General features: G+C 41.9%; 3 protein-coding genes across 3 annotated transcripts; 2 read left to right on the top strand and 1 right to left on the bottom strand.

Moving 5' to 3' along the window:
• The first annotated feature begins 97,114 nt into the window (after positions 1-97,114).
• cemip (cell migration inducing hyaluronidase 1) lies at positions 97,115-244,568 on the top strand. The gene is made up of 28 exons (XM_083995386.1): positions 97,115-97,300; positions 112,305-112,442; positions 115,590-115,728; positions 120,585-120,821; positions 124,066-124,245; positions 135,597-135,667; positions 137,125-137,220; positions 140,895-141,016; positions 151,270-151,417; positions 164,634-164,825; positions 171,508-171,677; positions 179,361-179,570; positions 181,431-181,636; positions 197,360-197,429; positions 198,712-198,840; positions 214,472-214,557; positions 216,199-216,330; positions 217,777-217,812; positions 221,512-221,667; positions 225,711-225,891; positions 226,031-226,246; positions 227,477-227,688; positions 232,439-232,624; positions 237,332-237,536; positions 239,346-239,432; positions 241,531-241,688; positions 242,532-242,632; positions 244,225-244,568. The coding sequence occupies exons 1-28, from the start codon at positions 97,183-97,185 to the stop codon at positions 244,350-244,352; spliced, it is 4,110 nt and encodes a 1,369-aa protein (XP_083851512.1). The 5' UTR covers positions 97,115-97,182; the 3' UTR covers positions 244,353-244,568.
• A 5,263-nt stretch (positions 244,569-249,831) lies between these two features.
• Positions 249,832-255,572, bottom strand: mesd (mesoderm development LRP chaperone; the record flags this gene model as incomplete). Its single annotated transcript, XM_083994864.1, has 3 exons — positions 249,832-250,595; positions 254,194-254,426; positions 255,414-255,572. 3 exons carry the CDS (start codon positions 255,570-255,572, stop codon positions 250,325-250,327), a joined length of 663 nt encoding a protein of 220 aa, XP_083850990.1. The 3' UTR covers positions 249,832-250,324.
• Positions 255,573-259,646: 4,074 nt separating this feature from the next.
• Positions 259,647-262,871, top strand: tlnrd1 (talin rod domain containing 1). Its single transcript, XM_083994491.1, has one exon. It carries the CDS (start codon positions 261,400-261,402, stop codon positions 262,462-262,464), a length of 1,065 nt encoding a protein of 354 aa, XP_083850617.1. The 5' UTR covers positions 259,647-261,399; the 3' UTR covers positions 262,465-262,871.
• Positions 262,872-288,358: the final 25,487 nt, after the last annotated feature.

Here is a 288,358-nt window from a genome sequence, read left to right as displayed (position 1 = left end):
TCTGCCACTCGGCTACAGAGAGCACACTGCTTTCAAGACTGTTGTCATTCATTGTAATGTGATGATGTGCTGCAAACTGGTATGAGTAATCAAGGAGATAACAAACACCTGTAACCAATTGAAGGCGGTGGAGGAGAGCAGAATTCAACATAACATAACAAGAGTTCTTCCCTTGGATTCGAACCAGTGACCTTGGGGTTGGGAAGCAGCCACCCTAACCCCTACACTACAGTGGAGTTGTGGTGAAGAGAGGTTGAGACTTTGATGAATGTGAGATTTTTCAATGATTCTTAAAATAAAGAGAAATTTGTATAAATTAGCCACACCAAGCAAGAAGAGGAGTTTTTTGTGACCTGTGACTATTTTTTGGTGAATTAAAATGAATTAAAAAGCACTTAACAGCAAGTTACAAAGTTGAGCTCCTTCTCCTGCTGATGTGAAAAAAATACATTGAGCTGAATGAGAGCAGAGAGCTCCCTGGCTGCATTTAAAAAATATTTAAAATTATTATCTAAGTCTCTTTGCATTTCTGACCAGAATTTTAGCCAGAAGACAAGTGTGGCTACAAAACTGGAGAAAATAATTTGTCTAGAGTTTAATTTGTGGCCGTGCTGACAGTTTAGCCAGAAAAACTCTAGAATGTTTTTCTGCCTCTCTCCACTCTGACACCACTCTGGCTCTGCTCGTTAGACGCAATACACACCCATTATAAAGCTGAAAAAAATCAGAAAAAGTTAAATATTTTAAAAAGTATAAAGAGTTAAAAAGAGAAAAGTAATGCCAATAAAGTCCAGAAAAAGCTGCACGTTTTGATATATGAATTGTTGAAATAGCACAAAGTATGAAGGACTAGAAGAAGACCGTAAAAAGGCGGAAGAAAATGGCCAAACAGAAGAACAATAGTGTGACTGCTCAGCAGTCACACTAAATACTCATAGGTGTGGTGTGGCACGTTGTCGGTGTGCGAGGTAAGCGAATGCATGATTGACCAACAAAAAGCCGGTGTGAAGGCAGCGGTGCAGCATGTGTCTGATGTTCAGTCAAGTGGAAATACAACAACATAGCTTCAGAGGCTCTTTGTGACACATTGTGTCTTACACTTGCATCATGGACGTCTCCAGGCATTTAGCTGTTGGTTTAGGTCAGGAGGTGATAAATGACTTCCTGTCCTTTCACAAAAACTGCAATGTTGACATGAGATGATATGAAAGAAATGCATGAATAGAAAGAGTTGAGTCCCTATGATGTTTATAGTTTCTATAGCCTACACTGTAAGAAATGTCCGTAGAAATTACGGTAAAAAACTGTCAAATAGCAACAGTAAAATACCGTCAAATCAAAAATAGTATATCACTGTAGTAAATACACTGAATTACCGTAAATCAAGATACAGTAAATAACTTTAAATTTTACGGTCTTACTAAGTAGAAAATATGGAATTTTACTGTGAATGTTGTAAAAAGTTCGCAAAATTCACGGTAAAATACCATAATGTCACAAGCGTGTAATTACCGTAAAATTGACGGTATCATTCTGTCTGAATTACAGATTTTGCTGGTGTTTACGTTTAAATTTACGGTACACAACCATTAAATCATACCATCATTTCTATAGAAAGTAGAATGTTAAAAAGTATGGTATCAGGACAGGCTGTGGTCACGTGGGCATTGTTCGGGTCGATGTGAAGCACTTAATGCAATAGAAAAACTACATGTTGTCAAAACAGAATTAAGATAAGATTAAGATACTAAGTCAAAATAACATGTAATAGCCTATATGTAACATATATTTCAGAATAAATGTGCAAAAGAGTTTAGACATAAATATATATTTTTTTAAAATACAAACATCTCTATTGTACAAACATGTAGTCTCCATAACATACCTACACACAGTAAAAAAAAAAAAAAAAGAAAAAAGGAAAAAAAGAAGAAGCTTGAGTCAGCTCTGGCTTGGGTGACCTACAGGTGACCCAGCAGTAACCATAGTAACCCATTTGTTGGGTCAACGGTTGGTTTGCTGCGCGCCACCAAGATCCGTTATTTTTGGCCGGAGCGCCGTTACAACCTGGTTACAACCAAGCTGCTCTGTTGTCAGCCAAAGACGACATAAGTAAAGTGGATTAATTTTATGTTTGATGGAAATGCCCCAGCTTCAGTCTGCAAAAAAGTCTGACTGCTTCAGCAACTAGTGTCGGTGGATCGGACTGGACTTTCTCAGGTTGGATCGATACCAACTGTCCGTGGAAAAGCTACAGATGAACTGTAAGTATTTAAAAATGAGCATGGTTTGTGTTACTTTGGCCGTTTAGCACATGAGCTAGGCTAACGCTAACGATGGCTAGGCTAACGCTAACGACCGTTATGCTAATACAGCTAACGGTCTATTGTTATGCTAATAACGATAACGGTCGTTATGCTAACGATAACGGTGGATCGTTAAGCTAATAACGCTGACTAAGCATGAGACTAGCGTGAGAGACAGGACCTGAGAGTAACCAGAGTTTTTGTGTTTTCTAATCAGAGTAAAGTATGTGGAAGCTAACGTTAGCACATGGAGATAGACGGTCTGAAGAGGAGCCTTGCTCTCATGGAGGTGCAGAAGTTCCTAAGGGAGGCCAACATCATTACTGTTAAGGTAAAGTTATGTGTTACTGTGTTTGTGTGGAAGAGGGAAAATACACCAGCCTAAAACTGCCTTGTTCAGATATCCATGTAGCTACTTCTGTCCATTATCATTATTACTGAAGTGTTACATGAGTTCATTTTGTGTTCAACATATACTATATTTGTACAGAACCATCCCATCCTTAGTTGTACACATTTTTAACACTACAAAATCATTTTACCTTCTCCTCAGCATGGTGCAGCTGGAGAATGCAAGGCAGCCTACTTTGCAGGAATGTGGCATGGCCAGTACATCTTCAGCGTTACCAACACTCAGCTTCAGTGAGTACATTTAAATTGATAGGCTTCTGAACTGGTGCTGCCATTAGCCTAAATGTTTTTGTTTCTTCATACCTGTCAAATATTTACATGGCCACATCAATAATTATGTCTCCCATTTATGTCTACTACCCTATTATCTGGAGTTCCTTAAGGATAAATCCTCGGAACTATCCTTAAAAAAAACATCAAAATCACTGATTTAATGTCAAATCCAAAGGATTGTGTGTTTTCAGCTGTAGCCTCCACAGTTTCTCCCTCAATCTCTCTCAATCTATTAGATCTGCTAAATCTGTTAACTGTTTTAAGCGCCTCCTGAAATCATATTTATTGGTTGGCCTTTCTATTAGATTTTTTAAACCTACTCTTCATTCACCATTTTTTTTTTTCTGTTCCAACTTCTTTTATTAATGTTTTGTTTGTTGTTGTTGTTGCTGCAGGAAGCACTTTGCAACAGTGTGCTATATAATAATAATTATCATTATCATTAACAATGTTTTCTTTGTTGTCTTTCTTTGTCTGGTTGCAGAGAGGTTCATGCCAGTCCACAGTAAACACCTGATTGAAGACTGCTGGTGAATTTTCAAGCAGGAATGATGACAACACCTGCCCAAAGTTTCTTCAACATTGTACCATGTCTGTATGAGATTCTGTCCCACCTGTCTTCAGTCAAGTCTGGACCCAATGACTCAAACACCAGTCTTGTCAAGGCTAATTAGAGGTAAGCAATGGTTTATGTCAGTGTAGCAAATGAGTAGATGCAAGCACAACTCAAACTTCACTCAATCGATCTCCCACAAATGCACGGTGCCAACAGCTTCATACAAACATACAGTAGAAAAAAAATCAGTATTACGGACAGGATTCAGGATTTTGGCTGCAATTCGACAAGGGTGAAACAAATACTGATGATCATTTAGTCCTGAAAAGTGACAGTTTCTACCTTTTACACTAATACAATAACATAAATGAAATACTCCTGATGACCTGCAAAACTATATTCCAGAGTGCTGGTTTCATTCTATGTATAGCTCATTGGAGCTCAGTTTAACAACAGAAGGCTGAATTTATCTCTGTAGGCACCATGCTCAGGCACTGCATCAATCTAACCTTTGCTTTGTTTCTGTTTTCTGGCTGCAGAGAGGATCATGCCAGTCTACAGTGGACACCAAATGGACAATATATGAGTCTTCAAGCAGAACTGGTGACTGCTGGATGCTTTAAGTTCCAGTTTCTTGAACACCATGTATATGTTAAGAGCCCTCTTCAGCCAAGTCTGGACTCAGTGACTCATTAGTGTTGATCAACACAGGGCAAGTGGCTCCTTTTTTCATTATGTTTATTTCTTCTATCATGGACTATCCTTCTTCATATGTATGGACACACACTGTCTTTTCAAGATGTCAACACTGCCTTGTGAGTATACTGGACAAGTTCTGTTTTTCACAGAGAATGTCTATATGCAAAGAGAGGTTCTTAAAGTTTATCAATTATAGTCTGTACTTTGGTTTACAATGGGCTTAAAGGACAATTCCAGGCGAATTCAACTCGGGGGTGTATTTTCCTATCATTTTAGGTCTAGAAGAAGGAATCTGAAGATTTTCAGTTTAATCGCTCCCGTTTTGCAGTAGTTGCGTCTGTTCCCGCATCGCCACGGCAGCGATGAATGGGAGTGGATGTAAGTTCCGCTGTTTAGGCTGTTTCCATCCCTCAAAGCCGCAAATTTTTCCCACAGACAGCGTCAGATGGCTACTCAAACATGCACCGAGAAGTTTATTTAAGCAAGCAAGCCGACATGTTTGTAAAACTAGATCTAATTCAAAGTCTCCCGGAGTCTCGCGCGAGACCCAGTTGCCGTGCTCGGTGTGTTCAGGTGCAGTAGGAAAGCTACAGTTTGTGTCATAAACACAGGAATATCAACTCTTTACTCGCTTCAAGTAAAAAAAAACTTCTCAGCGCATGTTTGAGTAGCCACCTGACGCTGTCTGTGGAAAAAAATGTACACTTGAAGCAAGTCAAGAGTTGGTATTCCTGTGTTTATGACACAAACGATAGCTCCAACTGCACCTGAATACACCAGCACTGCAACTTCGGGCTCGCGCAAGACTCTGGGAGACTTTGAATTAGATCTAGTTTTACAAACATGTCGGCTTGCTTGAAGTAAATAAACTTCTCGGTGCATGTTTGAGTCTCCATCTTACGCTGTCAGTGGAAAAAAATTGCGGCTTTGAGGGATGGAAACAGCCTAAACAGCGGAACTTACATCCACTCCCATTCATTGCTGCCGTGGCGATGCGGGGACAGACGCAACTACCGCAAAACAGGAGCAATTAAACTGAAAATCTTAAGATTCCTTCTTTTAGACCTAAAATGATAGGAAAATACACCCCCGAGTTGAATTCGCCTGGAATTGTCCTTTAATTGGTTATTTCCTTAATAATTTACCATTTGCATTTTCTGACTGTAAAATCTATGCCAACAAACTGTAATTCCATTATGTGTTGTACCGTATTTTTTACGGTGAAATTCTGGCAACCACAGCTGCCAGTATTTTACCGTGAATTTTGCAATAAAATACCGTACTATATCTTACAGTTTTACCGTGTTTTTTCACTGATGGACTGTAATTAGGTTTACAGTATATCCGTTATTTTTAAAAGAATTTACCGTAAACAGGTTTATATTATAACTGTTATTTTTACAGCAAATTACCGTAAACAAATAACAGTTCTCTACTGTGAAATTTACGGTTGCCAAAACAGCATACCGTAATGTGTAATACATTGTGACCGTATTTTCTACGGTAAAATTCTGGCAACCACAGCTGCCAGTATTTTACCGTAAATTCTACGGAATTTTTTTTACAGTGTACAAATGTTGAATACAAATGCACTCTGCTTGGTCTCCATGATGACCTCTAACTGGATACATTTAAAATCATATTATGGAAATATCACTTTTGGAAGGCTCTTTAACATATATTTAGGTGTTTGTCTTGCCTTTTTGACAAAAAAAATCTGTAATGTTCAGGCTCCCTAGGTTGAAATCCATGTGGTTTTACAAGCTGTTCCCACAGTTTTCTAGCAATGATGTAACTAGTATTTGAATTTGCATAATACCACCCCTACCTGGTACCAGTAGAAGTGGTGGGGCGGGGCAAGCAGTGGCTCATTTGGATTTAAAGGGGCAGGGACATCGAAGCATGTCACAGACATGTCTTTAAAGTCCCCATCCCGCGACCCTTTTTGGTTATTTTAAAACCAGCAGCTCATTAGCAATGCACCTCTGGAGAGTGGGCGGAGACATTTAAAGGAGACAATATGTCTCCTTTAAATGATGCTGCAGCAAGGAATTGTGGGACATCACTTCTCCTCTCCTTTCCTAAAGGAAGCTCCATTGTTTCCTCTGCTGAAGGAGATCAGAGAGGAAGCAGTGAAGCTCCTGGACCAGCTCTGATCGTGATGCTGCTCTGATACTTCACCTCACTTCACTCACTTTGAACTTTCCTCAGATTAAAAACATTTTTCAACCACAGCCCTGGTTTAAGGTTCAAATTAGAATTCAGCTCAGTTGGTGTTGGATTTATTGGTGCAGCTGGAGTTCAGGGTGAGGAGCTACAGCTGCATCATGTCATCATGTGGAGATTTTTAAGATCTCAGTAAAAACTACAGTGTGTGTCAGAGTGTGTGGATGTAAACAGGCTGCATGAGGAGCAGTCTTTGTCATGAGGTTAGTTTCCCCTTGAATTCAGAATTTTGTCTTGCTGCACACAGGCAGGGCTTCAGTCAAAATAGCGGGATTATTATTGAGGCGTCTCTTTGAAGTGTCGCCCCGAAACACACGTTGACGGATCCAAACATTCGCCCGAGCGTTCCCTGCTGAAAAACTAAATGTGGCTAAAGACTGCAGACTTTCAGCGGGGGCATTAGCATTTGTGGATAGCGGGAATGACGCCTCAGACATTTGACAGTAATCCACTGAAGGAGGAGAAGAGCGTACGATTTTCCCTTCACGCCCGTGTGGTAGATTATAATTACGTTTCTCTTTGTCTGGAGGAGATATTTCCTCATGGACGGTCAAAGGATAATGGTCATCTGAGCATCGGGGCCGCTTTATAAAAGGTTTTAGTCAATAGAGTGATGCAGCCAGATGGAGGCGTCGACTCCTCCAGCTCGTAATTCATCCTGATGTCAAATCAATGGCTTCAGTGATGTATACGCAGGCTGGCATTCATGGATCTGTGTGCAACCTAATGTGTATGTGTTTGTTGATAATATTATAGAAGCTGCCTGTAATCGTGTTGTGTGTGTGCAGGGCCGTTGTTTAGGGGAGAAAGGTAATGATAATTCTAGGGGCCCAGCGCTCAGTAGGTAGTATTCAATTGGATGAATGAGAATATCCATAGACAAAGTATAGGCTAAATAAAAAATTATAATACGTAGCCTAAGAAAAAAAAAAGGTGGAAAAGTCAGGGGGGTAGGGGGCCCACTTTAGTATTCTTTCAGGGGGCCCAGAATTCCTAGCAACGGCCCTGTGTGTGTGTGTGTGTGTGTGTGTGTGTGTGTGTGTGTGTGTGTGTGAACAGAGTAGGTGTGTGTCTGCAAATTAGTCAGCTGCATTCGACGATGGAGCCGCTCCTCCAGGTCCTCACGGCCCCTGGCTGAACACCGGAGGAGAGGGGGGGAGAAGCTGTTTGTGCCAATAGCCTCAAATTAGAGGCTCATTATCGAGGCAGAAACGAAATTGTCAGTTATTCATCCCCCTCTGCAGAAAGAAGGAAAGAGGCTTGTATTTATCTCTAATTCCTGAATATTAAATAATATTTTTAGTCAGGCTCACCCCCCCCCCCCCCCCTCCCCAACATTTTGTGATGTGCTCCCATTTCCCTTCGTTAATTGAATCCCGCCGATCTTAATTAATTCAGTTTAATGTACATTTCTACAGAGCTAATTGCGTCAGTGCGACAACAGAGCAGCACGTTCACTCATTACCTCTGAATTCAGTGTTGCTGCCGTCAGTGAACTCAACACTTCAAGTCTTCCAGTGGTTCAAAAAAAATAAAAAATAAAAATAAAAAAAGCTCTAATCCATCAACTGTGAGTATCAATTAATTAATTATGAGTTTTCTATTATTTGAGACAATATTCAGTAACAATTTAATCCCTCTCTCTTTTCTCTCTCCATCCAAATTTCATCTTGTCGGAGCTCAGCTGCAGCTCCAGGCGGAACATGACGGTTACTTACACAGGAAATTTTCAATAATAAAACAAATCCTCATCTCCCAGCCTGGTCTCGCTCCCCCCACCCACATCCTGTGAGGTATTTCTGTCCACGGCCTGTATCACCGCGCAGAAAAATGCCCAAATTCAATTCAATTCCAATTCAATACAACTTTATTTTATCCCATGGGCAATTCAGTTTGCAGCTATACCCAGTCCAATAAACACATTCATTCATTCATTCAGTCCATAACACATTCATTCCAGCATGTACATTTCAGTTTTACAACTCCAGATATGCATCGAGTTAAAGTTGAATGTCAAGTGTCAGAACAGAACAGCAGTGATCATAATAGAAATAGTAACAAATAATTAATTAGCTTAGATATTTTTTTTTTTAAATCAGACAACTCATTTGAAAAAAATAAATAAATAAAAGAATGAAGTGACAACTGTCCAGGTTTAAAAACTAAAAAGACTTGGAGGATCAAACCATCAACCCTCTGATTAGTGGACACTCTGCTCTGCCCACTGAGCCACAGCCGGTCTGCATGGTATATACATATAAAATACTCACTGCACTTCACTCAGGAATGCAGCTGAAATATGCAAATGTGAAATTTTTGGAATCAGAAAGCAGGCTTCAAATGCGTGCATCTTAATGAATTCAGAACCTTGTTTTTTTTTTTATATACCCAGTCCTATTCTCAGCTCTTCTTGCCTCTGTGTTATACAGACATAATACACCTCAGCCAAGGTCTAGTGTTAGTCGCAGCGGTAGTTAATTTTCCTATATTCAAAAATCGCATCCCGCTGCTGAAACTCAACGTGAAGTTTTGAATATAAGACTTATTTGACGTGTGTGACAGAGGGTGCATGTGTTGGGTTGTTAATCCTGACACAATCTAATGTTTCATCTGTCACGGTTCAGCCTCTCAGGAATCTTTGAGCCCGCTGAGAATAATTTAGAGGTGAATTACCTGCTTTTTTTTTCATCTGACACTTTGAATAAGGTTCTGAAAGACAAAGAACTGGCATTTCTTCTCAACCATTACTTATCCTGCTGAGGGGCCATGAGGGCTGACGGGTATCCCAGCATGCATATGGCAAGAGGAGGGGTAGCTACAGTTGTTTGACGCAAGTTTTTCGTCAAACAACTTAGACACAGGCTATTTATTAAGAAGAAGAATGTTTTCTTCTGGTTGCACCTGGGGAATGTCTCACGTGTCTAGAGGTGGCTTCTCACCGACTGATAGACAGGTCAGAGCTGATACAGCTTAAATATGGTAAGTCGTGACTGCAGTATGATCATTAACTCTGTCTGCAGCAGTAAAACTGAGAGCAGACTCTCTTTTGTGTTAATGAAAGTAAACTGAGTTATGGGGAAAAAACTGAAGTAGATCTTTGTTAACGTTGTGAAGTGAACTGTGAAATGAATTGCACTGACACACACATCTTAGTTTAACTGTTTGCTAATTGCTGTAATTGAGCTTAATAATGATTTTCTGAGTCAATCATCGGAGTTGTTTTGTATTTTTTATATTTTGAAAAGATTCAAACAATTCCCACATCATTACTTTCTTAACACACTAATTATACAATTAATTCACTCATGAATCCATAACTCTGACTGGAAAACCCTCTTTAGTCTTTTATCAAGAGGAAATCCTCTATCTTCAAAAGATGTTAAGAGGTCAGTGAGTTTTCCATAAGGTTTTTCATCCTGCTCTCCAATTCACCTGTTGGAACAGCTGCAGTATAAGCAAAGATGTATGTCAAGCCATTTTAACATTTAAAAGCCAGACTGGATATGAGTTGCAGATATCTGTAATTCAGTTTTGCCCAGTCAAAAAGAACATTTCAGATATCCGCAACTACATTCTTCCTAGGACCTCACCTTTGCCATTCATGTGTACAGTATGAGGTTTGTCATTACAGATTTCTACAATTCAGTTGCAGATATCCGCTATGTGAATTACGGATATTTGTAACTGAATTACGACTAGTACTAATACCAGTTTGAGATATCTACAATTTGATTCTGACTAGTCATAATTCCAGTTCAAGATATCTTTAATTCACCTCAATTAAAGATGTCTACATGTCCCTTTTCAGGTATCTTAAATTAAGTGTTGACTAGGCAAAATGACATTGTTGTTGTAGTAGTAGCAGTAGTAGTAGTAGTTGTGGATATCTGAAATGTTCTTTTTGAATTACTTGAATGAAAAATCCAACTATTCAAAATTTAATTACGACTAGTCAGAAAGACGTTATTGATATCTACAATGTTAATTCTGGATAGTCAAACTTAGCTTTTATGTTAAATCCGCTTGCCATAAAGATGAGCTAAGATAAGGTAAACTAAACTAAGATAAGATAAGCTAAGATAAGATAAGATAAGATAAGATAAGATAAGATAAGATAAGATAAGATCAGATCAGATAAAACAAGCTTACAGTCCCTTGTTCTCTTCCTGAGGTATGGTGTTGACCCGTTTTCATTTGTGTTTGGTTTTCATGAAATCACTGTGACCTTTGACCTCTGAAATCTTATCAGTTCATCTTGAGATTTCCACAAGGATTGGATAGGTGTGACGTCACAGTGACATGTTGTCAGTGGGTTGTCAGCTTATATGGTTTCTGTGTGTCTTTAGGGTGATGGACCAAGATATAGTGATGAGACTGAAGATAAATGATTGCCAACAAGCCACAGCAGTGATGGTTTACACTGTTATCACACCAAATGGTTGAAAGTTGCCGAGTTAAGTCAAGTATTCAGTTTGTCTGTGATCACTGGGATGTGTGTGAAGCCTCACCGCGGGCTTCTCCGAGTGAATTAGAGCACCATTCACCCCGAGAGCGTCTCAATTTGAAACCTCTGAAACAATCGTTGTGATTTACAAGCTCTTCCAAACACACCACAGGATCAATTATGCATGGGCGCTCAATGAGCCAATTAAGAGTCCCAAATCTCTCCCTAATGGAAACAATTTGTTAGTTCAAAAAGTTCAAAATTCATCCCCGTGTTTCTCCCTGCTGCAGGAAAGACCACGGCCCTGCAGTTGATGCTAATTCTCTGTGCTAGGCTGCCAGTGGGAGGGCGGGCATGTATTAGCATGAAGGAGAGTCTTTTTGATGCACTTGTTAAATACCCTGCCGTCTTTTGATTCACTAGAACCATTCCAAGGAAATTAAACTGAATAAATGCCACCCAGCATGGGAGGGTATGGCTGTGTGTGTAGCTGCTGGTTTCACCTTCATGTCTTCAGTCTGGTGAGCTGATACCTGAGCATCCACATGGACCATAAACTAAAGTCACCAAGCGACACAGACGCTGTGTGTAGGAAAGGTCAGCCGCCTGTGCTTTCTTAGGAAATTAGGAAAATTCTGATCCAGTAACACCTGCAGAGCCGCGCACCTGTTCTTCAACTCGGTGGTGTCATTTTCTACGGCGGCTGACAGCGACGCGCTCAACAAGCTCATCAGGAAAACTGCTTCTTCTGTACCCGGGTAGTGGAGCTGGAGTCATTAGTGCAGCAGTCAGAGAGGAGGAAGCCGAGGAAGCTGCAGCGATAATAACATCAGAGTCACTTTCATCCTCGTTCCACATTAGTGCAAATGAAGATCCAGATGTTTAAATATCTGGTTTTCACACTCAGTTCACTAAATATAGATCTTTTTTTATATATCCACATGTCTTGTGTTGTTGTAATCTGGAGCGACCTGACAGAAGAGTTTCCTTCAGGATTACTGGAGCTCTGTGATGCTCGAAGCAGGTGGCAGGTGTGTTTATAGAGTCAGGAAAAGGGGTGAAAGTTGGTGAGTTCACCCAGGTGATGCACAATATCGTGATGACGGTATGACTTGCAATAAATAAGCTAATATTCAGGTGTGCATTTTGTTTTTTTAAAGGGACAACGAGGAGTTTTGGAAAAGCGAAGTGTTTTCACACTACATTTATGAGCCTCCGCGCACCGTGAAATTATTTGACCGGCGCAAGACAGACTCATGTTTTCATTCATCAAGAATTAAAGTCAGAGGTTCAGAGACGATCACATACCGTCGTAGTTCCGACCATAAACGGCGATTCAGCTGCGTTATTCTCATGACTCGCCACAAAACTGAAAGTAAAGAAACACTGGTCGGCTCGACCAGCATCTCCGCCACCACTAATAATAACAAAATAACAATAGAGACAAAACGATATATTTATCAAAAATGGGCCCATTAACAAGTGGTAACGTAGATTCATCCACATTAACGTGAGACTTTTTTATAACCAAATAGAAACTCCTCGCTGTCCCTTTAAGTATATTTTTGGGCCTTTTTGCCTTTAACTGACAGGTTGGTTGAGAGAGACAGGAAATGGGGAAGCAGAGAGAGGGGGAATGACACGCAGCAAAGGTTCCACCCGATGCACTCCTGCTCAACCCACTGAGCTAAACGGCGTCCCTTCAGGTGTGCATATTAACCAAACAGTTCCTGTCTTTCTGAAAACGACTCAGTAGTTGCAGTACATACACCAGGCCTGTAGTAGCGCTGTAACACCAACTCAAAACACTGTAAATCGACTGAACACGTGAAGTCGTGCCAGAACAAATATGCTGATTGAATGCCGCTTGGACGCGCTTCAGAAGTCCACCATTGTCATCGTTGTTACGTTACGTCTAGCGGTGTAGCTCAGGTTATATGAGGTGTAAATAAAACATACTCATCGCATTTCAGGCATTTGCAATGTGTTTATCGTGTATGTTGATATCACCATGTGGATGAAAATAAGATTAATCTGTCAGCCCTAGTTCACATCAATGCTGAAAACATCAGACAGACAGATGTTGGTGTTTTGTTTTGTATTGGCCACTGTATAAAAGGGCTTATGGGGGATTATATTTTGCATTACAAGTTCTGTCAAATTTTATGTTTAAATATGTAAATGAGGCAATATTTAATTAAATATGCGCTAATTTGCATACATTTCCAGAACCAAAATCTGAACAATAGATAAAGCTCCTTTCAAAATTCTTGTTTTATTTTGTTGAGAAATTAGACTCAGAAGTTTTTACAGAGGGGATTTTGAAGAAATTTACCAATCAAAGAGACAAAATGAAGTAAAAATAACCTCCTTAATGTGGATTGTCTACCATTTCTTTCCACTTTTCTGAAAGAATACATGTTAAGGAAGAAAAATAGCCCAAAATCTCAAAATTGATCCGTGCATGTGTTTTTGCCTGTAGTGTCTCACCTTATGTTGTGAAACAAGCAGCTTTTGCAACCCTTTCTTAAGGTATAGCACCCCCAAATGAAACATCCCTGCAGATGTGTAAGATGTAGCAGTTTGAAGGACAACATGGTGCTGTCTTGATCTCCTCAAACATCTACCAGGAGTCTGACCTGCGATTGTAGCCGTGATGCAGGTCTGTGTTCACCTCCACTAACATGTAATAGGGTCAACAACACTATGTAATCTGTACACGGTATTCTTAGACGTGATCGTCAGTTGCTCCAACGCAAACGCACACACACATGTAGAGCTGGCACACATCAAACAGAGGACCTGTGTGAAGCGTCTACTTAAAACCTCTGCCTCTGTAATTACACATGCGCAGCAGATGAAGCCATCAATCATGTGGTAGGTGCAGGGAGCCTTAGCAGACTCCTCCTGTAGCTATTAGCCGTAGCGCACATGTGCAGCGTGACTGCCAGAGAGGAGAGCGACCGTGCCAGAGCAGTGAGGAGAAGCAGCGCAGTTATTCTGCTAATTTCTCCCATATGTCTCCAGTTGTAAATGCTCTGTGACTGGGACAGATGTGTTGGAACTGGTCCTGATGTTTGGCAGCTGAGTAATTGCATCCATACAAACTGTATGTGATGATCCAGCTATCGACTGTATCTGCCTGCTGCTGGGTTGAGCTGTGACTCTGCCATCAGCTGGTTTAACCTTTGGATCGTTGGGTTGAAGAGTTTGAATTCCTGTTATTTATGGCCCTGTCAATATGGAACTGTGACAGAACACATGGAGCCCTGATGCCACTTTTTTACAGTTTACTATAGTTCAATTTTGTATGGAGTTATTTGTAGGATAACAAACCATGACCGGGTCATGGTTTGTCTCATTGTTCCATTCTCACACTGCTTTGTACTGGGGCTGCAACTAATGACTATTCTGATAGCTAGCTAACAACTAATCAGATGATAAATCATACAGTTACTAAATAGCTCTATTTAGCTAAAAAGAAAAAAAAAAGAAAAAACATTTAAATTTAGCTTGAGGTTGTTTTAGGCATGTGGTAAATACAATCATTATACACCAATGGAAAAATATGTCTTTTTTAGGCTACTACAAAAGATAAATAAAGATAAATTAAAATTATGATTATGATTATCATGTCATCTTTGGTTCAGGGCTAGATCAGTAGCAAAAACAGAAAAAATACAGAGGCACTCATCTTGAGGAAAAAATGTATGCCTTATTTAATTATGGGTAGAACATAGTGCAAACAAGCACTTTGACACATTTCAGCTGGGAGCCCAAATTAGAATATGTATATAATCCATTTAGGAAGGAATCTGATTCAAATCACTGACTGTCCACACTGTTTTTAGCAAGTGTCCAAATCAGATTTGGCTCTGCTCAGACTGGGCCACATTATTGACCGATCTGACAGGTTGCTGTAGCAACGACGTCAGAGCGGAGTCGTCATCCAGCGCGTGTATTGTGTGACGTCATATAATTGCGACAGCGACAACAACAACAACAACAACAACAACGGGGCCATCCATGAGCCGTCTCCCCACAGATTAATGAGGCATTCTGTTTCGTCCTTTGTCTAAGGACGGATGTTTTCAACGTCTTCCATTGCTGCTCCGTTCCGTTGATATCACTCCACAACTTGAAATAGGCGGGTGTGACGTCACGGACAGTCAGAACCGATCTGAGTGTTTGGAGCTGTTCAGACTGAGACGCATCTGTCCAAATGCTACCTCCTGAAGGTGGTTTCGATCCTGTTTGCAAAAATCGGATTTCATGTGATTTGTGACTGTTCAGACTTCAAAAGGGCCATCCAGTTCCAATCTGGATTGGCTAAAAATCAGATTTTGGCTGGCAGTCTGAACATGGCCTTAAAACCAGTAAGGGGCCGTGTCCACCAAATGCGGTTTTAGCACTCGCAGCGCCCTCGACTTTACTTTTGGAGCGCACTCCCTCTCTCTCTCTGGATTCTGTCGCACCGTATTAAAAGTTGAACAGATTTCAACTTGAAGCGCTCAAAGCTACTTCCTGCATAAAGGTTGTGGTCCTGTGACTCCTGAGGTCAACTTGCAGGTTAACTTTATCTTCAGTGCATAGAGAGTAGAACCCAAATGGACCCGTGAAAATTGGACCCGGAGCCAATAGCCCCAAGCTATTATTGTAAATATGAGTTCCGAACCCGAACTGAACCCTTAAAAACCGTGGACCCGAAATGCCCGAGTTGCTTTATGATTTAATACAAGTTGTCTAGCGTTAAATAAGACTTGTTTTTATTACTACTTTCTGTTTCTTACCTAAACGTAGTCTTCTTCTACCTGGTTCCGGCTGCGGCCGCTGCCAGCCCCCCCGGCCATAACGTGATGTAAACAGAAATAAATCCACGTCGTCATTTTCTTGTTTAGATGGTCATGTACTGTAATCCTTCTTCTTAGCCATTGCTAACGCCAATCCACCGGTCATTTCCTCTTGTTTAATTAACGTTATAGTTTTGGAGTTTCCATGTGCTTTGCGGAGCATAACGTTACCGCGGTAACAACACGCTACGGCAACTCGATTGTTTAACTATTTTGAACCATTAACCATAACGTTACGTTAATAAACAAACTTTTTAACTGCCCCAAGTCCTGACCTACACTCTAACTTTTGCTTGAACTGTCACCTTTGACGTCATCATAAGAGTCGTGTAGTTGTTTTGATCACGTGACATAAGTCACACAGGCAGCTCGCAGCCTCGCATTGGACGGAAGGGGGAGGGCGGGGGTGATTGACAGCTGTGACCGCCAATCGCTGGGTCCTCTCGGGTACTGTAGGACCCGGCCTTTCACAATAAGAGCCCCGAGCCCCAAGACAAACTCTCCCGGTTCCGACCCAGCCCCGGCGTCACTTCTTGTGAATGGACCCAAGACCCGAGCCGGGTCGGGTCGGAACCTCGGGTTTTCGGGTTGGCGGGTTTTTCCGAAGACCTCTAATAGAGAGTGAAATACTCCATGACCTGTAATATTTTTGGATGAGAAGATGTTAAATCGCCCATTGGGCTATATGTCATTCATCTGTTCACTATAACGCCAGTGCAACTCTTAGCAAAGGTCGGTAGAAAGTGAGAGGGCTCACTTCATACTAAAAAACCTTGTTGTTCAGCTCCACAGCTTAAAGAAAGACATGAGGCCAGAGACCACGTCACTGCCTCCGCTCTCTGTGTGATTCCTAACAGCAGAGGATTTACAGTTCCACTAATGGAGCATCATTTTCAAAACACAGAGGCAAAAAGAATGAATGCAATTAAAGGGAGCTTCTGCCCTGCGGGGGCCTCTTAATGAAGAAAAGAGGCTTTGGCTGAGTGTTGACCGCCGGTCCCCTGACTCTTCAACATTTACCTACGGCCTAACAAATGGAGCAGATGAATATTTGTCATCCAGGCCTCATTCATTCTCTCTCTGCTCTGTATATTAACCTGTCTGTTTCCCCATCCAATGACTGGAAGAAGGAGAACAAGAGTGGAGTGTGAGCCCAGGTCTGATTAAAAACAACAGTTGCAGGGAAAACACGGCGGTGAATGGATGAGAGGATCCTCTCTGTGCCGTCTCCCTGAGAAATATCTGTCCTCCGTTGTACTCTGGATTACAGAGTGAGGAGAGGTGAGGTGTCTCCTCAGATAAATGTCGTAGCTGAGGAACATGCATAATGTATGTGACTTTATTTCACTGATGAAAATGAAAGGACGGGGTGTGAATACAGAAAAGCAGTGTGGATCTCTCTCAGCAGTTTGACACTTACAGATTGGACCGTGCTCACTAAACTGTTAGGTGATGGCTCTCTAATGTAAACATGAGCACCACCTATGATTCTACTTCTGTGTTAATGAGAAATAATTCTGATGCAGAGTCGATATTGGATTTGTCGTCAACCTTTCACAACATTATGCTATATTGTGTTTTCTTATTAGGCGGCCTATTACACACTAAAAACAGTTGGGTTAAAAAATAACCCAATTTTAACCCAACTGCTGGTTCAAATAAGGACAAATCCCATTTTTGGGTTATTTTAACCCAACAGGTTGGGTTATTCTTTTTGACCCAACTTTTGGGTTGAATATTCAACCCAAGAGTTGGGTTATGCTAACTACAACATTGAGTTATTTTTACACCCTTAACCCAATGAATAGGTTACTCACTGAAAAATAACCCAATGACTTGAACAACCCAGAAATTGGGTTAAATTCATAGCCTATAACCCTGAAAATGCGTTATATATATACAGTATAACCCAAAAATTTAACCCAACACCAATAACTCAGAAATTGGGTTACAGAGATAACCCAACATTTTTTAGTGTGTAAGGGGCTTCTTCTTCTTCCTAGGAAATCCTACTTCCCATACATGAAAAACCACCGAACATACACCAGCCAGTTCTTGATAAATACATTTTTAATCTTCCTGAAAAAGAATGACAATATTTTGGAGTTCATGAAGTTTGTCTCTCATGGGAACAACTGCAGTCAATGTAACAGTAAACATTAGATTTTTACTTACAGAACAAAACACTTATTGTTGAACACAAATCACCAACATCTCCATGCTGTCAAGATGCAATTTATGTATTTTGAGATTTTTGTCTTGATAACAGATGACATTTTGTACAGTTTTTTCAACTGTGCCTTAACAGCTGCTGTCACCATGGTGACTGGCTTAGTCCATTTGTGAAGCCACACACCAGGCTTCATCTCTGGTCAATTAGCTCAATGCGTTAGTGGATGGTTCTCTGTGTCAGAGGTTGTGAGTTCTATCCTCAGCTAATGCCAAATGGACTTTCTCATGCTAATGTTGTTGGTGTCTTCCTTTTTGTCTCTTCAGAATTGCCTAAATGAGTCTAAAATAGCCTGGCTCTGACCACTGTGAAACAGCTTTAATTTGTTGTTGTGTTTTGGACTTAGCAGCCACCGTAGAGGAGAGACTGATGACAGCAGCACCTTTACCCCCCCCCCCCCCTCCAAAAAAAAGAGAAAACATCTAAATAGAGAAATAAATAAAGTTGTGCAACTCACAGGAGACCCACATTTCTCTTCTTCCTGGTAAACATCCACATCATTCACTCCTGCAGCGGAGCACAGGTGTTGTGTTATTAATTTGCGCCCTCAGAGCTAACCTGAGATAACCTCTCTGACATCATGAGTGTCACAGCAGACAGTTCAGCAATCTGCACCTTTAGCAAGTTCTACAGCCACAACACACAGACAAGTTCCACACAAACACTCATCCCTGTCTGTCTGAGTTGGAAAAAAAAACCCTTTGATGTTTTTAATTCAGGTGATTTGTCAAAGCTTTATTTGCATACACGAGGGCAATTCAAAGCGCTTTACTGAACAATAAATTATAAGACATAATAAACGGCACAGATTTGCAATAAAAGGGCACAGAAAAAAAAGTCCCAAGGAAGAAAAGAAGCTGTCAACATAACCTTCACTGAATCCCTGTCGTACAAAAAAATCTGTCTTTTATGTATTTATCTAGTCCATGTTTACACTGCGCACATAACCTTTACATAAAGTATAAATAAAAGGACAACTCAATGCACCGCAGCGTTTCTTTAGCTGAGAAGCAAATATAGCAAAGCATAACTTAAAGCAGATTGTTACTGATGCAAATGATGAGATTCTTTCAGATGTTACCTCCACAACCTCTATTTATTTACCTAAGAATATGACAGAGCAATCTTAAAAGTCATATCCTCACATATTTCTTTTCATATTCCATTTTCCTCATGTAATAGCAGCAAAATAAAATTATGTATATATTTATCTCTGTTTTTATCTTGATCATATTCTTGATTCTTTTCTTTCTGAGGGAGTAACTTTAACTCAATTTCATTTCCCCTCTGGGGATCAATAAAGTATCGGATTCTGATTCACTGAAACACATGAGGCTGAGTGAGGAGGTAATACTGTATGTATATTATTATGGACAAATAGAAAAACCGTTCCCATGGGGAAAAAAAGCAACATTTAAGACACGGACACCCGAAAGCTTAATGAAATCAGCTCACACCCACACACATGGTTTTATCTGCATGACAGTGTACGATAATATGATATGTCAACCTGATCCCTGCATTCAGCCACCCAGCAGCGGGAAGCTGCTGCCTGCTGGGGATGACAGAGAGGCACAGGACAAACACTGGCAAACACTGTGAAAGGAAAGATTCAGGGTCAACAATACAAACGCTTTGAGGGAAAATAGCGCACAAGCAAGCAAGGCTGACAACACTTCTCTCTTTATTTTTATTTTTTTAAAAGGGGTAGTTCACCCAAAATTGAAATTTCATTATCTACTCCCCCTCATGTGGACTAAGGGCTGGGAGAAGTTTCAGAGTCCTCCGTGGCTTCTCTGAGTTACAGGGGGTCTCGGCGTAGCAGTGCATGTCCATATAACGGTTGCAAATGGATACCAACTGTCTTCGTAACAAAAAGACACACCAAAAAACATCCAAATACCACCATGCTGCTCGTATGTAATGTCCGTCTTGTATTGAAGCCCCGAAATGCAAAATTGTCCCGAAAAAAATTAAATAAGTCTATATTTCAAGCTTGTTTTGTAGTGGAAGCTTCTGGAAGCTCCTCTTCCCAGTTCGTCAAATTTGGACGAACTGGGAAGAGGACGAACCGGGAAGAGGTGCTTCCGTTACAAACAAGCTTGAAATATAGACTTATTTAATTTTTTTCCGGGACAATTTCGCATTTCGGGGCTTCAATACAAGACGGACATTACATACAAGCAGCATGGAGGTATTTGGATGTTTTTTGGTGTGTGTCTTTTTTTTGTTACGAAGACAGTTGGTATCCATTTGCAACCGTTATATGGACATGCACTGCTACGCCGAGACCCCCTGTAACTCAGAGAAGCCACGGAGGACTCTGAAACTTCTCCCAGCCCTTAGTCCACATGAGGGTGAGTAGATAATGAAATTTAAATTTTGAGTGAACTATCCCTTTAAAGGTTGCAAGCCGTACATGCAACCCTTGTGAAGCTGTGTCTACTAGCACATGACATTTTTCCTCCTCTCTGTTGGAGGTAAAAAGTTTTGCAGATAAGTCAGCATGTGGTAGCAGGCCCCGCTCCGCACTGTGTGCAAACCGCCAGCATGTGATGACATGAGCATGCTGCAGCAGCGAGGCTGAGATGACATGCGGTGGTTCAGATTATACCAGAGCTGATGATGAGATGAAACATCTTTTTCCCATCACAGCTGACACCCATGAGTGCAGGGAGGGGGGAGAGGGGGCACGGCCCTAAATGCAGATACCAGAGACGGGGGGTTAATGTAGTTCGCTGATTCATTACACAACAAAATAAGGCAAACATAACAGAGCGTAAGACTGAGTCATTTTGAGAGGAATAAAACACTGCAGGAGTAAAACCAGGAAACATGTGTCATGTGTGATAAGAAGCAGGGTTTTAAAGGAGATCACAGGTTGTTGCAGAGCCGCTGGGCCCTGACCCCTTTTGTTTTTCAGCAGGGGCCCCTGGGACAGACATGAGGGCCTCTGCTCCAGGATCTCAGGGGGAACTAGGACCTGCAAGAAAGACTGTGGAGTTTATTCTAAGGGCGCAATCACACTAGGCAATCGCAACCATGCCCAAGCACATTTGGCCCCTAAAGTCTGGATTATTTGGTTGATGTGTAGTGCTGCCCCCAAATACTCAACCAAAATCTATATGATTGAACTGTGTATGAAAGGCTAGAGGGCTTTTAATTCTAAAGGGATAGTTCAACATTTTGCCAAATTGGCCTATTGCCATAATCCCTATAGTTTTAGCAGTAGGTTCGTTACCTTTAATTGTCGGTGCAAGCTATTTTTAGAACGGCAGAGCAGAGCCGCAAGCTGCTCAGAGCTACGCTACAGAGGCTAATGGGATTTCTTGGTTTCCCTCATCAAGCTCTTCAAATACACAATCTAACAACTCCAAAACGCTCTGGTGGACAAGTTGTGACCTGCACATTCACCACGCTATGAGATAATAACAGAACATTACCAGACAGAGTTGTTTTTGAGACAAATACAGAGACTACTTGCCGAAAAACTGCCACCGATGGGAATGTGCATCAGTGGTTTTGCATGAATTTGCCTCGAAAACAACTCTGTCTCGTAACTTTCCGTTATTATCTCATAGCATAGTGAATGTGCAGGTCATAACTTATCCAACAGAGCGTTTTGGAGTTTTTCTTATTTTTTTACATGGCAGGTCCCTGTGATATCATTGTTGTTAGACAGTTAACTATTATTCAAGTTCATAAACTATTCCGCCAGAGTCTCACACGTCACAGTGTCCGTCCGACGGAGGGGGGTAGGGGAGTGATGATCACGGGCCGCTTCATGAACAACTGGCCCTGGTGTGAGTGCACCCTAAGATGCAGTAGGAGCTGAGAGAGAGGCTATGACAGAAAGTGTCTGAGATGCACAAAGTCTGCGTGTGCTCTCTCTGATTGGACACTCTAAAATCTATCAGTGCATGTGTGTCAGCCCTGTCCACGGTGTCCCCCCACCCACTCTCACCCTGTGTCAGCTACTGGCTCTAGCCTCTCTTTAACCCTGTATGGATTAGTGGTGTACAGATGGGTGTTTTGTGAGGTCACACTGACCTTTGACCTTACTGTAAACCACCAAGGTCTAATGAGTTCATTCTCCAGTGCAAGTTAACATTTGTACTCAATGTGAAGAAAATCCATCAAGGTTGTTACTGAGGAACTGTATTCACAAGGTCAGAACTGAGAAATTCCCTCAAGGATTTCTTTAAAAACCACATAGAGGCACAAAGCTGATAACACATCAAGTCTCAAAGGTAGAATCTGTACTGTAGGTTTGTTCACCGCAGTTTGTAAACACATCCAGACTACACTAGGTAGAAGTAGTAGAAGCCCACAGGCGATGATGAAGCAGGATTTCTTTTGTATAAGTCTATGGCTGCGTCTGAAATCACTCACTACTCACTAGATAGTGACTATGCCATTTTGTAGTGCTGTCTGTGAGAATTAATATATAGTTATATAGGAAGTCGTTTAGTTCAGTTGGTAGAGGCTGTCGTCCGCGGGCCCGTATCGAATCCTGACTCAGGCGGCCCTTTGCTGCATGTCATTCTCTCTGCCACCCTGTTTCCTGTCTCTCTCTACTATCGATTAAAGGCAGAAAACCTCCCAAAATATACTTTTTTGAAATAAATAAATAAATAAAATAAAACATATTCCCTATATAGTTGACTCATATCCCACAATTCAGCGTGAAAAGTAGTGTACAACCATGTATATACCATAATTATTGTGGCCACACATGGCGGAGTAGTAGTAGTAGTAGTAGGAGTATTTTTTTTCATTTTACCATCAAGCTCACTAGTCCTCTATACAGAATTCCCTATATCATGAGTAGGGAGTAGTGAATGAATGAGTGATTTCGGACAATCCCACAGACTCTTTCTTTAATGTACCCATCTGTTGTATTGTAGCCTATATGTAGCCCAACTTAAGGTGGCTGCTCACCTGCCCGTCAGTCTGCAGGTCGACCTGTCATAGGTGCAGAAAGATATTTTGGGATCAGGTGGATGCACTTCAATGCTGTTATGACATGTAACTAAGCATGTATATATGTCAGTATAAAGTATGGATTTTATGCTATTTTCTACTTTGTACTGTTTTTGCTGATACACCAAGTGGTATCAGCAGAAAACACCACTTTCTGAGCCTGTGTGTCATTTTCAGTGCAAGACTCTTACTACTGAAGTGTTTTTATATTGCTCTGTTGAAATTTCAACTCGCATGAAGAAGCTGGATTCTTCCTCTGCCACAGGTTAGATCAGATTGCTGCTGGTCTTGGTTATGTATGTGTGCGTGTGTGTGTGTTGCAACAGGTGCAATAATGAGTGTGTTTTTTTCTTCTGCTTTCTGGTAGAATGGTATCAGCCAACTCAGAGAACTCTCCTCAATCTCTGCAGCTCCAGAGCTTTTCGACATCTCTCAGCTCACTGTTGTGATCTTGTGAGGCCTCAGCTTTTACTGTTATGGTTCAGTCTCTCTGCTCTCACAAACCTGCAGCAGCAGCACCACCACATATGATTCATTACCAGTTTCCCACCTGCCAATTGTGCTTGAAAGAGCCTGTGTGGAAGCTTCCTCAGCAGACTTCACTCATTGTAATGTTTTACTTCAGGGCGAACTGGGACAAATGTATTCCCTATTTCAGAAACGACTTTGTAGCAGGTAGACGGGTGCACATCTGCTTCTCCTGTAATAACAGTTTGAAGGGGAGATTTAAAGATGAGCTAAAGAACATCTCGAAGGGTTTCTTGTAGAAACACCACAAATGAACTTGTGTTTTCCTCTTCCTGTTTGCTGTCAGCAGGTGTCACTGACTGTTAGTGGCCATGCAGCTCTCAGCTCTGTTGACAGCCCTGAGGCGGTGCAGGTTCCCCACCATCTTTTATAGTTGTAACGGCTCATACAAGAAGCCACGGCACAGCGAGTACACGGCGCGCTCTCTGCTCGGGGCTGCGTGTGTCTCATCTTCAGCCGCGCCACTCGTGACGGCGCTTGACAGACAGAGGATGAGAGAGAGAGCTGCACCTGGAGGGAGGTGAGCGACAGATCGGTGATGAGCAGCTCCCTCTCTTCTTCTGCAGAGCTTTCCTCAAGCCAAGCTCTCACGCGGCAAGAGGAGACCGTCGCCGCTACCTTGGGGTTGCAGGGAAGAAGAAAAAAAAATTACAGAGCTTGCAAACAGCGTGTTGCAAGTGATGTAAGGCTCTTTGAGCTCTTGCTCTCAGTGACACGGCTGTGCTTGAGGTTTGAGGGAGATGAATAGCTTTTTCATCTGATGATAACCTTTGAATGTGCTGGAGAATTAACACAGATGCCCAGTGTGTGTGTGTGTGTGTGTGTGTGTTAGTGCAGCATCAGTTGCTGCAATGGACGTGTTTTCAGCTATGACTTTTTTATTTCTGGGATTTGCTGAGTAGGGGTGTACAGCCAGTGGAATATTTGTATTCGAGTTCGGACTCGGGCTTTTGAAGCAGTACTTAAGAACTTTCAGTTTTGGTGGAGTTTGGCGGTGCCAGTGGACCAAAGTGGTGGTGTTTTGCCTGAAGGAAGACCTAATTTCCCATGAGCGCGTAGCGTCGTAAACATCCTCATCTCCCAGTCGCGTGCAACAACTCGGTGCTGACCTGTTGATCTGCCTATTTAGTGATTTTACAATCAGTATCTCCTCGTTCATGGTGTCGAGGGGTGAAGTGGTGTCTGAAAACCTCTGACCTGTTGACTTCAGGCCGGCCTCAGCCCATTACAACGTTTTCAAGGTGTAGTGCGGGAAATATGATCCGCCGTAAACACGGTGTATTTAATTTTGAAAATTAACCGGGTGTTTTTTTTTTTGTTTTATACACGATTTCCTGTCCCGCACGAGCTGCTCTGCGTTGTATTTATGCACCGTGCTCCAGTGTCCGGCAAAAATAGAAGCTCTGCGTGTTTCGGAGGGCTGCCGGGTGTTGGAGCCGGTTGAAGCTACACACACCGACCAGAGAAAAAACGGCTGCCGCTCCGCCGCCGTGCCGAAGTGGAGCTACAGTACAGCCGTTTCGCATCCAGTGGAAAGTTACTCTTCCTCTTTTGTTTTTTAGTCTCCTCAGACAAAACTTTTAATTTCTTTGGTTTTCTTGCTGCTTCTGCCATGATAGCGGTAGGCATTTGCGGTGACTTCCGTCTTTTTAACGAATGGGGAAAGGGGGAAGTGACTTGTGCCATAAAGCAATAAGCACATTTGTAGTTTGGGGTTCCTACCATCCACCTCAAAGCTGTTTAGTGCCAGTGAAGGCGATACAGACCCCCTCAGGCCATGACAGAGGTGTTATTCAACCTGTTGTAAGTTGATGTATATCACAAAATTTCTGAAAATATTATGTGAAGGTTGAAAAGTTACTTAGTGTTGGTTTAAAAAAAAACTTTGGATACATTATTCGTATTCGGGAAGAAAGAGACTTCCGCCGAGCTAGCTGGCTAACTTCCGCTTTAGTTATCAGCTAACTAGAACAGGAATAAAATAATTTAATCATGCTGTTCTTCTAGACTTTCCAAACGTAATCGAATTGAATGGATCAAGTTCTGGTAGTGAAATGAGCCGTTTTGTGGGGTTGTGACACTCAAAAAAATGTATCCACCGTTTTATAGCTGCTTCTTTTCCCGTCAAGGTGCATTAGCGCCACCTACTGTGTGAACCAGAGTCACCTGGTTATGTGCTGTTGCTCCTCTACCATAGGACTGAGCCTGAGCGCTCTCTTCACCAAAACCAATATGTGGCAGTGTCTTGTGCATGGATGTGATTGGCTCAAAACACGTACCAACATGTTTGTTTTTTTTGTTCCATTTTGTTTAAATCTCTTGTAGTTGGCTCAAATTCATGCTCAAAACACACATCCAAATGCTTCTTTGGACAGAAGAACTATTCTGGATCAAAGCATTATTTGTGTTTTTCTGAATAACGTTTTGGGGTTCAGGTACAGTACATCCCTGGGTATCCAGTCATTAGAAGGTCTGTGTTTTGTTGCCTAGCTCCTCAGGCCACTTGTTGAAATGTCCTCCTGAATCTAAAAAAAACATCAGATAGAGGGAAAAGTGCTGAATGAATGAATGTGAATAATAGAGTGGTTAAGACTTGAAAAGGTAATTTACCATTTGCAATGTGGAGACACGGGAATCTAATATGGACCATACAAAACAAGCACATTTCCATTAGAGATAAAAGGTGGATGAAAACATGGGTGCGTTTGAGGAATGTTTGAGAAAGCACTCATGTAGACACAAAAGCAGGATTCCTCGCTGACAGCCAGAGCAGCGGCTGATGAGAGAAGACAAGTGGAGGAACAACATTTATTTTTCTCCTGTAAACAACCAACACATACTGTAGGTCTGGCTGCAGGTGATTATGATTTGCATATGAAACCAGCTTTTTATTGTTTATGGCTGGTTGATGGACAGGAGGCTCTTATTTCAGTCCACATCGCCCACATGCAAATGTAGTATGTGTGCATGGATTGAATATTTGTATGAAACTTCTTAGAAACTGGAACAACTGGGGCACCTTGACTCACCTGGTAGTGCACGCAACACATGGACCTAGTAGCCTACTATGGCACATATAAATCAAATAAATATCATATTGCAACATTTGATATCAAATAAAAAATCATCATAGATATTTTTAATATATGCACAGTTTAACATGTATTTAATATGCTACAAACATACACATACAGTATGTCCAGAGGATGTTTTTATGGTATAGTATTATAAGTGACATTCATGTCAGAGACGGAGGAAACAGTGAAAACAGTGGTGAACACCAAGTCATTCTGAACCCAGATGTAGTGTAGCAGTGAATGGGGGCAAATGATGCACACACACCCTGCCGTGAGCTCTGTATTGTGATAAGCTCTTATCTTCCATGTGTACAGCTCTGCCTCCACAGCCTTTCTAAAGTATATTAATAGTGAGTTGATTATAAAATTTACTCCGGGCAATAAATAATTACTGTCCCAGAACAAGTGGTGCTATTAAAACTGAAAAAAAAAAAAAAATCAATTCAAATCACGAGGCTTAGGGTTGAGGAGGATGTTTATTCAAAATTGTTTGGCCGATGGACAAATCTAATGGACATTTCAGTTTGAAATGTTTCTTCATTTATTTGCCTCCCATGTTCTATATTTACAGTTTTCTGCCTTGAAGCAAATGTATTTGATTGGAAAAGAAAACAGGGTCCAACATGAAGAATTAAAAAGGAGCCATTTTGTTTGCCTGATCATTTATCTTGTCTTGTTGTCCTTGATGGGACATTGTGACTGTTTATCATTCAGTTGGTGCTTTCAGTCCACTCATCATCAGGCAGTGTAATTTAAAGGGGGTTAGACACTGTGATTGTTGGGCTTATATGATCAGACCAGACCAGACTGAAGTGAGTCTGATGATTCAGTGTCAACGGTCAGGAGGTAGACACAGCTGCTGTCTGACCTCAATCTATCTATCTATCTATCTATCTATCTATCTATCTATCTATCTATCTATCTATCTATCTATCTATCTATCTATCTATCTATCTATCTATCTATCTATCTATCTATCTATCTATCTATCTATACATACATACAAGTCAAGAAGTAAAAGAGATTAAAGTGCTTTAGAAGTGAAACTGAAACTGAAAAAAACTGAAGTGGACTCAGAATAATGAAAATAGAAGAAAATAAAAGATGACACAAACACTAAGAGTGATTTACAGTATAAAAAAAAAGTCTGGGCTTTAAGATCAGTTAATAAAACAGAATCCGCCCTTAGACAGGAGTTAATGTTGGTTCTTGATCAGATGAACATGCAGTGTATCAGGCGTGGAGCCCTGCAGCTCTGTGCTCTTGTGGGCAGGTGCACACTTGATAATTTGTACTGTCAACATCAGCCGGAGCCTGAGATCATAGATCATCTTGGAAAGCTGAAATCGTTCTATTATACACACAACGATGCAAGATTCCTCAGCCTCTTCCACAATTATTCACTCCTTTTCTTATGTTTGTGAATTGCAACGTGATGGTGAGGTTCGGGGTTCAGACCCTGGTTCTGTGGACCTTCTGTAGCTATAGGTTCTCCAGCTTCCTCCTGCAGTTCAAACACATACACATGAGACTGGCCGCTCTAAAATGCCTGGAGATGTGAAGCTGGCTGGCGGTAGTCTGGTGAGCTGTCCAGTGTACAAGTGTCAGCTAACTGGCTGTGATGCCCTGCATGTAAGTGGTGCAGTTCTCAGTCTCTTAGTTCTTTTTGGTGAGTTGAATTGAACGCTGAAGTCAAGAACCTGATGCAGGTGTTGTTATTTTGAAGGTGTGTGAAGACACTGTCTGGTGGTGTGTGTTTTCAGTACACAGTCTGTTATTAGGCGTGGGATTCTTCTCACACAGAGGCAGAGGAGACTTTAGAGCTGATTCTGTTAGAGGAGATGGAGGTGAGCAGAAGATGTGAAGCTCATCTGGATGTTCTGGATCGCCTGCTCTGGACTTTTACTGTTCAGCTTTAAACCACACACACTATTTTTTTTTTTTTTTTTTTACACCTCATGGTTTCTCAGCTCCGTATTTGAACCAAATGAAGGATTTTACTGAGTGGACGTCTGGATATGAAGTTCTCAGAGAAACAAGCTGGGTGGGTGTTGGAAGCCTAGCTCTTGTGGTTTGAATCTGCTGGTGTGTGTGTGTATGTGTGTGTTTGCTGTGGAGAGGAGGACTCCTCTGTGGAGAATTCAGCTGCTGCTGCTGCTGAAAAACCTGCTCAGCGTCTGCTTGGCCAGCCACAGAGAAACTATTCAAACAAAGGTCAGCAGCAACCTCAGCTCCCAAACTCTTCACTGACGTCTCTGTCCTCTGCACAGAGTCAGTCAGACACTGGGTGTAAATGTCAAACCGCTCCACTCAGTGTTTTTAGCATTAGAATCACCAGCTCCTCCTGACATCTAGCTGCCAGGAGTGATCTTATAAACCCTTTTTCTATTCATTGAGCCTTAAATCTAATCAAAGCTTTTTGAATAATGTAATTTTGGTCTGCAGTGATAAGATTCTCTCTCCATCATCCTGACGAGGGCTAGGTTGATTACATTGTAGGTTTAACTGGGCGCATGGCGTCAGTCCGACTTCCTATTTCTTGGACTTAATATTTCTCCGACCATACATTTCTATATTTTTGCAACCATTAGTCCGACCTCCCATTTCTCCGACTTAAAGGTATAATACGTAGGAATTCCCCCATATCTGAACGTATTCTTGATGTTGCATTCACGTGAAATGGGGCAGACGTCAGACAGACAACAGACGCTGCATGTAACAGGATAAACAAGCGTCTATGTAAACAAGTGTTCCGCCAGCACGAAGCAAAATGTTGTCATGGTGATGTGGTATTGTTTACCCGACCCACGTTTTACCGTCTTTCTCTGGTGGAGTAAAATGACATCCGGTTGGTTTGCCGACGGCCGTCTGCCTGACTACACCTGAATGCAACACCAGTGCCTCCGTCCTTCCTCACACTACACAGTGGTGACAGTTTTAACAGGCCGAGCCCACAGCTCCGCTGAGTTTCTATGGTTACCTACGGTCACGCTGCCACTGAACGTAAAAAATGGCGATGCAACATGGCCGCCTCGGTTCGGTGAGTCGCCCTTTTGTATTTGTAACGACTTGTAACAACTCATTCTAAGGTACCAGAAAGCTTTCATTTGTATGCGGGTGGGATTCGACTTCAGTGAAATACGTATTTATGAAAGACATATTTGATTTTTGCTAATAGAAAGCTAAATAAGTTACACACTGGGGCTTTAAGTAACCCTAAACCTAAACATAACTCTAAACCTAATCATAGCACTCTAGAATAAATAAGATTAATGGGTGGTTAGAGAAATGGGCGGTTGGACTTTTGGGGTCCGTGCACGAAGTATAATTCAATTGCGTTGTTCACTTCGAACCATGAGAAATGTCATTTTTAGGGGTATTTCCTATTTCATTGACGTAAGACGTACAACGCAATGCAGCGCACCGAAGTGCCCGCTTGTTCCTTTCTCCAACTTGTACAATGAAAATTGAAAAAGGAAGTCGAGAGCCGGAACCAGCCTTCAAAATAAAAGCTCCGCGTTTTGAAGCATGTTGGCTACAGCGCCGGACAATTTAAAAGAAAAAAAAACCCCGAAACGAATTAAATACAAACTCACAACAAATCGCCTAAACGATTATCATTTCATAAATGATATAAAGTGATATTTCGGCTACTTTCCCCACAACTGTCAGGATCCCTGGGGATTTTCACAATAAGGGCACTGGATCGCACTGAGATGCTGTCAACGACGTGAGGTGAGTGAGTCAAACTTTGTTGTGGTTGATGACTTCATCATCACTGCTGCACTCATGAAGTAGGTCACACGTTATGTTGTTTTTAATTTTTTCGACCTAACTTCTCCAACCAGTGTTTAAATTGTTGACCTGTAGCTAACGGTTAGCTCCAGAAGATAATCAACACTAGCAATGCTAATTGTTTACAGGTAAACTAGCTAGCGGTTGTAGCTAATAAACAGCTGTTGGATGCTAACGTAACGTCTTTTGTTATTATCAGCTCTTTAACGCCACCTCATTTGAATATTTTCTTCTCTAAGTCTGTGAGAAATGTCCTCATTTATGGTAGAAGTGAATAAATACGCGTTTTTGATTTATTAAATGCTAGTTGTGTTCACAACTAACTGTGTAACATAACTTATTACCAGCATCATGTTTGTCCACGCAGACTACAAAGCAGTCTAAACTACGTCTAAATGAAATATGAAATGTCATGTGTGTGTCTCTATTTGGCAGATGTGGGTCCACCGTGAGCTGATGCATGAACTCATCCTATGACAGCACCAGGATCAGCTTGAAAACAGCTGGTAAGTTGAGAGTAACCAGTGAGTAGACTCCATCATTTAGACACATTTTTAGGGCATTTTGATCATCACATTTCCACGGACATGACTCCCTGTCATCATTTCATCAATTTATAATGTTTATAGTTTGAATTCAGTGGGGAAGCTTTTAGTCTTCTTCTTTGATGTGGTGCATTTGTGTGGCAGCGTTATAGCGCCACGCCAGCTCCACACAGGCCTGGCACAATACTACAGTGTTTTGAGTCGTGTATACACAGTCTGAAAGACCTCATCATTCCTTACTGTCCTACCAGAGCACTCTGCTCCCAGAATGCAGGTCTGTTAGTGACTTCCAGTATCTCTAAAACAGACTGGGAGGTAGAGCCTTCAGTGACCGGGCTCCTTTACTGTGGAACCAGCTCTCTCCATGGGTCAAAGAGGCAGTCAGACACTCTAACTACATTTAAGTCTAGGCTTAAGACCCTCCTCTATGACAGAGCTTGTAGTTAGAGCTGGTTCAGGTAGCTCTGAACCATTTTATAGCTACACAGCTACAGCATAGGCTTAGACTGCTGGGGGACACATCACTTTACAGGAAGCCCTCTCCTCTCCTCTCTTTTTGTGTTGTCATTTGGCCTTGGTCTTACACCCTCTCTGTGTTTTCCACAGATTTCTCTAGAGCTCCACCTGCAGCGCCTCCTTTCCTCTGCCCCTACACCAACCAGCCTGCCCATCAGTACTCCTGCTCTCCTGTGGATGGAGTGTCACTCACCTCAGATGCTTTTGAAGGAGCTTCAACATGTCTGCTTTCTGAGTCCCAAACTGTACCTACTAAGAATGGCTTTCACAGCGAAACACAGCCTGCTTTCTAGTGCAAAGGATAGTACTAAGACACAGACATGCTGGGTGCTAGGATTTTACAAATGTTGAACAATTAATAAATTAATTTGGAATTTATATTACCTCCAGAACTTCCATTGGCTCACAATTCCTTATCACATTCAGTTCAAAGTCCTTCTCCTCACCTTCAAAGCCCTCCAGAACCAGGCCCCATCCTACCTCACTGACCTTGTTGGACCATCACACCCCTCCCACTGCCTCCGCTCCTCCTCCCAGTACCAAGCACAAAACCTGGGGTTACAAAGCCTTCTCCATCGCTGCCCCCTCCCTTTTCAACTCTCTCCTCAACACATCTGTGACTGTACGGGCTGAAATGCTCTCAAATATTTGCTCAAAACCCACCTTTTCAAACTTGCTGTTTATTTTTAAGTGTAATAAGCTTCTGTGTTTCATTGTTCATGTATTGATCATCTTCTTTGTTGTATTTATTTCATGTATTCTTTTATCTTGTTTGTTTTACTATGTAAAGGTGACTTTGAGTAAATAAATAAATAGAATGTTTTTATTATTTTTATTAATCGGTGACTGACACAGTGCTTCAGACAAGAGGCTCATAAGGTCAGCAGAAACAATCATAGGGTCACACTACCCATCTACTTCAGAGTTGGCACAACAATGCTGTTTGTCAAGTGCAGAAGCATCATTAGAGACTCCTCTCACCTTTTGAACAGCCTCTCCCAACTCCTTCCAACGGGTCAGAGATATTGCAGTTGGAGACGCAGTACTGTAAGACTCAAGTCACAGTATGTAAAGTGTCTGATGACAATAAAGAGAACCTTCACTTTAACCATAACACATTCTAACTTAATTCTTCTGTAGCAAAAGAGTTCGAGACAGGCACCACACAGTTTAAAGCATGACAAGATATCTCATATGTGTGAACAATTGTAAAAAAAAAAAAAAAGAAGTAAGAAATCCAATGCATTTTGAGTGTACAGCAATATGAACAAAGGCTCCCGCACACTGTCTTCACTTGCATAGGTTTATTAAACAACGTTTCGGTCCTGAGACCTTCGTCAGGTTCACAAGGACGGTCTCAGGACCAAATGTTGTTTAATGAACCTATGCAAGTGAAGACAGTGTGCGGGAGCCTTTGTTCATGTTTCTCGACCACACAGGTCTTCTCCGACGCACCTGTCCGTCTGTGCCGGTGTGCATGAGTTTCAGCTCAGCTTTGAGTGTACAGCAATAGAAGTTATAGTTGTAGTAGGGTACATTGATTCATTTTCATATGTAAACACTGCCTTTTAATTTACTGGATGATGATAAGAGAAGAGATGGTTATTCTTTGTCCAGTGCCCAGATGAAACATGCACAGTAGCTCATACTGGTCACAGAAATCAAAGTCATCATAAATCATTGTGGTATTTTTGTTGTTTGTATTCATCAGTGATGGTGTACACAACATGGCCTAATTCTGTCAGTAAAGCAATGCAACAGTTCTTGAAGATGAGATCATTTTACTTGTGCAATTGTCCCCTTTCTTGCCACACTCAAAAGCCTATCATAATGCTAAATGTCTCCAATAATTGGAGGGTGCTATAAAATATCCACTAACCTAAAGAAATGGTGTGTTGTAGGATGGGTACATACTGTTATGAATCATGGATGGTAATTAAATGAAATACATTTACAGTAAATTGATGTATAAATGTATTACAATAAGTGACAAGATGCTAAGAAATCTGAATAATAAGTCTGTTATACAGCCTCTCCAGTGCAGGTCAGTGAGGTTAGGACTGAGCAAAGTTTCATGCTTCATACTGTAGTTGTAAAAAATAAAATGTCAGTACAATGCAGTTAACAAACACATCAGAGTCAGGTTCTGAGTTCCAACTTACAACATTTAATTCATGAACACAATGCATCAAAACAATAGAAAGTAACTCATTTCCAAAAACAAGAAGAAGAAGAAGAAAAAAGAAAGGTTCAGAAAGTTCCCCTGATGACTTGCATCGCTTCTGACAGCCAGGAGGGGTGTGATGGTCCAACAAGGTCAGTGAGGTAGGATGGGGCCTGGTTCTGGAGGGCTTTGAAGGTGAGGAGAAGGACTTTGAACTGAATGTGATAAGGAATTGTGAGCCAATGGAAGTTCTGGAGGTAATATAAATTCCAAATTAATTTATTAATTGTTCAACATTTGTAAAATCCTAGCACCCAGCATGTCTGTGTCTTAGTACTATCCTTTGCACTAGAAAGCAGGCTGTGTTTCGCTGTGAAAGCCATTCTTAGTAGGTACAGTTTGGGACTCAGAAAGCAGACATGTTGAAGCTCCTTCAAAAGCATCTGAGGTGAGTGACACTCCATCCACAGGAGAGCAGGAGTACTGATGGGCAGGCTGGTTGGTGTAGGGGCAGAGGAAAGGAGGCGCTGCAGGTGGAGCTCTAGAGAAATCTGTGGAAAACACAGAGAGGGTGTAAGACCAAGGCCAAATGACAACACAAAAAGAGAGGAGAGGAGAGGGCTTCCTGTAAAGTGATGTGTCCCCCAGCAGTCTAAGCCTATGCTGTAGCTGTGTAGCTATAAAATGGTTCAGAGCTACCTGAACCAGCTCTAACTACAAGCTCTGTCATAGAGGAGGGTCTTAAGCCTAGACTTAAATGTAGTTAGAGTGTCTGACTGCCTCTTTGACCCATGGAGAGAGCTGGTTCCACAGTAAAGGAGCCCGGTCACTGAAGGCTCTACCTCCCAGTCTGTTTTAGAGATACTGGAAGTCACTAACAGACCTGCATTCTGGGAGCAGAGTGCTCTGGTAGGACAGTAAGGAATGATGAGGTCTTTCAGACTGTGTATACACGACTCAAAACACTGTAGTATTGTGCCAGGCCTGTGTGGAGCTGGCGTGGCGCTATAACGCTGCCACACAAATGCACCACATCAAAGAAGAAGACTAAAAGCTTCCCCACTGAATTCAAACTATAAACATTATAAATTGATGAAATGATGACAGGGAGTCATGTCCGTGGAAATGTGATGATCAAAATGCCCTAAAAATGTGTCTAAATGATGGAGTCTACTCACTGGTTACTCTCAACTTACCAGCTGTTTTCAAGCTGATCCTGGTGCTGTCATAGGATGAGTTCATGCATCAGCTCACGGTGGACCCACATCTGCCAAATAGAGACACACACATGACATTTCATATTTCATTTAGACGTAGTTTAGACTGCTTTGTAGTCTGCGTGGACAAACATGATGCTGGTAATAAGTTATGTTACACAGTTAGTTGTGAACACAACTAGCATTTAATAAATCAAAAACGCGTATTTATTCACTTCTACCATAAATGAGGACATTTCTCACAGACTTAGAGAAGAAAATATTCAAATGAGGTGGCGTTAAAGAGCTGATAATAACAAAAGACGTTACGTTAGCATCCAACAGCTGTTTATTAGCTACAACCGCTAGCTAGTTTACCTGTAAACAATTAGCATTGCTAGTGTTGATTATCTTCTGGAGCTAACCGTTAGCTACAGGTCAACAATTTAAACACTGGTTGGAGAAGTTAGGTCGAAAAAATTAAAAACAACATAACGTGTGACCTACTTCATGAGTGCAGCAGTGATGATGAAGTCATCAACCACAACAAAGTTTGACTCACTCACCTCACGTCGTTGACAGCATCTCAGTGCGATCCAGTGCCCTTATTGTGAAAATCCCCAGGGATCCTGACAGTTGTGGGGAAAGTAGCCGAAATATCACTTTATATCATTTATGAAATGATAATCGTTTAGGCGATTTGTTGTGAGTTTGTATTTAATTCGTTTCGGGGGTTTTTTTTCTTTTAAATTGTCCGGCGCTGTAGCCAACATGCTTCAAAACGCGGAGCTTTTATTTTGAAGGCTGGTTCCGGCTCTCGACTTCCTTTTTCAATTTTCATTGTACAAGTTGGAGAAAGGAACAAGCGGGCACTTCGGTGCGCTGCATTGCGTTGTACGTCTTACGTCAATGAAATAGGAAATACCCCTAAAAATGACATTTCTCATGGTTCGAAGTGAACAACGTAATTGAATTATACTTCGTACACGGACCTTTTGGGCGGTCAGACTGACGTATGCTCCCTGGTTTTCTTTTTTTTTTGTGTCATGCCACCATTGTGGCCCATCCCATATGGGATTAATAGACACATTTACTGACAAATGAAAACAGACAGCCCTTCCTGTTGCTATTACCTGCCACACAAGTGTGACGCATAAATAAACAACTTAAGATTACTTTCAGTTCTCATCTGTATATCGCTTTTCGTCTCATTGCCCAGGCCTTTCCAAGAAATAAAGAAAATGCAAATATATATCAACTGAAAAAGATGTTTTAGCTTCTCAGCATCATCCAACCACACAAATTCATTATTTGGATCTCCCTTACTAAACTTATATTGTAGGAATATCCATTTCTTAACTTGATCAGTAATATGATTTGAAGGTTGGAGGAGTTTGAATGACGTCTACTACTTTTTTTTTTAAGGTTGAAGTTCAGTTTTTGGTTCAAACAGAGAGGTATTCGTAAGTAAAACCCTGACTGCTGGTCACCGTGCCTACGACGTGCACTGCCGTCACCGTGGCAACCGGTGTGAGTGCCTTCGGACCGCTGTGATTGTGAGGGACGCTGTTTTCCATCTGAAGGCGTTTCCTGTCAGCAGGAGAACTGGCGGATAGAGTTTGGCTGAAACGGTGGCTGGGGTGTTCAGTTCCTGCAGAGTGTGAGGGGTGGGGGTGGGGGTTGGGGGGGGCATAGAGTGAAAGGGCTGCTGAGAAATGTGCAGTTCACTGCTTTTATGAAGCCTCCTAGGTGGGCCACGGGCCGGTGCACCTCTCCTCAGCGTCCCTGATCTTCTGACTGTGTGGACGGAGAAAATGTGACAAGTGCAATCAAGTGAGTGTTGCCATGCTGGGGAAAGGGCAGTGGTGGAAAAAACTAAAAGAGAAAAATCTTTATAAAGCGATAAAAGTACAGAGGACTTCAGGATCCACCTGCCTGAGGAAGTGATTTGACAAACCGATGTTTTAAATTACCTCCGAAACGTTTACTTTGGATGCAGCGTGTCGGTCGCCACGGAGAAGCAGCTGTGCTTTTCCATCCACCTCCATCATCTTTCTGCACCTTTCTTTTTTCATCTGCGCTGCTTCTTGTCTGAATATTCAATCCGCACCACACACTCGGAGACGACCCTTCCCTGACTGTTCCCCGTCTCCCTCGGCCAGGAAATATTTGGGACACTTCCTTCAGGAATGTTGGAGAATGTTAGGGTTCAACCTGGATACACCGCATCGCTGCCAACATTTGAAAAGAACTGGCTTTGGGCTGCGAACTGAGGACAGTCAGGGTCAAAGGTCAGGGATCGCGACTCACCTGGCGTGTGTTGCCCTCTGCATTGCTGTGACAATAGACACACACACATATCCTTTACTTTAAGTTAAAGTATCGGTAGCAGGAGTCCTATGTTCAAAGTGTCACTTCAAGAAACAGTGCGACATTTTCAGAAATACATAATATCTCCTTATAAGATAAGAAGATCATCATCAGTCTCCTTAGCCCAGCTTAGGATAATAACAATAATGATAATAGTAATCATTTCATCATTTAGCCTTTGGCCTCTCAGGCTGGTTTAAAACACATCATTGTGACTCATAAACATTAAAGGGATAGTTCAACATTTTGGCAAATTGGCCCATTGCCATAATCCCTATAGTCATAGCAGTAGGTTTGTTACCTTTATTTGTCGGTGCAAGTTATTTTTAGAATGGCGGAGCAGAGCCACTAGCTGCTCAGAGCTACGCTATACGGAGGCTAATGAGATTTCTTGGTTTCCCTCATCAAACTCATCAAATACACAATCCAACAACTCCAAAACGCTCTGGTGGACAAGTTGTGACCTGCACATTCACCACGCTATGAGATAATAACAGAACGTTACGAGACAGAGTTGTTTTAGAGGTAAATACAGAGTCTGCTTGATGAAAAACTGTCCCTGAAGGCAACGCACATCAGTGGTTTTGCATGAATTTACCTCTAAAACAACTCGTCTTGTCTCGTAACGTTCCGTTATTATCTCATAGCGTGGTGAATGTGCAGCTCACAACTTGTTCACGACACTGTCTTTGAGTTGTTGGATTGTGTATTTGATGAGTTTGATGAGGGAAACCAAGAAATCCCATGAGCCTCCATAGCATAGCTCTGAGCAGCTCGCGGCTGCTTGCCGCCGTTCTAAAAATAGCTTGCACCGACAATTAAAGGTAATGAACCTACTGCTATGACTATAGGGATTATGGCAATGGGCCAATTCGCCCTTTAAATACATTAACAAGATGATCACAACCTGCACAGTACAACATGAGTGTGAATGATGCTTAGAGGTTCAACAAAGTTATATAATAAGGAATACAGGGGAATGAGTGGAAGAAGGTGAAATAGAAATTTAAAAAAAAAAACCTTTATTATATTATTTTTTTTACATGTGATTTATTCTATCTATATACCTGCCTTTTACTTTATTACCTGTGATATGGTATTACAATACAGTATAGTGTACAATTATCCATGGTTATTGCTTATTGTGCAGGTATGTGCACACACACACACACACACACACACACACACACACAGATACATATAAACTGATGCAAGACAGACTCACAGTAATTGTTATAATGATTTAACTTAGTTTGACAGTTGACGGCTGTGAGTGTGTTGGTGGAGTTCAGAGTTGTGACACCCAGGTGAGTCTGACTGTGTCTCATTTCAAAACACATCTACCAACACCTCTGAAGCTCAGACTCTTACTGTCTATTGTTAATTAAACTGTAATCTGAGACGAGGTTTATTCTTTATTCTTTCCTCAGGTTTATTGAGGGAATTGAAATAATCAGATAATAAAGTCACTGTATCTACAATGTACAGTAGCTGATTTGGTTATCCACAAGTTGTTATTATTATACTTGTAAATAGGGTATATTTTATCTGCATGAGGATCTGACTAACCACTGTTGCATTTGATATGGTAGCAAATTTCCACATTTGGTATTTAGCTTTTAAGGCCTGTATTAGTATTTATCTCACTCCACTGCCTCATTGAGTGTCTTATGTGCTGTATGTACCTGCATGACTTGCACTCACTGATGAAGACATAAGCTGTCTGTAAGTTAAACAAGTGAGAGCTTTTCTTATTTCCTTCATGTCCCTTAGACTCTAAATCTACAAAGCCTATGAAAGCTCATTTGCACTGGGCCTCAAAGTGTTTTTTTTTTCATGTTTATATGCAGAGAGACACAGAGGAAACATCTTTGATGTAGATGAGAACAGTTTGCTAAATCCCTGGATAAAGTGTGGTGTTTATTGCCATCAGCTTTACTGAATGTGTTTTGTGGGAATGACACAGCATAGTCTCATCCAGCACCGAGGAGTCTGCTATATTCAAAGATCCACTTCTCTCTTTTTACATCTTCTCCTCCGTCACCTTTGTTTTTTTCCTCCTCTCGTGGTGTCATATTTGAAAGCTAGGCCAGGTCCGATCCGTCTTCCAAAGAGATGGATTTCTTTATTTGGCTGCGAATGAGACGGTTTTTACGACACGGAATCCATCTCCCACTCTCTGTCAGATCGCGTGGATTTGGCGTGGGATCCCAGTGCTGCTCTCAGAGCCTTTATAGCTGTGATTGAAAATGAGTCTTAAATTGAGGCACTTCGTGTCAGCCCAGAATAAGACGACTGGATGAGCTGCTTCTTCATGTTGTCACTGTCAACCCCACTTCTCTGCTCTGCTTCTGTATCTACTGTCTGTCTCTCACTTCAAGTCCCCGAGTCCTTTTCATTTACATTCTCTTTTCCTCTAGTGGCTCCTTTATTACCCTGAGGTGGACATGAAAATCAATTACATCCACTGCAGAACAATAATAATTAAATAAAACTAAGATTAGCTGGGTCCTAATCTCTATGCTTTTGCTTCTGTGCTGTGTTTCATGTACATATATTCTCAAAGCCCCAAAGCCCCATTCAGATGGGAATTATTTCTTAAGAGGAGTTTGGCTGATTTGAATATTTTTTTAAACTCACTAATTTCCATCCAGTATCAAACCAGTCCTTCCAGAGCTCACTTACAGTGCAAATGAGTAAAATAAGAAAAGATAAATACAAAAAAAAACTGATCTTAACATCACGTTAGCAAAAATGTTGCATTGCTTCATAATTACAATTAGTGGGTGCTAAGAACACTGGTGATATACAGTAGATAGGCTCAGCTATGGTTAATCTAAGTTTCGCTGAACGTAATTAAAACTCCAAGAATGAAGTGCTGCAAACTACATTTTGAAATAAGGACATGATCAGACCTCAGCTCTGCATGGGGAAAAAAAAAAAAAACACAAACTCATATTCATTTAAATCTGACTCAAAAACACATGGTACCCCTGCAGGGGAAAAAAAAGTGTTGACAGTGTGGTTTAAAGCTAATGTTGCCTTGTTTCACATTCATTGCTGAAAGCCAAAAATAAGAAAGTGTAGCCTGTTGGCTGTTTTAAAGAAGAAAATGTCCATGTTATCTTGTGATATGAAATGAGCCAATGAGCACGAGCTTCCCCTGGGTTGCTAGCTGTGTTGCTAGGTTGTAATGAAGCCTCAACCAAAGCGCAACAGTTGGACCACAGCCTGATGTTGATATCACCCACAGCCCTTACTCTAGTGTTCTTCTTCCTCTTCCCCATTGTTGGTTCTTTTTTTTTTCTTATTGTAGTGTTGTTTTAAGCAGTTTTTATGTAAATGGGACAATGGGCGGAAATTGGCATTTTAGCTACAATCCGGCATATTTACATACTTTATGTTCATCAATGTGCACTGTCCCTGCATAGACAAATAAATACAAATACAAAATACCATAGTACCATAGTACTTGGTACCAAAGCTGAGTCAAGTCGAGCCGAGTCGAACTGGTACCATGTAGCTGAAACGCAGCATATTATGGGGACTGACTCACTGTTGGAGCCAGACTCTAGTGGTAAGTTGAGGAACTGCAGCTGTTGGTTCTTCAGCATTGGCCTAATTTTTCAGCCTCAGATGTTGATGCTTTCTGAAACATGTGGGGGCCAAAGCGATTCACACATGCGAGGCGTGATGGAGTCGGATTAATCCAAGAGACAGGCAATGGACACGGATTTTTCTGAGCCAGCAGAACAAAGGGATTATCTTGTGACGGACATCACAATACACATAGCGAGACAAGGTTTGGCCTCCGGGGGTGGTGGTGATGAAAGCTGGTTAAATTCAAACAACAGAGAGGTAAAAGAAATTTCCTGCATTCGGTGGGTCTGCCAGGTCAATATGGCGGCGTCCTTGTCAGCTCTGTCTTGATGTAGCCTAATCAAGGAAAAGAAAGCATCAGAGACCCCCTCAGACACAAAACCACCCTGTAAGAGTGCTTGGAGTGTTTATGTGAGACATGTCCTCTAGAAGAAAGTGATCTCCTTAATGAAACCACTGATGTGCTGCATAATGAGCAGGCGGTCGTGATTGTGAATTATTTGCATGACGTGACCAAAGAGGAGCAGCTCTGTGATGTCCAGTCAAGAACCAGGTGCTTGGGAACTTGGTGATGAGGGTAGCAGCTACTTGAAGGTCCTTGGTTGACTTCCATAATGGGCTCTTTGGCACCTTTTATCTCCACATGCTGTCTGATCTCCACACAGAAATGGAAATGACGGGAATCATTTTGTTATCGCTCCTTTTAGTCTAGACGGATTTCAGAAAAAAGGCCTTCTCTGGCAGCCATTTTGATATGCAAATTAGAAGGTCAAAAACTCACAATTTCGATTGGGTACCAGTTTTTTGGGATTCAGCACCCTTGAAATATGTAAAGTAGGCCGGTTCCCGACTTGTACCCATAAATGCTCCTTACTTTCACTTTTTGGGTACATCCCGTCTAGTCTATTTTGGCAAACTAAAGGTTTGACAGGTGGGCTGGTGAAAGAGCAACACTTAAACTAACACCTACACAGGATGGGTCTCAGCCCATCCAACAGATATGCTCCAGTTTTAAACAGTTGGCATTTCTTCCAGTGTGATATATCTGTAAATGCTGCTCTTCTATGTGCTTGTGGCAGCTGCCTGCTGTCTGGAAATGTTTTCAGTCTTGTTTATTGAAAAAAAAAAGGAAAAAAAAGTGCAGTATGTTTCTTTAAGCAGTTTTCACTGCAGGTTTCAAAGCACTGTTGAGTGCAGTCCTCCCACACCACTGCCACTTATTAAGCAGTAGATTTTTTTGCTGTAGCCATCACTGAGGAGGAGAACAGCTTAACCATGCACATCATCATCTCTGTGACTTATGCTGCCGAGCTCTCTTTTCTATGAAAGAAATAATTTCTTTTATCCATAAACATGAGAGTAAAGGAAAAAAGAAATTTGAAATAGTAAAGTATAACCCCCCCTCCTCCCCTCCAAAATAAAGAAAATATAGGAGGGTTTGGTACAAAAGCAAAATGAAACCAGTGAAAACTCCACCTGATCGATCTTCATGAAAGTCTAATAAGCAGGATGAGCTGCAACGAGTCAATATTAGCAGCCGCCGTCAGAGAGGGACGGAGCTGGGAGAGGATGGGGACGGATCGAGCGAATGTGGGAGGGGAGGACTGAGCAGTCTCCCTCTGTGTCCCCCTCTTCTCTCTCAAAGCATTCAGAGCTGCTGCACAGCAATCCTGCATCACTTTTTGTTTTCTCAGTGTCTACAAGTCTGCACGTCCCCCGTTCTCTTGGACACCATGTCTCCAGAGAGCTTCTTGAAATTTGTGAACCGACTGATGATTGGATTTTGGTGGTGAAATGTCAAAGGCCAGGCTGTGGTGACCTCATAAGAGATATCTTCTTGTGGATCTTGATGGAAAATGTGAGATCAAGGGCAGATGTGAAGGAGAGTTCAAGACCACACTTAGACCTCTAGCTGTCATCCCAATTTTATTATCAATAAGTTCCTTTCCTTTATAGAGAAATAAAGCAAACAGGGCTGAAAAATAAATGAAAAATACAAACACAGAAAGTTGAGCCTTTAAAATGATAATTAAATAGAATTAGGATTATGATACCAATAGTTAATTTTTCTTCTAATACTCTGAATAAACAGGGACATGGAGGTGACTCCAGTTTCATTTGCTCCTTATTTTAAACTGGCAGATCACTGCAAACAATCCGCTTTTCATTAATCAGAAAGGTACATGTTGCTGGTTATTTGAAAGGCAGGAGAAGGAGGGAGTGTTGGTGTGAAGCTTGACTTCCCCCTCTTACCTCCACCTGACTCACCTGTGTGACTCAGGGACTGGGGATAATGGGGAAAATGTTGGTGTTTTTCCCCCCAGAAATTCTTTATTGTAATGCGCTTCCATGCAGCATTGACTGTTAGAATCTGAATTAGATGCGGGATGTGTTGAAAGACACACACACACACACAAAACACACACATAGACAACGCAAGATCCAATATTTCTAGAGTATGCGCTGGTTGAAATATATTTATGTTTTCTTCAGCATGTTGCAGCTTGTAGAGCCTGAGATTAAGCTCTGAATAATGTGATCACCATCATGTTGAAAACTCCTGTAAGTGCTGTGGGAGTGTGTGCCTGAGTGTGTGTGTGTGTGTGTGTGTGTGTGTGTGTGTGTGTGTGTGTGTGTGTGTGTGTGTGTGTGTGTGTGTGTGTGTGTGTGTGTGTGTGTGTGTGTGTGTGTGTGTGTGTGTGTGTGTGTGTGTGTGTGTGTGTGTGTGTTTACCTGGTGGTACAAGTGTCGACAGGTCAGTGAATTGGGGATTAGGCGTGTGAAATGACAACAATGCAGTGGAAGGTATTCAGCCTCCGACTGTATCTCAGTGGCAGGGAGACAGGACACTGGTGTGTGTGTGTGTGTGTGTGTGTGTGTGTGTGTGTGTGTGTGTGTGTGTGTGTGTGTGTGTGTGTGTGTGTGTGTGTGTGTGTGTGTGTGTGTGTGTGTGTGTGTGTGTGTGTGTGTGTGTGTGTGTTTACTGGGCTGAGAGTAAAGCTTGCAGGAGTATAATTACCAGTTTGGGATGGGGGAAATGGTTGTTAAGGAACATCTGGATGGTGGTCCACAGCAGGTGTGTGATGGACGGCTTTACATTCCTGCATAATCCACATATTTTACAGCTTCTCCTCCTCAGACCATTTCTACTGTATTACAAGACCAAAGGTCACAGAGCAGCAGATGGGTACAGTATCATTATGTGCATCAGCATTTCCTACTTGCCTGAGGTGAACACTTAACTTGAGCAGCAACGATGTAACAAGCAGGTAATGTAATAAATGTGCATATATTTCATTTCCACATGTGTATGAAATAAAAACACACGTAATATGAAACATATGAGAAATCAAACCAAGGTCATATATTTACATATATTGTACATTTAGCCCATCAAAAATCTGTTTATGTATGCATGACTTATGTTACATAGAGATCCCTTTTCCCACTTGAAAACATATAAGCATGTAGAATTTTGATGCTTATGTCATAGGCTATAGAAAATAATACAGTATCTATCTTATTCCTAGCCCCCATCAGGTGTGAATTATGGATGCAGCTCCAAGTGCAAACTGGAACTGGCGTAATCCACTTTCTTTGAGCGTTAGAGACATAAAACGTGTGAGACCACCTGTCGCAGCTCAAACAAGACAATATCATAATACTGCTGACGACCAGAAAAAGTGGTCGAAGCTAACTTACAGTAGCATATTTAGCTACTTTCTTAAGTCGGTTGCTTAAAACAGTAACAAGGTAAGTTGTGTTTTGTTAAAAAGGGTGAGACACAAACGTATTTACCTTAAGGCAGGTGTAGAGCCCAGCCAAAGCTAGAGTTGTTTTTGAGGCAAATGTAGAGACTGCTTGCCGAAAAACTGCCTCACATGGGAACGCGCATCAGCGGTTTTGCATGAATTTACCTCGAAAATGTCTCGTAATGTTCTGTTATCATATCATAGCGTGATGAATGTGCAGGTCACAATTTGTCCACCAGAGCGTTTTGGAGTTGTTGGATTGGATTGGTATTTGGGAAACCAAGAAATCCCATTAGCCTCTGTAGCTTAGCTCTGAGCAGCTCCGCCGTTCTAAAAATAGCTTGCACCGACAATTAAAGGTAACAAACCCACTCCTAAAACTATAGGGATTATGGCAATGGGCCAATTTGCCAAAATATTGAACTATCCCTTTAAAGTCCCTCATCACCGAGCCTGTTTTGGTTTCACCGTCAGCTGAAATACAAGCAGCAGGGTGTTCATGTATTGCAGGTCAAGGTAGATCTTGCAGCCACGCTGCTGCCATACTTTGGAAGATAAATGTGGATTGTTCTCATAGTTTTAATAATAATGATGGATTGGTTTTATATAGCGCCTCTCAAGATACCTAAGCTTACCACCACCGGTATGAATGTATGTAGTGTATGGATGAATAATGGTTTGTGTAAAGTGCCTTGGGTATCTTGAAAGGCGCTATATAAGACCAATCCATTATTATTATTAACACTAGCAAAACAATCCACATTTATCTTCCAAATAATCATTTTCAGTGTTTCCACTCTGGGTCCAATAGGACCCCCACCCAGAGACTCAAGTTGTAGTAAACAAACAAAACCCATTATTTATTGTTTATTTTAAACAAAAGGATCTATAACATACGTCTAATGCTATCATTTTATTCATTACAATGCATTTCTCCTCTTTCCTTGATGGGCGGCGCACCCGTTCACTTGACTATATGCACGAGCAAACAGCGCTGCTCTCCCTCTGCCATCTTCAGATGAGGTGATTTTTGAAATACCTCTGCTCACTACCATGGATCAATAACTGATACAGATCAATAACTGGACACCACATGAGTTGCCTCATCTACAGAATGAACTGAGAAAACTTAAAACAGTCTGAAAACGTCCAAATAAACCGCTGCCAGAAACTAAAACCCATAATGGTTTCTATAGCAGCGGATTATTTCTACCTGTTGCCTCCAGACCAGATGATAAAGCAATATGCACAAAAAATATATCTAACTCTTAATGCCAGAGGAATTATGGGATGTTCTTTTCCCATGAAAGAGACAAAGGTGTTTATTTAGTTTACTCTGCTTATGTAAGTATCTTATAAAATATAAAATGCATGATGCTTTTGTATTCTCATTCCCTTTGTGTCCTTGGATTATAGACTGTGCATGGTGACAGGCAGACATAGTGAGTAGCTGGGCTATAGCTAGATCACATGAAACTGTGATACCAAGACAACTGTATTCTGTGTGTGTGTGTGTGTAAGACAGAGAGAGAGAAGGATGGGGAGGGGGTGGCCCAGTTCTGTGAGACCTGAGGATTGCCTCCACAGGTTTGCTTCCCGGCTGAAGAGCTGCTGAGCCCAGCTGGAGGCGCTGGCACAGGTAGATGAGGAGAGAGGGAGACGTGAGCTCGAGGAAACACTGATGCAATATTTATCAACCGCATATAAAATCTGCATGGAAACGTCTCCGTTTGTAACATGCAAGAAGAAATACTAGCCCAGCAAAGCACCCTGCTCCAAAATGAGATGTCCAATAAGAAGCTTTGATGAATGATAGCTAATGCAGCATTAATATGTTAGGTTAGACCAAACCAATGCAAGGCTATTTTCAAGACCATTACTGTATTCAGTGCCAGTCCTCATATTAATCATGTGGCTTGATATTTTCATTATTCCTCAGATAAACTTTTATATAAAACCTAAACAGTATTTAATGTTAAAGTTTGGATTGAACAGAATAAAACGGTACAGAACTAAAAACTAAACTAGCTAAAGTCTCCTCCCACTGTTGACACTGGTGACACCAAGTTTTTCAGGTGGTTACACAAGCAGATACTTTTGTAGAACAATTTGAATTACCATAAAGTTATGGAATTAAATTACATAAACCAAAGTGAGCGTGAGTGAGTGAGTGACGGAGAAAGACAAAAATCTCGAGTCCAGCTCAGCCGAGACTGTGACAAGACCGAGTAAAAGTGTAGTCGATTCCAAGACAAGACCAAGACCCTGAAAATGTGGTCTCAAGACCGGTCTCGAGTACTACGACAATAGATCATACAGAGTATTTCATTTGCTGAGTTCTTAAAATGTGTGGACGTAGCATCATATAGATCATCAGTTATTTTAGCTGGACAAGCTGCAGGGAAGCAGAGGACAGCTTCCAGTACACTGAGCCTCACCTCCGTCCGCTGCGGCAAATAATCTACTTTCAGTCTGGTCTGTAGTCATTTGCTGCTCGTCATATCTTTGCTCTCTCTCTCTCCCAAGATCACAGGCAAAATCTTTCAAAAAAAAAAAACTTCAAAGAGAGGAATGATATTGTTTCTTGTCTAATTTCCTCAATGATCATGTCACAGTAAAACCAGTAAAAATCAAAGCTCAGTTTTTGTCTTTGTGGTTCCTCACAGCTGCACACAGATCATGCACAAACTCCAGGATAAGTCCCACAGACATTCAATTAGAAAGATGGCAGCAGGGTGAACAGGACAGAGAGGGCTCTATACCACACCCGCTCTACTTCTGACTTATATTTCATTTTTGTTTCTTGCGTTTATGAGTGCATGCTGTACAGCACAGACGGTGCACATAAATCACAGCAGGGTATTAATTAAGTTTTACCCGAGGAGTGAGCGTGCTGAATTCAGGTTTACCGGCATTTTACGTGGGTCAGTGAACTGTGCACATGTGCACGTACATATACCCGGGTGAACGTGAGAGATATGTCAGCTGGGAAGGTAACTATGGGTTGTGTGTTTTGTTGGTGTCATTGCTGGAAACTTACAGTGGTCAGAGTATTTTCAGCCAGATATATATACTCCGCTCTAAATCCACTCACACACATAATATACATATATATACATGTACTCTGCCCTGCTAAGCCAGACCGCAGTAACTACGCGAACAGTGAAACTGAGAAAAATGGCTTTAAAGTTTTTTGATTAGCCTTCCAAATGTGTTGTAGGTAGATTAGTGAAAATACACAGATTTGACAGGTTTTCATTAAGTAATATTTATGCAATAAAATATATGACCACATATTTTATATTTGACCCCTAAAAAGCAGATACTGCGCTCTGGTGCCAGGTTTCCTTAAATAAATACACAGGTAATGCTACGGCAAAGTGCAGTAACTACAATGTTGTTGTTTTTTTCCAGCATGCTTCTAGCCTGTCTAGCCTCTACCTGGTCTTTTTACTGAACTTAACAAACTTCTTTCTTCATGGCCTAAGCTCAACCAAAGCATCAGAGCAGAGAAATGTATTTTTTTCTCCCCCATCTGCTGTCAACAGGAGCGGGGGCTGCAGCAGACTCGCGCCCGTGTGGGCTGAGCTCAAGCCGCATACAAGCCGGGTTCAGCCGCGCTGAGCGGAGCGCGGAAGGGGAAAAAAAAGTGTAGCCTACCGGTATTTCTTCTACTCTGTGGGACGGTGGATCATAACGGAGGGGGGGAGAAAGCAATGGGACAGATCTGCCCAGTCCCTGAGCAGCGCACGTTTCACAGACAGGCGCGGGGTTTACATGTAAACAACGTCACCGGTTCAGCACCATGGATAGCTGGGGGGGGTCCGACGGTCCGAGGGTCCGGGGGGTGGGGCGGAGACGGGGGGGGGTCCGATGGTCCGGGAGGGGGGGGGGGGGGGGCCGAGGGTCCGAACAGCGGTGGGGGGGGGGGGCGAACCGGTCCCTGTGCTGGTGCTAACCTGCCGAAGCTAACGTTAGCTAGCTACCGTAACTGGCTAGCGGTGTGTTAGAGCGCAGTAACTACAGGTGGAGTGCAGGCGAAAAGAGGCAGAGTGCAGTAACTGCGCAGTTACTGCGGTTTGGCTCAGTTTTGAACGTGATTTTGTACAGGGAAACAGATACAGAGTGCAGTAACTGTAGTTACTGCGGTTTGGCTTAGTTTCAAGAGTGATTTTGTAGTTACTGCAATTTTTCATACCTCATAAAACTAAAACTGAGCAATATTGACCGCTGAAAATTTTACACAAGATAAAACATTTATTGACAAGTTAAATTTCACAAAAAAATCAATTTCGAATTTTCGGTAGTTACTGCGGTCTGGCTTAGCAGGGCAGTACTGTATATACATATAGCAGCACGTGGGCTTTAAGGCATGAACATGACATTTAGTTAAAATATATGATCTTATATTGATTTTTGTTGTGTATTTGTTCACACTACATGGACTAGTGTGTGTACATACCTGCACAATAAGCAATTAATAACAATAATCATGAATAGAATACATTTACAAGTTGAAAAAAAAAATGTGAGAAAAGGAGGAGTGAAAAGAGTATAATTATTCCAGTACATTCTTGTTATAAATCATACAGAAGTAATTGAGAGAGAACAAGTGTCTTGCTTGAACCTGACATTTAACTTCATTTGCTTTTCTCTCTCTCTCTCTCTGAATTTTCTGTGTTTCACACGGTGAAAGAAACAAAGGCAGAATTGTTGGAAGATTGGACAGGAACGGTTTAATGAAGCACGATTGCCCTCACACCACTGACATTTCACACCAGCACTGTTTCCGTGCGCGCTGTTTTTCTGACCACGACGGCTGCTCCAGGGGCTGATAAAGGCACGGTGCAATCAAAGTTAGCCGGATAGCTTGTGTCTTGGTATTTTCGTGACATTTACTGGCTGAATTATCACATAAACCCTCCATTTCTGTTGTTTCTCTCTCCAACCACATTGTCTTTCATTGGATTTCTTCTCGTTTTATTGGATTTTCCCGTTCCATCTCTTTGTCGCTTCCTCATCACTCAGGGTTTTTTTTCTCTCCCAATTTGCAGAAATATAGATACTGACAAACTAATATCTGGATTACTATATTAATCCATTCATCCACCCATTCCCCCACCAGCTGACAAACCTAATTATCCACCCACATAATGTACCTTCTTACCTACCTACCATCAATCCATAAACACAGCAAGTGAAAACAATAGACATTTCCACTAGACACCATCTGGTGAATAAGTGATGCAAGTATATAAGATAAAGTGTTAATTTAGTTTTAACATTTTGAACTCAAAAATGTATCTGACTCTAAGTTCTTCTATTAGCTTTATGTATTCACTGATTTTTCTGTATTTGTAGCATCAAACAGGTGATTGTGTTGTTTGTTAATCAGTCCAAGTACTTTTTGATCCGACTGTTTATGTGGCAGCAGCAAAAAGAGAAAGAAAGAAAGAAAGAAAGAAAGAAAGAAAGAAAGAAAGAAAGAAAGAAAGAAAGAAAAAGAAATAACTTGTATTTGTAATGGGACATAAAAACGAGAAAACAAGTCCAAGTGTTAGAAATGAGAACAGTTAGTTGTTTTATTTTCTGCTCTTTGGCTGAACAACGTTTTCTTCCTTCTGCCACTTTGGATTTGATCTGGTAAACAAAACTATTAAAAACGTACACAGAGCAAAACTCAATTTTCCAAATGTTCTCAAATTGGTTTTGCTTATTTTTCAGTAGCGAGGCACAGTGTCGTGTTCCCATTATCAGCACATACAACACAATCTGTTGGTGTTAAAGCTGCGTTCTGTTCCACTGCACGGGCTGAGAAAAGCCACGGAGTGCATCACGCATTAATGTCACGGCTTCTCTTTAATGCACAGAAAAACCCTTGTGTGTAATCAGTGGCCTTGTTTTTTCATGTGTAGCGTTGTTTAATAAAAGGCCTGCTGTCAGTGTTGCTTGTTACCAGAGCAACATATTGATTCATATGATCGGAACAACATTAGAACACGTTGAGCCACAACACAAGATGGTAAACCACAGGTAATGAAGGAAGAAGTGACGTCTATCTTTCAGTCTCAGGGGTTTACATGTGTGGGTTCTCCAGCTTCCTCCCACAGCCCAGACACATGTACATTAGACTTTAAAGGGATAGGTCAACATTTTGGCAAACTGGCCCATAGTCATAGCAGTAGGTTCCTTACCTTTATTTGTTGGTGTAAGCTTTTTTTTAGAATGGCCGGCTACGGAGACTCATGGGATATCTTTGTTTCCCTCATCAAACTCATCAAATACACAATCCAACATCTCCAAAACGCTCTGGTGGACAAGTTGTGACCTGCACATTCACCACGCTATGAGATAATAACAGAACGTTACCAGACAGAGTTGTTTTCAAGGCAAATGCAGAGACAGCTGCTGAAAAACTGTCCCTGAAGGCAACGTGCATCAGTTGTTTTGCATGAATTTACCTCTAAGGCCTGGACTACACGAATACGATATATTACTAAACGCACATTTTTCTGTCCAATTGGGCCTCTCAACCACACGAACACAGCAAATTCACCCACATAAACGGAGATATTTTTAAACAGATAAAAAAGTGGAGAAATAAAAAAATATCTGATTGAGTAGATCCGTGTAGCGATGTTAAACAGAGCTGTCGCCTAGCGACAAGCCGTTTGCACATGCATGGAAGCAAAACGGTTGTCAACAATGGTACACTTGTACCGGGCTATCAGTGTTTTCATTTATTTGTGATGAATTACGTCCACCATGAATAGATTTTCTGCCGTTCATTCATGTTCGCATAGCGCTGTTTCTCCGTTATTTTCGTTCTCACACACACAGAGAGAGAGAGAGAGAGAGAGAGAGAGAGAGAGAAGCACGCATGCATGACAGTTGTTCACGGTTTAAAATCTGCCGTTTGACTGCTTCTTCTAGACCATGATTTGACTGCGCTCATAGCGTTTTTCTTTTGTGGTATTTTACAAATTGCTGATCGCCACCACCGGCCGGGCGTGGCATTTCAGGCTTCAGAGGCGATCGTTTTCAGTTTAGCCTCTTCGTATGGACAGAGATATTTCTGTGGTGTGGACAGAGTTTTTTTTTTTAAACGAAGACGAAAATATCCGCTTAAAAAAATATCCATATACGTGTAGTCCAGGCCGAAAACAACTCTGTCTCGTAACGTTCTGTTATTATCTCGTAGCGTGGTGAATGTGCAGGTCACAACTTGTCCACCAGAGCGTTATGGAGTTGTTGTATTGTGTATTTGATAGAGTTTTATGAGGGAAACCAAGAAATCCCATTAGCCTCCGTAGCGTAGCTCTGAGCAGCTCACGGCTCTGCTCTGCCGTTCTAAAAATAGCTTATAAAGGTCAACAACTTATAAAGGTCGACAAATAAAGGTAACAAACCTACTGCTATTTTAATCTATAGTGATTATGGCAATGGGCCAATTTGCCAAAATGTTGAACTATCTCTTTAAAATGTGAATGTGAGTGTGTGAGGTTGTAAGTGTCTGCCCTGTGATAGACTGACATGTGAAGGCTGTACCCCACCCCACCTCTTCCCCACTAATGGATGGGTGGAACATCAGAGACTGAAACAAGCCTCGGGTTTTTCAGTCAGATTAGGAAACCACTGATGCAAATACAAACACTTACAGCCGTGTGTGTATGTGTGTGTATGTATGTGTGGTTTATCAATGGAGCATGTGAGCACAACTCTCACACTCGGTCGTAGCGCGGAGAGAGACGTGCGACTGCTGACTGAGGGAATCGGAGCAGAAAGCGGAGAAAACAACTGGTGCAACACAAAGATACGCGTTAGTCGATCCAGCGCTTATTGAAGCTCAGCCAAACATCACAGTACATTTTCCCTTATACATGCAGTTTTTTTTGTTTTTTTTCTGGAGATACAACTCGTGTCTGTTCTTGTGCCTTTTTGCTTTCTTTTCACTCTCTGTCATAAGGAGTTGTGGTAAATGTCAACTTGAGAGCACAAAGCTGAGAGGACAAATCTGTCATGTAAATACAGAGCGTGGTGAATACACACACACAGGCACAGGGAGGACTGGATCTAAGAACCTGAACCCTGACGCAGAGTACGGATAGACCACAAAGCGTGCTCTTTGGAGACAAAGTGCCCTTTTTCTGGGGTGTAAAAATAAATCAAATCAATTCCTGTTTGCAGAGAGCCGCGGCCTGGCTGCCTGATCTATGAAACCTTATTCAAACATTCAACAGGTTTGGAGGTTGGTGTTCCCCAGTGATGCGACAAGTTACTTTGAAGCGAGACGGTCCTAAAAAAACAAAACAAGTAGGCCTTTTGTTCTGCACCTTGTTACAATCCATAGTTACATATAATAGTTATCTTTTGTTTTATCAGACGTCTAATGGTAACAGGAGCAGAGGGAGAAGCGCCCTGATGTAATACAGAGACAGCCCCATGTAACGAGGTGGTTGGGATGGATGGACGAGTCAATCAAACACAGGGCTGTGATGTGACAGGAGGGTGATGTTTGATCCCCATATGAAACCAGCACTTAAAGGGATAGTTCACCCAAAATTCAAATTTCACTCATTATCTACTCACCCTCATGTCGACTAAGAGCTGTGAGAATTTTCAGAGTCCTCCGTTCCTTCTCTGAGTTACGGGGGGGTCCGTGCAGCAGTATTTTTCCATATAATGGTTGTCAATGGATACCAACTTTCTTCGTCCAAAAAGACACACCAAAAAACATCCAAATACCTCCATACTGCTCGTCTGTAATGTCCCTCTTGTATTGAAGCCCTGACATGAGAAATTGTTCCGAAAAAAATTAAATAAGTCTATTTTTTAAGCTTGTTTGTAGCAGAAGCTCCCAGTGTCTCAGTTCACTGCTCTTCCTGTGATTTGCACTGACCTGCGGAACAATTTCTCATGTCGGGGCTTCAATATAAGAGGGACATTACAGACGAGCACTATGGAGGTATTTGGATGTTTTTTGGTGTGTCTTTTTGGACGAAGAAAATTGGTATCCATTGACAACCATTATATGTCCTGCTGCGCGGACCCCCCCCCGTAACTCAGAGTAGGCACGGAGGACTCTGAAAATTCTCACAGCTCTTAGTCGACATGAGGGTGAGTAGATAATGAGTGAAATTTGAATTTTGGGTGAACTATCCCTTTAAATAGCTTTGTTAATGCAGAAGTCTAATCCAGTGTAATGACATTATTATGTGTATGCACAACAAAGTTGGTCAAACGTTGAGGAAGAACTTATTTGAACTGAAATCACAATTATTTTCTAAACCTAACTTCCTTATGTACATTTTGTGCGTGAACCTAATAAAGATATTTGTATGTCATTTTACTGCTTTGTTTATAAAGGTAATCATAACAGCTGAGGTCCATTACATGTGGCGACTTATGGTGGAAAAACAACTAAAGTACAACAACTTTTTCTTTTACTTTTCATTGATGTACCAGATAGTGTCAAATTCAACAAACTAACATTAGCGTTGATACCTTTTGGCTGTTTGAGTCCAGTTTGCTTTTATTTTACCATTTTAGCTGTTAATGCAGAGAGAATGGAATTTCCTAAAGTTTTCTACCAGATGTCATTTGTCCATATTTGGTCAAGGAATCAAATTCATGTTAACATTTTTAGTTTCCATTAAGGGAAATGGAGCAAATGAATGACGCAATGTTGACATAGTTGTTATCTTTATAATAATAAGAAACACCAGTAGCACTGAGAATATAGAAAGTGGTCACATAATGTAAATTGTGCAAGCACACTGGCATTTGAGAGTTAAAAATTAAGAAAAGGAATGAATATGTTATACTTATGGAAATAACTGATTTTAGTTAAAAACTTTATGCATTAGAAGTATAGCAAATAACAAAAAAAAATATTCTGGAGAGTGATTGTGAACAAAGCCAGAGTGTTTTTACTGTGGTAATTTATGGAGCTTGTCACATCTGCTGAGACGTTCCAATTGCACAGACAGCTCCATAGATCTGGACTCTGCTGTTGTCCATGCTCTCTAATAACCAGCCACACCAACCAGATACTGCACCGTTGTTTATTCGTTGTTGCACATAGAAGGTGAATAAAATGTCCTTGGTGTGTATGGCAGTATTTCGAGGTAAATACAGAGCCTGCTTGCTGAAAAACTGTCCCTGAAGGCAACATGCATCAGTTGTTTTGCATGATATTACCTCTAAAACATTTCCGTCTCGTAACGTTCCTTTATTATCTCATAGCGTGGTGAATGTGCAGGTCACAACTTGTCCACCAGAGCGTTTTGGAGTTGTTGGATTGTGTATTTGATGAGTTTGATGAGGGAAACCAAGAAATCCCATTAGCCTCCGTAGCGTAGCTCTGAGCAGCTCGCGGCTCTGCTCTGCCGTTCTAAAAACACCTTGCACCGACAATTAAAGGTAAAGAACCTACTGCTATGACTACAGCGATTATGGCTCTCACCGGAATTTGCCAAAATGTTGAACTATCCCTTTAAGGATAGAGAGGGTTGTCCATGTTCTGGCAGCATCTGACGGCTTGTTCCACCAGCAGAAAACCACAGAGCAGTAGAGACAGTCTTGTGTGTTGAGAATGACTGAGTTCAAGCAGCTGGTGTCATATCCTGATATGAACCTTATTGTTTTTGGTGGTTTGCCTGTTTTCTTTCTATGTTATAATGACGGTGTCAGATGTGAGTGGCACCTGCTACGATCTGAGTCTCAGACTGGAGTGCTTCGTGACTGACTCTAGCTATGGTTTCCTCACCATCCTTTTGTTTTTTTGTCTCCCGACATGAGAGCTGTTCTGGTGGATGGAATCATTAATGTGACGCCTCTGACACAGATGTGAGGGTTTACAGCAGGGAAATCAATTATCAGGACCTGAGAGGCACGAGCCAGTTGTCAACATGAGCTCTGCTTCTGAGGATCTCCCGCTGGTCACTGTGTGTGTGTGTGTGTGTGTGTGTGTGTGTGTGTGTGTGTGTGTGTGTGTGTGTGTGTGTGTGTGTGTGTGTGTGTGTGTGTGTTGTCTATGAAGTTATTATTGTCCATTTAATAAATATCACATTAGTGGCTCACGACGGATCTAACGTTTAATTATGAGGATCAAATCTATTTGATGATGTACACATACACACATACACACATACACACACAGTGTTTGCCCTGGGGGGCTTCAGCCAGTCTCAGCATGACAAATCATCAGTCTGTCACAGGGCTGGCATTTATGTGAGCACACACACACCCACACCTATGAGCACTTTGGAGTCACCAATCAACTTAGTGTGCATGTCTTTGGACTGTGGGATCAAGCTGGAGAACCTAGAGAGAAACACAGGGAGAACATGGGAGGAGCAGCAGGCAGAACATGAAAACACCACCCAGAAAAACTTTCGTCTGTTTTTTGTTTTCCAAATCAGATTTTCCCTATTGGTTGCTTCACTCCTCACTACATTCCCAACATCATAACTGTTCTCACAGTTCTGCTGAGAGTAAACAGAGCTGTACAGTTGGATGAAATGACTTGGCCGCCCTTTTCAAAAAGAAAAAGAAAAAGGAAAAAAATCTGAAATTACCAAGAATTCACTGCTCAGTCAAATTTAATGCAGTCAAGATCTTTACTGTTTTGTGCAACAGATGATTTTAGACAATCTGGGGTTTGCCATAAGATGAGATAAGATAAGATAAGATAATTTAAGATTAGATAAGATACTTTATTGATTACTACTGTATGTTACAGCAGGAACACAACACACAATGAAAATAGAAAAATAAGCGAAGGAATAAATTAGAACACTTTTTGAATAAAAATATGTACATATTGTAAATTAATAGTATGTTTGTTGGAACACAGTTATTCATTGAGTCCAGTGGGCTCTCTGTTATAAAGTCTGATTGCCAGAGATAGGAACTTCACTGTCTGTCCAGTACAGTAAGTGATGGAGAGCATGGTCAGGGTGGTCAGGGTCAGGTTATATCAGCCATAGTCAAAATCTGTCTTTGTCTCTTTATTGAATCTAATGGTTGCCAGGTTCATTAATCTTTACCGTGGTGCATTGTGGGAGATCTCTGGTTTGACAGACTGTGTGTCTTTTTCTGATCCTCTTAGTTTGTTGTTCGGGGCGTTAGTGGATGACACTCAAAGAATGATTTGATTCAAAGCATCTCCACGGACCCCAGCTCTTTTATCTGGCCTCTCTTTGAGCAATTGGACATTATTGTCTCCGAGGAGGACGTGCATGCAGGAGGACGTGGCATTTAAATGATCATGTCTGGCTCATTCTTTCAGCTCTGTGCCTGACCACTGGCTGCGGGCTCTGTCTCTTTCACTCGGCTGCCTGAATCACTTAATGAAGGTTCACAGAATGATGGAGACGCAAAGCGAGAATGACTAATGCTTAAGAGGGACGAGGTGACGAATCTCCCCTGTCTTGTCTCTGGGCCTGTGTCGTTCTGCAGGCTTGGCCGTCTGTGATTAAGGGAACGTTTGAGAATGATGAAGCCATCAAAGGTGCCTCTGTCTTCCCTCTGCCTCGCTGTCACTCTGCCTTCCCTCCTTCTTTTGCCGCTGTGCCAGGGCTCAGAGACGAGTGCCAGCTCACCAGGTTTTAAGCGTCCCAGCACTTTGCCATGCCGCCTTCCTATTGGTCAATCTAGCTGTTGGTAGAACTTTAATATGAACACAGTATTGACGGATTGACTGACTGTCAACTTGAACATCTTTGATGCAAAGTCACAGTTGGACACTTGGACATTCATGACCCTCATACCTCACCCTCATGGATTTAATGTAAATAAATGCGAGTGGAAGTCATCGGCCATGTTGATGCTGTGTAAGACTGGATACAGGATTTTCTGTTGAAGTTTAAGACTATTGAATCTGCCTTTACCCAATCACTCACATGTTTGGTCGTGATATACGTACATGTATGTAATGCGCCGGAACGTTGAGAATGCAATGAAGCTACTGCACGTTGTAAACGGGGAGCATATGTCAGCCCAAAAGTCCGACAGCCCATTTCTCCAACTACCCATTAATCCAAATTATTCTAGAGGGTTATGGTCAGGTTAAGGTTACTTAAGTCGGAGAAATTGGAGGTCGGACTAATGGATGCAAAAATATAGAAAAGTATGGTCGGAAAAATGGGAAGTTGGAGAAATAGGAAGTCAGACAGACGCCATGTAGCCTCGTAAACCAGCCGCTCCCGGAAATGCAATTCATTTCATTTCTGAGGGAGAGTCTGGCCTGAAACCCTCAGAAGGCCGAGCCAATCAGCGTCGCCGCTGTGATTGACACAGCACGTTGGCCAATCAGGGACCGACTGGTGCAAAGCCCCGTCACTACACCAACTTGCTGATTGGCTGAATGGGGTTGTCTGTCAACGCTACTACTCCCGCCCAGCTCCCGCCCACCCCAAACGCTTACAGCGGGGATGAGGCCAGACTCTCCCTCAGAAATGAAATGAATTGCATTTCCGGGAGCGGCTGGTTTACGAGGCTAGACGCCATGCGCCCGTTGTAAACAATGACCATCACCAATCACAACGAGCAGAGCAAAGCGCGTGTGTGCTAAACGTCCATCAATGACACACAACTGAACTCATGGCTTCACAAACATCCATCTTTGCCACCATTACTGAACTACAACTTCAAACTTAGGTCAAAAGCTCAATGTTATCGTTCTGAGCCACTCCTTCTGTTTGCTGATTGGCCAGTAGTTTCTCTGCAGAAAAAAAAGCCACAAAAGCATTTAAATCCCAGACGGAGAACTGAAGGGAGATAACAAATTGAGCAGAAGTACGTAGGTGGGCAGAGCCAGGCAAACACAGAGCAGCCCCTTGCCTTGGGCTGAAACATGAAGCTGCACTTCCTCTAATGACCACTAGAGTGAGTCTCCAACACTGAGTCAATCCCCATCCCCAAATGTGAAATTATTTGTAGCTGTCACAGTTAACAATGTCATCACCCAGAAAATTAGCACTATCAACAAACAGTGTGTGTTTTGAGTGGCTCCCCCTAGTGGAACCTCCAGGAATCACTGAGCAAGTCAACCAGGTGGACGAGGCTCTATATCCGTCTCTATCTGCATACTTCCTTTCATTCTGGGGCTGTATTTATCAAGTGCAATTTAAGTGATGAGAATTTGTGGAATTTAGTCCTACTCTCAAACTTAGAAATAAAAGTTATTTTTCGAAGCTATTTCTATACTCGTACATGAGGATTCCATTCAGTAATCGGTCATTCTTATGGACTTGGAAGTGGCGCCATCTAAAATTCCATTTACGGCGCATAGTACTGTTGAAACGCAGCTCTGAGACCGACACTTAAGATTCAGCCCTATACTTATCCTATAAGACACTTGATAACTAACTTCTAAGAGCAGTTTAATAGTGAATAGTTTTTTTATTCATAACTCAACTCTGTTCTTAGGAGTGATTCTAAGAAGCTTGATAAATACGGCCCCTGATCTCCATGACCTGCAACAAACTCAGCTGCCTAACAATAAAAAAAGAAAACTGAAATACCTTTATGAGAAAAAGGCAGTTGAACCTCCAAATGAATCATCTGTTGTGATGTGTTACTGCAGCAGCGTGGCGGTGGCAGCGACTGTGGAGCCTTCAGACCGACTCCCGACTGAAACACTAAAACCAGCACGGTGACATTTCAGAGAGAAACCGCAAACAAGTCGCTCCTCAGACTTGCTCTTTTCCCAGTTGTTTGACGCTGCTATTGAGGTAAATTGCTGTTAAAATACATCCCCCACCACCCCCGACACCCCCACGCACACTCCCAGCAGTGCACTTAAACAGAACCCCAGACTGAGTGGAAAGAGCCTTTTGATGGACAGAGAGTGGGATGCAGCGCGGTGACTGGTGAACGTGTTGACCTTCAGGCTGTTTTTAAAACAGCAGGCTGTTACGCTGAGAGTCGTCTCTGAGTGGTCTTCAGACATTTATGTGCTTTTGTGTGTGTGTGTTTTTTAAAACTGAACAGAACTTCAATTTAAATAAAACAATAATAATAAACAGACCTCAATCCAACACAATCACTAAAACAATATTGGCATAAACCGAATCATTCCGGTATACGAATGATGAGCTCATTATCAAGAACATTGCTCTGCAATACAAACACAGAAACATCCTCACCAGCTTCCTCTGCACACACACACACACACACACACACACACACACACACACACACACACACACACACACACACACACACAGCCATCTTCACCATCCTCACACTAAAAGCCGCTGTTTGTCTCTGTTCTTTTGAGAGTGGAGCTGAAACTGTTCTTTAAGAAACTCAGTTAAATGAGTAAAAGTCATTAAGGCAAATACTTTGTATAAAAACATTTAGTCAAAAATTTTTTTAGTTTTTTTTTCTTCATTGATGATCATCACTGTAGCACCGCATGTGGGTGGAGCAAGTTGTGCACTAATCAGAGTGGTCGGTGGTTCAATCCCCACAACTCACCTCAAGGATCATGCCATGTGACTGGTAGAGTAAAAACCACTTTATGTGGTCATTAAGTCCAGAAAAGCCTCCCGATTGGCCCATTTACCAACAGTTTAACTAACACTTACAGTATGTTTGTGCGTGATTGAAGGCATTGTGTTTGGATGGAGCTATTTCACAAATGGAGAAAGAGAAGGACACTAAAGAGACAGAGAGAACTCTGAATTTATCCAGCACATCAGCGCTTCACCTCACTAGAAAGTTGTTTTTTGCACAGTTAATACTGGCAATGAATGCATATTTGTTTTATGAAACTGTTTGTGAAGAAACTCCTCCATCCTTCTGCCGATACCGATGGAAGGACGGCCTGTCTGGGCAGAGGGCAGGCAGAAAGTGGATGATAAAATCCTCCTCCACCTTAACAAATGACCTCGGACCTTCTCATGAACACTTTTCCAGTTTTAAAGCGACCGAATCGTCTGCGTGGGCCGAAGCCGCTCCATAACCCGGAGCCGGTGAGTCAAATCTGAATGTGTAGCTCAGTAGCTGCAGAGGACAAAGGATGTCAGAGAGGTTCTGACCTCAAAATCGGAGCGGAAGCACTCACGTCTGTGTTTTCTAGCAGCTCTGTTCTCCACGATGTCACAATACAATACAAGACTGTAATAAAGCCATGGAAATCAAAGGAGCTCGGTGAGAGCCATAAATATTCATGCTCGCCACCATCAAAGCTCCTTGCTGATCAGTGGATGTGATTCCCGCTCTGAGGCCCAACAGTTCACACATCTATGAAACGGTCCCTAGTCACATGATGTTATCAGAAACCAAGCTGCCAGGCTCACAGGACGTCTGCTCACACTGATCACCATCCATCACCCATCATCCATCATAGATAGATGGACAAATAGATGGATGGATGGATGGATGGATGGGGGACAGACGGACGAATGGATGGATGGATGGATGGATGGATGGCAGGCAGACAGACGAACAGATGGATGGACGGCGGACCGACGGACGGATGGATGGATAGATGGATAGATAGATAGATAGATAACAATTCATTGTGAACAGTTTGATTTGATCATGTCTGTTCTGTCAGAAGTGGCATCCAGCAGTGCTGTAGTGTTCCTCTGGTCTCCTGACACCTGGGCTCAGTCCCACAGCTTCCACACAAAGACAAAAAAGCTTCTTTGAAGTTTTTATCCTCCATTAATTTTCCATTATTTCATTTATTTATTTTATTTTTTACAAAGACAGAAGCTGTTGCAAATGAAGGATCAGAAAATCCCAAAGGCCTGAGAGAAAAAAAACACACACACACAACCCAGCCTGGTCACAGTCAGTCACTTATCTTTAATATGTGTCCAAGTGTTTTATTATGGAACGTTCACACATCACAGCTCAGCAGCACCAGCCTCGGTCCACTTTGACTCTCCACTGGTAAATAAATAAATATCCTCCACTGTTTTCTCAGTGGCTTGATCTAAAACATCTGGAAAGACTGATGTGAGTGGGCCGACTCCCACAGCTGGAGCATAAACATTAATAAACACATTTTTTTTAATGTTATTGATTTCTTTAAAACAGATGGCGTTAATGATTTCCTCAGATTGTGGACACGGAGCAGACACCAGGCCCACCGCTGCTCCACAGTTTGTGACTTTCCATCCTGCTCTCCAGCCGGCCTTGTTATCAGCAGCACTGTGTGTCTCTTGGACAAGGATCACATCAGGGTTTCGAGAGAGAGAGAGGGAGAGAACAGAGCACAGGGCATTTTCCCATGATGCTTTACTCCACAGTGCAGAATAAAAATAAATAAAAAACACTTTAACACAATAACAAACTGCAAACTAGAATAACTAGGAGTATCTGCAGGACTTTATGTCTTGACATTTTGCACTGGTTGTTTTTAGGTGATAACTTTTAGGTGAGGCAGGGGGTTGTGTGTGGCTTTAAATTTGAAAACCACACTGAAATCATTATACCCCCATAGCTACATTATTACTCATACGTACAGCCTGAAATGAAAACCCATTAAAAATGAACTTTTTCCAGCTTTATTTACAAATTCACCCTTACAACATCAAACTAATGAAAACAGATGATGATAGTTCTGAAAATGAATAAGAATGAAAAAGAAAATAGAATAACAGAGTTGGAAAAGTCTTCAGTCCCCTAATTTAATTCTTGGTACAGTCGCCTTTTGTCTTAATTACAGCTACAGTATCATTCTCTTTGGTAATGTCTCTATAGCTTTGCACACCTGCATTATGGGATTTGCTCATTCTTCTTTGCAGACTTGTTGGAGTTCAGTCAGATGGCTCGGTCATCCGGTTTGGATGGACCACCTGATCCAGGCAAGGTGTTGGTGAAGCCATATGCTCTCCACTTTTTAATGATGCTCTGAATGGTCCTCACTGGGAAAGCTGAAGCCTTGGAAACCTTTCTGTAGCCTTCATCTAACAACTTCATCCTGGAGGTCTTTTGAAAGCACTTTTCCAACCATGTTGAAATATTTGTAGTACCTATGGTAGTGGAATCCTCAGGAAACAGCTGGCTTTATTCTGACATCATCAAAACTAGGATATTTGATATCAGGTGGGGTCAGTCAATATGGTGTTTGATGAAAAAGTTATAGGTGAGATGTTTATAATGGTATAATCTAAGGGGCTGATGACAGGTATTTCACTGATTATTTTTTTTATTATAGTCCATAATGTTTTAAAATGTTATTTTTACTGGGATGAGGTTGGTTACATTTTTGTACACAGCTAAAAACAAAAACAAAACAAAAAGTTAGGTTGATTTCCAGCATATAATGTGACAAAATCTAAAGGTTTTGGCAGCGGGGTAGGATAACTTTCTATAGGCACTGTAAATCTCAAAACACAAAAACCAAAGATAGACAACAGGGAGAAAAGAAAACAGGAGCAGCAGCTCTCATCGTAAATCTGTACAGCACTTTCCTACATTCACACAATACTAAGTCTATTCTATGAGCTCTTTAAATGATGAAATGCATCTGCTGACTTCCACTCTACGTGCCTGCAGCCTTCTTTCTTTCTTCTTCTTCTTTTTTTCTTTTGGCTGCAGCTCTGCACCTGCAACTCCTAATGAAAGCAACACATCTGTATCCTAAGCATTCTTGTCTTTGTGGATGCAAAGTCATCAATTAGTAGTACAATTCTATACAATCTATTTAGAAATTAATTGAAAGTCTACTGTATGTTAAAAGGAAATATTCTGCTCTCACTCATATCCCCCGTTTTCCACTGAAATCAGCAGGACTGCAATGCATGATGGACCATAAATTCTCACTATAAATTCTCACCATCCATCTGGACAGCACCACAAAATCACAAACTCCCTTTAAAGTTTTGGACGGAGCCACAGACACAGGGGCGGAAGGAGTGAGCAGCCGGTCACCGTGCAGATTGGTTAAACAGATCTGTCACATGTTGTTGCAGATATTTTGTGCGAGACGCTTCGATCTGTGGTTGTGTGTTCTTGCAACAAATGTAGAAGCTGTGCTCACTGGTTCATCCTCCTCCTAAGTGTAGCAGCTGACAGGTCTGACCACTGTTATCAGCAGGTTCAGCTGGGTGCTGTGTTTACACTAATGCAGATAAAAACCTGTGTCTACTGCAGAGTCATGTGACCTGGATGTGGATGTGAGTGCAGATTAAAGCCTTTACCACTGCTGTGTTAGTGGGTCTTGGGTTGCTTTCACACCAGCCTCGTTTAGTCCGGTTGAACCGAACCCTGGAGCGTTTCCCCCCTCGGTGTGGTTCTTATGGGTCGGTGTGAACGCTGACCTCGAAACTCTGGTGTGGACCAACAGTCCAGTGAACTCTGGAGCGGTTTATTTCTGGTGTGACTCTGGAAACAAGTGCTGCTGTTATTTTATGTTTACATGTTTGTGATTATGAACTTTTTTTCCCCCCTGCCTATATGGCAAAAGAAAAGAAAGTTGTGGTAGGCTCTGATTTAATTATTTAATTATACTTTTATTTTACCAGGCAGAATCATTAAGAACAAATTCCTATTTACAATGATGGTCTGACAAGAAGCACACACTTTTTGAGGGGGAAGGGGAGGGGGCTGTGAAGAAAGAAAGAAAGAAAGAAAGAAAGAAAGAAAGAAAGAAAGAAAGAAAGAAAGAAAGAAAGAATTACTTCCTGTTGTTTTCTGTGATGTGATCATCTGATTGCAGAGCGTCTTAAGCTAAAAAATATGTGTTAATAGGCCTTTATTATTTAATGCTTGCAGTCTTACCAGCCGTTCATAAGTGCAACACGTTAAAGCAGAAGTAAGCGATCCGGTGGTTTTGGCTAACTTCCTGTCAGCAGATGGAGTTAGCAGTCCCCGCCCTCGTCCCTACGTCACCACATTCACGCGCATCGCTTGGCTGCACACACAGAGAGGACCGCCCCTTTATGCTGTTCTCTCTCCTCATTGGATAAAGGTTGTAGGATACAAGAAAAGTTTTCTCCTCGGCTTACAGCAGAGCAGTGTGACTGACAGACCCGTGTTTCAGACCAAACACTCTATAGAAGTGATTGCTGTCGGAAGATAGAACTATTTAAGACTTATACTGTATTAACACAAATATTCCGCTTACTTCTGCTTTAAAGTCTACTAATATACAGATTAGATTGGCACCAACATGAAAATAAAATGAAGATATACAAATAACCGAATAACATTTGTGGTCACGTGACTTTTGTTTACAATTTTTGGACCGTTTGATTTTGGCCTTTGTGAACGCAAACCGGACCAATTGCAACAATGTATCATCCTTACGTTGGTTTGAATCAGATGACGGACCTTTAGGTGTGAACCGCCCTAAAAGTGGGTACATTCATCTTTTATCTGTTGTGATGTCTCTGATTTGGTCCTTTGTTGCTTCTATTTAGTTCTACTTTAAATTTCAACCTCCTCTGTGCATCATTTTGGTTGGTTTATACTTTACGTACCTTACTGCCCCTTTAAAATCTTATTCTGCCCGTTGTAAGAGATCTGGTTACAGTCGGCAGCAGAAACAATGTGAGGGCAGAAGGTCATCAGATACTTTAAATGAACTTAGAATGAAACAAACTCCCATAAACCCCCTGCCCTGGGCCTGTCATGTCTGCTACATATATTCTTTAAGTGTTTGTGTGTGTGTAAGTAGAGGTTGTTATTACTCTGGCACGTGTGCTCAGCAGGTTCTAGAACATAGTTTTTCTGTGGCCTCCTCACATTTCCCCTCCTGTCGAGGGCAGGGTGTGTGCGGTGTAACGCAGTACGAGAGCTAACCAACCCCAGAACCACCATGTGAGACCGTCCCGTGCGCCCGAGGCAGATTATTGGCGTGACGGGACTGGAAAGACCACAAACCCCCCCTCCCCTCCCCGCCTCGCCCCTGTCTTTTGTTCTGCCCCTGCCGGGGAGAAACGACACCCCGGCTGTGGGTCCATGTGACTGCAGATTGCGGTAAACCGTTACAAATCAAGGTACATGTGGAGAGTTTCGTAAGAGTGTTTGGTTTTCTGTGATACTGGAGGTCCGAGTTAGCGCGGCCCCCCCGAGGTTTAGAGGTCAGCTGTTAGATGCTGCTGTCGCTCTTTGTGCTCAGCTCAGATAAACACGTCCTGGAGGTCTCAGCATCCTGGATGTCCAAGGATGAAACAGATATCTATCTCCTCGTCTGAGTCTGAGAGTGACATGAAAAACTTCCTCTCTGAGGGAAGTGAAAATGAACATTTTGAAAAAAATGATGGATTTCATGAAGCATTTTTTATTTAAAGAAAAAAAATATGTAGCTGCTACTCAATCAGGTCTTAGTCCAGGTGCTTTAGTGAGCGATGGTGAGTTGCTGCAGCCGCTGTTATTTGTTCTTAAAAGCTATAAAATATTCTCTGTCGGTGTTTCTCCAGCTCCTGCTTTGACTCTCATCCACAGTGTTTGATCCTAAAGAGAGAGGAGGTGTAACTCTAATTACCTCTCTCACAAGGTCATACGTGATGGTCTTTGTTGTGTAGTAAACTGCAGTGTGAAACTCTGATGATAATGTATGTTTTATTTCTGGTTTCACCCACCTTTAAAAATCCCCTCTTGTAGCATTTGTAGCATTATTTCTATTTCCTTTAAAGCCCCAGTATGTAACTTATTTGGCTTTTTATTAGCAAAAATCAAATATTGCTTTCACAAATACGTATTTCACTGAAGTCGAATCACATACATATGAAAGCTTTCTGGTACCTTAGAATGAGTTGTTACAAGTCGTTACAAATACATAAGTGGGCGACGCACCAAACCGAGGCGGCCATGTTGCATCGCCATTTTTTACGTTGAGTGGCAGCGTGACCGTAGGTAACCATAGAAACTCAGCGGAGCTGTCGGCTCGGCCTGTTAAAACTGTCACCACTGTGTAGTGTGAGGGAGGACGGAGGCAACTGGATGTCATTTTACTTGACGAGAGAAAGACGGTAAAACGTCAGCCACCATGTCATCACCATGACAACATATTGTCACACCTGTATTGTTTTGCCTCGTGCTGGCGGACCACTTGTTTACATAGACGCTTGTTTATCCTGTTACATGCAGCGTCTGTTGTCTGTCTGACGTCTGCCCGATTTCACGTGAATGCAACATCAAGAACACGTTCAGATATGCAACCACACCGCTAGATGGGGGGAATTCCTACATATTATACCATGTTTTTACTTCTTTACTATAATGTCAACATTTTCACTTGATTTTCAGTATCCTACAAGTTACCTACAACTCCTCTGTTTTTGTGTTGTATGTGATCTTGTGGACTATTTTTATAGCTTTATTCCATAAATACCATTGCGTTGCATTGATGCAAAAGGGTGCAATTCAAAGGCTGATAAGTAACCACAGTTTTAATGTTTTATGAGTTAAAGCTAAGCTTCAAAGCTGAGTTCAGTCTGATGTGTGTACAATAAATCACACACACATACAACAGACAGTGTCTGTCTCTGGTTATATGGCAGCACACATTTCTACCCCCTCCACAACACAGCAGCAGTCCATGTGCATGGACACACACATTTCTATAAGCTCTACCACAGACAGTGGTTTTAGATTCTCCACTTCTTTCTTCAGGATTCTCTCCATTCTCTGAGAGACATGAGAAACTCTGCAGGTCACTGCACAAATCACAGTGTGATTATGAAGAGGTTTATTATCCTCACTGACTCTTCTCTCCTCCGGGGGTTTTTCCTCTCTCTCCTGGTGCAGCGACTTTCTTCAGATACGTTTCATTCTTCTATACGTGTCAGATGCCGTTGAACACTTGAACAATTATTCAGCGAAGCGTCAGTCACTGGCACTAAGTGATTCAGCTCCCACAGTAATGACAGTTCTTTTCAGACTGTTCCCACAGAGCCAACATCAGGTTGACACATTTTTGATTTTGGTTGCTCTTCTAGTGTAGCGCTCCTGCAAAGAGGGAGACAATTGCTGTGTCTCAAACTAAGTATTTTCAGTATGTAAGTGTGTCTCAATTCACAAGTATGTCAAACTGCAGTGTACTGTAAGTACCTGGACGGTGCACTCAATAGTTGAGTGTGGAACAATGGACTCTTACCACTCTCAATGATCGCTGTCGTGGCTACGCAGCGGAGTATAATATGTAAATCAACATACTGGTAGATCAATGTTTTCCACCAATCTCCACCTTGCATCAAGCAAAAGAAAAGAAAAGGGAAAAAAAGGAGGAGTAAGGCGTTCACTATCGATAATTGAAATAACAAACAGAGCAAGCTGGTAGATGAGTTGATGAGCGAAAAATGGAAATTGATTGTGATCGCTAGTTCGGATAAGTGCACAACGTCAGTATTCGATTTGAGACAACACTAACTGTCGAAATACGCGCACCACAGAACTAAGTACATAGTGTACATATAGTATATTGCATGACAGTGTACTCATGGAAGTATTCGAATTGAGACACAGCAAATGAAAAAAAATGTTAGCTTATTATTGCTAAAATGTTAGCTTATTATTGTCCAAATCTGGGATTTTGGTAGCCTTAAAGGGATAGTTCACCCAAAATTTAAATTTCACTCATTATCTACTCACCCTCATGTCGACTAAGAGCTGTATACCATATAATGGTTGTCAATGGATACCAACTTTCTTCGTCCAAAAAGACACACCAAAAAACATCCAAATACCTCCATACTGCTCGTCTGTAATGTCCCTCTGGTATTGAAGCCCCAACATGAGAAATTGTTCCGCCAGTGATTTGCACTGACACAGGAAGAGCAGTGAACTGAGACACTGGGAGCTTCCGCTAGAAACAAGCTTAAAATATAGACTTATTTCATTTTTTTCTGAACAATTTCTCATGTCGAGGCTTCAATACAAGAGGGACATTACAGACGAGCAGTGTGGAGGTATTTGGATGTTTTTTGGTGTGTCTTTTTGGACGAAGAATTGGTATCCATTGACAACCATTATATGGACAAATACTGCTGCGCGGACCCCCCTGTAACTCAGAGAAGCCACGGAGGACTCTGAAAATTCTCACAGCTCTTAGTTGACATGAGGGTGAGTAGATAATGAGTGAAATTAGAATTTTGGGTGAACTATCACTTTAAACAATATTTTGTGTGTGGCCACCAAAACACTTGAAGCGCAAACACCAAATCACACAGGTCTGTTCGGTTTATTGTTGTAATAGTAATTGGAGTTGCTTCATTTCTGCAGCAGCAAAACGATGCTCATCAAAGCGGATACGCTGTATTACTAAGTCAACACAATTCTCTACACGGGAGTGAACTTAACATGCTACATGCATTATGGGCTACTCTGGGCAACAAATTGAATCAAAGGCAACTGGACTTGTATTTGTCTAGGAAAACATTTTTGCCTCTTACTGGCTTCATCAGTCCGTAACGCATCGGTCTAGTCAGACTAGTGAGGACTAGTCAGACTGATACGTTACGAACTGATGAAGCCCCTTGGATAAGAGAGATATATGATCTGGATGAATGAGAATATTCACAGACATAATGGGCTACTGGAAAGTATATTTGAATTACCTTTTGTAAAGAAAAGTGTGCAGAACATGTCTATGTGTTGGGACCTTTCTGATGTGGCCCTAAACAACCACATAGAGTGTTTATGCCAGCAGCCGGCTCTGCGCATTTTCGTTAATAGTTGTACCTCAAGCCTTATTGTTTTTCATCTCACGCTGTCACATATCAAACAAAAATCTTGTGTTTGTGCTCATGTGTAACCATGCAGCGGATACACACGGACATACCACACAGAACCAGAGGCCTCTACATCAATAGACTGTAACCGCCCGCTTCAGAGGACACGAAGAGATGGAGCTAAATGCAGGACCTTAGATTAATAATTCAAACATTTTGGCACTCGCCGAATGAATAAAATCAATTTACAGGCTCTACAAGTTGCAGCAATTACAGAGTTCCCATCCTGGGATCTATAGATGAAGCCTTGGCGGTGGGTGAAGATGTAGAGCTACTTTAAATCTCCTCCAGCTGGGTTGATTTTAGATTTTTTGAGTGACAGAAAAAACCTCAGAGTTTATTAATGATGATCTGCGTTATTGACTTCTTTTAGGCCAATGAATAAAAGATTCACCAGAACCGATTCCGTGCAGCGTGGCAAAGACACTGATACTTTATGACGAGAAATAAGTTTGACAGAAATCAGGTATAAAATATGAAGAAATAAGGAATAAACCTCAGACCCATCCATCCATCCATCCATCCATGTGTAAAAAGGATGTGATGTGTTCAGTTTATAAGGCGTATGTTGGAGTTCATCATGTGCTGGCAACCACTGAGTGAAGTGATGGAGCAAGTGAGTCATTCAGACCAGTTTTCCTGTGAACCGTCCATCCATTACATTCTCGTTATCTGGGGTTCCACACTTCCAGGACCAACACCTCCAAGCTCCTCCTGGGGGGATGTCAAGATGTTCCCAGTCTGCCCTGACCCTGTGGTTATTCTAAACTCCTAGAGATGGTCCTGGCCTTAGAGAAGGCTCTGCATCAATGTCCAATGGTGATGTTTTAAATAGCACTGGAGGTTGCAGTCTAATCTACTGTCGCTCCCCAACCCGTTTTTTTGGGGAATCCCCGGAAATGATCAGTCAATTTAATAATTCAATTGACTGATCATATATATACTGTATATGCTGCAATAGTAATTGGTGTTGCTTCATTTCTGCGGCAGCAAAACGATGCTCATTAAAATGGATACGCTGCATTACTAAGGCAACACACTTAACAACTTAAAGGGATAGTTCACCCAAAATTGAAATTTCACTCATTATCTACTCACCCTCATGTGGACTAAGGGCTGGGAGAAGTTTCAGAGTCCTCTGTGGCTTCTCTGAGTTACAGGGGGTCTCGGCGTAGCAGTGCATGTCCATATAACGGTTGCAAATGGATACCAACTGTCTTCGTAACAAAAAGACACACCAAAAAACATCCAAATACCTCCATGCTGCTCGTATGTAATGTCCCTCTTGTATTGAAGCCCCGAAATGCAAAATTGTCCCGAAAAAAATTTAATAAGTCTACATTTCAAGCTTGTTTTGTAGTGAACCATTTGGCAAATTGAGTGGTTCAAGTCTTACAGTGTGCGGAAGCAGATTTATGAACATAGAGGACAAGTGAACATTGGAATCTAGGAGTGTTTTGGATTGAGCCATGAAGCACAATACTGATAATAATGAAAATAATGGTTGCTGCCGATTTGTTTTTGTTATTTAAGTGGAATAATGTTAGACGGTTACTGGTTGACTTCTGTCGAGACGAGGTCCATGGCTCCGGTTGAACTTTATAACTGTTATTGTTACTGTGTTTCCAAGTGTTTCGGTTTGATTAATGTGGAGGAAAGTGTGTGACACCTCCCACAGAAAGTCAAAACATTTTAATGGAGTTGAATATATTAATATATAAGCATGTAGTAGCCTTAAAGCTCTGTTAAAATGGTGGCAGCATGGTGGTGTGAGGATCAACAGGAGCCCATCATGAAAGTTGAATATGTCCACACTGAGAAACACACCTGTCACTGCTCTGCTGACATGTTAGCAGTGTTTGGACAGGTTGCCACGTGATTGCTTCATAATGATTGACATGCTGTTGGCTAACTACCTGGTAATAGGTCCGCTAATAAGGCTAGTTCCAGGGAGGGAGGATGTTTGGATACGGAGCTGCAGCCTCCCTGTAACTCAGCACCGCTTTACACAGACTTTTCTAATTGTTGCAGCTCCCACAGCGAGGGTTACAGAACACGTCGGCTCAGTTTAATGACATCCTGCAGTTCTCTGTAGTTCCTAACAACAGACTGACGCTGAACACTGACTAATTTAAGCCATTACACACTAATACACCATCTCCTCTGTGAACTAAATGAGATTAAATTATCACGCTTCCAAGGATCACTCCCTACATGGACATGTGAGTCAGTCTTTAAAGTTACTAGAGGCCGTTATGTGCTCAACAAGAGACGTAGTTAAGCACTGAACAATTTTCTCTGTGTTGCATTTATCATCAAAGGGATTAATATGAGAACCATTATGTTTTTATGTAAATTGGGAAACTGTTGAGGCCAAAGTCCTTATTTACAATGAAGAGGAGCAGGTAGAAAATAATGAAAAAAGACAAGATAAAAGAAGAACCTCAATTATAACAAACACATAAATACAATGAAATAATAGTGTAACGACAAAATCAATTATAACAGGTACAAACACAAGTATAAAGGTTTGAGATTAGGGCTTTAAAATGACAAGGAGGCACCAGCAAATTAATTTTCCAGGTACTTATAATGGATTTACAGATGGACAGTGTAAAGGCGCCAAAAGCAGTTCCTCCGCGCTCAGTGTGAACTGGAGGAACATGCATCAGCATCCGCCAGGCGTCAGTCCTGGTGCGATGTGGTCCAGTGTACCAAGCTGGACTGAAAGTGATATATGAAGGCAGCTTTCCAATAAGGGCCTCGTAAATAAATAAACATGTGCAAATCACATTGAGAGAGTGAGAGGAGCAGCCAGGCTCCTCATACAGGAGGCAACGATCAGTGATATAAGCATCAGTAGAACAGAAACATAGGATGTATAGTAAATACACAGAATGTCCATATACTGTATGGTATATACTTTTTTATGTACATTTAACAATATTTATATACTTTCATGTTATAAACATACAGTATATCTTCATATGAACATATGTATCCTTATTGGTGGTATATTTCCATGCTTATTCTTGATTCCATGGTCCGGGTGAATGCTCCATTCTGATTGGCTGCAGGGTTATTGGACGTTCCAGTCAAATTGCCTGATGACAGTTCTAAATATTATTTCGCTGGCTCAACCGCTAGTTGGTAACCATGGCAACAGAGACTCTGAAGGGTAACAAGTTTTCTTCAGTGCATCATCCTTCTGACCACCAGACTCCGTAACACACGAGCGGTTAAGAAGTGCACTGGCCTTTTGAAATTACTACTTTGTGTCACGTAGCGCTCACAACCATCATCTCATTTCCCTTCGCTGATCAACTGTTAGTCTGCGGCGGAGTCACTGTGGCTCTACTATATGCTGCGCTTCCTTCTTCTTGCCTGTGGAAGAGAGTTAATAAATAGTCCGCTCAGCTGTAGCTTGTGAAAAACTCATGATTTTAACTGTAAAAGACATTAAGGAATAAATAATTGAATTTAATATGCATTTCTTTGGTAAGTAACCATGGCATAATGCTCTTTGAGGTGTCCAATTATCAGTAATTAATGGAGGAGGAGGCGTGAGCCGCCCAACGTCTTGCATTATCCCATACATGTATGATGGGATGGATCTGAAATGAGGCCTTTAGTCTGGCTCAATCATGTGCAGAGAGGACGGCTTTCTTCAGATGCTTCATTAAAAGCAACACAGTGTCTCTTAAAGGGATAGTTCAATGTTTTGGCAAATTGGCCCATTGCCATAATCCAAACTCATCAAATACACAATCCAGAGTTGTTTTCAAGGTAAATGCAGGGACTGCTTGTTGAAAATCTGCCCCTGACGCACATCAGCTGTTTTGCATGAATATACCTCGAAAACTCTAATCTTGTAACGCTCCGTTATTATCTCATAGCGTGGTGAATGTGCTGGTCACAACTCACAATCACAAAGCGTTTTGGAGTTGTTGTATTGTGTATTTGATGAGTTTGATGAGTGAAACCAAGAAATCCCATGAGCTTCCGTAGCGTAGCTCTGAGCGGCTCTTCTCCGCCGTTCTAAAAACAGCTTGCACCGACAATTAAAGCTAACGAACCTACTGCTATGGATTATGGCAATGGGCCAATTTGCCAAAATGTTGAACTATCCCTTTAAGGATCTTTGTGTTGATGATCCATCAGCCACAGCCAGACCACAGCTGAACCAAACACACACAATCCTTATTGCAGCCGCGCAATTGTCTCAGAGAGACCTGAGCGTGAACCGGTGACCTGGTCCTCCACTCTGCGTGGTGGCCGCCCACGTCTTATTTCCATCTTTTTTAGCGAGGATGAGATTTCAGCTGAGAAAAAAAAAAATGTGTCGAGTTTCAGGAATGTCAGCGTCTGCAAATGTATTTGTCTCCTCCGATTCGTGCTCCTGACAGTTTTGCAGAGAGGCACCGATGTGTCCCGGCAGCTTTGATAGCGGCTCAGCTTGCGGTTGCGTAGGAAGGGTCTGGATTATAACATTATGGATGCGTGATGTGGCGGAGGGGGGGGCAGCAGCAGCAGCAGCAGCAGCAGCAGCAGCAGCAGCAGCAGCAGAGCAGGTTGAAGAATCAGCAGACCTGTTGAGCAGCCGAGCTTTAGCCAGATTAATAATGTTCCATTTTCTGCTCGTGACCAGCTCAGCAATCCAGCCGTTTCTCCCCCCCTCGCACGCACATTGCACTTGCTAATGGAGTGTTCTTGGCTTTCCTGCCTATGTAAATGTGTGTGTGCGAAGAGAGCGAAAGAGAGAGACCCTTCTTCTCATCTGACTTTCAAATGTTGGACCTTTTGGCAAAGCCCCCACACAAGCAAGAGCCAATGAGAAGAAGAAATAATCTTATTAAGCAACATGTACAGATTTCTCCCCAACACACACACATAATTCTAACTCTTTTACATACCCCTCCCGTCTACACTCCTGTTGTGTCAGGAGTCATTAATCAGGAAATTGATCTTTGTTTGCTGTTAAGTCATATTTGTAGCCAAGAATGTGAGGAGGAGAGCTGTGAGAGCAGAGCACGCACTCCACAGTCAGTTTGTTCAGTTCTCTGTTGGTGCGACACCTCCACAAGGTTCACTGTTTATTCCCTGTTTTTATTCCATCCTCCCTTCTCCCTCCCACCTCCAAAAATTAAAAAACGTATCCTCAGTCCTGTTCCTGTCTATTACCTGCAGCAGAACTCTTACTAGATTATATCTCCATGTGGATCTTGAGGTGCAGCCATGTTGGTTTGAAGGCTGGGTAACACTTTACTTGACGGGTGGGTGCATAGCACATTCAGAAGACCTTTCATAATGTGTTCTTAATGCAGTCACAACAGCTTCATAAGGCATAACTCAGTATTTACACACCGGGTTACATTGCTATGGAATAACAAACTGGGAATTTTTTTTTTTTCAAAACAAAAGTCCCCTATTAGTGCCATGGAAATACAAGAACAAAATACCCAATTTCAGCATTCTGTTGCAATGGTTCATGAAGGCCTCATAGAACAGTCACAAGTGTATTACCCAGATGTTTCATCAAAATCATCACACCTGGAATTAGGCCTGCTGGGACAAAATACCAACTCATACAAAGGCTTTATTAAAGTCATGTACGTAGCCAAAGTTGCCCAGACACTAAACTAGTGGTAGTTATGAATACTTCACCACGTAACGTGACATGCAAAGTAACATTCATAAACCATCCATAAAAGATTAACTCCTAGCCCTTATGAAGTCTTCACTGGCTGTATTTTGAATTATACAAAATAATATGCATAAGGTATTCATGAAATAATCAGAAAAATGGAACTTCTCTTCCAGGGTGCCAATTCTGAAATGCAACGTAGTCTAGTCGATACAGGCTTAAACTCAATATTAAAAGCTGTCATGAACCACTGCAACAGAATGCTGAGGGTGCGATTAGGGGACTTTTATTTTGAAAAAAATTCTCAGTTTGTTATCCCATGAAAGGTCTTATGAATGTGCTATGCACCCACCCGTCAAGTACAGTGTTCCCAAAAAGGGTCATCTGGATACTCCTATCTGCTGTAACCATGCATTTAAACCTACACTGGATGATGTCGTTTTCTCAAACTGGAGCGAGGAGGGTATTATCACTCAGCCTCCTTTAGCAGCAGGCATTCCAGCTTCCAGCTTCCCATTTTTTTCCGTTTCCTACAGTTGTGGCATTTTGTGAGAGCTTATGTTCCACAACACACAGCACAGCATTAGATAACAAACCATATAGGAGAGGGGCAATATCTTAATTCTGTGGAATCTTACAGAATGTGAATAATACATCGTCAGACCCATTGCAGGAGGCTTGGGAGAAAGAATAGGATAGTGAAATCTCAGATGTATGAAGAACATCCATGATAGTTCAATTTTTGGACGCCACAGTTTGATACCATTGCAGAAGTGTCATCCCAGATGTGTTAAGTGTCTAACAGTGTATTCAGACCTGTGGCTCATTTGCTTCGTCCCAATTCAGGGGCTAAACCAATACAATTGTTACTTTTTTCTTTTGGGTTGGTTTGTCTTCCAACTGTAACAGTCCTAAGCAGTCCAAAGTTGTAAATACATGACATGCACAAAACCAACTGTTCTCTCATTGGTCAGAAATCTTATCGCGGGAAAACAAAAACCATGGCCAGAAAATTAAAACCCAACCTGGCCCGAACTGCGGTTGAGCCCAGACCAAACCCGATCTAAGTCAATTGTCGACCCAAACGAGCGTGCTTGCTGTGTTCACATACGATCAAACCAACCGAACTTTGTGGTGAAACGCTCCCTGTTTCGGAACAACTGCTCCAAACAAACCAGGTGTGAATACACCCTTAGTGAAGAAGGAACACTATCCCATCTATCCTTGTCATGACATAAACTACAATCATTGTAAGACTCCTTGTTTGAGTTTTTCACCAAGGCCTTTAATCATCCATGTAACCCAGCCCCACCCACCCTGCTGTTTGGGGTGGCCAGGCTGGATGGGGTGAATAGATGTGAGGCTATGGGGCTATTTCCCTCTCATCATTGTCAACCTTGGAAGTCTGAAAGGGCTCCATGTGGCTGAGAGAGCTGGGGAATGTATTACACTTGGAGAAATTCAGGTAGATTATGTCTACTAAAGAGGAAATCTTTTTTAAAACCTGGCAACTTTTTCTCGATTTAATGTCTGGACGCTGACCAAGTGCCAATCTGTCACTGTGCCATTATCTACTGAATGTCCTGTTCGAGGGCATTAGAATACATTAGAACATTAGAATATGTAGCTATTCCTCTGTTATGAAAACAACAGAAATAAATAGGCCTACACATAAAAGATAAGAGGTTTGAAGCCAGGGTGTTCCCAGCATTCATTCTGTCTGTCCCTCCATCCCTCCTCTTCCTCTTCCTCTCATGCTGGGGAGAACAGGGCTTGTCTGTCATTGGTCCTTCAGGGAATGTAGTTCAAGATTCATTTTCTTACTATAAGCAAATTCTGTGAAAAGTCCCAGAGCAACAATGAAATGATTCCTCGTCTGTTTATCCAGAGCCTGATGTATAATATTCTTCTGCTGCACTGTTATTATTTTGTTGTGACTGGATCCCACATGCAGCATCCTGCTGCCACAGACACCCACCAGAGACACTCCACTCCACCAGGATTCACAGCTAAAAGTCACATTTGCTTTTTGCTTGTTTGTAGTACAGTACATTCACGCTTTCTCATTTATTTGGTTTGCTGACAGTAAGAGGTCCTTGTTGGTATGCTACTTTTTTTTCTTCTTTTTCTTTTTTTTCAATTTGGTAATCTCTGTTTATGCAGGTGATCTTATTCTCCTGTTCCAAACACACACACACGCAATATAATAACAATAACTGTTAGTTATCATGCTCCTGCTACTAGTTGCCCTTCAGAATCAGAACTGCTATATACAGTACAGTACTGTACAGCAGTGGTTCTCAACTGGTGGGTCGGGACCCAAAAGTGGGTCGCGGACCCGTTCTGGATGGGTCGCGGACAACTGGTCAAAAAAGTAAATAATATTTAATGCACACCTGATGTTGGACAGGTCTTTTATTTTGAAAAATAACTTGTATTGAAAGGCACACGAGACACATGAACACATGCAGTTGTAATGCTCCTCCTCAGTTTCTTATTATTTGCTCTGAATGCAAAGATATCAGTTTCTTATTAATGTGGCCTGAATGCAGTGAAAATATTGTGGGTCTTTATTTTGTGCAATTTGATATTAATTGACTTTTGTGAACATGCTCTGAATGCAGAGATGCATTAGAAGTCAAATATATCATTTTGTTGGTCTCCATTTTGTGCAGTTTGATATTTTTTTATTCACTTCCGTACATGCAGTTGTCATGGTCCTCCTCAGTTTCATTCATGTGCTCTAAAATGCACTTTGCTCAATAAAGAGCAAAATGAGTTTGGTTTGAATTCTATAAAAGTGGGTTGCGACTTAATGACCATGGGAAAATGTGGGTCCCAGAATGAGACTAGTTGAGAACCCCTGTTGTACAGTATACTATACATATTATAATTTTACATTTTGATATGAATTTGGTGCATGTATAGCAAGGAATCAAATTTACACAATGTATGTTTTGTGTCATCTTTGCCCTCTGGGACAGGACATTTTCCAAAGATGCTTTTTTACCCCGTTGTCTTTAAAATAAGTTTAAAATCCCTCAGTGGGATAACTCATCGGTGCAGCAGGGCTTAGTAAACCTCCTCCTCCCTCCTCCCCCTTCCACTAGATCCAGAGCTAATAATAAGTGTCGCCTCGTGTCCCGGTGTGACCTCAGCGAGCCACAGGCCGGCACGCCGACCAGGGGTTGGGAAACGCTCGGTGTGTTGTGTTGTGTCTGGGTTGAAGTGGAACTGCGGCTGCAGCAGATTCCCTCCGGCTGCCAGATCAGTGAAATGAAGGTTTGTCATTCCAGTAGCAGTGTTGTGTCAGAGCAGAGGGCAGGGTGGGGCGCTCAGCTGCTGTCTGCCACCTCCTGCCAGCACTCATCATGTGCTTTAGCAACATGCAATAATGTTGCTGCTACTGGCAGCTGTTTTTAAAAAGTTTTTATGATTCAATGATGGACTTGATAAATATGGTTTATAGAGGATAAAACAATATTTAATTCTTGATAAAGACCTGTAGTGCCGCATATTGTAATAACGCCGCAGTATAATACATTTTCACCTCATGATGTAATAATGCCACATTTTGTAATGAAAGTCTTGAACACAATACGTAATAAACTTTGCCGCATTTTGTAATAAGTTGTTACATAATGCACCAAATTCTTACATTCTTTTCATTAAAAAAGTGCAATACCCGCATTTTGTAATAATTTGGTGCATTATGTAACAACTTAAAATGCGGCAAAGTTTATTACGTATTGCGTTCAAGAATGTTATTACAAAATATGACAGATTATTACAAAATGTGTTTCTTATTTGAATAGCCAGACACACAACCTAAAACCCACTTGGCATAAGTTTGTCTTGGATCATATTCATGGAGGATTTAATAAACCGGTCCAAGTATACGTATGTTTGAGGTTTTCTGTAGAATTTGGTCTCCATTGTTAAATTATGCTGCTACTAGAAAAGCAGGCATGGTGGACCACAGCTATAACAGTACACAATGCACTGATGCATATCTAATCTGATAAGAGTTCACACAATGAAGCTGTGGCATTTGGAAAAACACCAATTGGATTTTGTCTTTTCTTCCCCCACTTCTTTTTTATCTTTTTTATCTTTATCTTTTTTTTTGTTTCCTTCTTAAATATAACACGATCCTGCCCCCCATTGCCGTTGTCGTAGTAGTTGTGTGTTTGGGTGTCAGTTATGCCGTTTGCTTTAGGCGGGAAGAAGCAGCGTTGTGTCATTGTGTCACTCTCAACATGCACAGATCAATCAGATCAGTCCTTATCCTAGTCTACAGAACTGATTACTGAACTAAGTGTGTTTGACTCCATTGTGGTAATTGGTGAAACAGCAGCTGTCAGCATGTCAGCAGTGGTTCCTTTTGTGCTTGACCTCCTATGTTACAAACTGAACCGACACAGTATAAACTGTCTCCTTGTCCACTCATCATGCTTGTTTTGTTTCTGGATTCTTATTGTGTTACACTTTTTGTTCAACTTCTGAAGCAAAGCCTGGTCCGACTTCAATTTCAGTCAAACTAACATGTTTATATATTTCAAATGTCCAGTTTTAGTCGGACTAATACAATTAGACTGGCAAACACAACATCATAAATGTACTGATTGTGATGTACCCCTCTGTTTCTGCAATATACACTGATCAGGCCTGCACAGTGAATAACAGTGAATAACACTTCACCATGGCTCCTGTTAGTGGGGGATATATTAGGCAGCAAGTGAACACATTGTCCTCAAAGTTGACGTGTTAGAAGCAGGGAAATGGATAAGTGTTTATTTGATTAAGTCCAGGAAAGATATTGAACATAAATACTTGCTAATATTAGTGTGAAGAGGGAACAAACAGGGAAGGCAGAACGCAGACATGTTTAAATTCAGGAGTTGTTTGTATGTTTTAGTGCATCACAGTTTACAGTAGCTCTTCAAAGTCTGGCTGTGGTGGAGCTGCAGTGTTGTGTTGTTGGGGGACTCTGTCCTAGTTAACACGTAAGCTGCTTGTGTCTGTGTATGAACACAGCAGGTCTCTGTCTTTGAACCTGTGAGATGGTCCTGGTCTCTGCTCCTCTCAGCAGGGCTGCTGCGCCTCCACAGGAGGAAAGCCTTAATGGGAAGAAGTAATTAAAACGAGCGGCTTATATTTATTTAGAGCGTGAGCGGGGAACCTGATAATCACAACTGCCGGGCTGCAGGAGCATCTGGGAGGACCTGGAGCCAGGTCCCAGTCAGAGAGCCCCCATCAGCAGAGGCTGTTACTGACTGACTGACTGTGGATCAGGTCTCCTGTTTGTTGCTGTTAACAGCTTCAGAGGCAGCTGGAGATCAGGGGGTTGCAGGTTTTGCAGGAGTCATGGAATGTTTTTTTCAAAATACATAGATGACATGTTTCCATCCACATGTTTTTGTGCATATTAAATTATATGAAATTAAAAACACCTTTTGGAAAAAGCTAACAGTTTCATGTATTTTTAGCATCTTCAGATAATTCAGTTAACAAGTGTACGGAAGTATAGCTTCCATTTCCCACAGAAACAATTTTCTCAGTGCAGTAAAACAAACTGCTATTGTCTCTTATATTTGAACTACTTCAACACCTATAAAATGAGCTATCAATACCAGCTGATAATGAAATCTGACATGAGAGCTTTTTCTGCATTACTGTACCAGCTCCCAAAGTTAGACAAGGTTTCAGGTTTATATCTGTACATATAAAATATAAACCTGTATGTAAAAACGGGGGGTTATAGGCCTATTATTATTTTTCCTTTATTTTGTTGTTATAACAAAACAGTTCAGTTCTGTCACATTCAAAAACACTTGAAAGGGCAGCATATTCCCAATTTTTCAAGCCAACAAAAAAGGCAAAAAACACACATTTCACTCACTGAATTGGCCTCGCATCACTACAGATAACACCTTCTTCTGAGTGTTTGAACCTTAACTATACCAATAATGAGCAGGGACAGAACACAGCTGAGGGCTGGACCACTGGGAACCAATCACTTTTACACATGGGTCCAGATCAATCCCTCACTTCAGTTTTGCAAAATAAACACAGGTCACAATAGTCTTTTAAAAAACGCTTTGAACTGAAGTCACCAGTCCATCAGTCCATTTGGTGTCACAGTGTGTCCAAAACATCTCTGTCTGAGCCAGTTTCTTCAGTTTCCTCATCATCGTGTCAGGTATTATTGTGTATGGGAACGGTCGGAACACCTGGAAATACTGTCGCCAAGACATCACACTTTTCTACCATGCTGTATAAAGAACACAGTGTAATCCAGAGTTACAGAAAGTACTGTACACAGTGGTGATGTCCTCTCTATTTGAAGATGTCCACTCCTGCCTCAGGCTGATTACAGGTGCGTCCGTCTCCTTTGAGGGAGGGGGCTGGACTGTGATAGGCCGGAGCCATTATCCCGCTCACTCTCCACCGTACGTACGAGGCGCAGAAAGATGAAAAATATTTGGATTTTAGGCTTTTTATAGATTAAAAGGATGGAGCTCTGTACCAATTTTAGCCATTTGAATGTATTTTGTTTTATCTCGGGTGCTGAACACTTCATCACTCCGGCGGTGTAACCTCCCCCTCCCCCCCCAACCTCCCCGCTCCACACAGTTTCTTTTGATTTCCTGTATTGTTTTGATCTCGTACATTATTATTATTCTCCAGACTCAGCATCCTGACAGCAGCACTGACACACTGAAGCTGCTGTCTAACAGTCAGGGAAAAAAAGAAAAGAAAAAAAAAACACAAAAAAGAAAATCGGAAAACACTTCTACCAACCCCCCCTCCCCCCTCCACCTTTCTCCTTTCCCACCCGCTATAATGTCAAATAAGTTTCATCATACATCGCCTGTGTTTCGGTTTCGTCACACTTACGTTCTCAGATGCTGTAATCTCCGGCCTGTGCGGGGATCGGGGAGGGGAGGGGGGGGGGGGGGGGGGGGGCGGGGATCGCGCCGTGTGACTGGAGGGCTCGCCCGCCCGCCCGCCAAAAACCCGCGCTGCCTCATGTTGACGCCGCACCGCCGGCTTTAATGAGGTCATTCCTTTTCCTCCTCTTTTACTGTAACTCGGGAGAGATTTCATCATTTCTTCACAGCGACAGAGGGATTTAGCACTGAGAAGCCAACGCTTGTCGGCCTGCCAGTCTGTCTCACATCACCTCGCCCGCCTCTGATCTCCCATCATATCCTGTAGCTATCAAACCCAGGCCCCCCTGTTGTGCGCTACACAAGAAATCATACGTACCTGCATGTATTCCGGTGACACAGCCATGTAACTGTATTGGCTGGTGTTCTGTTCCTCTGAGCGCTGAGTAAAAGGAGGCACAGGTGTATTATGGAGACAGTTTGTGTGTGTGTGTGAGTTTTTTTGATGAATGTATATTGTTGCACCATCAGACCCCAGAGAATAAACATCTGGTGTAACAAATCTTTTCTGTGGACTTTCGGAATTACTCTGGAGAATAAATCCAGCTGGAAAGCCTCTCAGTAGCAGTGGCATACAGGACAAACACATCTCTATTCTGACAGAGACAAACTCCTTGTATTTGATTCTTGTCCTGTGGGAGCTGATGTTAGAATAAAATTGACAGAGGAGAAGAAAAACACTGTGAGATTTGAAGAATAACATCATAATTTAAGAGTAAAATCACATTTTAAGAAAAAAGTCAAGATGTTACAAGAATGAAGTTGCAGTTATACAAGAAGGAAGTCAGAATTAATGTCCCACGTTCCCACAGGCAGCTGTAATATATGTATATGTTAATGTTTTATAATACATACATATAAATGCATACATGTGAAAAATGATGCATTGTAAATTTGAGCAGTCTCTTATGTTGACATACATGTCTAGCCTATACACATGTCTTCACCTGAGGGCAGGTTTTATGTTGTCTGCATGTGCCAGTATACACACGTGCTTGTGTGTGTGTGTGTGTGTGTGTGTGTGTGTGTGTGTGTGTGTGTGTGTGTGTGTGTGTGTGTGTGTGTGTGTGTGTGTGTGTGTGTGTGTGTGTGTGTGTGTGTGTGGTTGTGTGTAACGCAGACAGCATGACAGGGTGTACCTCTATTGAGGTTCCCTCTATTATTATTGTAGGGGTGTGTGTGTGTGTGTGTGTGTGTGTGTGTGTGTGTGTGTGTGTGTGTGTGTGTGTGTGTGTGTGTGTACATTCTTGTGTGACAGAATGCATTCATCTGTGTCTTGTGGTGTGTTTCCGTGCTCACGCTAACCTTGTTAAGTGTACCTGGATCAGGTTGAGGACAGCATGTTCAGTATGCGACCGAATGTTATTTTCCTGCAACCAAATCCAGACTGCTTGAGTAAAGAGGAACACACATACACACACACACACACACACACACACACACACACACACACACACATACAACAGTACTTCTATCTTTGTGAGGACACTCATTGACATGATGCATTCCACAGCCTCTTTCCCTAAGCTTAACCATCATATCTCAATGTGTAACCCCAGCCTCACCCTGCCCCCAAACTCTACATCTACAGCTCTATGAGGGAGTGAAGGGACCATGAGTCAGAGTTTATTTGCTTTTTGCAGAAAAGAAACCGGGAAAAAAACATGGAAAAAGATTTGCAAGAGCTCAGCAGAACACTTATAACACAATAAGATAGTAGATGACATTGTTAAAACCTTAAAAAAAAACGATAAAGTAAATAAATATGATAAATAGAGACGGGGAATGAGAAAGATAATTTGGATGGATAGGCCGACAATCACCTGACAGAAAAGTGCAAGAGTATAAAACACAATATAAGGTGCCTAAAACTGGTATAGGAGTGTAATTTAACTTAACATAAAAAGTAAGTGCACAATTTAAAGTTGTTCAGTTTACATGCCTAGAGGAAGAGCATTTGATCGCACAATACCGTCTGCCTGACGGGAGAGGGGCGAACAGAGCAGTGGCAGGGTGACCAGTAGGGTCATTTATAATGTTTATAGCACGGGACAGAAGCCTGGAGCTGTACATGTAAATTACTTCAAGATCTGGCAGATCAGTGGTCTTGCGAGCAAGATGGACAATTATGTTCAGAGATTTTCAATCTCGTACAGTCAGATTCCCAAAGCACACTATGAGTGAGGAGGTAAAAACACTTCCAATAATAGAAGTTTGATAAAAAATCTGGCGGTTTGATGTGATTTCCTTTAGTTTGCACTGGAAAAAAAAGCCATTGGGGAGAATTTTCAACAATAATGCTGGTATTGAGATGCCAGCTAAACCTTTTTTCGACAAAAGTCTATCACAATTTCCTTTGTTATGGAAGCATTTAGGGTTGGATTGTTGTTGTCACTCCACTTGATTAAATTGTGTACCTCTAATCTGTAGTGTGATTCTTCATCTACATGTGTGTATTAGCCTGATGATAGTGGTGTCGTTGTTTTGAAGGGAGGCAGCAGTCATGCTGTTTGTGCAGAGAGAGAACAACAGAGTACAGAAGATACAGCTGGTGCTTACAAAAAGTCCATCAGACACAGTCTCAGATTCTGACCCTGAGGTCTCAGAGTTAAAAACCTAAAGATCACACATGTCAACCCCCTCCTGTGTTTGTGTGTGTGTGTTGAAAGTGGTTACTATCAAAACTGGCTGCTGCGTGAATCATATGTCTCTGGCCTCTGGACATCACTAATGATATACATAATTTAGCACTTGTGTGTGTGTGTGTGTGTGTGTGCTTCAGGGCTGGTCTGAGCTTTTCTTTTTTTCTTTTTTCTTTTTTTGAAAATAGAGAATTTGGTTCACACCCTACCCTAACCCCACAAGCTAATGTCAGCAGCACTTTGTCCTGGTAATTCATTCTGTAAAAATAAAGTGCATTAATGCCCCTGATGGTGAAATATGACCCTAGAGGAGCAAGAGAATGTGTTGTACTGAGAGGTTACACCACAAGTCAGGCGCCATCAAGGTCATAGTTTAAAGTCAACTTCATAGTTTTCATTTTTTTGAAGAAAGTTGTTGGAAGTAAAGTGAAGAAATACTTAAATTATAACAAACAAGAACATGCACAACAGACCGCAACGGCAGCAACAGCAACAGCAGGCCAGTAAAAGGAGCTATTGATCCCAAAAGACACATTAAAGGTTTCACCACTGGGGAAGTTTAGAGCTGTGAAAGTTTACTGAAGTTAGCAAATGAACACAGCATAAACATAAGAGTAGAGTAAAGGCATAGGAGGAGGTTCCACACATACACACTGCAGGCAGCTTGTAGTCGTCCTGGTTACTGACCTCTAGTGGTTTTTTGGAGTAGAGGCTGACATTTTTTCAGGATTTCTGTTGGAACCAGGGGCGGGTCTAGAGTATTTTCTGGTGGGGGGCACAGTGAATCTGGAGGGGGGGGGGGGACTGCTCTCTTGAATATTTGTATTGTGCAGTTACACAGTGTTTACAGTATGTCTTCATCTTGCTTTTATTGACCACATTGAATCTTTAACATTGTAACATTGCCTATGACCTTTTCATTTTCCACTTGTCAATATTAAAGTTACAGTCAATCAATAGTCATAAATTAAAAGTCTTAGCAGAATAAGCTACACAATACATTTTCACAGTGAACATCAATATCTTATACTCTTACCCAGTTCGAGCTCAGCTCTGTACAATAAACATCTCAGTGTTTTGTGTAACAGTCACTGTATACAGAATATCCAGAACAAGCATGACTCAAATGGTGAAATTTAAAACAATAACAATCTTACACAATCTTCTTTATTTGCTACACAGAACAGCGGGATGTTTGCTGTACAGAGTTGATTAAAGCAGAAGTAAGCAGAATGTTTGTGTTAATATAAGTCTTAAATAGTTATATCTTCCGACAGTAATCACTTATATAGAGTTTGGTCTGAAACACGGGTCTGTCAGTCACTCTGCTCTGCTGTAAGCCGAGGAGAAAACTTTCCTTTTATCCTACAAGCTTTATCCAATGAGGAGAGAGAGCGGCATAAAGGGGCGGTCCTCTCTGTGTGTGCAGCCAAGGGATCCATTGCTGACAAGAAGTTAGCCAAAACGACCAGATCGCTTACTTCTGCTATAAGAGCCTTAGTCCGAAGTTAGTGCTTATAGCTTTTTACAGTGTAAATAGCAGTGGTAAAGAGCTTTACACAATGATTGAAATTACCACAAGTCAATGACCACTGGGGGGGCCAATGAGATTGGCGGGTGCCCCCCTGTGCCGCCATGGAAGACCCGCCCCTGGTTGGATTCCCATTGGATGGGATTCAGTTTCACTAAAAGACAGGACAGGGATAAAGTCAGCTGGAGCGGCTGGGAGAGGAATCGTAATTACAGCGCCACCTGGTGGCTGAGTGGTCTGCACCTGGACCACAGGCAGATGGACCATTTCACTGTATGTCAATCACCATCTCTCTGTCTGTTTTTATTGTAAATTAAAAAAAAAAAAAGTATTAAATGGCCCAGATGTTAATAATAATGAAAAGCCCCAACATGCAGTTCTAATATGAATGATTCTATTTATTTCAAACATAACACCAATGGATGACGATCCCACTGATAGCTCATATACTTGAAATGTCAAGAGATATTAGGCTTATTTTCCCATTAATCCACTTCTGGGTCTAGTTTAGAAGTCTGCACAGAGGGGTTAGTGGATAGCGAGAATCTCATTATTGGCTCCATACCGGCAGGTGAACAGGTGGACCGCTCACACAACACAGTGACGGTAAATGCAGCCAATCACCTGGGACGTCTGACTTCCCCCTCGTTCAGAGGAATGCAGTCTGGGCTTATTAAAACCTGCAGCAGCGGCGTCTGATGGGATGGACTTCCTGCAGCCCAGACAGAGATCAAGATATTTATTCAGATAAAAATGTACTACAGTGTGTGCGTGCGTGCATGTTTGTGAAGTCAGCAGATTTTCCTCACCTCCATATGGCCAGTGTTTGGTTGAACCTCTAATGCAGCTCGCCGCGCTCCACCCAGCTTTTCCCAGAAGGATATTATTACACACTATTCATAGACTTAATTCTTCTTCTGTGGGAGATTAATTGTGAGCTTTTGTTACTGTGGAAGTCATAAAAACATTCTAAAGTGTCCTCCAGCCTCAGAGCACTGGCTGCCAAATGCGTATGTGCGTGTATGTGTGTGTGTGTGTGTGTGGCAGGCAGTTTAGTGTAGTTAAGCAGGGAAAGTGGCCATTTCCTTCAGAAGTTCATGTTTTGGGGAGTGTGTGTGTGTGTGTGTTAGAGAGTAGTGCCAGCTTGTGTTCAGAATTTCACAGTCGCTCTGAGCTCATAAAGTGTCCAACAAGCAGCAGGAGCTGGAAGAACAGAAGCTCACATATATCTCCCAGTATACACACACACACACACACACACACACACACACATCACACTTCTCTCTGCTCTGAAATATGACGCCAATAGAGATGTCATTTCTCTACACGCACACGTACGTACACATTCATGTTCAAGGTGTGTATGTGTGTGTGTTGTGTCTAAGTAGCTTCGGGGGCTGAGAGTGAGAATGTGAGGATGTGAATGAGAGGTCTGTTGGAGCTGAGAGACAGAGACAGACAGACAGAGAGACAGACAGACAGATACAGATACAGACAGATAGACAGACAGATATACAGACAGACAGAGAGAGAGGCAGATAGATAGATAGATAGATAGATAGATAGATAGATAGATAGATAGATAGATAGATAGATAGATAGATAGATAGATAGATAGATAGATAGATAGATAGATAGATAGATAGATAGATATAAAGACACTAGCAGGATGGGAGACTCATCATCCTCCAGTACAGCAGTAACAAATACCTATAGATGATATAAGAGTGTCCTGTTTTGTGGATCAACAGGTCAAACTCTCATAGTGACTGAGAAGCTGGATCCAATTTATCACTTAAATTCTAAATCCTAAATATTTGAATTGATGTCAACAGATTCTTGAGTTAATCAAGACATTTCTGGACAAAAGAAATCACAGTTAAATGAAATGAATGCCAGTCATAGTTTTATCAGCGTGGCACTAGTCACATCCCAGGTAATACGTCAGAGAGGCCAAGTGGAAAGTGAGACCAGCAGACACAACACACACTCATTCTGCTTCATATACTGTTCAAACACAGCTGTCTTCCTGGCTGCCTCCTCTCAGACGGCTGCCAGCTGGCTGTGTGGAATCACATCTGCATGCTTTAATGCCGTTTGTGTTGCAGCTCAGAAAAAACCTTTTGAACTCCGATTTGGAGAAAGCCAAGACACAACAAGCTTTCGATATTAATAATGCACAAATGCTTCACTTAAGTGGCTCCTGGCTTTGTCCACGCGAGTGTGTGACAGTCGGGAAAAGCATCTGGCTGGAGATGAACGACTACAAATTCTGTTTCTACGCCGCCAGTATATTGGCAAACTGTTCCATGTGACATGACACCAGTTCACCAAGTGCTTCACATGAGAAACAAACTATGTGTAAAACGTTGGTGCGTATAGCAGGGTTCACACCTGTAGGCGTCGTACCAGTTTAAATTCATTGTATGTATGCTTTATTGTTTTTTTTTAATCATCTTCCCATATAGATAGATAGATAGATAGATAGATAGATAGATAGATAGATAGATAGATAGATAGATAGATAGATAGATAGATAGATAGATAGAGCCTCGTGAAAGCAGTACTTCTGTATATATTTGCATATTCCATGTACAGTCATACGTCACTCAAATATCAGCGCCATATTTTCCAAACCTACTGTGATTGTGTTATTGAAAACAACTCATTCTCTTTCAGTATCCCATAAACTCAGAGTGGCCTCACTGTTGGGTCTGTAGCACTCCCGTCCTCCTGGAAATGACAGGAGTCTGTCTACTCCCAGTTGTTCCCAAACATCTCGTCTTATTAACTGTGGATTTAAGGCTTTTCCATGTGAGTCTAAATTTATGGAGGCTAACTAATCTGTGAGGAAGAAAGGGACAGGTTATAGGGACTTGGGTGTATGTGTGTGTGATTGTACCTGGTGGAGTCTGTCCTCTAGTAAAAACTGAGCCCATAGGCCATTTCTTCAGCAGCTAATGACGCATAGTTACATTTTGTTTGAAGGCGACATCTAGTGGCCACAGTGGTTATGACAGGACCAGAAAAAGAAATGTGGTGATGTAATACGAGACAGAGTCCATGTATGGAGGTGGTCGATCAAACGCAGGACTTTCACACAGCAGAGAGAGGTTTGACTCCCACATGAAACTAACACCTCCTTTACTTTGTTCACTATAGAAAATGTAAAGAATCTAACAAGTAACCATGGCAACTAAGTTGGTCAAAAGTCACTTAGATCATGATCTAAGTGACCCTTTTATAACCTATGGTAACGGTAATGGTGGGTACAATTGCATGTTCATTATGGTAACCATGACAGCCGAGTAGAGGTCAGGAAAGCTGAGCAAAATGTGGTTTTTAAAGGGGTAGTTCACCCAAAATTGAAATTTCAATCTACTCACCCTCATGTCGACTAAGGGCTGGGAGAAGTTTCAGAGTCCTCCGTGCCTTCTCTGAGTTACAGGGGGTCTCAGCGTAGCAGTGCATGTCCATATAACGGTTGCAAATGGATACCAACTGTCTTCGTAACAAAAAGACACACCAAAAAACATCATGAAGGTATTTGGATGTTTTTGGTGTGTCTTTAGACAGTTGGTTTCCATTTGCAACCGTTATATGGACATGCACTGCTACGCCGAGACCCCCTGTAACTCAGAGAAGCCACGGAGGACTCTGAAACTTCTCCCAGCCCTTAGTTGACATGAGGGTGAGTAGAAAATGAGAGAAATTTCAATTTTGGGTGAACTATCCCTTTAAGGTGCTGTCATCCAGAAGTGAGTGGGATGTGAGTATGCCCCGCCCCCTTTACATAAACCCTAGTTTTAAAATGATAACACAATATAAATATACACTATTGCCCATAAAATTTGAATAACTTGGTTTTCAGACACATTCCTCTTTTTATTCCTAGTATAAAGGTTTATTGGTTTGATTTCCACAGTGATGTGTTTGGAAGAGATTGATCAATAAAGTTTTCAGCAGATATAAACTTTAACTATCAAGAATAAGTCGCATTGTCATAATCATTTCATGGGAAGAAAAAAAAAATATTCCAACTTTATGGGCAGCAGTGTTATTACTGTTGGATTGTATGACTATTGGGTTGTGTTTTTGTTGTTGTAATTTTTGCTGTGATGGTTTTGTGAGGCTCACTTTGTATTTCTCTGCATAAACATAATTACCACTGAATCCAAGCTGAGCACTAACATCACACCACAGATGGAACCCAAACACAGTAGGGGGGTGGGGGGGGGGTTAAAGATTGTTGAAGACAGAGCGGGACGCCTCTGCTCAGATAGCATCTGGTGGCTTGTTCCACCGTCACTTTCATCCCTCAGAGGAACACGGCGGCTCAGAAGGAGCGTAAAGCCGTGTGATGGATGACTGTTGCTGCTGGCAACTTGACCCAGGTGTACATCCCCATGCAATTAACCATAATGGACATTTTAGAGCACCACTCTCATTTTCTGTGTTTTCTTTCTGTCTCTCTCTGTGTCTTTCATGTGTCCTTGCAGTCTTCACACTCTGAGCGCTGCAGGGAATTATTCCTTTATTGGATGATTCTTGACGTTCCCCTTTAGTGCCATGGCAAGTGAAGTATCCTAGATGGAGGAGGCTGGGAAACAGCGTGTAGCACACTTTTACTTACAGTTTTTCTCTATTGGTTTGGCTCAATTCTTGAAACAGAAATTACATTCTCAAAATAACATGGACAAATCTCCAAACCACCTTGCAAATGTTCACAACAGAATGGCATTTCTCATTGATTTCATCAAATTGCAAATGTCTTAGTACATGTCTCAAGTGTCTTAGTGCATCTTTGCAAATGGTTATGTACAAGTACCCTAGAGTTAGCACAATGAGCATACATTTAGCACATTTTCCAAATGAATAGATCTTGCTGATCTAAGCTGATTAGTTGATTCTCAGTCTAATGGTTGCTCTCTCCAAAACATGTCAGCATGATTTCACTGTGTAAATCATCATATGCACAATAGTCTGTTCAACTGTCAAAATTAGTCAACATACTGTAGGCTAATAGCATGAAAACCATATGAATTTCTTGCAGCATTTCATAAATTCATGACAGTAATTGACAGTCAGGTGAAATTAGAACTTGACTAACGAAGGAGGAGTTCCTACATCTCAGATGACCAATCAATCAGCTGTTTAGCTACCTGACTGGTGCTGTCTATGATTGTGAATGCTGCCAAACGAGTATATATAGAGCTTGGCTAGGGCTAGGGCCTGCATCGCGAGGGAAAATATCCGCTGTGATGTTGATGAAAATATGTGGCCAATCAGAGCGCAGCATATGGATGGTCAGGAGGATGAAGATGGTGGCCAGGAGACAGAGGGTGATGACAGTGATGACCAGCGAAAATGTCTCTACTCGTGAAACTTTGTTTACTGCACTATAGCCTTGGTATATTTTTTCTGTTTTTTTTGTGTTCATATTTCATACATGTACTAGGGCCCGACCGATTTATCGGCGAGCCGATTAAATCGGCCGATTATAGCCCGTTTGAAACTAATCGGTAATCGGCCAAAACTCGGCGATTGTCGCCGATATTTTCAGGAATAAAATGCAGGGAATAAAACTTGGTTTTACTTTGAAAAGATTCCCCCGCACCGGCGCCGACCTCATGACAAACTCCATCCACTACCACCTCAGTCACAGCACACAGCAGAGTGACTGATCTGTCTCAAAACCAGTGTTGCCACTGGCTTTCTGTTTCCCTTTTTTTTTTTTTTTTTTTTTTTTTTTTTTTACACCGCGGTCGGGTTGTGAATTAGGCCTAATTAATTAATGCTCGTCTCCAGCCGTGTTGGGTCCGAGATTCAACAAGCCGGTCGGGGTCGGGTTTTACCGTTATATACCGGCACGGCAGTATGCTCATTATCACCAATAAACACAGTAGATGAGGGAGGGAGTGACTGAGCTGAGGCTGTGTGACGGGTGGGGCGGGGGGTCCGCGGCGTGGAGCGGTGCGGGACTCTGACTGCAGCGGGGACTATTATGTCTCTGCTCCGTGACACTGCTGTGAGACTGACCGCCGGTGAGCGCTTTGACACGGTGCCGGGCACGGCAGCAACCGCTGATCGCTTTTGATTGAAAAGAGAGAGAGAGAGGGAGAGAGAGACGCCGTGCCGTGTAAAAAAAACAACAACAAAAAAGTATCACGTGTCATGACTTCCTGTATTTGGCCCTTCAAAATAAAAGCCCATATTGATTTTGACTTCATTTTGACAAGACAGGGCTTCAAATGTTTAGTTTTTTTCATGCAACCAATCGACCAATGAAATTTTAGTCGGCTAATGATTTTTTGGTCGACCAGGCAGCCCTAATTTATATATTATATAATATATATAGATATATTATTATAGCAATACAATTTTAAAACTTAATTAAAAAAAAAATAATAATCGGCCGATTAATCGGTTATCGGGTTTTTTTCCCCCTAATAATCGTAATCGGCATCGGCCCCAAAAAATCCATATCGGTCGGGCCCTAACATGTACAGAGAACTGTGTAGGCCTATACATTTTGTTTTTACAGTACATAATCTTGAGTTACTTTATGTAGGCTATATGAGAATAAAAATGGTTACAATTTCCTTGGCAATATGAGTGCAGTGTGTGTGATGTCAAACTTTGGAGGCTGCTCTTACTGTAAAGTCCTTTTCTTAGGTTTTATACGTCTCTGCCATAGTGACAAAACATCTAAGCATTTTGACTTGCAGTGCTCACAGAATGCCACAGGGATGATGCATTTTGGGGGCACTGACTACTTACATGAGAAAGAAGTTTGGTTTTGACACATAAGTAAACTGTTTTGGGAGAGATATGAGGTTCTGCAGCTCATCCATGGTGTTATGCTGAACCATCCAGTTTATTTTTGGTAAAAGCACTAAGTGAATGCAAATGAGCCAAAAGCAATTGAGAAAGATCTTTGCCATTTTGATGGTACTGACACTTTACATGGTAAAGGAATCTAGTTTTGAAGCATGTGTGAACAGTTTTGGGAGAGATATGCGCTTTTGCTAGTGAGCTGTAATGTTGTGCAGAACTGTAAGACTGTTTGGCCAAATGGTCTTATAGTTTTAAGAATGTAATTTCTGTTTCAAGAAATGAGCCAAACCAACAGAGAAAAACTGTAACAGCCTGAACTTAAATGGATAGTTCACCCAAAATTCAAATTTCACTCATTATCTACTCACCCTCATTTTGACTAAGAGCTGTGAGAATTTTCAGAGTCCTCCGTGCCCTCTCTGAGTTACGGGGGGGGGGGGGGGGGGGGGGTCCGCATAGCAGTATTTGTCCATATAATGGTTGTCAATGGATACCAACTTTCTTCGTCCAAAAAGACACACCAAAAGACATCCAAATACCTCCATACTGCTCGTCTGTAATGTCCCTCTTGTATTGAAGCCCCGACATGAAAGAGCAGTGAACCGAGACACTGGGAGCTTCCGCTACAAACAAGCTTAAAATATAGACTTATTTAATTTTTTTCGGAACAATTTCTCATGTTGGGGCTTCAATACAAGAGGGACATTACAGACGAGCAGTATGGAGGTATTTGGATGTTTTTTGGTGTGTCTTTTTGGACAAAGAAAGTTGGTATCCATTGACAACCATTATATGGACAAATACTGCTGCGCGGACCCCCCCGTAACTCAGAGAAGTCACGGAGGACTCTGAAAATTCTCACAGCTCTTAGTCGACATGAGGGTGAGTAGATAATGAGTGAAATTTGAATTTTGGGTGAACTATCCCTTTAAATGACTAGAGTCACCTTTTAGTGGGCGTGACGTGACCCCCGCCTGCTGTTGCATGGAATATGAGGCACAGCAAGAAGGTTCTGGGTTCGATTCTCCCTCTCTAAACTGTTTCCCTGTGAGATGAGAAACCCTAACCCTGACGTTTGATCTTTGTCTACAGAAATCTCTGAATCCAAGTGAATATTTGTGCCAGAATTTGTATAGAATGAATCGCCTTGTTGTTTACAACTACTTCCGGGTAGAATACCAGCATGAGAACAATAGTGACGGACGAGAGTTTCGCTATATCTAATTTTACATGTCACTATATCGCCGTTTAGACTAATCTGTAAAGTTTTATAATTAAAACTAAGTTTTATAATCTTGTAAAGTTTATAAAACCAATGATTGGACAAACATTACTATTTGTGCACATGTTTGTAATTAGTCATGGTTATCATAGATTAGCTGGGCTAACCGTTACCTGTTTAACTCTAATAACTCAGTGACTCAATAAACGGTCCATGAAAAAATATTTTTTCCAGCGGATATCTTAGTTACAACATGACTGAGCTAACTGGAGTAGTTTCATGTCATGTCCAACAACGGGAGGGTTTTAACAGCTGACGTCCTGATGTTAGCTTTGCTACTGCCGTTAGTAGTAATAGTATGTTTCTTCAATCATTTCAGATTTGTATAAACGGTGATAGGGCGTGAAAAATATGAAATATAGCTAAACTCTCGTTCGTTACTACTGTTCTCATTCAAATTACGTACTGGTTTTCTACCCGGAAGTAGGCTAGCTGTAAACAACAAGGCTGTTCTATTGAGCTTTGACCACTCTCTCAGGTCTCTGATCAGTAGAAACATTGTGTTTCTTCTTCATTTTTAAGCTTCTTCTCTCTTTTTCCCCGTGATCACAAGATCCCAGTTTTAGAACACTGAATGAAAACGTTACTGAGACATCTGATCACGCCCAGTGGGAGTGGGATGGTCCGTCCAGGTGGACAGTCTCCAAGCTCAATCACAGGCTGCCGCTTCACATGTAATCACACAATGGGAGGGGGGTCCCCGGGCTCGGTAGTGGGTATCCTGCATAACATCTCGTTATATATTTAGCTTGTTAATGTGTGCAGGTCCCTGTAGCTGGGGGCTTCACAGGAGGGTGCTGAGGATGCTGGGTGGGTCTGACCTTGTTTCCCACTCACAGCTTTCATTGATGTCTTTCTGAGATTTGAGCGTTTGTGAAGAACTAGAGCTGCAGAGAAGATCTTTGATCCCAAGTGATGAGTGATGGGTAGAATATTGTGTTTCTTATATTCTTATTTTGTCAAGCTGCTTCTCTCTCTGTTCCCCATGATTAAAAGATCCATGTTTTACAACAGTGATCAACAATGTAGTGTTTTGTAGATTATGACCAGAAACATTGTGCACTGGGTCAGAAGTCTTTTGAAGGAAACAGGCTGAGACAATGGGTCAGAATCACCTTCCTTCCTTGTGCACTCTCTCGACTCTCCGAGATGTTCTTCACATTTTTCTCATCACACCCCCTCCTCTCTGCAGAGTCAGACCCATCATCATTATCCGTCTTCCTCTCTAGAGCCTTGTTAGCTACAGCTTTATAAGTGCTAAGCCCCACCCCAGGACCAACCACAATCTAATTACAACAATTAAGGTACACTTCTGCATTCCACAACTTGTGATCAATGTTCCACATCAAACTACCGACTACCGATGTAAAACAGTAAACTGTTTCCATTGTGGTGTGTGCACTCACCACAATGACAGAGGAGAATTCTGTGTTTAATTTACCATTAGTGCCACGCGTGATCGGTGACAAGGCTTGTGTCAAATTTATTTTATTCAAAAATTACAGCCAGGCACAGTTTCAGGGGAAACCATGTCTCTCACATGATTAGTTTCACAATCTTCACAGTCATGGTTTAGGTCTGTGAATTCACAGAGCATAGTTCTCTGACCTCAGGTTCCTGCCATTATTACTCGATGTCCATCAATAAAGTATTTCATCTTGAAGGGATATTTAAACATTTTGGCTAATTCATAATCCCTATAGTTTTAGCAGTAGGTTTGTTACCTTTAATTGTCGTGCAAGCTATTTTTAGAACGGCGGAGCAGAGCCGTGAGCTGCTCAGAGCTATGCTACGGAGGCTAATGGGATTTCTTTCCCTCATCAAACTCATCAAATACACAATCCAACAACTCCAAAACGCTCTGGTGGACAAGTTGTGACCTACACATTCACCAGGCTATATTGTTTTCGAGCAGAGACTGCTTGCCGAAAAACTGATCCCGTTGGGAACGCACGTCAGCGGTTTCGCATGAATTTACTTCGAAAACAGCTGTCTCATCGCGTTCCGTTATTATCTCATAGCGTGGTGAATGTGCAGGTCACAACTTGTCCACCAGAGCATTTTGGAGTTGTTGGATTGTGTATTTGATGAGTTTGATGAGGGAAACCAAGAAATTCCATGAGCCTCCGTAGCGTAGCTCTGAGCAGCTCATGGCTCTGCTCCGCCGTTCTAAAAACAGCTTGCACCGACAATGAAAGGTAACAAACCTACTGCTATGACTATAGGAATTATGGCAATGGGCTAGTTTTCCAAAATGTTGAAATATCCCTTTAAACATCATCTCTTCTGCTGCATTTTATCTCCAGTCCACAGGACTCTGGGATTTAGAGCTCCGAAACGCTGTTTAGTTTCCTTTAGTCAACTCTGATGGTGCACAGCATGTAGACAGGTGAAGCGGAGGCACATGGTCACTTCTGCAGTTCTTTGCTGTTCCTCGTTTTGAAGAACTAATCTGTGTGTGTGTGTGTGTGTGTGTGTGTGTGTGTGTGTGTGTGTGTGTGTGTGTGTGTGTGTGTGTGTGTGTGTGTGTGTGTGTGTGTGTGTGTGTGTGTGTGTGTGTGTGTGTGTGTGTGTGTGTGTGAGTCTGGACACAGAGCTTTTATGTTTTATAAAATGTAAAGGTAGCCGTGTGTACTGTATGTAGCCTGAGTGCAGCAGTGAGAGGTATATCAGAGCAGGTCACGACCCTGCTGTTGATCATATGGTGACGACTGAAGGTCGGTTGTGTTATCTCCTCATCTCCTCAAAACAATTAATTGCCTGTGTGACGCTGCAGTGCTTGTGTGTCTGATATAATGTCTTTGAAGAACGATATAATGAGGTCCAGTGTTGTTCAGGACTCCTGTGCTGTGTGACCTGTCACCTGGCTGTCCAGAAATGTGACAGACCTCCCGTCACGCACGTTCACCGGGGAGTCCTCTACACTCGTCCTTTCTGCACATGTCTTACTGAGTCTTCTGCATTTCAATGTGATCTTCCAGGTGCCTTTGGTGCCCCCCCCCCCCCCGCCGTGAACTCGACGCTCCCCTCCCCTGCTCTGAGAGCTGTTCTGAGGCCCCCTGGGAGCTCTGATGCAACCATTGAAGGCCTCAAGTGTGAAGCCGGTCAGCAGCGGGTTGAGAGAGATGAAGGCGTGTTTCGTGGTCCTGGCGGCTCTGCTGCTGCTGCTGCTCCCTGCCGCACACACAGGTGAGTGCACAACTATCTTCTTCTTTCTTTATATGTATTAATATCATGTGTTCGTCAGTAATTCTATGGGTCATTGTGTAGAAAACGGGGGTGAATCCATCATTATTTCTTTAAGTGTATAACCTTGAAAGAAAGTGACAAGAATTTCAAAAAGAAATGAATAAAAATTAAATTGAATATAATAATACTGTAATATATAATATACCGATACATTATTTCAAGGCACTTTAATCTTCAGCAGTCTCTGATCACACCAGTCTGATCACAGCATGTGGCTGATTCCAGGCAGTGCTGCATGGAAACAAGTCACATAGTCTACAGTACAGTATGGCTGTGGGTGTTGGTTGAAAAGCTGACTTCTGTCACTTTTTCTTTGATGCAATTTATTTATTGTCTGATATCTTGATGCAGTATGTCAAAAAATGTTTGGTCAAGTGATGAAAAGATACCAAGCACTGGCATTGTAAGATATGTTGTTAGATGTGGTATGATAAGGCAAAGGTAAATGGGTAACACTTTACTTGAATGGGTATTCATAAGATTGACATAAAACTGTCATAACCATGACATAACAGCTGTCATAAACATCAATGAATACTTATGACAGCTGTGGTTAAGTGTCATTCGGTAAGTTATGTCACTTTTGATGCAAAGTTGACATTATTTGAGATGTCCTTGTTATGAGAACTTGACATAATTTTTAAAGTTTGGCAATTAGGTCTGCTATGACAGTTTAAATTGTCTTTATGTCAAATTGTCAGAACAAAAACATCTCAAACAATGTCAACTTTGCATCAAAAGTGACATAACTTTACTGAATGACACTTAACGACAGCTGTCATAAATATTCATTGATGTTTATGACAGCTGTTATGTCAATCTTATGAATACCTATTCAAGTAAAGTGTTACCGGTAAATGTTCTAAAATGGATAAAATAGCCCTTAGAGCACTAAGAGTTTAAGTCAAAGTTTTATGTATTTGTCTCCCACGGGAGAAATTTGTCCTGGATAGAGGGGGAATGCTGCACATACACAAAAGACAAAAGGCCATATAGTGAAAACATTAAAATAAATAGATAGTTGCAACAATGTATTTCGAGTGCAAATACTGTATGCATACTAAGCCAAAAAAAAAAAAAAACTAAAGAGGAAAAACCTGACATGGTTTGAAAGAAACTCAACAGTCCAGCCATGAGCAGCATTTCTACAGGAGAAGAGGCTTCCAACAGAAAACAGACAGAGGAAAAAGGGGAAGAAGAGAAGAAGGGAGAGAAAAGCCAGACCTAGAACAGGTGTATATTCACTGCTTGTTTTTACAGTCGTGGTAATGAGAATGATACTTCAATATTCATTATTTATGAAGATACGTATATGAATAATACTAACATTAATACTATTAGTAGTGATAATTATAACAATCACCATGATCATCATCAGAGAATTAATGCAATAAATAAATGACTAATGATGTTGCTGTGTTGTTTACCACAAACCACAGGAGACAGGAGACACAAAGTTAATGACTTGCAGGAGTGTGATATAAATGCATGGAGAGAGACAGCTCAGTGCATCATGGGAGTTCCCCCAGCAGCCTCGGCTTATAGCAGCATAACAAATGGAGGGTTCACGGCTCATTTCAGTCAGCAAGCGAGGAAGAGAGGAAACTCAGATTTTAAATGTAGAGAGGGCGTCGGGCGCCTGCACCCAGAGGAAGCTGGTTCCTGAAGGGGAGGAGTCTGATCTCTGCAGGCTCCGCCCCCTGTCTGACTCTTAGGGAAGCTAAGAAACACATGTAAGAGTTCTACTGGCATGATAAGGTTGTATATATGCAGTTATTAAGGGCTTTGTATGCAGAGAAGGATTTAGAATTATATTGCTGCAGAGAAGTTAATCTGATGGACTCTGCAGCTCCTGTCAGAACTGACGCTGCAGCATTTTCAATCAGCTGGAGGCTTTTCATTTCTGAATTATTGGGATGTTCTGATAATAGAGAATTACAGTCGTCTAGTCCAGAGGGAATAAATGCACAGACTCGTCTTTCAGAGACGCGGTATCATATTACTGATTTTCACAGTGTTGACATGGTAGAAGGCAGTCGACCAGTCCTCCAACCAGAACAGAACAGAACAGCTACACAGGTTGTTTGATCCAAACCTCTGGTTTCCACCTGGAGGGTATCTCCTGAAACACTGTAACTGAGAATAAGGGGGTTTCACACCTTCCTCATTTGGTCCAGACTTTCCCACTTTTCCGTCCCGTTTAAATTTAGCTCTCAGCCAGCAATGCTACGTGGAGTCCATATGGGTCCCACTTGGGCTGCAATTGTGGGCCCCATATGTAGCTTGCACCCAGGTTCCATAGGCCCCTACTGTGGTAGCCCATATATCCCATATGGGCTACCACAGTAGGGGCCTATATGGGCTACCATAGGTGCCTATATGGATCCTGGGTGCAAGCTACATGGGCCCACAATTGCAGCCCAAGTGGGACCCATATGGACCCCACATAGCATTCCTGAACCACGGTCTGACCAAAGACCCAGAATTTGGTCCGACCAAAGGAGGTGGTCTTGCTCCGGACCAAACTAAACCATTGACTTTTACAGTGTGAAAGCTTTTTTCTTTTTTTTTGATGGTTTGGACATTCTGGTGGTTAGCCTAACAAGAAGAAATAGTAAAGATGCAGTCGTCTTCTTTCCTGCCGATGACGATAAAGCCTCCGCATAACGAGTTCATCCGAATCTGAACTAGGCTCCATGTTGGACGTTAATGATGGTAGCAGTGATATAACAGTAGCCTATAATTATCATTGTTCATTCATTTTCCCACATTGCTGCTTTGCTGACCAGCTAATTTGAGTAGAGCTTCCGTGAGGAGACTATACATCGTACAAACCATCAATGTCAAGTGTAGGGACTGGGAGACGCAACATACATAGGTGATGAGGACAGGATGTCAATATGTCATAAACAGTTCTTTGGTGGGTTTGCATCAATGCAGACTGAAACCAGAACAACTGGATCAAATGTAGACAATGAGGCAAAAACACCAACCTTGGTTCAGACTGTGTAAAACGCCCTGAGCCACTCTGAAGCACAGGAGTGCTGGTCATGTCTACCTTATAAAACTGATAGTCTCACCAGTGGAGGGTGTTGAACCTGTCTACCTCCAGCAGCCATAGGAGGACGGTTTAGAGCTCAAGTGCAGAAAACAAAAAAAATGGTGGAGTGTTCCATTAAGTTCAGACTTTTTAAGAGTTTATTTTTAGTGTTGACTCTGCTGACACTGTGCTTCAGTCAGTGCGAGTCCAGGCTGCTGATTCATTCAGACTGACCAGTTTTCAGTTAGACAAAATGAGTCACTGTGGAGGTTCAGTCATCCGATCATTTACTGACATAAGAACAATTAAATATTTAACCGTCCACCAAGGCTGACGGGAGCAAACTGAGCCACTGAATTATGCATGTGGGAGGGGTTTAATCCTCTGAGTGTGTAAACGGGGAGGATCGTCTCTGAGCAATAGCTGCTTCTCACAGAATGAACAGAAGCCATTTTTATTGTGATTAAAAGTATAAGTCATTTTTATATTTCTGAGTCCAAATGAAATCAAAAACAAAAAAAACAGTACATTTGTTTATTTTATTTTATTTTTTACAGTTTAAAGTTTAGATGTACAGCACATGTGTGTGAAATATCATCAGGGGGGAAAAAACTCGTTCCAACCTCCATTCATCCAAAGGTGTTTATACGCTGCTCAGTTGCAACAATGAATTTGAAACAAGCATAATTGGGCTCGCTGATTATGGATCTCATTTGTTTTTACCACAGTATCTGCTCAGGGCAACTCAAGCATGATTAAAATTCTTATAATTATGTTTAGGTAACTCAAAGTGCTTGAATAAGGTCAGAGAAATAATGAGGTGTTGGTTAAATATTTAAAAAGTCAACAGTGCATAGATGTAAGTTGTGTTATAGCATTTACTGTATTAGTGTTTATGAAAAAAAAAAAACTGGTTCGTCTTTGAGAACCTTCATTGAACACATGCAGGACTCTAACCCCATGACAGTTCCCTCTCTGGATGAAAAGCTGTCAGTGAACCAGCAGCTCCTGAGCAGCCACACACACACTTGTGTTCCTGCCTGTGGACACAGAAGGACACATGCTTTCCTCTGTCAGATGAGGAGAGTAGTTATTCCTTTTCTTACCTCCATGCAAACAAGCTGCTAGAGGCCAAACAAGTGATCCTGGCTCTGCTGTGTTTGTTACTCACTGTGTGCACCTTGAATGCGCCTTATTCACCCAGTGAATTTTACTCAAGGTCCCGTACGGACCCGGAGCTTCAGTGTTGTCACTGTGACTTTAGAAAGATAAACTATAAACTGATAACAAATCCCATCTTCCCTCCCATTGCTTCACTGTGCTGCAGTGTTTAATGTGATTGCAAACAGAGGCTTTTCAAGCTGTGAGCAAATCTTTCTAATCACAACCACACAAACATCTCAGCTTGACACAGACCGGCTTTCTATGGGAGACTTGGTAACAGAGCCCAGTGTCAATGAGCTGCATGACTGGAACTGATACTATGGGATGTTTCTGTGAAGATTCATGGACAGTTTGTTCTTATCTAGGGCTGTCAATCTTCCCCCCAAATCAGATTCGAATTTCTAATGCGTCTGGTGTTAAATATTCAAATTAGGCTATATTTGAATTTTTAATGTTTGTTTGTTTAGCTTATTACATCTAGCGTCCACTAGAGGGCATTCCAACCAAATCTGTTATGTAACATTTTTAACACACTAGGTTTTACCAACTCAATATAAAACTTCAAGAAGGGAAAGCGAAATATTATAAGTAGTGCTGTCAAAGTTAACGCGTTAATTTTGGCAAGTAATTTTAAACATGTAACGCGTTTAAAAAAAAGAAAAAAAAGACGCCATTTTGTTTACTTCCGGTGGCAGCTGAACCATAACCTTTGGTGTCGTGTGCAGGCAAACCAGGCAAAGCATGTCTACCCCTATGGTCTACCCGCTGTAGTGCTGTTATTCTTCACTTTATTAAGTTAAATATTTTTTCATACGAGTAAGTAAGCGTTTAGATTCCCAATATGCGGTTAGTTTATCCACATGACGCCTGTTTGGAAGTTTGCTCCGTCGGAGCAGTGAAGCTCCGCCTCCACTTGCGGAGCAGCGACCGCCGCAGCGGGGCATCACAGAGGCAGCAGCCCGGTCTGCGGAGCCGGTCGGCCGGTTGAACTGCGTCATCACCTCGGGGTAAGACACAGAGCTGATTAACTGACCCGCAGGTCTTTAGAGGTTTACCGCCGGCTGGTGTAATTATTTTGAGGAGATACGTGTTGGTCTCATTGTTGATGAGTTTGTTTGAATGAAAAGTGAAACTTGTGAACTGGACAGAAGAGCGGCGCTGCCTTGGAGATAATAATATATAATATAATAATATAATAATAATAATAATAACAATAATAATAATAATAATAATAATTATATAGATAATAATATAATAATATAATATTCTGTGTGTAGGCCTAATAAATAAAAGTTTTGCAATGAACCGATCGGTCTAGGCCTATAGCTATTCAATTTAATTTACAGAGAGAAATTCAGTGCGATGTGTGTGATTTTCGTGCACGTCCGCAGCACAGCTTGGTAGAAAAAATATATATATGTTGGCGCATGCCCATAAATGGTCTGGAGTGGTCTTGATGGTTTTGATATTCAACCTGCACTTCAACACATGCAGGCCTGGGTTTTGTTATTTCTGTTGGAGGATATAAGCATGGTGCCTTTTTTGTGCCAAATTTATTCTTCACAGGAGAAAAACTGTGTTCAAAGTTTAAAGAAAGCCATTCAAATAGTCTTTGAATTTACTTTCTTTGTGTTTATTCTACACTAGGCTACTTTGATGATTATAGCCTACATAAATAAATATTCGTTATAAGCTCAAGTTGTAAGTGGACAAATGCAGTTTATTCGTTGATAAATTAATTGTAATTAATTACAGAAAATTGTGCAATTAATTAGTTATTTAGTTAACGGGCGGGTGCTGGTCTGCAGTGGCAGAGCGCCTACTGAGAGAACGGTTCCTGTAAAGTTCCTATCCCCTCTCTTTACCAGGAACTCCCATGGCTGTTGTAGAAGTCGTCCTATAGAGGTGCAGACATAGCGATCATGGAGGGAGACAGTTCTCTGATGCCTCTGTTCACGCCTTGTCAGGCTTTCAAGCCACAGAATCAGATGTCTTCCACCATCAGTCAGCACACAGGAAAAAGATCACACATTGTCATACTTGACATCCACATATCTGTTGAACTGGGCCGTTGTTGGGCCGATATCATGCAGTCTGAATATAACCATATCCATCTAACACTGTGTCTACACGGGAGAGTGTGTGTTTCTTTACTGTGTTTCAGATTTAGAGTTGAGTACACAATCTCTGTGGTTACCAACAGGAATAGATGTGGGAAACAACACGTGCAGTTATGCAACCTGTGCAGCCACAGGACTGATCAATGCTTCATGCTTCAGCTTAGGAGGTTGATGTTTGACAGAGTAGTTATTGCGATATTTAGTCTTATAAGTATTGGACCAGTTGAACAACAGGCCTCTGTGATGCTTGTGTGGCTGTAAACAGCACATCTAAAGCTGCTGCCTGCGTCGTGACGTTTGATTTGCTTTGCTGTGTTATTAAATAAAATTTTAATGATCCCTGTGTGGAAACATGGGGCAAACGGCAATAGAAAACATCAAAGCGGAGTCGGAGGGAAATGAGGATGTGATGAGAAAATCTGGAGAAAATCCTCAGAGTCACACAGGAAGTCAGGAATATGAAACTTTAAAGTACAGAACGTGTGAAAAATATCAGAGCGAAGCAGGTTTCAGCACGGAAAGCAAAGTTCAGCTTTGTTTACACGCCGTTTATCATCAGTTTACTTCCTCTCCGTCCCACTGCTGCAGCTTCACCACACTAAACCTGTTCTCTTTCTTTCTTTCTTTCTTTCTTTCTTTCTTTCTTTCTTTCTTTCTTTCTTTCTTTCTTTCTTTCTTTCTTTCTTTCTTTCTCAAACTTGCCCAGAAAGCCCTTCTCCCGGTGCTGATGAAATGTTGTGTAAGTTGTGAGTTTTTAGATGAAGGCGTGGTTCATGGCGGGGGGTGAAGTTTGAGACAGGAAATAGCTTTAATTCTGTTATAAACTGTCCAGTCTCCTTTGATGACTGTCTCTCAGTCATCACATCTGGGTCACACTCACAGACAACTCTTGAGTGACAGTTGTTTGATCCACGTGGTATTTTCATTGTGTGGTCTGCAGTGACGGACTGGCACCAAAAAGAGGCCCTGGCAGGAAGATCACAACCTTGGCAGCCACATTAGTTTGTTTGAATGTAAAGTGAAGCTTCTTGTTTGTACTGGACAGAAGAGCAGCACTACCTTGGGGCTCTATATTTCAGTCAATAAATGTTTTAAAGAGATAGTTCAACATTTTGGCAAATTGGCCCATTGCCATAATCGCTAGTCATAGCAGTAGGTTCGTTACCTTTAATTGTCGGTGTAAGCTATTTTTAGAACGGTGGAGCGGAGCAGCAGGCTGCTCAGGGCTCTGCTACAGTATGGAGGCTAAGGGAATTTATTGGTTTCCCTCATCAAACTCATTAAATACACAATCCAAAAACTCCGAAACGCTGTCGTGGACAAGTTGTGAGCTGCACATTCACCACGCTATGAGATAATAACAGAACGTTACGAGACAGAGTCGTTTTAGAGGTAAATTCATGCAAAACCGCTGATGCACGTTGCGTTCAAGGACAGTTTTTCAGCAAGCAGACTCTGTATTTACCCTGTATTTACCTCGAAAACGGCTCCGTTTCGTAACGTTCCATTCTTATCTTATAGCGTGGTGATTGTGCAGGTCACAACTTGTCCACGAAAGCGTTTTGGAGTTTTGGGATTTTGTATTTGATGAGTTTGATGAGGGAAACCAAGAAATTCCTTTAGCCTCCATAGCATAGCTCTGAGCAGCCTGCTGCTCTGCTCCGCCGTTCTAAAAACAGCTTACACCGACAATTAAAGGCAACAAACCTACTGCTATGACTATAGGGATTATGGCAATGGGCCAATTTGCCAAAATGTTGAACTATCCCTTTAAGATGAACAGATAGGTCTATAAGTCTCTATAAAGGCGGTAATATCCTGTAATGGAAACGACCTCCAGAATAGAACCTGGATGCACAGCTGCTCTTTTATTTCTCATATTCAAGCCATTGTTGGTATTCCTTCATCACTTGTGAGAAGAGGTCTCACCACACTCTTTGTGCATAGATAGCATCACATGATCTCACACTCACTGATGTTCCAACCTGAACAAAGCAGTAAATCTCTGAAAGGTGGTTACAGTCTGTTATTATCCCGTCCTCACCTGTATTTACAGCTGTGAGAGGACAAAATGCTTTTGAAAGCATAATTTCTCCTGATTTGTTTTCGCTGTCTGACTCACCTGGGCTGGTGGTTTTCTGATGGAGTTCACCCGCAGGTCGTGTTGTTGGATTAAGAAAAGAATTTTGCGAGAATCAGCAGTTTCACCCACAGCTGTCAAACACGGCAGCAACCGGCAGACACAGATCTCCAAGGACCGTCGCTCACTCAGGGGTGTGTGTGTGTCTGTGTGTGTGTGTGTGTGTGTGTGAACAGCTGCTGATGAGGAGCTTTTTTACTGTACACTCTATGTCAGGTTTTATGGTTTTATGGTGTAAGCATTTCCATGTTAATATCCTTCAGTGCTTGAAGGAGGTGGAAACATTACTTATTTCTGTCTGTTGAAATAAAGGAGACGGACAAAAATTAGACAAGACAGATGCACAAGTAGAGACTTGAGTGACTTAAATGTAAAACATGTGACAGAGATCCAGATGTTGGCACAACTAAATGAAGCAAACTGTAAAATAAACAACATTCTCATACAAAATTCATACTTTTTAATTGGAATCACCTGTGATTGAGCTCTTCAATGTTAATGAGTCCATATTCAACTTTTTTTTTACCAGCTTTAAAAAAAGGCAGAAAATTACACTTAAAGCAGAAGTAAGCGGAATGTTTGTGTTACTATAAGTCTTAAATAGTTCTATCTTCCGACAGCAATCACTTACATAGAGTGTTTGGTCCGAAACACGGGTCTGTCAGTCACTCTGCTCTGCTGTAAGCCGAGGAGAAAACTTTCCTTGTATCCTACAACCTTTATCCAATGAGGAGAGAGAACGGCATAAAGGGGCCACATTCCCTGAAAACTCAATGCTCTGCAATTTAAAGGTACATTGTGTAGGAATTACTCCCATCTAGCGTTGTGGTTGTATATCGCAAGCAACTCAGTCGTATTTTTCATGCTGCATTCACGTGAAATTGGGCAGACGGCAGACAGACGACAGCCGCTGCACGTAACAGCATAAACAAGCCTCTATGTAAACAAGTGGTCCGTCAGCACGAGGCAAAACAATACACGTGATAATATGTTGTCATGGCGATGCCGTATTGTTTACCTGACCCACGTTTTACCGTCTTTCTCTGGACTTCTGTGACTAAAATGACATCTGGTTTGTTACCGACGGCCGTCTGCCCGACTGCAGGTGAATGCAGCACCAGTGTAACGCTCCATTCCTCCTCACTGCGTTACCACGGTGACTTTTCACAGACGCCGACAGCTCCGGTGTCTCCGCTGAGTTTCCGTGGTTTCCTACCGTCACGCTGCCACTGAACGTAAAAACATGGAGACACCACATGGCAGCAGCACCGAGCTTACCCGCTCCATGGAGATATGAATGATATGAACGGCAAATTCAGAGCTGAAAGGAACACTTCACTTTGTTGATGGGGGGGTTACTGGTTAACGAAAAACAGACTTTTGAACCAAATAATCAATTTTCGTGAATAGACAACAGGAGAAGTTACACAATGTCCCTTTAAGTAAACACATGCAAAGACACAAATAATGTCAATTCAGACAAACATCTTCAAAAGTGACGGACCTGGATGTAGCACAATAAGATCACATCAGTGCAACATTTCACTATTACATACAATGCTGTAATAAACCCATCAGCCTGGTCCCACACTTTTTGTCCTCAGAAACACTTCCATTGTGTTGTGAGATTTGCAGCACGTTCGCTGTCAATTTGATGAAGATGTTTTCTGAGATTGTAGCGCATTTGTGTATTTGCATGTGTTTTCCTGAAAATTGAAGTGAGCTCTCCGGGCCACTGTAGAATGGCTGGTGTCTCAGGCTGCAAACATCTCTGCAGAGTAGACGGCCCCAGAGCGCCAACACCAGTCACCACAGCTGACTGCTCGTCACCAACCGATCAATCTGTGTTAGGCCTCTGGGAAATCTGCTGCACAGTTCAGGTTCCCGGCCGGTCAGGGCCACTGATGGATCCATTAGCTGGCACTGGCAGGGAGATGAGGTAACTGCCACACACACACACACCAGTGAGCAACAGCCTGAAACTTTATTGGGCCGACTGGACGGTAACACACATTGTCTCGGTGCCACCCTGATAATAACAGACACAAACCAAATGGGTTTATCACTTGTCACTCTCCTCTTGGCTGAGCAATCTAATAGCACCGTGTGCTGTTTTATCCCCATTTAGGCAGCAAGGGAGGGGGAGGAGGATGGGGAGGGAGGTGCAGGGGAATGAAAACAGATCTTCTTGGCTTAGACGGCTGAGGAACTAATGCTGCTGCATGTTACGACTGGTTTAATGGAGATTTTCTGATGCGTCTTGTGTTTTTAAATTACACTGTTTCCCACAATTACTCAAAAAAAAAAAAAAAAAAAACTGAGTGCTGCTTGTTCTGAATCAAAGATGACAGGTTGCTGTGTGTGTGTATGTATACATGCATACAAACGTGGGTGTGTCCTTCTCTGCTAGGACTCTCCCTGCCTCTAGAATTTCTTTCTGGGGAAATGAATGTTTGCATGAAATGAAACAAGAAAGACGCCCTCAGCCTCTAATGCATGGCACTGATGCAAACCTGTCGCTCATACAGAATATATATGTCCTTATGTCAAGAGTGGTGCTGCCATATGTGTCACCATATTACTATTATGTACATTAATAAATGCCTGTTTATAACAGATATGAGATACCAACATAAAATATATAAAAATATCTGAGTTTTTGACAAGTTGCAGCTTTACATTTTTACAACATAATTTATAAGCAACATACCTCTAATACGTATTTTATGTTCTTCTTTAGTTTAACCATGTCTTCTCATTCTGGGAAAGTGGGCTCAGACTTTAATATCAGTTCATATTAACATGGTTTGGGAAGGAAAACATATTTATATGTATCTGTATGCAGTATATGTCTGCTATATTACATAAACATGTGTATTTGAATGGGTTACACAAACATGTTAATATATGAAATTGTTTCCGTTTTTAGATTCATATTATTTCTAAAACATATGATTTTATTTTATATGTACTGTGTATGTGTGTTATATAACACATCATATATTATATTTGTGTAAGGGTGACTTTAAACCAAACGTAAGAGACTTCATATAAGTAGTGACGCCTGCTGAAGACTACAGTTCATTTCCTTTGCCCATCATTTAGTAGTTAACTGTGTTGCTACGAAGCAGACCAGGGAAAATGTGTCACACTCATAAATTCTGTTAATTTGCTCTTTTAGCTCCGTGTGTACCGTTCACATTCATCTGTCATAATTGTCTTGACTGAAGTGCAGCATGTGTGGTGTGAATAAAGAGTGTCGGTGTTTCAGGAAATCAAACAGACCCCACCGTTACCAAATTAAAAAAATTAAGCAGTTTCACATTTAAACTTAGGCTTTCTCTCTAACTTTCATTTCATTTCCATTTTGACTTTTTTGTGAAGTGAAATATAATATAATATAATAATATCTCATCTCTTCACACTTGATCAAGTGTCTTCACAAGTTTAGAGAGGGCTACACACGATAAATTATTTGGGAACAGCTCAGCATGTCATATGTATTTTCAGGTAGGACCTTCATCTTAGAAGTAACTACAGCTGTCAAGTGTACAGATGTTACTGGTTCAAAATTGCGGGGTTTTTCCTGCACTGCAGGATCGCGTGATCGCGTGACTTTTCACCACAACTGTTTTCCTCTAGGTGGCAGCACCGTACTAAATACTGCTCAGACGTTTTGGGGACAATGCTGACAGCCTGATAGCCGCGATTAGGAGTGGCGCTGTTCATGATACAGAATACAAGAGGATGAAAGGAGAACTAGCTGCAGACAGTAAATAATATAGTAGCCTCGTTTTTCAATGACAAAATGTAACGACGGCAGCTACAGTAGACTATAGCCCACGTCTCACTCTCTTTTTTCGGTCATCTGTCTCGTCATCTCCAAAATGTGTTTTTAAAATGAGCCAACTACAGTAGCCTACTGTGCAGTAGTGCCGCAGATTGGATGATGATTTCTTGTGAATGAACGGGTCTGTGTCACTTTGGGGCTGGGCGATAAAACATAGGATAAATAACTTTCCCTCGATAGAAGACGCGGCCGATACAAAGTCTATAGGTTTAATTCATCCATTTTTTGACAGACAACACAAACAGCCAGTGATAATGAGAGTGGTGACACCGTCAGCCATGCAGCCGGCCTGGACTTTTTATTTTTAATTATGAAGGATCATCTGCGCAAGGCAAAGATGATAGCATCAACAAAACACGGCGTAACACACGCGGCTGTATGGGACAGGCTTTTATTTAATTCAGAACAAACCGCTTAGCAAAAATGGAAAATATAGTCTAGGGGAGAGCCGGGTCGATTGATACACTTTTCATTTAAACGTCTTTTTCAAAGATGACGTTATGTACACAAACATTTTTATCATGTGATCAACAACTCACATGTGTATTTTCTTAGTTACAAGTGTAATTTAACACATATGTTGGATGATCGCGCTGTTTTATAACTTTGAACGTAAGTTGACATTTGTCTCAAACGCCCCACCTATGCGGGTCGTTTGAGACACAGAGGAGGGACGGTTGAAACAGCATGTTTTAAACAGAAACTACTGACATTACTCTCGTTTTTATGCAGCATATCGGACAACATACTAGTGTACTCGTTATTGCCAAAATGTCACATAATTTCTCACAATATAAATAGGTCAAATAAATATTTTTGTCCCGTGTGCAATTGTCAAGATCCGCATTTCGATTAAACTCGCCTTTCTTCTTTTGTACGAGTTGTTGGACAACTGCATTTTCATTTAATTTACTTATTTCCCTGCCCTAAGTCATGTTTATGGATACACAGTTGAACATATTGTCATTTTTCCCTCGGCATTTTCCCCTCACTTTGCTGAATATCTGTTGATTCACGTCATAAACACGAACATTAAAAATATGTGGTGTTTATTAAAAATACATGTTGTTCATTCAAATCGGTTGTTGTTCATTGCAAAACAGTTAGGCTATTAATTTGGTGATTTATATACAGATATTGATCGCGCAGTGTGACCACAATCACTACGCACGGTGGCGTGAGGGACATTTGAAAAAGCTGTATTAATCGTCCCTGCAGCGACTACTGACAATAAAACCTGTTTTGCCTCTAAACTTCAAAACTATGACATTTCATAATTTAGGACCTGTTTATGTACGAATTCATCTGTTGTTAGGTCATATTATCTGTGAAACGTGCGCTGCTCAGAGACTGGGCAGAACGGTCCCACTTGCTTTCTCCCCGGCTACGTTGGTGGAGATCTCCCACACAGTAAAAGATTTAGGCAACACATTCTTCCAGCTGGCTGTTTTTCTTCCAGTTACAGAAAGTAGCCTATGTGCAAAGTACCACATTAACATCTCTATTCATATAACGCCCATCGAAACAGCTGATTTACATTTCAACCAATCGCACTGTTTTAATGTGTGTGTGAAAGTTATTTTCTTTAGTTCATTTTCGTTTCTTTTGGATTTTTTTTTTTACAACAATGTATCAATATAATATTGTTTTCGTTTCATTTCGTTATAAAAATCAATCCCTTTTCTTTGAAACAATGAGATTGAGCAGCTAAAAACCAGACCAGTTCAACTGTAGCGATTTTCATAACACTATCGCTCCGGATCAGAGGTACTAAGATGCTGATTATTAACTCAATAAACTCAACCATGGCTTGTCTTATTGTTAATCTGAACGCACATTATTTTCAAACAGTGGCCAAACAACAGATCAATTAATTATTATAGACTATATTTTCCATTTTTGCTAAGCGGTTTGTTCTGAATTAAATAAAATCAGCAAACCTGGCGTGCTCAACTCAAGGTATGAACGGGTGAATCGGGTGCCAGTCCAAAAAAATTCAAAGTCAAAAAACGCTGAGGACGGCTGATTGCCGAAACGCGTCCGTTTCTCGCTGCCGAGCAGTTTTTATGAATTAAAAAGTGTTTAACTTAAAGTGAGTGCTGAATTAAATAAAAGCCTGTCCCATACAGCCGCGTGTGTTACGACGTGTTTTGTTGATGCTATCATCTTTGCCTTGCGCAGATGATCCTTCATAATTTGTGATACATAATCATCAAGTCATAAAGCAAGACAGGCTTTATCATATTACAATAGTTTATGTGATTTAGGCAGGGTATACAGTAGTTAGTTCTAGTTTAATAGCCTAGAGTTTAAGCTGTGGATTACTGCACAGATCACTGAGTCATCCTCCTGTCGTCCTCCGTTCTCACAGATGCCACCTGGCGGTTGTTTTGGCACATTGAGGCTTTTCATTAAAACCTCTTGTCTCGCCAAAGAAAAAAAATTCCTGAGTCTTGTGCCGTCTCGCGTGGACCACGCGTGAAGTCCGCAATTTTGAACCAGTAACATCTGTATGTTATGGTGTAAGTCTCTGTGACATGTGTCATATAAGTATAAAACAGACGGATACACCTGCTGAGCTGTACGTGTCTCTGGGAGTCACAGCTCTGTGTGTTTCGTGTCTCCAACAGTTTGTCCTGATAAGGAGCCAGGACTGCAGCCATGGATGCCGGGACACAGCGAAGACCACCGCGTCACCATCGGCTACGGCATGAAGGTGCTGCTCACCACCTCGGCCACCGTCCACTCCATTGAGATTCTCAGCGGAGGTAAGATCTCCTCAGTATCACTGAGTTGGAATCTGTCTATCCTCACGTGTGAAACAGAGTATGTGGTGGTGGGTTATGGAGTGTTGTCATGAACAAACTCCTCAACTTTGTTTCACAAATTAAAAAAAAAACAGAGGCACAAAGACTGTAAGACAGATAAGAAGCTAATAGATCATATACAGTAGTTAGAATCCATTCATGAATCCTTTGTGTGTCTGTGAAGACTGAGTGTGACCTTCTCACATATGTTTTCATCCACTGTGTGTTGAACTTCTGGTCAGAGTTCCCTCACACAGGGCCGTTCTTAGACACTCTGGAGGCCCCGGGCAAGAGGTAACTTGGAGGCCCCCCACCCACAACCAGGACCACAAACATTAACTGTTAAAGGGATAGTTAATCATTTAGGGAAATTGTCCCATTGCCATAATCCCTATAGTTTTAGGAGTAGGCTTGTTACCTTTATTTGTCAGTGCAAGCAATTTTTTAGAACGGCGGAGCAGAGCCGTGAGCTGCTCAGAGCTACGCTACGGAGGCTCATGGGATTTCTTGGTTTCCCTCATCAAACTCATCAAATACACAATCCAACAACTCCACAACGCTCTGGTGGACAAGTTGTGACCTGCACATTCACCACGCTATGAGATAATAACGGAACGTTACGAGACGGAGTTGTTTTAGAGGTAAATTCATGCAAAACTGCTGACGTGCGTTTCCATCGGGGGCAGTTTTTCGGCAAAAAGTCAAATGTTTCAGATGACTCAAGTTTCCGGCCATGAGAACAAAAAACATAGCAAACATTTCTATAATTTTTATTTCTGAATCAATATTTTGAGGTAGTTTCTGCATAAAAATGCCTTTTGATTACATTTATAGCGATACATATATATTTTATTTTAATATTATTCACTCACTGAAGGTACATAATCACTCGCTTGCTTGTTGCTAAGATTTGTCGAAACTGCAATGTTTTCTGCTGTCGCTAGGATGGTTGACTATGCACAATGTTTGATGTACAGTGGCAGCATCAGGTTGTCACCGATATGGACCAATGTCAGCCGTCCCTGGGGGCCCCCTTCCAGCTCAGGGCTCTAGGCGATTGCCTGGGCTGCCTGCCCTGTTGCAACGACTCACATCAGCTGATCATCAGCTGCTTCATTCATGCTTGTTCTCACCACATCACTGATGCATCATCTGCCTCTGTAGAAGCACATTAGCAGCTGAATGAAGTGAAATGAACACATTGAAGTGACTCCGTCGCTGCAGACTGCTGCTCATCTCAATGAACTTACCACTCACTGAATTAATGAGGCGCTTCAAGGCAAAGTGATGTATATTAAGTATGCACGTAAAAATGCATTTAATTCTGTAATCCTGTAACATCTGCTTATGTTACAGGATTTAAACTCCAGATGCATGCACTGTCATCTGCCAGCTGACTTTGAAAACCTCTCCCTGGTTTCTGTTTCTGAATTTCATTGTATGGATCTACAATGACAATAAATATGGAGTTACTGTATAGGAGTACCATGAATAAGAAAGCATGAACATTATCTATATTATTTATCATCTTCTTTATTATTATGTCACACTGGTATTGTATAATTATGTAACATAATGACACATGAAGCAAATACTCAGAACTACTTTTGAAATCACTCCGCCCAGCAGCCGTGTCTGACGTGTACAAGTTTCGATTTACCTCTAAAACAACTCTGTCTTGTAACGTTCTGTTATTATCTCATAGCGTGGTGAATGTGCAGGTCACAACTTGTCCAGCAGAGCGTTTTGGAGTTGTTGGATTGTGTATTTGATGAGTTTGATGGGGGAAAACAACAAATTCCATGAGCTTCCATAGTGTTAGCTGAGCAACTCGTATCTCTGCCCCGCCGATCGAAAAATAGCTTGCACCGACAATTAAAGGTAACAAACCTACTCCTAAGACTAGGGATTATGGCAATAGGTAAATTTGCCAACATGTTGAACTACCCCTTTAAGAATTGTTGAATGTTAGTTATTGTGTGTTGCAAAGTGTGTGTTGCTTAGTTTAGAATATATCGGTGTGTATTAGCATTTCTTAGTTTTTAGGTTTTTTTTCAGTCAGGTTCATGTTGTTGTCCTGCCATATATATATATTTTTTTATATGCACACATCATTTCACTGCAATGATCTTGTATTACTGCATGTGACAAATGAATTCTCTTGATCTTGATCTTGAAATATGACCAGGAAAAAATAAATGTGGAAATATAAAGAGAAATAAATCAAACAATAAAAAGTTTTACCCATTGTTTCTTCTTTTACCTTATTGTTTTTGCTTTTTCTATTCAAAGGACCAAGCTGTCAATCAAATAGCTTTGGGAACTTCAGCAGACAGTCCACGGTCCAGTTCAGCCACCAAGCCAAACCCAAACCGTGTGATTGACAGCTTTGGCCCTTCGAATAGGAAAAGCAAAAAAAAAATTCTCTTTCCACATTTATTGTACCTTGTTTCACATGTATTCTTTTCATACGGCGCTCGTATGACGCCGTAATAAATTTTCTCAAATTAAAGTGCAGGGGACTACCACTTACTACACCAATTTAAATGAGATTCTTTGATGTGAGAGTGTAATGGCGTGCTTGGTGGTAAGTGGTTTGCACCCCACTGTGTCTGAGCAGCTCTCCTGGATCCTATAGGTTCCAGTTTGTGTTCCGGAGCATTAGTTCTCTCAGCAGAACCCTCCTCACCCTGTTTCTTCATGTACTGTAGCCTTTTCTGCCACATTGAACTGAGCAACTATTTGCTATAAATGGTCGAGTCCATAATGGGAAGCCTTCCAAGATGGAAAAAAAAGAGACTCACTCCAGTGAATATTTTAATTTATTATAAAAGACACAAAACACATTGCAAAGAAGAAGGGGAAAAGAGTGGTGAAAGCTGCAGCAGCAGCAGCAGCAGCAGCACACAGGAGATGATGGTTGATGTTCAACAGCTATTCACCACCTCACTATACTGGAATCACTGGATGTGTGTGTGTGTAGTTTCAGCACAGGGCCATAAATGGTTAGGAGACAGGAGGTGTCTGAGGGCACTGGGGCATGAAGGACCTGCCAGGAGTCTAACCCCCCACCCCCTCACCCCCCCTCGCTCTCTTTCTCTCTCCTAGGAAAGCTGGTGATCGCCGACACCGGCCGGCCCATACTGCTCCGAACAAAACACATCCTCATCGGGAACAAGGGCGAGCTGCACATCGGAAGCCCAGACTGTCCTTATAAAGGCAACCTAACAATCTCCCTGTTTGGAAGGTAGGGCTGCGTCAGTTTAACCCTGTTTACAGGACGTACTGCTGCTGACTTGAATGTGTTTGTGTAAGGAGATGTGAAGGTGGCTCAGTGCCCGTGAACAGCTCCACAGCCTCCTCATGTCCACAACAAATCTCACAAAGAGATCAAAACTGATGCGAATGGTAAAATCGCACGTAGTCCAGAAGAGCTCCACACAAACAACTTAAAGGGATAGTTCAGCTTTTTTGTTTCTATGTTCTATGAGCTACAAATGACCATTAAGTATAATATCTGCAGTAGAAAGGTCTCTGCCCCCCTCCCACTGAGAAACACCAGCGCATCACGTTGCACCGAGACACAGGAAATACACTGTTGTCAATGAGGGACGATTAATCAGCGTATTTTCGCCGCCTACGAGAAGTCCTGTCTCAAAATAATACACCAGTTCAAGAGTACGATATAAAGTAAAAATTTACAATGTATCAACTGGTCGGAAAAAAAGTTTGTTTAGCTGGAACTAACCAACTCACTCAGCACTCCTCGGTACTCCTTCACACAGACAGGCTCCACGATGCGCCGTACCAATCCGCTGTTCAGCTGTTTGGATCAGCGGTGTGAAGAGGTGGAGCGATACAGCGCGTGGCAGAGAAGTACTGAGTGAGTTGGTTAGTTCCAGACAAACAAACTTAATTCCGACCAGCTGATGCATTGTACATTTTTACTTTATATCATACTCTTGAACTGGTGTATTATTTAGAGACGGGACTTCTCGTAGGCAGGTAAAATATGCTGATTAATTGTCCCCCATTGACAACAGTGTACTGCTTGTGTCTAGGTACAGTGCGATGTGCTGGTGTTTCTCAGTGGGGGAGGGCAGAGACCTTTCTACTGCATCTGGTGTACTTAATGGCCATTTGTAGCTCATACAACCCCACTTCAAAAAAGCGGAACTATCCCTTTAAAACATATGCAATTGACATCATATGTGCTATTTCTAATCTCAGTGGCCTGGGTTTGTGGCAGGTCAGATTTGCCATCTGCAGCTAAAAGCTCTGTACAACAACTTCAGTCACTTTCCATTGTCCCATGGAACCTCAGCTCATGTGTCATTTTTTCATACAATACAATAAATCTTTATTGTCCACGGTGGTGGAAAATTGTCGGTGGCTCACCAACACATAGGATGGACAGTTCATCAGGGTCATACAGATGTATATAATAAAAATATTATAATAAAATATTATAATATAACTTATTTTCTTCTGTTGCACAGTGTCGAGTCGTTGAACTGTCAGTAACTGCTGAATGGGAATTAGATGGAAATCCAGCCGAGAAATTTGTTTCACACGATCATGAAAATGACGGGGTGATTACAGACATCCTGCACCATCTAGTTTGCCCAATAGCTGGAAAAACTAGCAGCCGAGGGAGACGTACCATGAAAAATATCTAAAACTTCGTGATATTTCAAAATCATGGTACATTGGATTTTAAATGAGGGGCAGAGAACATCCAGCCTGTCTGGATCTGTCTGAACTTGGATCAAAGTTGACATTTTCTTTGTAAAAAGTTGTTTGTTATTAAAGTTTTTGAATTTCTGTTCAGATGACATCTTAATGAGAACGAAAAAGAAGACTTTGTATTCAACTTTATTATTGTCATTGCACAAGTACAACAAAATTGGTTTCAATCCAACTGGTGCAGACAGAATAAATGCAACAAGAATAAATAAAAGATGAAAAAAAAACCTCTAAGAACAATGTTATCACACACACAAGCATACAACCCACGTATTGCACATCAGTTTAAAGGATAATTTCTGTTTTTTACAACCTGGAGCTTATTTCTAGCATAAAATACGATCATTTACTCACCCAGAAACTTTGGTGTCATTTGGAGTCGTTTTGACGAAATTAGCCCCAGTGGAGCGGCGCGTATATCTGTATAATGCGAGAGCACGGGGCAGCGCAATGCAGCCTCTAAATAACACATTATCCGCTGCAAAACTCGTTCATTTCACCAATATTTTGTTATGATACACTAGTGTTATTCCCCTCCGAGCCCGTGGTGGCATGTTATCAACATCCTGCACCTGTAGGTTGACTACTAACGTCTGATCTGGATGATGTCATCTCCGACCGCTGCCCGGCTCATTCTGATAATAATCATTCCTCTTCAGCATTCAGGTCCATTTTTATCTCAACTAGCCAGAGCTTTAGTGAGTCCAGGCTGCAGAGAGGAAGCCTGTGGAAGCTGAACTTCATCCAGCTGCTCATTTTGTTCTGACAAGTCAGAAACACACAGAAACAAACCATAGCGGTCGGAGATGACATCATCCAGATCAGAGGTTAGTAGTCAACCTACAGGTGCAGAATGTTGATAACATGCCACCACGGGCTAGGAGGGGAATAGCACTAGCGTATCATAACAAAATATTGGTGAAATGAACGAGTTTCGCCGCAGATAATGCGTTATATAGAGGCTGCGCTTGGGTGCCCCGAGTACTCGCATTACACGGATATACGCGCCGCTCCACTGGGGCTAATTTTGTCAAAACGACTCCAAATGACACCAAAGTTGTCTGGGTGAGTCAATGATCGTATTTTATGCTAGAAATAAGGTCCAGGTTGTAAGAAACGGAAATTATCCTTTAAGCAGCATTCAGTCCAGCACTGGCTCTTTGGTAAGTCTGTTTGTCCTTGATTGAAGAGCCCTGTGTCTCCTGCTTGATGGCAGCAGCTCAAACAGAGGGTGACCAGGATGAGATGAGTCCTCCACTATGCTCCTGGCTTTTTTGAGGCAGCGGGAACTGTCCAGTTGTTGCAGTGAGGGCAGAGGGCAGCTGACAGTGCTCTTCTGTCTGCAGCCGTGCAGCTGGCAAACCAAGCTCACATCCACAACGCCAGGATGCTCTGCAGCGCCGTGATAGACGGTTACCAGCTACTTCACAGAGAGCTGTTGTTTCTTGAAGAGTCTGAGAAAAGCATAACAGAATCAGGGATTAAAACCCTTTAACCTTCCTCTTGTGTTAGGGTCGCCGTTGACCTTTTTTTAGGTTTTCAATGCATAAAAGTAACAGGTAAATGTGTTTATTGCATCAAGGCTTTTTGACTTTGTCAGGAACTTCGATTTTAACAAAAAAAGAAAAAACTTTTTTTTCACAAAATTCTAAAATGCTCTGGTTAAAATTATGACATTTGTGTTGCTAGGGTCGGTTTCGACCCGGTTATAATGATAAGAACATAATTAGAGTTCAGTCAGACAACTCTGAAATTGGAACAAATAATTTATTGAGTGCAAGCATTGCAAGCTGAAGCACAGCATGGCTATCCTTGAGCCTGGCTGCAGCAGGTTTTGCGTCAGGGTCTGTGTCAGTTGAAGCAGGGAATGAAGCAGACCCCTGCAGGGGATCATAGAGACAGAGCCCACAGGTGGATGCTGGGGAGGAGGTGGGTTTGCAGAACCTCATGGGCAGCAGCAGCAGCAGCAGCAACGAGATGTTCTGTATGCAGAAGCAGCAGCAAGGGCAGTAGAGCAGAAAAATAGCAGCGGCAGCAGCAGCAGCAGCAGCAGCAGCATAGCCAGGGATGAGCAGGTAAGCTGGGGGGGGTTAAGCATAGACTGTAAAAAGCATCGACGCCGTCACCCATTGGTTTGGGGGAGTCTGTTTTGTGATCCTACTACTGTACGGGCATTTGAACTGCGCCATCTTGGATTTTAGTGGGAGTCTACTTTCCATATTTGGAGGAGATGCGGCGGTTAGCCGGCTGAGAACCCGCCCACTGAACTCGAAGCAACCAATTAACGGCCGGTAACTGTCTGTGAACCTGTCACTCACTGTAACCACGCCCCAATTTATGTACGAATTTTAAGACTAAACAACACTACAACGGTTGTGGTACAGACCAGTTTCACGGGGGTGGAAACTATCTGTAGAGACCAAAAACAAAAAATGTACCAGGCTGCAAATATGTTTTTTTTTTTAAGCTGTAAAGTTGGCTATTTTAACATGGGGGTCAATGGAGAGTTGCTCACTTCTGGTCCCAGCCCCCAGTGGCCGCCGGAGAACTGCAGCTTTTTGAACGCGGAAGTGGTCTTCACTTGTAGAACCCACAACTCCCCCTTTGGGTTTAAATAGCCTGCCCTATTTGGATGAGGAGAGCATGTGACTGATCAGCTGATCAGGATGGTCGCAGCATGAGTCATCTGCCTGAACTAGCTCCACAGGCTTCACATCATTTAAAAGTGAAATCATAAGTGCAAAACCAACCTTTTCATGGATAATGAAGCCTGACAACGTAACCAAGAGATGAAAAACTAATGGGATGATAAATAATAGTTTTTAGTGTGTTTTACAGCTGATTTAAGACTCGGGTCAAAACCGACCCTAACACAAGAGATGGTAGCAAAAGCTGACAAGAGGAAGGTTAAACTGAAGTCAAGGGTCATACTGACGAAAAAGGTCCAGGGGCCCACACCAAAAATATTAAAACCAATATTTCCATGGATAAGGAAGCCTAACAATGTAACCAAGAGAAGAAAAACAAATTGGATGAAAAAAAAAGTTTTTAGTGAATTTTACAGCTGATTTAAGACACGGGTCAAAACTGACCCTAACACAAAAGATGGTAGCAGAAAGCTAACACAAGACAAAGGTTAATAAATAACTCTAGATAGCACACAGTGTTACACACAAATAGCCCCCACACCAGATTTGATCTGACCTCAACCCGGCCCAGGCCCAAGGGACCCGGTGGCGAGCTCGAGCTGAATATCTCACCTTAGCTGTACTTGGTCGAAACATTTTGTCCCAGATCATAAAGGCAAACACTAAAGAATTCTTCCTGCTTCAGATGTCAGTGTTTCTGATCCCTCAGGCTGGACGACAGCGACCAGGAGCACAGTTACTTCGGGAGGAAGTACGTCGGCGTGGGGACGGGAGGGAGGCTGGAGATCCACGGAGGGAAGAAGCTGTCCTGGACCTTCCTGAACAAAACGCTGCACCCCGGAGAGAGCAACCAAAACAACTACCTGTTCCAGAGAAGCTGGGGCAACCGGGGCATCATCATCCACGTCATCGAGCCCAAGACCGGAGAGGTGCTGCACAATGACAGGTGAGACTGTTCATTAGAGCTGTCTGACCACAGGACACAACGGCTGCTCCATGCAGGCATATTACACTTGATACTATCATTAATATCCTTTTATGATTAATTACCCTTTCTGTTTTTATCTAAGACGGAGGGATGATGTATTGATACACAGCTTTTATTGTGGTAAATTTTTAGGGGCAGTCTCCTCCAATTAAATGTTATTAAGGTGACAGCCATGAAACACACTTAATATTAAAATAACACAGGTGCATCTCAATAAAATAGAATATGATGGAGGTCTACTGAGCTACTGAAGACCAGACTATGGCCTTTTCAGACTTATCACTCACCAGTAGAAACTGATTCAAGAATCATGTTTAGAGCGTCTGCCCCAATCAGAATTCAAGACTTGCCATTCTCTGTTATCAAACAAAAAACTGTAGAGCGCTATATGGGTCCTATTATCTCTAACACACTATTTGTTTGGCATCACGTAGAAAAACATTTTTCCATAGATTGTAAATTTCATGAACTTTCACCTATCTAGGAACACCGTACGTTTTAAGTGCAGTGCGAAGCCGAAGATAAAAAAAAACTATTATAACTATTCTTACGAACAGAACCAAACTGGTGGCTGTGACCTATAAGAAACTCTCCTTACATAACTTAAAACCACTTCCAATAACTAAAAGCTGGGAAAACGATTTTAAATCTTACAAGTTAGAGTGGAGGTGGTCTATCATTTGGAGCACGATTTTTTTTTCATCCAAAAATTTAGCCCATCAGATTATTCATTATAAATTTGCACATAAATTCTATTTCACTCCAGAGCGCAGATTTAAAATGAAAATAACTGACAGCGACTGTTGCACTAAACACTGAGGCTATTGTGGCTCCTAATAAAGTAATCCACTGTTAAGAAACAAAAAAATGTTTAGAGCTTCTTCTACACCAGTGGTTCCCAAACTTTTTTGTCTTGCGTACCCCCTGAGCCGTTTTGCCATACCACAAGTAGGCTACCCCCTCCCTCATACGTGTTGATGATTCTCCAAAAGTGGTCATAACGTAACACAACTGATGAAGAAACGAAAATCATTTCAATTTCTCTCTTCAATTTGTACAAAGACATTTTGCACTATTCTCCTGCATTTTAGTTGTTTCTGGCTGTTGTTTGTTGTGGTCAAATGTGTCTTCACAGAGTTGTAGGATTGTCACAATACTAAAACCTAACCCAGGAAAATATTGAATATGACATCATATTCAATACAGCAGCAGTGCCTCTCAGCTTATTATTGCTCCATTATTTTATTTTTTATTATTATCAAAAGGACTTATAACAGATGTTTTTTTGTTTTTTTTGTTTTTTTTTATAAATGAAAAGCTAACTAAGAGTTGTGCAATTCCAGCGGGCGGGGCTCCCCCCTCCCTCCTCTCTCACAACACACACACACGTGCACGCAGACAGCGGAGAAAAAGAGAGGAGACGAGAGAGGAGTGTTGCCGTTATTATCGTTGTTTTAAACTCTTACGGCTAAATTCACCCTACGTGCGTCTAGTTCTGTCCAAACGCTCTGGACGCTGCCTGCTCTCCTCTGCTCTGCTCTGCTCTGCCTGCTGTGGGGGCGCGCTGTTAATATCGATACTTTTAGAAATCAGTCATGTATCCAGATGCGCCGTTTTGCATCGATACTTTTGACAACTATACAAAGCTGTGCTACAGGTTGTTGTCTTCTGGGGGGAACTAGTTGTGGCGCACGTATCATTTCAGTAATGGGCTTATGATGTGACTCGGAATATCAACTTATTATCTTGGTAATAAATTAATTAATGTTTCTACGTACCCCCCGCAATGTGCTCGCGTACCCCTACCACTTTGGGAACCACTGTTCTACACCATAGATTCTGTTGCAGCCTGACCTCCATCATGAAAGCTTGTTAAATTGCCCAAGTCAGACATTTTATGTTACAAAATCAAAAAATTTTGACTTTGGCAAAAAATCAAATGGCCTAAGTCACCCTCTTGACGTAGGCCATTGTCCTATAGGACATTAAAAGCATGATCCTGTCAACTAAGGATTAAGGCAATTTTACCAGAGCTGGCCAGCATTGTCAAGAGATGATTTAGGCCAGAAAAAGGACAGTGAACTGTGTTTGTTTCTGTCCATAAATCATTGCATGGAGCCGCAAAAAGTCTTCTAATTGCAAGGAAGAGACGGAAACAGAGGCGCCTGCTGAGGGGCTGTCATCACCGCTGGAATGACATTCTGCATGATTTGTCGGTGTTGGTCGTTTAACTATGTCATCCTTGTTGTTGCTTTTGCTCGTGTCGCACTGCGAGTGACACAGAGGACACTTCAAAATCCTATTTGAGCAACGGAGCCTTTCACATTGAAACGGATCTGTACAATCGCATTGAAACCACCTTCGTACGTGGCTTGAATCAGATTGGTAAAAATCGGATCTCGGATGGTTTTTGGTTGTTCAGGTTACAATAGTGAACTGTTTCACTATATTCTCATTTTTTGAGATACTGAATTTTGGCCATTACAATTAAATGAATTAAAGACAAGAAATATTTCATTCTGTGTGCAATGAATGTAATATAATATAATATAAGAAGATGCACCTGTATGACAACACAGCTCATATGCTTGCTTTCAGTGTTTTACAAGCAGATGTCATTTTGCTCCACTTAGTTTTGATCAACGTTCTTGCTCTTGTACTAATGATATTTTAACAATATTGATTTGAAAATAGCTTCATTACACATGTTCACACAATGAAATACACTCATGCTCTCAACTGCAACTCAATATCAGATGGGAAAAATGAACTAAATAATTAAATAAAATAAGTTAAAAAAATTGAATAATAAACAACACTTCACTGCAGTTGTTCAGTTTTAGGTCAGGCCTATACATTTCCCAAATAGATAATCGGTTTTTCCACTTGTCTTTAGCACTGTTAGACTTTTGGGTATATTCAAGTCCACAAAGAACATGTGAACATTTTTTTTTTCTTTTGAGTAGAGGACATGCATATTTACAAATGGATCTCCATGCTATACCACATAACTTGTGATGTGTTTGTTCAAGCAACAAATGTCTGAAACAGGAACATTTTAAAGTGAATTGAACCAGGATCAGTACACTTTGTATGTTACAGATGTTGCTGATCAATAAGAACTTTTGTGTGCCCGTTTTTTTTTTTAGAATGAATGGAAGATATAGTATAATGATGATGTGATATGTTGATGACCCTGCAGGTTTGATACGTACCGCAGTAAGGACGAGAGTCGCCGTCTGGCCAAGTACGTCGACGCCGTGGAGACGGGGCAGATACTGGCCATGTTGGTGAACGACGAGGGCTCCAACAACCTGGAGGACTCGGCCAAGAAGAGCCTGACCAGACTGGGCAGCCAGCGCATCAGCAGCCTGGGATTCAGGTAAGCTCCTGAAATATGGTTGTTGGAATGAGACTATTCACACCCTCTCACCATTACTCCTTTTGTTATGTTGCAGCCTTCTGCTGAAATCAACATTTCTTCTCTTTTTTTTTAACCCTCTGGCTTTGTCCAAAACCACTGTCTATTCAGCTGGCAGAAAATGGCCATTGACAGACTGAGTGTGTCATTTTTAGAATTTTTTATGTTGTTTGCTACTTTTTCAGCAGAAGGTTTTTAGCTCACAACAGTTCTTGTCAGAAGTATAAAATATCCATTCCCCTTTTCATTAACCCTTCAAATGCCAGTGTGTTTGCACAATGAAGTTGTTGGTGAACAACCTCAAAAATGACTGTTTTCTATATTCCCAGTGCTACTGGTGTTTCTTGTATCATTAAGATCACACCTATGTGGACATTGTGTCATTCATTTGTTCCACTGGAGTGCAGTAAGCCATCATACGCCTCCTATTGGAAACTAACTTACATTACATGAAATAGCTCCCTTGGCCAAAAATGGACCAATGACATAATCTGGTAGAAAACATAAAAGAACTACAATTTTCACGTGTTGAGTTTAGAATGAAAGACATTTGACCTAAATTGGATGATGTAATACTAAACTAAAATTAAAAGTTAAAAGTGAAGAAAATCTGAAAATAAATAAATAAAAATAATTCCAGACCCTTGGGAATGTTCATTCTTTCTGCATTTACACAGCTAAAATGGTCCAGAAAGAAAGAAAGAAAGTGAACTAGACACAAACGTCCAGATAGAACCCAGAAACTTCAAATAGTTTGAGGAAAGGAAAAGAAAGTGATTGATTGATGCTTGTCAATAAACTAGAAAGGCCACTTTATTAGATACATGTACAGTCTTTTGTAATTATGTCTTAGCTTCTGATGTTCCTTTTTTCTTTACACTGTCCATGGTGACGTTGTACTGGACACCAGAGAGAAATGCTAGATATGTGAATATGATGCTGCTACATGACAACAGCACTAAAACATATCATAGCTCTGCAAAAGATGAGGATGAGTTGGTGGTTTAGATCAGTACAGAAAAGAGTAAAAATCATCTCTCTTTTATGTAAGAATCTTCTAAACCCCAGAAAAAAATTTAATACAGCAAAGAAAAAAAAAAAAACATGCTGGGAAAGGGTCAAAACAAGCAGATCAGAAATAGAATAAGTGTCTCAGCATTGGTGCAAACACATCAAAGGCAGAGTTAGCAGTGAGAGGGCCGTCAGTAAATATTAATATGACCAACAAACACTGGGGAAAGATCCACAATAAAACTGCAATTTAAGAGATTTTAAAGAGGTCAGTGATTGGTGTTGAGCATCCTGCTCCAGTTTCAGCCTCCGACTGCGAAACCTCAGTCACCTCTGGTTTTTAGCTTCGCCTCAGGAGCAATACGACACCTCTGCATGAGGAGCTCAGGCCACGAGCTGGTTGGTCAGATACATAACACAGAGAGAGGCTGTGAACAGTGGGATCTATGAATCAATTCTAAAAGGTGCTGGCAGCCACTGCAGGGATGCTGTAATCTACTCACTGTCCTGAATCCTTGAATCGTTGAAAAGTCTGGAGGCTGAAGTTCTGTTCAGTTTGGAGACGATTAACTGGCTTTTTGTTGTTGTTGAGGCGGGTGAAGAGGCTGCTGTATGTGCTGTAACCTCTGCATCTTGTTGTTCCCTGAGTTGTCCAGGGCTATCAGGGAAGTGCAGGAGCAGTTAGAGGTAAAATATGATGTAATTATGGATTTAAATAGCCCTATTGGTAAAAAGTGAGGTAAGTTTCAGATGATTTTGCATAGAGTTCCAGGTTGAAGGTGCACAGTAAAAAAAAATAGTCTTTCCAAGTTCGGTGTTGACAGAGGGAACCTGCAGTGTGAGCCAGTCTTTTGAGTGTGTGCGATCGGAACCTGCATTAAAAGATACTAGCGAGTTAATATAAGATGGTAAAAGACCAGTGAGATCTTTAAAAATAAATAAAATCCAGTGTCGATCACGCCTGGTAGATAATGAGGGCCATCCAACTTTGGAATACAGGTCACAGTGATGAGTGTTGTAGCTGTCGCCAGTAATGAACCTCAGGGCTGAGTGATAAACAGTGTCAAGTGGATGTAAAGTTGTAGCTGATGCATGCTTATACAAGATGTTTCCATAGTCTAAGACTGACATAAAAGTTGCCTCGATAAGTTTCTTCCTCCAGTGAAAAGGAGAGGATGATTTATTTCTGTAGAAAAAGCCTATTTTTTGTCTTAGTATAATGACTAGGGGTGTGTATTGGCAAGGACCTCACGATACGATACGTATCACGATACTTGGGTCACGATACGATATATTGCGATATATTGCGATATCCAAATTGTGCGATATATTGCGATATTACATAGTTCGCTGAAAAACTAAGAATGTATTATGCATCTTAAAATCCGAGTTGTAGGCCTATATTTACATTAAATGATAGTAATTCATCACCAAATGAAAACTTTGTTAACATCTGTGTTTTCTAATAAGACAAACTTCTCAGTCTGTTTACCTCACTTCAATCTTTTGTATTGATGCAAAATGGGCAAATATATGCATCTGACAAATTGTTTGTATTTCATACTAGTTCAAATTAATTAAATACAAACATGTAGATTGCTGCACTCCTACAAGTAAAAATAAAATTAAATATGTAGTTTTACATTTAAATAAAAATGTTAAATTGAAAATGAAATAACCTTATTATCTGAGACTGACATAACCTGCTGTATATTTACACTCCTGCGCTTCCACGTCCTGTCTGGCAATAAAGGCTGCAGTCACACAGACTGCAGTCACACACAGACACTGGCAGTGAGAGACACTCGTCCGTCACACAAACACAACAAACAGCTGTGGATTTCCACGTGTGCTGAGCAGTGAGCGGAACCTACCGCGGCATCTCGCACCACAACAACACCAGCTCCCGTTAGCTTAGCGGCTAGCGGAGCCTGTCGGCTCTACAGTCTATGGTCAGCTCTGTAGCATTAGCTCCTCCAGCTGGGCTGCAGCGCTCGCGGTGCTCCGGTTCTACCTGGTTTCCGTGACAACGTGAACACAGCGGCTCCTCCGCTACGCTGAGAAGCTGTGAACAGTCTGCAGTAATCCGTGTTGTTGACGAGGGAGCGGACGCTTGGTGGCATGAGTGCAGGCGCTGTTAGCGTGTGTGGATTAGCATGTAGCTCGGCACAGACGCAGCCTGGCTTGCCCCGTCTAGGTGATCTGACAAGCCGCCTGAGGTGACGCCTCAGTGGGGTTGCACCAGGTGCAGCCCCGGTCTCTCCTGGTCCTCCACGGCGTAGAAAGCCGAGCTCATCCAGCACACTGCACTGGGGTTTGCTTTGCTACGGACGAGTATCAGTCGGTGTCGGTCGCACTGTGGCACATTCTACACTTTATAAAACATGTGCATTATGTTTGATTTAAACAATGATGGGGCTTTCCTGATCTCTTCCTCTGATGCCTCCAACAACGCCATCTACTGGGCTGAACAAGCAACTACTACTTTAGTACCAAAAAAAAAAAAAAATTCACCTTTTTTTTCATCTCAGTTTATATAATAAAATATCGATACTTGGCGTCCTTGTATCGATACAGTATCGCCGTTCAAAATATCGCGATATTGTGCCGTATCAATATTTTCTTACACCCCTAATAATGACCAGATTAGATACATGATGTTTGAAGGTGAACAAAGCTGCATCGCAGCAGTGGTCAGGTCCAGGCAATTTTGGACAAATTTAGGCAATTCTGAGTAACAAGGGACAAAATAGAAAGACAGCAAGAACATCAGCATCACAATGTCCATCCTGCCTTAGCTGAAGCTTCCGACCTCCGACACCAAGAACCAGCTCTCAACTCATTGAGCAAATTGTCTGGAATTGAGACCTGGTGTGTGGCCTCAAAAATTGTCAAAATGTCAACAATTCAACAAGTGTTTTGCTTCATAAGAGAAAATCTGATGTTTAAATATGCCACTCTTACATCGACTGCAGTTGTTCCCATGAGAGCAAAATTCAAAATGTTCTAGAAAATTCAGTCTTCCAGAAAAAATTCAAGTCAACCATGACTTTAAAAAGCCGGGTGTTAACTTAGTGCATTTGGTGTCAATTGAGAAGAAATTGTAGGACAAGGACGGTTTAATAAGTTTTACAGTTTTTGAAAAAAAAAACGAAGTGATGGACTTTTAAATGATGGACTTTTTAATGTTCAAAAGTTTCTGCAGTATTGGGGCCACATTTTGGTGAAAGTTGCAGAAACTGTAGCACACAGTGTTGGTTTGGTAGGAATGGTAGGGAAGTTTTTAAATGTAGACGCTTATTACCAGCTTAGAGCCGGCGCAAAGTAAAATACGTTTTTTCTTCCGGCAGCAAAAGCTAAGCAAGGCCATCAACACACACCAACACATTGACCATGTTCATGTGTAAATGCATGAATATGAATACAAACACACACACATCAGCGTGCGCACACACACACACACTTGTTATGGAATGCTGTAGCAGCTAATCCTGTTGTGTGTGCTTAAGTTATGCTCCATTGCACTGTGAAGAAATATTGGTGTGTGTGTGTGTGTGTGTGTGTGTGTGTGTGTGTGTGTGTGTGTGTGTGTGTGTGTGTGTGTGTGTGTGTGTGTGTGTGTGTGTGTGTGTGTGTTTGTGTGTGTGTGTGTGTGTGTGTGTGTGTGTGTGTGTGTGTGTGTGTGTGTGTGTGTGTGTGTGTGTGTGTCCTCACAGCTTCAAAGTCTTTCTTAGGGTTATCTCTTGGTTTTAGGGTCATGGTTAGAATTACACTGAGGTCTGCTCTTTATATGTGATGGTTTAATGTTTGGCTTCAAGAGTGCATTATATCATAAAGTCCTCATAGCTAATAGAAGACAATTAGTTGTGAGGGCCGTGTGTGTGTGTGTGTGTGTGTGTGTGTGTGTGTGTGTGTGTGTGTGTGTGTGTTAGTATGTCAGGAATGCATGGGAAATGGGAGCTGAATCATGTCATGATAACAGAACCCGGAGATGTCTGGGGGGTTTCTGACACGAGGGATATCAGAGTGGATAAGAATGTGTGCACTCCAACACTGACACATTCCTCAAACAAGACTCAGCTGTTCTCTTGTTTGTTGGAACTTCAACTTTGCATAGTAAAACCGCCAGCCAGCCTGTGTGCCTGTGAGGAGGAGATGCTGGCGAATCTTGGCAGCGCTGCATGCATGGGCCCCGCGGTTGGTTTTCTTTTTGCCTCCCAGACGGGCGGTGTTATGAAACCCGACGCTGCAGAGGAGACCGCAGAAACACATCAACGCACGACGAGACGAGAGAGCACACAGTGCATCCTCACATTCATCCCCCCCTCCATCCTCCTTCGCATTGAAACCACCTTCGTACGTGGCTTGAATCAGATTGGTAAAAATCGGATCTCGGGTGGTTTTTTTTGGTTGTTCAGACTGTCGAAAAATCAAACTAGATACAATCTGGATATGTTGAGAGTCCAATATGGAGTGGCAGTGTGAACAAGGCTCGAGAGACCATTTAAAGGCTCTGGTTTGGAGTTAGGGGCCGTGTCCACCAGACGCGTTTTTAGCGCTCTGGGCGTCTATTTTACATTCAAACCCTATTGAGTTGGGCGCTCACAGCGCTCAGTGCCCTCGGCGGTAAAACGCCCTGGGCGCTTGCTTCTTTTTGTCGCGGCGCTCAGAGCGCTTCGAGTTGAAATCTGTTCAACTTTTAGAACAGCGCCGCGCTCGTCAATGTCACTTTTCCCCTCACTGACCAATCAGAATCAAGAAGGGGCGGGACATACGTTACCGGCAGCAACACAACCGGAGACGTGGCTCGGTTTATATCATGACCCACACTTGTATTGAAGGTAGGCCGACCTCAGGGTCCATGTCAAAAGCTGCCGCTAATGCTATTGTGTATTTCTGACACTCGTTGTAGTGTTTACATTAAACAAGGCAGGAACACGGAAGTGTCAGAGGACTCGTTTTGTAACCTAGCAACAGCGGCATTCTGACGAGGGAGAGAGAGAGCGCTAAGCGCTGGGAAAGCAGCGCTGAGAGCGCTGTCAGCGCTGAAAACGTGTCTGGTGGACACAGCCCCTTAATCAGCTGATTAGATTGTGACATCATTAGGTTACAATAGTGAACTGTTTTACTATATTCTCATTTTTTGAGATACTGAATTTGGGGTTTTCATTAAGTGTAATCCATAGTCTTTACAATTAAACGAAATAAAGACAAGAAATATTTCATTCTGTGTGCAATGAATGTAATATAATATAATATAATATAATATATAATAAGATGCACCTGTATGACAACACAGCTCATATGCTTGCTTTCAGTGTTTTACAAGCAGATGTCACCAGTTTTGATCAACTTTGTTCTTCCGAGTCAGAGTCAGAGTCAGTTTATTTGCCATTTGTGGAAAAAGACCACATTGGAAAAGGGTTTGCGAGAGCTAAAAAAAAACAACACTTAAGACAATAGAACAATAGACAACCAATAAGCAGATAAATAAACAATCAGTAAACAGATACAATAGATAAAATAAAAATGGACAATTTGCCCCTATGGATAGGCTGACGGTCACATAGGAAAAGTACAGTACATATTAAAAAAATGCATACTTTGTAAAGTGCAAAGTGCAAGGTGCCTGCCACTGGCGCCTGCAGGAGCATAATAAAAAATAAATAAAAATAAAAAAAATTAATTGTGCAACTTTTGTTTGTTCAGGCTGCGCACAGCACTAGGGAAAAAACTGTTTGCATGCCTAGAGGAAGAGCATTTTATTGTACGATACCGCCTACCCGACGGGAGAGGAACAAAAGAAGCAGTGGCGGGGTTAGTGGGGTCATTTATAATATCTGAGGCACGGGACAGAGGCCTGGACCTGTAAATGACTTCAAGATCTGGCAGGTCAATACCAGTGGTCTTACGAGCAAGACGGACAATTCTTCTCAGAGATTTCTGATCGCGTACAGTCAAATTCCCAAACCACACTGTAAGTGAGGAGGTGAGAACACTGCCAATAACACAATAATAAAAGTTTGATAAAATCTGGCAGTTTGAAGTGAATTCCTTAAAGGGACAGTATGGGACTTTATTGGCTTTTTATTGACAAAAATCAAATATCGCTTTCATAAATACGTATTTCACTGAAGTGGAATCGCGCCCGCATACAAACGAGCGCTTTCTCGTACCTTAGAATGAGATGTTACAAGTCGTTACAAACATACAGGGGGGGGGTTCACCGAACCTTCTCTGCCATGTTGAATCGCCATGTTTTACGTTCAGTGTCACCGTGGCTGTAAGTAACCTCAAACTCGGGCCGCCGGAGCTTCTCGGCTCGGGGAGAAAGTTTTCCAGACAGCGCCTGTTAAAACTGTCACCACCGTGTAGCTAGTGTGAGGAAGGACGGAGGCACTGGTGTTGCCTTCAGGTGCAGTCAGACACCTGAATGACGCCGTGAGTGACGCCGTCGGCAAACCAACTGGATGTTATTTTACTCGACGAGAGAAAGCCGGTAAAACGTGGGTCAGGTAAACAATACGACATCACCATGACAACATATTGTCACGCCTGTATTGTTTTGCCTCGTGCTGGCGGACCGTTTGTTTACATAGAGGCTTGTTTATCCTGATACATGCAGCGTGTGTTGTTTTTCTGACTTCTGCCCGAGTTTACGTAAACGCAACAGCAAGAATACGTGCCGACATGCAACCGCACCGCTAGATGGGGGTAAATCTCACATACTGTCCCTTTAAGTTTGCGCAGAAAAAAAAGCAGTTGAAGAGATTTTTTAACAATGATGCTGGTGTTGAGGAGGTGCCAGCTGAGATCACTGGTGATAGTAACACCAAGAAATACTATAATAGTACACTAGTAATAATACACTATTAATAGTGAGAGGGAGATGGGACACCTTTTTTCTTGCTCTTGTACTAATGATATTTTAACAGTATTTATTTGAAAATAGCTTCATTACACATGTTCACACAATGAAATACACTCATGCTCTCAACTGCAACTCAATATCAGATGAGAAAAAGGAATAACTAAATAATGAAATGAAATAAGTTAAAATTAAATGAATAATAAACAACACTTCACTGCAGTTGTTCAGTTTTAAGGTAGGGCCTCTACATTTCCCAAATAGATAATCGGTTTTTCCACTTGTCTTTAGCACTGTAAGACTTGAGAGTGAGAGTGAATGGAGGAGCGGCTGCGGCGGGGAGGTGACGGAGGGATTCCTGCCTAATGACTCTTGTCGCCCTCTCTCCTCGCACCGTTGCCAAATGGACCAACAGTGGTGTCATCCGGAGAGAGAGGCTGTTGTAATTTGCGGCGAAAAATCCGGAGACATTTTAATAAGCTGGAATTTATGAGACGGAGTAGAACTCTGCAGCACGGTCTCGGTTGTGTCATTTGCATATGTTTACTGTAGCTGCCGCAGCGGCACGGAGGAACAATGGAGTCGGGGGATGTATACAGGTGCCTGTTTGAACAGTGCATATGGTAGGAGCTTATAGTTTTTAATAAATCAGACGTGTCCTCCTGTGACTGCAGAAAGCTCAAGCTGTCAGCTGCTAGAATGCCTTTACTGGATGTATTCACTAACTACTAATTCCCAGGCCCACTGAACTATCCACCATGTATGTACTATGGGGTTTTTGGTCAAAGTTGCAAACAAACAAAAACATTTACAGCGTCGCTGAACATTAAAATGTCTGTTCATCCTTGAGGTCTAATGAATGCGCAGAATGCATTTCCTTCCTCCAATGAAAGATTTGCAATGCAGATGTGTTTTGGAAGTATTTGAAAATCTACCATTGATTTATCGAGTTGGAAAATGGTTAGGAAGAGAGAACACCGAGTCGTAGGAGTCCTAGGCCTGGTTCCAGTGCAAAATCCCAGGATTATCTGCAGCAGCCGTCAGCGTGACAGACCGAGCTGGTGGAGGGTCAGGGTCCAGCGCCGGGGTAATGAAGCTCCCTCTCCTCGACATGGAAGACCTTCCAGGTGGACTTGTATGGTGCCTGTGTGCACCGGGGCCAAGGACCATCTGGGACATTAGGGAGGTTGGTGAGCAGGTGGATGTTAGAGAGAGCAAGTGTGGACTTGGTGGGGACTGCAGATGAGAGACCGAGGGCCCCGTTACGTAGCAAAAAAGGTGATACTTCTATTTGTTTTGGCCTTTCGTTGACACAGAATCAGAACTTTAAGTTACAGAAAACAACTATATCTGAAAAGTGGAGATTTGGAAAAACTGTGTTTCACGTTTGCTTTTAGGGGGATTTCACACCTACCTTGTTCGGCCCAGACTATTGGACTTTTCTGTTTGATCTGAACCAAATTTACAAGTGTAAAAGCTCCCCTGGACCATGGTCCGGTCCAAAGTTTAAAAATTTGATCCGACCTAAAGAGGCAGGGCCGTTGTATAGGGGAGAAAGGTGGGGGAAATGTTTCTGTAAATGTGTAAACAAAAAAAAAGGGTTCTGTTGAGCTGAATGCACGGTAGACGTCGAGGGGCAGAGGTAGTACGGGAACCCAGACAGTTCATTTCCAATCACTTCCTGTCTCCGTGTCAAGATGGTTTCTCCACCTTCCACCCGCCACTTAGCAATTAGCAGGTGTGAGTCTGGTCCTTCCACTGGGAGAGGTGAATGAGATCACAGATTATCACAGATTCTTTGGCTCCGCGCGGATCCTGGGAACAGTCTGATGTCAACGCTACATTTTTGTCATAGCCACATATCAGGAAGAAAAAGAGCTTTATTCTCAGCAGCAAACTCTCACCGGGCCTCACATCTCTCCTCTGTCGGGTTTGGTTTCACCGCTGCAGGTGGTGTTTTCCAAGCTCATGAGTTTTTATATTTGAAACCATGAAAACAACATTAGAACTGAAATAAAAATAGGATTCCACTGCTTAATAACACTGTTACTGTTGTCATTGTTATTATGACTGTTATTATCACTGAGCCATTTCATACCTGCAGCGCTGCCTGAAATGTGGTTTCTTCTGTTTAGATAGAAAAAAATAATGATGTTGCAGAGACAAACTTGTTGCTTGTTTTTCAGAGCTCTGGGTATCATCCAAGAAATCTAACTATTTCTTGGAATATTCCTAAAATCTGCTTCCAAACTGCTGCTGCACTTACATTATATGGCAGTGACTCAGAAACATCTGGAGCCTTTAAAGGGATAGTTCACCCAAAATTCAAATTTCAATGGATACCAACTTTCTTCGTCCAAAAAGACACACCAAAAAACATCCAAATACCTCCATACTGCTCGTCTGTAATGTCCCTCTTGTATTGAAGCCCCAACGTGAGAAATTGTTCCGCCGGATTTGCACTGACACAGGAAGAGCAGTGAACCGAGACACTGGGAGCTTCCGCTACAAACAAGCTTAAAATATAGACTTATTTAATTTTTTTCGGAACAATTTCTCATGTCGGGGCTTCAATACAAGAGGGACATTACAGACGAGCACTATGGAGGTATTTGGATGTTTTTTGGTGTGTCTATTTGGACGAAGAAAGTTGGTATCCATTCACAACCATTATATGGACAAATACTGCTGCGTGGACCCCCCCGTAACTCAGAGAAGGGATGGAGGACTCAGAAAATTCTCACAGCTCTTAGTTGACATGAGGGTGAGTAGATAATGAGTGAAATTTGAATTTTGGGTGAACCAACCCTTTAACTTATTCAGCTTTTTTCATGCCCAGTAAGTACACTGTATGCTGTTCAGACATAGAATTCACATCTGTCTGGTATGATCTGATAACAAACAGCAGTGGTGCAGTCAGTTCACACCTGGAATTGGAAAAACATCTCCCGCAGCATCTCCAGTGACCACCTGCGATTGGATCTCACCTCCCCACATCAGACATGAATGTGTTGTTGGCTCAAAACAACAGACGGCTCTGTCCTCAGTGTCTTTGTGGGAGAGAGAGAGAGGCTATAAATGCACTGTGCATAGCTGTCCAAATATGATATGAATGAGTTTGAGTCATTTGAAATATTAAAAAATATATATTTTTGTATTAAATGATGAGATATGCTGTCACAGTCACACACACGTACAGAGCATCTGCACTTGTTCCTGCGTCACAGCCAGGGTGCCATTAGCAGAGTGACGCATGCTGGGACAGCTGATTTAACCAGACACACTTGTGGAGTGTGTGTGTGTGCGTCCAATGTTGATGATCCTAGTTTTCCACCTGCTCCTCCGCTTCTTCTCTGTGTGTCCTCTTCTTTTTCATTTTCTTATCCATGTGTTCTCTCCATTATCTGATCTCTTCTCTCTCTTCCCTCTGCAGGCATCCCTGGACTTTTATAGTGACAAAGGGCAACATCTCATCAGCTGTAGAAGATTATGCTGTCTACCAAGGTAGGATTCAAGTTGCCTCCAAGCAGATCTCATGTATGGTGCGTACTGTAAGCAGTGATGGCGAAAACTGTGGTATTTATTTATTTTTATTTATTTATTTAGCACAAACAATATCATATAAAAAACAACATGAACAATCAACATGACTGGGATGTGCAAAGGGGAGGTATGAAACCCAAAAGGGCTTATATGAAAACCCCACCCAACATATTCAAAGATCAAATTTGTTACGGTAACATAGGAAAATAATTAAACAATAATGAAAAATAAGTAGAAAAGTAAGAGATTAAACAGTAAATATATGGAAGTAAGGAGAAAAAAAATACATACATAAATGAATAATGCAAAACAAAAATAATGAATAAGATGATAAGGAAAGAATAAGAAGTGTGAGAGACAAAGAGAGACAAAAGAAAAACATGACAGACAGTGGTATAAAATAACAATGTTACTAACGGAGCTACTTTTTTCAGTAAGGAGTTATCGAAAAGTTACCGTTTCCCCCGTTATAACGCTGTTACCGTTACTGACAATAAAATGCTCGGCTCAAGAAGTCCCATCACAAAATAATACACCCGTTAAAGTGTATAGCTATGTTATATACACGTTTCTTTTTTTTTCTGACCATCAACAATAGTCGGAAAAAAGCTGTTTATCTGGAACTAACCGCATCACTCAGTATTCCTCCACACAGACAGGCTCCGTGACGCAGCGTCGACATATTTGCGCATTTTATTTAAAAAAATAAAGCAAAAGTAACTTTTCCTGACAATTTGTTATTTTATCCGTGGCTTCTCTGAGTTACAGGGGGTCTCGGCGTAGCAGTGCATGTCCATATGACGGTTGCAAATGGATATCAACCGTCTTCGTATCAAAAAGACACACCAAAAAACATCCAAATACCTCCATGCTGCTCGTATGTAATGTCCGTCTTGTATTGAAGCCCAGAAATGCGAAATTGTCACGAAAAAAATTAAATAAGTCTGTATTTCAAGTTTGTTTGTAGCAGAAGCTTCTCTTCCTGGCGCGATTTGGACGAGATTTGGACGAAGAAAAGTGGTATCCATTTGCAACCGTCACATGGACATGCAGTGCTGCACGGAGCCCCGCTGTAACTCAGAGAAGCCACGGATAACTCTAGATAATGAGTGAAATTTCAATTTTGAGTGAACTATCCCTTTAAATCAGATACTAACTCAGTTACTTTTTGGTGAAAGTAACCAGTAACTATAACTAATTACTTTTTTAAATTAACATGCCTAACACTGACTGGAAGTGATGTCTTCCTGCTGGTTGCCGTAGTGATGTGAGGTGAGGCAGATGTGCCAGGCGCCCTCACAAGCAACAGTCAAAGACTGTTGGTCACATGCTGTATGCCTCTTCAGAAAACAGGTATCACCATTGTTACACATTGTTACGCACATATTCCTTATTCCATATTGTGTGTGTGTTGACAGGGACGAAGGCTTCCTCAGAGGCTCGGAGCTCTCGGGTTTTCCGCTCAAACTTCGGGGAGCATTTCACCGTGACCATCAGCAGCCAGTGGGTCCAAGGTACGGTGACTCTCTTCTCTTACATGCAAACACAGCTTTGTACAGTAGTGTGACGTATACAGTGGCATGCAAAAGTTTGGAATTTCTGTTGATGTGAACAGTTAAGCAACTGGAAGATGAAATTACCTCCAAATTACATTTAGTTATAGATGACACATTCCCTTTACATTTTAGACAATATATATATTTTTTCATCTTTTACATTTTCAGAATGACAGAAAAGGAAAAGTGCCTACAGCAAAAGTTTGGCCACCCTGCATAGTTAGTTTCCAAAGAGGGGGCTACTAGGTACTATCACAGCATGTAAATAATACCGTATTGACCCGAATATAAGATAAGGTATTTTTCTGTCAAAAAACGTCTGAAAAAGACTAGACTAGAATGTAAGACATTCACACTGTGGTCGGTAATCACAGTGCAGAAGAGTGAGTTTGTAGCTGACGAGAGGATCGAAAAGAGAGAGCGAGACAATGTGACCGTAGACGACAAACTCACTCTTCTGCACTGCGATTACCGACCACAGCGTGGTTTTCCACACAGCAGACATTTAAAGGAATAGTTCACTCAAAATTGAAATTTCACTCATTATCTACTCACATATCATCATCATTACCCTTGCTGGGGCTTGAACCCACAACCTCTGGCACCAACAACCAGCTCCTAACTCACTGAGCTAATAGTCTGGAAGTGAGTCCTGGTGTGTGACTTCTCAAATAGACTCAGGGAGTCCCCGGCCATTCCGCAGGTGTCAAAATGTCAGAAATACAGTTATCTATACAAAAATCTGATAATACATAAATTGCATCTAGACAGCATGGAAGTGTTGGTGATTTGTTTTTAAAGGGACAACAAGGAGTTTCTATTTGGTTATAAAAAAGTCTCATATTAATGTGGATGAATCTACGCTACCCACACTTGTTAATGGGCCCATTTTCGATAAATATATTGTTTTGTCTCTATCGTTATTTTGTTATTATTAGTGGTGGCGGAGATGCTGGTCGAGCCGACCAGCATCTCCTCGTTGTCCCTTTAACGAAGAAGTGTTTTGCATCATAAGAGAACATCTGATGTTTAAAAATGCCACTCTTACATTGACTATAGTTGTTCCCATGAGAGCAGATTGAAAATGTATTTATCAGATTTTTGTATAGATAACTGTATTTCTGACATTTTGACACCTGCGGAATGGCCGGGGACTCCCTGAGTCTATTTGAGAAGTCACACACCAGGACTCACTTCCAGACTATTAGCTCAGTGAGTTAGGAGCTGGTTGTTGGTGCCAGAGGTTGTGGGTTCAAGCCCCAGCAAGGGTAATGATGATGATATGTCAAAATGCCAGATGTTCTCAACTAGTAACACAAGACAATAGTGCTGATGTTGGTGTTACAGCATGTATCTAAATTTCAATACTTTGAAATTAAATTAATAACAGATCAACCATATGTGCTGCAGCTTTGCAACTTTCACTTTAAAATTACCTAATTTTGTCTATAAAAAATTGCCCGGCCCCGACCGTTGTTGCGCAGCAACTATAATGATTATTCTTCTTTGGGAGAGTAGAGCAGCAGAGAGGCGGCTCAGCCTCCGCTCAGGGCGTCTGTCCTCTCAGGTCATCAGTCCACCTGGTCAACAGGTCAATTGTTGTGACTGTCTTCTCTGTTTTCCTATAGTTACAGACACAGGAGTGGACGTGACCATGGAGAAAAACAGCAAAGTTGTGGAAATACTTAGAGAAATATAGTTCCAAAAATGAGCTAGTTCAGTTCAGTTCAGTTCAGTTTTTTTCTTCTTTCTTTTAATTGTACAAAAACTAACACTACAAGACAGCAACAAGTGTGAAGATAACACAGGCCACAGAGACAAACAAAACAGGAACGTAAAGACAGAACTGGGTAGACAAGTAATACTAGTACAGCCACTGTAATGTGGTAATAAAAAAAAATAATGATGAGGGAGTTAAATAAATAAATAATAACATTTTTTTTATTTTAAATAAAAAGGCTGCTGTTCTCTTTCAATAGAACCTCCTTCTACCATCCATCAGCAGCCCCCACCTCACTGCTGCTCACAGCACAGCTCAACATTTAAAACACATAAAGTGGAGATTGAGAACATATTTCACCACAGCAGCATTTACATTATAATGTGTTTTCTTTTTTTCCATCTGTCTTCACTTGTTTGGTCATCAAACCGCCTCACACACTCATACAAACTGTCTCCAGCAGTGCACTAGTCTGTAGCATTGGTAACATACTATTGATGCTGGAGCGTCTCTATGGAGACATCACGCAGCGTGCAGGAAAACTGTTATTAAAATGAACGGTCAGTCATTCAGTCAACATATTCATGCACAACACTGCACCTGCACACACACACACACACTACAGCTCAACACTTTATTCACGTCCTTTATCTTGAGTAGGGTTGCAAAAGGGAATTAATGGGGGTAATTTAAACAAACTGTATCATATCCAAACATAAATGCAAATATTTTGTTTTGTCATAAGCAGACATCCATGCAAAATAATACAATTAAAAAACATTTCAACTGATTTATTTGTGAGTAGAACTTTATCAACTTTTAATTCTTGTATGAACAATCAATTATTTTACTGAACAACAAAAACATGAATGTTGAGTAAAATATTACTAGGCCCTGGGCCAACCTTAAATTTTGTAAATTTCAGATTTATTCCTGTTTATTCCCATATATTCCCGTTAATTCCCATATATTCCCATAAATTCCCATGGAAAGTTTCCAACTTTGAAAATTCCCGGAATTTTGCAACCCTAATCTTGAGAAGGGTAAAATAATGATAGTTACACTACTCACTGCAAAAAGTAGTGGGATTACAGTAATGCCTTGCAATCTGGACCGCACTGCCTCTGCTCACATTCATTTATTTCTATTTATTCAAATGAGGTAGTGTATTCACATATATATGAGAGGCACGCATAGTGGAAGAGATTCAATTTAGTCAATCAAAACACAACAGACAACAGAGCCAGCAGGAAATTGACCGCCAATCTCACCTGGCAGTCCGCCCCTCACAATTCTGAGAGACAGAGTGCCAGAGCTGATTTACACAGGGAGCTAGCCAGTGCATTAACCAACCGGGAGGAACTGATGGAGCAGCTTTCTTTTTCTATAATAGCTTTGGTTGCATCAGTATGAGTAATGATGCCACTATGTGCAATAAGCTCACTGTTAGTTCATAGGTGCATATGTGAAGTCCATTTTCAGCTCATTTGTACCTGTTAGTTCCCTCCGCCCGAGTCTGCTCTCACTCTGTCAGACATCCCATCTCGCCGTGCGTCGAGCTCCAGATTAAAATTCCGGCCCAGAGTCAAACGCATGTCTCCCACTGTGGCAACCAGACAAAGAACATAATGGAAGGAGAGAGAGCCCCTCAATTACTCAGCTACAAATGCCCTCTGATCGTCTAAATGGACTCCAAGTCAGAGCTCTGACGTAGATTAGTCTAATATCTAGCACTTGGCTGTGCGGCCACTTAACTGGGAGGGGCCCATGTGTGTGTGTGTGTGACAAAGCTGTGTGTTGCGTCACTGGAATTAAGGCAGCGATAGAGGTTATGGGTAGAGTTTGGATAAGACTTTATTTCCAAAAAATAAATGTGCGTGTGTATGTGTGTTTTTTTGTGTGTGTCCCACAGAGGCAGAGTGGACAGAATGGTTTGACAGGGATGACGAGCGTGGATCTGGAGACTGGGAGAAACTGTCTGAACTGCGTGAGGCCTATCCAGACAGACTGTGTGGCAGTCCACTGGATATCCAGGTAAAGAAACACCTCCTCTCTGCACACAGTCACTGAAGGAGTGCTGCACGAGTCCGGTTTTGCAAATCTGTATCTGCCGACCTTTAAAGGGATAGTTCACCCAAAATTCAAATTTCACTCATTATCTACTCACCCTCATGTCGACTAAGAGCTGTGAGAATTTTCAGAGTCCTCCGTTCCTTCTCTGAGTTACGGGGGGGGTCCGCGCAGCAGTATTTGTCCATATAGTGGTTGTCAATGGATACCAACTTTCTTCGTCCAAAAAGACACACCAAAAAACATCCAAATACCTCCATACTGCTCGTCTGTAATGTCCCTCTTGTATTGAACCCCGACATGAGAAATTGTTCTGCTGGGACACAGGAAGAGCAGTGAACCGAGACACTGGGAGCTTCCGCTACAAACAAGCTTAAAATATAGACTTATTCAATTTTTTTCGGAACAATTTCTCATGTCGGGGCTTCAATACAAGAGGGACATTACAGACGAGCAGCATGAGGTATTTGGATGTTTTTTAGTGTGTCTTTTTGGACGAAGAAAAGTGGTATCCATTCACAACCATTATATGGACAAATACTGCTGCGCGGACCCCCCTGTAACTCAGAGAAGGAACGGAGGACTCTGAAAATTCTCACAGCCCGTGGTCGACATGAGGGTGAGTAGATAATGAGTGAAATTTGAATTTTGGGTGAACTATCCCTTTAAAAAGCCATCTAGATTGTATTTAAACCTGGCTCCAAACGGTTTCATTCAGATGTGGGAGTCGCTCGCTCATCAGCTCCCACTTGTTGATGCGAGGCGACATAAATAGAATCAGATATCCACGTGTCGTTGTTGTGAGTGGATGAAAGGCAGGAGAGGAGTCAGCCAGCCACAGAGATGAGAGCTGCTGCTGATGCTGACAAGCGGCTCGTTATCGTATTCTTCTGAAGCAACATGAAAGCCCCCCCCCACCCCCCCCCGAGAGGTTATCAGCAGAGACTTCACTTTTTAATGTTGTGGCAAGGTAATATTCAGAACCACCACCCGTCCCCAGGCTCCTCTGTGTAAATGTTCCGCTACCTGAGGTGAGTCTATTTCCAGAAAAATTGCTAAGGTGGAACAAGCATGCTGGGAAATATCCACCTGTTGGCTGTCCCGGCTGAAAATCGGATCGGATGATTGATTCGGGTCTTCTCTTTCCAGCACTATGCCGTTCTGTCAGAGATTTATGACGATGTTCTCCTGGTTTTGGAACAAAAGCGAGTCGTGGAATGGTTGTGCATTCTTTAACCGGTCTTCTAGCTCGGCCTGTTTTGCCTCAGGATGAGATGCAGCTGTGGAGCCGGGCAGAGACACAGTGTCTGCACAGTCCCACTGTTTGTGTTCCTACTCACAATAGACTGATTTTACAAATGTATCAAAATACGTAATCACCACCTGATGTTGTCTTCAATTCACCAAGATTTGTCCCTGTTTGTGGAAGTTGAATGGAACACGTTAGAGCCATTTGTACATCATAAACAAAACGTTAAATAATTTAGATTTTGTTTATTTGATTTTATTTGTATTGAAGATAATAGGACTGTTCCATAGCTTGAGGGTGCAGGGTGCTTATTAAAGGCTAATAATGATGACTGCAGTTTTCTTATTGGTTAAGACGTACATATAATGTGACGCTATGTGTTTTTTGGTTAATGAAGTGAAGCACAAGTTTTTGACCGTGTTTGCACGGGTGTATTGTTCTTGTCAGCCAACTGCACAGTTGTTTTTTTGTAACAGAGAGAAAGTTTGGTAAACTTTGCAAAATGAAGAACATGGACTTTTGTTTTTGAAGCACGCATCAGCTGCGTGCCTGGGTTTACGGCTGCAGTGGGCTTCTGCAGGAAATAGACACAGCCACACTAACAGAAAATACTGTACATGAGCCCACATGAGAGAACCTAATGTGCTAATGCACAGTGTGGGGCACGTTACTTTAAAAAGGGAACTAACCAACTCACTCAGTATTACCCAGTATTGAGGAAGAGTACTGAGGAATACTGAGTGAGTTGGTTAGTTCCAGATAAACTTCTTTTTCCCGACTAGTTGATGGACTGAAAAAAAAAATGTGTATAACGTAGGCCTACACTTTAACAGGTGTATTATTTTGTGACGGGACTTCTTGAGTCAAGTAACGGCACATTTTATTGTCAGTAACGGTAACGTTGTTATAACGGGGGAAGCAGTAACGCTGTTATTCCCATTGCTGCTAACGCATCTTTGGACTGTTGGGGGGAAGCTGGAGAACCTGGAGAGAACCCACACTACAGGGAGAACAAGCAAATTCCACAGTGGAAGGTCCCGGGCCCCGGTATCGAACCCTGCAGTGAGTTGACAGTGCTAACCGGTCGTATCCAGTGGTGGGCTGGGGCAAAAAAATCAGTACTGGCACTTTTGGCTCACATTTTCAGTTTTCGGCGCCACCAGGGTGTTTTTTTTATGGTTGTTTATCCATGTCGTCTCCTGAGACCTGACTTGCTCTTTAGCCTTGTCATGACTGTCATTTTTTAAATGTATTGATTAGCAGGGACGGTGCACATCAATAAACATTGCTGTAGATGCGCCAGAGTTAGTCAACAAGGCTACTTGTCATCTGTAGTCCCTGGACAGATGTTAAAATGTCATCCTAAAACAGAATATACTGTTACTCTACTTTTTTCCCCGCCCCGGTGTCCCAGCTCTCGTCTCTGCGCACCGCAACACAAACGCGCTCCGTAACCCCTAATCTTTTGTTTATGACGGTTAAGACTACACAAACACACACGCCGTAACATCGTATATGTCATGTAACCTTACCCACCGCTCAATTTATTGATTTTTCACCGGCTTCGTTGTAAACAAATGCACATGGAGGAGAGGAGCGTAACCAAAACAGTGGAAAAGCGAGCGGACTTGCATAGTTCCATACTGTCTTTCTGTGTAAATATCTCATGTAACAACATGAAAACCTGCTGCTTATTCAAGTGCGGCCTATATATGTATTTTCTTTTAAAATTTAGCTGGTGCAGCTTATACTCAGGTGCGCTCTATAGTCCGGAAAGTACGGTAAGAGGAAGGAGTAGTGTTGTAGTACTCGAGAATGGTCTTGGTCTCGAGACCGCATTTTCAAGGTCTTGGTCTCGTCTCGGTCTCGACTGCATCTTTACTCGGTCTGGTCTCGGTCGAGCTGGTCTCGGGATTTTTTGTCAAGACCAGCCGAGACCACAGCAGCTGTGATTTTTTCACTCGGTGGAGCGTCTTTTCTTCCCAGTTAATTTAAGCTGTAGCTACACACACATAAAGATAAACTGTCTGATTTTGGCCCGATTTCCCTCCTTCCGACCAAGGACAAAAGATCAGCCAAATATTGACCGTTTCAATCAAAAGTCATGTGAGAGGGGGGGGGGAGAGAAAGAGAGAGGGGGGGGAGAGAGAGAGAGAGAGAGAGAGAGAGAGAGAGAGAGAGAAAAAGAGAGGGGGGGAGAGAGAAAGAGAGAGAGGGGGGGCAGAGAGAGAGAGAGAGAAAGAGAGAGGGGGGGGGGGAGACTTGAATCATTTTGGGAAAAATGACAACAACAAAAAAATCATGTAGGCTACAGTATTTTTTTTTTTTTTTTTCATCAGAGAATCACCTTTCAAGTGCTGTTCTTCATACATTGGTTGTAAGAGCATCATTGCTGCTTTTGAAAGCACCATGTAAAAAGGGTTAAGTACTTCTGCAGGCTGGTTGGCTTTACCAACAGTTTGAAATACATTTATTTTTCAATATGACAAATCGACTATAATTCTTCTGTTTGGTCTCGGTCTTGGACTTGGTCTCGCCTCTCCACGGTCTTGGTCTTGTCTTGGTCTCGGCCCCTCAAAGTCTTGGTCTTGTCTTGGTCTCGGGTTAGGTGGTCTTGACTACAACACTAGGAAGGAGGTACATGCAAACAAAAAAATGAAATAGAAATGTTAAACAAGGACAATGTACAGTACACAACAACCATTATTAAACACTAATGCAGGGAAAGAACACAAACATCAAAAGCAGGAACAGTATATACATAAAACCATAGATAAATACACATAGATGCCGCCTCTGACGCTGCTGTCCATTGGAACGATACGTCACCGCCGCCGCCATCTTGAGCCGGGGGATTATAAATGTCAGACATATAGATTCAACAACAAAAAAACTTAAAAAAAAAAAATATATATATATATATATATTTTTATGTATTAAACATACACTTACATACTCAGACACACACCCACATGCATACATACACTGAAATGTGTTCTACAAGGGTCTGACCGGGTCTGACTGCTGGTCAGACGTATGTCTATGGTCAGAAACCCCGACCCAAGATGGTGGCCGTGTTGACGTGCCTGACCAGCCCGAATGCGGCATCTATGTGTATATACGTATCTATGCATAAAACAGACTGACTCAATAAAAGCAGAGCATGCAGGGAAGCAGAGAAGACAGCGGCAGGTAAAAGCAGACAGCAGAGGAAGTTCATTAGCCTAGCTCATCCAGTAACTGGTTGATTGACAGCCCCTGGCTGAATGACAATTAAGCAATGGGATGTGTTGATTGGCCGTGCCGATTGGCCAGTCAGTGTGGAAAAAATAAAATCCACTGTTGACCAGCCCTTATTAGGCATCGACCCACCGGGACAGTGGCCGGTCTGCCAGATGGCCAGAGGTTTAAAGAAACACCCTGTGTGGTTGTTACGATTGCAGACCTTTTATTTTCACCTCCAAAGTTTCAATCCTGGAGATTTCAGTGCTGCTGAACCGGGTGAAGCCTTTACTTACCATCCTGACAGAAAATGGCACTTTAATTCCACAGCAAACATGGGTGGACCAGCCACAGCGTCAACACAGACTACAACAGAGGAACGGCTGCATCAGGCATCTGTTTACACTGCAGCCAAACAAAAGTTAGTCAGTCAAGAATAATTACATACATCATCTGAATCTCACTCTGTGCACAGCATAAGTAGTATTCTTCATAATTACAGTGAAAGGGAGTGGGTGAGCTCACTGAAAAAGCTGGAGGAACATCTCATGGTGACTGCTTTTCTTTGTTTCATTAGTCCCCTGCAACATTTGAAAGTGATTTACAATCAAATAAGAACGTTTTACCGTTTGCTTTTGATGCGGCTTTAAAAACAGGTTTCTTATTGTATCATCAAAAACAAAACGCAGCTCTGACAAAAGCTGTAAAAAAAAAAAATAAGCGCACAGGAAGCAGTACAAAACACTAAAACCATTATCATTGAGATACAGTTATGCTGGCTCGCATGGTACACCGCCTCCTGTGAAATCCCTCCCGGTGCGAGTGAACAGAGCTGCAGCAATAAAAAAAGAGTTTAATTGCAACGACTTGTGATTTCATGAAGCCTGCGGGGAAATTGTAACTTTAGTCTCAAGTCTGCACGTAGCAACAGCTAATAAATGCATAGCTCTTAAATGGAAGAATGAGCACCCACCCCCACCCTCACTCTGGCTTAGTGAACTGACCTCTTGTATCCCTAACGAAAAAAGAATGTACAATCTAAAACAAAAGCCAGATAAATTTGAAGGAGTATGGAGTGGTCTAATGGAGCATCTGAACACAGCAGACATAGCTGATTGAAGGGTCACGCCAAGGATAGACGTAGTTGTCGACTAGAGAAATCGAACTATCTATATTTTGTTTAACTTCTCCTTTTACTAATCTATGTATTTTCACTATGTACTTCTCTCCATTACATCCACCATCTCATCATTAATCTATTTATTATTACTTGTTGTTATTATTGCTATTTTTATTTTATTTTTATTCTATTTTTTTTTGTGTTTGTACTAGGGTTGCAAAGGGGCGGACAATTTCCAGTAAATTTCCGGAAACCTTCCGGAAACTTTCCATGTGAAGTTAAGCTGGGGAATTTTGGAAATATTCCAAATTGGAAACTTTCCACGGGAATTATGGGAATTTATGGGAATTATGGGAATTATTGGGAATTTATGGGAATTAACTAGAAATTGGGGGTAATTTAAACAAGCTGTATCATATCCAAACGTATATATGTAAGTATTTTGTCTTGTCATAAGAAGACATCCGTGCAAAATAATACAATTAAAAGGACTTTATCAAGTTTTAATTCTTGTTTGAACAATCAGTTATTTTACTGAACAACAAAAACATGAATGTTGAGTAAAATACCCCCCCCCCCAAAAAAAAAAAAAAAAATCTCATTCAAAATGTTAAAGGGACAACGAGGAGTTTTTATTTCGTTATAAAAAAGTCTCATATTAATGTGGATGAACTACATTACTGTTATTATTATTATTTAGTGGTCGGCTCACCCAGCATTTCCCAGTTTCGGTTTTGCAGATGCTGCCCTGTGGGTCATGGGAATAACGCCGCCGAATCGCGGTTTATGGTCAGAGGGAATGGGAGGGGGGCTCTGGTTGAAAAAAAAATATGTTCACAATAAGCCACTTAAACACTTGTCTTGAATATGGAAAAATTCAATAAACAGAATGTTAAAAAAAAAGTCTGCACGTAGCAACAGTAAAGTTGTATTGCTGCTGGTTTACAGAGGAGAAAGCGTTGCACGGACCACGGCTCCAGATGCTGCTGCTGCTGTGTTGGGTCGGTCCGTGCAGTCAGGTGATCATCAGCGCGACGCCAGCCTTTCAATACAGCTCTGCTGCTGCTGCTGCTGCTGCTGGGATGCGACAGTGAATCCAGAGATTGAGTCTGGCACCGAGCAGCAGCAGCTGTTAGCCTTCCTCCACCACGATAAGCAGCAGCGCCAGGTCTGCCCACACAGCCCTCCCAACACCCCTACCATGCATTTACCAGGAGAAAATTGCCACTGCACGATCCGACTGCCCCGCTGTATGGCTGCTGTGCAATTTGACTTACCTACCGCGTCATCTTCTCCTCAACTTCCTCCCAATCCCACAGCCTGCGTCTTTATGTTCCTCCCGACCGTTCTCTCCATCCAAATGAACAGTTGCATAATGAATTTGAATCGAATTTGACTTTATTTATTCAGGATAGCCCCTTGAGATGAATCATCTCATTTTCGAGGGGGTCCTTCCGCAAAAAGGTACAATTATACAATGTCAGGTAAAGAAATAAAAGAAAAACAAATACATTGAAACACATTACAGGACTTATATACATACACACACACAAACACAGACAAGGCTCTCCTAACCCCAGCTAATCCACAAACGGCCAGATATCAGAATAATAGTCAATTTGTGATATCTAAGCTTACAAATGGGAAAAATAAAGAAAGAAATAAAATAATAATAATGATAAAAACTAAGTAAATAAATGGTTAATAATGGTTTACGGAAGTGCATTGATCTCAATTCTAATATATGTATATTATCTGCTTTCTACAATGTAGTCGGTAGAAGTGGAAGTGGAGCTGTCATGTCCTCCAGCTCTGTGTGTGTCATCATTTTTTTCCCCCACAAAGTCTGGACACAGTCAAAAGTTTTTCCTCAGTTTGCAGTTTTCACTCTCTAATTTGCCTCTGTGGGATCTCTATTTTTAGCAGTTTTTTTCTTCTTTTCTTTTCTTTTCTTTTTTTGTTGTTGTCTCATTCCGATATGTTACGTAATGTGGCTCTGATTTGTTCTGGATTATCTGACTGTCCTGAGGAAATGTGAATGGGCTCGGTTCCCGAGGCTGAATGTCTGCCATCTCTACTGTTGTTTGGGCTCCTGCTATATGGGTACTAACATCGCGTGTCATTGCAGTTGGAGAGGTCACTTTTTTTTCTACGTAGGAATGTTTGAATGTCAGAAATAGTTAGTGTATAAATTTAGAGACAAGTAGAAAACCAAACCACAGACAAAAACAAAGAGAAAGGGAAACCTCTGCTCACTGTGTTTATCCCACCAACTCTGTTTGCTGCGTTACACAAGAGCTCCTTTAGACTGAAGGGAGGCAGGGAATTTTCATTTTCAATGTTGGACAGGATCCGGAATATTCTTCCACCACGTTATTACAATGAGCCAGATGTCTAGAGACTCTTGGGACTTGTGAGTTTATGGTGAAGGACAGTGGTTTTTCACAGTGGGAGGTTCAAATTGGCTCAGGGGAGGCTCAGCGAATGAGAAGAATGATTTCACAAATGATTACATCAGTCATTGAAAGAAAGACACGGAAATCAGCCCATTTGGTTAAAGTACAACAGATGAGGAAGAAGAAAAAGTCTAATATTACAAAAAATAAAAACAGAATACATTTTTGAAAAAGAAAACAAAACACATTTCTTTAGGAATATTACCAGCAACCAATCAAAAGGTGACAGGACAGTCAGAACAGAATCTACTGATGATGATGATGGTGATGATGGTGATGGTGATGGTGATGGTTGTTATGCTCACATGGTGATGATGATGAGCCAAAAGATGGAATTCGTCCAGGAGGCTCCATGTTCCTGTTTTAAAGGGATAGTTCACCCAAAATTCAAATCTATCTACTCACCCTCATGTCAACTAAGAGCTGTGAGAATTTTCAGAGTCCTCCGTTCCTTCTCTGAGTTACGGGGGGGTCCGCGTAGCAGTATTTCTCCATATAATGGTTGTGAATAGATACCACTTTTCTTCGTCCAAAAAGACACACCAAAAAATATCCAAATACCTCCCTACTGCTCGTCTGTAATGTCCCTCTTGTATTGAAGCCCCGACAGGAGAAATTGTTCCAAAATAAATTAAACAAGTCTATATTTTAAGCTTGTTTGTAGCGGAAGCTCCCAGTGTCTCAGTTCACTGCTCTTCCTGTGTCAGTGCAAATCTCGCGTGATTTGCACTGACCGACGGAACAATTTCTCATGTTGGGGCTTCAATACAAGAGGGACATTACAGACGAGCAGCATGGAACTCAGCCCCGTAACTCAGAGAAGGAACGGAGGACTCTGAAAATTCTCACAGCTCTTAGTCGACACGAGGGTGAGTAGATAATAGGGCTGTCAGTTTTTAGAAAAATGAGGTTCGAACGATTATTGAATGACCCGTAATTCGTTCGGATATATTCGAATATTACCCCGCCCCCGCCGCGCCGCCGCCGCCGCTGCCGCCGCCGCAGCACACACAGTCGCGGTGTTTTATTTTGAAAATTGACCGGATACTCTCGTTGTTTCATGTTTGACTTCCTGCCCAGCTTGACGCGATTGCTCGCGGCTCTCACACAAAATAGACCAGACGCTGCACGGCGCGAGCCGGCCGCGGAGGTGCACGCCGCGACACCACACCAGCGGTTAATATGGGCACAGAAAGTAAACTGGCTCCGTTTCTCGGCTGTTCGCGGCCCTTCCGCGTCCGGTGGACGTTCCGCGGCGCTATGCAGGCACTGGGCACTGCAGCCAAAGACGGTAAATAGAGTATTTTTGCTGCAGCCTGCATATCGAGCAGGTCATTACTGCTCGAATACGAACTTTTCCCCCCACATTCGAACGAATATTCGAATGTCGAATAAAAAGTGACAGCCCTAGTAGATAATGAGTGAAATTTTAATTTTGGGTGAACTATCCCTTTAAAGCTTCTGATATTAAAACAACACAACCACCAGATCATCATAATATTACTGTATGACTTCATTCTTGCAACTTCAGGCTCCGATACCCCGTCATATTAAAAAGATACGGCAGTTATGAGTAATTTCACAGTTTTCCCACTTCAGCCAAGTGAGAAACTAGTAATACCCCCCCCCGCCCCCCTTCCCCTGAGCACTGCAGACTTTGATATTTCATTTGTTTTAGTCTCAAGTCATGAAACAATAATATTAGACTGCTTAAGCTCAACTGCTGAGCGCTAAAGAACATAATCAGGATCCCGGTGGAAGTGGGCAAAGGGAAGCGACTACACCAAGGAACCGATCTGTGTATACCACCGCTCTGCAGCCGTGGTGACCACAGAACAAATTTAGCTGGGAAACCCCACACAGTTCTCAGGTTCCTTTACTTTATTCTGAAGAACTGAGCCCACTCCTCGGGCCTGGTGGACTCCAAATTCCTGCAGTTTGCAAACTAAATAAGCCAAACTCACGACAACTTCCAGATGTTTGGGGCAAAAACATACAGTTAAGGCCTGTCTGAGACAAGTTACCAAGCTCTCTCTCCCTCTCCCTCCCTCCAGCCACAAACTAATTCCCCAGTATTTCAAATGTTCCATTTCATTGTGTTACAAAACGTGTCAATAAATGTTTTTGGGTGTAGCGTCACTTCAGTCACTTTTATCGTTGTGTTGTTCAGGCTGAGACTCATGATGGCATACCGTCCAACCAGACCGGAGATGTCATCCACAAGAACGACAAGGACTACGGCTTGGTCTGCCTCAACAAGGACCAGGCCCACGGCCTCTGTCGCAACTACAGGGTCCGCTTCCTCTGTGGGAAACTGGGTACGTTGACACCCCCCCCCCCCCCACACACACACACACACACACACACACACACACACACACACCTACACCCACCAGTGGCTGTGGGTCTGCCTGACCCTTTGTTCACTTCTGAGCCTTTTCTGACAAAAACAACAACACAAGTTCTGATGATAAACCATGTTTCTATCCAACAATTATTAGTCCATCACTGATAAAGAGCTGGTGAACACACACACACACACACACACACACTGGCTCAGCTCCAGAGTGTGTGTGTGTGGGCAGGCTGCTCTGAAGTTCACAGGCTCTGCTCCAACCACATTGAGATACCACAGACCTATGTCTGGGCTCGTCTGTGTGTATATGTGTGTGTGTGTGTTTGTTGGCTGCAGACTGACACTGGGTACAACCTGTCTACATGACTGTACAGAGCGATCTGGGGTTGACCTTCCGACCCCCAATGAGTGGTAAATACAGGCCACGGTTTAGACACAGACTTTATTGTTCCCAGGAGGAAGATCTTTTCCACAGCACCGTCTCCATTCCACAGACGACGTCCACCACACAACACAACACAACACAACACAACACAACAAAACACACATTTAGGAAACAGACAAACAAAAGCCGTGTCAACTAGGGCTGGGACGATATGCTTTTCTCCCGATTCGATTCTTCTACGATTTTTTGGATGGTGATTAGATTGAAATTGCGATTCTATGATATTGCAGATTCTCTCGATTTTTAGTCTGCATTTTTAACATTTATCTGCACACAAATACTGTAGGAGCCTATAAATTAACATACTCCATTATAAAGTGAACTTAAACCCTTTTCAAAACCTGTACTCTCTGTATGTAAAAAAGGCTAACAAATGCACATTGCCCAATATTTTGAATAAAAATCGTCAAAAAAATAAAATAAAATATATTTATGTGAATCGATTTTTCTCCCACCCCTAGTGTAAACATTTAACAAAGTCCACACTCTGGGTTTTGTTCAGGACCGCTGTGACGGTGGTATCAATGATGATTTAAAGCAGGGCTGGCCAACCAGCCAGGGTCTAAGAGCCACATTCTTTACTGGGGTACTGCAAAGAGCCACATTATATAGGCGTGAACCCACACACACACATACACACACAGAATGAAATATTAATCAATTTACCATGTCACAAATGTCACACCCCTCATTATGAAACAGGAGATTGACAGAAATGGGCTACAGGCCAGTCATTGTCCATACAGTACATGCACATGTTGCTCAGCCAGATTCACATCACACTGCAAGTCCTCCCTAACATTTGCAATAGCATCCAGAAAACAGAATATGTGAGAAAAGTTTTGTTGTTTTTGTTTTTTTTTACCTCATTGCTGTTTTTATTGTATGATGTTTATTATGTTTGAATGGAGCTGAAATGGTGCTGAAGATTTGAAGCTTTGAAATGTGCTAAGTAAGCATCCTCCCAGTCCTCAACAAGTGTCCTGTTCTTGGCTTCTTATTTGTGCTTTTAGGTATTTTTGTGAATGAATCACAGCTTGCTGTGGGAAAACAGTGCAGGTCGTTAAATGATGATGCGAGTGGCAACGTGATCCTCTATGGGAGATTTTTTTTTTTTTTTTTTTTCATGCCGTTAAAACACACAAGCTGTGGAATGTGGAGCCACGTCGTCCACTGAGCTCTGTCTCAGCTGACGGTGCTCACCTGGAGGTTACTGTAGATCTTCACATGTTGAACTCTTGTTATGTTGTTATGTTATACAAAGTAGCCAAACACCAGGCTGAAGAGAGAAGAACAGCAGACTGATGCTCGTTCACCTGCAGGTGAACTGGAGAGCCGCAGTCTTATTGGCTAAGAGCCACGGGTTGGCCACTCCTGATTTAAAGGGATAGTTCAACATTTTGGCAAATTGGCCCATTGCCATAATCGCTATAGTCATAGCAGTAGAAACTCCAAAACGCTTTCGTGGACAAGTTGTGACCTGCACAATCACCACGCTATGAGATAATAATGTGACGTTACGAAACGGAGCCATTTTCGAGGTAAATACAGGGTAAATACAGAGTCTGCTTGCTGAAAAACTGTCCCTGAACGCAACGCGCATCAGCGGTTTTGAATGAATTTACCTCTAAAACAACTCTGTCTGGTAACGTTCCGTTATTATCTCATAACATGGTGATTGTGCAGCTCACAACTTGTCCACGACAGCGTTTTGGAGTTGTTGGATTGTGTATTTGATGAGTTTGATGAGTTTGATGAGGGAAACCAAGAAATCCCATTAGCCTCCATAGCGTAGCTCTGAGCAGCTCACGGCTCCGCTCCACCGTTCTAAAAATAGCTTACACCGACAATTAAAGGTAACGAACCTACTGCTATGACTATAGCGATTATGGCATTGGGCCAATTTGCCAAAATGTTAAACTATCCATTTAAAGCAACACAATGTAATAGGACTGTATGTTGTATCCCTGGAAAAGCCCAGTAGCCTGTGAATTAGTTGACGGAACCAGTGCTGGTGCCAAGCAAGGAGGGTTTTGTGTGTCGCTGGAGCCCTGGAGGGGAGGCTGGTCGGCTGTGCAGCCCAGCACAGGGTGAGAGGAGCAGGGAGACTGGGCTTGAGCTGGGTCTCTGGAGCTGTGCAGTTGAAGACGGTGCAACCCCGCTCAGGCTACAGCGGTGGCACCATTCATCCTATAAACCGTTTTTCTACCATTTAAATGAGTTTAGAAACATTATTTTAAAGGGATAGTTCACCCAAAATTCAAATTTCACTCATTATCTACTCACCCTCATGTCAACTAAGAGCTGTGAGAATCCTCCGTGCCTTCTCTGAGTTACGGTGGGGTCCGCGCAGTATTTGTCCATATAATGGTTGTGAATGGATACCACTTTTCTTCGTAACAAAGAGACACACCAAAAAACATCCAAATACCTCCATAGTGCTCGTCTGTAATGTCCCTCTTGTATTGAAGCCCCGACATGAGAAATTGTTCCGAAAAAACTTAAATAAGTCTATATTTTAAGCTTGTTTGTAACAGAAGCTCCCAGTGTCTCAGTTCACTGCTCTTCCTGTGTCAGCGTGATTTGCACTGACCGGTGGAACAATTTCTCATGTCGGGGCTTCAATACAAGAGGGACATTACAGACGAGCAGTATGGAGGTATTTGGATGTTTTTTGGTGTGTCTTTTTGTTACGAAGAAAAGTGGTATCCATTCACAACCATTATATGGACAAATACTGCGCGGACCCCACCGTAACTCAGAGAAGGCACGGAGGACTCTGAAAATTCTCACAGCTCTTAGTCGACATGAGGGTGAGTAGATAATGAGTGAAATTTGAATTTTGGGTGAACTATCCCTTTAAGGTCGAAACACTACATAGTGTTGCTTTAACAGCAACAGCCGCATGTTGTTGTTGTTATTACGTCTACCAGTGTGGCTCAGGTTACAGGTTAGAGAGGAGGATCATCATTTTCAAAATACCCGTTTTGAGTGTCTACTCGAAAACGAGGTTAGATTTAAGAGGGTTCAAAGTGAGTGAACTGATCTGAAGTATCTGAGAGGAAACTCTGGAGCTGCCTTTAGGAAAGAAGAGAAGAATGCCATCCCACCTCCCTGATTCTATACTACAGCATCATGTAAAGCAATGCATGGCTGTAGTTTGACCTGCGGTCCATGTAGAAACAACAGATCCACACAGCTTCCCCTGCCATCTGAGAGAGGATTCGGGGCTTCTGCAGGTCGAGGTGTCTCTGTCCTCGGTTTCAGAGATTTCTCACACTTGTTGAAAAGTTGTTGCACTTAACGTAATGAGCTGCCAAGCTGTCTGTTTGCAGAGAGGCACCGAGGCACACAGGGTGAATTAAAAAGCAGAGGAGAGGAGAAGAATGCCACCATCATTAACAGCAAATCACAGTGACAATCTAAATCGGATAAATAACATGTGGAGGTGATGGTAGTGGAAACACTGCTACTATTAATATCAGCAGGAACAATCATAACAGCAGAAGGATGAGGAGAAAAGAGAGAAAAAAACGCTTCTGGTAACACGTTATTTGACGCCTATCTCTATAACGCATTATAACCATACTTATTAAGTATAAGAGTTAACTATATACTATAACTAACTAACTATAACTATATATAACTATAGTTATAAAGACTCATAAATGATCATAATGCTTTATAACAATAATCATAACACACTATTTTATCATGACTTATAAGGTCAGGTATTATAATACGTTATAGTTGTTAGTAACTCGCTGACAATGACCACATCGATAATGCATTATAAATATAGTTATAATGTGTTATAATTGGCTTATAAACGTGTATAACTATCATTATAGACACTCATAAATTATCGTAAGGCTTTATAACAGTAAGTATAACTATTATAGAGCATTATAACTCTTATTATAATACTTGACCTTATAAGCCATTATAAAATGCTCTATAATGTGTTATGCTTATTGTTATAAAGTCTTATGTGATTTATGAGTGTTTATAATGATAGTTATACACGTTTATAAGCCAATTATAACATATTATAACTATATTTATAATGCATTATCAATGTGCTCATTGTCAGCGAGTTACTAACAGTTATAATGTATTATAATACCTGACCTTATAAGTCATGATAAAATGCTTTCTAGTGTGTTATGATTGTTGTTATAAAGCATTATGATCATTTATGAGTGTTTATAACTATAGTTATACAGTGCTATAACTATATTATAACTCATTATAAGCATTATTATAATGTGTAGTACTGTAGAGATAGGCTTCAAATAAAGTGTTACCATGTTTTTTTCTACCAAACAGAGGAACATTAGATCCATTTCTTCTGGATAAGATCGTCTCTGTGATATCTGAAATTGCCATCAATGCAAATAACCAAGATAATTATGTTGCGATTCTCTCAATGTTGGACCTTTGTACAGTGGAAGCATGGAATAACGAGAACATTAACTGAAAGTATTATTGTTCATATAGTTTTATGTGCATTCAGTATCAGTTTCAGGTCATGAGGTATAGAGACTGTTGCAGGTAATCAACAATTGACTGCTACTTAGATATGAAATCACATTATTATTAATAATAATTAATATTAATAATCTGAAGAGCTGAACATGAACAGTTTCAACACTTTTTGTGCTGCTGCTTCTCTTTCTGCACCACAGCACTGAGCCAAAGTCAAAATATGTGAAAATTTCCTTGGCAATAAATCTGTTTCTCAGATTCAAAGTGGGATATTCTGTTTTGATGCCTGGGAGCTGCACGCCATGGCTCCTTAATGCAGGACATCTGTCCCTGTATTCCTCCCTGGTGGAGGGAGAGACGGGCTGGGATGCACCACGTGGACTGGTACTGAGTCGGAGGGAGGCTGGTTTTAGGGATGCATATTTGCATTGACAGGTTCTCACAAATATTGTGTGTGTATATCTGTGTGTGTACAGCGCTGCATGACAGTGATCTTGTTTGGAGACTGACTTCAGTCCGTGCAGCCGTGTAATTCCACTGGAAGTTGACAGTCATGCTCCAGGCGTGGACCAGTCAGCTGTTCTCTAATTGAATCAGCCTTCGGTAACAACCACAGAAGACGAATCCTCTCATGGATTGTGTGTTTGTAAATGTCAGAATTCTCCTTGTATCAGCTTGTCTCACGTTAAATCTCCCACTTCCTGCTGAACCACCAATATAATGAAGCCTCAGATCAGCCTGGTTTGTGTTAAAGCTTTTAAAGGGATAGTTCAACATTTTGGCAAATTGGCCCATTGCCATAATCCCTATAGTCATAGCAGTAGGTTTGTTACCTTTAATCGTCGGTGCAAGCTATTTTTAGAACAGCGGAGCAGAGCCGCGAGCTGCTCAGAGCTACGCTACCGAGGCTAATGGGATTTCTTGGTTTCCCAAATACACAATCCAACAAGTCCAAAACGCTCTGGTGGACAACTTGTGACCTGCACATTCACCACGCTATGAGATAATAACAGAACGTTACCAGACAGAGTTGTTTTAGAGGTAAATTCATGCAAAACAGCCGATGCACGTTGCCTTCAGGGGCAGTTTTTCAGCAAGCAGTCTCTGCATTTACCTCTAAAACAACTCTGTCTGGTAACGTTCTGTTATTATCTCATAGCTTGGTGAATGTGCAGGTCACAACTTGTCCACCAGAGCGTTTTGGACTTGTTGGATTGTGTATTTGATGAGTTTGATGAGGGAAACCAAGAAATCCCATGAGCCTCCGTAGCGTAGCTCTTAGCAGCTCACGGCTCTGCTCCACCGTTATAAAAATAGCTTGCACCGACAAATAAAGGTAACAAACCTACTACTATGACCACAGGGATTATGGCAATGGACCAATTTGCCAAAATGTTGGATTTACCCTTTAAATGCACAACTTACTTCCCAACAACAACCTACTTATGTCTGTGTGTGTTGTGAGGGCATGTCAAGCTTAAGCTGACCTTAGATTCCCCAGAATTCACCCTGTCCTCCAACTCTTCTTTTTATCCTTTTAGCTGTTTTTATTAATGTTCTTCTGGTATTTTTTGTTGTTGATTTTAATGTTTTATTACTCACAGTGTTTTGTTTCTGGTTTCTGTAGCACGTTGAGATTATTTTATGAAAAGCGCTTAATAAATCAAATGTATTATTATTATTATTATTATTATTATTAAGCTCTCGGGGTGGTGAGGTCATGGCCTGGTTGGTAGGCAGGACTGAAGAACATACTGATGGCAGTATCTTCAAAAAGTATAAGATCAGAATCCAATAATGTATGTTTCCTTTTTTTAAATTATATGAACCAGAATTTTATTTGAAAAAAACAATTAAACCTGCACTTTTCCCAAATTATTCTGGATTCCAGTTACTGTTGACACCATTCATAGGGAAGTAAAGCTCACAGTGGACAGGAGACTTCATCCAATCATCAACCCTCAGATTGAGGACTGCAGGTTTTAGGTTCTCCTAGTCAGTCTAAGGGCCAGATCTACTAAAGGTTTGCGTGTATTAAAACGTGTGCAAACGTGACTGCACACGCAAACACACGTGGAGCCTGATCTACTAACCGGGCGCACCGAGGATTGCGTCTCTCAAACGGGCAAAATAGCACGTGCGATCCATTTACTGGGAGGAGTAGATGCAAATCGATTTATTTAGCGTGCGCAATGTGGTTTACCAAACCGCGAAGAGATTGCGGTGGCTGTTTTTGCGTCTTTATTTACCACGTCTGAAAACCATGTACTAACTGATACAACTTTGCCAAAATGTATGCGTTTATTGATTTGATACCTGTCAGAGCCCCATGATCTTACATCTCTGCATTTCCTCACGTCTGGGTAATTCTGTAACAGTTTTTCAGCCGTGTTAAAAGTCTTTTACATGCCGTTACGCACGTCACACGTCTGTCCTGCAGTGCGCTCCTCTCCTCTCCTCTCCAGTACCTGGCTGCTCAGCTCGGTCCCGGACTGAGAGACGTCACTGCTGTCTTCACCCGTCTTTGATCCCTCTGGTCAGTGGTCAGAGCGTTTAGATCCGTGTGTCCCACCTGAGCTCTCTATTAATCCACTGGATCATGGGCAGCACACACACACACACACACACACACATATTATAGGTGTGTGATTGTCGCTGCAGCTGCTGCCTGTTCGTCACTATATGACGAGTTGGGCCCTGTAGCGATTTGTGTTTATTAATCTAAACTGTCATTGTAGCCTATGCATCGGATCAAATGTTATTCTGTCCCTTCGTCCATCCAGCTCTCTGTCCACTCTCTCCATGGCGGAAACGATTACCACGCGCAAAACCCTCGTTTGAATACTGCGGTTTGCACGTGTTTTCATTTAGCGGGTTACTCTTAGTAGATCACCTGTTTTGCGTGCGCTAACCAAACACGCAATATTTTAGCGGGCGCAAACAATTTAGCGCCCGTTATCTGGGACCTTAATAGATCCGGCCCTTAGTGTTTGTGAAGTTGGGGGTTTATGGACACCAGGTGCCTGGGTCATAGTTACATATGAGTTGGTCCTTAGAGAACTGGGAGAGATTTGGCTTGTTGGTACAGTGAGCTCTGGGATGGCGTCCACAAACACTCACTCCCCCCTCAGCCTTTTCCATTCTGATTGGCACCGATGTAAACACAGCACTCAGGTGAAGTGTGTAATTTTCAGAGCTGAGAGAAGGCAGTCAGACGACCTGTCACCTGCTCAGGAAGTGTTTAACCACAGACGCCGCGCTGAGCCGGAGGACCAGAGAAGCGAGAGCAGCTTCAGAATTAGTTTTTAAAACACACAGATCGAAGCTTCTCACACGGAGGATCTGATGGTGTTTGAGGAGCAGCAGCCCGGAGATGAGATGTGACAGATTCATTTTACCAGTCTCCACAGCAGCTGGCAGCTCACCTCCTCCTCCTCCTCCTCTGGTAGATTGATGGATTCCTTTGTTGTCACTGCACAACATCCAGTGAAATTTGTAACAATCCAGATGATGCATTCACACATAACACACACACACACACACACACACACACACACACACACACACACACACACACACAGAGCATTAGGGCCACTCATTAAAAAAAATGAGAGGAGAGAGATTTTTTTTCCCATTATGCACTAGAATAAAGTCAAAATGTCAACGTCAATGCTCGCATCCTTGCACTGTAAGTTTCTGAAGCTATGCAACTGAATACATAATTCATGTGCCTGTTTTCAAATTTTCACATTTCAACTTTTTCCACGATATTTTGACATTATTCTCGACATTTCAACTTTCTTCTCAAAATTGCTACTTATTCTTGACATTTCGATTTTATTTTCAACTTTATTCTCAACATTTTGACTTTATTCTTAACATTGTATTACAACTTTATTCTCAACATTCAACTTTATTCTAACATTTCCAGTTTATTCTCGAAGTGCATAATGAAAAAACCTATCCCTCCTATCATTCTTTTCATGATTGGCCCTAATACTCTTCCATATGAATTAGACACATTGACAATACAGTATAGAAATTATAAACGATATGGCAGGTTTCAATGGGCCTGACTATTTACTGTTTTGTCACAGAGGAGTCAGGTCATCGTTTTGCATATATCCAAGATTCTCTCAGATCCACAACTCATGAAAACATTCCTTGGGTGTTCCACGTTGTAGATGACGGTTTAATAACTACAACAGTAGCATAACGATACAATGGTAACATAACAGTCAAAAAACCCTTTTACACCTGGACCTCAATACTGCTCTGTGCATAGTTCAGGTACTATGAAACAATTGGAAACTGGATGTTTAACATAAATGGTTATGGCCTTTCAGGAGTTAACCTAAGCAGTAGAAGTGATAATGGCATCAAACAACAATAACTACAGTATAAAAACACCATGAACCTACAACTAACTGTCTTCACTCAATATTTTTTTAGAATGTAAATGTATAGGGATGTAAACACGTTATGAGTGGTGGTGTGACACAGTGTGTCTGCTGTAAGTGCACGTGATGACAGTGTAAGGTGCAAATAGAAAGACAAACTCTACCGGATCATCTATTATTAATGAGTTTACCAGCATTAAAAAAAGCTGTGAACCTGTGCACACCTCCTGATGTCAAAGGAAAGGAGATGTATGACCCCGAGTGGAATCTACAGTATATCACCTCAGGGTGTTATTAATGAGCCATGGTACGATATATAGTGCACGAGGAGCAGGAACAATAGAGCTGTGTGAGCAGTAACCCGTCCATAGTGCTTGAACTCTATTGGTGCAGAAGGCTCTGAGGGTGCACCTCTTGATTGGACGGTCTCGGCTCCTCGCTATGGTCACGAAGCGAAAGCAGGAGATGTTAGATACCAGCAGTGAAATGAGTTTTCTTGCTCTCCCTTAGGGAGAGGATGAAGAGCTCAGACATCCAGAGAGAGGTCAGAGCAGAAGCAGCGCTCCTTTGTATTCAGAGGAGACGGCTGTGGTGGATGGCATATCTGATCAGGATGCTTCTGTAGTGAGGGCTTCTGGGAGGAAACACTGGAGGAGGGGGGCATTTATGATATTTTACATTCTTATTCTGTTTTCTCCATTAGCACCAGCACATTAGCTTGGCTATTCTTCCTGGAGTCCAAACATTCAGTCAAAGTTGACCACTATTCCTCCAGGTACATCAAGGATAAAGTAGAACAAAACAACTAACACAATCCCAACACACGGATACAATCACACAGTAGATGCAGACATAGCCTACGCCACTTTCCGGAGAATGCCGCTGGGTGTCGCCATGACACTCCATTCCACCGTTACTGTATTGTTGATAGCATAGACTGGTTGATAGACATTGGCCGTGATGACTTTATTTATCACCTAATTTAATTTTAATGAGAACAATACGGACGAGGTTTTAGCTTTATGTCACATTTTCACGTCACTATATCACCGTTGTGACTACTCTGATGTTTATGAAGTCTATAAAACGAATTGTTGAACAAACATTTTAGACTAGCTGGGCTAACCGTTAGCTGTTAGCCGTTAGCAGTGTCAATAAACAATAACTCAATAAACGGCCCATGAAAAAAATATTTTTTCCAGCGGATATCCTAGTTCCAACATGACTGAGCTAACTGGAGTAGTTTCATGTCGTGTCCGACAACGGGAGGGTTTTAACAGCTGACGTCCTGTTGTTAGTTTGCTGCTGCTGTTAGCTTAGCTGTCAGCAGCAGCAAAGCTAACAACTACGACAACCATGACTAATTACAAAAATGTGCACACAGAAATAGTAATGTTTGTTCAATAATTCGTTTTATAGACTTAGCAAACAGATTAATCAAAACGGTTTTGGCAGCCCGGAGCCCCCACATTTGGTACCTACACCGGTGGCTAACGCTACCAGTTAGCCGCTCGCTAGAATGCTACTAAAACCCACTTCCGTGTGACGCAATGGATCATGGGAAAATAAAGTGGTGGATAACACAAGACACGATACACCACCTGTACATTACAATCAAAACTCAATAAATATACACATACAAGGGAAATAAAAGTGAAATAGTAATCTCATAGGGCAGGGAAGAGAACAGGCACCTCATCATATAGCATACCAACTACTGCAGCTGCAACATTAGAAGAAACTGTTTAAGCAAGAATTTATACCTCTCTTTAGAATCTGTTAACACAATATAAAGTGGCAACGAATTCCACTCTAGGATGGCTCTGAAAAAAACAGATTTCTTCATCACATTAGTGTTTGCTTTAGGCAAAGTAAACCTCCCTTCTATGGCATGTCTTGTCGGATAATTATGTTGACTCCACTGATATGAAAACAAACAATACAAAAAATGTGGAGACTTATTTACAATAATATTCCTAAGGAAGTTCAACAAAATATAAGAGTTTCTTTGAGTGACAGTTAGCCAACCCAGTTGCTCATGCATATGTGCCACATTAGTTCTGTAGGAGCACTGTAGTACACATCCCATTCCCATTTCTATATTCTATATTCTATATTTTATATCTAAATCCTTTTTTAAACTTTTAATCAGGAGAGAAGCCACATGACAACGAAGCGCACACACACATACAGGTTCAAGTCATCAGAGCTTGTCACAAGCAAGACCCCTGCTGACACTGAAACTCTCCAGGAGTGTTAATTAATCCAACAGTGTAATATTCAGTGCGATCACACTCTCACTTTGTCTGCACTCCAGCTCCAGGTTGGTTGTTCCAAGCATCTTGACTGAGTTCAGACACTTTCACTCACTCCTGCCTCTTCATGTCATTTCTCACTCTGATCCCGACATGATTGTTGGGATCAGAGCTCTACGGGGGTCAGAGCATCTGCTGCAACGCTGCTGCATTATGCACAGTGTTGTAGAGATCCCATCTGGTCTGGGAACCCCCAACCTGTGGATCCAGCAGGAACAGAGAAACACAACTAGAGCTGTAGCCTGAGCTAGAACTGATGCAGGGAAGAGGATTTTTAAAAAAGTGTAGTGACTATGGTTCTTGTTTAGTAAGAACCCCATTAGCTTCTGAACAGCATCCACTATTCTTCCTGGGTTCCAAACAGATTACATGGTGACAATACAAGAATACACATTCACACTATACAACACAAATACTAACATGAAACAATTCATACTGTACATGTTTTAAATAGAACAATAAGTGACAAAATAACTCTGACAAAACAACTAGCCAGCTCTGATTGAGTCTATTATGATCTTATTATGGCTGTGTTGGATTAAATCTTGTGTGCCCTGACAATTGATATAAACATGCATCCAAGGAAAATTCAATAAAAAATGTTTTTTAAAGAGTCTATTATGATCTTAACCCCTCTGTTGTCCTTCTGTTCCATTCCTCCATCCTTCCTTTCTCCCTTCCTTCTTTCCACAATCCCTTTTCCCTTCCTTCTTTCCTTCCTCCCCTTCATCCTTACTTCTTCTTCATTCCTCTTTTGATCCAATTGACCTGATCTGTTCCCTATCCCTCCATCTTTATTTCCTTCCCCTTCCTTCTTTCCCTTCTTCCTTCCTTCTTCTTCCTTCCTTGAATGAATCTGTTCCCTCCCTCCATCTTTCTTTCTTTCCTTCCTTCTTTCCACAATCCCTTTTCCCTTCCTTCTTTCCACAATCCCTTTTCCCTCCCTCCTTTCTTTCTTTCCTTCCTTCCTTCCTTGCCTTCATCCTTACTTCTTCCTTCCTTTTTGACCTGATTGACCCAATCTGTTCCCTCCCTCCTTCTATCTTTCCTTCCTTTTCCCCTTCCTTCTCTCTACCCATATTTCCCTTTGTCCTTCCTTCCTTCCTTCCTTTCTTCCTTGACCCAGGAGGACAACAGGAGGGTTAACATGAATATTAAAATATAGGGAAATATCTTAATTGATGAAGTTTATTTTTAAATAATGTTCATTTTGTTTCATTTTTCAATGCCATTTTGTGTTGCATCTGTATATCACTGTCTGTTTAACTGATGTAGTTTCCTGTTTAAGTAAACCAAAACAACCCCCAAATGTAATAATTGTGTGTATTGTTACTAAAAGATCATTTTTTATTGAACATGAATTGACTTTTTGTTGTTATGTGAGGGAAAAAGAAAATATTGGATTGGTAAATGAATATAAAACCATCTTGTTTGTCTTCTCCTGTCGACACCATCGACTGAGTAACAAGTGCTGCTGTGTGTGAATGTGCTGCTCTCTGCGCTCTGACTCTCACCGTCTCCTCCGTGCAGTTCGCCCACAGGCCTCCGTCTCCATCGACATGTTGTCCAACAGCAGCATCCTGGAGCTGGCCGACCAACCGGAGGGCTGGGGGTCAGGGGATCGGCTGGTGGTGGCCAGTACCGACTACTCCATGCACCAGGCGGAGGAGTTCACCCTGCTGCCCTGCCCCACGTGCACATCCAACCAGGTCAAGGTCCAAGGTGAGAGAAGCAGCATGCTGCAGCACTGGGAGTGGAGTTCAGATTACTAACCAGGCTTTTCACTGACACCACTACCTCTTTTCCACCAAAAAGAACCTGCATGGTGCTAGTTCGGTGCTGGAGCCAGTGCTTAACTGGTTCCAACCAGTTTGCTTTTCCACCGGTCAGGAGCTTAGTCAGAGCCATGCTCCCCATACAGGAGCTGCTCCTGTCTTTGCTGCCTGCTACAGTTAGAAACAGACCTGAAAATTAAAACCCGGACCCAGCGTCATCCGTCTAATTAACGATAATTCTAATCCTAAAAAAAGAAAAAAAGGAAGCCGTCTTCATCTACTGTATCTCAGTGTTTTTCAACCTTTTTTGAGCCACGGCACATTTTGTTCATTTAAAAAATCCCGCGGCACACCACTAACCAAAAATGTTATAAAATGACACAGAGCAGCCTAATACAGTAGATATAATACAAATTTTGTCTCTTACAGTGTAGTTAGTTTGTTCTGACTCAGCCTAATGGTCATTGCTAAGGCCTGGTCATTAACTAATAACAAGAACTTGGATTCTGATTTGACTCAGATTCTTCTTCTTTTTTTTCTTTTTTTATCTATGTCAGTCAACTCATGGGTTGTCAACACTTACTGCACACTTCCACTCGTGCCTTCAGCCATATTTCACAGCAAACATGAGAGGACTTAAACTTATGCTATGCACTCCCTGTGATAGAAAGTCAGAACAAACTTTGAGTGCAACCTGCAACGGGTGCTTCACCCTGTAAGGACGGTGCCCCTAAAATAAAAATAAAAAGGAGGCGCTCTCCAGCCGGCTCCCCGGTCACGAGCTGAGGAGCTCTGCTGTTCTGGCGTGGATGTGCCGCAGCACAGCGGGAGCAGCGCGCATTTGTTTTATAAAAATAAAAAACAACACACAAAAAGGGACCGGCCGGTCGGCACGAGCCTAGTCACAGACACTTGATGGAGCGTTGGATCTCATCCGTTAACGGTTATAATCGCTTACGAGCGTCGGTTATCGGTCTGAAAAAAAAAAATTCAAAATGTGCATCGCTAGTTTGGATCAATTAAAGCAGATATCAGTGGAATGTTTTTGTTAATATAAGTCCTAAATAGTCCTATTTTCCGTCAGCAATCACTTACATGAAGTATTTCAGCCTAAACACGAGTCTCTCCGTCACTCTGCTCTGCTGTAACCCGAGGAGAAAATTTTCCTTGTGGGATACAAGTGTTATCCAATGAGGAGAGAGAACGGCATGAAGGGCTGTGTGTGCAGCCAAGGGATGCGCGTGAATGTGGTGACGTAGCACGAGGACCAATTGATGCCTGACAAGGGCGGGGGCTGCTAACTCATGGTGCGTTCAAAGAAACTCGTACTTTGTGTTTTTCCTTCCTGTGAAGTCATACCAGTTCGATCTGGTACGAGTTCACGGGTCGGAAGTTACGAGTGGCCGTTATAGGGAACTTTCACAGACAACAGGATGGTAAAAACACGAGCTACGGGTTACCTGGAACGCTACCAAGTCGTAGTTGTGACTTGAAGCTGTAACTTACGGTTTCAAAAGCCTGCCTTGAACGCAGCATTAGCCGAAACGGCCGTGAAGCTGATATCTGCTTTAAGTTAAATTTGGTAATTTTCCACGGCACACCTGGCGAATCACTGCTCTATCTATCTATCTGGCCTGTCTAGCCTCTACCTGGTCTTTTTACTAACAGGAACATGGGACCCTTTTCCTAAAAAAAAGGGGTCGGCTATCGGCTTTTTCCTGCTCCAAACTATCGTTATTATATCGGAATTTAAAAATCCACTATCGGTCGACCTCTAATACAAACACACCCCATAATCTGTAATCTCTTGTTAACGTAACCCACCTACGTAGACATCGCTCCATGCATTACCTTCCCGCCGGCGTTGTTGAAAACAAATGCACATGGCCAAGGGGATGGGAGGAGGGTTAGTGCTGCGTCTTTACAACAGTGTCGTAAAATATGCATTCTGAACTGTAGGGGGAGCTGCATAGGAAAAAAAGCAAGCAGATTTGCATAGTTCCCTTTTAATCAACCAGTAATGATTATGAAAACATGATCAACCACTGGTTTAGAGGATTGTGTCTTCTATCTTTTTCTTTCTTTTACACTACGATACGTAGGATGCTGTTCCTCTCTGTCAGCTTCATCCACTCTGCCCCAGATGATTTATGTCACAAATCACAACACCTAAAACATAAACTGTAAACTGTCATAGCTGCATGGAGACATGGTGTTGAAGAGTTGATTTCATTTTGAAAAACAACACATTACCATAGAAGTTAGCAGGTATGGCCGTAGACAGTTTGAGGAATACTAAATTTAAGACCTTATCTTGCTGGCTGCTGGCCTGAGAGGATGGCTCAAGGGCCACTCTCTGAGAATGGTTCATCTCTGAAGACATGCATAAAGACATCAACATGTCCTCCAGCCTAAACAACCACACACCTTCTTTTTTCAACCAAATGGGTTGTTTTTGCTGAAATATAGCACCTACCATGTGTTATGTAGACAGAGCAGAACCTCTTTTGTCATGGTTACCATGATGAGATAAGGTAAGATGAGATACTGTAAGATAAGATAAGATATACTTTATTCCCAGGCTGGGAAATGGTTGTGCTACAGCAGCACATTTTCACATTTGTGCAAATAGAAGAATAAGGAAGAATGAAGAAACAATTTGAATAAAGATATATTCACAACCTTATGTGCAGATAAATAGAAAATATTACAGTGAATAGGAATAATATTTAAAGATGCTACATCTATCAACAAAACAACTATAATATCTAAAATCTCAATTTAAGAATATAATTGTTGTTAAATGAATCATTATAATACTGTATAATGGATGAAAGCATTAGGTTTAGGCCCAAAGAGACTTGCTTGAGAAACATGATTCAGTTCAGCTGACACTCCTGCATTAGTATGACTCATGTGAGAATGCAGCCTCACCCTGCTGGTGCTGGAAGAAGGTCCTGGGTCTGACTGACCCGTCCAAACATCCCAGTCTCTTCCTGTTGTTCTTCCTGTTCCTCTTCTTCAGAATCACTGCAGCAGCAAGATGCCTCCTCTAGAAAAACAAAACACCCAGCATCACCGTCCTCCAGATCGGCCTGGTCGGTCCACATTCTTCTCTTGCGTGATTGGAATGACCTTTGTCACTGTTTTTAAGTTATATAGAAAAACAAACTTTATGCCTGTGTTGGATAAAAGTCAGCGTTAACACAAGGCGATGCGTCCTCTCATGGCTGTCGCTTCCTGTCACCGACTCGCTGACCAAAAAAAAAAAAAAAGACGTGAGTTAGCGTTTCCTCCGCTGTGGATGTAGGAGTGCATCTATTTATTTTCATATCTCCTTACGAGCTGCTGGCATTTGTCTCCTGCCCGGCTGCATCAGAAGATAAGTCCATTAGACTCCCCCCCCCCAAGCCTCTGGTTTTTCTCAGCTCTTTGACGTCACGCTATGTTTTGGACATCCTTTTTTTTTTCTTCCCTCCTTCTGACTGTAATCCCTCTCGTTAATTATTGCCCCGGTGCCACTCGGCGACCTTGTTTTTGTGATAATACAGCCCCTCAGGTCACATGCTGAAAGGGAGGCTGTGTTGTTGAGACACAAAGACAGATAACCCCACGTCTATTCATCCTCCTTGTGCCTTGGGTTTCTCACATGTTGAACTTCTGACAGCTCTAAATGGCAGAAACGATGATGAGTAGGAAATAAATGTGGAGCGAGCGGATCAATGGCCTGGAGCCGTACTGAAGGATTTAAGCTTTATTCTATTTCTATCCTGACATTTACCCCCGGACTTGTGAAGACCATGGGCTTGTGCGTCTGGAACTCGTCCACCGAGGAGCAAATAAATAACAAACTGGAGCTGCATACCTCTGACCGAGGCCAAACAATCCTTCACGTCTGTGAGATCAGCGTTTGTACAAAGATGTCCACACCGTGAATAGTATACCAACAGTAGTTCCTCAGAAACCCACAAAGAAATGTTGAAAATGAGCCACAGTGTTTAGGAAAGTGTGAAAAAGAAATTCCCCCAACATACAAATAAACTGAACCAACAAGCACAGTGCCTCCAGTCAGCCAACACTCAAGCCAGTGGATTAATTATAAGGTCCCAAGTAAGTGGACAAGGGGAAATACAAAACAAATGAAATTTTGTGCTTTCATCGAGAATCTGCTGGTTAGATTCTTTCCTCACTTCAAATATGTAAAATAATTAAAGGGGAATTATGCAAGTCTGGTCTCTTTTGCTCTGTTTTGCTAACCCTCCTCTCCTCCATGTGCATTTGTTTTTAACGAAGCCGGCGAGAAATCAATCCATGGAGCTGTGGATAATGTTATTTATCATCTACCATGTTACCATGTGTATATTTGTGTAGTCTTATCTGTCATCAACAAGAGATTACGGGTTACGGGGCGCGTTACGTTTGTGTGGCGGCGGCGCAGAGACGAGAGCTGGGACACCGGGTCGGAGGCTCTGATCTTACGAGGTTGGTTTTCAGCCAAGAGACGCAGGTGGAAGGCAGAGAGCCTCCATTCTCCCTGGAACTAGTTACAAGTCATTGATTTAACCATCACAATCACTCCGAAGCTGTTTAATTAAAGGGATAGTTCACCCAAAATTGAAATTTCACTCATTATCTACTCACCCTCATGTGGACTAAGGGCTGGGAGAGGTTTCAGAGTCCTCCGTAGCTTCTCTGAGTTACAGGGGGTCTCGGAGTAGCAGTGCATGTCCATATACGGTTGCAAATGGATACCAACTGTCTTCGTAACAAGAAGACACACCAAAAAACATCCAAATACCTCCATGCTGCTCGTATGTAATGTCCGGAAGCTCCTCTTTCCAGTTCGTCCAAATTTGACGAACTGGGAAGAGGAGCTTCGAGAAGCTTCCGCTACAAAACAAGCTTGAAATATAGACTTATTTAATTTTTTCAGGACAATTTCACATTTCAGGGCTTCAATACAAGACAGACATTACATACGAGCAGCATGGAGGTATTTGGATGTTTTTTGGTGTGTCTTTTTGTTACGAAGACAGTTGGTATCCATTTGCAACCGTTATATGGACATGCACTGCTACGCCGAGACCCCCTGTAACTCAGAGAAGCCACAGATAACTCTGAAACTTCTCCCAGCCCTTAGGCTAGTCGACATGAGGGTGAGTAGATAATGAGTGAAATTTCAATTTTGGGTGAATTATCCCTTTAAGGTGCAAATGTAGCATAGTTAAGGTGAAAAAGAATCCTGTATAGTTCCTCTTTAAAATTAATCAATTAACAAAAGTTCTGTCCTCTTACAATTTGATCCAGATTTGCCGACATTAGCAACAGCATGGTATTTTTATTTTCTTATTTGGTATAGGGTATAATGTTCATGAATACCAGCTCTACAGCAGTCGTCATGTCTGAAGAGGTTTTGATGTATCAAAGCTCTGGGTCCTTTCAGACCTCTGTTTTGTCCTGTTTCCCACTGAGTCAGCTTTGTGTCATGCTTCCATGACCGTTCCTCAGTCTGTAACCGTTAGAACGAGGTCCTTTTAACCCGAGAGAAAGTTGCAACACGGTCATCGACCTCTGCTGTATTCTGAGAATGCAGAAGTGGTGAGATTTTTCCAAACACTGAATCATTCTCAGTGTTTCCAGAGAACGCTGATGAAGTGACTGCTCACTCTGGTGTTATAGTTCATGTTTACATACAACTATGTATGTAGCTAACCATCTATTAGCTGAATCACTTAATCCACACAGGGCCACAGGGGGCCGGAGCTTAGAACAGCTGACACAGGCTGAGGTATCACAGGGCCAACACACACTCACATTCACAGCTCCATTTATTCGTATTAAGCAATATCAAATTATAAATGCCTTATTGAAACAGTAAAACTTGATTAAATGTCAATTAATATTGTAGAGTTAATACAGTCGATCTCATCGGATTTTCTCTTGATCGATACAAAGTTTATGCGACAAATGCTGATGGAAACAGTTCTTTGCCGGATGAATGTGAGTTGCGATCGTGTTTTATGTCAATTCCGCTACGTATTCCTCGGATAGTCAATAAAGATGAAGGAAGGATGTCCTTCTATTTTGCGATTTAGTACAACAATGAATAGAAACACCTTAAATTGCAAGAAAATGATTCGATACACCAATATGATCGCAAAACAGCACGACGTCATTACGCACGGCTTGAGATAATTTGATCGACAAGTGGTTAGTGACACTCTGTGCTTTGTTTATGCACACATCTGTATGTACACATCTGTAAATGTGTGTGTATATTGTTGTAATAATGTACCAGTGTGTATCTGAGTCTATCTGTGTGCTCACTGGAAGCGTTTAAATAGAAAAAGGGAAAGTGGCTGACTCAGCTTCACTATTAAATCCTCCATCACATTTATCTGAAACATCTGCTCACCTCCCCTCACACACACACACACACACACACCCCATACCTCAGCTCAAAGACCGTTACGAAAAACATAAAATAGAGACGTGTTGAAACTGCTGTATCTATCTGCTGACAGCTATGTCAGAAGTTTGACTGTTACTCAACAGTCCACTCTGCAGAGCTGACAACACTTGATTGTTTGATGTCATGTGTGTGTGTGTGTGTGTGTGTGTGTGTGCAGGTAAGGCCCAGTTCGTCCACATGGGCGAGGAGGTGGACGGGGTGGACATGAGGGCAGAGGTCGGCCTGCTGACTCGTAACATCCTGCTCCGCGGCGAGATGCAGCCCGGCTGCTACGGCAACGAGGCCTGCAATTTCTTCGACTTTGACACGTTTGGTGGACATTTAAAGGTACGGTGTTATCCCTGCTTTGTCACGTACAAAGAATATGAGAGGTCAGGACTGACTTGTTTAAAGGGATAGTTCACCCAGAATTGAAATTTCTCACTAACTAACTAACTCTCTCAAATACTCATTATCTACTCACCCTCATGTGGACTAAGGGCTGGGAGAAGTTTCAGAGTCCTCCGTGGCTTCTCTGAGTTACAGGGGGTCTCGGCGTAGCAGTGCATGTCCATATAACGGTAGCAAATGGATACCAACTGTCTTCGTAACAAAAAGACACACCAAAAAACATCCAAATACCTCCATGCTGCTTGTATGTAATGTCCGTCTTGTATTGAAGCCCAGAAATGCGAAATTGTCCCGAAAAAAATTAAATAAGTCTATATTTCTTCCCGGTTCGTCAAATTTGGACGAACTGGGAAGAGGACAGACCCTGGTTCGTCCAAATTTGACGAACTGGGAAGAGGAGCTTCCGCTACAAACAAGCTTATATAAAAATAGACTTATTTAATTTTTTTCGGGACAATTTCGCAAAAAATTTAGCAAAAATTTCAATTTTGGGAACTATCCCTTTAAGATCTGCCTCCACTTGTCTGATTCTGTCATTGTTGCCCTTGGAAACAGCAGATAACAAAACAATCTCAACTCAAGGTCCACAACTGATGACAATAAACCCAGTGGGAAACAGATGACACCTGTGGCTCTCTACTGGTCGGATGGGCAGCATATAGAGGACTGCATGCTCTTAAACTGAAAAGCAGAAATGATGTCATCATCAGGCGACTCCATATTTGACTAAAGTGACTGAGTGATAAAAGTAAATTTGTCTCAGAACCTGTAGAAATGGGACTTTTTGGTTCATTCATTTGTAAATCAATTGAATGCATTCACACATACAAATGTGTGTACTGTATTTACAAATCCACTTTATATTTGGAAGATATTTGTGTGCCTTTAAATATTTATTTTAAGTGTTTTTGAAGGTAACACTGTAATACTAATACTGTAATTAGAGTAGTTACTGAGGAACTAATGAGGAACAAATGTGTAGTTAGTGAGGAACTAAGGTACACAAAATAGTAGTAGTAGTAGTTTTATTTGTCCCCGTAGGGAAATTGAGTTGCAGCAGATCACACTCTTGACATTTCTAAAAAAACAACACAGATAAAAACAGCACAGTACAACTTTCACACATAGATTAACACTCATCATCAGTGAGTCACACTTTTTATGTTTATCTCAGCCTTAACCTGGTCAGACCAGCTGAGCAGGCTATGAGCTGACCAACACTAACAGTGACTATCCATTATGAAGTGAAAGTAGTTACTAAGGAACAAATGAGGAAGGAAAGAATGAGGAACTAATGAGGAAGGAAGGAATGAGGAACTAATGAGTAGTTACTGAGTATTTAAGGTATACAAAATTAGAGTAGTTACTGAGGAACTAATGAGGAACTAACTATTAGTTAATGATCAGTTCTTCAGTAACTCCTAATCAAATTACTGAGGAACTAATGAGGAACTAACTATTACTTCTAGGAACTAGAAGGAACTATTTTCCTCATTAGTTCCTTATTAGTTCCTCATAAGTTCTTCATTAGTTCCTCAGTAACTAAGGTAATTTAGTGTACCTTATTGTAAAGTGTTACCCTTTTGGAAGCTGTTTTATATCAGATAAGTTTATTGAGAGTGTAAAATTACCATGGTAGCTACATGGTCTAAATACACTTTACAGTGATCAATTACAATAAAATCAATAAAAGTAGAATCAAAAGGTAAACAGGCCAAATAAGCAAAAGGACAAAGGAAAAATCAGGCATGGATAAAATAATTAGAACCTCAAATTACACCAAAACATTGGGTAGAAGGCATGTTTTAAAGGGATAGTAGCATTTTTTAAAAGTGGGGTTGTATGATCTACAAATAGCCCCTAAGTACTTTAATTGCAGTAGAAGACTCTCTGCACTCCTCCCGTTAGCAACGCCAGCCCATAGCCCTGCCCAGAGATTTACAACATACAGTGTTGTGAACAGACCCAAAGAAACGGCCTATTTTCACGGCTTAAAAGAGGTTTTTCCTGAAAAAAAGATGCACAGTTCCGTTGTTCGCTATAATATAATTTTTTACAGCCCCTCAAAGTGCAGGAAAAACCCAGTTTTTATTTGGACCTAACCAACTGCTGATTGGCGGGCGCTAACCCTGGGCTGGAGGGATACGTAAGTTGGTTAGGTCCAAATAAAAACTGTGTTTTTCCTGAAGTTTGAAGGGCTGGAAAAAATTATAGCGAACAATGGAACTGTGTTTTTTTTTTTCAGGTAAAACTTCTATTAGGCCGCGAAAATAGGCTGTTTCTTTGGGTCTTCTACTGCAAATAAAGTACTTAGGGGCTATTTGTAGATCATACAATCCCACTTTTAAAAAATGCTACTATCCCTTTAAGAAGTGATTTAAATATTGCAGTCAGGGTGGATTTTATCATATTTAACAGGAGGCTATTCCACAGGTAAGGAGCGTGGTGACCGATAGATTTTTTATTGACTGAGGGAATGACCAGACTGTGTTAGGTCAGGGAGCAAAGAGGACGAGGCAGAACTTAGGATGTGAGTAATTCAGATAGGTCATCATATTATACATTACACTTTATGGAACCCTGAAGAGAGACCCAGGCTCACACTGTCCCAGCCACTCTGTGTGGATTATTCTGAGTAACATGAGCAGTCTTTCTTAAAATGCCACTTTACAATAATATGAGCTGACAAAAAGTCAGTATCAGCAACTCCCTGAACTGAACTAACAAAACAGGTCACTGCCTCCAAAACAGCATCTTACAGCATTTAGTTTTCCTGTCAGCAGGACAGTGTTGTTGTTGTTAGCAAATTTGCCTATTGCCATAATCCCTATAGTCATAGCTGTAGGTTTGTTACCTTTATTTGTCGGTGCAAGCTATTTTTAGAACGGTGGAGCAGAGCCGCGAGCTGCTCAGAGCTATGCTACGGAGGCTAATGGGATTTCTTGGTTTTCCTCATAATACTCATCAAATACACAATCCAACAACTCCAAAACGCTCTGGTGGACAAGTTGTGACCTGCACATTCACCACGCTATAAGATAATAACGGAACGTTACCAGACAGAGTTGTTTTAGAGGTAAATTCATACAAAACCGCTGATGTGCGTTGCCTTCAGGGGCCGTTTTCCGGCAAGCAGTCTCTGCATTTAGCTTGAAAACAACTCTGTCCAGAGCGTTTTGGAGTTGTTGGGTTGTGTATTTGATGAGTTTGATGAGGGAAACAAAGAAATCCCATTAGCCTCCGTAGCGTAGCTCTGAACAGCTTGCGGCTAAGCTTGGCTGTTCTAAAAATAGCTTGCACCGACAATTAAAGGTAACAACCCTACTGCTATGACTATACGGGATATGGCAATGGGCCAATTTGCCAAAATGTTGAATTATCCCTTTAACTCTTTCGCGACCATTGACGAGTAAACTCGTCACAGCCTGCCGAACGTTCACGACCACTGACGAGCAAACTCGTCAAAACCGTTTTTTTTACAGATTACGATAATAGACACTCTGAGGTACCCTGTGTGTGAATATGGTAGTCCTCTGATATGTAAAACTGTTTTAAACTAAAACCAAAACATAATGTTTTTTATAAACTGTGTGATCTTGGTTTTGTTTGAGTAATCGTTCTCCTTGAATGCTGCTGTGGGGACAGCTTGCAGCGCTGTGCGGCTGTCGGCTACAGTGTTGCCACTTTCTCGCTGAATCTGGCGACTTTCCAAACCCTCTTTTGACAAAAGCGACCGACGACAAATGTGGCGAGTTTTTCCGGTGTTGTTTACAAACGTTTATGGTTTGGAGACTCGGATCTGAAAGCCCGTTATCACTGCTGTTTTCACGGTGCAGCGGAGCGGGCGCTGTGCAGCGGGGGCTGTGTCCGGCCGCCCCCGCCCCAGAGCACCCATCGCCGGCCAGTCACACAGCAGTGTCACGGAGCTGCTGCGCTGCGGCCAGAGACCCACACCGCTGCACCGCTGCTCTCCACGCTGCCACACCCCCCAGATTTACCTACAAATATATTTATTTAGCTGTAGAAATGATTTGGGAGACATGCCACACTGCAGATTACCGGTAAAATGAGCAGACTGCCACTTGACACAAAAGTGCGTTTTTCTCTGAAACTAGAGCGGGAGCTCCGTTTTTGGAGAAACCCAGCTCTCTTCTCCTCCTTCGTACTCACGAACGAAACGGCAGAAAAACTCGCCGTTTTTTCGAGAAGCACGTTGTAAAGTCACTCTTCAACCAAGTGAAGACCGTTTGTTTCTAGGTGACGTACATAGTTCGGTTCGACGTGAGATAAAAGGTAAACAAATAGCCAAAAACATGTGGTCCTGAGCGGATGTGCTGAAGAATTAGTGTGGTCGCGAAAGAGTTAAGGCCTGATTATCTACAAATATAGAGACAAGGTGCAACTTTAACCTCCACCCTGGTGCTCATACACAAGCAAGTGTCTATTTTATTTGAGTGAATTCTTTCAACACACACACACATAATTAGTGTGGCACTGTATTATTCAAAGATTTCTCATCAGTGAATACATTTGCCTTCTGCAGTCAAAGTGCAGTGGTGCAGTGGGACCAGCCAAATCCAATTATAACAACAACATCAAAAAAAAGTTTTGTTATTAATTTTTAATTTTTCTGAGTAGATGCAGCGTTTTTGTTCGGGGCTGAGTGTGTGTGTGTTGACTGAGCTCACAGGTGAAAGTGACTTCAGATGATGGATTGAGTGTCTAACAGTTGACACAGTACCCAGAGGACGGCTGTCCCCCTCTGAATCCTCTGCTCAGGTTCATCCAGAACACTAGTGTCCATCAAATATAAGAGGTTACATGCAGACGGATGAAACACAGTGATGAGGTCCTCCAGTCTCAGCTGGTAGCTAAAGTACAGACAACCAAAGGAACTGTACGATCTTTTTGTGAACTCTCTTCTTTGAGAGTGGATGCACACCAAGTCCGTTTTTTTCATCTGTGTTTTTCTAAACCGTCATCCGACACCTTACACACCGAGTCTGTAGTACAGCGGCTAAGAATGAAAATTGTGCACTTTTTGAAAGAAACATGAAACTTCAACCATAGTTAGTTTATACCATGAGGTTTATTTTCAGATCTGGAGGGAAGTCAGATTTGACCTCTGAGGCCCGGTAGAGGTCAAATCCAAGATGGCCGCCAATAATATTCAAAAATGCCTATCGCTGGAACCAAACACCGTAGAAAAACACTTAAGGTGTCATTTCCCACTAACTTTTGGGTGCCCATTCTGTTGGTGATATCTTTGAGACCAATAGAATTCAAGAAAATGCATTTAGGTCAATGTGGAGGTCAAATTATGCAGACATAGGGAGGTGAACAGTGCAAAAAGGTAGTTTATTTCCAAAAGAATAGCCTAACAGTGATGATGATGTTAATAATGATGATAATAGTGCCAAATATAATAATCATTATCATAATAAGTTTTTTTTTTAAACTGATTTATTATTAACTCATTGGCTGCCAGCCATTTTCAGAGCAGAGAGCCGCATACTGCCAGCCGTTTTAGAGCATTTTTACTGATCTTTCAAGACCCACAGAATATTGTGTTCATGTAAACATGTAAACACAAAAACTACCAAGAGAAAGAGTAGACTCTCTTCTTTCATTAGGAAAAAAATGACTGATGCTTTTTATTACTATTACTATTACTATTTTCTGTTCCAAACGTCAGAGAGAGAGACGAAAGTTGTCCAGCAGTGAGGATGATTTTTGTGGTCCTCTCACTTATCGAATAATAAAAAGAGAAAAGAAAAAATTTTAAGTCCATCCCATCCTGAGAGGACGTCAAGAGTGAGCAGACCTGCTTAAATGAGCTGCAGAATTATCATGATAACTTCCATAGTTTCTATTTCAGGATGCCAGTGGTACCGTTTAATAGAGTATCAGCTCTACTGGAGCCACATATTAAAAAGAAGATGACCAGTTGCCATTATCCTGAACATCAGCTGGCTGTATGTCCAGGACACACACACACACACACACATACACACACAGCCAGGATCTCTGCAACAGCCTCCAAACACTGAGTTAGAATCAGAAACTTTAATGATGGATGAGTCAGTTTGTAAACATGATCAACACAACATGAGGTTGACTTTATTTTTAAATGTGCGGCAATTGCGGACGAAAAAAACAGACTTGGTGTGCAAAGGCCTTAAAGTGATAGTTCAACATTTTGGCAAATTTGCCTATTGCCATAATCCATAAAGGAGTAGGTTCATTACCTTAAATTGTCGGTGCAAGCTGTTCTTAGATCGGCGGGGCAGAGACGCGAACTGCTCAGCTAACGCTACAGAGGCTCACAGTATTATACGCGTTTCCGTCATCAAACTAAATACACAATTCAACAACTCCAAAACACTCTTGTGGACAAGTTGTGACCTGCACATTCACCACGCTATGAGATAATAGCGTATAATTATGTAACATTATGACACATGAAGCAAATACTCAGAACTACTTGCGCTTTAAATCCCTCCGCCCAGCCCCCATGTCTGGAATTGTAGTTCCAGTTACGTATTTACCTCGAAAACAACAACGTCATCTCATAGTGTGGTGAATGTGCAGGTCACAACTTGTCCACCAGAGCGTTTTGGAGTTGTTGTATTGTGTATTTGATGAGTTTGATGAGTGAAAGCCGGAGAGCTCACGTCTCTGCCCCGCCGATCTAAAAACAGCTTGCACCGATAACTAAAGGTAATGAACCTACTCCTAAGACTATAGGCATTATGGCAATGGGTGAATTTGCCAAAATATTGAATTTAAAACATGAAGATATAAATGATGTTCTGTGACAACCGGGCAAACCTCATCTGCAGATGAGGGCCGTGATGAGGTCGAAAGCTCTGCTGGAAACAAGGTCATAATTGGGCAACATTAAGATCATGATGCAGGTTGAACTAGAGAGGACACTGAGATTCTCAATAAAACCACAGCGTGTTGAAGAAGACAGAGGAGACAGGACAGAGTCTGCTTCCTTCACCCCCCCCCCCCCCCCTCTCTCTCTCTCTATCATCATCACATCCCGCTCTAAATTTCCATCACGGGCTCATGTCACATGTTTCTCATGGTCGGGTGTGAACAGGCAGCGCGCTGACTCACAGCAGGGAAAGCCCCAGCGAGATTTCACCGAAGCCCTTCAAAATGAAAGCCTCACACAGCAAAGCCCCCCTCCCCCTCTCCCTCCCCCTCTGGCCTCCCCTGACAGATGCTCTGTAACTGTTGTAAGAAAAATTCACATCTCCTCTTAGGTCAGAGAGAAGCTGCAGTTTGTCTTTTGGAAAACTGTTTGATAAACATTGGGGAGGGGAAGGTGTGAGACAGGAGCTTTCCTCATGGTGTGCTGCAACAACGGAGCTGCTTTCCATCACAGATCACTCTGTTCTCCAATGTGCTGCACCCACTGATGAATCATGACGATGTGTGCTCTCATCCTTCCTCCCCATCATCTTTATGTCCCTTCTCCTCCTTCTACATCCCTTCATCCATGCCATCCTCCTCTCCTGTTCTCTTTCATACTTCCTCACTCTTTTCATTCCCTCTTTCCTTCCCTCCTCTCTTTGACCCAGCGGTGTGTCTCTGTCTCTCTGTCCTCAGGTGGAGAGGGGCTTCAGGGCCGTTCACGTATCCGGGGTGGAGCTGCAGCACATGGGCCAGCAGTCGATGGGACACTACCCGGTCCATTTCCACATGAACGGAGACGTGGACGAGAGGGGAGGCTACGACCCCCCCACCTTCGTTAGAGATCTGTCCATCCACCACTCCTTCTCCAGATGCATAACCATCCACGGCTCCAACGGCCTGCTGGTCAGTTCACACCTTTATACTGACATGTGTTTATACAAGGAGCATAATTTAACACAGCATAGTGAGACATACAGTACACTAATCAGGCCGAACACTTCACAGTGGGTGGGATACATTAGGTTGTCCTCAAAGTTGATGTGTTAGAAGCAGGAAACATGGGCATGGATTAGCAAAGATTTGATCCAATGTGACAAGGATGAATGGGTCAGAGCATCTGAAAAGCTGCAGCTCTTAGAATAGAATAGAACTTTTCTATTAATCCTTTGCAGGAAATTATTGTGTCACAGCAGCCCCAATAGAATAGAATAAAAATACGGATAAGATACTGTAATTAGGAGAAATAAAATCACTTAGGCAAGCAATAATATTAACCTTCCTCTTGTGTTTGGGTGACCAGTGACCCATTTTCAGGTTTTTAATGCATAGAAGTATCACATAAATTTGTTTATTGCATCAAGGCTTTTTGACTTTGTCAGGAACCTCTATTTAAACAAAATAAAACTTTTTTTCACAAAATTCTAAAATGCTAGTTAGAATTATGACATTTGCCCCGTTTACATGAGAGCTTTAATTCCGAATTAAAATCATTTAATTCTGAATTAAAGTTAATTCCGCTTTAAAAAGATCATATAAACACTTCATTCCGAGTGAAAATATAATTCGGATTTAAACTTAATTCCGAATTAAGTGGGTGGTTTATTCCTATTTTAAATCGGAATGAATTAATTCCTCTATCATGTAAACGTTTATTCTTTTTTAAATTAATTCCTGTCGTTCTACGCATGCGTATTAACTGACTCGCCGCTCTGTGTGTGTGTCGCGGTGATAATTTAACCGTGAAAAGTAGGCTACAACACACACAACATAACGTTACAGCCGCAGTGTTGTGAGTGAATCATGTCGGGACAACCAGGCTTCATGAACCCGCTTCACAGACCCCGGTGCTTGGCCGCCGCGGCTGCTGCTCTAGTGGCCCGTTCTGATGGGTCGCGGACAGCTGGTCAAAAAAGTAAATAATATTTAATGCACATCTGATGTTGGACATGTCTTTTATTTTGAAAAATAACTTATTTTGATAGGCACATGAGACACGTGAACACATGCAGTTGTAATTGTCCTCGGTTTCTTATTATTTGCTCCATTTGCTCTGAATGCAAAGATATCAGTTTCTTATTAATGTGGCCTGAATGCAGTGAATCTTGTTTTGTTTTGTGGGTCTTTATTTTGTGCAATTTGATATTTATTCACTTTTGTGAACATGCTCTGAATGCAGAGATGCATTAGAAGTCAAATATATCATTTTGTTGGTCTCCATTTTGTGCAGTTTGATATTTTTTAATTCACTTCCGTACATGCAGTTGTCATGGTGCTCCTCAGTTTCATTCATGTGCCCTGAAATGCACTTTGCTCAATAAAGAGCAAAATTAGTTTTTAAAGGCTTTAAAAACAAATTCTTGGTTTAAATTCTATAAAAGTGGGTCGCGACTTAATGACCATGGGAAAATGTGGGTCCCAGAGTGAGACTAGTTGAGAACCCCTGCCATAGATATTTGATTGTTTTTTGAGTGTTTGTTGTGGTTGAAAGAATTGCCCCCATAGGTTAGTGTTGTCGCTATCCCTAGCGCCGTCTAGCCATGGTGTAACTCTGGTTTGCCTGCATCAATTTTAGTCGCATTTTTTGCTCCTCCAACACTGGGTGACCATCAGGACAACGATTTAGGGGTCAAAAATGACCGGAATTCTCCTTTAAGATGGGAAGAGCCACTGGGTCAGATGATGAAGTTAGATGATGGTGAAATATATAAAAGAGGGAAGTTGATTCTGATCCTGGAACATCTCTCTGTCTCCTCCCTGTGCCAGGTGAAGGACGTGGTGGGCTACGACATGCTGGGCCACTGCTTCTTCACCGAGGACGGTCCGGAGGAGAGGAACACGTTCGACCACTGCCTGGGTCTGATGGTGCGGGCGGGGACTCTGCTGCCTTCAGACAGAGACAGCAAGATGTGCCGTGACATCAAAGACGGAGCGTTTCCAGGATACGTGCCCAACCCGCGCCAAGACTGCAGGTAAGATACAGGAAACACACCACTCCTCTGTCCCGTGACAGGTTCAGGTCCACGAGTTCTCCAAGACGCTAAATGTGACAGGCTGAGCTTTGGTGATGATGTGGAACCAGGGATGTAACGATACGTCAACACTGAGATGTCGATTCAGTGATGAATGAGTCAATAGCATTATAAAATAATGGTAATAAATGAGAAAGAATAAAACAAACCCAAATTTAAAAGAAAAAGGAAATTAACAGAAATAATAATATGAAACCCCACCAGTCTTGGAGGACTCTCTAGTTAATACTGTATTCTCTCCTGGTCCAAATATCTATGCAAGAAATCAATCACACACACACACACACACACACACAAAAGAAAAAATCTTAGCACACCTTTTTTTTTTTGTCTTTCTTTTGTTCTTCTGTTCTCTCTGTTCACCTATTTTGTGTCCTGTTTGTGTTGTGCTGTTGTTTGACGATCACCTATGTGTTGCACCCCTGTATTATTCGATTATGTGTCCTCACTCTATATTGCACAACATAAATATTAAAAAAAAAAAAAAAAAACAATTTTAAATTAAAAAGAGTCAATAGCATCAATGCAAAACAAAAACTTCAAACCATCACTTGTAAGATTCAGCTGTGTTTTGAAAATCCCTGAGCAAAGATACCAAAACCACATAGCTAATTACTAAGACCTAAAAATACAAACAGTGAATCATTGGCAGTAGAATCGATATGATATCATATTATGATGAAATCTGTGATTTCCACACCTGTGTACAGTCCAACATGTCGAGACGGATTCTTCAGAATATCTGGTGGAATGATGCAGTGATGGAAGTAAAACCTAGCTGCATGTGGTGTGCTGCCATATACCTAAGATATATGATGTATACGTACTGTACAGTAAGACAATTTAGTGATCCTGCTCATGGGAAATGTAGGCGTTACAGCAGCATACAACACAAGGTAGAAAAATGCAATATAAAGATAGAGAGAGACGTTCTGTATAGATTTTTACAAAAATACATACAGCTTTGTATTGCTTGTTGTATGGCTGGAAAATATTGCAGAGTTGGGGGGTTGTATAGGAGTAAAGTGTACAGTCGGTACACACAATGATAGATAAACTGTAAATACAAGACAAGTGCAAAAATGTCAAATCATTAGTGCAAGTGATAACAGTCCAGAGTCAGACTGGTGCTGTACAGTCTGAATGACCTGTGGTGGCGTTCCAGTCTGTTAGTGAAGGAGCTGCTTAGGTCTCCACAGTCTCATAGGGGGTGTATATAGAATAGAATAGAATAGAATAGAATAGAATCTTTATTTAGAAACTATGCAGATCAGTTCAGAAGCTCTTTATCAATGGAAAGTAGAAACACAGTAGCATCATAATAAAACCACAAATAAAACATAGCAGTGTGACGGTGAGTGTGTGCTCTCAACAGTGAGTTCTTCAGCCGTTTAGAGAGAGAGAGGGGGGGATGGGGAGGGGGGGCTGAGGTTCAGTATATTGTATGTGTGATCAATAGTGAAATAGCATTTAGCATGGATCCCTATTTAAAGTTGAGAGACAACACAGTTATATAGCAATGGCAGCAGTGAAAACACTGCTCTTTTTCACCCTTTGCCTACCACTGTGGAAAAAAAATGCCTGTGTGTATATTTTTAGCTTCTCAAAGACATAATCTGCCTGGAAACAAGGATCCAGCTCATCAGGGTAAAGAACCTTTAGGGGCCGAGAACATGTGTGCAGTGAAGCAGAAGCGTCATGTTTGCTGTTTCATTATGGCATGTGACCTCATTCCTGTTGTGTTTCTGTCTCACACCTAACACGAAGACAACACACTCATTTAACGGTGGTAAGTTAGGTGTGAGGTTTTGTTGTGGACCCATGCAACAGAAACAGATGTAGTGGTGACACACCGAAGCTTCTTGTGTCTGACACTTTAGTTCTCAGTCATTTTCTCTTCACCACAAGATCTTTCATTTCTCTCAGACAGCAGCAGACAGAGCTGCTGGCTGGTGTTCCTATAGTCTCCTTCTCATGCACACAATACCTCAGCAGCTTCTTCAGAATTGGCCCTTACATTCACTGAGCCTCAAGGAAGAGTCAATTAGATATCAGCTGTCAAAGGTCAAAGTATAAGGTGGTTAAGTTCCTTCATAAACAGTGGGTTTGACCTTGTGAATGCAACATCCCTGTAACCCTTTGAGGAAACGTCTTACACCCTGGTCACTCAGGTCACCAGTCTATCACAGGGCTGTAACAGTATTAATAAAAGTGTCAAAAGTGTTCATTGATTTTTCATATTTACACTACACAACAAACATCCCATTCAGATGAAGACAGTAGAAGTCTAAACTACAGACAAAACAGTAGGAAACCAGATCATACTAATACCAGACATCAGACATGCCCACCACCTATGTGGCCCAGACACTCTTGGGTTAAAAAAATAAATTAATAATAATAATAATTTAAAAAAAAAAGGTAAAAAGCTGCCAGACCTTACAATACCTCTTAATGTTGCCCTGCAAAGTAAATCTAAGATGCTCTGATTTAAAGTGTGTCATCACCTCCTCTGTCCAGCGTTCATGACATGAAGGCTTTGCCTTTAACCAGTTTAATAAGATCACTCTCCTGGAGAATGCTGTTGCTTTCCTTTGAGTAATTGTTCATTGTGCTTCACCTGCTACACCAAAGATGGCTGTCAGAGGACGGGGCTCTATATCCTCGTTATAAATGGATGAGAAAATTCTAAAAATTTTGGCCCAAAACTCTTTCAGGCTAGGGCAAGACCAGAACATGTGACATGTTGGCCGGCACCTGTTTACGTCTTGGACAAGTCAGATCCAGAGGAAAAGTGTATCACTTCCAATGCTCTAACTCTAAAGTGCTAACCACTTTGTGTAATCATGAAAGTGCTCTGTACAATTCCAAAATAGATTCCAAAAGTAGTCTGAGTGGTGGAGGCAGATGGCTGCAAAGCAGTGATTGAAGTGTAACAGTCAGAGCAGTGATGTAAAACTCTGGACATCTGTACATTTCCTCCATATAGAGCCATAAAACCAACAACAACCATCCAATATGTAACAGTTTAACATGCAAACAGATGAAGCAGCTGCAACAGCAGAGAGATGCTTCAAGGCCATAACTCTGTTTTGACATGAGGGACTCACCAAAACAAAGATACAAAGACAATAAAATAAACACGAGTTTCCCCGATCTCTGAAAGATCCAAGAAAACAAAAGCTTATCAGCTTGACAATAACAAATAGTTCACTGTTTCTTAGGGCGTATTCACACCAGGCTTGTTTAGTTCACTTGAAGTGAACTTTTTCCTTGGTGCTGACTTTTTGGGGAAGTGTGAATACAAACCGGACTCTGGTGTGGATCAAACAAGTGAACCGAGACCGAGAGACCACCTCTGCAGCTGGGACTCGGTTCACTTGTTTGGTCCGCACCAGAGTCCCAAACGAACCCTGGTGCAATTTGTGTCTGGTGTGAACGCAGACCGAACCTTTTACAAACCAAATGCAAAATCCAAGCGTCTACTTGGATTCAACAATGAGCCATAGGTCAACATGGATCACAGATAGACACGCCTTGATATCTGGTCAGAGGAAAACATTTATCAGATGCTGGAGAGGACGCACCCATAATATATTTTTTAACTGATAACAGAAGTTCGTTATCTGATTAATAACCGTTAACTAATAGGAAATGAATGTGACTATATGCCGATCGGCAACGCGGTCATCCATCCTGAGAGAATGATTAAAGGGAAACTTTGTTTTTTTTCAACCTGGGCCCTGTTTTCATATGTTTTTCTGTATATGTGAGTGATGGATAATAGAATTATTGAGGTGGCTCCAGTATTGAGCTGGTCAGGCAGCCTGCAGCCCAGCTAAGTTTGCCCTATAAACGTGCATTTTTTTCACACTGACAGTCTCAGATAGTTACAAGGAGTGTCCGACAACATACTAGAATGGAAAAAATGCAATGTGAATACAAACCGTACCAAGTTAAAAAAAAAAAAAAAAAAAAAGGGTCCGCACCAAAGCCAGTGAACTATCGAACTTTCCTGGTGTGAATACGCCCTTAGACTCACACATTTTAGTTTGACTTTAGTGTCCTTTTGTTCCAGTCGGTGAAGTTAAATCATGTGAGTGTTGGAACAGTTGCGATCGTTTCTCGTTCCTCAATATGACAGATGACATTTCCAATTATCCACCAACGTTTCAAAGGTCAGCGAATGATTCGTTACACAACACCTGATCACACATCAGCAGTGAATCAACAAACCCACAAAACAAATGAGAAAACTTTAAATCTATTCTATTGGCAAGTTGCATTGAAATGATGGATGATAACATGTAGTGGAAATACTGCAACACAAACAAATGTGCTCAGCAGATAATTCATCAGAGCCAATTAATACTCACATCTCCATGAGTCATTGTAGCCATGGTGATCGTTCCCTCTCTATTCTACATGAAGTACCTGAGGTTTGTTCAAAAGGCCTGGATATGTTATGTTAACATATCATAACAGTATTATAAATGTAACTCATGTGTATATATGTCTCTATGTGAATACGTAGATGATAAATGTAATGTATGGAAGGGTCAACGACGTGATGCAACCCGGTGTCATCGTGTATTTATTTTTTTGTATTAAAATCTGATTATATACAGGAAAATAAATCTCGACTCAAATGTGGAATAAATGTAATTCACTTTTGCAATGCAACACTACTGTATGTTTGTTGACAATTTTACATCATTTGTCACATTATTTAGGGGGAAAAGGCAGTGTTTTTAGGATATGTAAAAATACAGCAAAAAAAAAAAAATCTAATTCAGTTTAATGTTTCCAGAAGAAAGTATACTTTTTACAAGTACAGTACACCTAAATCCACTGTTGGTGGATCAAATATTTAATATTTATCATTCTTTTGTGGTTACAGAATTTGACATTTTCAGGGGCATTCAGCCTTACTTTTGTTTAAAAAAAATATTCAAATGTCATCACAAACAACATAAAACCAACATGAATACAAAATATACCAAAGGTTAAAAATCTGATACTTTGAAAATTATTTTACTAGATATTTCTGAATGTCTCATCTTGCCTACCCTTATAGATAAAGATAAATATATGGAATAATTAACTGCTAACTTAGATGGAAATAGAAAAGTCTGTATGAACACTCTATACATCTTCTGATAAATAAACTTATAATTAGATGTCCATCAAAATTTTAATTAGGTATACATATATGATGACTACAATGAATGAAACATATATTAAAGTCAAACTAGGTATACGTTAAGTGCATGAATTATTATTATTATCACCGGTATAGCAGAATTGTGGCTGCTTTGTTTGATGGTGAACAGACTGTTGTGAACATATGATTGAGGAATTAATGTCGGACTTTTTCTGTTGCTGAGACAAAGAGAAGTAGTTTCATGTCTGACTGAAGTGTTTTACATTTTACAGTTGTGGGAAATGAGTGAATCTAGTGAGAGAGGCATTAAAGTGGCAACACTCTGCAGTCGAAGCATATTCACTGTGACAGAGAAACTCCCACACTGGGCTGGTGGCAGTGTAACCTCCACCGACCGATGGTGGTGGGAGCTGGCAGCAGAGTTTATAGGCCGGTCCCCGCTGCTGCAGCTCACTCATAAACATACAGTGAAACAATAAATGGTAAATGGACTTGCATTTATGAAGTGTTTTTCTAGTGGTAACGACCACTCGGAGCGCTTTACAAGACAAAATTCACACATTCACGCAGCACTTATCTACATATTACACAGTTATTCAATCTATCAATCATCAGTCACACGCTGGTGGTTTTTGGCTCTGTATCTCCTACATGGATTATTTGACATGTGTGGACTGGAGGGGCTGGGGGATCAAACCACCGACCCTCCTGATTGGTGGATAACTCTCACTGTTATCAGTCCAACTCCCAGTCATTTAACCATCTCTAATGTGCTTCCATTGTAAGTGATGGGGAGATAAAACACCACAGTGCTCCTTCTGCCAGGAGTGGGTTTAGCTGAAGTTACTGCGAGGCTGCAGCTGTCTGTGTAAACACAACCCAGTCTGTATCTTTCAAAAGTACAAACAGCCTTTGTAGAACACAAGTCTCTGTGTTTATCCACAGAGTGTTTCCCTTTTCTTTTCTTTTTGTTCCCCCCCTCTCCAAACAACGAGGACTGCATTTGTCTTTAATTCAATCACTTCACTTTGGAAGAGCTTTAAAAACTGAGGAATTCAGATCCAGTAAAGAAGTTGCAAACTGCAGCCAACATGGTACGCACAAACAGAGACACATACACATACACACACACACTAGTAGGTAGCCTGGTAGAGAGGTATTATACTTAAAGCATAAAGATGCAGCTCAGAATATAAAGCAGTTTAATCCAGGTCACGTGACGTCTTATCTCAACCACACTGCCTGTGCCTTCAGCTGCACAGCACAAAGGCCAAGGTTAGGGATACACTGGCTTTTACTGATACCGACTCATCCACCTGCTCTCCAACATGATGAGACTGCAGGGATTCTCTGGCTCCGACGTCACGTCGTTCTCTCGTCTTTTCCATTTTTTTCTTCCCCTCATTCCTAATTTATGCAGGTAGACCAGCCGGGTTTCACCCAGTGCGCTGTTCTGCTAATGAGGATTTTTGTCCAATTTGTCTGGATAATTGTATACTGTAATGGTTTCCAAGTCCCAGTGTGTTTGTTGCTGTGGTTCAGACATCCCTCTTTAATCAAACGCCATTGTGCTCGCAGTTTTCCCCGGTGTCAGATTCATGATGATTCATCTCCAGTCGGCTTTGTGCGCTCTCCGCTGGCTCCTCCCACCGTCAGCGAGCTGTTGATTTCAGATGCTCAGATGAGAACAATGATAGATTTTGGGAAGACGCAGCTGTGTCAGGGTTGCATGTGTTACGTGTGTGTGTGTGTGGGGTGGGGTGGAAGATTATTTTGTTTCCTAATTCTTTACTCATACTATTTGAATATGTTGACAATGATGGGATACCGTGACCTATGGGACAGCATGGATGGATGGATGGATGGATGGACAGATGGATGGATGGATGGAATCATCCAATTGGATAGATGGATGGATTGTCCAATTGGATAGTTGAATGGATGGATGGAATTATCCAAATGGATGGATGGATGGATGGATGGATGGAATTATCCAATTGGATGGATGGAATTATTCAGATGGATGAATGGATGGATGGAATTATCCAACTGGATGGATGGATTAATGGAATTATTCAGTTATCCAATTGGATGGATGGATGGAATTATCCAGATGGATGGATGGATGGATGGATGGATGGATGGATGGATGGATGGATGGAATTATCCAGTTATCCAATTGGATGGATGGATGGAATTATCCAATTGGATAGATGGGTGGATGGAATTATCCAGATGGATGGATGGATGGATGGATGGATGGATGGATGGATGGATGGATGGATGGATGGATGGATGGATGGATGGATGGATGGATGGATGGATGGATGGATGGATGGATGGATGGATGGATGGATGGGTTGAATTATCCAGATGGATGGATGGATGGAATTATCCAGATGGATGGATGGATGGATGGATGGATGGATGGATGGAATTATTCAGTTATCCAATTGGATGGATGGATGGAATTATTCAGATGGATGGATGGATGCAATTATCCAATTGGATGGATGGATGGAATTATTCAGTTATCCAATTGGATGGATGGAATTATCCAATCGGATGGATGGATGGATGAATTGATGGAATTATCCAATTGGATAGATGGATGGATGGAATTATCCAATTGGATGGATGAGATTATCCAATTGGATGGATGATGAGGAAATGTACTTGTCCTTCTTATAATAACAGTAGCAATAATTAACTGTAATGATAATGACACCTTATCCTAAACAGTAATAATTCAGTGAGCCCCTCCCTGGCTGATGGCGGTGAGGACAGAGGATCTGGTCCTGCAGTGAGAGGAGCTGTCTGCTGCTGCTGCTGTGGTGGAGCAGCTGGTTGCACTAGCTGGTGTGCAACCATTTAAATCATTGCATGATAACATTCACTATTACACATTGGCATTATTGTTTCCTAAAGATGTGCAGTCAAAGTGAATTGAAGTTGAAGGAGACATCACCCGGTGCTGGCGGAGTGTCTGAACTGATGTTTTCATATTGACATCAGACACACACACACACACAACAATAACCTTCCTCAGAGGAAACTGTCAGAGCTCATGACAAGGAGTGTTTGAAAGGGATGAAAGTAGAGAATGTGATGACTCAGGCCATCATTGTCACATCCTGCAGTACGCCCACCTACACGCTGTGATAATCTATTCCTTCTGATCCCCGTTTTCAAGTGTGTGTGGCGTGCAAGGGGCGTTACACTGAAATGATACGCTGTTGACCAGATCAGAGCGCTGTACGGAAGTTCAGGGCATGACAGTTATTCTAGAAGCGAGGGAAGAACTTTGAACTTTGAGGTGGTCCACGTTCAGAAAGACAGAGGTGTCCGTCTGGAGAGTAATCTGTCCTTCTGATGCGTCTGGGGCCGTATTTATCAAACTTCTTAGAAACAACACTGCTAAGAGTTGAATTTGAGTAAAATTCTTAGCTGAAAGCTGCACTAAAGCAGGCATCCCATATGCAGAGGATACAGTCCTCACTGCAGTCGGCCCAGGTTCGAATCCCGCATTGGTTGGCCATTTGATGCCTCTGATTGGCTAGATGGGCTCCATTTTCGACTCTGATTGGCTAGAAGGGCTCTCGTCTGATTGGTTGTTTGTTTTGGCTGTGAAACGCAGGCTGTTGGCAAAGTGTGATAAGTGCCTAGATCTACCTGGACTCTCTCTATCTATCTGGCCTGTCTACACTCTACCTGGGGCCTCATTTATCATTGTGGATACACGTTTTTTTACACGGTCTTTCCCCCGTTTTGTGCGTACGCACTTTTCTCCGCCTAATTTGGGATCTATCAAACCAAAACCTGTCGGGAGAAAGTGCCGAAATTTACGACCAGTCTGACCATGGCGTACCGGCATTTACACGATTTTTGAAGAACAGGAGGAATTGGCGACGCCGCTGCAGAGTCAGAGAACTGCAGCGACGAGGGAGAGAGGAGCGTGGCCACTGTTTGAAGTAGCAAGTGGTGGTGATGATGACCCCCCCCCCAGCACCCCCACCACCACCACCACCGCACAAGTGTTGACGTCGGCACTTTACATGAAAAGCACAGCGACTCAGATTTTCCCCCTGTGCATTTACACTAGTTTGCTCCTAAATACTGGCTTTATAAAACGAATTTCGTTTTCTTTTGATATCATATTGATATTTTTCCCTTGCATGTAGGCTACACCTCTTCCACAACCAGTCTGTCCAGTCTGGAAAATAATTTCTGCGACGTGCGTGTGTTACCAGACTGTGGACACACACAAGCAAGCAGCAAGCCCAATAATGTCGGCGCAAATCAAAGCAAATGAGAAAACATGATCGATATTTTTTGTGTGAATAATATTTATTGTAGCCTATTTAACAAAAATTGGTGCTGCCCAACATCATTTTAGGAAAAGTCACAGACTGGTGGACTTCAATGTTTTTTTATTTTTTTTATTTTTATAGCTATGCACAAATGAAAATCAAAGTCGTCCAGTGAACGGCAGTTGGGGGTTAGTGGAAAGGGGTGCAAAGTAGTACTGACTGGCAGTGGAAACCCTGCTTTAAATTATTATGACATAATCTAAAATAAGGGGCAGAATGAATGTGATTCTTCTTCTTTCTGTTCTGTTTCATTTAGATTTGGGAGTTTTTTGTTTGTATTGTAGCCTTTCAATGCAAGATGATGTTTCTGACTGATACTGCCGTGTTACCGTGTATCTCGCTTTCAGAGAAATTCCGCTTCTTTCTCCGCTCTCAGTCCGTCTGTTGTCTTCACCGTCTTCCACTGACGTCATTCCACACGTTTCCAGAGTGCACATGGCTACTTAATATGCACGTAACTGATTTGCATTGACCATATATGGTTGTGTGGGGCCATTTAGGGGGCTGGGTATGAGGCGTGTTCTCATCCACGCTTTTCAAGGGAAATACCGTGCAGCCGTGTGTACGCGGAGTTTGATAGATCTGAAAAGAGTGTATATTTTTTGGTCGTACGCACATTTTGCCTTTCCGTCGTACTGAAAATTTAAGAGGACTTTTACACGCTCTTTGATAAATGAGGCCCCTGGTCTTTTTACTAAACTTAACCAACTCCTTTCTTCATTGCCTAAACCTAACCAATGGCAGAATTACACTTCTCTCAAACTCAAAATGTAAACTTGGAATATAAATTTAAAAACAACATTTTTCGGAATGTGAAACCAGCAGGGATCGAACTCGGATTCACCACACCGCAGGCGAAAATGCAAGCCGCTACGCCATGGCGTCAGAACACACTAGAAGTTTCAGTTTGTGTATATTTTAGTTTACTGCAGTACTGTTGTGAGATGACGTTACACGGCCAAATCAAACAACCAATCGGAGGAGAGTTCATCTCGCCAATCAGAGGCGGGGAAGGCGAGACTTTCCCGGACCTATCCTACGAAAAAAAATATTGCATGTCCTTCCCCCTCTCTCTGCCTCCCCATTTCCTGTCTTTCTCAACTATCCTATCAAGGCAAAAAAAAAAAAAAAAATATATATATATATATACTTTTAAAGCAGATATCAGTGGAATGTTTTTGTTAATATAAGTCCTAAATAGTCCTATTTTCCGTCAGCAATCACTTACATGAAGTATTTCAGCCTAAACACGAGTCTCTCCGTCACTCTGCTCTGCTGTAACCCGAGGAGAAAATTTTCCTTGTGGGATACAAGTGTTATCCAATGAGGAGAGAGAACGGCATGAAGGGCTGTGTGTGCAGCCAAGGGATGCGCGTGAATGTGGTGACGTAGCACGAGGACCAATTGATGCCTGACAAGGGCGGGGGCTGCTAACTCATGGTGCGTTCAAAGAAACTCGTACTTTGTGTTTTTCCTTCCTGTGAAGTCATACCAGTTCGATCTGGTACGAGTTCACGGGTCGGAAGTTACGAGTGGCCGTTATAGGGAACTTTCACAGACAACAGGATGGTAAAAACACGAGCTACGGGTTACCTGGAACGCTACCAAGTCGTAGTTGTGACTTGAAGCTGTAACTTACGGTTTCAAAAGCCTGCCTTGAACGCAGCATTAGCCGAAACGGCCGTGAAGCTGATATCTGCTTTAAGTAAAAAGTAAAGTTATCAAGTTATCAAGTGTCTTATTCACATGTTTAGCAAAGTGTAGTGAATCTAAAGTGTCAGTCTGTGAGCTGAGTTACGACAGTACTGTGACGTAAATGGAATTTTAGATGACATCACTTACAAATTCATAGGAATTAAATAACCAATCGTTAAATGAAATCCTTATTGAAATATCTTCAATTCAACAATATTTTGTCAATAATCTACAAAATATATACATGGGGAATGAATCAAAAATAAATGTCCCAAATCTTAACAATTCATTAATTCAGCGTTACATTGTCTAATCCAGAACGTCTTTTCACTCCCGGAAGATTCCCACCATAGACTGTAAAAAGAATGGACGTAGCGTCCGTGACGTCACCCATTGGTTTGGAGGAGTCTGTTGGATTCTACTTGCCATATTTGGAGCGGTGCGGCCGTTGGCCGGCCGAGAGCCCGCCCACTGGCCTCGAAGCAGCGGTCGCCGGACCTGTCACTCAACGGTTCTGCTCCCTAATTGGCCGGAACTTTAAACCTAATAATAGTAAAACGGTAGAGTTTAAAAAAAATTCACCCCCCTCAGAGTGTGTGCGGGGGTAGAAACTATCGATTGAGACCAAAAAAATAAAATGTACCAGGCTGTAAATATGTTTTTTTAAGCTGTAAAATCGGCTATTTTAACATGGGGCTCAATTGGAGTTGCTCCCTTCTGGAGCCAGCCCCCAGCGACAGCCGAGGGGATTGCAGTTTTTTGAATGCGGAAGTGAGCTTCACTTCTCAGACCGACAACTGCCCCCTTGATTCCCACACGTCTCTCTCGTCTCAGTGCCGTCCCCTACTGACAACTCCTAACCACTGAGGACACCTCTGGACGTCTCTTGAATATCTGGGGGAGTGGGAGTGATTCTTAGACTTGAGAAAGTTGATAAACAGTTTTTATTCTTAAATTTGAGAGAAGGACTGAATTCCACAAATTCTCAGCACTTAAGACTAAAATGGGACTGTAAGACGCTTGATAAATACAGACTGATCCATCCTCAGAAACACAGCCTGAAGGGATCGTGCTCTGGGTGGATGGGCAATAATGGAAATGAATGGTTGTCATCTTTAGTATGGACTTGTCCACATAATGTCTCGCGTGCAAACTAGAGATGGGGAGTCTCTGCTGTAATGAATCACATCCTATATATGACTACAGCAGAGGTGTGGACTTGGACTCGGGACTTGAGACTTGACTTGGACTCGAGTCCCGATTTTGATGACTTAAGACTTGCTTGATCAAATCAGAAAAAGACTTGGACTCGCTTGGGACTTGATGCCAAAGACTTGAGACTCTACTTGGACTTGAGAGCAAAGACTTGAGACTCTACTTGGACTTAACCCTCTTGACTTGAATTCAAGTCAAGTCACATGAAGCAAGCACAAATATTAAAATAATCACATCAATGTTATACCGTAGCAGCCAGTCAGAGACGTTCTATAGCTATGGAACCCACTCCTGTTATCAGTCTTGGCTGTATGATTAATGCCAACATACCAAAGCCTACCACACACATAAAGATAATCTGGCTGATTTTGCCCCGATTTTCCCCCTTCCGACCAAAGACAAAAATCGCCCAATTATTTTAGGCTTTTAAGATTATTTTATGAGATTCTGGTTCTGGATTGTGGTGTTTTAAGATTTAAATTCTCCCGACAATCGGCTCGTAAAGCGGTTGGCGCCGACAATCGTAAATATTAAACATGTTCAATATTTACGATTGTCGGCTCCGATAATCGTGACCGTTTGGATCAAAAGTCGGCTTGTGTGTGGGGGAACTCGACAATCCTGAGTCACCGGCTCCGCGGAACGTTATGTGAAATTGAATGTAACCAATAAATAAGCGATCTGACTGCAGCACACGTAGCATAACAAACCAGTGTGGCTAACAGCTCCATGGCTACCAAAGACGGATTAATAGAGTATCTTTGATGGCTAGCATCAACAGAGAAGCTACGTCAGATCACATTCGATCACGCAAGATTTCTGGCATGTTAATGTAGGCCTACGTCAATTTTAAATAGCATAATAACAACTTAACAATTGAAGCGTGGTCATGATCTTTATGTATCATTATTAAAGGGATAGTTCACCCTAGAATGATATTTCGCTCATTATCTACTCACCCTCATGTTGACTAAGGGCTGGAAGAATTATCAGAGTCCACCGTCCCTTCTCTGAGTTACAGGGGGTCTCGGCGTAGCAGTGCATTTCAATGCAACGGTTGCAAAGGGACACCGGAGCTCTTCGTAAAAAAACACACACAAAAAAACATCCAAATACCTCCATGATGCTCGTATGTAATGTCCGTCTTGTGCTGAAGCCCCAAATTGCGTAATTGTCCCGAAAAAAATTAAATAAGTCTATATTTTAAGCTTGTTTGTAGCGGAAGCTTCTCGAAGCTCCTCTTCCTGGTCCGTCCAAATCTCGCGTGATTTGCGCCGGCGTCAGTGCGGTTACTGCGAATCACGCGAGATTTGGACGGACCAGGAAGAGGAGCTTCGAGAAGCTTCCGCTACAAGCTTCAGCACAAGACGGACATTACATACGAGCATCATGGAGGTATTTGGATGTTTTTTTGTGTGTGTTCTTTTACGAAGAGCTCCGGTGTCCCTTTGCAACCGTTGCATTGAAATGCACTGCTACGCCGAGACCCCCTGTAACTCAGAGAAGGGACGGTGGACTCTGATAATTCTTCCAGCCCTTAGTCAACATGAGGGTGAGTAGATAATGAGCGAAATATCATTCTAGGGTGAACTATCCCTTTAATTATAATCAATTTGTTTGGGACTCGAAACAAAAATCTTTGGACTTGGTTGGGACTCGAAACAAAAATCTTAGGACTTGGTTGGGACTCGAAAAAAAATCTTAGGACTTGGTTGGGACTCGAAACAAAAATCTTAGGACTTGGACTTGACTTGGGACTTGAGAGCAAAGACTTGAGACTCTACTCGAGACTTGAGAGCAAAGACTTGAGACTCTACTTGGACTTGCAACATAGGGACTTTCTCCCACCTCTGGACTACAGTGTCACATACTGTGAATGTTGGCATATCAAATGTCTCTATTTTGAACTCCAATATGTATTTTTAGATGATTTGACAAGTTATGCTGCAATCACAAGGAGCCTTTTATGTCACATATTGGTTCAGATCTGATGGGATGGGTTTGTGTAGACCTGTGCGACACCTGTCTTATTCCTGCTTTCATCTTTCTGCTGATCCTCTGTGAGTCTGTGAGCTCAAATGTTTTTGTTTTGTTTTCTTCCTTTCTTTTTTATTTTTTTATTTCTGCTGTTGTTCACGTGTGAGCTCCCAGCAGCTCAACAAGACACATCCAAACAGACAAAACACACAAACAGTTTCCAGGGGGACATTAAAAAGTGATGCGCCTGGCTCGGTTGTTTTTATTTTGTATCTGTTTGGATGTGTTTTCTTAAGCTGCGGTTAAGTTGAGCTCTCAAGGCCACCGTACTTTTGGATTCTTGTAACAGTAGATACCCTGGTTGTACCTTCAGGAATTACATTTTTTTTTTTTTAAAGTTGCACCAGTGAAAGATCTAAGGTGACCAGAAAAAATAATTCCTGACTTGATTTTAAAGGGATATTTCAACATTTTGGCAAATTGGCCTATTGCCACAATCCCTATAGTTTTAGGAGTAGGTTGGTTACCTTTAATTGTCGGTGCAAGCTATTTATAGAATGGCAGAGCAGAGCCGCGAGCTGTTCAGAGCTACGCTATGGAAGCTAATGGAATTTCTTGGTTTCCCTCATCAAACTCATTAAATACACAATCCAACAACTCCACAACGCTCTGGTGGACAAGTTGTGACCTGCACATTCACCACGCTATGAGATGATAACGGAACATTATGAGACAGAGTTGTTTTCAAGGCAAATACAGAGACTGCTTGCTGAAAAACTGCCCCCAATGGGAACGCACATCAGTGGTTTTGCATGAATTTACAAAAACAACTCTGTCTGGTAACGTTCTGTTATTATCTCATAGCGTGGTGAATGTGCAGGTCACAACTTGTTCACCAGAGCGTTTTGGAGTTGTTGGATTGTGTATTTGATGAGTTTGATGAGGGAAACCAAGAAATCCCATTAGCCTCCGTAGCGCAGCTCTGAGCGGCTCACGGCTCTGCTCCGCCGTTCTAAAAATAGCTTGCACCGACAATTAAAGATAATGAACCTACTCCTAAAACTATAGGGATTGTAGCAATGGGCCAATTTGCCAAAATGTTGAACTATCCCTTTAAAGGATGCAGAATCAGTGTGTCAGTGGAAAAGCTTCTCCGTCAGTGTTAACAGTCTTTGTTTACCACAACATCACAAGCCAATAACCAAGTGTTTCCCTCCTCTCCAACACGCTTCCTCTTCACAGCGCCACATCAACTTTCTGGATCGCCAACCCCAATAACAACCTCATCAACTGTGCCGCTGCCGGCTCAGAGGTGAGTTTCTCACTCCGGCTTCTCTATTTTATTTTTATTTTTTTTACCTCCTATCACCCCACACACCCCACACACCACCCACACCCACACCCCCCACCCCCATCCCATGCCTTTCCAGGTGGAGGTCTCATTACCACGTTGCCAGGTCAGATTAATGGCTGTATACTCCTATTAACTTCAGAATCAAGCCGACAACAGACAGAGGCCCCGGCGCACTTTCACTATGATGGAGTGCCAATTATGATCAGACCTCTGGGATTTCACAGGGAGACATCGGGCGGAGAGAGAGAATCTCATTTATCCTCGCCGATGTAATAACTTTTCTCATTTGCATACCTGCGACGAACAACACCGAAACGGACAGGCTGACACACACACACACACACATACACACAGAGGCTGCAGTTCTGCACATGTGTTATGAATGTTATGAAGGAATAGAGCTCTACATGAGAGTGCAGGGTTCTGTCTTATTTCATTCAGAAACCTCTTTTTGTGCGTACAGTTGACTGCTCTGCCTTTGGTCCTGGGGCAGATTCACTATTGATTTATGAGGTAGAAGACTGACCCAGAGCTCTGAGGCCCTTGTTCAGACTGGTGATCAGGTTTATGGTCATGAATTGATGGTTCAGGACAATGTTATAAATGGAATTCCACTTTAAAGGGATAGTTCACCCAAAATTGAAATCTCATTATCTACTCACCCTCATGTGGACTAAGGGCTGGGAGAAGTTTCAGAGTCCTCCGTGGCTTCTCTGAGTTACAGGGGGTCTCGGCGTAGCAGTGCATGTCCATATAACGGTTGCAAATGGATACCAACTGTCTTCGTAACAAAAAGACACACCAAAAAACATCCAAATACCTCCATGCTGCTCGTATGTAATGTCCGTCTTGTATTGAAGCCCCGAAATGCAAAATTGTTCCGAAAAAAATTAAATAAGTCTATATTTCAAGCTTGTTTGTAGCGGAAGCTCATCTTCGTGCGAGATTTGAACGGACCAGGAAGAGGAGCTTCCGCTACAAACAAGCTTGAAATATAGACTTATTTAACACCTATTTAAGTGTAGGACGTTATATATGCACATTATTTTCAGTTCATCAACTGGTCAGAAAAAGCCGTTTATCTGGAACTGACCAACTTGCTTCAGTATTCCTCCACACAGACAGGCTCCGCGCTGTATCACTCCGCCTATGTTTAGGTTTATTACCTGGACATTAATTGTTCTCTCTCCCTGTGTGTGTGTGTGTGTGTGTGTGTGTGTGTGTGTGTGTGATCCCTCAGGAGACAGGTTTCTGGTTCCTCTTCCACCACGTGCCCACCGGCCCCTCTGAGGGCCTGTACTCCCCCGGACACACTGAACACAACCCTATGGGCCAGTTCATCAACAACAGAGCCCACTCCAACTACAGGGTGAGTGTCATATGTTTCAATTCAATTCAGTTCAATATACTTCATTGTCTCCGTGGGGACATTTGTTTTGGACTCTGTCCATCTGCAGCTCCATAGAAACAACCTCAAAGCAACACACGCTCTCATACACACACACATGTAATGACCCCCCCACATAGCTACACATTGCATGACCCACACCATTCATAGTGCACAAAAACTATCCTTAAAGGGATAGTTCACCCAAAATTCAAATTTCACTCATTATCTACTCACCCTCATGTCAACTAAGAGCTGTGAGAATTTTCAGAGTCCTCCGTTCCTTCTCTGAGTTACGGGGGGGTCCGCACAGCAGTATTTGTCCATAATGGTTGTGAGTGGATACCACTTTTCTTCGTCCAAAAAGACACACCAAAAAACATCCAAATACCTCCACACTGCTCGTCTGTAATGTCCCTCTTGAATTGAAGCCCCGACATGAGAAATTGTTCCGAAAAAAAATAAATAAGTCTATATTTTAAGCTTGTTTTTGGCGGAAACTCCCAGTGTCTCGGTTCACTGCTCTTCCTGTCAGTGCAAATCTCGCGTGATTTGCACTTTCATTTTTCATGAAATTGTGACACTGAAACAACAACATGCATTCATTTACTCCAATATTAATCAATCAATCAAGCCATCAGACTTTAAGACTTTTTATAAAAGCAACACAGCACACTTTGGTGTTTTTATTGCTTCTTTTCTATGAAGCACATTGTGTAGTGTTGCTTGTATTAAAAAAAATCTTATACAAATCAGGTCTAATGGATCCACCCCCTCACACACACAGAGAGAAAATAGATATAAAACCATAATAATGGGAGCTAAGGAAACGCTCAAAGCTGGAAAGCGCAGATAATTAGAAAATAATAAAATACAAAAATAGATGAGCTGTAACAAAATGAGTAAAACCAGAATAAGGTATGAGTAAACATGAAAATAAAATAATACATTGCTAAAACAGGATGTCTGAAAAAGAGTAAGGCCGGAAATAAATGTAGGAAAAGGATCAAGGAAATAATCATAGACTCACTAAAGCTTCAAATAACAAAACAGAACAAAAAACAGGCTTAATGTTAGGTTAACTAAACTTAATTTATTGGGACTAGAGTGAAGTTAATGAGGTTCACACACTGTGATTAATGAATATTTAAATAACATGAAACAGTTGACAGAACTACTCACAGTGAATAATTTAACAACCCTGAAGGAAACTGATTTCTGTTGATCAGTTGATCATCTTGTAAATTGTAATGATAATGATTGAAGCTTCACCTTTTTTACTGTTACTTGGAAAACGGTGTGTGCTCACATCAGAGGAGTGTGTGAGGTGGTGTCTGTCATCATCAACAACTGCTAAATTTACTTTTTCTATTCTATTCTATTCTGATCTTTTAATGATCACCACTCTCAACATTTAGTGGAGTGGCCCCTGTTAACACTGTGGCCGCTCATCAAGTCGTCCAGTTTGAGCCAGAGAGGCGGTTGTAGAGTGGAGCACATTTGGAAATCCACTTGACTTCATGTCCACTATCTTAATTTGCCAGAACTGCATACGTGGTGTAAAGCCTAAAGTCAGAAACCAGAAGATCCAATAATCACAGGCAGAGGTTTCAAAACAGCTAGACAAACTTGTTAACCAAAAACTGAACTGGGTCAAATACACAAAACAAGAGGGAAAGACGAGGTCAGATCGCTGGAACGCTCACTAGGGAATCAGACAGACGATCTGGCACAGAAGGGAAGGAGAACACACCTTTAACACACAAGGGGTTGGGGATAATAGCTGAGTTTCCATTACAGGTTTTTTCAAAATAAAAGTGATATTTCTGAAATTTCGAAAGAAAAAAAAATTGCTTTTTTAGTCGGGGAGCCACAGGCTCAAAAATGGGTTGAACCTGACATCGTCCGTTATACTTTTTATTTGTGTTTTTTCTGTTAACTTTGACACTAAGGAACAATAATTGAGGGGTCTGCTCTGCCGGAAATATCGCGAAAAAAAATTGTGGCCATTTCACTGTATGCACCCTTTATTTTTCGACAGGAAATTGTAAAAAATGTTTTTTTTCTTCAAATCCTCAGTAGCCTGGGTAGGCTGTCAATGAATGCATTTCAGATACACAGAACACATGTGGTGACAACATCCACTGAAAAAATAACTCTTAAAACACATTTCTACATGATTTTGTATCAATTTTATGGAAAAAAAATTAGGCGTTTTCTCACTTTTTCCCAATATTTTCATCTTTACTTCATTGGCAATCAACTATGGGTCCAGGTTATGACATCAGTCAATGTGTCATCATTTTCAGCAAACAGTATACTCATTCCAGTGAAAAAATTATAAAAATCCAACCAAAATCATTGGTTCTATGATAATTTCACTACTAGCTGGCGATCAACAGGCTCAGAGCCTCAATAGAATTTTAGGCTAGGCCTACTCTCGAAATTCCAAAAGACATACTGGATGTTTAGCATCATGGTACACTCACAAACACGAGCTTAGTATTTGAATGAGTTTGAAACAACCAACAGTTACCAGTGTTTCTAGTTTAGCTGTTAGTTGAAATTCAACTCCCGTGGGAAACCCCCTAAAAAGGTAGTTGGGGTACCTGTAACCAGACTTTCAAAAATTCCGAAATTTTTAATTTGGCCTTAAGTAACTTGTGAGGGGTCAAACTAGGGGTTTTTCACGATTCTGAGTTGATTGCAAGCATTAGCTTTTCATCCAAAACACTCCTTGGTGTAAAAAAAAAAACAGCCACACCCACTTTTCCTGTTCATCGGAAAGGAACAACCCCCTCCCCCCACCAATAGAATGTATTAGAAGTTATTCCTTAGCATGGCACAGGTTGTCTTTAATGTCACATATCACTACTAAATACTCAATATAATATAACTTACATTCTACCCCTTTTTCTTGGTAGGACCCTCCAGGAGTTTACAATGTTTTAATTGCAACTATTAACGCAAATTCAACCAGTCCTCATGTATTCTCATCCGCCACGCAATTTATCACCACAACCTCTCTGTAAATTTGCTATCATAGACTACTGTGGCTAGTTATGGTCACAGGAATTAATGATGTGATGTTGTCAATAGCTATGTGATTTTTTTTTTTTAATTAACTCATTGAGTGCCAACCACGTAATTTCTCGTTTTTCGTTCCCATGCGTTGAGTGCCAAAAACGTAATTTTACGTTTTTTGCTTTTTTTTTAAATTATGAAAATAGACACTTTAATACACATTATATGTAAATTTGGGGACTCTACGACGAGGAGAACTGAAATAGATGACGATCAAAGTCACATGACAGCTCATGATCTGGAAGTTTTTATCATAACTCAGCTTCTGCAAACGAGTTCTGCATGCAGATGCAGCGCAGCTGCTCTGCAGCTGCTCCGCTCTCACCCGCGCTGCTGCAGCAGCTGGGAGCTGAAACAGGAAGCTCTCAGCCGACAGTCCGCCCGGTCTTCACCTCGAGCAACACCGTGTCCTCCCCAAAGTCCCCCCGCGGTAAAATCTGATGGTCTCTGGGCCAAAGCAGACCGCCGTCACCGACCCGAACCACAGAAGGACCGCGACCACCGGCGGGACCGGTCTTCCCGAGCCGCGGTGGCCGACTGACCCTCACGTTCCGCGGGGAGAAGCTGTGACACGGCACGGTGCGTCTGTGTTATTGTTGTTTAGTGGCGCCCCCCCCGCCCCCGATGGTGGTTTTGTGAATAGAACAACAATTGTTGTATATATTTATCTTATACGAGCCCTTTGATCCAGAAATGCGAGTGTCAGAAGAGCGACAGACACAAACAGCGCACCTTTCATAAAAGACGCTCTATCTCCTTTTCTAGAAAAAAAGGAGGGATTTTGGTGAAACCCAGCCATGTTTAGCTTGACTTTTCTCAGGAACGGAGGCACGTAGAAACAAACGGTTTGTGGCCACTTGAAGCATTAAGTTAAACCTTTCAATTGAGCCACAGTATGTGTTGGTGGCAATAATATAGAATACACTATGGCTCTACATAAAAAGTCAAAAATGGTCTAAATTGCCGGTACACTTGACTAAAACTTTGGAAAGGAGCGCGTTAATAATCATTTTTAATTATTGTTTTCATATATTAAGCTATTATGCGGATTGGGAGTGTGAGAGAGAAAAAAAACACTGGGTGCACACCAGATTTAACATACCAGTAAAAGCTGAAATGCACACACACACACACACCCTTCTCACTGCTGGGTATACATGTAAATTAAAAAGTTGCTTTATTGGTTTCTTTTTTTATTATTTGCCATGGTAAATGGGCCTAAATGTTGCTTAGTGGTAGTTAGTTGGTTGACAATATACAACTTTTTACGTCTGATACATTAATATTATCTATATCTTTTTTGAAGAACTTGACGTTTTTCATGCCACTACATTGATAACATGCATAAGAAACCTATTGTCAACTTAGCTTAATTGTTAGTTGGCTAACAGTAAATATCATGGCTCATTAGCCAACTCTATGTATGTGTTACACACCCCAAACTGCATCTGATGATCATTTCATTTTCTTAAATGCTCGCTGACAGCCCCAATAGCTATCTAGCTATGGCTAAGGCCTATGCATGGTCTTAGAGAGGATGTGTGCAGTTGATTGATTGATTCTTTTTAATGACCACACAGCCAGGCTGGTGGAATTTGCTTCCAGTACAGCTCATTGGTACAGGTTCCTTCCAAACATTTAACTCACTGAGTGCCAACCACGTAGTTTTACGTTTTTCGTTCCCATGTGTTGTGTGCCAAAAACCTAATTTTACGTGCCCTCTAGGAGCCAAAACGTGTGCTAAAGTGCCCTCTTGGGAGCCAAAACGTGTGCTAAAGTGCCCTCATGGTGGGCAAAACGTGTGCTAAAGTGCCCTCATGGGGGCCAAAAATGCACACTTAAGTGCCCTCTAGGAGCCAAAACGCGTGCTTAAGTGCCCTCATGGCAGCCAAAACGTGTGCTCAAGTACCCTCTAGGAGCCAAAACGCGTGCTAAAGTGCCCTTATGGCAGCCAAAACATGTGCTAAAATGCCCACTAGGAGCCAAAACGTGTGCTAAAGTGCCCTCTTGGGAGCCAAAAACGTACACTTAAGTGCCCTCTAGGAGCCAAAACATGTGCTAAAGTGCCCACTAGGAGCCAAAACGTGTGCTAAAGTGCCCTCTTGGGAGCCAAAACGTGTGCTAAAGTGCCCTCATGGTGGGCAAAACGTGTGCTAAAGTGCCCTCATGGGGGGCAAAACGTGTGCTAAAGTGCCCTCATGGGGGGCAAAACGTGTGCTAAAGTGCCCTCATGGGGGGCAAAACGTGTGCTAAAGTGCCCTCTAGGAGCCAAAACGTGTGTTTAAGTGCCCTCTAGGAGCCAAAACGTGTGCTAAAGTGCCCTCATGGCAGCCAAAACGTGTGCTAAAGTGCCTTCTTCAGTGGTGAGGACGCGCTATTATGTGCCCTTTTTTTTCCTTTTTGCCCCTGCCCTTCAAAAAGTCTGTGCACGCCACTGCTCCAGCAGCTCGGAGCCGAAACAGGAAGCTCTCAGCCTTCATCTCGTGCAACACCGTGTCCTCCCGCGGTAAAATGTGATGGTCTCTCGGCCAAAGCAGGCCGGCACCACCGACCCGTATACCACAGAAGGACCGCGACCACCGGTGGGACCGGTGTTCCCGACCTGCTGTGGCCCAGAGACCATCACGTTCCGCGGTGAGAGGCTGTGACACGGCATGGTGCATCTGTGTTATTGTTGTTTATTTTTAACACCATTTTAACATCACCTTATTTTAATAATAATATCTTTTTCTGGAATCACAATAAGGTTTCACCAGCTTTATCATATCTGATATTCTCATTTTGCTTGAAGGCATCATTAATGAAAGAACGTTCTTAATATTATTTTCATTCATTATATTCATATTTTATTTTTATTGAGAAGATTGTATGCTAGCTGTTCAAAATCATATTCCTGTTCTGGACATGTGTGCTGCTCATATGTCAGGAGTCAATGTTGCTCTTTACTGGATTGTCAGCCCCAGGTGTTTTACAGTTGTTCTACCTGGCATGTCACTGTTTACATTACAAAATAAAGTTTGTGTAGTGCCTGCATGGAGCTGACCTGCTGACAGATGTGTAGCTGACAGTGACTTTCCTCATCACTAAATCTATTCCACTTTCTGATCCTCCCTTACTCACACCAATGGGACTGGACAAATTTTGGGTGAATTCCAATTCCTCTCTTTTTTAACCCTCAATCTTAACCCTCAATCTCAAAAATGTGTGCCCCTGCTAGTGCTAGTGCTGTCCTGATGCAATAATGAAAATACTGCATTCTGGATAGCAAGGGCTATCCAGAATGCAGTATTTTCTTTGTTAATAGAGATATGAATATTACGAAAACCATTGTATTATCTAAGTCTAGGGCCATTTTATGGAGTATTTACCTCATTGTTACATAACATTTATTTTCTTATTTTAGGGGTATCGGCATTTAAGGGGTGTCCCATTTCTAAGTCACAAAATAGCCCTTAAAGCTGTACAGAAAAGAAAAATTAATTTGAGCCCACTGTGGGTCTTAACATTAGTGTAATAACTCATCTATCAGACGATGTAGCCCAAACTTTGTGCAAAATTCTATTTTCGAGAAAATCTGGGATGAAAGTGTGGTAGTTTTTTTCCGCATTGGATAATGCAGACACACGGGTTATGCGTCACGCTGCTCACGATTCATCAGCCACTGATATTGGATCCATTATCCGTCAATCAAACGTCTGAGACAACACACACACACCGAGCTCGGTCTCGCCCCAAACATTGAATATCCCGCCCGCTCAATAACGACCAATCAAATTTGTTTTCCTTGCTCGGGTAAACTTGTGTGGCAACTTGTGGAAAATCGTAGAAGGAGGCGACAAACAGGACAAACACAAGCTTGAGGGTTGAGGTTGAGGGTCCTGGAGATATCTGTACAGTGCTCAACATACATCAGCACACATGTTATGAGTTTTTAACTCATAACATTAAAGTAAGGTTAATAATATTACTTAGATTACAAAATATTTAGCACTCTATTAGTTGATGCAAAGATGTATACCCACAACAAAAGCTGGTACCTGACAGCACTATGTGTTTTTTGTGTCCTCTCTTCATTTCTAGCAAACTTGTTTCAGATTTTGCTGGTATAGTATGTGAAATCCGGTGCATGTCCAGTGTCTTTTCTCTTTCGTTCACTTGCTCCCGATCCATGTAATAAATTACATTTAGCCTATTGTAATTTTTTAATAAATTTTGCGACATTGCAAAATCCTGGAGGGTCTGTATAATGTCCTACAAAGAAAAAAGGGTAGAATATAAGTTATATTATATTGAGTATTTAGTAGTGATATGTGACATTAAAGACAACCTGTGCCATGCTAAGGAATAACTTCTAATACATTCTATTGGTGGGGGGAGGGGGTTGTTCCTTTCCTATGAACAGGAAAAGTGGGTGTGGCTGTTTTTTTTTTTACACCAAGGAGTGTTTTGGATGAAAAGCTAATGCTTGCAATCAACTCAGAATCGTGAAAAAACCCTAGTTTTACCCCTCACAAGTTACTTAAGGCCAAATTAAAAATGTCGGAATTTTTGAAAGTCTGGTTACAGGTACCACAACTACTTTTTTAGGGGGTTTCCCACGGGAGTTGAATTTCAACTAACAGCTAAACTAGAAACACTGGTAACTGTTGGTTGTTTCAAACTCATTCAAATACTAAGCTCGTGTTTGTGAGTGTACCATGATGCTAAACATCCAGTATGTCTTTTGGAATTTCGAGAGTAGGCCTAGCCTAAAATTCTATTGAGGCTCTGAGCCTGTTGATCGCCAGCTAGTAGTGAAATTATCATAGAACCAATGATTTTGGTTGGATTTTTATAATTTTTTCACTGGAATGAGTATACTGTTTGCTGAAAATGATGACACATTGACTGATGTCATAACCTGGACCCATAGTTGATTGCCAATGAAGTAAAGATGAAAATATTGGGAAAAAGTGAGAAAACGCCTAATTTTTTTCCATAAAATTGATACAAAATCATGTAGAAATGTGTTTTAAGAGTTATTTTTTCAGTGGATGTTGTCACCACATGTGTTCTGTGTATCTGAAATGCATTCATTGACAGCCTACCCAGGCTACTGAGGATTTGAAGAAAAAAAACATTTTTTACAATTTCCTGTCGAAAAATAAAGGGTGCATACAGTGAAATGGCCACAATATTTTTTCGCGATATTTCCGGCAGAGCAGACCCCTCAATTATTGTTCCTTAGTGTCAAAGTAAACAGAAAAAACACAAATAAAAAGTATAACGGACGATGTCAGGTTCAACCCATTTCCTTGAGCTTTTGAGCCTGTGGCTCCCTGACTATTTGCAGATGTTTCCATTGAAAGGTGTTTTGAGAATGAGCCGTAACTCTTGCAAAGTCTAGTTAGTCTTTACTGTATGTGTGGCAGTGGCCATGAATAAGGGATTTCTGGGAGAGGATTGGGAATGAGGATTTCACAGACCAACTGCATAGAAAACTTCAGGATGACCCGGGACACGTTCAATCAGCTGTGTGATGTTCTCGAACCAAATAAGTGTTTCCATAACACTTTTATATCCATACATCTGGAAAAAAAACCTCATGAGAGTGTAAAAATGTTTTAGTAATGCAGGCGTTTCCATTACAGTTTTTTATTGCGATATTTTGGTTTTATGCATTTCTAGGGATAATGGAAACACACCTAATGAGACACAGGTGAAACGTGGCGGGAAACCTGACAGGAAGAGGGGAATGACGCAGATGACTGACAAAATAAAACAGGAAATAAACAATAGAAAAGCCAAAACAGAAACTCTTAACAATGCTAATGGGTCCTGACACAGTGTAGTGTTTAACAGTCAGTGTGATCCCCAAGTGTTGTGTGAGACTGTTGCTACTATTGTTACTGCTCCATCTCCTGCTGTGCCAGTTTTCTCAAATGAGGAATGCAATAGTTTGGTGAAGTCTGGGAAAGTCAATGACATCAGATCAAAACTTCTATTCTCTCCAATAACACTCCATTTTGCCAACATCTCTGTTGGAAGAGGTTTTTGGCACTATTAGCCCTGCAGCACTAACAATAGTAAACAACTGGTTGTTTCCCAGTTCAAGTCAAACACTGTAATCCAGCTGCTTCTCCAGAAGAATAAACACTCATCCCTCTTTACCTCAAAATGAAAGGCGGATATCCAAGCTACAATTTGCAGCCAAAATCTGGTTGCCAAGTAACTTTACCCTCTTATCTAAAACTCCATATTGTGTTGTGCTTCAAGGTTCAGTCTTAGGTCTGATTCTGTTTGCCTTGCACATGCTTCCCTTTGGAAAAATAATAATAGGCCACTTTAAAGGTCTCTATCACCATTAAACCCTTCAACTTTTTTCCCCCTAGTTTATTTATTTCTTTTTTTCCCCTAGTTTATTTTTTTCCCTAGTTTATTTCAAACCAGACCACAGCAACCAGACAAAACAAACTACAGACACCAACATACCAATACACACACACACGTTAATGTGGGCCGAAATTCTTATTTGTGTCCCTCCAGACCTTCTACCCAAGACTGTGGATGGTCTGGGGTCCCTTGCAACAAATATTTAAACCCCTAAGGACCCTTTGGTGACATAATGGACCAGACTCTGACTCTGGACTTAAAGGGATATTTCAACATTTTGGCAAATTGGCCCATTGCCATAATCCCTATAGTTTTAGGTGTAGGTTCGGTGCAAGCTATTTTTAGAACAGCGGAGCAGAGCCGTGAGCTGCTCAGAGCTACGCTACGGAGGCTCATGGGATTTCTTGGTTTTTGGACAGAGTTGTTTTAGTTGTTTTTCTTGCCAAAAAACTCTCCCCGACCCGACAGCAGTTTTGCATGAATTTACCTCAAAAACAACTCTGTCACAACTTGTCCACCAGAGCGTTTTGGAGTTGTTGGATTGTGTATTTGATGAGGGAAACCAAGAAATCCCATTAGCCTCCGTAGCGTAGCTCTGAGCAGCTTGCGGCTCTGCTCCGCCTTTCTAAAAATAGCTTGCACCGACAATTTAAGGTAATGAAGCTACTCCTAAAACTATCCCTATAGTTTTAGGAGTAGCTTGATTACCTTAAATTGTCGGTGGCAATGGGCCAATTTGCCAAAATGAACTATCCCTTTAACATGCTCATCTTCTCATTCATTCTTGTTTCTTCCAGTTGAAGACTATTGTAAACCTCAGACCCATGAGGTCTCTATAGTGGAGATAAAAATATTAATTTGTTCTCATTTCATTTGCCTAAGTAAAACAACACTGGAAGATCATCGAGGAGCTACTCCCTCCTACTCAGTGCAGACAATAAAATAACACAGAGAAACACACATCAAAAGACAATAATAAGGATATTGATGTATTCGATTTTACAGTACAGTTTGACCAGGTTGTGACTTTAAATGCAGCAAATACAGCAGATTAATACAACCATGACTCACTGTTCTGCTGTTTTTGTTTTCAGAATCTGTCACTGATTTTCATTTCTCTTTAATATTAAAATCAGCTAAGAGCTGAGTAGAGAGCAAGACTTCACATTGACACCTGTGACCTGTCCTGTGAAACTGTGAGAAAGAGAGCTATAGGTGAAATAGTGAGAAAAACAAAAATCGAGGGCAGGCGACAAAAACAGAGGAAAGCCGGAGGAGAGGGACGAGATGGAGAGCATGGGAGAGGTTTCGGAGGCGCCTGCGGCATTAAGCTGAAGCTCAAGCAGAGAGAGATTTATGAGGCGTTAGTGGAGAGGAAGTGTTATTGTTTTGGTCCTCTTTTCTCTGCCCCCAACAGTGATCTCTTTTCTCTCCCGTCTCCGCCTCCGCCTTCGCATCCCTTCTTCGCTTTGAATTTAGATCATCCTAATGGCGGCGTGACTCTCGTCGGGCTGCCACCCCTTAGCTGTTGTTGGGGAGGGAAAAGGTCACGTCAGGGCTGCAGGTCGACAAAACAGAGAAGCAGCACAGTGTCGTTGTTGAGTTTGGCTCTCATCATTGCTGTTTTTATTTCACTGCTCCACCGGTTGTGAAAGCCAAAGCATCATCGAGTGAATCTTAAATTTGTCCTTTACTTAACATCAGTTAGGTTTCTCTTCCACATCTCAAAAGGCTGTAAAACACTATTTAGTTCTATTAAGCAATTTTGGTAATATTCACATATAATGAAATAAAGTTTTGGAATAGTGAAACATTAAATGAAGCTGTGGCTGAGGTCCTCAGTAGAGTAGGACGTCCTTCAGAGGACGTCATTAGAGTAGGTGGTCCAATCCAATACAGTCCATTTTTTTTATAAAGCACAATTTTAAATTAACACAAAGGTTTCCAGAGTACTGTGCAGTAAAATAAACACAATAAAAACATAATAAAAAGATAAAATACTAAAGCTAAAGAAAACACAATAAAACAGAATGAATAAATAGACTGTCCACCCCAGATAAAATATCCATGCACATAAAATCAACAACCTACGTGGTGTGAAAAGCCAAAGAAAAGAGGTGGATTTGAAGAAGAGTTTTAAAATTAGACAGTGAGGAGGCCTGTCTAATGTGCAGTGACAGTTCATTCCACAGTTTTGGAGCTGCAACAGAAAACACTCAGTCCCCTCTGAGCTTCAGCCTAGTTTTGGGAACTCTCAGGAGCAGCTGGTCAGCTGACCTGAGGGATCGGCTGGGTGTGTAGGGGTGCAGAAGCTCAGAGAGGTACGATGGAGCAAGACCATTTAGAGATTTAAAAGGAGTAGGAGGTCCTTCAGAGGACGTCGGTAGAGTAGGAGGTCCTTCAGAGGACATCGGTGGAGTAGGAGGTCCTTCAGAGGACGTCAGTGGAGTAGGAGGTCCTTCAGAGGACATCGGTGGAGTAGGAGGTCCTTCAGAGGACGTCAGTGGAGTAGAAGGTCCTTCAGAGGACATTGGTAGAGTAGAAGGTCCTTCTGAGGACGTCGGTGGAGTAGGAGGTCCTTCAGAGGACGTCAGTGGAGTAGAAGGTCCTTCAGAGGACATTGGTAGAGTAGGAGGTCCTTCAGAGGACGTCAGTGGAGTAGGAGGTCCTTCAGAGGACGTTGGTAGAGTAGGAGGTCCTTCAGAGGACGTCAGTGGAGTAGGAGGTCCTTCAGAGGACGTCAGTGGAGTAGGAGGTCCTTCAGAGGACGTCAGTGGAGTAGGAGGTCCTTCAGAGGACATCGGTGGAGTAGGAGGTCCTTCAGAGGACGTCAGTGGAGTAGAAGGTCCTTCAGAGGACATTGGTAGAGTAGAAGGTCCTTCTGAGGACGTCGGTGGAGTAGGAGGTCCTTCAGAGGACGTCAGTGGAGTAGAAGGTCCTTCAGAGGACATTGGTAGAGTAGGAGGTCCTTCAGAGGACGTCAGTGGAGTAGGAGGTCCTTCAGAGGACGTTGGTAGAGTAGGAGGTCCTTCAGAGGACGTCAGTGGAGTAGGAGGTCCTTCAGAGGACGTCAGTGGAGTAGGAGGTCCTTCAGAGGACGTCAGTGGAGTAGAAGGTCCTTCAGAGGACATTGGTAGAGTAGGAGGTCCTTCAGAGGACGTCGGTAGAGTAGGAGGTCCTTCAGAGGACATCGGTGGAGTAGGAGGTCCTTCAGAGGACGTCAGTGGAGTAGAAGGTCCTTCAGATGACGTCGGTGGAGTAGGAGGTCCTTCAGAGGACGTCAGTGGAGTAGGAGGTCCTTCAGAGGACGTCAGTGGAGTAGAAGGTCCTTCAGAGGACGTCAGTGGAGTAGAAGGTCCTTCAGAGGACATTGGTAGAGTAGAAGGTCCTTCTGAGGACGTCGGTGGAGTAGGAGGTCCTTCAGAGGACGTCAGTGGAGTAGAAGGTCCTTCAGAGGACATTGGTAGAGTAGGAGGTCCTTCAGAGGACGTCAGTGGAGTAGGAGGTCCTTCAGAGGACGTCAGTGGTGTAGGAGGTCCTTCAGAGGACGTCAGTGGAGTAGGAGGTCCTTCAGAGGACCTTGGTAGAGTAGGAGGTCCTTCAGAGGACATTGGTAGAGTAGGAGGTCCTTCAGAGGACGTCAGTGGAGTAGGAGGTCCTTCAGAGGACGTTGGTAGAGTAGGAGGTCCTTCAGAGGACGTCGGTAGAGTAGGAGGTCCTTCAGAGGACATCGGTGGAGTAGGAGGTCCTTCAGAGGACGTCAATGGAGTAGGAGGTCCTTCAGAGGACGTCGGTAGAGTAGGAGGTCCTTCAGAGGACATCGGTGGAGTAGAAGGTCCTTCTGAGGACGTTGGTGGAGTAGGAGGTCCTTCAGAGGACATTGGTAGAGTAGAAGGTCCTTCTGAGGACGTTGGTGGAGTAGGAGGTCCTTCAGAGGACGTCAGTGGAGTAGAAGATCCTTCAGAGGACATTGGTAGAGTAGGAGGTCCTTCAGAGGAGGTCAGTGGAGTAGGAGGTCCTTCAGAGGACATCAGTGGAGTAGGAGGTCCTTCAGAGGACGTCAGTGGTGTAGGAGGTCCTTCAGAGGACGTCAGTGGAGTAGGAGGTCCTTCAGAGGACGTCAGTGGAGTAGGAGGTCCTTCAGAGGACCTTGGTAGAGTAGGAGGTCCTTCAGAGGACATTGGTAGAGTAGGAGGTCCTTCAGAGGACGTCAGTGGAGTAGGAGGTCCTTCAGAGGACGTTGGTAGAGTAGGAGGTCCTTCAGAGGACGTCAGTGGAGTAGGAGGTCCTTCAGAGGACGTTGGTAGAGTAGGAGGTCCTTCAGAGGACGTTGGTAGAGTAGGAGGTCCTTCAGAGGACGTTGGTAGAGTAGGAGGTCCTTCAGAGGACGTCGGTGGAGTAGGAGCTCCTTCGATGTGGTTGTATCTGTATTCACTGTGCTAAAGGAATGTGGACACATGGTCCAGACCACCTCTGAACGTGGTCTGAGTGATCAGACCTCAGGTGGCTCCTGAATGCATCTTGAGGTGTGTTTACACTTGAACTTAGAGCTGAACACTGATTGGCTCTCCTGATACAGAGGTAGAAACCAGGTGTGGACTAGGTCTATCTGCGCCCTCTGACCCAACCATCTCTTCTACTCGAACATACAACATGGTTAGTTAATGACACTAACTGGTGGCATTGGAAGCAGTGGTAAGTTAGTGCTGCAGGTTCCTAATGTAACCAGGGATGGAAACATTGTGTTATGTTGGTGCAGAGAGACAAACAATGTTTAATCTGTTCCTTGTAGTTTTGCTCTTGTGTTGTTTTGAAGGCTTCAAAAACAACTCTGCACAAAAGTATTACTCTCAGCAGAGCCAGCGCTCAGCGAACACCTCAGCCTGAACAAACGTACATCACACACACTCGCCCAGTTAATTAAAGTTTCAGCTCCCTGTCTCACAGTATAGAACAAATTCCCATTTATGTGATGAGAACAAATACCCGCTGACATTTCAGCAACAGAACCAAACATCAACAGGTCAACAGGTTAAATGGCAGCTTCATTAAACCGGCCGCGCACAAAGTGAGGGCCACACAGGTTTAGCAGGATATTCATTAAGACTGATGACAGAAATGAGAGCAGCTGCATCTGGTTTCATCCACGTGCATGACTGCTAATTAAGACCTGATGCTGGGCTGTGCAACATGTGTCTGAAAAGAACCACATGAGACAAGTGTGAGTCCTGTGCCACCGGCCTGACGTTTTTCACAGCAACACTTACATTCTGTTCCTGTGTCCAAGGAGCAAACAGCAGTGAATTAATGGCTTCAGAGCAGGGACTATGTGAAGCCTGCACACTCCTTTATATTCTGTTCAAAATAGGACTGTATCAGCAGCATGGTACTGGACTTTTGTCATTTTATTATGCTGTAGTCATAATGATAAATAGATGCTATGCAACCAATAGTTTGTTCCTGTTGTACCAAAGGCTGCAGTTTTATTTTAATTTCTACTTTTAAAAGTTGAACCCACCCAAATACTACTACTTCCTGCCATGGTTGCATGTTTGGGTAATTTCTGTAATTTGCATGATTAGGTAATTACCAGATATGATAAAGATGGAGTCATATCTTAACCAGATATTTTAAACATTCGAGAGAGGAAAGACACAAGAACAACTGTGGGGATAATTTCAAGAATTTGCAGTATATATTTATACAGTGATGAAAAATAACAAGGAAAAGTGGAGATGGAAGACACATGAGAGCGTGAGAGAGAGAGTTTACTAACTACATAAAACTAATTAAATATTAATCTGCAGCTATAATGTAGTAGTTTAATGTTGCTAATATAAGATCAGACAATATTACATTCCTGAAGCAGCAGCAGGCTGCAGTCTCACCTCCATGGCTGTGTGTATGATCATGTATAATGAAAATGTATAAAGTAATTAGTTTGCTGAACAAAAGCTGTCATATATAACTTGCACATCCGTTCTTCATCCATCCTCCTACTGGAACATGGTAGCCAGGCCATGAAAACCTCCAGTCCTGAAATCGCTGCCTCCATTTATTGATGAATAATAATTAATCATTAACATTATTTCCTACTATTGGGTTTTTTGTGTATGTGTGTGTATAACAAATGGATGCTCTTTCCTTCTGTTTCCAGGCTGGAATGATCCTTGATAATGGGGTGAAGACCACCGAGGCTAACGACAAGGACAAGAGACCCTTCCTGTCTCTGATCGGAGCCAGGTCAGACTCAGATCTCATCATCTCACAGCAGAGAGTGTGACTTGAAATCTTTCTTGAATGAAACTTAGATTATCTGCATTTAAATCAACTCAGATAAAAGTAGAAAAGTAGAGTAACCCCATTCACTCTAAACACTACACAAGGATGATGCTAATCAGTCCTGTTGAAGGTTTGTGAACAAAAACAAAGTGGCTGATGATAGGTCATCACCTCTGACTTCCTGATTGAGATTACTGCATCAGTCTTTGGCCACGCCCCCCATCTGCTTGCTGCAGGTGAAAGAGCAGAGAGCATCAAGATGGATAGAGGAGGAAACATCAGAGAGACTCAGCTACATGTTTGAGCCTCAGTCAGAACCAGACTCAGATAAGGAGTCTGCTGAGACCAGAACCAGAGACTAGCTGATGCCTCAGAATGGTTAGCATGGTTAGCATCTTTTAGATCACAGTTTTTAACAGTAAACTCAGTTAGCATCTTTTCTTCGTTGTCTTAGCTTGTAACTGACACCGGCAGACACAGCGTTAGCGGATGCTGACTGTCTGGCTCTCTGTACCAGCCTGGTTTCAGCTCTATATTGTCCCGCCCCCCATCTCCACTAGTTGACAGAATGGGCTCTTTGCACAGCTCCACTACTTCCTGAACTTAATGCTGCTCCTTTATTTCCTGTCTTACCTTATTGGACAAACTGATTAATCCAGGTGTGTCTGAGTAGTCACAATGGTTTTATCTGATTAATCAGTTTGTCCAATAATGTAAGACAGGAAATAAAGGAGCAGCATTAAGTTCAGGAAGTAGTGGAGCTGTGCAAAGAGCCCATTGGTTCCTTAGGTTTGTGACATGAAACTCCATCTGTCTGTATCTGTGTTTAGGAGACAGTCATTGGTTTGCTGCAGTTCAAGGGGGAAACACTCCCAATGATTATGTTACTCATCATATGAATGTCCAGAAGGTTGAAGTTGATTTTCATCAGAGAAAATCAACTAATAAACTGTAGTGTTAGAGACAGACAGTAAAATGTTGATGGTTTTTTTTATTGGAGACAAGCATTTCACAAGTAACAAATTAGATACAATGTTATTCCACAGCTGCCCCCCCCCCCCCCCCCCTTTTATATACAGTACATACGAGAACTAGAAAAAGAAAATACAAGAGCAAAGAGGGAAGAATAAAATATGATGATAGTTTGACAAAGTGGCAGGAAATGGCCCTGTAGCAACAAGCCATCAGTGATGGAGGTGAGGAGAGGTGAGGAATCCTACCGAGCCACAGCTGGAGCTGCAGTATCTGCTGCCACCGCACCACCACCACACTGGAGACTAGAGAATTTTCTATCCTCATACTGAAACCTCCAAGTTTGTCCCCGAACAACAGTTTTATTTCAATAACCCCATGATTTATTCATTCCTCGTCTTGTTTTGACACACGAAGCGACCGCATCCATAATTTTGTGTTTATTGATAATTATATGAATCTTAAATCTTTCAGCATGACAAACCAAAATATGGGCTAGTTAACATGACTGTTCTGGGCGGGACAGACATTTCATACAATCATACAGTATACAGTACAGCACTTGGATATTAAAGCATGTAAGTTAATATCTAATACAAACTTTGTGTGTGTTGCTGTGGGTTTGTGTAGGTATGGCCCCCACCAAGACGCTGACCCCTTCAAACCCAGAGTCCCAGCTCTCATCCACCACTTTGTAGCCTATAAGAACCAGGACCACGGAGCGTGGCTCAGAGGAGGGGACGTGTGGCTGGATGACTGCCAGTGAGTAACTGCAAAACAGACCCAGCAGATATACACTCAGAGAGCTCTTTATCAGAAACACCTGTACGCGTGCTGCAGGTACAGTACAGGAGCTTCACTTAGTGTAGTTCACATCAAACAAGCCTTTAAACGGCGTCTGGTTTCCATCTGTTGTGATTGGCTGCTCCGCCCTAATGCATTGCACCTGTGTTCAGTGGTCGCTGCCTTCACAGTCTATCTGTGGCTGCAGTTGAAAAGTGTTTTTAATCTAAGGCCCAGTTTACACTCAGCAGAAACACTTATGTTTCCACATTTTGTGGCCTTTTGTTTACATGAAATGGAGCTTCAAGTCACCAAAAAAAGTCACGTTTTTTTTTCTGTTCTTTATCACATTGCATCTTGGAAGGAACGGGAGTAATGCTGCGTTCAAGACAAGTCGGAATTCAGATCTTCCCCAGTTGAAAACTCAGAGTTCTGAGACGCACCACGCCAGAATAACCGAAAACATGGAGGCCCGGGACAAACTTTGCACTCAAAGTGCTTCAAGTGGCTAAGGCATAAAAACATTACAAAGGGCACAAAAACAATTTTAATTGGCATTTAAATGCATTTCAATTGATGAGTTACCATTGACGGTGTGCCAGATTGTTGTGTGATGTCAGACAACTGATTCTCAGCGAAGTCGGGGTGGATTTTTTCTGTGTTTGATTGCACTTTTTTTTCGGAGGTCTGAAAGATCCAAGTTCCGACTTATCTCGAACGCAGCATTAGTCATTCATTGTTGTTGTGTTTTTTCCAGGATTCTGATTGGCTAGCATGGCTCTATGTTTCCTGTTACACTGCCACCTATAGGTTTTTTAATGCTCGTAGTAGCTCTTAACGGTGTATTTACACAGGTTCCTGTAAGAGAAGAATTTTTTGAAAACCATCTGGTCTGAACGATGTTATTTTTTGCAAACGTAGAGGGAGAAATATCTGTTTTTGTAAATACCCAGCTGTGTGTAAACGTGGCCCTAGGAGGGTTCAGTGTGAGTAAAGTGAGGTGAGGTATCAGTGTCATTTTGTGTTTGTACATAGCATTTTGCACACCATATTACAGTAGAACAGCACAGGCAGCTTTAATGTGCAGCTGACAGAGATGATGGGATGCAGTCAGGAATCAACAACATGACACTTTGAGAGTTTCTACCCAGTATGAGCGTAATGTTCCTAATAAAGTGCTCAGTGAGTGTACGTGTTTGTCTGAGGGACGTTTGAGCTGTGTAACTGAATGTAACTGAAAAGCATTGAGAGTGTAAGGCCACTCTGCTTTGGTTTGATGACGACATGAAAATGAGAAGCTTTTCCCTGTTTAATTCCTGTTTTCATCTTTATCCAACAATAACTATATCTCCCTCAGACTTTTGTGTGTGTATGTGTGAGTTCTCTGAAGCCTTAGGAATAATATTCTCTGTTTTTTCGCTTTAGATTTGCTGATAATGGAATTGGCCTCACTCTGGCAAGGTAAGCTCTTGACAGTTTCAGATGTGGATTAATGTGTGATCTAAATGAAAAAACAAAAAAACAAAAAAAACTACCTTAGAGTCTGCATCTCCAAGGTGAACACATATAAATGTGTGCTCCAGCTGTTTTAAGTTGAGGGAGGATCAGCAGGATATCCTGATGTCAAGTCTCTAGATTGGATCAAGTCAAATCCACTGGAAAAAGCACTGGATTCTAAACTTCCCTCAGTGCAACTGGAGACCCAACCATCCCAAGTCTTCAGCTCTGCAACATCCAGACTTTCACACTGCAAACATTCACACACCAACTGATTATATTATGGGCGTCAAAGGTCATGGGAACACAAAATATGACCTTGCGAACATCTTGAGAGGATTTCCTCAAATTAGTTTAAACGTTCCCCAGGAGTTACGACTGAGCTGATTAGCCTTCGGTGGCCAAAAGTACATGAGATGTCAAGAACATATCAAACAAATTGTTCTATTCTGTTTAATCCACATGTTTCCCAACTTCACAAACGGAAGCCGATGGAATTGTGCATTTACTTTTCCATTGTTTCAGTCGCAGAGCAGCTCTGCTGTATCTGTTACAGAACTATCATGACAACTTGTTAAAACATCTGTAGGTCTACTGTGTATCCACCTGAGATTTTTGTCCATTTATGTGATATCCATAGTTAAAGGAATAGTTCACCAAAAAATTAAATTCAGTCATTAGTGACATCATACTGATGAATACTCTGGAGTAGTTTTTTATTCCTCAAAGTGCATCTGGAGACCCGGGAGGCCGGTTCGTAGTCCAATGAAAACTTTATATGAGAGTCAATAGCACCCGACACAAAAACGTCCATAAAACTACACAAAAGCCTTGTAAAATTCCTCCACATTGCTCGTCCGCTGCAATCCAAGTGTCCTGAAGGGATAAAAAGTAGACCATAGTTTTACTGGAAACAATGTCATTTAGGCAAGTCCGGTCACGTCCACGTGCATCGCAGGCAAATTCAATACAGGACTGTTAAGGCTGTAAAAATGTCCTAAATGACGTTGTTTCGAGTAAACTCTGGACTTTATCCCTTCAGGACACTTGGATTGCAGTGGACGATTAGTATGGAGGAATATTAAATGGTTTTTGTGTAGTTTTATGTGTATACTTTTTGTGTCGGGCGCTATTGACTCTCATATAAAGATTTCGTTGGACTACGAACCGGCCTCCCGGGTCTCCAGATGCACTTTGAGGAATAAAAAACTACTCCGGAGTGTTCATCAGCATGAGGGTGAGTCAATCAATAATGACTGAATTTTATTTTTTGGTGAACTATTCCTTTAAAAGCCAGCGTTGATAGATCCATGCGTTTACCGTGGGTATGACAGCGACTGAAACCATGGAAACGTAAACATACTATTCCACCAGAAGAGCATAATCGGCTTCTGTTTGTGAAGTTCAGAAAAATGTTGACACTCTGGATAAACAGGGATGTAATGAATTTCCCTTGAGGATTAATAAAGTCATTCATATTCGCATTCGTATTCGTAACTGGAACTAGTCTGCGTGGCAGAGGCAGGTGATGATTCCTATGTTGTATTCAAGTGGAGGAGGACTGGTTGCATTTGGTTAAAAAAAAAAAATCAGCAGGCAATACTGAATATTTTCAAAATTTGATTCAACGCAGATTATCATTGTTGCACGGACAAAGACAAAGCAACAGCTGTGTGGGACGGAGGTGGAAGCCAGCGGTCGGACACATGTGACCACTGACTGATTTGTTTTTCCATTTGCCCTCCGCGATCGCAGCAATAACTCTCTCTAATTAGTGTTGAGTGATTAGTTGCTTTGAAACCAGAGACACATGTTTTAGATTGTGTGTTTTCACACCACTGAAGTGTTGGAGGCTTTATCTGGCAGGGGAATGACAAACAGATAAATCACCTGTGGTGGATTGATGAGCTTTGCCTCAGATTTTACAGCTACATTTTTTTAATTTTTTTTTTTTTTTTTTTTTTGCATTTTTCCATACAGACAAACGTGTACACGTATACACAACAAACACAACAGTGCCTCATCAGACTGAGTTCACACAAAATAACAAAAACCACAGAGTGCAACTTTCCAGAGACAAGACCATGTAAAACCCAAAAAACAAAAAAATCCAGCACCTCGTCCTTGCGCCGCCGGATGGCAGGTCCAGTTGGACCCCCGATTCCCACCAGCGCTGTACCACACCGCTGTGGAAATACTCCTACAGCACAGCCAGGAGAACAGGTTCCAACAGCCAAAAGAAGAAGATGAAGATGAACAATGAGATTGTTGTTACATAATGGTCCCTGATGTGTAAAAATCAACAGAGCAAATGGAAGGAAAACTGAAAATTAAGAGGCTTCATATTAGGATATGAGCAAATATAAAACAGAGGGAGTTAGAAATAAAGGCCTCTCTCTAATAAAAGCCTGCCTCTCTTAAAGGGATAGTTCACCCAAAATTGAAATTTCACTCATTATCTACTCACCCTCATGTGGACTAAGGGCTGGGAGAAGTTTCAGAGTCCTCCGTGGCTTCTCTGAGTTACAGGGGGTCTCGGCGTAGCAGTGCATGTCCATATAACGGTTGCAAATGGATACCAACTGTCTTCGTAACAAAAAGACACACCAAAAAACATCCAAATACCTCCATGCTGCTCGTATGTAATCTCCGTCTTGTATTGAAGCCCCGAAATGCAAAATTGTCCCGAAAAAAAAAAAAAGTCTATATTTCAAGCTTGTTTGTAGCGGAAGCTTCTCGAAGCTCCTCTTCCCGGTTCGTCCAATTTGGATGAACTGGGAAGAGGACAGACCCTGGTTCGTCCAAATTTGACGAACCAGGAAGAGGAGCTTCGAGAAGCTTCCGCTACAAACAAGCTTGAAATATAGACTTATTCAATTTTTTTCAGAACAATTTCTCATGTCGGGGCTTCAATACAAGAGGGACATTACAGACGAGCACTATGGAGGTATTTGGATGTTTTTTGGTGTGTCTTTTTGGACGAAGAAAGTTGGTATCCATTGACAACCATTATGTGGACAAATACTGCTGCGCGGACCCCCCCGTAACTCAGAGAAGGGACGGAGGACTCTGAAAATTCTCACAGCTCTTATATTAGTTGAGATGAGGGTGAGTAGATAATGAGTGAAATTAGAATTTTGGGTGAACTATCCCTTTAAGATATGAGCAAATATAAAACAGAGGGAGTTAGAAATAAAGGCCTCTCTCTAATAAAAGCCTGCCTCCCTTAAAGGCCGGGCAGTTGATGTAAATGAAATCCCCCTTGAGCTTGGTGTGACCACATTGCTGCCAGGTTTCTGATTGGCCCTCCTCCTCCTCCCTTGACCTCTTGCTAGACTTTCTACTTGAAAACTGCTCAGCAATTTTTGAATTGTTGAGTATTGATTGTTTGAGGCCTTAGTTCATGCTGATTCCAGTCCTGGAGTGATATGTCTGTTATTAGGTCTTTCCTTTATGCCCTCCCTCTGTCTTCACTCTCGGATGAAGTTATCAAATCCTGATCTAGTTCCAAGTTGTATTTCAAAGGGTTTAGTGTTGACATTTCAGAGCTACATTTCCTCAACAAAGAAGCAGTCACAATCGATTAGATAATTTTATATTAATATACCGCTACATCTGCACTTACACTTTCTTCTCCCTGTGTGTGTGTGTGTGTGTGTGTAGCGGAGGGACATTTCCGGACGACGACGGCTCCCGTCAGCAGGTGAAGAATTCGCTGTTTGTGGGTGAAAGCGACAACCATGGGATGCCCCTCCCTGACAACAGGATCTGGGGACCTGGAGGGTCTGATCACCTGGACAGGACCCTGCCACGTGGCATGTAAGTAGCAGCTATCTTTAAAAAAAAAAAAAAAAAAAGCTCAAAACGATGTCGTATCAAAACTTTCTAAAGATGTTTTCAGCTCATCACTCAAGCAGCTCTAAAATGGACTGTGCAGGACATGGAGGACTCATGTAACTGTTTCAAAAACATTTATAACCCTATATATTATAAATAATAATAATAATGAAGTGTATTTTCACAGACACAACTGTAACTTCTAGTTATGGGTGTACACTTGACCCAATGAAGAGGCCACATCTGATGGTAACACAAAGTGAGTCCAGGCAGAAACCAAAGACAGTAGGGTTAACTGATGCAGCAAATCCTAAATATGTTGAAAACACACTCAACCTGCTCAGAGGAAGTGCAGAACCTCGATGTATCTGTATAACATAACTCACACCACTAAAGCTACAGATATAAGGGCGAGGCTGGACTGGTAATCTGGTTTACCGGGAATTTGCCCATTGGGCCCATGTACTTTTGGGTCAGTAAGAGTGGGAAAAAAGTTATTTTGGACTAACAAATGGTCCATAAAGCAGAGGTTCTATACCGACACTGGGCTGGCCCAATCACAAGTAGGCCCTACCCCTCCCTCTGTCACATCACCTGTTAGATGCCATTAGAAAGTCAAACATCTGTGGATGGGTAAGAAGCCACATTTTGATGGTTTTGAGTGTCTGTTGTTTGTCTTTTTAAAGACAAACTCAATGCTTCCCACTGACCCAGGACCCATGGTCTCCATTAATTTCATAATTTGGCTTTTAATTGTTAAACATTTCACAGGAAGATGGTGTAAAACGCACTAACGTGTAATGTGCAATGTTCAGTGTGCAGCCGTTTTTGAAATCACAGAACCTCAGAACCGTTAATAAATATACCATGATGCAATTACAGAAGCTTTTTTTTCAAATTGGTTTGGGACTTTTTTGCCTTTGGCTTTGAGGGGCAAGGTCCTCAGGGTTGCAAAAAAAAATATGCAAGGGCTCCAGTGCCCAGAAAAAAAGGTTAACCCACACGGAAAAAAACCTATAGGTTTGAATATATGTGACATACATAAAATTGGCCGTTTTCATATATACGCATATATGCTAATATATATGGTGCATATATGCACAGATAAACTGCATATAGGTTTCATATATGCGCATACGTATATATCCTGTATATCCTCATGAGGATATATGCGCATGCAGTTTATCTGTGCATATATGCACCATATATATTAGCATATACAGTATGCGTATATATGAAAACGGCCAATTTTATGTATGTCACATATATTCAAACCTATATTAAAACCTATAGGTTTTTTCCGTGTGGGAAGAACCACTGGTCTGTAGATACAAGGTCTTATTTTTGCATAAATGTTGAACCATATTTCTAAAATGAAAATATCAGGTTCTTTAACCTAAGTTCCAGCACGTTCATGCATTTAGACAATGGTATTTGTTGTAATAAACTATGGTGAAGGTCAAGTCAGTTTTTCTGAAACCGGAAAACCTGGTCTGCATTTTCATTAGAGAAGATGAGGAAGACGTTGGAGAGATGTTTGTCCAGCTGTGGAGATCCTCCACCATGGGTTTGGTTGTTATGTAAATCGTTGAATTACTTCAACCTGAGCTCAGCTGCTTTTCTTCATGAGGGAGCACAGTGAGAACGCCTGACAGCCGCCCGTCATGCCCACTGTTTCATACTCCAAAGATAGACTTTGGGTGGGGTTGCTGGTTTAATAGAGGCTGGTATGTGTGTGTGAGACAGACTCGGTATGCTCGGAATCAGCTCCAGCCCACTTGGCAAAGTCAAGAAGGAATGTCTCAGCAGTAGTATTATCAGAGATTCCTTTATTGTGTGTGGGGGAAAAAAGAGGGGAGTCTGCAGAAAGGAGCTTCAGTCTGGATGCTTCATATTCATCCTCATGTTCTTTGATGCAACAGGATAAAGTCATGCATGCAATTGAGTTTGCACTCGCCTGCTGTGCTGCGCGGAGCATTTGATGATGGCCACTGGATAGAAAAAGATTTTCATCAGCGTCCACGGCAGCGAGTCATGCATATAATCCTGAATTTGAATCGTTAGTCCGTCTGACCTTGAACGCATCAGCGTGTTCACATTGTTACACAATACGTCCACAACAGACTCTGCCTTTTTTTTCAGCTGGAAATTATTTGAGCACGGCGTGGCACCTTCCATTTGGTTAGAGCTGTACAGGCCAGAAACTGGATTATTTGGTCTCAGTCTCTCTTCGGTGGTGTTTTCAACAGTGACTAATCCCTGTGGACCGAAGTAACAATAACATATGTTTTTGAATTGAAGGGGGGGGGGGGACAATCTCAGCAAGATAAACCTCAAATAAAGATGGATGTAGCTTCAGTGACATCACCCACAGCTTTCTGAAACATGAGGCTCAAAGCGACTGTTCCAACATCACCATCCTCTCCTCTTCCTCTCTGCTAATACCAAACTGGCCAAAGAGGAGGGGTGGGCTATAGATGGAGCTGAGGCTTTGGGACTTGGCTTGTGGTAAGGCAGATGCTTGTCAGTCTATAACTCAGCGCACCACAGCTTCAACTATGCAGAGATAATAACGTAACGTTACGAGACCGAGTTGTTTTCGAAGTTAATTCGTGCAAAACCGCTGATACGAGTTCCCGTCGGGGCAGTTTTTTTGGCAAGCGGTCTCTGCATTTGCCTCCAAAACAACTCTGTCTCGTAACGTTCCGTTTAAATTATGTTTTAATTTTTTTTTAATGAGCATTAGCCATTGTTGTTAGCCACGGCCTGTAGCTCGGCTTCCCAGCTTGAAATGTACTTGCATCGATTAACAGTTATGTGTAACATAAATGTGATGAGATATTCACAACCAATGTCTATAGCGTGGTGAATGTACAGGTCACAACTTGTCCACAAGAGCGTTTTGGAGTTTGTGTATTTGATGAGTTTGATGAGGGAAACCAAGAAATCCCATTAGCCTCCGTAGCGTAGCTCTGAGCAGCCCGCGGCTCTGCTCCGCCGATCTAAAAACAGCTTGCACCAACAATTAAAGGTAAAGAACCTACTGCTATGACTATAGGGATTATGGCAATGGGCCAATTTGCCAAAATTATTAACTATCCCTTTAAGGCTTGATAAAAAATTAAATCAGTGTTACTGTATTGATTCACCCGCAGAGTGGTATGGGTGAGGAAATTCTGTGTAGAGAGCAAAAATGTTTAAATGAACATTAGCCTTTGTTGTTAGCCACAGCCTGTAGCTTGGCTACTCAGCTTGAAATGTAGGCTACTTGCATTAGCAGTTACACAAATGTGATGAGATATTTACTACCAACGTCTCTGTATGTCTTTGCGGTGGTCCTGTTGGTCAGGTAACCCCGCCCCCAGCCCCTGGTGCAGTCTGTTTTTGGCTCGAGACCAGCAAGGAGTTGGTGCTTGTCTGGAAACCAGTTTTAAAGGGATAGTAGCATTTTTTTTAAGTGGGGTTGTATGATCTACAAATAGCCCCTAAGTACTTTAATTGCAGTAGAAGACTCTCTGCACTCCTCCCGTTAGCAACGCCAGCCCATAGCCCTGCCCAGAGATTTACAACATACATTGTTGTGAATGGACCCAAAGAAACTGCCTATTTTCGTGGCCTAAAAGAGGTTTTACCTGGAAAAAAAAAAAAAAACACAGTTCCATTGTTCACTATAATATAATTTTAGGCCGCGAAAATAGGCCGTTTCTTTGGGTATACATCATCATACAACCCCACTTTTAAAAAATGCTACTATCCCTTTAAGAACCAGGAGCTAGTGCTTGTGTAAGAGGTGGAAAAGCAAAGAACCGGTGATAAGTCAGGCTCTGGCTCTGCACTGGAACCAACTTGGTGGAAAAGGAGTGTATGAGGACTGCCTCACAGTTAGAGCCACACTCTAGTGGCCATTAGATGAACTGCAGCTTCTTGTCCATCAATGTTGATGCTTCATGTTTTCGAAGTTTGATGATCAATCTCGAAAAAAGATACCTGAACAAACATGTGTTCCTGTGTGTGTTTATCTGCAGTGACTTTCCTATCCGGGGTATGCAGATCTACGATGGGCCCATCAACGTTCAGAACTGCACTTTTAGGAAATACACAGCTCTGGACGGACGTCACACCAGCGCATTTGGCTTCAGGCTCAACAACTCATGGCAGAGCTGCCCCAATAACAACGTGACCGACATCACCTTCGACCACGTCCCTGTGAGTCAGTGAGACGTCAGACAAGGCTGGGCTTTTTACTTTGGGATCAAATAGATATTGAAAACCATCACACACAGCAGCTGTTTTCTGTTTTTGTAAGTTAAATGAATGAAACGTATTTCGATTCGCTCTGCTGCAGATCACGTCTCGGGTGTTTTTCGGGGAACCGGGTCCCTGGTTTAATAAGATGCAGATGGACGGGGACAAGACGACCATCTTCCACGATATCGACGGCTCGGTCTCGGAGTACCCCGGAGCCTTCCTGGTGAAAGAAGACAACTATCTGCTCCGTCATCCTGACTGCATCGACGTGCCCGACTGGAAGGCTGCCATCTGCAGTGGCCATTATGCACAGGTGGGTGAGCAGGCATCCTACTCACTCACACACACACACACACACACACACACACACACACACACAGAACAGCCTTTGCAAACACAAAATCAACTCTGTTTAACATCAGCTGATGGCATGCTTGTTCTAATCCCAGAGTTCTGCAGAACTACAGATAACTGACTGTCTCAGTCATCTGAATTGTTGATCAGTGTTGCACAAATGTACTCAAACTGTTGTAGCTGGTTTGGATGATGCACATATGATTTTGATCAAAAAGTCCGGGATGCCAAAATAACTTTAGAGCTTATATATGATTTATGCATTTCTTTAAAAAAAAATCTTGTTTTCAATATTCAGAGCATTGAATGTGTTATGTTAAAGCTGTAAACAGATGGACACAGGAACACAAACCCCACTGTCTCAAAGCCAATATGAGATTTTTTTTCTATTGCTTTATTCCTTTAAAGGGATAGTTCAACATTTTGGCTAATTCACCTATTGCCATATTCCCTATAGTCATAGCAGTAGGTTTGTTACCCTTAATTATCGGTGCATGTTGTTTTGAGATCAGCGGGGCAGAGACGTGAGCTGCTCAGTGAACACAATGGAGGTGAATGGTACAGGTCCCCTGTTCCTCATCAAATACACAATCCAACAACTCCAAAACGCTCTGGTGGACAAGTTGTGACCTGCACATTTACCAAGCTATGAGATAATCATGTAACATTATGAGACAGAGTTGTTTTCAAGGCAAATGCATAGCCTGAACTACATTCCAGACATGGCTGTTAGGCGGAGTGATTTCAAAAGCGCAAGTAGTTCCGAGTATTTGCTTCATGTGTTGTAATGTTACATAAATATACCTGATTAACTCATAGCGTGGTGAATGTGCAGGTCACAACTCATCCACCAGAGCGTTGTGGAGTTGTTGGATTGTGTATTTAATGAGTTTGATGAGGAACAGGGGACCTGTACCATTCACCTCCATTGTGTTCACTGAGCAGCTCAAGTCTCTGCCCCGCTGATCTCAAAACAACATGCACCGACAATTAAAGATAATTAACCTACTGCTATGACTACAGGGATTATGGCAATAGGCGAATTTGTCAAAATGTTGAACTATCCCTTTAAAAGTCATATTTCTGATGTAAAACCACATCAAGGTTTAAATGAGTCTCTCACTTTTTTTTCTTGGTCCTAACAAACTTTAAAAATGGCAACAAAAAAAAACTCTACGGTTGTCTGCAGGTCTACATCCAGACTCGTAACCCTGCCAACCTGAACATGGACATGGTGAGGGATGAGTACCCCGATCGGCCTCTGACACTAGAGGGCGCCCTGGGGAAGAGGAAGCACTACCAGCAGTTCCAGCCTGTGATCACGCTGGCTAAAGGCTACACCATCCACTGGGACCAAGTGGCACCGGCTGAGGTCACCATCTGGCTCATCAACTTCAACAAGTCAGTGAAACGCACAAGATGATGTGTTAACGGCGTACGACACACTCTGACTGCAGAGACAGCCTCTCACAGCAGCTTCCACACAGAATCCCCATGTTTGTTTATGTGAAGAGTAGACAGAAGCATTATAATGACTATAATGATTATATACTCCAGTGATTGATCACACTGATCAGTTCGCACACCTGCTTTAAAGAGTCTCCATTGATCACTTCCACCTGATCTCACTTCCTTTTTTTATATGGAAATTAACAGGTGTTGTTTTTTTGCCAGTCGACAGGTGGAGTAGAGTTTCTGGTCATTACAGATGATGGTCCTTCGAAGGACGTCAGTAGACTAGGCTGTCCTTCAGAAGATGAGGCTAGTTAATCCTTTATCATTTATCCTTTATTCAAAACCCATTAGTGTAGTGGTCCCCAACCTTTTTAGGCTCGCGACCCCATTTTCACATCACAAATGTCTGGCGACCCTGTGACCACGTGCAGTCACTGTCAATCCTGTCAATTTTATTTGAATTCGATTTATATTAGAGAAAGTGAAAGTATAGAAAACAGTTGTTTAAGATTGTGTGCTGTTTTTAATCATGATTTTAAAAGGAATAATAATCAGCTAAAAACAAAACAAAGACATTTCAGGTGACCCCATTTGAATTCCAGGCGACCCCACGTGGGGTCCCGACCCCAAGGTTGAAAAACACTGTATTAGTGGCAGCTGCTCTTCCTGGGGTCCGCATACTACAAAAAACATGACATATCACATACAGTAGAAAAAAGCATTTTCATGACAAAAACAAGAAAAATAAAAAAAATAAAAAAAAGAACAGATGTCAGATACCTGATCCAACAAGTCAAATTACAAACATTGATATATATAATTGATATAAGTCCACTCAAAATCATTAATTCACATCCTGTTTCCTTATAGTGAGTGCAGTTGCCCATTCAATTTACAATGATGTTGTTATTAACATAATCTCTCAGCAATTTCTTCAAATTTGCCCTGCAGGGTACATTAGTGATTATACCAGGTAACATGTTCCACACTGTGATGGCCCCGTACATTACAGATCTACATAAAGCATCTGTCCTGGGTCTTTGAGAGTATAGACAATGTGGTTGCTTAACTGTAACAGATATTTCTAAAGAAGTGGTTGCTCTTCCAGTGTGGTCAGGATCTATCAGTGTTCCCACTGCTGAAGGAATGTGGACACATGTGGTCTGGGCCACCTCTGAATGTGGTCAGATCTGAAATGAGCCCTGAATCCGGTTTAGGTGCAAAAAAAAAATTAAAGCTTCCTTTGTTTTTTTTTTTTTTTTTTTTTTTTTTTTTTTTTTTTAGAATTTGATGACATCATGTGGAAAATGTAAGACTGCATTTCTACAACACATAAAACACAGGTCAAAGTTGTTTCTAGACGTTTTAATGTGGGAAATTCACAGATTAAAGCAGTAAGAAATGAAACAAGAGGGATGTTCAAACACCTGTGAGTCACCGTGCAGCTGCTCTCCACGGACACACACTGATACTGTACTGATGACTTCACCCTCCATAAAGAGGTTGAGTTGTGGTCCAGTTACACCGTGATCTAAACACAATACAACATGTGACAAGTCGCTTATGGACGATGACACAAGGAGTTACAGCTGACAGGATTTATTTGGTTTTCTTAACGCCGGCCCCTCCTTTAAAAGGCCGTCAGCAAACATGCAGGCCGGTGAAGTAATGTGACGCAGGCTGTCGGCTCGCTCCTCTCACTCCTGTTATTCATCAGGGTTCGCCACAGAGATGGGGAGAGCCTCGCCTCGCTCCCCCCTCACACACCCCCTCACTGAGTGTTTACAGAGTGGCCCGCAGCCGTTTAAAGCGCGTGAAGGCCTGTTGTCATTTCAAGCATGTCAGCTATTCCCCGTGGCCTGAGTCCACCCTGACGTGGATTGTGTGGAAGCCAAAACAGTGTGACAGGCGGCGCACACACCAACAGCTCCATCTACAGGTCATGGAGGGAAACACAGCGAGTGGGACGGGGCTCTGGAGTCTGACTCGTTTGTTTTTCCTCAGACTGATCAGAGTGTAATCAGTGAAATGAAGCTGCCTCTGTCTGAATTTAAACATCTGATAAAAGGATCGTCACTAAACTAAGTATTAATCCTTTAAATGTGCCATCCTGAATTGTTGACGCTGGTGGATTTCAGTAAGTGCGGCAGCTTCTAGTGGAACAAACAGCTTCACAAAGACAGCCTGGATGGTTCAGCTGGTACTAAGCGCTGCGATTATTTCACTCAAAGAAATATATTTTTGGAAAGAGTTCAGAAAATGATGCAGCTCAACAATCTGATTTAATAGATTGGAATTTCTCTTGACTGTCGTTTCCAGTAAACAGGAGACTAGGTGTTTGAAAATGCAATTTTATGTTCAAAGAAAAATAGGGCAACACTTTATAATAAGTACACACTATTAAGCATTAGTTAAGCATTAATAAATACTGAATTCTTCCTTTATAACGCATTAATACTCATTAGTGTGTAGTTTATAAATACGGTTAGTGCTTATCAATGATGAGTAAAACATTTTTAACTGTGTTTATAAACTACATACTCATCAGTATTCATGTGAAATGAGTTCAGTATTTAATGCTTAAAGGGATAGTTCAACATTGTGGCAAACTGGCCCATTGCCGTAATCTCTATAGTCATAGCAGTAGGTTTGTTACCTTTCATTGTCGGTGCAATCTGTTTTTAGAACAGCGGAGCAGAGCTGCGAGCTGCTCAGAGCTATGCTACAGAGGCTAATGGAATTTCTTGGTTTCCCTCATCAAACTCATCAAATACACAATCCAACAACTCCAAAACGCTCTCAAGTTGTGACCTGCACCATATGAGATAATATACGATTGTGTATTTGATGAGTTTGATGAGGGAAACCAAGAAATCCCATTAGCCTCCGTAGCGTAGCTCTGAGCAGCTCACGGCTCTGCTCCGCCGTTCTAAAAACTAGCTTGCACTGACAATTAAAGGTAACAAACCTACTCCTAAAACTATAGGGATTATGGCAATGGGCCAATTTGCCAAAATGTTGAACTATCCCTTTAACTTACACTTAAAGCTGCCCTGTGGAGTTTTGCTCATTACGAGCCATCAGCCGTGTTTTTTTTCGAGTAGGAGTCAGTCTGCGCCGTTCGATGACGTTAACCCCCCCCTTCCCTCCCTCCCTCTCCGAACGGTAAGTGCAGGTAACCAGGCAACCAGGTGACTGGCGAAGTAGGAAGAGAAAAAAAAGTTGTGGTCATTCAACTTTGGCATTTATTTAGGGGTGTGACCTTATACATGTGTAAACGTTTACACGGAATGAAACTGTAAACGTTTAGTAAAAAAAATCCCTAAACGATATCTAGGCCTACACGCAATTTATTTTCATATTTTTATAGGCCTACATAGGCCTACATTTTGGGGGGGCTGGGTGAAAAATAGTCCCGCACACTGTCTTAATTTATAGAAAACTATGATTTAATAAAAATGTTGCTGTGACGCGCTTCCCTCCTCCAAAATGTGTGTAAGTGCGTTTTTTCTTTCCTTTTTTCTTGTCTTTTTTTTTGCGAGCGAGTGTGATGGCGCCGCCACGCCGGGTGAAACATTGCTTTTCTGGTTGCCAGAAAATATTCTAAGCAAATATAGCCTCCCTAAACACAAACAAATAACCTTAAACGGATTGAAAGGGTCTCGGGACATTAAAGACGGCCGAGGACTGAGACGCCTCTGGGCTGGTTGCTCCTGCCCGGTCTGTCCTCCTCTCATCCGCACTTCAGCACCTGTCCTGGGCTGCACCCATAGACTGCACCGTGTCGGCTCGGCTCGCTCCTCGTTTTAAATGACTTTACTCCTAGTGTAAACAATTTACTGTATCACTCATATGCGTGTATAGTTAGGCAATACGTTGCATTATTATTAGTTATAGCTACTTCAGAAATAAAGGACGGTGGAGCGAGCCAAGCTGTAGCAGGACAGGTGCTGAAGTGTGGGAGAGGAGGGAGAGACTGGGCTCCGCGGGGCTCTTGCGAGGAGGAGGAGAGAGGAGGAAGAGGAGGAAGAGGAGGAGGAGGAGGAGGAGAAGAGAGGAAGAGGAGGAGGAGGAGGGGGAGGAGGAGGAGAAGAGAGGAAGAGGAGGAGGAGGAGGAGGTCAGCGAGAGGGGGGGAGGGGGGTACGGTGGTCAACTCTGAACGCTCACCGGGCGGATCTCTCCAGTTGCGGTGCGGTGCGTGTCGGGGGGAGGGGGGCGGGACGAATCCGCCGTCGGGTCTCCTCTGCTCCGGTGTAACACCGGCACGGTGGCTCGGTGGCAGTGCTTCCACCGGCTGCACATATCAGACTAGACAATTTTATAACATGTTCTTCTCTTCTGTTTACCAGCGCTCTAAACTCTACGTCAAATCCGAACGTGTTGCGTTACAAACGTAATTCCCTGTGCGACAGCGCGGGAAAGTCGCTCCTCAGAGGCAATTGCGCTCCTGGGTAAGCCAGGGACTCTTGTGTGGTGGAGATGCGTTCAATGATCATCCTAATAAATCGTTTGGCAATGGCTGCAATGTAACGGACATTGTTTTATATGTATAAACTCCACAGGGCAGCTTTAATATTGTCTACTTATTATAAAGTGTTACCAAAAATAGCAATAATTAATCTATGGATCAGATCAAACCAGCCCAACAAACAGTAAATGAGTTTAATTGTAATGTTTCTTGTTCTCTTGTGTCAGGAACGACTGGATCAATGTGGGCATCTGTTACCCTCAAGGCACCAACTTCACCATCATCTCCGACATCCACAACCGCCTCACCAAACAGACCCGCAAGACCGGCGTCTTCATGAGGACCACCCAGAGGGACAAGATCAACCACTCCCACCAGACCAGAGGATACTTCTACTGGGAGGAGGACACAGGGTCAGACACTTCTTCCTTCCTCATACAGTATCTGAGCCCTGACCTGGCACTAATGCACATTTAACAGCTGTAGAAGCATACTGAAGTGACTGCTGCCCATTTTTTCTACCTAATTGACTGAAAGCCATTAAGAAATAATTAATAACTCCTACATAATTGTCCAAACACAAATGCAGTGTAGTTATCATCATTTCAGAGCAGTTTGCATCTTCAGAGCAGATGTACTGTATGTAAACTGTTGCTGCTAAATTCAAAACACTGCAGCAAGTTGTTTCTCCTCCCCTTCGCCCCCAGGCCCGAGGTTGCCTGATAGCCACACGCTAACCTCTGCCCTGCTCCAGCTTTGTGGTTATGGTACCCCGAGACTCACTCACACAGTCTCCACGACGATGTAGTAATAGAAGGGAATGAACGGATAAAACTGGGAAAACAGATTACTATGCAAAAAGTTAGATGTGTTGTCCAGGAGAAAATGAGTCACTCTTCCATCTGTCCTCAAGTTCTTCTCCACTTTCAGCCGTCTCCATCTTTCAAACACATCTCCTGTGCAGATCCTGGTTTTGTTTCCGCTTCCATTTTTGAGAGTCATAGCGAGGTCTTTTAATGTTAGTAACGTCAAATCCACAACGCTTGTAGCTGCAGCTCAGTGGGAACTGGCAACCTGGAGGCTGAAGTGCTTCTGACTTTGTGATTGGGAGAGAGCAGTGGGTGGAGCAACAGGCCAAAACACAACATCAAAACATGAACATGATTTACTGCAAAAAAAAAAGAAAAAGAAAAAGTGAATATTCTGGCTATTCTGGTTGTCAGAAAGATTAGAGTATTTCAAATGAACATGATTCCTTAGTCTCTGGTGACATATTGGCTGTTTTTATGATTACCTTCTATACAAAGCAGCAAGATTAGTGGGTCAATGACATGAAGCAACCCAGTGTCAAGTGGTGTAACCAGTATCTTTTCATAAAAATCTGACTATATACCGGACAATTAATCTGGACTCGAATGTGGAATGAATGTAATTCACTTGTGCAACACTATGTTTCTTGACAAATTTAAAAATATTTGTCACACATTATTTTGTTGAAACGTGGTGTTTTTAGGATCAGAAAGTCCTGCCCAGTGTTGCTAAAATGCATTAAAATTCAAATGTAGAACTACAGCAAAAAATCCAATTAAAGTCAAATTAATTCAATGTTTCCAGAAGAAAATATACATTTAAATCCACTTTAGGTAGATAAAACAATTTAATATTTATTATTCTTTTGTGATTACTCCATTTGACATTGTCAGGGCATTCAGTCTTACTTTTGCTAAAAAGCGTTCAAATGTCATTTCTGATGCAAAACATTAATACAATATGTAGATTTTAACAAATCTGATGCATGGTCTTAAAACAATTTTTATTCATTTCTTCTCTTTTTTTAAAAAAAAATTTGTTTGGCACTTACCCTAGTATAATTGGTGTCTACTTCATAAAGATTAGTAACCTCCTAGTTAGCATCTTTTCAGAAAGGTTATGTTCTGCACATTCAGACAACCTGTATTCTTGCAGCAGACTACTGTACAGGTGGTTCCACTATGGATTTCCCCGGTAACCAAGTGAAGCACTTGAAGTCTTCAGTTCCACTCTGATACATCACATAATTGCAGTGCTTACATGTCACTACTCTAGCATACCCATTACACTTGTGTTGCACTCTTTTACACATCTCACTGCTTTTGCAGAGCTGGAAAAGCAGAAAGACATCCAGAAGCACATCAGCATCATGTTTGGATCTACTCAGTAAAACATGTGTCACCCCTACACCCCTAAACTAGACTTGGACAAAGTACTGGACCACACCTCTAAACGTCCAACTCAGTCTCATTCACCTATGCAGTGTGCTTTCACAAACATTTGTCACAGAATGAGTCACTGTGAAGAGCTGACTGAGCTGTTGAGTGTGGTGCTGTAATCTGTGACACCTCTTCACTCCTAGATTTTCCCTGATAAGATAAAATGGTGTTACAGAGTGGACACGCAGCAACTCACACCATGTAAAAGTTACAGAGTGCGGTGGTGGAGGTGCAGGGTGCATAAAACCCTCCAACGCTCTGTTGACTCAAACCTCCTCTGGTGTTAACATCAGCATATAAAACATGACAGGGGTTTCCATGGCAGAGCAGCTGCATCACTGAGCCCCATGCCGAGCATCAGATGAAATGGTGTAAAGCACGGTGCCACTGGACTCTGTGGAGCAGGAAACATGGTCTTTTTTTCTTTTCTTTTTTCTTGTTTGGAAAAGGCATTTTCCATCAGAATCAACAGTACAAAAATACAAAGTTGTTTTTGTTTTGTTTTGTTTTTCCCCCCAACCATTTATGCATACAGGTGAGCAACAAGAGTCTAGGAAGGTCACAGTCTGTGGTAAAGGAGTCCTGGTCCTTATATATTCCACTAAATATGAAAGGTTTAGCACACACATTAAAGGGATAGTAGCATTTTTTTAAAGTGGGTTTGTATGATCTACAAATAGCCCCTAAGTACTTTAATTGCAGTAGAAGACTCTCTGCACTCCTCCCGTTAGCAACGCCAGCCCATAGCCCTGCCCAGAGATTTACAACATACAGTGTTGTGAACAGACCCAAAGAAACGGCCTATTTTCGTGGCCTAAAAGAGGTTTTACCTGAAAAAAAATACACAGTTCCATTGTTCGCTATAATATAATTTTTTCCAGCCCTTCAAAGTGCAGGAAAAACACAGTTTTTATTTGGACCTAACCAACTGCTGATCAGCGGGCGCTAACCCTGGGCGGAGGGATACGTGAGTTGGTTGGGTCCAAATAAAAACTGCGTTTTTCCTGCACTTTGAAGGGCTGGAAAAATTTATATTATAGTGAACAATTGAACTGTGTATTTTTTTTTCAGGTAAAACCTCTTTTAGGCCACGAAAATAGGCCGTTTCTTTGGGTCTGTTCACAACACTGCATGTTGTAAATCTCTGGGCAGGGCTATGGGCTGGCGTTGCTAACGGGAGGAGTGCAGAGAGTCTTCTACTGCAATTAAAGTACTTAGGGGCTATTTGTAGATCATACAACCCCACTTAAAAAAAAATGATACTATCCCTTTAAACTCTCTCTTCAACCCACATGCTTACAACCTGCATAGTTGCGGTTTCTGCATCAACATACTAACAATCTTAAAAAGACGACTATATACATTAAAGCGAGGGAACTTACTTATTGTTATTTCCATCAGGGATAGGAAGGCAACAAAAAAAACTTCAGGGGGATCATATAAAGTCTGTTCTGTGGAGTGATGAATAATGCTGCTCTGCCTCTCAACCTGATGGACCAGTGTGATTTTGGTGAAATCAGGAGAAGGCTGCCTGTCTGACTGCAGCTGTGAAGTCTGATGGAGGAGTGATGAGGTCCTGAAATGGTTTGGTTTTCAGGGGGTTAGCCACAGGAAATCTTACAACTTCAACTTTAGGACAATTCTGTGCTGCCAATTTTGTGGGAAGAGTCCTTTTCTGTCCCCAGTGCACAAAGTAAGGTCCATGAAGGCGTGGCTGGGTGAGTTTCCTTGTAGAAGAGTGGAAGACGTTGTAGCTACGCAGGGTGAACTACATATTGATGCCTATGGATTTAGAATGGCATGTCATAAAGGTCTTTAGGTTGTAATGTGTGTCCAGTACGTTTGTCCATGTAGTGTCTATCAGGTGAACATCAAAACAAAACAATATCCTGAACCAATGAAAAATGATACAGTGGTGAGGGAGTGTCTACTACACTGTTGCCCATAGAGTTGGAATCATTTTGTTTTCAGACACATTCCTCTTCTTATTCCTATTACACACATCAGTAATCACCTTTGATCACCAGTGATGGGAATAACGGCGTTATAATAAATAGCGTTACTAATGCCGCTACTTTTTTTCAGTAACTAGTAATCAAAAAGGTTATCAGCGTTAACTTGACTCAAGAAATCCTGTCACAAAATAATACACCCGTTTAAGTGTAGGACGTTATATACACTTTATTTTCAGTTCATCAACTGGTCGGAAAAAGCCGTTTATCTGGAACTAACCAACTCACTCAGTACTCCTCCACACAGGCTCCGCTACGCTGTGTATCACTCCGCCTATCAGCCGTTTAGATCAGAGGTGGAGTGATACAGTGCGTCGTGGAGCCTGTCTGAGTGGAGGAATACTGCGTGAGTTGGTTAGTTCCAGGTAAACGGATGTTAGGGAGAGAAGTCCAAGTAACATGACATATTTGAGCATTTTATACAAAAGAAGTAATGCAATAGTTACTTTTCATGGTAAATAATTACTTTTATCATGTAGTAACTCTGTTACTAACTCAATTACTTTTATGTAAGTAATGTGCCCAACACTGACGATCACATACTGAGTCCCATTTACCAGTTTTGAGAAGTTGTACACTTTATTAAGAATAAATCACATTATCACAACCATTTCATGAGAAGAGGTAAGAAAATATTTTCTTACAACTTTATGGGCAACAGTGTTTTTCCATTATTGCCATGAAGCAATAATGGAAATACTCAGCTGTGGTACTGACCCCAGGGCAGTGTGGGGGATTTCAACCTGTTTGATCATTCAACAACTTCATTTCGTCTGTGTGTTCAGTGTAATGAGAGCTTTTTTTCGGTGTTTGAGAAATGTGTGATGTCTGAATTCTTGTGTGTGTGTGTGTGTTGCAGGCTGCTGTTCCTGAAGGTGAAGGCTCATAACGACAGGGAGCAGTTTGCCTTCTGCTCGGTCAAAGGATGTGAGAGAGTGAAGATCACGGCCGTGGTCCCTAAGGGAAGTCCACCCAGCAACTGCATGAGCCGCGCCTACCCCCGCCACGCAGAGCTGCCCGTGGTGGACGTGCCCATGCCCAGAAAGATCCCTAATGCCAGGCTGGTAAGAGGGAGGGGGGGTGTGTGTGTCTGTTTGTGTAAGTGGAGGTCATTGTATGCACCTCAGTGTACTCCATTATTTGATTAACAAGTTATTTAGTGCAACATTTTTGATGTTGAAAGCGTCATGGCAAAAAAAACTTTTAGTTACTTTTAAAGACTTAAAAAAAATAGATCTCATTTAAGGACAATTCCGGGCAAATTCAACTCGGGGCTGTATTTTCCTAACATTTTAGGTCTAAAAGAAGGAATCTGAAGATTTTCAGTTTAATTGCTCCTGTTTTGCGGTGATTGTGTCTGTCCCCGCATCGCCACGGCAGCGATGAATGGGAGCGGATGGAAGTTCTGTTGCTTAGGCTGTTTACATCCCTCAAAACTGCAATTTTTTTCCACAGACAGCATCAGATGGCGACTCAAACATGCACCGAGAAGTTTATTTACTTCAAGCAAGTCAAGAGTTGATATTCCTGTGTTTATGACACAAATGGGAGCTTCCGACTGCACCTGAATACACCGAGCACGTCAACTTGGGTCTCGCGCGAAACTCTGCGAGACTTTGAATTAGATCCAGTTTTACAAACATGTCGGCTTGCTTGAAGTAAACAAACTTCTCGGGTCATGTTTGAGGAGCCATCTGACGTTGTCTGTGGCTTTGAGGGCTGGAAACAGCCTAAGCAGCGGAACTTCAATCCGCTCCCATTTATCGCTGCCGTGGCGATGCGGGGACAGACACAACTACCGCAAAACAGGAGCAATTAAACTGAAAATCTTCAGATTCCTTCTTTTAGACCTAAAATGTTAGGAAAATACACCCCCCAGTTGAATTTGCCCGGAATTGTCCTTTAAGTTAAATTATAAAGTTCTTACCCTTTGCTTTGCTTTTACAGTTTGATACTGTTAAATTTCACTCTAAATAAAAGTCAAATAAGAACGTAAATCATCTTATTTATGTTTTTATTCATTTCATATTTTATATATCACAGGTGATCATTCAATCTTAACATTCACATCTAAGTGACAAGAAAGGATTTTAGACCCGTTAGAACAAGAATAGGTTTCAAAATACTGCTCCTGGTTTAAAAGCACAACTTACTCATCCCTCACACCAGATCCAAAGAAGGGGAGGCAGCTTTGAGTCTATATGCCCCACTGAACACCTTGCCTGACACAGTTAGACATGCCACATCAGTAGCTATTTTTAAAAACAGATTAAAAACCTTATCTTATTTCAACAGCATTCTGTTGAACTGTGTGCGTGTGCACGCATGTGTCCATGTGTGGTTGTGTGCGCATATGTGAGTTTAAGTGTGTATGTGGTGAAGATGATTGTTTACTTGCACTTGAACTCTCCGATTGATTTCTTATTGATTCTATGACTGTTTTTACTGTAACTATGTATACCTGTTGTCAGCACATTGAGTCTGCCTTGTGCATGAAATGCGCTTTATAAATAAAGTTGAATTGAATTGATTTGAATCATGTAATCAGTAACATTAACAGTGCTCTGCTCCATTTACAGTAAGATCCAGTGAGTTTCTGGAGGTTCTGTCTGACACGTCCAAATGTTTTAATAAAAAATCTGAGCATGAAAAAAAGCAAATGAAAAACAATGTACCAACTATAATATAATATAATATAATATAATATAGGATGTTATAGCATCTGAATGAATAAGTCAACATTGTTGTAATATTTTCATACTTTATGCATTTCTGCATGCAATAAATCAGTTTTAATACGCATATTACAGAGTAATGAAAAATGTATTTGCTAACACATGTTGTGTGTTTGTCTCTGATTTGTGTCTCCTCAGCACTCAGCAGAACACTTCCTGGAGGTGAGGCTGGAGTCCTACAACACTCGCTTCTTCCACATCAAGGAGGACTTTGCCTTCACTGAGGTATCACACACACACACACACACACACACACACACACACACACACACACACAGTGTAGCCTATCAGACCACTAGTTGGTTTAATGAACAGGATTTTCATTTTCAAGGTTTGGTGTTGTTACACTCTTATTAAAAACACTGGCTCACATGAAATATAAAAGCTAAAGTTCTTCACATTAACTCCCACTCACAAATATAACACTGAGAGCTACTCAGCCATCTGCTGCCCCCGGGCTAACGGAGGCCGAAGACCAGCGTTACCATGGTAACAATCAATGACACCAGGGGCCGGTTTCACAGAGATATCTCAGACTGGTCTGTGGTGTCGGTCCACTCTTAGCTTTTTGCTCATGGATCAGTCGCCCGTTGGTCAGACACCTTAGCCTGAGGCTGGCTCAGGTCTAAGACCTGTGTTACCATGGTAACATGGTAATTGGTGGCACCTGCGCTAACCAACAGCACCAAAAAACAGGGAAACATGGCTCATCATTTGGTTTACAAATGTTGTTATGGAGAGAAAAATGAGTCCTTTGAACAGATTTTCATCTAAAACTATTTTGTTTTTCTTTTTATCATTCCTCTCTTTGCAAAAATGAACTGTTGTATTCCTCCAAATCTGGGGGTAAACAGAGCTGAGCAGTTGGTTGTGGTTCCTCTGATTCCTCTAATTAGAATTAATTGTAGCTACCACAGTCCAACTTAAGATGGTCCAGAACTAATTTGCTTTGTTCAACAGATGAGTTTAGACTCAGCCTGTCTCCACTTTTACTCTTTGTTTCTTCACAACACAAGTTTTACAAGATCAATTCTCATCATCAAATCCTCAAAACAACTTCTCTACTGGTTGACTTGTTTTCTGGCAGTTCAGTCTAAACCTCCTTGTAGCGCCACATTATGTAATAACGCCGCATTATGTAATAATGTAATAAATGTTCACCTCATGATGTAATAACGCTGCTTTTTGTAATAATCTGCCACAAAGAGCCGGCCCATGGCATAGGCAGTAGGCCTCCAGGGGGCGCCAGCGCCCCAAATGGGAAAGGAAAAAAAGTGTAATTTTCACTATTTTTAAAACTAGTTGGCACTATTCTTAAAAAAAATAATAATCCCACGTTAATTTAAATGCAAAACAAAGCCTATTAAATAGTAATAATATAATATGTTCATACTAATATGTAACATAACTTACTAAGTCGCCCTCTCAACCTCTCAAACAGCACCACAGTGACAACACATGTAAGCTACATTATATAGGCTAAATATTGTTAATTTTATGTGTATAGTAAATAATTTGTTTGGAGAATTTATTATTTTTTTTTTTTTTTAATAATTTCTCATTTAGGGCTACACACATCTCATGAAGTTTGATATGTAATTCAGCTTCTTTTATCTCACATTTGAGACATTTGGTGAAAATAGAATGACAGATAACATTTGTGCTCAAACAGCGATTTCACAAAATTTCATTTTAACTTGTTTTCTACTTTTCTACACTCATCTATTACTTTATTCATACAGTATATTCCACTGCTTTTGTGAAGCTAAGACTTTGGTATACCCATTAAAGCACAGCTATCTCAGGGTCAGAGGGGGCATACTGATACGCTGATGTTATCGTTATGATCATTATTATCATGGAGGGGGGGGGGGGGGGGGGGGGTAATGTCGCCTAGGGCACCAAAATGGCTAGTGCCGGCCCTGCTGCCACATTTTGTAATAAAATTTTTGAACGCAATATGTAATAAACTTTGCCGCATTTCGTAATACGTTGTTACATAATGCACCAAATTATTACATTTTCTTCATAAAAAAATGCACAATGCAAACACCCGCATTTTGTAATAATTTGGTGCATTATGTAACAATTTATTACAAAATGTGGCAGATTATTATAAAATGCAATTCAATTACACCATGAGGTGAAAATGTATTACATTATTACACAATGTGATGATACACTCTCCCATTAGCATAAAGAATCTGAGGAAATATACTGTATTTCTGACATCATGAGACTGATGTTTGTTTGATGTCAGAACCACTGAGTGAGTGACACTGCTGGGCTGTGCTGTGTTCTGATTGGCCGACTCCTGTGACAGGTGAATGGAAGGAAGCTGTACCAATCAGAGGACGGGGTGCAGCTGACGGTGATCGACGGCCACGACGGAAAGTTGGTGGAGAGCAAGAGCTTCAAGAGCTCCATCCTGCAGGGCATCCCCGCCCAGATAGACAACTACGTCAGCGGGCTGAGAGAAGGGTACGGAGTCACACACACCTTACCCTGATGCTGTGAAGGTTGTGTTACAATGTGTGTGTGATGCCTCAGGCTCCAGTTTAAAGGGATAGTTCACCCAAAATTGAAATTTCTCATTATCTACTCACCCTCATGTGGACTAAGGGCTGGGAGAAGTTTCAGAGTCCTCCGTGGCTTCTCTGAGTTACAGGGGGTCTCGGCGTAGCAGTGCATGTCCATGTAACGGTTGCAAATGGATACCAACTGTCTTCGTAACAAAAAGACACACCAACGACATCCAATGACATCCCGAAATGCGAAATTGTCCCGAAAAAAATTAAATAAGTCTATTTTTCAAGCTTGTTTGTAGCGGAAGCTCCTCTTCCTGGTTCATCAAATTTGGACGAACCAGGGTCCGTCCTCTTCCCAGTTTGTCCAAATTTGACGAACCGGGAAGAGAAGCTTCCGCTACAAAACAAGCTTGAAATATAGACTTATTTGATTTTTTTACGGGACAATTTCGCATTTCGGGGCTTCAATACAAGAGGGACATTACATACGAGCAGCATGGAGGTATTTGGATGTTTTTTGGTGTGTCTTTTTGCTACGAAGACAGTTGGTATCCATTTGCAACGTTATATGGACATGCACTGCTACGCCGAGACCCCCTGTAACTCAGAGAAGCCACAGAGGACTCTGAAACTTCTCCCAGCCCTTAGTCCACATGAGGGTGAGTAGATAATGAGTGAAATTTCATTTTGGGTGAACTATCCCTTTAACTCACAAACTGAAGCTGCGAAGAGTCAACGCATGCACAGGGCCGAGCATAGAGACGCTAACAGTGACGTGCCGTCTCTGTCTCTGCAGCTCCATCGTCCTCATGACGTCCAAGGGCCGACTGATCACCAGAGGAGCCTGGACCAAAGTCCTGGACAGACTCGGAGCAGACAAAAGCATCAAACTGAAAGGTAACTAGGATATAAATGAGAATCATTTATTTGTATGGCACTTTTCAATGCAAACATAAAAAGGTACATGCATGCAATCTGAGACAGTCTGATGTCCTCTGGTCGTTCCAGAGTCAAAACAGGTTGGGTCACCAAACTTAAGGTTGACTAGACAATATTTTATATTTTTTCCTTTGCACATTAATGTTTAAAATAAAAACTTCAATTTCATTAGCCTGTCTGCATGATTATCAGTGGCACCTTATCACTGTACCTTATAAACATGAATGTATGAATCTGTGTATTATTGGAATAGCTTAGTATTGAGTGCACAATAACAGTACACAATATACATGACACTAGGCCCAGTTTGATATGAAACACAATGTTATACAATATATATATAGTAGGGGGTCTCTCCATCAGTTTGGGGACCCCCTAGTCTAGGCAAGGCAAGGCAAGGCAATTTTATTTGTATAGCCCGTTTTTACAAACAGTTTGTCTCAAAGGGCTTCACATGGCATCATAACAACATCCTCTGTCCTAGTCTAGAAGCCTTAACAGTGAAGGGCCCCATTTTCTTTTGGTGTTTAACCTCCAGCATGGGATGGCCAGCAACGACTGACCAGAGGAAGCAGGACCAGCCAAAGTCTGACCTTAAAAGTGTTGGAAAAGATGATTAAATCAGTCCTTAAATAAACAGACAGCCAGTGTAGAGATGCAAGAACCAGGATGATGTGATTACAGTTTGGTTTTAGTTTTTTTGTTCCGTTTTGGCTTTTTCTTTTTTTTTCTTTTTAGTCCTATAACATAATAAACATTTCATAAACATTGCCCCGCAGTATCAACCGGGTATCAAAACATTTTTTATTTATTTTATTTTTTTTAAATTTTGGTCATTACAGTTTTGAACTGGGCTATATATTTTATTTTTATTTATTTGTATAGATATATATCGTTTTTTGTTTTTTGGGGTTCTTTTTTAGTCCTATAACAGACATAAACATATCATAAACATTTCCTTGCGCTATCAACCGGTATGAAAAAAAAAACTTTTTTATCCCCAAAAAAAAGGGTTTTTTTGGGAGGAGGGCGGGGGGATTTTGGTCATTACAGTTTTAAACTGGGCTATATATTTTATTTTTATTTATTTATATATGTATAGTTTTGTTTTTGTTTTGTTTTGTTTTTTTTGGGGGGGGGGGGTTAATCCGATAACAGACATAAAAATGTCATAAACATTTCCCCGCAGTATCAACCGGGTATCAAAATAAATAGCGATTATTTTTTAATTTGAATTTTGGTGGTTACAGTTTTGAACTGGGCTATATATATATATATATATATATATATATATATATATATATATATATATATATATATATATATATATGACAAACATAGACATTTTGTAAACATTTCCTACACACCAAACAGGGTATAAAAAAAACAGTTTAGAAGTGAGTTAGTAGCCGAGCTGCAGCACGAGTCCAGTGGCAGTTTTTGTTTCTAGAAGTTTCCATACACATGAAGCCATATGAGCCTGAGAACCCCCCCCCACCCCACCCCCACCCGCTCCGTCTCACTGTTCCTGTCATTCCGTCTCCCTGCAGATAAGATGGCATTTGTGGGGTTCAAAGGCTCCTTCCGCCCCGACTGGGTCCATCTGGAGGCGGACGCAGACCGAGCCAAGATCCACCAGGTCCTGCCCGTCCCCGTGGTGCACAAGGCCAAACTATGAGTGGCAGACAAGAATGGGGAGGAAAGCCAAGAGACTATGTAGCCCCGAGATACTGACACACATACCCCCCCACCCCTCCACACACACATATACACACACACGCATTGTCGGCACTGAAGAGTCAGTTGCTCCAAGCCATTGGTCCACTATCAAAATGGTGTTTTTTTTTCTAGGTTTGGCCATCAGAAAAGGAAAAAAAAAAAAAAAAAAAAAGATGTGACTGTGTGTGCTGCTCCCAGAGCCGGCACTGCCTCTGATGAACTGTATCTATGTGACCCACCCCCTCCCCTCCGCCCCTCCCTCCCCCAACGGAGACACGGTGCCCTGTGGCGGCCGGACTGGAGCTCAACAAGGACCTGTGGTGTTTGCAGAGACGTGCGAACACACACACACACACACACACACACACGTACGACGATCGGTGCTGTGTCGCTGAGCTCGCCAGCTGAAGTCGCCGTCGGATTTGGTCAGCGATCCGTAACCGTGCCAACGTGGACACTCGCTTCATTTCACATCGTCGTTAGCATTTAACTTACAAGAGCTCTGACAAAAAACACCAAACCATCGACTCAAGTCTTCTGGGTCAGCATCCACCGGAGGTTTAGCAAAGACACTTGAGTCTGTGTTGAGCCTTTATACACAGCATTTTCACATGATGATCGTTTATTATGGTTCATCCAAACATTTTCTACAGGCAAAACCGACAGTCACACTTGAAGGTTTGGAAGGCACGATGTGAGCTTGTGAAGGTTCAGGCAGAAGAGGGGGAGGGGTGTGTGGCTCTGGGAGCTGCAGCCCTCAAACCACTGCTAATAAGCAACTAACAGTGTCCCGTATGAGAAGAAGAAGTGGTCCTGGTGGAGGGACGGTACAGACGGTGGTGGTGGAGGTTCACATGGAGCCGTATACACACAGCTGAAAGGTCTGGCTGTTCAGTCAGGTTCCACTTTGAGTGGGCGGTCCGTGCTCTACCTGCAGAGAGGTTTTCTGTGTGAGCCTGAAACACATGGAGATCAGACCTCAGTCAGCTCCAGGCACAGGGTCCAGGTCCAGGTCCAGGTCCAGGAGCAGCAACATCTAAATACAAACCTGATAGACCCCTTCGCGGCCTACGTCACTGTGACGTTACGACGTCCACTGGAGGCAAAACAACTGACCCAGCATCTGTTTAGACAGGCGTCTGCTGTGTTCGGGACAGGTTTTTAATTAATTTTGAACAAATGTTATGCTCAGCGCTCTGTTTAAAAGTGCAAGAATAGAAGGAAAGAGTCGGATCCAGAGCAACATTCATTTACAAGCACCAAATTAACTTAGGACTGAATTAAGCAGCTTAGAAACTGCAACAGGCGATCGTGGGCTTTCAGACGTTTGGTACATTTACAAGAACTAGCAGAAAATAGAAATAGACCCGGCCGGTGTCTGATTGAGACTCAGCTTTTATTTGAGAGTTTACGGTAGCCAACGGTCAACTTTTTAAAATAACACTCACAGTCTCGGAGGGTGGGTGTACTAGCATATTCACTAATCTTCACAATCTTGAAAAAAATGGTCCATTAAAACATGCTAACCAGCGTTTACAAGCTACCGCATTTGAGATGTTTTGCCTCCAGCTAGGCCCCGCCCACCCGGATATTTACAATCTGTGAAGGGGTCTATACAGCAGGACCAGAAGCAGGTGATTGGGTCTCATTGGGTTTGTCCATAAACTCAGCCAATTCTTTGTGTTAATAACATCATATATATAGAAGAATATATAGAAGATATAAGCGGTTATAGCACTATGACTCTTCACTTCAGTCTGGACCAGTCATTTATATTATATTGACCGGGGCCTGGAGGAGCCTGGGTTGGTCTATTCACTTTCACATTTACTTTCTTTCACTTCTAATTTAAAATTGGAGACATTCCCGAGATATGATATAATTATTGATTTCTGCTCATTGGCCACCGATCATTTAATAATAAAGAATATCTGAGCCACAATGAGGGGAAAAAGAAACTGATGAAAATTATAAGAATAAAGCTTTATGAGAGGAAAGTCATAATATTACAAGAATAAAGTTGGGATAATATGAGAATTAGAAGTGACAACTAAATATTTAGGAAGCAGCCAATCAGACGGATGAAAAAGTCATTTTCTTCACTGAATCTTTTTACTGTGAAAAGATGAAGTATCTCCTCATTTGTGCAACCATCACTTCACAGCAGGCTTCACGTTTTTGATATCCACCTGTGCACAGAGCCTAGAATTACAACTTTATTCTCTCTTTATTATTGAAATATTGATTTTATTCCCACAAACTATGGTTTTATACTTGTAATTACAGTTTCGTGGCTCTGACAGAGTGTGTTTGTGCGGTTTTCTGAGATCACTGACGTCCACCGTGTCGACCACAGCTGCGTCTAAACCAACCACAGTGAGCCAGCCAATCAAATGCATGTATAATGAAGGTGTGTCGTCGTCCACCTGCAGGTCTCTGTGACCGGTGTGGAGGTGAGGTTTTTTCACTCTGTGTGTTTTAAAGAGAGAGAAAAAACAAAAATAACTACATTCCAGGTTTGGACGTTGACTCTTCGCTCACTTGATGTTGTGATGTTTCCTCCCATCAGTGTCTGTGATCCACTCTGTCTGTGTTTTTTTTTTTTTTTTTTTTTGGAGTAAAACCAGCAAAGACGCTTGTTAACGATACAAAAGATGACATTTTCCCGGCGAATGCTATAAAAAAAAAAAGAAGAAAAAAAATCAGGGAGTTTTTAAATGTGCAATTTTGCCCTCTTTCAAAAATAAATAAAAAAGATTTAAGATAGATAAAAAATCTCAGAGATCTTTTGATCCAATCTGGCCAGAAAAAGGACCGCCCCACCCCACCCCCCTCCCTCCTGCCGAAATAGCTGGTCTTTTTTCGGATGTTGTAGCAGTAATTTAGTGTTTTGTATGTTTCATGTGTTTTTAAAAATTCCTCAGATTGCTAAGAGATATATTTTATACTTATTTATTGTACAGGCACAGTTGATGGAAATGGACCAGGGACTTGGTCTGAGCTGTGATGTTATTCCTGTCCTGTGTGTTCTGTTGTATGCACCAAACATTATCGCTCCACTTTAGAACATTTGTACCAGACGCTCAGCGTACATGCATATGACTCATACGGTATAGTTTGGCTTGTTAACTGTACACAATACAAATGGATGTGTTGTATATGTGGCTTGGGCTTGTAAAGTGATGATATATGAGTTTTTTCTTTGAGGACTTTTGTACAGAAATAAATGATGAACAGTTTGAACAGTTTGACTCTGTGTTCTGCTACACTGATGAGGGTCATGACCTCAAAACTCCTCTAAAGATGACATTGATAAACAAAATGTAAAGTAAAAGTAGTAAAGTAATAAAAGTCAGTCAATTTAAATTAATTAGATTTTATATATGTATTTTTTTTTTTTTCCATGTCCATTTGCACTTTTCTTTTAATAAACCTTTATAGGGCACTCATTGAAATACTTTGAAATTTTATTAAAGGGATAGTTCAACACTTTGGCAAATTGGCCCATTGCCATAATCCCTATTCTTAGGAGTAGGTTCGTTACCTTTAATTGTCGGTGCAAGCTATTTTTAGAACGGCAGAGCCGAGCGGCGAGCTGCTCGGAGCTACGCTATGGAGGCTAATGGGATTTCTTGGTTTCCCTCATCAAACTCATCAAATACACAATCCAACAACTCCACAACGCTCTGGTGGACAAGTTGTGACCTGCACATTCACCACGCTATGAGATAATAACGGAGCGTTACAAGACAGAGTTGTTTTAGAGGTAAATTCATGCAAAACCACTGATGCGCGTTGCCTTCAGGGACAGTTGTTCAGCAAGCAGTCTCTGTATTTACCTCGAAAACAACTCTTGCGATTATGGCAATGGACCAATTTGCCAAAATGTTGAACTATCCCTTTAAGAGGAGGGGTTTTTCTTCTGCATCTCAAGGTCAATTACCATTCATTTAACTGATATAAAGGTAATCATTTCCCCCCAAAAAAGTATGTATTCATAAAAATAAAAAAAGTAAACCTACAATTAAAGGAATGTTTTTTTTTTTTTAAATACTTAGTTACTAAACTTATGTGCTTCACTTAAACTCAAATAACTAAGTTACTGAATGTGGTGACTTGCCTGATAAAGGGTTAATGGTGAATTCCGCATCAGATCAGTGAGTTCATCTGCCGCTACCACCTGAAACACATTGCTGGAGTCAGAGGGATGATGTCAGAGCAGAGGGGAACCTAGATTAGATCACTGCAGTGGTTCAGCTGTTCCCAGGTTCAGGAGCTGCTCGACAACTTAAAGGGATAGTTCAACATTTTGGCAAATTTGCCTAGCGGAAGTACCGTGCACCTCCGTTGCGTTACCTGAGCAGCCCCGTCGCAGCTCCGCCGTTCTAAAAACAGCTTGCACCGACAATTAAAGGTAATGAACCTACTCCTAAAACTATATAGATTATGGCAATAGATTAATAAAATGTTGAACTATCCCTTTAGGATTATTCAGAATGCTGCTGACAAACACTAGGAAATACCACCACATCACTCCACTCACCAGCCTCCTGTCACTCACAGAACTGATTTCAAAATCCTGCAGTTTCTGGATAAATCACTGAATATGTCTGTGACGAACTCAAGACCTACAGGAGCCTGACAACATCTGGGGTCTCCTACTGACCGCCCCAAGGGTCTGAACAATTTTGATTTACTGAATTTGTGGTTTTCATTCAATGTAATCCAATATCCATAGTCATTACAATTAAAAGAATTAAACACATGAAATATTTCAGTCTGTGTGCATTGTGCAATTAATCTATATAATGGGTTTCACTATTTGAATTGAACTACTGAAATAAATGACCTTACTTATTGAGATGCACCTTTTTTGCTCTCTCCCATCCCATTCCTCTGACAACAGTTACCGTATCTTTAATGCTCCCGAGGCCCTGAACCCTGAACACCTGAGTTTACAACTGGAAACTCATGTCCTTGTACTCTTACTTCATTTCTCACAAAGTTCTACTTGCTGAGTCAGTAAGAAGGAGCCTCTGTATACTACAATACTTGTCATTCCCACTGCATACATCCTCAAAGGCCAAACATCATGGGCTCAATTTCTGGAACAAAGTCTGTGGTGGTCGTTTCTTTTTCAAAAATAATTGGTTCCATGTGTTTAATCTGAGGGCTCAGTAATGTGATCTCCACATTCAAGCTGCTTTGCTTTTTATTTCTCAATTTCCACTTTGTGGGCCTCCTGATTTTCTTTTACTAATTTTATCACTGCGTCATGCAGGCTTTAAACTTAACCATTAAAGGCTTTACACACACACACACACACACACACACACACACACACACAAAAATAAGTGAGACATTTTTCAGCTCATTGTTATGTTTGATTTCCATCCAAGCTTCCTCAGGAGCAGAGAAAACCAAGCTCGTGATAATTTAAAAAATGTTTATTTTAATACTTGGTGAAAAATCAAACAGAAGAAGTGGCAGCGATGTCTGAATCAAATGTGGACATGAACAACAACCAGCACAGACCTGAGGTCTGCTCGACAACAAAGACACTTCCTGTCCCTGAGGCGGCTCTGGACGCAGGACACAGACATACAGTTTAGTGATGAGTACCTTCTAACAAGACGTGTGCGGATTTTGATTTGCTAAGAATCAAACAGGAAACAGTTGAACCAGCTGACGAGGTCGTCTCAGCCGTCTCTCAAAGCGCTCGGTAACGGAGATGATTGGAGGAACAGACGCCGAGACGCGTTCCACTACGGGACAGTAAATCTGACTCCAGCTCAGTGTCGGCACGGGATTTGTTGGATCACCGTGTTGCATCTTCACGCGGTCCTGTGGCCTTCAGGAGTCCACGGCACGCAGATCTGGGTCTTAAGAATAAACGCATCTGAGTCCAGAAGGCAGAGGGACGTTGTCCAATCAGAGCTCGACCTTCATGTGGCTGGCGCTGTTCCCCTCCACGTCCGGCTTCCCGCTCTCCGTCGTCTTCTTCTTCTTGTTCTTCTTGGCGTTGACGTCGTTCTCCTGCTTGTGTTTGGAGTCGTCCTTCTTGCCGGCTTTCCCGGGGAACACCTGTCCCTCCACCGTCACGTCGGTGCAGCGTTCCTGGGCCACGAGGAAGTCTTTGACCTCCCAGGCCATACTGCCGTCCCGCAGCATGAAGATCACCCTGTTGGAGCCGACCACAAACCTGCAAAACGACAAAGAGCAACACACCGTGCTCACCATTAACAAATAAGTACATTACAATATCACGGAAAAGTCCATTTCCAGTAGTTCAACCCCAACCAAGTATTGAGTGCATATAGATGGACATAGTTTTCAGAAGGCCAACATTTCTATATTAAAAATGCTTTAAAAAAAAAATTCCTTTGCAATATTTCCATTTTGGAGATACTGATTTTTAGGTCTTCACTGAATGTTAGTCATAATTATTACTATTAAAATAAACAGAATAAATAAAGACATGGGATGTTTCATTCAGTGTGTAATGGACATATAGGCCTATAATGTGTTAGTTTCACTTTTTGAATTGAACACATTCTACATCGCGGAGGGCTTCTTTCACCTCTGAAACGGGGCAGAGCTCCGTGGGAGACATCTGCCTGACACAGCAACGTAGAGAACCGTGCACGTCCGCGGCGCACAGCTCCACGGACATGCACGGGGGAAAAACGCCGTCGCCATCGCACCGACTGCACGCGGTCGGATACGCGCCGCTTTAATGAGCGCGCATCTACATTGGAGGTAGGCTGTTATCAGTATAATCAGAGACAACCATGAATGAGTTTGCCTCAGTTTCACGTGATTGTCACTGTCAGCCTGTTAGAAAAACATTTTACTGACCCGAGCTGAGACGCTGAGACCCCCCCCCCCTCCCAAAAACAAAAACTCTTCGGATCTGAACGATTCACCTAATTGGTCATGAAAAAAGCGAGTTTCGCTTTTCGGCGCGCTGTTTGCATCCTTGTAATATGATTTCTTGGTTTCCCTCATCAAACTCATCAAATACACAATCCAACAACTCACAAAACTCACAACTCACAAAACGCTGCAGAGACTGCTTGCCGAAAAACTGTCCCTACGGGCAAGCGCATCAGTGGTTTTGCATGAATTTCCCTCTAAAACAACTCTGTCTGGTAACGTTGTGTTATTATCTCATAGCGTGGTGAATGTGCAGGTCACAACTTGTCCACCAGAGCGTTTTGGAGTTGTTGGATTGTGTATTTGATGAGTTTGATGAGGGAAACCAAGAAATTCCGTCAGCCTCCGTAGCGTAGCTCTGAGCAGCTCGCGGCTCTGCTCAGCCGTTCTAAAAATAGCTTGCACCGACAATTAAAGGTAACGAACCTACTCCTAAAACTATAGGGATTATGGCAATGGGCCAATTTGCCAAAATGTTTAACTATCCCTTTAAATGTTTAAGATCATCAAACTATTTTTTTATATTAGACAAAGATAACCCAAGTAAATATAAAATATAGTTTTTAAATGATAAATTTCATCTATTAAGGCAAAAAAGCTATCCAGACCTACCTGGCCCTGTGTGAGAAAGTCATGATGAACTAACTGTGATAAACCACATATTTTGGAAAGCTGTCCACACCCAGACCTGATCACTGCCAGAGCTGTGAACCAAGAAATCAATTCAAAAGAACCTGTCGAACGAAAGTAAAGGAGGCTGAGATCTCAAGAAATTCAAGAAGGGAGAGGTCACCTTTGTCTAATATTGAAATTTGTTTGACGATCTTAAACATTTAAGTGTGGAGGACGAGGGCAAATACTACTGTAGATGTAGAGCTGGTTTCACAGACTTTGACTCTGTCTGACTCTTTACAAACAGTCAGACTGAGTCTAAATTCATATGTTGTACAAAGCAGTTTAGTACCTGACTGTCTTAGAATCCAACCGTAGTTATTTAGGACATTTTTACAAACTTTTAAAAAATGCCCGGCAGAGGAGCAGCATCCACCTGCTCAGCTCTGCTTCCTCTCAGCAGAACATGTTTGTCTACTGGAAGAATTACCCAAACTGTATGAGTTAAAACTCAACTCCTCAAGTATCTGTTTAGACATTTTATATATTATGGTGTAAGGACGTGTTTTAACATTTCATCTCCATACTTATCTTGCATATTTGCATATGTAAATGTCTATCCTTATTTGCTTATCTTTATCAGCTTATTCTCTATTCTTTGCTGAGGGAGCAACTGTAACTCACCCTCATTTTCCCCTGAGAGACAGTGAAGGATCAGATTCTGACTCAACAGTTACAAACTTCACTTGAGAACTATTAAAAAATCTGATGCTGGTCTAAAACTCTTCCTCTCTCATTGTCTTCATAACAATTCTCAATTCAACTCAAATGCATAATTGGCATTAAAAGCATTACATTTCAAGAAAAAAAACTAGTATTTGTTTCTAATATTTTGATGAAGCTTGCTCTGGGTTCAGAAATGCCGCTCTGTTTCCACAACGTTCCCCGGATATTGTTGTCTGTTACCACGGTAACATTGATCTTATGGCTGAGTTATTCCGGTGTCTAATGTTTTTATCTTAAAATGATTGAGTCGTTATTTTTGTGAACACTTAATCTGCTCTGGGACCAGTGGTACATGTCTTTGCTGCATGTCATTCCCCCTATCTCTACCTCCCCATTTCCTGTTTCTCTACTGTCCTATCCATTAAAGGCCTGAAAAGCCCCAAAAAACACTTCAAACAAAACAAAACAAAACATTTGACGGGTCGACGTGTCATAACTCTTTGCATTTTAAGAAGTGGAATTTCCTGATATGAATGGGGAGATGGCTGGAAAGACTAAACCTTGAAGTTGGATGTTGTGTCAATGCTTCTTTTCCCGTCTTGAGCAACTGCTATATCTTTTTCCTACCACTAGAGGTCAGTGTTGTCACTGTGTTTACTGTTCTACAGCATCAGCTTCAACTGTTCTGGAAAGTTCAAACTAGTGGGTGAAGTATCAGAGCAGCATCATGATCAGAGCTGGTCCAGGAGCTTCACAGCTTCCTCTCTGATCTCCTTTAAAGGGATAGTTCACCCAAAATTCAAATTTCACTCATTATCTACTCACCCTCATCTCAACTAAGAGCTGTGAGTCCTCCGTTCCTTCTCTGAGTTACGGGGGGGTCCGCGCAGCAGTATTTGTCCATATAATGGTTGTCAATGGATACCAACTTTATTCGTCCAAAAAGGCACACCAAAAAACATCCAAATACCTCCATACTGCTCGTCTGTAATGTCCCTCTTGTATTGAAGCCCCGACATGAGAAATTGTTCGGAAAAAAATTAAATAAGTCTATATTTTAAGCTTGTTTGTAGCGGAAGCTCCCAGTGTCTCGGTTCACTGCTCTTCCTGTGTGACCGGTGGAACAATTTCTCATGTCGGGGCTTCAATACAAGAAGGACATTACAGACGAGTAGTATGGAGGTATTTGGATGTTTTTTGGTGTGTCTTTTTGGATGAAGAATGTTGGTATCCATTGATAACCATTATATGGACAAATACTGCTGCGCTGACCCCCCCGTAAATCAGAGAAGGCACGGAGGACTCTGAAAATTCTCACAGCTCTTAGTCGACATGAGGGTGAGTAGATAATGAGTGAAATTTGAATTTTGGGTGAACTATCCCTTTAACAGAGACAACACTGGACCTTCCTGAAATTAATAGGCTTTCTAGTTGATCCGCATGAGAAACATCAACATTAACTCTAGGCCATATGAACAAGAAGCAAATCTTGTCTGTTAAAAAGCAGAACTTCAGGGAGACGCTACCTCTGAATATCAAAGTTGGCGTTGAAGAGGCTGCCCTGCCACAGGCCGGTGATCTCCTCGGTCTCCTTCTCAGTGGGATCTCCAGACACCGTGGCAAAGACCATCAGGGTGCGGCCCTTCTTGGACATCTTCAGCAGATCCTCGGGCTTCGAGGCGTCCACCTTGGAGAAGTCAATGGGAGGAGGAGACCTCTTGTGCTCTGGAAGGTCTCCTTCCTCGATGTCGTCATCCTCCTGAAAAATACAAGAGAAGAGAAAGGGTGTCAAATCAACATTGACCAACATACACAGATTTTTTTTCCTGTAGTAAAACTAACTTCCATATTACTCCTCCATATTAAGCCTCAGGGTTCCTCACATAAAATGTAAAACCTAGAAATAGGTTGTTGGACTGTAGCTAATTTAATTTTCCTATTCATTTGATCATGGATGAAGGGAAAAGCTCGAGAACTTAATTTGTCTTTTGATCATTTGTTTTATGCAAATGTATTACTGGTGGTTGAATATAAAAGATCAATCAATCGCAAAACAAAATGTATTGATTTTATATGTCACATACATATACAGTTCAGAAGTTATATTAAACTTAAAACTTAAAAGACCTTTGTTGTCCTTACGGAAATTTGTGCTGTACAGCAGCTCCACATTCCCCCCAATCCCACTCAACGCATATCATACTTTTAAAAAAACTCTCCTCCCGTTCTGGACAAGACAAATCATACATTAAAAGAAATATCATAAGTATAAATAGAATTAAAAGTGTTTATTAAGACTATATTAAGACTCTTGATTTTATAAAGTTTAATACGATAAATAAATAAATAATAATTATGTCTAGTTAACTCTTTGAAAAAGGAATATTTTGATCCAACATGTTTTAACGTCTTCCTTTGCTGTCGTTGATTAATTTGTGTTACTTTTTTGATTCCTCATATTTTCCTTTTATTTATTTGAGTTTTTTCCTTTCTTTTCTGTGTCTTAATGTTGGTCACTTGCATCGTTTCTGTGCTTGTTGTTTTAAATGAAAGGAAGGGGGGGGGGGGGATATAACCATGCCATAAACAGAAAAGGACAGTAAAGTAAAAAGTAAGCTAGGTAAACTTGTTTCTGCACTTTACGTTCCGAGTTCCTTGTTGCTGATGATGCAGCTGCCTGGCTAACGGCTAGGCTAGCAGCTACCCTCCGCAGGCTGGCTACGTGAAAACCACAGCGTTAACCAACCTCCCACTGCTCCAGCAGCCGCGCCATGTCTGCGTCGTTGTAGTCTCGGATATCCTTCTTTTTCTTCGGTTTGTTCTCTCCATTCGCAGTCGCTAAAAGGCAAAGGAGGGAAGCGCAGAGCAGCAGCAGCGCACATCTCAACCTGAAGTCGGACGCCATGTTTACAGATGGTGTGTCCTGATTGGCTGAAGAGACTACCGGTCACAAGACCGAGGGGCGTGTCCGACGGTTAAAAGCCGAACGGCGGCACGCACGCCTCCTGAGGGAATTTCAAAATAAAGGCACACACACCTCTTGCGTTCTGTTTGAGGTTTTTATTATCGTTAAACGATCGAATATGTTATTATCCCTTTATTTGATCTTATTTAACAACAGAAATGTATTCAATATTCATTAATTGTGTGTGTAAAAATGTTAAATGTTTCCTTTGATATCATAAAACAAAAAATGTAAATTTGCTTATTACACACCACCTTGTGGACAGCCATTAACTAGTGCGTCTGAGTGTGGGTAGAAGTTCTAACCCAGTTGCCAATTTTGTTGTTGCAATGTTTTTGATGTGGAAATTATGGTGGCCCTGAGAGTTTGGTTAAAAAGCACAACAAGTGTCATGGTGAACAAGTGGCCTGGTTCAGTAGCCTACATGTGTTGTAAAAAGATGTTTTCTGAAGTTGTTTGACTGGTTTCTAGGATCCACTGTCTGCCAGGCCAGCACCTGAAGTGAACACAAACAAGAGACCATCATCAAAATCGCCCAGCAGAGGATGTAGCAACTTCCTGCACCAGATCAGGAAGGTCAACCTGCCTCAGGAGCTGCTGATTTTACAGCAATGTGTGATCAATGAGTGGGGTGGATCCTTCTTGGTTAATGACTTAATACCTGAAATTCAACTGTATATTTTTGTTGACACTGGGCTGAACTGCGCTAAACTATTATTTCTTTGAGCCGGGCAAAACAGAAGAGGGGGGGTGGCAGCCATTTCCTCCTGTTAACTGCCTCTGACATAGCCTAACTTTTAATGTAATGACAGCCTAACTTAAACAAAGGCAGGAAATAGATTTTTAATTCAAAATCATTCCTAAATGTTGAGTCAGATGTTCTCCAATATATTTGGACACAGCTCTATTAGCTGGTTGATAACAACACAAATACAAAGAGGGGAAGTTTTTTTTTTTACTATATGAGAGCAATGGAGTATGTTCTTATCTAACAAAGCTTTACTATGACACTGTCACTGACAGGTTCAAACATGACTGACAGTGGAGGAGGTGGTTCTGAATGTTTTTTGTCCTGTGATGAACCACATTTTCAAAATAAAAGAAAATTGATTCACTCACCGACAGTTCTATTTCAAAATAAGAGCCCTGCAGTTATCTGACTTGTCTCCATTGACATAACTCCTTAAAATGGCTCAAATAGGCTATATATTTTTATTCAAGGAAATGGTGCATTTGTCAGGTACACAGTTTTCAATGGTAGATTTGTACTTGTTTGCAGCAAAAGAACAGTGTAGCCTATATATTTATGCAGATGTGCATGAGTGTGCGTCACATGGTACAACAGTGCAGCTGGCTGGTGTGTGTTCAATCGTTTTGTAACATCACTGGTTTGTACTTTAGAATAAGAACATGATGTGGTGGGATTTTGCTGACAATTAGATATATGAAGAGTTAATTTGCAAAAGCAGATAAGTGCCATTTTGAAAAAAAAAATGAGCTGAGGATTTGTAATTATTCTTTGCATAGTGTTGTTTTCAATAAAACTTTATTTTTTTGAGATATGTCTGTTTTGTTACATCTCAAAGTCACTCAACTTTGGTTTGACTGATATCACCATATGTAAATAAAAAATAAAAAATGAAGATTCTAGAATTTTTTTAAAACGGAAATGCAAATGAACTCTTCATATGCAATCAGCAGATATCCATTCATTGCACCGCATTGTAAAGTGACATAGATAGAATATAAACTACATAAATGATGTATTCAGCATAACTTAAGTCAGTAGATTCAAACATGTGAAAAGAGAATGCGTAAGAGAAGTGAGAAACATCAATCCTGCTCCGCTCCTTTAACTGGATCAACACCAACACTCAGTGGATTCCTCCCTGACCCGTGTCCCATCATCCCCTCAAGTTTGGTCTAAATTGGTTCAGGACAATGTAGCCTACGATAATGACTAATAAACAAACAAAGCAGACACAGGTGAAAAAAAATCCTCTGTGGAGGTTACAGCAGAAGAATGACCGTCAGTCAGGAAGGAACTCCTGTCATGTTCAAGGGCAGGGGAAACAATGGCTGATATGGAGGCTGGTATGAAAAGAATACATTCTACTGAACCTGAATTTAATGTCTGAGGCCTGCAGGGGTCATGAGGTTGTGGAGATCAGCTCGGCTGACAAAGACTGTGGAGCTGTTTCCTCTCTGGCCGACCCCACCCAATGGCACTGTGCCCTGTGCAGCTGTGAGTCCCACTGACAGTGCAACAGCCCTCACATTCACTCACTGTGTGTTCATCACAGCCTGCAACCAACATGAACACAGGGTTTGTTACCATGTCATACACCTCCTGTCTGTGCATTTGTTAGATTAATGGCATCAATGAAGTTCAAAATGATCTCCAAGTCTCTTGAAGTTGTATCATTTGATTTTATAGCCTATAGTATTCTTTCCTTTGGTGTTCCTGTCTCCCATTTCTATCATTTTACCCCATGGGGCAAGTTATTATGTCACAGTGCTAACTTTTTTAATAGTTGTTTGTCATAATTAGAGAGTTTGTTTTAATTGCCTAGGATTTCCTCATTATTTGGAACAAATATTTAGCTAATGGTAAAATCATCCATGTGGCTCATCTTACCTCATACTAATGCAACAGATCAGCCATACAGGAAGGCATCATCCCCCTATTGTAATATGGCATCTGTTCTAATAATCAGAATATACTGTAGCTTAGTTTTAAATGTCAAACACTAGCCTGAAAAAGGTAATGGTGCAACTGTTAGTGTTTACAAAAAAAGGGGACTATTTTTTTTCTCCTTTTAATTCTGGCTCACTTCACTGTATTTCGGGGGGAGATATTAGACTGCCAAACAACAAGAATTTCAGGGGCTGCACAATTAATAACAATGTGATCAAAATCACACAAATCACGGAATGCAAGATCAAAGTGCAATATCAGACACTGCAGCTCCTTTTAAGGTAAAACGTGTTACAGCATTGTCGTGCATGTAGTGCACAACAACAAATTCTAAAAACGAATAGTAAAAAAGCTTCACAGACCCAGTTAAATGTAATAGTTTATATATACTGTATGTATATATAGGCTACATTGTATACATATATACACTTCCAGTCAAAAGTTTGGACACACCTTCTCATTCAATGGTCTTTCTTTATTTTCATACTTTTCTACATTGTAGATTCACTTTAAGACATTGAAACTATGAACACATATGGAATTATATAGTAAACACGTAACTGTTAATTAAAACAAGTGTCACTTGACCTAAAGCCAGCTGAGATGGTTTGGGATGAGTTGGAGCACAGAGTGAGGGCAAAACAGCCAACAAGTCGTCACCTGGAACAGTTTTCCAACAGTCTTACCTCATGAAGCTGAGAAGAAGATGTCAAGAGTATGCAAAAAGCTGCAAATCAAAAGGTGCATGGCTACTTCGAAAAATTTGATATAGGCTATAAAACATATTCAGCTTTTTTGTTTACTTCGACATGTGTTCCTTGAGTCTTGACTGATTCCATTTCTCTCCATGTTATAAACTGTTTTCTTGTCTGTAACAACATCTATTGCACATCTGTCCGTCCTGGGTGAGGGATCCCTCCTCTGTTGCTCACCCTGTGGTTTCTCTTTTTTTTTTTTTCTTGTTAAGGTTTTTTTTTTTTTTTTTTGAGGGGGGCGGGGGTGTATGTGAGGGCAGGATGTTGTTATAATGCTGTGTAAAGCCCTTTGAGACAAACTGTTTGTAAAAATGGGCTATACAAATAAAATTGCCTTGCCTTGCCTTCATAGTATTGCTGTCTTCAGTTTGAATCTACAATGTAGAAAAAAAGAAGAAAAAAATCGGAAGGTGTGTCCTAACTTTTGACTGGTAGTGTATTAATGGTCCACTATTCAAAGTAAAATCAACCCAGCTGCTCTGCCTTTATTTTGAAAACACAAACTTCCGGTCTCGCATGGTAGCTGGCTAGGCTAGTGGTTTACTTGACGCAGCGGCAGCGGGGATGTCTCATGGCAGAGCAGCGACCAGTCCCGAAAGTAAAAGCAGTCGTAAAACTTGACTGAGCTCTTCGGCCGCCGTGTAACCAGCGTCTGCCCATCTCGACGCCGCTAACGCCAGATAAACAACCGGTCTACGGTCATGGCGGAGAGCGGTGGAAGCGGCTACTCGTGTTACTCCGTTGCAACAACTTTGCCGACTAGTCCAGCAGCAGCAGCCGTTCAGCCGCGACCACACCCTCCCCGCTTCCTCATAGTACTGTAGCGGGAGCGCGCCGCGCAGAGCAGGCAGCGCCACTTTGAATCTCTGGGAATAACGGCCGCTTCTTTCGGCTACGTTGACGCTTCCTCGACCGCGTGACCCTCTCTAAAACAAGTGAGTTGAAAAGTTGAGAGAGACCGCCCGCCGGTATGGATACGAGGAGCGACCCCCCCACGGAGGACACGCGGGGCTACGTACTCCCTGGTCCCGGGTTGAGACGCTGAGGAGGCGGAGGGGAGGGCGGACAGACGGACGATGCATATGGAGTCGAAGCGACCGGAGCAACTGCTAGCTTGTAACCCAGGGCTGTGTTTGAAGAAGAAGCGGTTGAAAGTGGATTAAGGGGGTTTGTTTGATTGTTTGTTTGTCGCCCTTTCGGTGGATATTACTCGGGAGGACCCATGAAACGATGGTGCCGGAGGGAAACACAAGTCTTCCCGCTATCCAGAAGAGCCGCCCGGGTGTCGCCCCGTTTGTAACCAGCATGAGTACGCCAGGCCGGTCACACTCAATGGGAACAACTCGGACAAGATCTCGGTGCTGTGTTAGTAGGATACTGGCCCCGGTGCGAGTGGACACAAAATGATATCCTATTGAGTACCGTCTCAAAAGACTCAGAAGGCATCTGCTAAATGGTGAAGGTGTTTTCTCGGCTGCAGTCATAAAAGGAAAAAAAAGGCATCTAACACAGCACAGAGTCGGTCCAACAGATGATATTCCAGTTGGGAATGAAAGGATAAGGAGCTCTGACATTGTTTTCACAGCCTAATTCTGAATCTGCACTTTGCCTTTTTTTTTTGTTATTCAGAAGGCACCTCGGTGGCACTGCAGCTTGTGTGTGATTTTTTTTCTTTCTTTTTAAATTCAGAAATCTGTGAATCTGTTCCACAAACAAACTGGGACTCTAACAAAGAATATGGACTTTTAATAACATGGATTATGTTGTTCAGGGCATTTAAATTGAAGTCATTTTAAAGTAAAGAGCGTTTGATTTAACACTGACGTAGCGGGGATTCTGATCAACTGTTACATGGTATAAAATTTTTTACTAATAACCAAGGCAGATAACTGAGAATATGCCAGATCATAGCCTAGTCTTTTATCATATTGTACCATAGAGACATATTAATTAACAAAGGGGGATGTTATTCAAACATAAGTGAATGCAGTAATTGATTTTTTTGGTTAGCCACATGTTTACATTGAGAATACATGTCCTGTATGTCAACATATAATGTACAGTTGATGATCTATACTCTGAAGGAATTTAAGGAAGACTGTTTGGCCAGTTGTTATTTAAAGGAGTTTGTAAAAAAAAAAAAGAAAGAAGCAGCGAGGTGAGTCTTATCTTGGAAATGTCTTAAACAGTACAATGCAGTGCGCATCAGCAGAAAACTATAAATAACCAAACCCCCCTCCAGAAGAGCAGTTTGAATCCCAACCCCCCCCTGCCCCTCCCCACCTTTCCGCACACACACTCCCCCCTCCTTATTATGGCTAGTGGTGGTTCTGGCAAATCGGCCAGCGAGGGATCAACCAGCACACCCAGCGGCGGCCTGCAGCACAGGAAGCGGCTCTCCTCCGTCTGCGACACGTGCAAGGGAAAGATGCAGCTGGTGGCCGACCTGCTCCTGCTGTCCAGCGAGACGCGGCCGGTCATGACCTCGGAGGGCGTGGCCGTGGCCGACACCTTCGACCAGTGCCGCGACACGGTCATCGCCCGGACCAAAGAGCTCTCCATCCTCACCCACGACATCCAGAGCCAGCTCAACATGGGTCGCTACGTGGAGGTGGGGGACCGCCTCCTGGAGATGGCCGACCTGGTGGTGTCGCTGACGGAGTGCTCGGCCCACGCCGCCTACCTGGCGGCGGTGGAGACCCCCGGCGCTCAGCCGTGCCTGCCGGGCCTGGTGGACCGCTACAAGGTGACGCGCTGCCGGCACGAGGTGGAGCAGAGCTGCGGCGTCCTCCGGGTCACGCCCCTGCCGGACCTCACCCCCCAGCTCCTCCTGGAGCTCTCTCAGAACATCTCCACCAACCTCAAGACTCTGACGGACATCTCGTCGCTGGCCAGTGAGAGGTCCAGGGACCGCTTCGCAAAAGAACAGTTCAAACTGAGCGTGAAGAGCATGAGCACCAGCGGCACGGCCTTCCTGGCGTGCGTCAAGGAGGTGAAGACGCAGCCCAGCGAGCTGACCAGGAACCGCTGCGTGCTTTTCAGCGCCGCCCTGGCGCAGGCCGTGAGCGCCCTGGTGGGCTTCGCCACCGAGCCCCAGTTCCTGGGAAGAGCGGCGAGCATCTCCGCCGAAGGGAAGGGGGTACAGACTGCGGTGCTGGGCGGGGCCATGAGCGTGGTCTCGGCCTGCGTCCTCCTCACTCAGGGCCTCAGGGACGTCGCCCAGCATCCCGAGAGCAGCTCCAAGATGGCGGAGTACCGGGAGCGACTGCGCAACTCGGCGTGCGCTGTGTCCGACGGCTGCACGCTGCTCACTCAGGCACTCAGAGAGCGCTCCTCTCCAAGAACTCTGCCGCCAGTCAACTCTCATTCTGTGAATTAGTCTAGGAGGGAGAGCCCCCCCCCCAACTCCTCCTCCCTCTGTCCTATTCTGACGTACCAAAGAGACTCACTTGGGCTGTCCCTGTTCATCAGGTTTATAGAGTCGCCCCCAATTTCCACTGGATCCGTCTCCCCGCTCCGTTCCGACTTCGATACGGTTTAGCTCCGTTTGACGTATCGAACCCTCGCCCACTGGAATGCGTCGCATCTCCGATCCGTCTCCGTTGCCCGGAGCAGCTGGAGACCCGAGATCACGGGAGAACTACAAACTATCGCGATAACAGCCGTATATAATATAGGTGAGAATTAAATGTAAACAACAGATCCCTTTGTCTTTCTTTCTGTCAGGATACTTAGCCTACCTTTTTTTTTTTTTACTTTCAGTTTGTATCATAAAACATTGCGGTTTTCCACCTCTATGATTAATATCTTTTCATCCATGACGTCCTGTGAGCTTCAGGTCACTTTTGATTGAGCCAGTGGGTGAAACTAATGTTGACAAAGTGATGATTCCCACGCGGGCCGATCTAATCGACATTGATTGACGCGTAGCGGCTCCGTCGTCCGGCAAAAATAGACCTGCTGCGTATTTCTGCCGGACGCCGGAGCTGGACCGCGGCGGTGGAAAACTCTCCGATTGACTCGAACGAACGGTTGCGAATCGCTGCGTCAGTCGGAACGGAGCTGGAGACAGGTCCGGTGGAAATCAGGGGTTAGAGTCAGAGTAACATCAGAAGAAGAAGGGCCGTCTGCGGGTCTGTCCACGTGGCCCAAGGCGCGTCAGGATGCGTCGGAGCGAAACAAGACGACCGCTGCAGGGTTTCCGCGTCACGCTGGATGTGACGCTGGATACGACGCGGGGCCGCTTGGCTCCGCTCTGCGCCCCCGGCCTGGTCTCTCACCAGACGGCCTGCTCTCGTCAGCAGACAGCAGCCTTCAAAACCTGAAAAGTTTACCTCAGTTTTCAGCTCCGGTGAAAACACACCAGCCTTGATGATGGATGTAGCCTTTGCTGTGTGAACCTATGGTTGGCTGACCTGCTCGATTATATGTGCTTTGTGAGGGTGGAAAAAAGAGTGATCTGAGTGTCTCCATTTTTTTTTTTTTTTTTTTTTAACATGTGTGAATTCTTAATTGGTAAAAAAGCTGCTGTGAGTGTGTGCCATAGGTTTTACACTATTTACCAGACTTTGCATAGTATTTTAAATTGTTTTGACCATGCATGTAATAGAGTATTTATTTCAACTATTAAAAACATTGTTTCTGATATGATGGTGTTGTTGTTGTTGGGCTAATGTGCTTAGAAAAAGCTGGATTGATTTAAGGACAGAGGTGTCAAAGTCATTGTAGTTCGGGGGCCACATACAGGGCCAGACCAGTAAAACAACAGCCTAATAACCTATAAATAATGAGAATTCAAAACTTTTCCCTTTGTTTTTAAGTACAAATACATTATTAAGATTTTTATATTAGACATTATGAACAACCTGAAATTTCTTGAGAAGAATATGTGCAATTTCAACAATAGTATGCCTCTTCTGTCTTCTATGTCATTTTCACACATGGCAAATTAATCCCACACTGCAAAAACTCAAAATCGTTCCAAGAATATTTGTCTTATTTCTTGTCGAAATGTCTTAATTTTTGTCAAAACTAATCTCTTTCCACTTAAAATAAGACTCATCACCTAAAAATGACCTTGTTTTTAGACAGTTTTCACTTGTTTCAAACTAATTTTCAATTGAAATAAGTAGAAACATCTGCCAGTGAATGCAGGTTTTTTGTGCTTGTAATAAGAAAGAAAAACTTGCTCCACTATCAGATTTTTCTACTTATTTCAAGTGAAATTATGCTTGAAAGAAGTAAAAAGTGCCTAAAAACAAGCTACTTTTTAAATGTGATTAGTCTTATTTTAAGTGGAAAGAGATTAGTTTTGACTAGAAATAAGACAAATATTCTTGGTAAGATTTTGAGTTTTTGCAGTGCACTGGCCGGCTTTGGCCCACAAGCCATTGCTTTGACACCGCTGGTTTAAAGGCTCCATTCACTTAACTGTTATGAGTGAGATTTCTGCTTTAACAAGGGTAAATGAATGTTAGGAACATTTCAAATAGTGTTTTATAAACATAAGTTGTCCTGTATAAATATTAAACAAGAGTCCCGACATTACATTATGACATAGCCATGAATAAATGATGATTTTGAACCATTTGCACAGGGTGCCTCGCTACCAAAGTGCTACCAGAAATGATTCAGCAACCATTTTTCATTAGTCAAGTTGTTACTCTTATAAATAATTTGTTCCTGTGTCAGCATTCAGCAGCAGACGTTAGTTGATCCACAGAACATGTGGAATTAGACACGTGAAATCTATGACCAGCTGTTGATTCACCTTCATTCTGAGTAATGAGGCAGAAATCTTGAAACCAAAATCTAGTTAAACAGGCTTTAAAAAAAAAAAAACGATTTGGCTAGGCTAAAAGAAAAACACAATTATATTGAGTTTTGGAGTTCTGGCAAGAGTGGTGATTATTAAAATCTTGCGGTTATGCTGGAAAGTATGAAGTTCTGTTTAGTTAGTATATAATGTCATCATCATGCTAGCTGAACTTAACTGTTGTTTTCAAAATGAGTCGTGTCAGGTTTCATCATGGGCTCAGAGTGGCTTGGTAATGTTTCAAAATGTAAAACTCAGTGAGAAAGAACAAACCAGGAAACAATAACCTGTCAGTCATTATGACTAATGTTTCACTGTTATTTATTTGACATGAATACCTTCCAGCTCCAGCTGTTACAGCTCCGTCAGATTACAGGTGTGTGCAGGTGCTTTATACTGTTTTCATTAGAAGCTGATGAAACGACCATGGCTCAGCTTCAACATGTGTTACAGTCAGCAAGTTTTCATCAGTGTCATGCTGGGATACTTTCAGTAGACTGATGGTGTCGTTTTGGAAACTAAAAGGTCTTCAGGAGTTCATATATTCTGCTCATTATTTCAACTTAAAAGACTCCAACCTACTGTACAGTGCAAAAGTGTTCGTCCCTTCAGATGTTTAGATTACAATACCATCAGAGAGGCGTCTGATCGGTTCCACATTTATTCTGCAGCATGACAATGACCCATCATTACAAAAATAACTTAAATTTAAGTTACGAGAAGACCGAGTCCTGCAACAGAGGTTTCTTCTGTTGACTGAACTTTGGATGAAGTTAATCCATATATAAATACTATTCATGAATCGTATTTATATATGGATTAACTTCATCCAAAGTTCCAAAATAAAGCCATGAATGGCTTTGTTTTGGAAAGCATCTTCACTTTAGCTATAGTGCCTAAAACCTTTGCACATAGTTTATCTTCTGAAAACTAGAATTTACTCGGTCCAAGAACAGAATGTTTTCACTGTGTGTGTGTCTGTGTGTTAGTAGGATTACACAATAAGGACTGAATTGATTTGAAACAAACAAGGTGGAGGGATGGGACATGGTCCCTGTGCTGTTCAGGTTTTAATCTAAATTTTTATAAGCACTTTCCAAAACACTGTGAGGACATTTTTTCAACACACAGAAGAAAACAAAGTTTGTATGTTAAAGGGATAGTTCACTCAAAATTGAAATTTCACTCATTATCTACTCACCCTCATGTGGACTAAGGGCTGGGAGAAGTTTCAGAGTCCTCCGTGGCTTCTCTGAGTTACAGCGGGGCTCCGTGCAGCACTGCACTGCCATATGACGGTTGCAAATGGATACCACTTTTCTTCGTAACAAAAAGACACACCAAAAAACATCCAAATACCTCCATATCCGGACGGACCAGGAAGAGGAGCTTCCGCTGCAAACAAGCTTGAAATATAGACTTGTTTAATTTTTTTCGGGACAATTTCGCATTTCGGGGCTTCAATACAAGAGGGACATTACATACGAGCAGCATGGAGGTATTTGGATGTTTTTTGGTGTGTCTTTTTGTTACGAAGAAAAGTGGTATCCATTTGCAACCGTTACATGGACATGCACTGCTACGCCGAGACCCCCTGTGACTCAGAGAAGCCACGGAGGACTCTGAAACTTCTCCCAGCCCTTAGTCCACATGAGGGTGAGTAGATAATGAGTGCAATTTGAATTTTGGGTGAACTATTCTTTTAATGTATAAAACCAGACATATACTATATGTCTGGTTTTATATCTACGGGTATTGCTTGTATTGGCCATGGTGGATGGGTGTGCCCTACATAGAAGTCAGATGAACTGGGAATAATTAAGACAAACAGACAGCACAGGTAAACTCAGGATATGCTTTCTGGTTGAAGCAATTTTGTTTTTGAGACATGAACAAGTTTAAAAACTGGATTTTAAGACATTTTAAAAAGTATTTGATAATGGTATCATCTACATAATGGTATGTTTGGACAGCTTGGATTCACAGTAGTGTCAGATGAAGTTCTACTGGAGCACACTGGAAGTGAAAATATTCACAGTTGACTTCATTCTGTATGGGCTGGAGGGAGATCCAGTCATCCTACACCTGTCTGTCTGATAGAGATCTGCACCAAATTGTGCAAAGTCACACACTCGATCTCAAAACCACAAATACCTCAGAGTCTCTATATCAGGGGTGTCAAACTCAATTTAGTTCAGGGGCGACAAACAGCACAATTTGATCTCAAGTAGGCCTAACCAGTAAAACAATAGCATGATAGCCTATAAATATATTTTTTAAAAATTGAATTTTTCCTCTGTTTTAGTACATTATTAAGATGTTTACAGTTAATGAACTATCCTTTTACGAAACATATTATGAACCACCTGAAATTTCTTGATAAAAATATGTGCAATTTAAAATTTTCACACTTGGCAAATTCATGCTGAGGGCCGGATTGGACCCACTGCCGGGCCGGTTTTGGCCCGCGGGCCGCATGTTTGACACCCCTGCTCTACATCAAGATTCAGAAAGAAACGTGTCAAACAAGACCCATATTACAATAAATAGGAAAGTTCCAGTTTTACCAGATCAGCACCAAAATGCAGTCATAAATGTCACACACCTCAGGCCTTGACAAGAAAACAGATGCTGAAAGTTGAACCACGTGAAACATCTCAGCTGTCTGACTGCACCTGAAATCTGTAAGGAGAGAGGAGAGGGAAGCCTAGGTCAAAGGTCAACTAAGATATTTATGCAACTAATTCAGAAGTGTAAAGTTTCACCGAGGTAAAGAAATAGGATTCAAGAAGAACAAATTACAATCTGCCCCCTGCCAAAGGTCAGCATGTGACTGCAAAAACCAGGAGGCAGCCTTTCTTACAGTAAAACAAGTTTGTGTTCTCACCTAAGCTGATGGCAGATGTGACAAAGGCCACGTAACTCTAATCCACCCAGAACATTTGAACAGAATCAGTGGAGGAAGTGGAGGAAAAAAGAAATAGCAACGTGTCATGACAACAGCAGGGTAACAACAGGAAAGAAGGAGACAATAACACAGAACAAGGAAAGAATGCAAAAGTACTTCCTGGCTGAATCAATGAGAACGTTAGACCAGGAGGTTACACTGGATCATACGTGACACTAGCTTCATCAACATCCTAACGGATAGGATAAATAAAGTGATTTGATTTGGTAAAAAATACCAAACTGACTGCGTGGTCCATAAATGTGCAACACAGGGCATGTATGTGCATTGAGTGATAGTGGTTTGGATCAAGAACTAAGGTTGAGAGAAGAGAGAAGAGAACAATAGTTATTGGAATCTTCAGACACAGAGCAGCCTAAAACAAGACCAGTTCAGAACCTGCAGTAGTAGGTCTTCATAACCACAATATTATTATTTTTTTTAATTAATTGCCTTAATCCAACTATAACTGGACAACTGAAGTGCATGTAAAATCGGACTAAAACTAACAAAAACTAAGGCTAACGGAATGGAGATGAGAATTGGACTATGAGAAATATGACCTACAAGTACAAGAATACGGACTGATATTTACAAAGACGTATTCAACATGAGGAAAGAAAGAAAAAATAAAAGACCTTTAAAGAATTTCAAGTAAGTATAACTATATATAATATACATCTCCTCTGTGTTTGTTAAGTTTGTGTTTGTGTGTGTATATGTCAAATAGTTGACATATTGACGCCTTAATCTGACTGAACCTGGACAATGCATGTGTGCTTCACAACAGTAGAGATGGCACAAAGTGTAGCGAAGAAGCCGGCCCGAACCCAGCCAAAAAAGAAAAACAGTGCCTGGGCTGATGCGTCGGTGCATTTCACACAGTGCAACCAGTGAGAAGATATGTGGGCCGACCCAACCGGAGTCATTTGTGTATATTTTCAACCCGAACCCGGCCCAGACCAGTGCGTCCAGTCAGGAACTGTAGTTGAGAACTCTTAGTTGTTTATATCCAGTTATATACTAGGTAACAAAAAAGTCAACAGGAAAGGGGTCTGTATTAAAGGGATAGGTCACCCAAAATTGAAATTTCACTCAGTACTCACCCTCATGTGGACTAAGAGCTGGGAGAAGTTTCAGAGTCCTCCGTGGCTTCTCTGAGTTACAGGGGGTCTCGGCGTAGCAGTGCATGTCCATATAACGGTTGCAAATGGATACCAACTGTCTTCGTAACAAAAAGACACACCAAAAAACATCCAAATACCTCCATGCTGCTTGTATGTAATGTCCATCTTGTATTGAAGCCCCGAAATGCGAAATGCCCCGAAAAAAAATTAAATAAATCTATATTTTAAGCTTGTTTTGTAGCGGAAGCTTCTGGAAGCTCCTCTTCCCGGTTCGTCAAATTTGGACGAACCGGGAAGAGGACAGACCCTGGTTCGTCCAAATTTGACGAACCGGGAAGAGGAGCTTCCGCTACGAAACAATCTTGAAATATAGACTTTTTTTTTTTCCGGGACAATTTCGCATTTCGAACCCGCCGGCCGGCTGGGGCCCTTCTGTGTGGAGTTTGCATGTTCTCCCCGTGCATGCGTGGGTTCACTCCGGGTACTCCGGCTTCCTCCCACAGTCCAAAGACATGCAAGTTAGGTTAATTGGCGACGCTAAATTGTCCATAGGTGTGAATGAGAGTGTGAATGGTTGTCTGTCTATATGTGTTAGCCCTGCGATAGACTGGCGACCTGTCCAGGGTGTACCCCGCCTCTCGCCCAAAGTCAGCTGAGATAGGCTCCAGCTCACCCGTGACCCTAGTGCAGGATAAGCGGTATAGAAAATGAATGAATGAATGAATTTCGCATTTCGGGGTTTCAATACAAGACAGACATTACATACGAGCAGCATGGAGGTATTTGGATGTTTTTTGGTGTGTCTTTTTGTTACGAAGACAGTTGGTATCCATTTGCAACCGTTATATGGACATGCACTGCTATGCCGAGACCCCCTGTAACTCAGAGAAGCCACGGAGGACTCTGAAACTTCTCCCAGCCCTTAGTCCACATGAGGGTGAGTAGATAATGAGTGAAATTTTAATTTTGGGTGAACTATCCCTTTAACCTGCTGAAACGACGCATATCGCCACCTAGTGTTGAGGAGGTGAACACTTGGATGTGTAGTCCTGAGATCTGAGTTGGCGTCCGTACCAGGTTTATACCCAGTCTGTCAAAAGAAGGTCTCTGAATAGCACAATGTGTTAAAGCAGAAGTAAGTGATATATTTGTGTTAATATAAGTCTTAAATAGTTATATCCTCCGACAGCAATCACTTACATAGAGTGTTTGGTCTGAAACACGGGTCTGTCAGTCCCTCTGCTCTGCTCTGAGTCGAGGAGAAAACATTTATCGTATCCTACAGTTTTTATCCAATGAGGAGAGAGAACGGCATGCAGGGCTGTGTGTGCAGCCAAGGGACGCCGTGAATGTGGTGACGTAGGGACGAGGACTGTTATGGTGCGTTCAAGGAACTCGTTTTTTTCCGACCTGTGAAGTCGTACCAGTTCGATCTGGTACATAGACTGTACAAAAAGACGTACTGGTACGATTTCACGGGTCGGAAGTTACGAGTGGCCGTTATAGTGACTTTCACCGGTAAAACAGGTCGGAAAAACACGAGTGGGTTGCCTGGAACGCTACAAAGTCGTAAGTTGTGACTTGAAGCTGTAATTTATGATTTCAAAAGCCTGCCTGGAACGCAGCATTAGCGAAAACGACCGGATCACTCACTTCTGCTTTAAGTTACTGAAGCTGTAAACACACCCTAACAGAACCGTTGATACAGAAACTCTAACCTAGTGATGAGGCATTCAGATGACCAGTGGTGGAAGTATGTTCAGTCAGTCAGGGACATTCCCAGTTATAGAGCTTGGCTTGCTGTTGTGCTTCAGTATAAATAGATGGGAAAACAGAGCGACATCATAAGACGTCAGTCATCTACCTGTGTTGGTGAGGGAATGAGATCCAAGTGCTTCATTCTGGTGATTCTCATCATTAGGACACTGTCACATCCTTCATCCCTGCTCAGTGCTGCTTTACCTCAAACAGCAGCCACACTGTATGTGATCGGCATCGTTTTTCAGAGGATCTTGGATCTTGGATTTTAGATCATGGGTGATTTCAGAGGAACCTTCTAGGCAGGATATGGGAACGGTTTTGGCCGATGGAACTGGGGCAGTGGGGGAAAAACAGCAAGCATGGAAATGTGCTGAATCAGCAACTCTAAAAACAGTCTTCCAGTGTGAAGCCGATGTATGTCACCGAGCATGTGATTGGTCACTGATGAGGCTTTCCTCATGGCCTGCAGACTATCTGAAGGGTGATGCAGAGACACCAGGTAAAAGCTTTTCACCACACCCACATTAGCTCTAGCTCTGTCATGCAAAAGGGGGTTGTATTTCTAAAACACCATGAAGAACTGGTTCTTTGGCAAAGACAAAACTGCTGTTGCCCAGAGCTCCATCTCTGCAGCTGTCACCCACAAGCTTTTTTAGGCCAGGGTTCAGAGAACACAATGTCTCTCCTGATGGTCACCATGTCAGATTTAACGATCACAGTGGGCATACATTCTTGCAGGAGACTGGCAAGACTACAAGCACGACCCCGACCAATTATCTATCTATCTATCTTATCTATCACCACCCAGTTCATAGGCCATCAGGGAGGCGTCACAACAAATTGTCAATCACGGTTACTATAGCGCTGTGTGTGATGCTAGTGGTCTTTACCTTAGATGTGAAAATGAAAAGGAAGGAAAAAACAATCGTGGAGACTGTCTTTCAGAGAAGACGCGAAGTACGTTAAAGGGCTTTACCTTTTGATACAACGTTAAAAAAGTTTTAGCTAAGTAGTTTAGACCACAAGTTTATTTTGGAAAAAGAGCAACGTTTAGCGTTTTTTTCCTCATCGGATTTCTGTCGTTCTACATACGTTATCAGGTATGATCAGGGCCGTTGTAGGGGAGAAAGGTGATGATAATTCTAGGGGCCCAGCGCCCAGTGGGGCCCCTGTATGACTGATTTATTCTGCATAAGACCCTGACTAAGGCCCCGTCCAGACGAATACGCGGCTTCACCGAATCCAATCTTTTTCTTAATCGTTTTGAAAAAAATCTCCGTAAACGCGGCATCGTTTTCAGAAATATCTGCGTCCACACGCATCACCTGAAAACGACCCAAAACGCTGTAGTACCTACATACTGCAGGCGTGTGTGTGGAGCGTGTGTGGCGCTGCAGCGCTGCCTGCCACACATAAACACTTAAGACAGAGAAGAAGACGGGAGGTCCCCGCTGTAATTCAATAGAAGAGGTTCCCCGCTGTATTCAAACTCAAACATGGGGTTAAATGTTGACAGGGAGTCGTGTCAGAGTAAATATGATGATCAGTGATGATTAAACAGACGTGATTCAGCTGCAGCGTCTGAGCGACCTGACGGTAGTCGGCCGAGACTGTCAGTGTGCAGCTGCTGCTGCAGCGGTGTGTGTGTGTGTGTGTGTGTGTGTGTCTCAGGTTACAGGTAGAGCGGCGGGGGGCATGACATCATCGTTTCAGAAAAAAGCCGTATTGGCCGTCCAGACGAAAACGCTGGGGCGGCGTTTTCAAATTTTCCCACTCTGGGACCCGTTTTCAAAAAATACCGTTTTCACCCCCTGAAAACGCCGGATTCGTGTGGACGCGAGGCCAATCCGATAAAGTATTTATCCGGATTCGAAAAAAACTGATTCGTCTGGACGGGGCCTAATACTCATAGTAATGCTGCATTAGCATCAAAACAAAGTAGGCTAAATAAAAAAAAGTGGAAAAGTCAGGGGGTAGGGGCCCACTTTAGTATTCTTTAAGGGGGCCCAGAATTCCTAGCAACGGCCCTGGGTATGATTGATACGCTAGACGATAGACATTCGTAGCGCCCAATAAACAGTTCTGGGCTTTCGTAAACCACGCCTCAAATACGAAAAAATGAACGGGTGGTTCCCAGACCTGATCTCAATCTACATTGAGATGAGGTCTGGTGTTAGCCAGACTAAAATCGTGTGAAATGAGGGACTAATTGGTATCATTACATAGACATCATACAGTGATTTTAACCAGCTGTGCTTTGGTGAATCCATGAGTCATGTTGGCACAAACAGGTCTTTCTGGGCACTGAGGGGTGATGTGATCAGGTGTTGGCTGGAAAACTTTCTTAGATTGGTCCTAAATCCTCACCCAGATAAAAAAAAGAAAAAAAAAGAACAAGGGGCTGGGATGGGGGGGCATGTAATGTTGGATCCTGCAATGGAAAGTGGAAATGCTCTCTGTTCATGACCATGAAGGATAGAGGCTTTAGAGATGCTAGCTGTTTCATCTGTTTCCAGTTTACTATGCTAATCTAGACTAACCCCTCAACACCAACTGCAGGCCCCTGTGTATTGTAAAACACATACAACCTTCACATCGCCATCCAAGTCATTGTTACCACCTGCAGTAACAATCTTTCCCGTAGCTGCCTCTCATTCCACGAGAAGTGAGCGCAGCATTGCTCTTGAACTTCACACATCCCGGCGAATGGAGCAGCATCCTGTGTTGTGCCCCGCCCTCTCCGGTTCAGCCCGGGTCACTCCCTTTCCTCTAAGGTAAAGCCGTCCTAAGATCTGGATTGTGGCAATCTCACACAACCCAAATTCTCTTTTAATGAAATGTAGTAGGCTACATCGAGATGTCCTCGCTGTAGCATTTGAAGTTGGGATCCGAGCTCATCTCTTTTATAAGACAGTGAAAGTAACCCTGATATGACCCTGAACTGTGTTTGCCAAGTTTGGGAGTGTTTTATGTTTTGTTTTTTCCATAAGAAAAGTGTTTTGCATGCAGCCTCTAACAACTAAACCAGTGTCTTGACCTTGGGTGTGAATATCAGCTTGACATGAGATTAATTTCAGTTCTCAGGGGAAAGAGAGCTCAGAACCAGTGAGCAAATTAATTAATAAAAATATTGTTTTCATGACAGGAGAGATCAAGAGATGATAAGTTCTTCCTTTACACTTCCAAATTTGGGAATAAAAGCACAAATAGTACATTCATACGACACGTGAACCCTTTTGTGCTCAACATGAGGAAACAGCTAATTCAGCCAAAATGAAAGCTGTGAGCAGCACTGAGGCCTGACAGAGCTGAGTAAGGCCTCTGTAGGAGCAGGATCTCTGGTGAGATGAAGCTCTGCTCAGAGGCATCTTGACTTAATAAAAAAGTAAATATGTGATCTAGGCCGCGCTCGCTTGCACAAATTAAGATGGCACCTCAGATTTTGCTCAGCTTCGCTTCAATGCCGCTCCGACATCAGAAACATTATTCTCACAACTCAAACCTTGTTCACATGTGTCGAAGCCTGAAATCGTCATTCCAACATTGCCACCTGTTCATTAAACCTTTCTTTTTTTTGGAACTTTATTTTTCTATATTGTGAAACGCCATAGTGACATACATATAGCCTAACAAAAAGAAGAAAAACTAATATGAAACGTAAAAAACGACAAAAGAAAAACAGGACAAACTTAGCAAACAAACCAACCAAAAGAGCATTAAATAGTTTCACCAGAGCTCCAAGACTCACATGTTTTGATAAAAATCTGAATGGCTTTAGAAACAAAGAACGGCAGTGACAGTGTTTAATGCGAACATTTCTAACTCCCAGCTGATCACAGCAGTGTCACTGAGCAACACTGTGTGGAAATGTACGTACAAGCCTGTGGCAGATGGAGGCACTTTAGATTTAGAACAGGGTAAATCCAAAGATTTTATGTAATGAAAAACATGTTCTTGGTTTTGAGACGTGTTATGACATTTTTAATGCTGCGTTTAATTTGGAAAATGTGTGACAATCTGCATTGTGTGTGTGTGCTTAGAGTTCTCTAAAACTGTATCTGTAAATTCCCATCACTGTACTCGCTGTAGATTCAGATACAGATGACTGAATTGAATTTAGTCACATCAAAGCGATGGAGAAAAACTCCAGTGTGTAAAATGGGCAGGGCCGTTGCTAGGAATTCTGGGTCCACTGAAAGAATACTAATGTGGGCCCCTAACCCCTGACTTTCCCACTTTTTTTTCTTAGACTACGTATGTATTATCATTTTTTATTTAGCCTACTTTGTTTTGATGCTAATGCAGATTACTATGAGTATTAGTCAGGGTCTTATGCAGAATAAATCAGTCATACAAAGATTAGACTACCGGGGTTTTTTGTGGGCCCTACTGGGCGCTGGGCCCCTAGAATTATCATCACCTTTCTCCCCTATACAACGGCCCTGAAAATGGGGGAAAAACCGCGATATCCAGCGTTCAGATTCTAGTTTTCAGCGTGCACGCGCTCACTCACCCCTCCCATCGGCAAAGTGACGGTGGCCTCCGTGGACAAAACAACTTGTTTACCACAACTGGGATGACTGAGAGTATTTTGGGAGCATGGAGTGATGAGGTGAAGATCTAAACTGCTGTTTCCTCCTCCTTCTTCTTTCCTTTCGCCTTCTTTTTCGTTTGTTTATTCATGAACGTGAAACTCGTGAAACGCGCTCTCTGGCTGGCTGGATTTTCCATTCGGGCTGCCGTACAAACATGGCGGCGCAAGATGGCGACACTCTCTAACGCAAGACCCTTGCTATATGTGTATATAAAAGAAGAATTATAAGGTTACGAAAACCAAACAAATTATACACTTATACTAATATATTCACGGGTAGTATATTCAGATTTTGCCAATAAACTTTGACAATTATTACACACTGGACCTTTAAGGAAATTCCCTTCAGAGTATAAACACTAATGTTGGTAAAAGTCTGTTGAAATGTTTTGACAAAATTCTTTGTTGTCCCCTCGCCTAATCATAGCCTGAATATATCTACTTAAATTGATATTTACCATTGAAGGGTTGGTAGCAGCCATGCTTATGTAACTCAGTCACCCATGCCTGTATATCAAAGTGCTGTTATAGTAAAGTCCAGTGTTTTTCATGATATACAAATTAGCAAACATTGGGGAATTGTACGGTCCATTTGGACGTGTGTATCAGTTGGGTGAGGGGTGTGGCCTTTCTAAAAAAAAAAAAAAAAAAAGTCATTTTGGAGCTTCAATCACAGCTCCACCATGTGGCTGATTGGGCTCATATTTCCTGGGAAACACAGGGAACATCATCTTCCCGTTATTGGACCTAGTTTCATATTAATAATCAGTCACAATGAGTCATGTGAGTCCAGCGTTACACTGCTCTTTATGTAGTCTATAGAGCCTAACTAAAAACTGCTTTTCATCCTGGGGGGGGGGGGGGGGGGGGAAACAGCTCTTCCAAATGACCCTCATGCAGGGTGCATGTTCCAGTGGATGAATCCAGGGCTTCACACCACAACTCAGAGGAAGTTTCTTCCATGCGCTTCCTGTTACATCAGCACCATTCTCTTGTCAGAAGTTACAATCAATTTTATTCTGTTTATTCTAAACACCAGATGGTGTGGTGGCAACAGGGCTAAGGTTAACTATCCTTCTCCTGTGAATGTTTGAGTTGGCACAATTGTAGAAACCTCCAGGCCAGGACACAATCTGGGAGTGCACCAAGAGCCTTCCTGCATGCCCCCAAAGAAAAAAAAACTCCATTGCTCCACCTTCACTGTGGCAGCTGCTGAGGACGCTCATAATTGGACCATTAGTTTTAACTGCTGGTTCTCAGGTCAAGAATAAACAGTCACATTGAAGATCAATATGTCCCCCCCCCCCCCCCCCCCCCATTTCATCCGATATTGAATGAAAGCAAACAGAAGCAAATGTGAAATGAGATTCGTGTGCATCATACATGTGGATACAATGGATACAAGCACTAAAGTGGTACAGGGATTAAAGCAAAAAATATATAATAAAGTGAGTGCTCTCTTCTGCTGAACAAAGTAATGATATTTCAGTAGGCCTACCACCCAAAGACTGACAACTGCTGCTGTTTTCTAATGCTGCCATCCTGTAGTAAAGCTCTGATGTACACTTCACTCAAATACATGAGGCCAATAGCTTTTATTCACACAAACTGAACTTTCTGAACTCCCTGGAACACAAAGACCTCGCAATATTAGGAAATATCCCTGGCTGCTGCACAAACCGTAATGTTCTGACAGAAATAACCACAAAGTTTAAATAGTCTTCGTTAGCTTTGATTCTGAGCTAACTCACACTGAGTGGACCAGATACATTATCAGGCATCTAGAGGGTTGTCTGGGTTGTGAATTGGAGAGGTCGATGGTGTCGTATTGATTTCTTTCGGTCCAGAGAGACATGTTTTATAAGACAACAGGCCAATGACAGGGAAGCAGCTGTCTGAGTGTGGAGCTACAGTTAAACTGATGATAGAATGCTCCGTGTGCAGCTTGAGCAGACAGACATTACAGAGGAGGTTCTTAATATCTTTATTATTATTTATTATTATTAGTTTAATAATTACCAACAGGCAGTTCAAGTAGATTTCCATACCAACACCCACATCACCTGGCAGAGAGACGGTGAGCTCCCTATCTCTCTGCACCAGTCTCATATCATACATGACCTCTCTGGAGTCCAGTTGACAGAAATCCATCACAGTGATGGAGAACTTTAATTGTCCATTCATTTGAAAAACCACTACAAATTTCAAACTTTCTGGATGGATGCCACTTCTGGCATAGGAAACATATTTTACCACAGCATTTTACTCACAGGGTGGATTTCACTGATTTTGCAATTAAAGGTCCAGTGTGTAATAATCTGCAAGGTTTACTGGCCAAATCTGAATAATACCCAATTACCCATGAATATATTTGTATAATCGCTATAAAATAAATTTTGTTTGGTTTTCATAGCCTTATAATTCTTCTTTTATATCATACATATAGCAAGGGTCTTGCTTTAGAGAGTGTCGCCATCTTGCGCTGCCATGTTTGTATTTCCTCCTATTTACACACTGGACCTTTAAAGGATAATTGCCGTCTTTTTACAATCTGGACATTATCTCTAGCATAAAATACAATCATTTACTCACCCAGATAACTTTGGTGTCATTACAAGTCGTTCCGACGAAATTAGATCCAGCCAAGAGCTGCATCCATATAATGCGAGAGCACGGGGCAGTGCAATGCAGCCTCTAAGTAACACATTATCTGCCGCAAAACTCATTCATTTCATCAATATTTTGTTATGATACGCTAGTGCTATTCCCTCCGAGCCCGTGGTGGCATGTTATCAACATCCTGCGCCTGTAGGTTGACCTACTGACCTCTGACCTGGATGATGTCATCTCTGAGCGCGGTGCGGTGCAGCTTGTTGCTACCGCTAATGCTATGGTTCGTTTCTGTGTGTTTCTGACTTGTCAGAACAAAATGAGCAGCTGGATGAAGTTCAGCTTCCACAGGCTTCCTCTCCTCAACCTGGACTCACTAAAGCTCCGGCTAGTTGAGCTAAAAATGGACCCGAATGCTGAAGAGGAATGATTATTATCAGAATGAGCCGGGCAGCAGTCGGAGATGACATCATCCAGGTCAGAGGTCAGTAGGTCAACCTACAGACCCCGGATGTTGATAACATGCCACCACGGGCTCGGAGGGGAATAACACTAGTGTATCATAACAAAATATTGGTGAAATGAACGAGTTTTGTGGTGGATAATGTGTTATTTAGAGCAGTGATTCTTAACCATAGGGCCGCGGCCCACGGTTGGGCCGCCAGCACCCCCCAGAGGGCCGCAAAAAACTTTCAGTTTTGCACCTGTGGGCCGCGAGGGCCGCGGACTGCGTAGATCAGGCATGTCCAAAGTCGGCCCGCGTCTCTGGCCTCAAACAGGCTGAATGACAAGAGGGAGTGAAGCCTCTTGTCAGTCATCCAGGATCTTTGTCTCTGTGGGGGGAGGCGGGGCCGCTACCACACACACAGTGCTGCATGAGAACCTGTGAGGAGCAACGCTAGGTAACGTCAGTGTTGCCAACTTGGCGACTTTCCAAACCCTCTTAACGATTTTCTTTTAGTCAAAAGCGACTAGCGACAAATCTAGCGACTTTTCCGGTGCTGTAAACGTTTCTGGTTTGGAGACTCGGACGTGAAAGCACGTCATCACTGCTGTTTTCAACGGTGCTGCCGTGAGCCCCCCGCCCCCGTCCCTACAGCACTCGCCGGCGGTGTCACGGAGCTGTCCCCGCTGCAGAGACCCACTCCATGCCGCTGACACCCCCATTACACAGAGCGACATAAACAGCCTCAGCTCAGTCACTACTCACCTCATCTACTGTGATGACACACGGTCAATATCTATTGAAGTGCTATTTTGTTGAGACTTAATAAGAAAAATTTTTGATTTTTGAAAAAAAAAAAAAAAAAAATTCCAGACAGTGTGATTTTGGTAAAAACTTGTTTAGATTTGTTTATCTGTGAAGAAACGAAAAGAATGCCATTTGCAATAAAAAAAAAAAATTAAATAGTTAATATATATATATATATATATAATGGGCCCCGGGCCAGTTTGTACTATAAAAATTGGGCCTCAAGGTCAAAAAGGTTAAGAACCCCTGATTTAGAGGCTGCATTCCTTCCCCCGTGTTCTCGCATTATACGGATATACGCGGCTCTCAGCTGGAGCTAATTTCGTCGGAAAAACTTGTAATGACACCAAAGTTATCTGGGTGAGTAAATGATCGTATTTTATGCTAGAAATAAGGTCCAGATTGTAAAAAAAAAAAAAAAAAAGGTAATTATCCTTTAAAGCCTATATGTTGTGTAGACAATGAGGATCAAATGGCCATGTGGTAGACCAGTGACCTGTCCAGAGTGAACCCTGTGTCAGCTGGGATTGGCCCCAGACCTCCTGCAGTACAGAGAAGGGATGACTGGATTTTAGCTCCATACACTGTTTATAATGAACAGACCATCAGTGCAGTTTGATGCTTTACCAGTGTTAAACACTTCTCTAATGCAAACTCTAACCATGCTTGATCCTTTTCTAGTGAGATGCCACAGAGCAGGCATGCCTCTCAGTGGTTTGAGATCAGCTCTCCTGACAACAGCACTCTGTGAAGCCAAAACTGTTGGCCCACAACAGGAAACCTATAGCCTGTGCTATCAGGAGTGGCTTCCTTCACACGCCATAATGCTGGAGTCATAATTTCGGGCAAGGTTTCGCCCATTTCCTGCTGCAAGAGGGAAACACTTGCCTATCCTTTTCCTCAGGGGAGCGCCCATCCCCGCGGCGCTGACGACACCCATTTGTGAGGATAAGGAAGTGACCAGAGGATAAGGGGGAGTTCTGGGTTATTCTATTTCTACTACCAATGTGGAAGGCTTTTCATGAGTACTTTCTGTTTGCCTGGCAGTTGGACACATCAGGTTTTCAGGGGGGTTGTAGTAGGAACCTGAGAGGAGTAAAATGATCCTGTGTGCATTATTTATGTGAGTGGCTGATTAAAAGACACAGGACACTTCAAACACACCGAGACTGTCATGTGACACTGCTGTTATCTCATCATATTTCACATGTTCAGATGAAAATCAATTAACTATAAAGACTCTAAATGACCTTTGACCACAAGGAAATATATTATACTTATACATATAACCGTATAAAAGGGGTAGACAACATAAGTTTGCTTCTTTCTGCCCCCTTTCATTCAGGAGTTGCATTATTTTTTGTATTCAGCTGTTTTTATATTTCTTTTTTTTTCAATGAATTAATCAAATAAACTAAACTAATATACAGTTCACATTAAGACCTGCCATCAGGTTAATATTCAATGAATACAGTGTCAGTAGGGCAATATCCAAGATTTTGATGTCATAAGTCTAACTCTTCCTGACACACCCACCCTTCCCCAAGAATTTTTTTTTTTTTTTTTTGCCCTTGTTCTATTTGTAGAGTTTTATTCTGTTCAACAATATTTGCTTTGAACTTAACGCAGCTGAAGTGTCCAGGACAGAACACCTGTTTTATGCTCTGAGCTCTCTCCATGACCTGAGAGCAGCTTAAATGTTGAAGTATTTAAAGGTAAACTGGCTTTTAATCAAATATAGTAGTTATCTATACAGTAAGTGATGTAATTCCATTGTATTGTCAAGCATATTGCATTCTGTTTTGTGTTCATATTTATTTGTATGTTTGCTGTTGTTAGAATCTCTATCTTCAAGTCTCAGTGTCATCTCATCTTTGAACTGCACTCACCTGTAAGTTCTACACAAATAAAGTCTATTAATTAATAGATTTATGCATTGCCATATGAACATATAGCAAAACTAACAACAAATATAATGTGATATGTGCAATATAGCACTTTATATCAATTTGTAAAATGTACTTCTTTCTAAGTAGACTGTAGACTGTTTTACACCTTTAATAATAAGCATCATACACAAGTGTTTCACCAAACTCTTCTCTTCTATGGGAAACAGCAAAATATTATGTAAAAAAAAAAAATCAACATATCAAATATTATAGCAATCAGTAAAGTCAGTGCACTGTCTGAAAACAGCTGAATATTATGTAAATTAAGTTAAGTTTGTTAAGTTAAGTTTTTGTCAAATAGCGGTCAAGTCAGTTCACAGTTTGAGCAGCTTTATATTCTGTGAGGTTTTACATTAGTAGTGTTTTAGAGTTTGACTCAGGTTGTGTCACCTGCTGATGGGGGGTTGTAATTTTTGAAGTAAAATCATATCAGACAGTCGCATAGTTCAGTGGGTTGAGCAGGCGACCCATAATATACAGAGGCTATAGTCCTCGCTGCAGCGGCCCCAGTTCCCCTGGGAGCCCTTTGCTGCATGTCGCTCCCCATTTCCTGTCTCTCTCCGACTGTCCTGTCAATTAAAGGCGTAAAAGCCCAAAAGAAATACAAATTATGATTCAAAGAACATGATTTTAAATTGGTCTTAAAGCAGAAGTAAGTGATATATTTGTGTTAATATAAGTCTTAAATAGTTATATCTTCCGACAGCAATCACTTACATAGAGTGTTTGGTCTGAAACACGGGTCTGTCAGTCACTCTGCTCTGCTCTGAGCCGAGGAGAAAACATTTCTCGTATCCTACAGTTTTTATCCAATGAGGAGAGAGAACGGCATGCAGGGCTGTGTGTGCAGCCAAGGAACGCCGTGAATGTGGTGACGTAGGGACGAGGACTGTTATGGTGCGTTCAAGGAAACTCATATTTTTCCGACCGTGAAGTGGTACCAGTTCGATCTGGTACAAGTTCACCGGTCGGAAGTTACGAGTGGCTGTTATAGTGACTTTCACAGGTAAAACAGGTCGGAAAAACACGAGTGGGTTGCCTGGAACGCTACAAAGTCGTAAGTTGTGACTTGAAGCTGTAATTTACGATTTCAAAAGCCTGCCTGGAACGCAGCATTAGCGAAAACGACCGGACCACTTACTTCTGCTTTAAAGGTCCAGTGTGTAATAATTTGCAAGGTTTATTGGCCAAAATCTGAATACTATCCATTAATATATTTGTATAACTGTATAATCGCTATAAAATGAAATTTGTTTGGTTTTCGTTATAATTCTTCTTTTATATATACATATAACAAGGGTCTTGCTTTAGAGAGTGTCACCATCTTGCGCCGCCATGTTTGTACGGCAGCCCGAACGGAAAATCTAGCCAACCAGAGAGCATGTTTCGCAAATTTCATGTTCATAAATAAACCAACGAAGAAGGAGGAAACAGCAGACATAATGTAAAATGTTTTAGATCTTCACCTCATCGCTCCATACTCCTGAAATACTCCCAGTCGTGGTTAACACGTTTTTTTGTCCTGGGAGGCCACCGTCACTTTGCCGATGCGAGGGGTGAGTGCGAACGAGCGAGTGAGCGCTGCAATCTAGAACAATAGATGGCACGGTTTTACCCCCATTTTACACACTGGACCTTTAAGCATAATTACACTTATAAAGAGGTGTAATGAACAACACATGGACAGAGATGGACAGAGTAGGGGAGACCGGAGTTGGTTGGCTACAGGGGTTGGTTGGCACACCCCTGTTTTCTGGCCTCCTGTTGGTCACAGACTCACAAATGTGACATCAAAATGATCATCTTTTTGAGCTGCACTTATCTAGTTTGTTAAAACATCTGAAAATTACTCACTTTTTTGCTGAGGGCAAAAAATCTGTTTTTTAGTACCAAAAGTAAAAAATTGCCCCCCGCACTTAAAGTGTTATAAAATTGCTTTGGATAAAGATATTGGAAATGTGTTACTTCCAGTTTGTCGAGATAGGAGTCAGCTTCAATTTGATATGAAACTTGAAAGTCTTTGATGAGTGATGTTACCTGGGCAACATCATATATTCACAAAAGTGGGTTTGTTTTGGTCGGGGTTGGTTGGCACACTCATGTCGGGGTTGGTTGGCACACACAAACCAACCCCAAAATGCAGTATACATATATTAAATGTGATTAAACATAATTTCATACAATTCAGTGCACTGAGTGCAAGAAATGGGCACATGACTTATGCAGTGAAATGGGCCACAAAGCCTACATATGCCAATACTGTAATTCCAGTGATTCTATATAGGCCTTAATGTAAATAATCTGCATCCACCCCACACAGCAAATCTAAAACACAGTGAGATGGAAAGAAATAAAAATACAAAGAGGTGATATGCTATATTTAAGAATAAATTCTATGTTCATTGAATATTTTCTCTTTTAAAAAAAAAAAAAAGCTCAAATTATTTACTGTTTGATGTTCTGTGTACGTGTTATCTTGTTTGTGGCCTTAAATGCCCTGTTTTAGTGTTATACGTGCAAATATATACATGCTATCTCCTTAAATTTGAATATATTAGAATTACATTTCCAATTTATTATTATATTGGTTGCTTCATCCATTCATTTTTATATTGTGCCAACCAATCCCATGAAGTGTGCCAACCAACCCCGTGTCGGGGCTGGTTGTCACAAGTGCGCAGCATGATTTTATTCATAAATAAATTGATTTTAGAATATAACTGTGGACATGGAAATGTGTTTAGTTAAAGCTGACACCTTAACCTTTCATTTGATGCTGGTTTGAATATTCTCACATAAATGATGCCAGAGTGCTATGGCAAAGAGTGAAAAGTGTGCCAACCAACCCCGGTCTCCCCTACTCGACCCCAGTACTTGAGTAAGAGTACAAATACTACTGGTCAAAATTTACTCTGTTACAAGTAAAAGTAGCTCAGTCGACATGTTACTCGAGTAAGAGTAAAAAAGTAAGAGTAAGAGTAAATTTCTTATTTTTCACATCAATGAATTACTATAAATTTTTCTAAATGAATTTAAGGAGCTTTTAACTCTTGTTTCTGAGAATGAACTCTTTGAAAGCAGCTGCACTGATGTGCTGCTTTTAGGGGTTAGGGTTTCCTTCTTTGACAAACACAGCTTGTGTTCAATAGGATTTTAGAAAAAAAAAAAAAAAAAAAGAGCAGACCTGAAAGTAACGAGTACTTTTCAGCCTTCCTAGAAATTAACTTGAGTAAAAGTAAAAATATTGTTACTCTGTTACTGTCCACCACTGCACATGGAAGTACAATCACACAGCAGTCCAGCAGGTCTGGTGGTGAACAGTGATGGAGGTGATAGAGTGGTGTTATTGCAGGTGATGGAACTAAACAGCTCCTCGGCCTTGACATCTGCTGTATTTACTGAAAACACCCTCTGGTCACATTCAGCCGCAGAATGTGGAAACTTGGCTGTCGCTCAAACCTCATTTTTAATTCCAGACCCAGCCCTTCTTTGGCTCCTGAAAAAAAAATGTACAAGGCTGACCTTTAACCTTAGCTACATTGAGACCCTCTTATTGTTTTGGACCTGCCTGCAGGGGAAGAGATGGTTGGCTGGACGCGTTCACACCCACACGCTGCCCTTTGAGCCGCAGCCATTCTAAGATCTTTTTTTGGATGTGGAGTAGCTGAGGAGCAGACACTAAGCACATTGTTAACACAAGCCCACCCACCCCCTCAGCTCTCAACGCACACTTCATATCCTGTCTCGACCCCACCCCGATCGCTATTGTCCTCGCACACAAACACAAACATTACGCCGCACGCCGTGCCTCGGTCCAACTCTGCAGTCACTGTTTTGACTTTATCACAGATCACCTCATCCCTCCATAATGTGGGAAAGTGTGTGCGCGCAGAAAAAAAAAAAAAAGCCCGTGTGATTTCCCTCTGATGTGAGCACAGTTCACGTATCCTGTTCCTAGCAGGAGAGGCGGAGGGGTTCTTTTTTATCCTCACTTCCTCTTGTCTTAGAGCCAGGTGGAGGGTGGCTGATATCACGGCCGTTAGTGTGGAAACAAGATAGTGGAGCTTGATTAAAGTCTGCAGCTCTCACTGCTTTGCTCTCTCCTGCCAGAGTGACTTCACTGAAAGAACAAGGCCGAGGGTCCAGGACTCAGCTCCACTGGACTACTGTAAACCTTTGAGTAAATAGGCTACATATTATCTTTACTACTTTAATACTATCTTTTTTTTTTAGACATGGACTCTTATCATCCTGCATTTTTGCACTATTCACACATCTCCAGTTTTTCTTTCCACTATTTAGGCTGTATTTACACCAGGGGTGTCAAACTCATTTTAGTTCAGGGGCCACAAACAGCACAATTTGATCTCAAGTGGGCCAGACCAGTAAAATAACAGCATGATAACCTATTAATAAAAAGAACTTTGGACTTTTTCCCTTTGTTTTTAGTACATTATTAAAGGGATAGTTCAACATTTTGGCAAATTGGCCCATTGCCATAATTCCTATAGTCATAGCAGTAGGTTCATTACCTTTAATTGTCGGTACGCTGTCACCACACTATGAGATAAGTTACGAGACTGAGTTGTTTTCGAGGTAAATTCATGCAAAACCGCTGATGCGCGTTACCGTCTGGGGCAGTTTCTTGGCAAGCAGTCTCTGCATTTACCTCTAAAACAACTCTGTCTGGTAACGTTCTGTTATTATATCATAGCATGGTGAATGTGCAGGTCACAACTTGTCCACCTGAGCGTTTTGGATTTGTTGGATTGTGTATTTGAAGAGTTTGATGAGGGAAACCAAAAAATCCCATTAGCCTCTGTAGCGTAGCGTAGCTCTGAGCAGCACGCGGCTCTGCTCCGCCGTTCTAAAAACAGCTTGCACCAACAATTAAAGGTAACGAACCTACTCCTAAAACTATAGGGATTATGGCAATGGGCCAATTTGCCAAAATGTTGAACTATCCCTTTAAGATGTTTACAGTTAATGAACAACCTGAAATTTCTTGATGAAAATATGTGCAATTTCAGCAGTGTTATACCACTCCTGTCTTCTTTGTAAATTCATCCTGAGGGCCAGATTTGGACCCTCTGCTGGGCCGGTTTTGGCCCGTGGGCCACATGTTTGACACCCCTGATTTACACAGTTTACAGTTGTTATTTATTTATTGATTTATGTTCACCACTTCTATTTTTCTGTACAGAATACCCACCTTGTACACTCCTATACACCACCCCCCAACCCACCCACCCCCATCTGTGCCATACTTTCTGCCTTACAACTACCAACACTGTGTATATCATTTTTATTCTGTTCTTGTAAAAAACTGTATGTACTCTTGAAATAATTTGGCACATAACTGTACAGAATCTCTCTCTCGTTGTTTTTTTTATATTTTTATATGTTTGTTTTATATTGTTATATATACATATTGTTATTTACATATCAGTCATCAGTCATCAATCATGGGATGGCCTCCAAACTGCAGGATCATATTCTGATAGGATATCACTAACACCAGAAGCGCTCCTCACAGCATCAGTAGCAACTAACAGCCAGTTACTCAATACAGCCATTTTCATGACATGTGTCTTCATGATTGACGTTTTGACTTGACAGGAGAGGTGAGATGTCTTCAAGAGACAAAAAAGAGTCCAGTTCTCTTCGATTTCAGCACTCAGCTACCACCTGGATGACAGAGAATCTTCACAGACGCTGTAAACATCCAAGTCAGAAGGGTCGACCAAGACGACAACCTCATAGACCTTTTTTTTATAGCAAATATTTTCACTGGTGAAAAACACAGTAGCCTAACATGAAGACTAACAGTGTCTTGTCCCAGGAAGTATGACGGGGAGTCACCATGAACCAGGACCCTGAAACTGAAGCAGTTAAATGGAATTCAGCCATAGTTCATACTATTGTTCACTCCTTGTTACAGTCATAGGCCATATAATGACCACATCTACAGGGCTACAATGAAATGTCACAAGAATGACTCTTCAAAGATCCATGGTTTCTGATAAAATAGTGGTAGATAGTTTGAAAGACAAATGCATTTTAATATATTCTATTACACTCTTAAAAATGTTGGGTTAAAAACAACCTGGGTAGTTTCCCAACCCAGCGCTGGTTAAATATTGGACAGAACACACACTGGGTTAAATATAACCCAACAAATTGGGTTGATTCCCTTAATACAACAATTATTATATATTTAACAGAAATAACCTAAACTTATATTCACAAACACACTGCTAGGAAACTCCTCCCACCGAACGTCAACCCAATGTGTTGGGTAGTCCAAAACAAACCAACACAACATTATAGAAATTACAACTCAACAGCTAATAACTCCATTCCCAACAGAAATAACCTAGAATTGTGTTCTCAGAATACCCAATTCAATGAAAATAACCCAATTAAATTAACCAACAGGCTCAACCTACAGTAGCAGTTGGGTTGAAAAAACAACCCATCATTTCTTTGTGTGTATGAATATAGTTTTCTTTCAACTTGAACTACTTTTACTGCTTTACCCTATTGACCATCAGCCACTATAACACTTCTGATATACAGTAGATCCCCATTAACATGCTGTGAAGTTACTACAGGACTCACAACTGACTTTTGAATTTCCTTTTCCTCCTTGCTTCATCTCAACCCATTGAAAATATTACTTCTCAGTTTTGTGGTGTTTTTATTTTATTTTATTTTTATTACTCTCTCTTAATTGTCTGTGTACTTTTATATTTGCATGTCTGTTTACGGTAAGAAGGAAGGATGTGTGTTATTACCGATCCGTAACAAAATTTTGTAGGATTGGGGAGGGCTGGGGAAGGGAGGGAATAAGTGGTTGTTGTTTTGAAAAAAGAAAAAAATCCTTATTTTTCATTGTATGTACTTTTACCTGTCAAACGAATAAAAACATTAATAAAAATAAAAAAACATGCTGTGAAGTTGTTGTTTAAAGGTGATTGCTGAAACTGCACACACGCATTTACGTGTTACATGGCAACCAAGCCTCCAGGAGAGAGGAGAGGGGGGGGCAGAGGGAGAGTTCAAGCTAATGTGAACCAGCAATAACATTCAGAGTAAGTGACGTCATACTTCCCTGTTGCAAGTGAGTCCAGCTCCTTCTTTCATCATACCCATACACTGGACTTTCCAGACACACTCACTGGAAACTGTCCTGGGTCATGAGACCGAAAGAAAAGG

This window comes from Trachurus trachurus (assembly GCF_905171665.1).
Source record: "Trachurus trachurus genome assembly, chromosome: 3".
NCBI lineage: Eukaryota > Metazoa > Chordata > Actinopteri > Carangiformes > Carangidae > Trachurus > Trachurus trachurus.
The sequence above is the reverse complement of the archived record's forward strand: the minus strand, read 5'-3'. Positions and strand labels throughout refer to the sequence as shown.

What these genes read in the sequence shown, in the direction of transcription:
- cemip (XM_083995386.1), top strand. Translation starts at nt 97,183, where the DNA reads ATGCAACCATTGAAGGCCTCAAGTGTGAAGCCGGTCAGCAGCGGGTTG. An exon ending in ATTGGCCTCACTCTGGCAAG is followed by an intron (nt 217,813 to 221,511) that starts GTAAGCTCTTGA and finishes GTGTGTGTGTAG; the next exon opens with CGGAGGGACATTTCCGGACG. An exon ending in GTCAGCGGGCTGAGAGAAGG is followed by an intron (nt 241,689 to 242,531) that starts GTACGGAGTCAC and finishes CTGTCTCTGCAG; the next exon opens with CTCCATCGTCCTCATGACGT.
- tlnrd1 (XM_083994491.1), top strand. Translation starts at nt 261,400, where the DNA reads ATGGCTAGTGGTGGTTCTGGCAAATCGGCCAGCGAGGGATCAACCAGC.